Genomic DNA, 213,650 nt, shown 5'->3' with positions numbered 1-213,650 from the left:
ATTTACCTATGATTGTGAAATCACTGTCATATATGACAATTAAATAAAATGATATTCTAAAACTAGCATTTGAAGGTATCTAGATTTTTTAGAATTAAAGGATGAGTTGTGAATTTCCTTAAGTAAGTGTATGAATTGTACATGTTTTTTGGATATTTCGACAAAAAAAAAACATCGTCACGGAACGAAACCAAACAATAAGCTATTGCCACAAATGACGCTCGAGAATTTTATAAATGAAACCAATTAAATTTAATCTCGCTGCATGAGGAGCCGGAATTAAACTATATCAGCAAAAAATATCTCTCAATAACACATTCCACGAGACTCTAAAGAGTAAAAATGAGCTCTACAAACGTGTACAAAATGTCTGTCCCATGCTGAACGTGATGTCAATAAAAGTTTTGCATCGACTTCGATAAATGCCAGAAGGGTTGCAAAAGGAATGAAAATAACATTTTTCTTATATTTTTTGCATTTGCTAGCATTTACAGAACGTGATTTGAGTTATTTATCGAACATATATTTGCCTCGCGTCGACCTCTTAAAAGTTTTTACAATTTATTCTAAAGGTGTAAAACCCATCCGATTCCTTACTCTCGCAAGCAATAAATTTCCTATTCTGTATATACCTAATTTGGTGAAGCACAGTAAGCACTGTCTAAGATTTCACATTATCACAAAACAAATAGTTACAATAAACATTAGTGCGATTCAGCGGATAAGACGAGCTTGGCTTTCAATATTAAACAAAGTGAACAACGGGAATCAGTGGAAATTTAGTAAAGGTAATAAAGAAATTAATAATAAAGGACACTTAAATTTTTTTTACCATTTTCTCAGATTATTTGATTTTATAAGAATAAATTCGACAAACAATGGCGCATCATCTCCCCAGTTCAATGTCGACACTTTGATTGAAGCCTCGACATTTGCAATTGCTCTGCATTTTATTGACTCCCATTCCCACAGCTTCTTTTTCCCAGCTTTCCATCAATGTTAATTGTCCAAATGTTGGGTGTGTGTGTGTACGCTTTAAATTGCCCTCGAAATTGTTGTGCCAGAAACCATTTAATGGAAAAGTTTACTACAATTGAATCAACACCCACGGACTATATTTCTCTGGTGCTTTTGCTGGTTCTGCTGCTGCTTCCGTTGATCCTTTTCCATTTAATGGCAGCCAAAAGTCAAATTGAATTTTATTTGGAAATTTCCACACTTATACTCCGTCAAAAAAAGCACTCCTGGCTCCATCATCTATCATTTCAAGCTGACCCAACAGTTTCCGAAATTGCCAGCCTTCAATTAGCTCCATAAAGTTTAATTTTCCATTTATGCATTTTTATTTTGCACTCGCAGTAGCAAAAAATATGGGGAAATGCAATATAAAACAGTGGACGAGAGAGTAAGGGGCCGAGCAAATTATTCATAATCGTTGGAATGGCTTCCGAGCTGCCAACTGTTTGGCAACCATCCAATGGATTATTGAATAGGAAGAACGCTGCAGCGGCTTAGGCGCGCGGAAGGCAGAGGTTGCTAGGTTGCTAGGTTGAACTTGTTGCCAGTAGTCTAATGTCGGCCGCTAGAATACACTAACAGAAATATTAGATTTCTTAAAATAATTGAAAGGGGGAATACAAATATTCATGCTTAAGTTGAGTGAAATCTTGCTAATTAATAATTAAAGAGTTCTAAATAAAGCCCAATTTATCGTGTTACAAACACACATCTATTTTATTTAAGGCTTTAACAATTGTAGATTGCTAAAAGTAAATTAGGTTTTGAAAACAAAAAAAAAACGATTTCGTAAAAATCTACTTAGAATACATTTTTAAATTTATTGTTCCAATAAGAGTTTTATTAAAGTTGTCATGTCTTCTTACATTAGGAATTAAGAAATCGAAAGATAGCTAAAAAGTTCAATAGTTCAATAATAGTAGTTCGATTTTAAAATTATTGGTTTAAAAGAAAATAAAAGTATATTTTGAATTAGCTAAAATAAAAAACACCATCACAACGTAGTTATATATTAATACGTTATCTGATAAAAAACTTGATTATTCCTTTTTATGGCAGCGTTATTCCTCATAGTGCAGGCGACAAAAGAAAAGCTTCAGTGTACTTTGTAATTACCGGCTCCGGTCGGAAAATCCATTTCATGCCGGGCCTTCTGTGCCACGAAGAAAGAAAAGAATGCGGCGGAGGGGCTGAGAGTAAAGTGAGAAGACGGCAACAACAAGTGCAATTGTTTCAATTATGTCAGACAACTTCTCGACTTCGTATTCCAGATACAATGGGGTGCACCGGGGTGCTGCATATTGCCTGGAAGCACTCACTCCGCACTTGTGCAGTTCTCGCAATTATGTCAGGACCAAGGACCTCACACACCGCACTCAGGCCGGGTAGAATTAACTCGGCTGCTGCTGCCTCCGCTCCTCTTTGTTTTCGCACCCGAAATGGCACACATATCTTGTTTATTGTGTCTCCGGATATAACTTGTGTATTTGCGTATTATAATTTGCATAAATTTCGACTGCCTGCGCCGAGTGAGCCGAAAGCTGCCGAAAGAAGGGGCCAGAGCAAAGGGCAAACGACTTGCGGCAGGAGGTGGCTCAGAAAACAATTTAATAACGAGAAAATACAAGTGACAAAATGAATTATGTTGTTATTCCTCTTGCAAAAGCACTCACACCACACACAAGTGAGTAGCTTGGCCTGAGAAGACAATTGTGAAGGGGTTTTTTATCTACTGAAACAGGAGGGACTTGTGGTACTTTCGGGAGTTGAAAAGCAGGCCAGTTATATTGTAAAGAAAATGAAAATATGCAGGATCTTGGTCTTTCCGAGGAATTCTGTCAAGTGCCTATGGGGTTTCTCGCGCTTGACGGAGCAAATAAAAACTCCAACGTATCAAATTAAATGTTTTTTACCCTTTTACCCTCGTTAAAAATGAATCAATAATCAATAAATTGTGTACCAGACTAAAATGTAATTTTTGTTGTTGCAAAAACAATAGATGAATGTTTAAAAATTATTTCTAGAGTATCCTGTAAAGTTACCTTTAGGTTAATAGTTTTTGGTGCTGCTGCTATACATAATAGATGTACTAATCAAATTTATGCTAGAGTGCTAAAATAATTTAAATGTTAATAATAAATTTATGGTACAACTTGAAATCATTACCATCTTAACTTCGATACCATCTTTAATCGATATTTGTGAAAATGTTGACTAAGATACTTAAGATATTTTATATTAAATTCTGTTAAGCTGTACTGTCAGTTCTTTTCTTCATTCTTAGCTACCGAGATTCCGCTTATTAATTTGCGTTCGCTGAAAGGTTGAAGGTAAAGTCGTGCTCCACTGCACAACCAAACCCACTTGGAGTTTGCATAACGTATACGCCCCGTGGCAAAGCGCCATCGATGATGTTTGCAATTGTGCAAAAAATGAAAGCGGGCGGTTACCTTGCCTTTCCCTTCCCCTACATGTACAAAAATGTACATATGAAAACACCGGTCCCTAGCTAGTCCTGCATTGGTATTCCTGGCTTGCCCATTTCATGGCTGCCGCTGACGGATATAATAAAGCTTCGATTATTCCATGGCATCTGGGGGATATATGCACATATATGCGTGTGGGAAAGGGCGACCAGGCAGACAACAAATTGTTAGACGCTACAATGAACTCTGATGCGATTGATTGAAAGTCACTGGGAGAGATAGAATACCATTGGTCTGTGCTGACATCTAGCAGTGGGAAATCCTTTAACTCCTCACCATGCTTAGCCCCAGATAAAAGTCCCCATTCCGACTTGGTTAGGCATCCTCTGTCATGTCAACAAGTTGAGGGCAAACAATTTAAATTACAAAGCAAACTCAATAAAAATGTTAAAAACTTTGGGCGATGAAGAAGACATCCCGGCTGAGCCGAGATTTGTTTAGTTTCGAGGTCCTTGACACGCATAAGTTATGGGCTGGATTCGGGGTAATATAGGAAGAGGAAGCCAAAGTTTTATAAGAAAAACAAATCGTGTCGCTTATTTATAAGCCTGTAAACAGATTTTATGAGCCTGCCCAAACATCGCCGGCCAGGAAGCAGCAAAAGTTGCAATCGTCTGTCGAGTCCCCCAATCGATTTTGGACCTTCATCCCTTCCGCCAGTTTTCAATTTATTAAAATGACCGTCAAAAATCGTTTGTGTGCGAAAGTTTGCGCTTATCCCAAAACACTTTTTGGACAGTTCTAACTTCGTTGCTCCCCTACATTTTTTTCAAATCTGGCGGCAAGCGATGACTGCGTTAAGACAAAACTTTTCGATCGAAGAAAAGTTTTCGGGATGTGTCGGACTTATGATTGCCTCGGAACGCACTGCATCTTAGAGTCTGAACTTGTTTTTCATTCACCCAGACAGCATAATTTTTGATTGCGTAACTTTTTCCCCCACTTTCCTAGGGAATAAAGTGGAAAGTTGTTATCCCCTTCGGTACATATCTTATGCCAAAAGCCGTCACACACGCCATGTTTAACCCAGTGTGACCTTTTCCACCTGACTTCCCGGCAAGCCGGGGCGCCGAATTCGCCGAACTAATAATACAAAGCACGGCACACGGCCCACGGAGCACGGCCCACGTCAGGCGACCTAACCTAAATACCGGAAATGCCCTTTATAATGCGCTTCCGACTCATGTGAGCAGGCCCAGACGGCGGGTGGCACGGTATGCCATGGGTGGCGGGACGGTTGGGTGCTTTAGGATCAGGGGTCTGAGTGTTAAAAACCAAGCCAGACAACAGCCCAGCCCACACCAAGCCGTTTCGGCTAATCAAAGTGTGCAGCCAACTGCAAAGGGGAACCGGAGGAGCCTGGTGGGAAAGTGGGTCTGCCGGAGGGAGATGCAGCTGACCACACCAAACATCCAGGCAATTGCACCAGAAGAAGACTTCGCCTTCGTTGTACACCCCTATGGGCCCTGATTTTGGATTGTTTACCCTTTTTTATTTGGAATGATCTCACAGTGGATTTAAAATCAAATGGTACACTAACTTACCGGATTTATATAAAAAACCTTATAATGGTTTAATTAATATAACATTACCCATAAAGTTAACCCTTATCGGTAGTCGTGTCTTACGAAAGACCCTAATTTTTTAAGCAAATATTATTGCCAACTTTCCGATGGAATGCATTTTCTCTTTACTGGGAATCATTCTTTTGGAAACAAAAATTTTTAGTTTCATTTATTTTTATCATTGCTCTGGAAAAACATAATTAGATATTTTATATATGATAGCCAAGTCAAGAAAATGTAATAGGTAAATAAACAGCTCCTAGATTTTATAAAGACGTCTGACACACTGCAAAATCAATCTTAAAACCACCAATAATGGTTAGGCTTTTCATAATTACTTTCATACAAGGCGCTATACGAGCCAATAAGTTCACGTGCCCACGTTGGTTCCCTTTTATTAAGCCGCATCTATAAATAATAATTTACTCTGCCACTTTTACCCGACCAATCATCTCATAAACTTTTTCAGAAAATCCGCTTAAAATTTTCCTTTCAACTTCGGCAAGATTTTGACCATCACTTTAAGTTAACAAAGCCAGCCGCAGCACGTATTTGTACCCTTTACTTGTTGGGAAAAGGGGTGATTCTGCAAGAAGTCTAAAAGGGAAAGTACAGGGAAGTAGTCTACCCATACTTTGTTTCTTCTTTCAGCCACGTTCTTGTAGAGGTATATTTCAAGGAGTAGAAATTATAGAAAAATCTTCAAAATCTAAAGAATATATTTATTCATTTGATATATATCACTGGGAACCTGACAGTCGAGTGGCACGACCTAAACCTTCTCTCTTGTGTTAATTAAACTTTGTGCCGTGCCATTACCCTCTTTATACTTAGGCTCAGTGCCCCTTTTCGATCCATTTACCGGCCCCATCCCTTTTCCTTTTCCTGTTGCGTGCCAAGTTTTTGTGGTTAATTATCGATTAGGGGGGCCGCGAAAGGAAAGGGAAAATCGCGCCTGGGAAAGTCCTTGGACTGCGGCGCGGCTGGGTTAAATCCAAAAAGACAAGTTAATTGAAGTGCAAAGACTTTTATGGGGGAGCATTGTTGGGGGGAGCTTACACAAAAGCTGGGCATCAATGGGTTAATAAGGAGCCAGCTGTTTTGTACCGATTATTATGCTCTTAGTCATTGTGCCATTACTTTCGCTCCAACAACGTGATTATTAATAAGGCACGAACCTGGCTCGCACCTGATTTATTTGCCCGCGTCATACGCTTATACACAAATGGGGGAAACTAATGATTACCGTTTGCCTAATTTATTGGATTTATTCGCGGACTCAACACGCAAATGGACTGACAGAGGTCAGTTTCCCCGTCCTGTCTTGTCCTTTTTCGGGTCATTTATTAATTGCGCCCCAAATGCGTGTGCTAATCTCTTCATTATACGATTTCATAATGGATTACATTCGAATAAATGTGCCTCATTTGCCATCTCCAGGCGGGCGCACGGCCGACTGCTAATTTTCTTTAATTTCGTTGCCATTTTCCTAATGACGCGTGGGCTTCTTCTTGGCCTGTTCGAAGTCCCAGTCGCCCGCCCTCCGAAGTCGCGTTAATAGGTCAGTGTTCTCTTGTAATATTAATGTCTGCTAATTTAAGACGGCTGTTGTAATTAAATCAGATGCATCACTGCTGGCAAGTGTGGGCGTGGATGGGCCGAAAGAGATGGATTAACGTAATCGATATGGCTGTTATTAACAATATATTGGCTAGCTTTGTGACGGAAATAGCTACTCTGCGTTGGCTGTAATTTTAGTCTTCAAAACCAACAAATAGTTTTTTTTTGTTATTTCAAATATCATTAAATTTTTTTATAATGAATTAAGGAAAGAATTTGGCGATTTTTTTGTACTCAAATTAAATTTAAAATATGTTTTATACCTTTGCGTTAACTAAGTGTTAAAAAATAACCAAGATAAAATCTCTTCAGGCTTTTACCGATTCAACAAATTTTCTTCAGCAATTAACACCCCATCGTTGTATTTTAATTTTAACAAGCACAAAACAAATGGTAATTTGAGCAGAGAATTATCGACTGGCGTCATGTGTTGCCACAGGCCGAAAGCAAATTTGCACTAAACCCAGGCCCATCTTAGAGCTTCCTGACACTTTTCCAGGTAATTAAAACACAAATATTAGCGAATGTCTGGGGGTGGGGCTGCTACCACCCACCTCGGAGCCCATTTTGCAATTTAAATTTTCATGAACAAGCACCGCCATTTGTCGCTGTCCGCCCGGTTGTCTTCAATGTCTGGTGTCCCGTTCCCACCCGCCCCTTGATCACGGGTCCTCGGCTCTGGCTCCTGGCAACTGGGTTCCTCGCTATAAGGCTCGCCTTACGCTGCCTTAACAGTTTTCAATTTTCCGCTCGCTTGTAAGCGCAGCTGACAGCGACTAGCGAACGATACCCCGGCGAAGAGCTTATGTTTCTTGGAAACGGGGTGAAAACAGGGGTCCCTGGGCGGAAAACCCATTCCTTCCTGGCTTTTATTGTATTTCGGTCGCTGTCGCCGCACATTTTTACGACTATTTAAATGGTTTTCACTTTTCGGTTACAAATTGTCGCCCAGGTAAATGTTCATTGGATAGGGGCAGAATTGGAGAGCTGGGTTGGGTTGTGCGATAGTGGTTTTCGACCATTTCAATGGCCAGGGAAAAGCCTTATTTAATCTGGCTTACTTTCTAATGAATTGTGTTTTTTATAAATAAATAAAGCCTTTTAGGTTTCTATTTAAGAAAAAAACAAAACATATAATTATTAATTATATAAGATGTATTACAATTTTTATGTAAAGGTGATCAATAATTTTTTTTGTAAAATGAAATAAATTACCCAATAGGTAAGTGCAATTAGCTAACAACACAAATAAAACTTCAAAAGTAGTTTAATTAACTTATGTAGATATAAGTAATTTGAATAATTTTTGTTGTGTACTTCCATTTGTTTATTTTAATATGTTAAATGTATTACTGCTTACTTCGAAGAACTAAAAAATATCTATTATATTTTTAAAATAATTTGAATAAATTTCTTCGCTTTCTTAGAGTATTTTACTCTCCTATAGCAATTTCACAAACTTTAGTTTTTATCGACATCAAAAACTGTAAGTGTTTTTTACGTATTTATAAATTTTATCCATTTTAAGTCTTCTTCCAAAGGCCCTAAAAACAAAATGAATATTGTTTTGCTCCCTAAAATGAGTTAAGTTATTTTTCCCTTTTAATAAACAGAGTAGTCTGGAAGCCTGCGGATCAGCTTGTCAGCAGCATACGATACTTCAGTTCCCCATTTTACATTTAACAGCTCGAGCTTCAACAGTATTTCCTTATTCCCCGGTAAAAAACAATAATCAGTGAGTTTGGCATCCTGAAGACTACATTTTACATTTCACACTAAGCCCCATTCCACCCTTCCCGTAGCTCATCATGATGCGCATGTTCACCGGCTCCCTGCGGCGCACTGCCGGGATTAATCATGTCCTGTTGGCGCGTTCCTACGCCAAGGATGTGAAGTTCGGTCCCGAGGTAAGGGCCATGATGCTGCAAGGAGTGGACGTCCTGGCAGATGCGGTGGCCGTGACCATGGGACCAAAGGGACGCAACGTGATCATCGAGCAGAGCTGGGGCTCCCCGAAGATCACCAAGGATGGCGTGACGGTGGCCAAGTCGATCGCCCTGAAGGACAAGTTCCAAAACATCGGGGCCAAGCTGGTCCAGGATGTGGCCAATAATACGAACGAGGAGGCAGGTGACGGGACCACCACTGCCACCGTTCTGGCCCGCGCCATTGCCAAGGAAGGCTTCGAGAAGATTTCGCGGGGAGCCAACCCGGTGGAGATCCGGCGAGGCGTGATGCTGGCCATCGAGAATGTAAAGGACAACCTGAGGAAAATGTCCCGTCCTGTCAGCACTCCCGAGGAGATCTGCCAGGTGGCGACCATCTCGGCTAATGGGGATAAGTCGGTGGGCAACCTCATCAGCGAAGCCATCAAGAAGGTAGGACGCGACGGGGTGATCACGGTGAAGGATGGAAAGACCCTATGCGACGAGCTGGAGGTGATCGAGGGCATGAAGTTCGACCGGGGTTATATATCCCCCTACTTTATCAACACCTCCAAGGGAGCCAAGGCAGAGTTCCAGGACGCCCTGCTGCTCTTCTGCGAGAAGAAAATTAAGTCGGCCCAGAGCATTGTTCCAGCTCTGGAGTTGGCCAACTCCCAGCGCAGGCCACTGGTCATCATTGCCGAGGATCTGGAGGCAGAGGCTCTGAGCACCATGGTGGTCAATAGGCTGAAGGTGGGTCTCCAGGTGTGCGCGGTGAAGGCTCCAGGATTCGGGGACAACCGCAAGGAGATGCTGGCTGACATGGCCGTGGCCACTGGGGGAATAGTGTTCGGGGACGAAGGAAACCTGGTGCGTCTGGAGGACGTTAAGATGAGCGATTTTGGACGCGTCGGCGAAGTGTTGGTCACCAAGGACGACACCATGCTGCTGAAGGGCAAGGGCCAGAAGGCGGAGGTGGCCAAGCGAGTCGAGGGTCTGCGAGAGGCCATCAAGGAGTCTACTTCTTCTTACGAGAAGGATAAGATGCAGGAGCGACTGGCGCGCCTTTCCTCTGGAGTGGCCCTGCTTCGAGTGGGAGGCTCCAGCGATGTGGAGGTGAGCGAGAAGAAGGATCGTGTCCACGATGCCTTGAATGCTACCCGGGCGGCCGTGGAGGAGGGAATTGTGCCCGGTGGGGGAACCGCCCTGCTGCGCTGCATCCAAAAGCTAAACGATCTGAAGGGCGCCAACGAGGACCAGAACATGGGCATCGAGATCATCCGGCGGGCGCTGAGAATGCCGTGCTTGACTATTGCCAAAAACGCAGGAGTGGATGGCGCCATGGTGGTGGCCAAGGTGGAGATCCTGGACGGGGACTACGGGTACGATGCCCTGAAGGGCGAGTTCGGCAACATGATCGAGCGGGGCATCATCGACCCCACCAAGGTGGTGCGAACGGCCATCTCGGACGCCGCCGGAGTCGCCTCGCTCCTGACCACCGCCGAGGCAGTGGTCACCGAGCTGCCCCTGGAGGAGGCCGCTGCTGCCGGAGCCGCAGCCGGTTTGGGTGCCCTCGGGGGCATGGGCATGGGCGGAATGGGTATGTAGTCCCACCCCACTTTACTGCGAATTTTTCTTGTCCAAATTCAAAACACGGGAATGTTTACCACACGTGTCAAATGTATCTAAACTGTTACCTCTGTTGTGCGCTACACTCGGAAATACCTTGGTTTTAAATAAATCTATTAATGTCTGGAATGCGTGAAATTCAATGGATTATTTTGCATGAGGCATGAGGCAAGAGTGGGAAGGGGAAAACGGACTACTAAGTACAAAGATAGTATAAATAATGTTATAATTATTTTAAATAATATATGTATCCTTTTTTTTGAAACTATTAATAAACTATTACGAATTTACACTTTAAAAAATACCTACATCTGATACATCTAATTTAACTTAACGAAATTAGTAAAGTTATGTACTGATTTTTAAAAAATAATTTGTTTTTAACAAAGTTATAGATACCTAAACAAAATATTACTAATATTTACAATACAATTCGCTTTGACTGAGGTATTTTGAATTGGACACTTTACTGTTTTTCACAACACTATGGCCTAGCTACTATCGTTCATATTATTATATTGGTACTATTTTGTTTTAATACTCCTTATTAAATTTAAAACTTTACTAAATAATGTTCTTTAGATTCAAGGAATATTGGTATTGAAGTTTTTTATGACACGGACTCATGACATTATTTGAGCACTTATTTCCGATGCAGGACAAGCAACTTGTTTGGATTGCAGGAAGAACGCCGGTGACGGACTCGACATTTCTGGTTCCTAATGTATCCGCTCTGGGCTTCTCGCTCGGTCCACGTTCCCATGCCTGTCCCCAGTTGTTTGTTGCTTGCACCGCCCTGGCCTCTGACAGTCTGCTCGTCCTGGAAGTGCTCTTTTACACATGTCCTTTGTCGCAGTCGCAATGTTGAGCTAACCACTTGTTATGGTTTTTCTCTTTTGTTCCTTCCGGACCCTTCCGTTTTTGCATTTCGCTATGAAATATGGAGCTTTCGGGCTCTTCTAATTGTGCTGAAGAGGGGGGCGAGGGACGGGCGGCGGGATAATAAACCGCCACTTGACTTTCATGCATTTGCTGCTTAACTTTCCGACATTTATAATGGCATTCGTTGTGGCCCTCGGGCGGAAAGAAGTCTGCTTGGATAGTTTCCACTTGGCCTTGCACCGAGGCCCCTTCAGCTGCCTCATCACCATAGCATCCTAAACCTGCGGCTGAGGCTCATGCTCATCCTGGGAAAGCGGCTAAGAAAACCGTTTTCGGGCCCGCGGGCCAAGTGGGTAACAAAACGTGTTCTGAGACCTCGTTGCTCCTCCTTTCAGCACTCTGAGCATGTTGAGCTCTTTCCCGCGGCTTATCCTTGGCGCTGCTTACACTCGAGTCGCTGCTGCGTTGCAACATCCTGCCAGAACAGAGCCCCCAAAGCCCCCTCTACTGCCCCCGGCTGTTTATGTTGTCAACGCAAATTGCACTTTCTGCTTGCCGTGTGATGTTCAAGTGCCTGTTAGGAAGATGATCCGGCCACGTGTCTTAATGATGCTACACGATGCAGCGCCCCGGGCCGCAACAATGCGCCACTTAATTATGAAAAAGGCCGCTTCGAGTGTCGACTGGCCGTCCCGGGGGTGGGGATTCCAGCGCTTTTGCCGCCATAACGCCCCATCTAACGTAGGATTTACGACCCCGGCTAATCCCGCTCGCTTAGCGCATTAAATCAGCTCCGAAATGGCCATAAAATTGCCCTCGCCTACATTGCAAACATTTCAAAAATTGACAATTTATTACAAGAGTTGCTTGTGGGGACGGTCGGGCGCTGCGGTGACTGAAGGGAAAGTTTTTTAGCCGAAAAAAAGTTTGCACACAATGGCAGCGAACATTACACTGGCTTGCAAAACGAAAATATGAAAATAACCCAGAAATATCTTTATTTGCTCCATTCACAGTAGACAAATGTCATAACCCAGCTGAAACTCATCCTCATTTATTTTAAAATTTACTAATGAGCTTTATTTTTGTCTTTTTATACTTATGGCATTTATAAGGATCCTAAATGTATTTAAATCAAATCTAATGTTTACTGTTACTTTTTAAAAATTTGCCTTACTTGTACTTCGGTTCGAAAACTAGTGTTGGAAAAGGTTTTATTATGCAAGCTAAAAAAGTTAGATCAATCGACCGTATATTACCCTGGCTTTAGTTAATAGAGTTAGGACCCTATTTCTTAGGTTTCCCAAATAGTTTTGTGAGTTTTTAGGAATAAACACAAATATTCTAGGCTTTACGAGAATCTGCGATCGTCAATTCACCCCTTTCGGGTCCTTCTGGTTATCTCTCCCGAAAATGTGTCCCCAGGCAACTGACGTGAATTCTCCGAGAGCTTGGGGCAGATTTATATTGCATTTGATTTTGATTTTGCTTGCTTGTGGTGGCACACATGCCCATATCCTCGCACTGGAGTGGCATGCAGCTGCAGTTGCCGCTGTAACATGCAGTTTTACATATACAATATGGCCATTGTTATGATTTATGTGGCAGAAATATTTCGGGCGCGCTTCCTGCAAATGTTTGCCTTTTTTGTGACAGCACTGAGCGAGGGAGGAGGCCCAGAAGCCATGGTTTTATGGAACCAAGTGGGGAGTGTGGAAGGGCTTAAAAGAAGGCGATTTTTGCGCTTAACCCGGCCAAATTCAATTTCAATTTGCACCCCATCAAAAGACAAACAAGAGTCTTTGAACTTTGGCCATAAACATATTGGGGGATTTCGCTTTGGGTTTTCCACATTTTTTGGCAGTCCCCCAGTCTGGCAAATGGGACGACATGTGGAGCGCCTTCCACACAATATATATGTGTCGAAGGGCTGATGTCGGCTGCAGTCGTCGGTCTGGGGCGTTACTCCATGTCGCAGATTCAGATCCCGTCGTCTCCTGCAGGCAGTGCTATAAACCAATTCGTTTTATGAATTTACACGAGTGCCAGCAAGGCACCCCCAAGTCGAAGTGGCAGTGGAAGTCACAGCCTGAGACAGAGTCGGCATCGTAATTGAATTCCGTGGGTCGCGTTCCCAACTCTTTGATACATGTATTCCACCCAAAGTGGTCCTTAAAGGCCACTTTTCCTGCGCCGAGTTAGATCCCAAACTGACAACCAGATGCTATCCCCCAACTGACCCCATGTTGGTGCAATTCATAAACGGAAATGGGAGTCAAACGTGTTGGGCAACGCAAACAATGCCGCCATGGATTTCGTCCAACAGCTCAGCCCTCAACCCGTTCGCTACTTGGCCAGGAAATGCAACGATAGCCTTGCATTTGAGCTTTGGATTTGGATTTCATTGTTGCACAGCCTTTTCGGGGCACCCATGGCCATGCCGGTCACCAAGTGGCATGCGTTTCTAATTTCCTGATGCCGGCTCCCCATCAGGGCCCCAAGCGGCCCGGGTGTCCCTGGTTGACCTGACAATTCTAAATTTCAGCACACACCAATTTATAAAGCCGCCAGTGTTTAATGTGTGCGCCCCAGTCCGACTAGTCTGCATTTCGAATAATTGAATTTCCAATGGCTCTGCGTGCTGACAGGCAGACTGGCAGACGCTTGACGATGATGAATGAGCCAAAAAGCGTAAATCAACAGGATAAACACTTTTACTTTGAATTGAATGGGTTGCAAATTAATATAAGAGACCAAGGCCGAGCTTCCAAACCATCCTGCATTCTGGACACTTGAAGAGTGATTACTAATTATGTTCCTGGAAATTCAGCGGTCTAAATACCCGTAAATAAATACTTCTAAAAATTAAACAAATTACTTATAACATATAGGCAGGTGCTAGACTTTTCGTTTGTACACTTTCAATGTACACTTTCATTTGATTTTGAATAAAATAAAACCTTCTGTGATACTGAAACCTTAAATAATAACTTAAGTTACCACGCGATGCTATTGAATTTCCAAATATTTTGATTATTTTATTTGTCTGGAACAGATATACAGATGCTTGCCTACCAAAAATGTTGAATGGACTGAAGACCACAAAATTCTGCTGATCACAAGGCCTTGCACCACCGCCTGTTGACCACGCAAAATGGACTGGCGGAGGTAAAGGACAATCAACGGCAGTGATTGGATGGACAGCAATTACCACTGATTTTTTCGCGCCTTTATTAATTGCAAGCCGCCGGCATGCCTCGTTTCAGTTCACTTCCTCGCCGGACAAAAAGCAACCAGCTGGCCAGCAATTAATCAATTTGGCCTCTTAATTATCGAGCCGAACGCAGTGAAATCAGAGCAAGGCAAACAACACGAGTTCAACCACTCCAAAAGAGTAAATGAATTGCGATGAGCCTTCCTAGTTGACCGAGCAGTTAATTAAATCGAACGAGAACTTAAAAAACCTCCTTTTAAATTCGCTTCAGCACTTTTGAAGCGAAGCAGAAGGTCCTTCTGTATCGGAGCCGATTAAAATGCCATCAATTTGAAAATGGATAGCTTGCGAAGCGGTTTTTCATCTCCAGAGCCAGCCTGTCAGCTGTGGAAATGTGCGATGCGACAACTTAGGCGCCTCCTTCGTGTTGCATTTCGCCAGCTGGCGCCTTGTTGCCATATTTCACGCCCCTCAACGAACGCCCTGCTCCGCACTCCCCCTACGCCCTACTCCCATCTGGAATTTTCCATTTCGTCTCATTCTGTATGCACTCAACGCATTAAGTGGCGACATGTGTTACACTAAAGACAGCGAAACACAGAGAAATGCCCCAAAGAGGGGAATGCCTCCGGCGTGGGAGCGAATTTTGGGCTAGCAGTGGCAGGATGGGGATGAGCTGTTAGTGGGGTGTTAATAGAACCCAGCAGGCAGTGAGCTGCATTCAAATGCATGACTGGCCCGAACATGACCCAAGTCAGCCCCAGCCCGTCGGGGTGCGCATTAATCAAATGTTAATCCTCGGGAGCGACAGTTTTTTCCCTCTGAGCCCAAACCGAAACCCGAAGCCACAACACGCGGGCCCAAGCCAACAGAAAACCTTTTGAAGCCGAGTTTTGAAAGCAACGGAACCAGCACTGAAACTCTCCAATTAGCCAATTTTGCCATTTTCCTTGGTATTCGATTTGCGCATATTTTCTGCTAATTAACAGGCGTCGTTATGCCAACTGCAGGTATCTCCACCTGGTTAGCACCCCATCATCAGGTGGCCACAATCAGTAAAGCGAACCGTTCTTCGTTATCAAGACCGCAGTTCTCCGCTACGACAGTGGAGTCTAAAGTCCAAATCGCATCGAGGCCCTAATTAAAAAATTGTATCAAAAATGGGTTTGTAGAAGAAGAGAAATGACAAACGGTGTCACACAATCCACTAGGTCTTGAAATCAGTTTAGGACTTATCAAAAGGGTCCAAAAGTATGCAGTGAATAACGGATAGTAGTTTTTCTGAACGAATTCATTGTACTTCAGAGCTTTAAAAATATTGTTGCATACTTTTAGACATCTTCAAATTAAAAGTTGCTTACCAGAGACTTGCCATCGTTTTTAAAATATGCAGTTCATAAAAAAGACTTTCTGATTGAAAGACCGGTTATTTGTGTGTATATAAAATTATTATTTCCAGAGAACAACCTCTTTGAAAAAGCTAAGTCCACAAAAAATGGGTAATGGTGAATTCCCAAACGCTCGCAAAATACCATGCAAATTGAATGAGAAACTTTTATATCACCTTCGCTCTGAATAGTGCAATTATCCCCGGAGAACCTTTCTCGCCTTTCGTAATTTATTTATTAAACACTTGCCCAGAAGACGGCAAACAATTTGTGTAGTCCGTCGGGCGGAGTCACGTAGTAAATGCATAAAAAATCGGCAACCGAAAGAAGTTAAGTGGGGCGCCCCATGCATTTATGCAAACTGTGAGACATTGTTGCGGGACCTTCTGCCAACATTAAGCTGTGGTGCGTGTCACACTAATTTGACCCAAAAGGTCTCAGCCAGCACGAACCTCATATAAAACATTCAAGCGAGATGGAATTGCAGGGACCAAATATGTAGTTCTCCAAGTCCCGGCTGCCACTTTAAATAATTTATAGAGCGCCGAAACGGGAGAAATGTGTTGAGTCTGAATGGGCCACAGTCTCAGGCAGATTGAGGACTAATTGCACAAACAGCCAAATTAAGTCAATGCCGCAGGGCAAAAACGCACATCCCTCGAACCGCAAGCTGGCGTCGAATATATCAGTCACTAATTAAAATAAAATTTGATTTCGTCGCCGAAATCATGCTCCTCCTGCGGTCTTCCGCCTTCAAGTGCGCATGCACCGCAATCTGGATAATTATTTATTTTGCTTCCAGCTCTCGAGCTCTGCTGCAATCCATATCCACATCAGGAAACCACAATTTCGGTTGGCATCGATGCATTGGGGCATGAATTTCCATCTGTATGCGTTTCTAAGACATTGTAATAACTCTGACATTTTCGTTTTTCACTGCGGCCTAAGTAATCTAACCTTATTTAACGCCAATTATAAAACTTTACATTTTGATCATTATTTTTAATTCAATTTCAATTTTAAAATAGTGTGATTTATTTAGGGGTTTAAAAAATGCTGCATCTGGATTATTTAAGGCTACTAAAAATTATAAACAACGATTTTTGTTTAATTTTTAAATATTTTCTTTTATATATTTTAATTTTGTGTGTAATTGACATACGAGTATCAACAAAAACTTATTTGAAACTTATTTCATTGTATATATACGACCCCTATTCTATAAATATTTAAGTTATTCTATGTTGAACAATTTTAATTTGATGAAGTATTATTAATTACCATTTTTAAAAATGATTTTTTTTTTTTGAGTCCCTGCTTTTCAAACAAAGAGTGGCCTGAGACTGAAACTTCCACCTAAATACTACGCTTTTTCAGGGGCATTTCTGCAGTTGCTTGCATCAGCTTGCAGCATCCAAATTAATGTTCCGAAACAGACAAACCATTTAACTCGACAACGAACTGTCGGCCAGGCTCTGCCCTTGGGTTGCCACCACAAAGCTGCGTTCATCGCTGCCAAGTTGCAGCTAACAACATTGCCAATCCTCGCCAGAAAGCACCCACCCCTCCAAACCTCCTAGCCCGAACCCAGGCTCACCGCAGTTAATTTGTTGTACAAGCCCGCACACAAATAAAGCAGCCAACAAGCAAGCTGCAGGAACGAACGAATCGTTTGCTTTGAGCCAACATGCAACACTTTATCCACTGGGTGACTGTTTTCAAATTTACAGCGTGTCAACAGGCGAGTGGCCCGTACAAGCACCCAAAGTTTCTGGGGTCCAGTGGGAACCCAAGGACCGGCAATCCCACATCACATTAACCATATGGTCGGGGCGAGGACACTGCAGTTGGCTTCTAAATTGTGTAAATATACACATTGCGCATACGTACTGTTGCGCCTGACACTCGCTTCTCCAAATGGTGCGTTTCCTTTGAGTTCGCTGACTGAAGAAAAGCTCAATTATGGTGTCAACGATGACGTAAAACTTTATGCCACTCAAAAATACGGTTGTGCTTTAATAGCTTAAATTCCATTGATTGGAGATATAAATAAATTACTTAAGGGAGAATTAACAATTATGAGTTTAATAATTATTTTAGTATCTAATTAATTGAAGAAAAAAATAATGTTTTATTTAGTTTTCAGTTTTTTTCTGCCATTTCTGAATCGCTTTAAAAAAGATAATATTGCTTAAAAATATTCAAATCATGATAGCAAAAAATAATAAAATAAGTTTGTTATTTTTAGATTTACTAGCTTGACATTCAAATAGGTTAGTGAAGTGATTTGAACCCACTTTTTAAACCACTTGAAATAACATCTAAAATGGTTTTAAAACCCGTATTGATTTGTTTGGCAACCCCAATACCCTCTAAGAAGTTGTTTTAATATTTTTCCGTTTGTATAAAATAAATTTAGAAATATTTGTGCGAACCACTGATTGATAATATTAGTAGGAAATACATTTTGCATGTGGAATCTAAACTCGTTGTGGTCTGAAAAATATTCAAATTACTTATGTCAGCACGCTTCAAAGGTAGGAATTCCTTACCCACCTCACGTATTTCCAAAACCACCTGTACTAAACAATGGACATAAAATCAGAGCTTGGAAGTAAGAAAAGGACGGGGGAAAGTAAATTTTCAAAAGCAAGATTTTTTGTGCCAACTTTGCAGAGAGAAGAAAGTACGACGCCTGGCAAACACGTTTCGCATTGATGTGGAAATTGTTAGTCGCTTACACCGGTGTTGTGTTGGCCCTTTTTTCGCACAGTTGAGCTCACATTTTATGGTCAAGTTGCATTCTGTTTCATTTATATTTCATGTGTGGGTTTTATACTCCGTTTTCTCTCTCCCAGGCCAAGACAATTTCACATTTTACCCATCCTATTAATGTCAATTTAAATGCTCCAACACTTTAGTTGCTTCCAGGGAATCGCCAAGGGGCGTTCACTGCCGCTGTCTGTCTGAGATATTGTTTGCACAAAAGCACTTAAAGACTGCATTACTCCACCTAGATAATCGCTCGGAAAATAGTTGAATTCCCTCTTCCGCTCGAGTCCAGTTCCGCAGTCATTTGTGGCAATTTGCGTGCTCATTGTTAATTTGATTCTCAGTTTAAGATAGGCGAAAAACACCTCGACAGCTCCCGGGGCCTCTGCGATTTGGTTTGGGCGTGGCTGGGCGCATAATTGAACGATAAATTAAATAAAAGCAATGAAACGACCAAAAACCGAAATGCATTCAAACGAAAAGAGCCCGATGCCATTTCATGGCCCCAAGGCAATTGAACTGTAAACGTGAATTCCTCCATCGCAGCCCTTAAACTATCTTCAGCTAAATAATTGACCAAAAGTCGAATCACTGGGAAAAAAAATATTAAAAAAAAATATATCTAAAATATATTTAAAAACGGGCAATTTCAAAGCTGATTCTTACTACATTTATAGTAGGCCATTTGCAACCTATAATTAAAATAAACTTAAGATAAACTACAAATTTAATACTTGATTTTAACCATTAGAGAAAATAACAATTAGAGAAATAACCATTTTAACCATTACAGAAAATACATACAAAACAACCTCTTTTAGTTTACTCTGCCAACCGTGTAGTGGCGACTGAATAGGCCGTTTTAGTTCATCCTAAAAGTATGCTCCTCTTCAGTATCTGTAAGCCGAGCTTCGTTGCATATCCGAAATTTTGGTGCAATGTTATCGGGGTAATACCAATGAGAATGGTGATTCATCGAAGGTCAGCCGGCGCAGGGAGTCTTTGGAAAGCTCGACTCAGCTGTGAAACATTTCCGCCGATGGCCCCAGTTACGCCACGCTATTTTTGATTCGGTCTTTTCAAATCAAGCCGTCATTGAGTGCAGATGCACTCACTCTCTATTCCATTGGTAACATCCCACGTGTAGCTCAGGCAGGAGATGCAGGAAAGCCCCTGAGATAGGGCCCTAAGTCCGATCGCGAATTTATTATTTTTTTAAATCTGTGGAACATTTTTTTCCCCCGGTTGGCGTCGTCATTGCGTGAGCCACTGGGGCTTGACCCATTGGTGCCAGGGACGTTCCATTAGCCCCAGACAATTAGTGTAGAAGAGGAGCGACTTCCGACAGTTAACCAATTGCACAAGACAGAAAATTCTAGGCCATATATTTTTTTTGTGAGAGAGAGATATTCGCGATGTAGAATGCCGGGATGATAATCAGAAAAGTTTCTTCCAATCGTTTGCACTCGCCAAGAAAAGTGAAAGTATTTTAACCCATAGGGCGGTATGAAACGCCTGATTTTTTTCACCATGTACGTTGAACGGAAGATCGATCTTTCGCCGATGGAAATCTGAGTGAGTTGTCTTTGTTTAATTTACATTCGCATTCGAATGGTATCTGAATCTATGGTTGAAACTTTTGTTTGGTCTTGGGCGAGATAATAGACACCAATTACAAAAAAAGAAAAAACAAATAAATAAGGAAAAATAAAACAATATTAATTATAATATATTTTACTAGATATATCAATATTAAATTAATACTCGTAGTTCGTCAATTCTATACCTTGGGAAGAAATTAACTCGGGTCATTTAAACCAATCTAATTAAATATATAAAAAATTGTGAAAATTGTGGGAAAAGATTATACGTGAAAAAAAAGAACCCCGATAATGAAGTTGATATCTTAAACATATTCTTGGGTTTTAAATACGCTCACCAAAATTATATACATACGAAGTTTATGCCTATACCTGAACATATTTTTACTGAAAAATATTATAATGAATTATTCTTTTTGCTTATATTACTATTACACTTTATATTATTATTATAAACCTGATTTACTATATTTTCTTTGATAATATTAAGATCTTTTGAATTTTGTCATTAAAAATGGAAACTTAAAAGAAACGTGTTGCTGAACTGAGCTGATGATTCCACGGTCGTAAGGAAAAGAGTGATGGAGGAGCCATGCTCTAGTGGAAGGCGACCTAGGTAGGGTGGGCGATAAGCGGGCGCAATTACACCAGCAACCACGCAAATAGTTACATCCCTCTTTCTTTGAACTTTGCTTTACATGCTGTTTTTTTTCCTTTCTTTTTTTTTAATTTGGTTTATCGTTCTTCCGATTTATATATGTCTAGCTCCTTTCAATGTCGCAAGCACGCTCAATTTCTTGTGATGTTAATAATAATGTGTGCATCGTAACTATATCTGTGAGAGCAAGTCCTCCACCCCAAAGACACGAGCTAGCGCCGGACCTACAGCGTGCCACGCCATCACAGATCCTTTCGAAAATTAGTCCCTCAGTCGAACGTTACACGTTACAACCGTTGAGGGTACCGTAAATTAAACTTAAACGCTTATTTTAAAAATGTTGTACTTCAAATGTGTACTGGCAATACCAATTAAATGAAAAGTAATTTAAAACACAAGCCGGGGTTCCCAGTCCCGAATGGTTACCTTCGAACTTTGATGTTTCTGTCGGCTTAGACGTTTACGGTCTGGCGGTCATTTGCTCAGTTGAGCGCAGCTGGGGAGTGTGAGAAGCGCATAGGAAGGCGCATAGTATAGCAGCATGCTGTGCTGAGCGCTAGCTTTGAAAAAAAGGTCACCGAAATTATGTAAATGAAAAGTAATCAGCAAAAAAGCAGAGAACGGAGAAAAGAGCTGAAATGAGTGACTTACCGATGGTGAAGAGTAGTACGTAGAATCATCGCAGAAATTAGAGCCCCTGCTCAAGTCAATGTCTGACCTCAGCTATGAATAACCTGACCCAGAGATCGCCTTATAGCCAGATCGGAATGGGTGCTGCCGGGGGCTTTCTAACTGGCTATGTGCTTCTAAAGGCCAGCAAATTGGTGGCCGTGGCTGCAGGTGGCACCATCCTGGCGATCGAGCTAGCTCTGCAGGCGGGCTTGGTCAGGGTGGACGTGCTCAAGATAATGTCGCAATCTCAGGATCAGGATCAACTTGGTGGGCAGCTGCAAGTCACCGGCGAGGGGATGCATCTCATCCGTGTGCAAGAACTCGGGGACAAGGCCAGGAAAGTGTGTGCCACCAGCGGTCGTCTGTGTGTGGCCTTCTTCGGTGGCTTTCTACTCGGCTTTGGCTGGGCCTAACTAATGCAAATTAGCAAAACTACACACACAGTGCATATATATTTAAATTGTAAACGAAAGTTCCCACCTGTAATGCAGCTCTCTGGAAATATTTTTCTTTTTCTACCAGTTTTTTGGTGCCGGCACTCGGGGAAAGTTTCCATAACAAAAGCCTTGAAAATTTTATAGAAATGCTCTTAACAAATAGCCCAGTCGTTTTTCACCGCACACATACATACTGAAACACGCATTTAAAGTTTGTTCTTGGGCTCACCATAAAAAGCGTCCCAGCAAAAACTTCAAACTTGTAACAACATTTTCATGCGCTTTTAAGCATTTCAATTTTCACCCCGCGCAGGGAGAAAATTTATGCATAAGCAAAGTTTTTCATAACCAAGGCAATAGCTAAGCAATGTGGGAGTTGCAAAGGGGGTGTGCCAGATTTTATATGCATGGCGCAGACTAGGAGAATATGTGATTAGCCAATAGAATTCATATGCAAAATATGGAATATAAAAATTGGATTTCCCGTACTTTTCGAATTCCCCTCTGAATGTCACGTTTAAATACGAGATATTTTCCAGACTGCCTTTTCTTTATCTCCTGCAGGAGGAAAAATGGTAACGATGGCCACAGGCGAACGGAAAATAAATATGCCACACTGGTCAGGATCTTTTCCCAAAAATGAAAATCAATTTGAATCGAAACCGAAACTCGAACACTCACTAACAAACCACCGACACCCAGTCGCACGCATCACGTACGACTACGGAACACATGTCGTATGAGCAATGAAATTTGCATTTGAAAAAGCCAAAAATTGTGTTCCTTTCTTTGGCCCCCAGCCGCCCCAGGACCCAATTTAAAGTCCGGCAATTGCCGAACTAGTTGAGTTTGACGTTTTAATTATTCAAATACCGATTGCCCGATAATAGATAATCCCAATTAGCAAGGTATAGCCCCCGTAGTGCTGACCTGAATTAATGAAAAGAGTGCGAGTGCGGGGAGTTGAAGACAAATGGAGTTGAAAGTTTGGCTTGTGATTAGCATGGCAATCAGCAGAGGCAGGAAAAGTGTGGAAATCGGTCGAAAGAGGTTGGGACTGCAGTGTGACTGGGGACCGCAAGCGTTGGTGGATTCAATTAATTAAAGGTGATAATTGGGTGGCTAATTGGATAAAAGATTTTTCATTTAACGGAGCAAAAAACCTGGCAAATGAGAAATCACCTGTGAAAGATAACAGAAACCTGTTTGAAATCGGAATAAATTTTCGATGATAATCTAGCTTTATAGTTTTCCCTTAATGAAGTACACTAAATAGGCTTACTCAAACAATAAGGACTGCAAATGTAAGCAAAACAATGGCAATTGTATATATATGGACTTCCGGTTGCCACCCTTCTTGTATTCATTTGGGCTTATGCATTTGGTTAAATATTAATTTATATGGCTTAAAAAAACATTTACTCAGGCATAACCACATAATCTGTAGGCTCAGACAGTTCCGCATGCCAGTTTGAACATGCAAAACACAAAATCAAATTTGAAAGGCCAAACAACAAATGGCCTGTAATTGTTGGCCATCAAAGCAAACCAAACTAAACCGAAGCGAAACCGAAACCGAAACTCCAGAGTCTGAGCCAAATGTTTGTAATTGTGCAATACTCGTATGTCTAACAATTTGACCAAAACAGAATTTGCGCAAAACCACAAATAGCTAAATTGCATATAGTTGGCTCTGTCGGCGGTGGGAATTATTAAATTTGAAATTAAACGCATGCTCGTGCACTTATTGGGCAATGAAATTGAACCTGTGTGAATTTATAATTACCTCAAGCGGACCATTTAATTCCCGACCTCCCTCCACCTGTCTGCCAATAACTCGATTAAAACTTAAGCAGTTCAAACAGTGGTCTGCCCCCCCAGATGCAACTTCAACTTCAACTTCAAAGGTGCTGCAGCTGCTCATTAAATTCTCATGCTTGCCTGCAGTCCAAGGTAAAATGCACAATGCCCCTCCACGATTTCCTTTGCAATGTTTTTCTTTCTTCTCGGCTCTCAACCTCTTCATTTGCTGCCGCTGCCTTTGTTGTTAACATAAAAGCGGAAAAACGTGGCAAAACAAGAGCGGAGGGGGATCGGAAAAGCCATTCTATCTTCAGGGCTGACCTATGGCGGAGAAAAGGTGAAAAATTGAGAGCTATAATGGTGGAGAAATACACAGGTTAGGCAGTGCAATTTATATTAAGCCATGGGAAACTCTAAAAGTATGTGATTGTTTTGTATCGGTACTCACAATCTCATAAGAATGTTTAATACTGCTCTGGAGATTCCATTATCAATAAAATGTGTTCCCCTAAATTCGAGCTACTCAACTACAGAATATTATTTTAATACCTCAGCGGATTTAAATACACATATTGGGTATTCCTCAAATACATTAAAGTAGGTCCCCCAAAATATGCGCCGAAAGGAGGGCCACCCCAACCTCAACAAACCAGCAATTTAAATTAAAGCCAAGCTCACGAAAATTCTGGTATATATGCAAAGGAAGCTTGGCCAAGAAACCGCTATTAGAGTCAGAAGGAATCACAGTTCGTCAAAATTGATTGATTGTTATGATGATTTCCAATGCTAAAATAAGGAAAACAAGTACAAAACCGTTTCCATGGCGAGGAATTCAAAACACTGGCTGTGCGTTTGGGCGGATGAATTTAATTACGTTATTAAAATAGGCAAATAGGCAAGAAAATAGCAGCGGAAGTGTTTTCGAATGCCCCATTCCCGCCAGATCAATCGTTTTAAAGTCCTTTAAAGCCGTTCTCCACACACAAGCGGAAGTAATTTCCAGCTGAAGTTGCCCTGGCCATGTCCAGCCCAGCAGGACCTTCAATAAATTTAGAGCTGTAGGCGTGGATGGACTGCTATCCGATTCTCACATCGCTCCAGCTGTCTGGCTGGCATTACGTGCAAATAGTTACGTGAAATTATTTCCGGAATCGGTAACTAATATAACTTCGTTTGAGTCCCTCGGCAGACTGGCAATGAAGTTGCAGCCAAGTTTGCAGCCAGCTTATCTCGAAAGTCAAACAATGGAGCTGAACTGATTAAAGCTTTTTTGTTAAAGTTTCGACGTCAGGGCATTCGCAGAAGAGTGCACTCCCCGCCCTGCGAAACCCTTTCTCCGGGAGTCTCGTACATTTCCACTGCAGCCGGCTCAAACTGTCGCCATAAATGTTAATTAAATTAAAACGCTAATAGGCGTGAAATATGATAACACACAGATACGGAAACATGCAGACACCAGCTTTCTCCCAGGAGAAGGCAGCGCCTGTCAGGTGGCAAAGTTGGGGAAAAACGGATGAAGGCTGTGTAACAGCTGCCGCAAAAGTCTCCTGCCACGCCCCTCCCTCGACGAGGCCCGCGGGGGCGTGAGGCAATTGCCAAAGTTGCCGCTCACTTGATTTCCAGAATAATACTCGCAATAATTAAAATGAAAATTTAGAAATGGGCCAAAGGCATCGGGCACCGCTGCCAGTCGAAGCATCTGCCAAGGGATGGCAAACAGACAGATAGAGAGTTGGTGAGGGCTTGGAAGGGGTCTTCGCCACTTGGCCGCCTCCTTGGGCTCGAAAAATTTGCCTTTTGGTGGCGCCTAATTAAAGGGGATAAGTGCCGGGGCAGGTGTGAACCTGGGAGGCATAGCGGTGAGGCAAGTGGGCGGGGCAGGCGTAATTACTAATTGCTGTGATTATAAGGGTCGAATGGCCCACTCTCAAGTCGGCGGGGTCGAAAGCTCGGAAGAGGAATGATAGAGGGTCTTATTACCAGCTTTTTAGTTTCATAAAAACAGGTATCACACCTATATAAAAATGATGTTGTCATAAGTTGAGTACGGTTGGGCTGGGGACTATTATTTTTTTAATGTTCCTGTATAGGTTATTAATAATAGTGAATTAAAACATATTAAAACTTCATTTGAAAAACTATACCTCAGTAAAATGCCTGATGACGAGTTTTAACTGTCCTTGATGCGGATAGCCTTGGCAACTCTTCCACAGACCCGATCGGTCTCAATCGCCATCCACAAATGCACCAGTAATCCCACTGGTTAGACTTCTTCAAAGTCCAGACCCCGTGGGCAGCTTTTCCCCTTTTAACCGAGCGCACTCCTGCACCCCGAACCGCTTGCTTATGAGTCTGCTTAAGTGCTATTGACAGTCCAGACCGCAATGACAGGTGACAGGGGGTGGGCGGGTGCTAAAGCCGCTTAGGTCGAAGGAGGTTAACTCACCCACCGGCCGCCCCCTCTCGAGGGCTTTCTAATTTGAGTGTCGCTGTCAAGGCTCACGCGTGCATTGTCACTGATTTCTCGGTCGCCCCGAACCAGCCGCCATTAAGATGATGAAATGTCCCCGAAGGTCACTGGGCAACAGTCGATCCCATTCACTTGTTGCCTATTAACCATTATTAATATTACACTATGCGGTTGCGGCCTTTGTGCCTAGCTTGTCCTTGAACGAGTTTACACTAGCCAAAATGGGGTAAGGTCCATGTTTATCCCACACTTTCGGGGCTTGGCAAAACCATTTCGGTTTTCCAGTGCAGGCCTGGCTCTGGCCTCCCCTGATAATGCTTAATTTGCTGTTTAATTATGCGTAGCTCATTCTTTGCGGGCGGCCGAACGTCCCTTCTAATTACTGCCGTTTGTTATCTGCCGGGGAACACTTTTGTGGGTTCCGTTTAAAACGGCTTAGTCTGGCCATTTTCTCAGGTTCACACATAATTTTCCACTTCTCTCCCATTTCCCTAAATATACATACATGTACACAGGAGAATGACAATTTAGCATAGCCAACAACTTAATTTGGCCAACATTCCACTCTCGCCCGGGCCCTCCAGCTGGAGACTTGGGAAGGGGCATTACAAATGGACGGGCTTCGTGTAAGTGTAACTGCTCTGACATCCAAACACGTTCGAAAAACATAAACAGCTTGGGTCCCATTTGTATTTCGCTTCTGGTCCCTCCTGGCTCTGCTCAATTTAGTGGGCTAGCCTCATAAATTTTAAATATACTTTTCTGGTGGCTAAACAAACAAGAAAACACAGTTGCCCGGTCTCGAGGATGCGTGATACCTAGTCCCATTTAAAAAAATATTGCATATCCAAAGGGCGCCTCCGAAAAAAATTATTTTATTTTGGGCTGGTTTATGGTTTTAGGTTTTATATTTTATGAGTTTATATTATATGATTTTTATAAGTATATGATTAAGCTGAACAACATTTCAAAGTTGTTTAAATGCAAAATCAAATGTCTATCAAATTTTATCCCATATATACCCAATATATACCCTTGAATCTTAGACTAATGTCTAAATAAATCGGAAAAATATGGATCGAATTTCTCCCTCTTTATATTATAACATAAGTTAATAGGGCCAGAAGAGAAGTAAATATGGTTCCTATAATTAAGCTGAGTTGTATATATGATTAAAATAACGTACAAAGAAAGTTGGGCACTCCTACCTGCAAATATAAATTTCGAATTTCAAACAAACTTTTAGTTTGACATCCATTTAAGGATAAACAACCGACGAATGTGCCTTGGCTTTTATTTTTCAACATTTTTGTGTTATTAATAGACATACCAAAATTGGCAATGCTTTTTATGTGGCTCTAAGTAAGCCACTCTCCTATTTATCTTCGCATTTAGCCCGATAATAAAAGTACCGCATCATTTGCGAGATACAGCCGCAGAAGTTATTTGCTCGGGCATAAATCTCAGTAGTCTATAGAAAACACTCTGCGCGCATAATATGGATGTTCCGGGCCGGCGCTTAAAAGCCGTTTAATAAGTCTGGCCACAACACACCCATGGCAATGCACACGACTGCATTGTATATCAGTGCATACTATACAGAATCGAAAGCGGAGTGGAGCAGGGAAGAGCTTGTGAAAGTCGCCACTGGAGTCGGGTCGGTCAGGGCCCGGTTTCTGTTGCAGGTCGATTGGGGCCGCTGCTCTGGCCATAAATTTTATTGGCCGCCTATTGAAACGTTGACATGGCACAGATATTTTGTCGCATAATTTTGATAAAGTGCTGTGGCCGTCCCCAAAAGGAAGTGAATAAAGCAGAGCTGCAAAGTAAGATAGCTCAATCAAATTAAGACTGTAGCAATAAAAAGCCGCAAAAGCAATTAGTTGCAATACCGAACGTTAAGGATTTTAAGCCTCGACTAAGAGGATACATGAAGTAAATTATTAAATTCAATTTTTCTATTCATTTTCCACTTTTCTCTTGCCTTACACGCTTGCAAATCCAATAGGCCACCAAGTAATGGAGAGCCCGATTCCCAGCTAGAACTCCATTAAAATAAAGTAATTTAACTTTCGCCGCAAATCCATTGAGCGCATTAACCTTTCAAAGTCTCTGTATGCTCAATAGACTAGGGCCACAAGTTTATTTGCTCATTCAGCTCAATCACAGATCAAATAGCTGGAAAAAAGTGCTGGAGTGCAAATACCTGGCAAACAATTTGAACTACGCTCAACCTTTAAACTGCAAACAACGAGCAGCAGATTGCCTGCCAAGAAAGGGGAGGTGAGCTGGGCTTGGGGCTGGGTTTGAGGAGGAGTCGAGTCAGACAATTGCCCCCGAGGAGCCGGGCAGGCAGCATAAATTGCTCCGACACGAAAGAAGTTGGATGGCCGGGCAAGGGATAAGCAGCCCTCTCAACTTCGCCCTCCATGCTCCTCCTGAGGGGAGCCCCTTTGTTTTTCCTGCAAACAATTTGCCAAATCCGGGCCAGAGATTGCACAAAAGAAGTGCATATGTAAAACTTGGAACCTACTTCCTCAGAATAACTCCTGGGGCATCCCAGTGATTCCTCTAAAATCGAAGCACCAAAATCAAAGAATGTTTGTGTCTAATCTATACCAAAAAGCAATCATTTTGTTGGATGAAATTTGATAAATAAACTAGATGGACGATCAAAAAAAAGGCACTTATAAAACTTTTTCGACTATCGTTATTTTCATAATTGGAAAAAAAGTGATCCTTCTTTTTTAAATAAACAAATACAAACCCACTTAAAGCTTAAAAAATACAAATTTTTTAGTGTGCATAGCTGTGGGCCATTTAATATGTCTAACCAATTTTACATGTATTTCATGTTTGCCTTTTTAACGCCTGCAGGAATAACTGGCGTGAACTGTGCAAATGCGACTTTTATGGTAAGATAATCTATGTATAGTGTGAGAAAGGGCCTAAAGTGTCGAACTACGATCAATATACATATAGCCCCATTAAGTAAGTGAGCAGAAAACGGCTGAGGAGAAAAATGATTAAAACAACTGTCAGAGTGATTGACAGAAAACAAAGGCATTCGGAGTCGATCGAAAGACTGATACCAGCATAAATTACAAAATAAATAACATAAATTTGAGTTATTTACGTCGTTGTCGTTGCCTGGCACTACCAATAACGCCGAAAATATGTAGTGTAGCCGTCAAGGTATCGCCTTGACAGCCCACAAATTACAATGAGCTTGAGGATAAAGGGAGCTATCATATCCCCTTTTTATTTTGTGTTATGTGAGCCACAGGGATGTTTAACTGCCTATTTCTACGTATTATCTAGACCTTTTAATTAATGATTTGTTGTAAAAAAGTGTTAGTTTTTAGCGAGATTAGCATTTAACTACCACAAACTACTTTGACCTATAAAAATAAATGTTTTTTTGTACTATTCCTGATTAAATTTCACACTCCACACCTTCTTCATTCCTTTAGGAGCTATTATAAACATGTTAAATCCAATATAAACATTTTTCTTGGCAAATGTATTCTTCAAATGACCCTGTCAACAGGATGATGAACATGATTTTCAAATATTTGCTTTTGACTTATATGTGTGTGAGCCTACATGCGAGTGCTTGTGAGTTTGTATTGTTGATGTCACCTTATGTTTACCATTGGCAAATAATTTCTGCCATTGAATTTAATTTACTTTAAAAGATTTTTTGCTTTGCACATATGTGCTTTAAGGTGGAACACCTCCGGCTCTTTTTTTAAAACTCGAGTCAATGCACCTTCTACATCTCTTCCTTTTTCCGCAAAGCCATAAAGTTTATTAAAGAAATGTACTTAAGTATGTGTTTAATACAAAAAAAACTATTTTACTCAATTTTTACTTTATTTTTTACTTTAACCCGACACTTGACGTTGACCTGGGAAATTTTAACCTTTATTAGCTCTTTACATATTTAAAACAACGTAGTAACAACTTAAACATAAATTACCGATAAACAGCGCGTATTGGACTTGACAACGTGTTATAAAAGTTCGAAACAATGCATTTTACTGCATTCAGCACTCAGACAATTGAGTCGTGCTGCAAGTGCCGCCCGACATTCCATTCCACAAACTGTTGCCACGTGCCGCAACCAATAAATGTATCAAGCCCAAACAACGTGTAAATTACGCATATTAATTGAACGCTGCATGCTTTGCGGCTCTGTTTGTAATTTCATGATGATAAATAAACATGAAGAGTGAAAAATTGTTTGTGTAACAGCGGCACACGAGGGCAGGACCCCCTCGCGGCTCGCTTCGAAAATATATTTATTTTGTTTTACCATATTTAATTAGTTGCCACCAGAGGAGAAAATGGCCGAACGCGTTGACACAGTCGATTATGTTAATAAAGTCAAGATGGGAAAACGAGTGGAAGGAGCCGGGGGATTTGGCGGAATGATGGCGGTGGGTCCTGACAAGGCCGCAACTCCACTGTCGTTTAATTGTCCATTGATGCCTATCGCGGCGTGTAAATTCGCAAGCTCACTGGCCGCCTTTCCCTTTGTGTCCGCCACAACCCTCTTTCATCTCTCAGCTGTCAAGCGGCTTTTCGACATTGATATGAATGTTATCCCTCCCCGCCCTCGGTGCGCGCGCTCGTATGCATTTCATTGGTTTAAGTGCATTTATTTAATTGCAGAACATTTGCGCTGAGTTTAATTCGCATTAATGGGACATGACATTTTAATTGGATTAATTGCGTTTATTAAGTGCACCACCTCCCCTCCGTCGGGCGAAAGTTAAGAGCTGATTAAGTTGCTCCGCTCAACCGGTCAACGCCAATCAAGGGCAGCCAAGGGCCGGGGATCGATTCGCATAAAGGTAGTTGGCTCGGGGAAAACCTTCTGAGCTAAATTAAATGAGGTGCCTGCGACCTGTAAATAAGTAAAAATATATTTTACAGCCTTTGGTAAATTTATATTTTTAACTCTTTAAGGAACCAAAGAGCATGAGTAATTTGTTTTAATGGGTGGGCTAACAAAGTTATAGATTTTTCCGCACAAGTTATGGTTATGGAATTAAAGTTTTATAAGTTGGGTATCTGCACACCCTTATCTTGCACGAAATGTAATTAAAAGAAGCTAAATTATATAACTTGCCTTCAACCTGTAAGTAATTAAAATTATACATTACATCCTGGGGTGAGATTATACTTTAAACTTTTTAAGGACTCTGAGAGAATAAATAAAATTATTTTAAGGGTAGGTTGACAAAAAAATTAACATTTTTCAGAACGAGTTAAGGCTATGGAAATTATAGTTTTATAAGTTGGGTATCTGCACACCTTAGTATTACACTAAATCAAATAAAAAGCTTCTGAGCTAAATGAAATGAGGTACCTGCGATATATATATTTACAGCCTTGAGTGGAATTATATTTTTAACTCTTTAAGGACTCAAGAAGCATACGTGTTTTAATGGGTAGGTTAACAAACTTATAAGATATAAGATATAAGATATTGGAAACTATAGTTTTATAAGTTGGGTTCATCCTGCAAATAATTAACATAATATATTATAGCCGTAAGTGAACTTGTATTTTACATTTTTAACGAATACTACAAAAAAAATTGCATATTAGTTTATAGTTAAAACAGAAATCTACACAACTAAACATAATATTATAACTATTAAAAAGCATGGTTAAGATATTATTTAAACATTTTTGAAGGCAGGTTTTGAAGATGGGTTTATAAATGTTAAAATTTTTCACTACGAGAATAGGATATGGAAACTGTAGTTTCATAGATTGGTATCTGCTTCTAAGCATCCATATAATCACACTATAGTTCCAGCCCTGCTAATACAAACATTGGTAGGGCCTGTCCGCAGTACTCCCCTGCTGGACCTAATTCAAATAAATGTTCTGTACGCCTCTCTCCTTCGGCAACAGCACTCCAAAGGCACTTTAGTTCATAAAATATAAATAAGCATAAATCACGCATACGGGCAAACAGGAACATGATTAACAAGGTCATTTGACGGCACTTGTTTTTCCACACGCCCCGATATGTGTGTCCTGTCCCGAGGAAAGCAGGCGTTTTAGGGCCTAAAACATTAGGCCAGCCAAAAGGCTTGCCCCAGGGCACAAAACGGTTTTCCACAGAGAAAATTCGATTAGTGGGTTAAGCGATAGACCCGCCCATCGAAACCCGCCCCAAAAACAGGGAAAAGCGAAGGCAGGATAGCCGAATGCGTATATCTTGATATATATTACTCTGGGGAGACATTTGATAATAACTTGCGGCCAATGTGGGCTATAATCAGCATAAGTTAGACAACTTTTAGTTGGTTGTTGTTTGCACTAGCAGTTAACAGATGTGTTCAGCAGCTGATGTATGTGGAGTCGGCTGGAAAAACCTTTATAGCACCACTGCCGCAGGCAACTGAAAGGAGGCAGACATATTTTTCTGCTGACACAGCCAACATTAATCATTCGTATTGGCTGGATTTGCTTATTTTTCCTTTTGCCATGGCAAACAAGTCGATTCCTGAATTTTTATTGAGATAAACAAGGAATTGAGGAGCTTTTCGACAGGATTTCGCTTAACCGATATGGTGCTGATGCCTTTTTAAGGCAAATAAAGTGGGTGAGTAAGTTTATAAATTTTAAGCGTACGTAACCGAAAATTCTTTAACTAGTTGTTTTAAATTATTTTGTTGGAATTAAAATTTTAAATACTGACATTTTGCCGCTTGAAATTGTTTTGACAAGCGTATATAATGATTGTCTTTCCTGAGTTCGCATCAAACTGACAGAGTTTCATCTTTTTTTTCGATGAGCAACGATTCCTTGCCTCACGCTGAGAAAGTGGGGGGTAAATAAAAAATTATGTAGCATGCCACATGGCGCCCTATGCCTTGGCGTATGCAGCAAATAATTTAATTTGGAAAACAACGGGTACCAAGTAGCTGCTGTGAAATAACAACGATTATTGAATACTCTTCTGAAAATGATTTCATTATTATTAAGGTATATTTTCTTTAAAATTACAGATTATGTTATCTTTGTTGTCTGCTTTCAACATTTTACTGTATGTAAATTCCAGACATATATTAGAATCATTAGAAGAAGAATAAAATTTAAATTATTACGTACTTCACTTTTCTAACATAAAATGGATGATGGCACTGGTACTACAAGTCTAAACCTTATTAATGTTTGATTTTGTTGATACTATAATAAATTCAAAGAACTTGAATGTGTGGTTTACTTATGTAACATTACATAGCTGATAATACTCGAAATCTCAGACTTAAAAAGATCACAATTTATGGGCTAAGCCAACAGTTCTCACCTACCACCTGATTTGTATCTGGCTGCCACAAACCCCGATTTGAGGGCCCTGACGGCCCCGTCTCTGAACCAGAAATTTAATATATCAAGAAATATATAAAATTTATTAAGCACACCGTGTGTAGGCATAAAAATTTGATCCAACTTTATTACGACGGATCCTAAAAGCAGGCAATGGAGAATTTAAAACTCCGGCGGGCTGCAAGAGTGTGTGGGTGTAGGTGTGGGCGCAAGCGTGGGTGTGACTCCGTGGGTGCGACTGGGTGAGAGTGCTGGCTGCTGTTAGCTGAGCAAATAAACAGCGTTTTGCCATTTTTCATTTCAGGCGCCACACACTAAGGTAAATAGAAAAGTGAAAGCAGTTAAAACAAACAAAATCAAACACAGGATAAGCGCCTGCGAATGTGTGTGTTTGCACTAGCCCACTCCATGTTTAAGTGTGTGTGGGGGGTGCCATGTGGGCGTGGGTGTGCATCCATGTGTGGCAGGTCGACGTCGGCCTGATGCACTTGTTGCAGTCGGTGGAAAAAATGTTTCCAGCAAATATAATCCAAACCAGAAAGAGAGGCGAGAAGGATATACTCTGTTGCCTATCTCTCGAGCCCTCCCTGCAGCCAGCAAATAAATTAACAAATTAAAAGCATAACAAATTGGCCATGGGTTTTGGTTGGGTTTTCGCTCGGTGGGGCAGGAGGCGGATTTTAGTGTTGCATGCAGCAGGCAACTGCTGGCGCTGTCCTAAGTTGATTTTAATTAAATTAGAGAGAGCGCAACACATGTCAACGATATGAACAAGTGCAGCGGGGAAAAGTGAATGGAGCCATGGAGCTCCAGGGGATTTGGCTTGACGAAGTCATTTCCTAGATAGCTTGTGAAGTAATTGAAGCCTTTAAGCTCAAATCTAGAGTACCTTCGAGAGCAGTTTACGGTCAATAAATAGGCCCGTAGCTAAATTAAGCAACAGATAAATGTCATTTATGTGTCAAAAAGTATGTAACAAAATATATTACAGACTCAGAAATCCAACAAATTCATTAGGAAAGACTCTCATCCTTTTTCACTGCATACTTTTAGACTCAAAAAATTTTATTATTTAATAGTTGGGAATTTCAATAAACTTTGCGAAATTAATGAGTTTTGCTAATTTGATTAATTAAAACAGAATAGACCCTTGTCAAAACACCATTCTAACGATCCGTAACTCTACTCGTAGAGGATGTTTAGGCCTTTACTTCCTCACACCGAATTTCCGCAAAGTGCAAGACAAATTTGACTTTAGTTAACTCCAGTTGCACCCCATCAAAACCTCGTTGGGGGATTGATGCCATGTTTTGTCTCTCCAGCCAGTCCAGCGATCCATTCCGTCAACGCCACGCGTATCGGCATCTGAATCTCCATCTGCATCTGCGGGCTAGGCGACACGGCCTTTAAATTGCAGCCGCCGAAAATGGACAACACCAACAATCAACGATGTCCGGTGGCCATTGACTGGCGCCGGGAAATTGCAATGTTCGTCCCGAGGATCTCAGAGTGCTCGGCTTCTGCGGACCCGGACCCCCTGGCTTCCTGATGTCCTGATGTCCTGACATCCTGGCTGACTGACTGCCTGCCATCCCGGTCGTCTGGCTGCCCGGCTGCTTGGGTATCCGCGTCCACATCCGGCTGATGTGCAAATCAAATAACAAATGATTGTCTCTGCCAAACTGGGCGACTCGACTCGTGACTGTGATTAAGGCCAGGCGAGTGGAAGTGGGCCCCTGCTCTGGGTGCATGGACTTGTCCATCTGCCAAATGAATATTCCACATTTTCCTTCTCCTCCCACACTCGAATATTTTTCTATGCGCAATCACAACAGATTGTATGTTGGCTTTTGTCTAGTTAAATTGAATCAAGCATAGCTGACATATGGTTTCTGTGGAACAAAAATAGAAAGACAACTTGATTTGAGTTAGTTTTCACAGTCCAGTGCCAGGTGTGATAAGATAAGCTCGATTTTCTTTTGTAATTATTTTTCTAAGTCCCTGGGAATTCTTCAAATGGATCTTATTCAGATACAAATGTTGGATCTGTCTAGCTCATAAAACCCTCATCAAAAAAAGAAGTGAGCCACAAAAACATAACATAGGAACAAACGTCAGCTGAGATAAAAATGCAATAAAATTTCTAAGGTGTCTGGGGGAAAGGAAAAAGTCCTGCCGTAATAAGCCAGTTTATTTCGCTTGGAAAGGATTCCGGATTAGGAGTAACAGAGGGTACATTTATTTTTATTGCATCTCTTTGTTTAATTGAATATTACATTTCCCTTAACTGAATCCGGAAAAATGAAAATTAGAGTTGAAATGGAGTGTTGATTTGTCTTCAAGCTAACGGAGTTGAACATTAAAATTATTAATTTAAGGAAGAATAGTCAAACTTTAGGTGTCTGTTTAAAGTCAATTAAGTTTATTACTTAGGAAGGTATTTGACCTATTTAAAGACTTTAATCGGCTGGTTTTTCGTTTCAAAGTTTTCTTTTTCCAACTTAAAGTTCAAATGTACCTTTAGTTTCCTCTTTGTTACATTAGATTTGTACAATTTAGCAATCTCTGCCTCTCTTTTGTTAAGGTCCTGTCGCCCTAGGTTTTTATTCTCTTTCACTTTCAGGCCCGCCTTGCCCTCAAAATCTTTATTCAGTTTTGCCGGGCAAAACTTTTGTTTTATTTTAATTTTTGCGTAGCCCCGAACCAAAAATCGCAAGTAAATGTCTTTTACAAGTTGAATTTAAGCTGAAAACTTTTCTAATTAAAATTTAATAGAAACTTTGCCTCCAGTGAAGTTTTGATTATTATTTGGATTTGTTTTTCATATACCTACTTATTTACTTGGCTCTCCTATTTTTCCTCGGTCCTGCAGTTAATACTGTCATTGAGGTCATGCATCGAATGGGGTGAGAGTCAGCGCTAAAGTTATATGAAATGAAAGTTCCCCATCCCCTCGAAAACTTTCGGATGTCGGTTGACGTCGAGCAATGAAGGTCAAGAGGTGGTTAGCAAGTTTCAAACTGCATTGCAAAGTGGGTGAAGTTGAGAGTTGGCGAAAGTTAAAAGAAGCCGTTTAGTAAAATAGCCAGCAGTCAAAGTGGATCTCATTAGTACGAATGCAAATTGTCAAATTGTTAGATAGATTGATAAGGACTAGATAGTTTCATTAGAATTAATAATAATTAAAAAATAGTAAATAAAATTATATTAAATTTAAAATTTGTAGGAAAATCTTTTCAAATATATGAAAGCCAAAACCCCAAAGGCCCTTTTCAGATAATGAATGAATACTATTTGCCATTAGGAAGGATAACTGGCACTTAATTTAATAAAAATATGACATCTCATCTCATTATTTTGTTACTTCCGCTTCGGCTTAAGACACTTTTCCTTGGCCCACGCCCGTTGCCACGATATTTCCGTACTTTCTGTGAAAAGACCATGGATAAATTTCCATCTTGCAGAGCCAAAAAGGGACCTTTGCGCCTACAATTTACATAATTTATTAACGAGAGTTTGAGCGTCTATTTCCGCTCAGCAAACCGAGCCCGACAAGACGGAGTGAGAGATCTCATGCATAATTAAACACGTAATTAACCATTATTATCAGCGTCTGATTTCAGTTGGATACTCCAGAGCCCTTGTCCGACCTGAAATGAGTTTCGAAAGAACTCGGTGGCAAAAGTTTTCCCCACAGTTCTCGGGCAATCAGACAAGCCGCACGCATTTTGATTTGTGCGAGTATCCGAACAGTGGCTCAGACTGAGAAATTACAGTTGCTAATGAACATTAATTAATTAGGGGCTCCTGAGTGCCCGGGGAACGTGTCTCCCGGAAGGCGAACGTGAAAGTGAAGTCTTCCTGCCCTTGGTCAATTATGCCAGCTCAACTATTATCCCCAGGCTCACCTAATGTCCCTGATGTCCAGGTGGCAAAGGTTGCTTTTAATTGCTAAGGATTGGTTCTGCAACAGACGGATTCAGTTTTATTGAAACCGAACCATTTGAGTGTATGCAATTATATTATAAAATCAGTTTAAACTTGGTGTAGAGGCGCACTTTACCCCTTATTGAATCGCTTTGCGTTGGTAAATGCCAATTTGATAAGTTAATTATGGGCTCCAGTCAATTAGCGAATGCTAAAATCCTATTTAAGTGGATATATATGTGGCCGCCAATATCTAAAACCAATAAATAAATGGATTTTTGCTGACTGCACTGATCACACTCGATTGCAAAATAATATTCGTATTTAAACTATCTCAGCTGCACCCATTTACGTCACCTACTAGTCAAATTAATTCCTGTTGCTTAGGGCATAAAAATGCCGCAGTTTATTAATTTTCTCCCATTTCTGCGTCATTTTCACAGCTTCTGTTTTCAGCACCTTAGTGGATTCCCCATGGCGAACATCAAAGCAAACGCCGAAGCGTTGGCAACATCGCGGGGGTCCTTTTGCAGGTCCTTTTTAGGTCCTTTTTAGGTCCTTTTCCTCTCATTCCAACCACGTTTCTCAGCCAAATGGCTCATAATTTTCACAATTAGCAGGCGACAAGCCGGCCTGGAATTTACATTTGCTTAAACAGCAGCGGGAACGGTAGAAAAATGTAATTTAAGGCAATTTGTGAGCAGGTAAATCTCCACGACGTGTTGCATTGAAGAAGCGACGATAAATAGAAGGGATTTTAATTATATGATTTGTCTCTGATCTTGAATTTAATAATTATGGTGTGTAAAGAGTAAACCAGCCTTAAGGTCACATTATTTATGTTCTGTTCCTAGGATTTTTCCCAAATTTCAGGTCTGATGACCACTTCATTTAAACATTTTAAACTTCAATCGTGCAATACGAACAACTTAGAATTTTTTAAAGTGTGGTAAGCTCCTGAATATATTTTCTCATAAAAACGAAGCCGTCAGTGGAACTTAAAGCCACCCTACCTGCACCAAAGGCCACATTGGAATATAGGCCCATAAATTCTCTACAATTTATAATTTCACACCTACAACAGCGACCATAACGAGCCTCCAGAAAAAGAGGACTGCAAAGCGAGGAAGGGAAATGGGCCAACTATTTGCCAATGTGCATGGGTCGGCTTGTCAGTGGCAGAAATGACAAATGTTCGTTAGACAGGCAGGCCGGGAAAGCCCGTAAAAGAGCCTCCGATAGGACTTCCTCTGCCAGCTTGATAGTTCTGCGATGTGCGGGGGTGTGCTAATGAAAAACCGTCGTTACAAGAAGCTTTGCATGTTTGCTCAGTGTTAATCATAAATGGTGAAAGGCGGTTGGGGCTGGAGCGACGAGAATGCCTAATAGTTCACAAATTCCTTCAGCGGGAGGCAACTGGAATTTCTTTTGGCACCTCTTCCCTAATTTATACCGACATCGTCACATAGATCTTATTAAAAAAAGCCTGGCTACATCGGGATGCAAAGGAATTCCAAGACGTAGCCAATTTAAAATCCCCGAAATACTAATATTTTTCAACTCTCGCACAACGCAGTGGAAATAAATTGTGGCAGCTATTTAGGCGTTCAAACGGCAGCTAGGCTAATGGCTTGAGAGCGGTTGATTTATGGCCAAGGTGATGACAAAGCGGCATGCAACCGGAGAGTGTGTGAGAAAAAAGAATTTCATTAAACTCCTCCAGGCTGTGCAACCGCCAGCGATGGCTTACAAGTGAGTGACACTTATTTTTACCCATATTGAGGTGAAGTGAACAAGTGATTTAATATAAAATAATATCCCTCTGTCTCCGTGAAGAACAACAACAGGATGTTAACAATTGTGACTCCACTGACAATCGATTGATTGATAAAAATTTTTGAGAAACATGGTATAAAAATAGTTTTTTTCTGAAAACGTAACCATTTTTTAGGTAAGTACAAAGTGAACTCTTAAGTAGTTCGTTTAAAAACCATCTATCTGCCACTTTTAAGAGTTTATTTTACATTTGCCTTAGTGGTATTTCTTTATTATCAACGGAATTCAACAAATCCATTATTTAATCAAACAAGAAATTACTTATATACTATTTATTTTCAGTCCCTATTATAATAGAACATGCTGCTCGGTGACTAGAAGATGAGTACATTTTTGTATGCTGTAAAATTCCTTGTATTATACAAAGATTACTTTATAACAGAGACAGTACTTATAGATGACATACATATATAAATAGAGTGAATAGATAGACTCGATAAGCCATGAGCTCAAGTATTCCACAGTTCTTGGCCATAAAATAGAGAAAAACCTTGTAAGTTCCAATCAGAACCATTCCAACGGCCTAATCAAGTTGAACTCGTTAATTCTGTGGCCTGAGATAGGGTGATCTTCGGGGTAATTGCGGAAAAGGAAAAAAACGAGTCCAAACATAACAGTCGCTGTCGACTTTCTGGCACTTAATCAAATTGTGCGCCATGCCCATTGCTTTTGGCTGCTTTCTTTTACGTTTTATAATACCATTAGTTGAACCCAGTTTTAGTTTCACTTGGCGTCATTTTTCATTTTATTTTCCTCTCCGTTTCCCTTCGGGGAAAGTGGAAGACGCTCTAGAGATAAGCAGGCTGGTTTCCTTGTGGCCACGTTTGTGGCATAGCAGAGAATGCTGAAGGAGAGATTCTAAGAGCCGCTGCTCGGCACTCTTGGCTACTCAATATCTACTAGAATGAAAGATTGACGTCTGAAAGGTATGTATCAAACCTAACAAAAGCTGTGCTGCTACGATGGATAATTCCAATAAATTGGACACTTTTTTAAACACATCGAGTTCGACAGAAACCAATTTCAATTAGCAGCCTAACCGAATCATTATGATTTTGACACCCAAAATGCCCAACGTAATCAGCTAAAATTATTTTCCCATTCAGCGTGAAACGTTTTCAGTTTTACATTTTGCGTATTCCACATTGCACACGGAGCCCAAAATGATGTCGAAATCCATCGCTACATAATAATTTGCCTTGTTTTGTTACAGTTCATAACTAATAATTTATTATTTTATGCATGACTGGCAAAATAAACACAAATTTTTACTTTGCCTGCCCTTTTGGGTGTCTGCTCCTTTGTTGTTTTTCGAGGGCGCCCAAGTTTGGTGGAAAAGTTTGCAGGAGAAAAGGCAAGAAACTGAGCAGAAAAGTTAATATTAACGAAAGGCGACGCATTTGGACTTAATATTTTCCTCCATTTTCCCTTTGGCCTTTCCACACGCGGCCCTCTTGACGCCAAACACGTAGAGAGCTTTTCCACTTTTTCACGTTTCCTCCTCAGCTTTGTCCGGAAATCTTGTTAGGGGTACTTTCTGCTTTATTTGCATGATGCCCCCTTACTCAAATCGTTTATCTCTTAAGTATATTTTGTTGTGTAAATTTTCAAAGTTACTCGCTTCGCATACAAAGAGGACAATCGCAAAAACGAACAATGTATGTCAAACAATTAGTTGTCGGCTGCAATTTAAATGTCTTTGTTGACGATTTAATACGAGAAATCATATTTGCTCGGAATTATGCCATTGGCATCTTTGTTTGTCAAATAACAAAATGTTTTGATATTAAATTCAATATCTAAGAGTTTGTTGTTTATATTTATTTGGGACAAGTTGTGGACGGCTGTTGAAAAACTTTATAATTGGTTAATCAAATATAGGTAGCTTACAAACTTTGCGGCGTTTGTTTGATGTTGGCTAGCAATGGGCCTGGCAGGTTTTTTAGAGCCTCTCCTTATTAAATTCGTTTTCGATCCTATAAATATATAAACGCAAGCCACATGTCAGCCGACTCATTAAACTTGGTGGGACAGATGATGAGGACTAATGAAATATGCAAATGACGAAATAATGGGAAAAAGGATATTCATCAAGGAACGCCTAAGGACGAAGGGAAGCATTAAGAAAAAATGAGTATAAAGTTGGGAATATTTTCACTCGTAAACAAAGTGCAGCTCAAGGATATGTGAGCTCTCTTAAAACTTCTCCGCTCTGTCTGTGCGAGGATTTAATTATTCATCCGCCCTGTCTGCCCGCAAAGTGCATTCAAGACAGACGCAAAAGCTGCGACGACGTCGACGACGAACGCCGCAGGGAAAAGTTTTCCACGGACCTGGCATGGCTCGAGGTTGTTGTAAACAAAACATGAAAACATGGGGGCGTGACCGAGGTAGGCTGCAAGTGAAATGCATAAAACTTGGATAAAGTGAAATTGGAAAGTGCAAGCACAGCGAATATGAAATTTTAAGTTGTAATCAAATTAACTTTTGTTGTGTCCCTCGCCGGCAAGAGTGTCAGCAGATAATTGAAAATCTCGAATTTGCTGGATTGCGGCTGCAATTTCATTATAAAACAAAACAAACTTTTTCGAGTTTGAAGATTCATTTAATGTGCTGTATCTTTTGACTATTTATGGTGATTAAATCAAGGTGTAGGGCTTCAAGTCAACAAAACCAGCTTTGGCAAAGGAAAAATTAATTTGTAAATTGATTGGTTAAACTTTATTTTTAACCACCAAAATTCCACTTGAAAAGTACCTCAAACCTGTTACTCAAACAGTAAAATGGTACACTTGATAAGTCGGCTAGTATGAGAAAAATAGATAGAACCGTTTTCGACCCCTCTAAAATCCTACCCCAGTCGATCCAACTATGTTTATCTTTAAATCTATAAAAGCTTGAATTTCGGATTACCCATACAGATTCTAGAGATTCTTGCGCAAGTTTATTTTATAAAGTTAAGAACTTAAAACAATTTTTTTTAATTCTGCTTATTAACACCTATTGGCAAGTTAAAAATTCTAAAAAAATTAACCAGTTCATAATTAATGATGATGTAATAATTTAAGGTTGATTAAAAGGTGGAATCGAAGGAGGTATCCCAATTTCAAAGTTAGTAGCTATGCAACGGATATCACATATCCTTTCTTGTTTTTTAATAAAATATAATAAATGGAAAAATTACATTTTCACTGACGCTGACATCTTTTGAAACTTACTAGAATCCACATATGCAAGTGAGACCTTTCTTTATTATTTTACTAAATAGCCACCAGGCTTAAGAGTTCCGCACCACTCATCTCCGCATCTGTATTATCAGCCAAAGGCACGTTTGTCAGCCAGATTACTTCGCGCTCCCTCTTGCCTACTTTACGCGGAGATAGAAGGATGTACAGAGGACCCCGACCCCAACACGCTCCACTCGTTGCTGCATTTTTATGTCCTTCACACATCATTCAGCAACAAATTGCTGCAGGCGAGGAATGCTCACATTGCTGAAGCTGCTTGAAATCTATTTGGAAGACAAAAAACACAAAAAGCGAAAGGACGGCGAAGTGGCGAGTGAGAGTGAGGAGGTGTGGAATGTCAACAGCGAGCAAAAAGTGTCTCGAGACCATGGATTCGTGACCAGGCTGCGTGTCCATTGGAGTCAGCACGTGCCACCGGTTTTATTATCATGAGCTGCAAGCCCCGGCAAGTTTTTATTATCCTTTTGCAGCATGAGAACTTTAACACTTTCTGCCCACGACGCGGGCCAGGCTATCCCGTCTCGGAAGAACTTGTGCCGTAAATATGACCTAATGGAGTTTAAAGTAGTCTTCCCGACGCCGAACCACTCGACTTTTGGATTTTTACGACCTGACCCATGGCCAGTTCTTCATCTACATTATCGTTAAAATCAGCTCTCGATATATTTTCTATGGAATCGCACCATAAAGCGGAACTTGGCTCTTAGCACAAATTGGTAACATGTTGAATGCATGTGCGAAAATTCAATTTTAGCCAGCATTAACAGGGTTATATATATAAAAGTGTAACGAGTTCTAAAACAGCCCATTGCATTTAATAAAGAGTAGTATGCGTATTAAACCTACACCATCCTTAAACAAACAGCAAGTGGTTAACATATTATTTCCATAAATTTCTCCAAGGTTCTTTCAGTTAGGATAACAACCTTATTACTATATGTAGATACATATTTATTCTAGTCTTTCTTGGCATGGGTATGAGCAGAAATAAATTGCACAACAAAATTCAATTACCAAATGCAAATCGAAGCCGCCTTCTCACCGCTCGTCCGCTTTTTCTCCTCCTAATTCCAACAACCCTTCATATCTGTGTCAAAAAAATGCAGAGCCAAAAGGCTTTTGCCATTTATTCAGCATATTTTGTTTCCCATTTTTTTCGTATCGCGCCAAGTGCTGGGCGTGTTGTCGTATTATTTATTTGTTTATATATATACATCTTAAGATTATTGAAAAGAGTTCAAGAGTCTTTGTGCGAGAAAAGAGTATATAGGAACTTGGCACAGTTGAGCGGAAATCTGTTCTTTGGCATGCTTTTCCCATAGCCTTCTGGGAACAGGAAAAAAACAATTGAGTGCTCTGAGTTGGCAACGGAAGACCACACATCAAAATACTTTCCCATGATAAATAATTCATTTCATTTTTACTTTAATTGCTCCAAACTATCCTGTAAAATGCAATTCCCATCATAAATCAATTTTAATGGATCTCGTTTTTTTTGGGCTTATGCTTCAACCGCATATTCCCACAAAACACGAAATTCCAGCAGAAGGCAAAAAAGATTTGGTTCAGATTACGTGCATACTTAGTTTAACAAAAAATTACTTTGAATGGGAATTGCAATCAATACCGAGTTATGCAAAAAAGTCGCACAAAAAAGAAACGATTATGAAAAAGTCATTAAATTAATTTAAGTATGCAGTGAGTTAATTGACTATCAGGTACCCTTTGTCTTGTCTATTATTAAATAAAATATTTTTGATTTTGATTTTAAATACTTTTTTAAGATATTTAAAGAGAGCATACCAACATATTTTTATTATTTTAGTAAATTTTATACAAATTTCGAACACTTTTGAGCACAAACATCAAAGGACCAATAACCTTCTTTTTAAATATTAACAATCACTAAAAATAAAATAAAGTGCTAACAATCGCTCTTCAAATCAATATTGCAGCACTTCGATTTACACAATCTCGCTTAACTTTTTCCCGTTTAAAAACTTTTGCACTCTGTCTTCAACACTTTCTGAAGCTTTTTTGTTTTGCGTGTGTTTTGGCCTGGCGTTTGCAAAGCAAAGCGTTTCCTTAACTCAAAACCAAACATGGCCCAACCCTCGATGACGCTGGATCTGGTTGTTGACCGCAAATAAACAACACCCACAACAAAACTAACAGCGAACAACAGCTAACAAACACCAGGGCTGTTTAAGAAACTTTATCCAGCCAGTTAAATAGCCGACCGGAAAAAAATAAATACATAAATGAAGGAAACTTTAGTTTGCAGCTGAGTTTTTCCGACAGTCGCTGGCCCCAATGCGCATTTCAATTGCTTTCGAACTTTCGAAGCCCCGGCTCCCTGCCACTCCGTTTAAAACTTTAAGTTAATTAAGTGCTAAATTAACTAAATTGCACTTACGGCCAAACGACGCCCCTCCCACAATTTGTTTGCCCGTCCACCGAGGCGTATGCGTATGCATTGGTCATATATTGCGTATACGCCGTGTGGCAGTCGACCAAAGTAAGGACAAGCTCTCTAAATCCATTTAATATCATTAAGACGAATGAATTTCCGCCCCGTCAACACCTCAGAGGTCAACAAAGCGTAACGGGGCCCGACAATTGCGATAATTACTCGCTTCACCAATTCCGGCTCCGAATGGGCAGCCATAACAACAGAACAACTGGCTGAAAGCCCAACACCCTCAACACACAGACGGCCACTCCCGAAATAAAAGTTGTTTGCATTATTAGCCTGTCGAGATTGTGCTCCTCTGCTCCAGTCCCCCGGCGGCGAAAATCAGCTCACCACTGGCATCTTATACAACGCAGGAGATTATCCCCGCCTCAGAACGTGGCGCTAATTATTACATAATGATTATGTTTCATTAGCTGTTTCATGCGCTAAGATGGGAAAACTTTTGACTCGTATATTTCATGGCGCTTTCCTTTCTGTCAGCCAGCGCGGCAAGGAGGGGAAAACTTTAAGCAAACATTTTGTGCGCTCGCGGGACAATAGTAAAAGTAATAGTTGGCCAAGCGCGATAGCCACAGACGCATTTTCACTCAGCACTGGAATTTTAATAAAACCTCCACTGTTTATGAAGCTCCGCTGCGAGACGAACCTGGCAATCGCATAAAAAATCAGTAACGACGGAAACCAAAAGCAAGTATTAAAAGAATATGAGATGAAGATGGTGCAAAGTTCCCGAATTGATGCCCTTAATGTACACTGTGAAAAAACAAACATTGATGTTTTATCTTGTATATTCAGTAATTAATATTGGTAAAAATTTCATTCATTAGTCTTTAATTGCTATCAATTCAGGGTTCTCCTTTGGTTCCACACCTGAAAAAGATACGTTAAATTCTTAACTAAAATTCGGAGACACAATAAATTAAAAAAAAATAACACATATTATTAAGTCAAAGCTTATATTATTATAATTTAAACTTAATCGTTGGTACATTTAGTAAAGGTTGCAACTTAAAATAATAATAATAAATTGGTTTTGAAACACTTAAAGACATAAAACGCGCTAATAGTTTTATGAGAGAAGTAGCACTCGATTTTTCAAATATATATAATATGTTTAGCTTTTTTTTATTATTTTTGGTCAAGAGTATAACGAATTAAATATATTGTTTTTCTTTTCGGCTTATCTTTTGGCTAAAATATTTCTTTAAAATTGATTGACTATAGGGGTTTTAGAGTAATTTCTTTCAGCCAAGCTTTGATCAAAATCAGATATCGGGGCTAACAAACCCACTTGCAAAACAATTTGTGGTTAAAATTGTCAAGGACAGAAAACACGCTATAGATACTATGACAAAAGAAGGATTTCTCTGACGCTCCGATCAAGTTTAATTTTTAAAATTTAATTTCTTTCTCATTCGCTGCACTTTTTTCTCTGCAGCGGGAGTCGCAAGTCACGGTGCACTTCATGAGCAATTTTCGCTGTGCATTGAACTGCAAATAAAATGCCGAGCTGCACATGAATGTCACCCAGTGCACACCCCACCCACCCCCACACCCACACACTGGTACTTGCACACACTCAGCCGCGGAAAATGACAAAATGGCGGACAAAAACAGGTGTCACATTGTTGTCGCTGACTGTTGCGCTGCTTCCTGCTGCTCGGCTTTTTATGTCACTTTAACATTTCCTAATGTACGTGGCATATTACGCGGCCACAAAAATAACAATAAGCGGGGCCGTCAGCCGAAACTATCCTGTGTGCTGGAAGACAAAACTTGGCCAGGACGAAGGCAAAAACCGGAGCCGCAGTTATGACGGCATTCGGGCCAACATTACCAAGCACTCGCACCACACACGAGATCTTAACTAAGTCCTCCCCGCTTTTTATGGCCCGGAGTGGATGGGGAAATTATTGAGCTGTTTGAAGATGACTAAGCACCAAGGACCCCGAGAGGAAGTAAAAATTGAAGTGACTGCAGTGGGGTGGGGAGGCTGGAAGTAAAAACTTTTAGACGTGCACGAGCTGAAACAAAAATTGCCAGGGAAGGCAGCTCGTAAATTATGCTTTGAGGAAAGTGCCGCAGAACGTGAATGCTAAAAACTTCATGCTGCTCGGGGCTCTCAATTAAACCAATAAATACCCGTTTCGGCATTCTCCGAATGTCAACAAGTGGCCGAGAAGCCAGCCCAGTGTGTCTAACAAAATCCAATTTCAGGCACTGAGAACTGCACAAGCGCCTAAAACGATGCTAGTGCCTGCGTAATGCAATTCAAGTCAAATTTAATCAATGCGCAGCATAAGCGCTCCGTGAGGGAGCTGCCACTCCCCCTGCCCGCCCCAAAAACTTTCGCCATACCTCCGAAACTATCGAATTTCTGTGGAACTGGAGGACGGATTGCCCGGATGAGGAGGGGGTCGGGATCGGGGCCTGACGGAGGAGTCAATAGAGTCAAAAGTTATGCTCGACTGCCACTGCCTGCTGAACCCAATCCCAATCCCAATCCCGATGCCAATGAGTATGAGTGAGGCTTCATTGTACTTGCAGTAGTAATCAAAAGTAGTTTGGCCCGCAGTACGGGGAGCTGGAAACTAAAACCCAAAGCGTAGTTTAGGCTTGCCTCTGCAGACTGTTGAAACTTTCAGGCAAATATGTGCTCCGGCAAATTTTTTGATTCGTTTACCCATACAATGTAATTTGTGGATTGAACTGCCGCGCTGCAGGAATCCAAAACAGAGGAATTGTTCCGTACGAAGAACAGGCTTCCAATGAATAACCCAACTGGATTTGAAATATTTAGCATTAAAATTGGCCAGCCCCTGGCTTAGTTGTTTTGAACATTCTACTTTTTGGCTATTGAAATCTCGCCGGGAGTTTTAATTGCCAAGAAACACTTGTATGTACGCCTAAGTCCTGCACATTCACACCTATCCATCAACAGTTTTGGGGGTTTGGCTTGTACAACAAGGATTGGTATTCATAATCCTCAACGACATACCAGCCACGTAACCCATCTAGACACCAGAGCCATTCGAGCCAAATGCTGTCGACGTCTGAAACTATTGCGCAGTAGTTGCTGGATCGAGTTCGAAATAAACCTGTTATAATTTTGAGGTCATTTGGTAACTCGGATGTTATGGTACTGTGCAAGGAGTACTTGCAGATGACAAACCTATAACAATTTAATCCTACTAGAGAGTAATATAGACATCCAATTTTTGGGTACAATTGAACAGTAGAATCTTGTAAAATCTATATAATTAAGTCGCTTACATATTATACCTTATTAACCGATAATTTATTTCCTATCATAGTTTATGATGTTAAAACTAATTTAAGTTAGTCACACATGTCTCCCATCTCTGAATGCAGTTGCCCTCCCGAGCACTCGGCTGCATTGGGTGCGTTGGGCCCGAAATTGGTATGCACACTGACCACAGACATTTGCATAGGCACACGGGCCAAAACGGCAGTCAACTTGCGCTTATGTTTTGATTGCCATGTAATTTCCGCCCATAGACATTAGGGCCGAAATGGGGAGGCGTGGCAGACAAAACGGGTCCCCGAGCCTAGACTTTGGCATGCATTCAAGTGCAAAGTGCGTATTATGCAGCACGACAATAGGTTAAACAGGTTTAACCATTTTGTAATTTCCTAAATTTAACTAATCCGCTTAAATTTTGGATCAGAGCATCAAAGCAGATCTCAATTAAATTTTATTTGTTAATTTATATATCGTCAAGAAGTTAAAAGCTATGGATAGGGTTATTAACAAGACATTATTTTATTAATTACATTTTTGAGCTGGTAAAATGTAGGTCTAGTAATACTAACAACCTCACTTTATTGTTTAAATAAAATTATAATATTATAATATTTTAAAGCTATATGGGAATTAAAACAATGGCTTTTGCTTTACAAAATGTTACCAAAACTAAGCTTTCAAACCCTTAAAGCTCTGTGTGCCACCACTAAAGCTATATTTTACGAACAGTTCCCAAACTTCCTACCAATTGGTAAGCTCAGTTTAAGCCAAAGCTTCTGACAAGTGTGTGCCCATTTAAAAAATACAAATTCCGTGCTGCCAGCAAAAAACCGAAAGCAGATTTACCCCTAAGCAGGAAGAAAGTTGCTTGCGACTCCTAAAGTCAAAACAGCAATATATAGAATATTTACAACGCTCTCAATGCCATTATCAGGTAACATAACTTTGCACAAGCCAACACACTTAAACGAAAAGTTATTAACATAAATTCTTATACAAACACCGAGGAGGCGGGACCGAACTCGAACTCCTGGCCAGGTGGAATGAAAAACTTTGCCACCGCAAGAGTCTAAAGTGCTGGGCAAGAGGACCAACCAACCAATTCCCTTGGAGCCCAGCACCCAGCTCGCAACACCCTTAACCCTCATCGCCGTCATCATCATCATCGGAAAAGTGGAGCATTTCTTTCCAGCCATTTAAACTTTGCCACGTTTGCCTGCGATCGTCTCGAGGCGAATTCGAGAAAGCGCAACTTGAGTATTTAGAAATTTATTTAAAAGTTGTACTAAGGGAAGGCTTCCTCTGCGCCCAAGCCCTTCCTTCCCTACTTTCTGCTACTTTTTCAGCAGTTTTCCTTTCACTACGCCCAGTTACGCGCATAAATTTTCCTATGGAACTTTTTCACAAGGTTGTTGTGGCCGCAATGTGAAGAAGAGAGGGATGCGGAAAATGCCAGTGAAAGTTTTTTCCCAGAGATCCGTTTTGCTTTATTTTAAGTTTTGCGCTAACAATAAATATGTGCGCGTTTTACCACAATTATGTAGCCGCAAGTTGACCCACAAAGATTTTGTTGTTAATAAATTATGTAAGAAGTGTAAAACTAAGACTTTGATTTCGGTCTTTATGTGTCGTGGAAAGTATTTAAAACGCATTTTAAATTCTTATTACATTTTAATTCTAGTTACTTTCTGGTTTATTCATTAAAATCAAACAACAGATTTTCATAATAGCTGATAATTTTGTACTCTTTACTTGCACTCCTTTTTATTTCAACTCGTAAACCGCAATACTCCAGACGCTGCTAAGCTTGGTGTTGCCACGGGATTTCCCCAGATATCTTAAACTTTGCATTTTCCTTGGCTCCGTGCATATTAGAATGTCACTCGTAATGCAAACGAAATGCGGCTGGGGAAGCCGGTCCGCTGCACTTTCCTTTTCACATTATCTGGGCGCGCCATAACTCTGGGTTAAGTCGCCGCTGGCGAAATTCCGCTGCGTGAGCCCGGGAAATGAGGGCCAAAACCCGCTCATACTCATAACTTGGACCGATTCACAAAATTTGCGCACGCAAAAAGCTTGTAAACAAACACAATAAATTCGAGGCTTGGCGCTCCACACAAAACAGGTGTTAATCCTGCTCTACGAAAGCTTTTCGTTTCCTTCTCGTTTCGCTGTCTTCTGCTTTCCACTTTCTCCAGTGCCCCTCTGCTCCGTCCAAAATTTCGCAACAACTTAAAGCTGATGGCGGAATACTGGGAGAATCCCAGCCAGGACCAACAAAAGGGAGGAATAATCATAAAAAATTTGTTGCACATGAAAAACAATTGCACTCATTTGTAACACATGAGAGGCAGTGAGGAGAGAAAGTGAGCGAACCAGCTATTTGCATTTGTTGTTGGTTTCCAGTTGCCACTCGCCGTTTTTCAGTTGTCCTGGCAACTGCGTTCTCAGAATTAAACATGTGGAGAGCTTAAGAATTTGGGATACCCCGCATAGAGTTGGGGGATGGTGATTTAAAATTGTAAAAACTAAATAGTTTTATTTTTTATACATTTTATGAGAACTTATCTGAGCCCCTTTAAATCAAGAAACCATTTTCCACTAACTTAAATAGAAGTACAAATAAAAAAGTGCTCTGAACATAAACCATTTTATTTCTAAATTTTGTAATATTTAATCTCTTGACCTTTTTGTTAAATGGGTTCTAAAAGAAATACCAAATTTACGATGTAAGCAATAATGAACTCAAAAGACGAATGCCTCGACTATCATATACCTCCACTTTATAAACTTTAGATTTTTTGTATCACTCGATGTGACGTTTTTGGATGGCACTACCTAGCCTTATTATATGATCACTAGTCAATTGTATAGGATCGAAAATGTCTTCTTTTGTTTGTCGCAGTATTTCCAACGAATACAACATACCCCATATTTTACGAGTAATACTGGGAATAAAATCCGGAGAGAAGTAGAAGACTTGAGAGGAATGGCTTCTGTTGCCGTACCCCTAACAACTGGCATTACTAGCCACACACATACACACGAGTCGGTCTACCTCTATGTGCTGGTTGCCATTTGGCTCTAATGCCGTTATTTAGTTTTAGCATACGAGCAGCTTTCAAAGGTTATCTCATTTTGGCCATTCTTTGTGTTTTTGTTTTGCGTTGCCGCTGGAAAAACAATAAAATCGCAAAAAAACAGCAAATCCCCTAAAAAACAGAAATAAAATAGCCACCGTAAAAGAAAAGAGAAAGCTTAAAATGCAAAGCGCATTCAACGCAGAAAAATGAATGTGTGTGTAAGCACACGAGTGTAAATGCGTCGTTATACACCTGTGTGCGTCGGGGTTTTTGCATGTGCTGACCGGCTTTTGGTTTTGCTTAGTGTGCGAGTGTGTCTTCTTGATGCTTATGTATTGGTTGGCGGCGAAGTCTTACAACTTCACTATTACCGTTACTTTGGCAACCGGAAAGGGCTCGAGGCGTTGCCAGACTTTAAAATGGCTGGTATAAAGCTTTTGCGGCTCCAATGGAGTTTAAGCTTTAACTTCACGCAGATACCGGCTCTTGTTTTGCTCAGCATAAACTGTAATTTTAAATAAAAAGCATGCCAATAGATACATTTTAACAAACCACTAAGATATTTAAATCACCTAAAGTGGTGCCCAAAATAACGCTAATAAAAAGATCACCGTTGCATAATTTTAAACACTATTGTACATTTTAAAAATACCTTCGATAGACTCCTATCAAATGTTATTCCTTTATATAATTGGAGTATATTACTTTATTCCCATGATATTTAAGATACTATAATCTAGTGCAAGGTCAGGCTCTGGTCACGCAACAAAGCGGGCAATCATAAATATCTATCATCAACTAAAACCCTTATTGGATATTAGCAAAAGTATTACACCCACAGGGTATGGAACCTTATCTTAGATACCTTTTCCTAATTGCCGTATAAGCGTTTTCTATTACACCCAAATGTATCATACCAATTCCGCTCGAAATAACTTTATTAGATGTATTGCGAATCAAAGCGTAAACTTTGTGCAAATTTGTTGTTTGTTTTTAGTGACAACAGATTGACAACGCAAAACATAAACAACGGCTTGAGCTATAACAACACAGTTAACAACACAAATATTCTGGGAAAGCAACCCTGATTCCGACGCCCATTCCCTACCACGCCGGACTTTTCTTCCCCCAAAGCGTTGCCAATGTCAACCGTCAAGAACACCCCAACAAGCCGTACCCCCTGGAACCTCCATCCCATTGTCTTCGGCGTTTCAATGCCGGCGCACATAAAAATTCCGGCTACGTTTACGGTGCGGACTACGCTTATAAACAAAGTTTGTTAATATTTCTCAGCCAGCGGTCGCGGAACTCTGTCTTGCATCTCGCGTGTGAAAATAATGTCAGTTTCGAGTCGTTAGGGATGCGGAAATCACTTTCGAAAGACTACAAGTAATAACGCGTCTTAAAATCAATTTCCTGAACAATTATTGAATGCTTGTCTATGGACAAATGGTTCGGGGAGAAACGTCTCTGGCTGTTTGGTAACCATCTTCCACTTCTGCCCAGAAGGTAAGTCACATTCGGCACATTGCCTTGCATTGAAGGGTAGAGAAAGTTATATTAAAACATTCTTGCATTGCTGTGCCGCAAACTTGAACTTGGAGATTGGCGCGCAGATAAATATTGGCCCTGATTTTGTTTTGACTTGACCTTAAGCCTTGCGGCTAACCCTAAGGTGAATTCGTTCTGGAAATCCTTTGTATGCGTTCGGCTTATTGTGTTGCCAGACAAACATTTAGATACTTCCTTTGAGCGCCCCAATGTGACAGTTAAAAGCTACTCAACTTACACAAAAACCTACCAACAAGCCACAGGACCGAGCGAAGACAAAAACTGCAATCAAATTGAAATTCAATCAAAACGAATATGTGCGCCCAGAAAAAAGGACCGAAAAGAACAAAAGGAAGCAGCAGAGAAATCAAGTACAGAGACATCAAATTGCATTGAAATGCGTTCCATGTTTGGACCCAGCCCCCAACCCCAACTCCTCCCTGGCCACATCCACGCTTACCATCCAATTTCTGACAGGCCACACAAGCAACTCGAGGGGAATATTGCATACTTATGGCAGCGGATGATATAGCGGTTTTTAATGCTTTCCTCCTTTTTCGGCACATGTCAACGCCATTTGCGCTGCTGCTTCGAGGGAAGCCAAAGGAAAATACGGATAAAAATAAGAGAATCATTGTCCTGACGGAGTACATATACTTGACGAAATCATTTTACTCGGTCCGACGAAAGGGGGGCGAAAGAAAATACATGTTTACCAGACTGGAAAAAAACAATGATCTAAGTCAAATTAGTAGATATCATATATGAGGGAATTATTTATTTATTTTATTTAAAGGTTATAGTGATATGAAGGAATTAATTTCATCTTTTCCTCTAAGTTAAGTTAGAAGTCGAGTTATTATAAGTTATTATAAATGAGTATTACCAATATAACAAGTTCGAATTAGGGAGGTCACTTTTGTTACTCATCACGATAATAACCGGTTCGAAAAACCCATGTCCGCCATGTCCTATCGATGTCTTAGAAACTATAAGGATTGTTAAGAATGCATAATATAGAAAGAGATTGCATATGCAATTGTTAAAGAGATTTTTATTGATTGGGGTACGTTTATCAACATTTAAACAAGTTAGAGTTGCTAAAAAGTTTCCAAATCAAACTCATTTTAAAAGCTATATGCCATCTGCAACTAGCGTTATATATTTATTTCAAAATTGGTCAACAAAGTAGGTGATATCCAGTGATCGAGGCACTGGTCTGTGGCATTTTCTTTTGTTTCACAATGATATCTCCCAATATTACCTCCATTTACATACAAACAAGGCTAGTTGTCTAGTGTAGGTACCACAAAAGTAGTGAAAATAACACTCCCCGATCTAGGCAATGCTGGATTCCATTCACGATTTAAGTTCGCCAGCTGGGTGCTCGCTTTGGCTGGCAATTGACAGTCGCTCTCATTCCCACAGTGGGTTCCAAGCTAGCTGAGCCCTGCTCACTTCACATATTTGAGTCCCCTCGAGTCGTTTCCTTTTGCCCGGCTTGGAGCACTGATTTCGTGCGCCTCACGGTGGCATGTGGCAAATTCTGCTTTGGCAAGCCCCCAGATTCTCGTCTGCCTGCCGGCGCAACTCTCACTTCTCGCATAATGCGCCTGCCTCATTTGCATGTTCCTTTGGCTTTGCCCAGCCACATGCTTTTTGATACACAAAAAAAATCTCAAACAAAGTGAAAAAGCACTGCCGACACGAGGCACGTCAAGGAACAGAGGCATTTCTTTTTTGCACCTGTCTGAGAATGAGAATGTCACTCCATGCATAAAGTATTCATGATGTCCGTTGCATTCGAAATCATGTATCGATAAAATAAATAGACGGGAGACCGTCGAAGTGAGCCTTAGTCATCCTGGGACCCTGCAGCCGTGCGAACCTTCTGCGACGTGCCATGTTTCACAGCTACTCGTACTACTTGCCGCAGTCCTTCCAGAACTCGTTCCTCTACCGCCTCATTCAGAAGATCCAGGTGTGCAATGAGCCGGACTTAGTGGAGGCCAGGGAGTTCAGGTGGGTCGATTAGCTCGGTTCGTGGGCCTAATTAGCCTTGCCAACTTTTTGCGGAATGAAAGTAAAATAGTGTGCAGAAAGCAAAACCAGTGCAGAGGAGCAACTTTTTCCGAATGACATTTGAGTCGGCTGGTGTTGCAACGGCCTTGGCCTTTCATTTCACACGCATATGGCTCTTCCGCCCTTCCACCCTCCACCCTGTTTATCAGCCCGTAAGTATGCACCGCTTTTTGCACAGACACCGCACAAACTTTCGGGCTCTCGGTGCGTGTGTGAGCATTTGGCATTAATGGCCTGTTATTTATTGCATTTTACGCTTGTTTTTCCAAAAGGCCACGTCAACACAACCCATCCCCACCACAAACGCGGTATATTTTTATGGGCATAAGGTTCACGGCCTTCGCAAGGCAACGTTGGGGTTTGCAAGCAACTTTTCCCTGCTTGTCATATTGTTTCTATTTTTGCAAAAAATGTATACTGCCTAGAATATTTTTTTATTCACAAAGAACACTGTTTAACAAGCTGGAAAATGGCAGGTTTGTTTGAAAATATCTAATTTGAGTTCAGACTAATCATTTCGTGGTACAATCCTACGTTTGCGGAATTGAAATTAAACTTTAAATTATATTAATAGGGAAATATAAATAGACTAGAAAAGTAATACAATACAATTAGTAATAATATTCAAACTTCATATTATCCTACATTCATTATGTCCTACATGAACTCAAATCGTTAACCTTTTATCTTTTTATACACATATCTATTTCCCATTGTCCACGAAATCCTTCACTGCAAAAATCATTCATTTAAAGTACAATAACTTTCCAATACAATTACCGGGGGTCAATATCAGAAAGGCAAACACACAATAGTCTCGAGTATAGAATAATACACTTGAATAGCCGTTGAGCTGAGCGTTGACCCCAACATCAAATGCAAACATCATGCCACCTACAGGAACAATACATTACTATGGTGTGCAAACAACTCCATAACACAATTAATAAAAAATACAATCAAACGCCACACAAACCAGGAATAAAGGAAGAATCAAAGGGGGGAAAGTTAAAGTGTTTTCGCGGAAAACAAAAGCTGTCGAATGTATAAATAGCCAACCAGCCAGGCGGTAAAAGCGGAATGGGGTCGTCACTAGTCCCCTGTAATTATGCAAATTGAATTGAAGAAATCAGTGGGGGCTCTTAAAGGTGAAACATCAGGGAAATGGACGAAAAACAAGGTATAAAAAATGAGTGATCCCAACCAGAGTATCCTTTTATTTGTACCTTACTTGTTACGTATGCGCGGTAATCGTATCTAATTCATTTTTGCCACTCGCCTTCGTGTTATTCCCTTGCATTTTAATGCATATTTAATCAAACACGCGAGACCCGGGCAAACAAAAACCTGGCAATCAAAGTCGCCACCGGCCAACACGGCGTATGTGCGCTGGCCGTCGCTGCAATCGAGCGCCCACAAACTCCGGTTCTCTCCAAACTCGATTCTGGCCAAAGGCACCTCAGTCTTTTGCCGGCTCTTAACGTCTTCACATCGTGTCGTTCTGTCAATAGCCTTCGCGACTCTCTTTTTGGCCCAAGTTGGCTAAACACGGAAGCACGGAAACAGAAACTAAATATAGAAAAAAGTGTACCGGAGAAAACTAGATGATAAAATGAAAATGTTTGAGATTTCAAAATTGTTTTCATTGCGCAGGTAGGATACCTAAATAATAAAATTGAAAGGGTGAAAAACAGTCTAAAAAACTATTATAAGTGACTTAGGACATTTAGGGAAGTTACTATTTGGTATATGTGATTGCCTTTGCAAAAGATTAAAGTAAAAACGGGTTAGCACAAATTCGTTTCCCAGTTAGTTAGTTAGTATTAGTTAATACTAACGTAACACAGCAAGGGAGAGCTCCCCTAATCATGTCATAATTGCACCGTGACCCAAACCATAATAACTAATAAGGAACCCGCATTAAATCCACCCCAATGGCAGTAACGACCAGCAAATTGCACTGCTGCACCAGTTTGGCCATAAAGAATCCTCCAACAATCTATGTCAAAGAACCCAGTTCCCAAGAACGCCACCAGGTAACCTCAAAATGTGTGGGGAAAGCGGCGAAGAAAGCCAGGGAAGCACACCTTGAATGTCTTCCGGTCGTCGCGGGCAAAAAACAACAAAAGGGGAGAAACTTCTTGAACAACTTTGGGGCAACTGCGCATGGATTTGGTTTTGTTGTGGTTTTTGCTTTGTTAACTTTGGTCGCATTGCTATGACATTGGCCAGTGGGGTGGAATCGACCTGGGTCCTCGCAGCCGAGTCCTGAGAGCCAGGAGCATTCCCCCATTCAGTGCTTGGTTGTCAGTCAAAACATACGTCCGTTCTAGCGGTCTGCCCATTCAAATAATTATTGATCGACGGGGCGTAGATGAAAAGTTGGCGCATGGTGTGTATCGTAGACTTACCCAGATCTTTTCCAAAATAAACCCCATTCATCCGCAATCCAATACATACCTGTAGTGGCAAATACGTCAGATCTTAGCCAGATGGGTGCCTAGGTAAGTCGTCTGCTTGCTACCTCCTCGGTGTCCTGTGTTGCCTTCACAATTTGTGTTATTCGAGCCACCCCCACCAGCACACCAATATCTAATTGCATGTTATGTTTATGACCTACACACATGTCAGCAGAGATGCATAAGGCCTCGGGTCTCGAGAAGGGTTCAGTTACCCCGGCTTTGTTGTTGGCATTGAACTGTCGACTCTTAGAGTCCTCGGCCAGTGATGCCAATTGCCAAGAAACAACACTTTTCCAAGTGGGGAAAAAATCGATTAAGTTTTCGTGCTCATGTTAGGAAGTTAATTAGCTTTGGTTCCGTATCCACTAGGAAATGGACAATCGCCACGCCGATTACTTTAGGACTCTCAATGTTTGGGGAAATATTTAATTTGGTTTTTGTATGAAAGGGTTATTTGACCTTTTGAAATGTTTAAAAATATTTAATTTTTTAGGTTAGATTAAGGTTTCTGGTATATCCTGACAATATTTGACAATCGATATAACTAAACCTTAATGACATATTAAGCTATTGGAGCCAATTATCGATTTAGCTTTCGTGCTTATGCGCTGAAAGGTAATTATTAGGTTTCTGTGCATATATCTTATGACAATATGACGTTCACCATATCGATTTATTTGGCTCAGACTAACGGATTTTGAAATAAGGCACATCAAACTGAACTAAATATATTAGTAAAAATGATTTGTATTAAAATCAATTTAAAATTTGTAAATATTAATTATTAGAAAAATTGTTTACCCAAAAAAGGATTTTTTTGAAAGTTGTTCTGGAAATCTTTGCATACATTTCACAATTATGTGTCACTCTTAACTGTTTTTCAGCCTTTTTTAAGAGCAAACTGATTGTTTTTTTTTTTCACAAATTACTCCCCCAAATTTATCCCTTACTTTTATGTTTTAAATAAGTCTACTCATTCTAAACGTTTTCCATTTGCTTTTTGTTTCATTCCATCGAAATCAACTAACCAAATCATACCGAATTCGTGTAACCAAACCTTCACAATGTTCCGGACATCCCATGAATAAAACTTATTCAAACTGAAAACTTGTAAATATACATACACAAAAAATCATAAAACAGGTATTGAAATACCAGAACGAAAGTCACTCCATACTCGTACACACCCGAATGCCAGTCTGCCCCTGAGATCCCACATGTGTTCGTGTCTGAGCTATCAAACAGAAAAATTTCTTAACATTTTATGTGCTCAATGCAAAGCAATGCGACGTGCAAACATCAAACGTGGTCAGTGTTTGAGCTTAAGGTAAAACCCACTCGTAACTCAAACTAAACGTTAGCCGCAATAAAAATCAGGATTCCGGGAATAACTCTCTTTGTACACTTCCTTGCAGACCACAAGGTAGCAGCAAAATGGACCGCTACGAGAAGCTCAGTCGGCTGGGCGAGGGCTCCTACGGGGTGGTCTACAAGTGCCGGGATCGGGAAACGGGCGCCCTGGTGGCGGTGAAGAGGTTTGTGGAGTCCGAGGACGATCCAGCCATACGGAAAATCGCACTGAGAGAAATTAGGCTGCTGAAGGTAAGTGCCGACTGTTCGGCATCCTCACAAGTCGTTGGTGTCAGAAACGATCAACGGATGCTTTTTAAGTTTGTTGCTGTTCTATATCAAAGTATTACAACATTGGAACTGACTCGAAATTTTTGTTTTGAATAACATTCAAAACTATTCTATAATTTTGTAGATATAATTTCTTAAAAAAGAAGAGACCCTAGAAAAAACCCTTTTTTTTAAATGCAAACCGAATTTGTTATTTAAAATCGAACCAGTTATCAGATCTTAGCAAAAGTAATTCCAATGCACAAATTTATCTCTATAAAGAAATGCTTTAAAGCTTGTGGGACCTATGGCATAAGTTATTTTTTGTTAAAAAATGTTTATTACTATATTTTAACATTGGCTCAAATAACCCGAACCGTTGTAAAAAATAAAATATATTATTTTAAGTTCACTGAAAAATGTAATTCTATAGAACCGAACCGCCAAAACTCTGATATAAATCACGAATTCAATCTTGTGATTATTTTGAAACCATTAGTGACTAATAAAAACAATATTACTGATTGAAATTTCCATCTTGCAGAACCTGAAGCATCCGAACCTGGTCTCCCTGCTGGAAGTGTTCCGACGGAAGCGCCGCCTCCACCTGGTCTTCGAGTTCTGCGAGCTGACCGTGCTCCACGAGCTGGAGCGCCATCCGCAGGGCTGCCCGGAGCACTTGACCAAACAGATCTGCTACCAGACCCTGCTGGGCGTGGCCTACTGCCACAAGCAGGGCTGTCTGCACCGGGACATCAAGCCGGAGAACATCCTCTTAACTGCCCAGGGTCAGGTGAAGCTGTGCGACTTTGGCTTCGCCCGCATGCTCAGTCCCGGGGAGAACTACACGGACTACGTGGCCACCAGGTGGTACAGGGCGCCGGAGCTCCTGGTGGGCGATACCCAGTACGGCACCCCCGTGGACGTTTGGGCCATCGGTTGCCTCTTCGCGGAGCTGGTGCGCGGCGAAGCCCTCTGGCCGGGAAGAAGTGACGTGGACCAGCTTTACCTGATCCGCAAGACCCTTGGCGATCTGCTGCCCCGCCACATCCAGATCTTCGGACAGAACGAGTACTTTAAGGGCATAACTCTGCCTGTGCCGCCCACGCTGGAGCCGCTGGAGGACAAGATGCCGGCCAAGTCGCAGCAGAACCCACTGACCATCGACTTTCTCAAAAAGTGCCTGGACAAAGACCCGGCCAAGCGCTGGTCCTGCGAGAAGCTCACAAAGCACTCCTACTTCGACGACTACATCGCCAAGCAGCGGGAGCTGGAGCACGTGAACAGCTTGGAGGCGGCCAATCTCCGCCAGCAGCAGCTCGCCTCCCAGCAGTTCATGCTGGCCACAGCGGCCCAGCAGCTCCAGACGGGTCCCGCCCAGGCGGCGGCCATTGCGGCGGCCCGGGACAAATCAAAGGTGCGAGCTCAGACATATTTTTTTTTGACTCTTTCGGGGGTGTTTTTGTTTGATATTTAATTTGATACCTAATATTTTTAAAATATAGAACTTTAAATTAAACAACCCCCTTTACTTCCAGACTTCAAACACATCATTACCGCTGCTGCCCAGCACGCAGCATCATCACCATCCGCACCAGGATTACGTGAAGCTGCAGCCCCTGAACAAGAACGCAAACCTCCTTCATCGCACCGAGCATCACCTGCCCACCATTTGAGCGGAAATTATAGTTAAGGAACGTCCCGGCGTTGCAGAGCAATTTGAGCAAAAATTTGCCCAAAACTCATATCATTTACTGTTGGGAATAAATGTGTAAAAGTAATCCATCAATAAATCACTGGGTTTCCACTCAGTAAATACTTTGGAATTCATGCTACCAATCCAAACTGAATTGGCAACTAAGTCCAAAGTGCAATTTTCTGCTGTCACCAAATAAAATATGCTACATAATGTTTTATTCCATAAATTTTCAATTTAGTTATTCCATGAGATTCGCAAATCACTCCAGTTAATCTTTAATTCACTTTCCAGTTGCGTCCTGGGTCAAATCCTTTTCAGCCTTGCACACACACGCACACTGAATTAAAAATCCTTGCAGCATGTCTTCTACTCAAACTACATTCCTCCTCGAACCCTCAACGATTTCCACCTACTTGTTGAGCCTGCCCAGGACAACACTTTACATTCACCCAGCCAGGAGCGGACTTAGACTGGCGCCTAGGTAGACTTCCCAGTGGTTTAGCAAAAAAAAAAGAATTTTTATATTTTTCCTTAATTTTGCCATTAATAAATTTAAGTTTTAAAAAGTTTTAAGAATGCCATCACATTAGAACGGTAGCCCCCAGGCTTACACTGCTTTTAATTTTTAAAAGAATGTATGTCTTGTGTTTCGTTAAGTGTATCAATTTACCTTAAGTGTTCTTAAAAGTCCGCACCTGAAGTATTTCCTTGTCGACAAGGTACAGTCTCTTGGCATTTTTACCACGTTTTTTTGGCAACTTAATCCACTACTAAGCACACGGCAGATAATCAGCGACACGTATCGTCTTACGTGTATCCAGCCGTTTACTAAAGACTTCGTAGATGTCCTTTGGAGGCCGTCAGGACAACGTTTGCCTTGAAGGCGGCGGCAATAGGATTAGTGGAGCTTACATAAATTTAGGGTTTATAAGGAGTAGCCAAGCAGGTAATCACAAAAAGATACAAAAGTGGAAGGTATCTCATCATTTTTAAGGAGATGCCAAAAATCACAAATTATCAGGATTTGAATTAACATTAATCCTTTGCACTTTCCTGTTTAATAATTATAACTGCATACTTTTGCGCTTCATCATAAGGGATTTAGAAATCATCTTTTCTTAGTAGATTTTTTAGTGATTTGCTAAATCTGCTTTCTAATATTTCAGAATAGCTAGTTTATTAAGCGTTCATAGTATTTAAGCATGTGTGCATTGTTTCCAAACAAAGTAGCAGGTTTAGCTCTGATTGACTTGGCAATGTAATTTTTCCCAAAACTTTTAATTAAATTATTTAAAAGTTGGGCCAACTGGAGCAGGAGCTGCAATCCCAGCAGCATAGAGGCAGCAGCAAATGGTCGGCAGTCAACAAAACTGTCAGCACATAACGCAGAAGTCTCCTGAGAACAAGTGATGTCCATGTGGCCGGGATTTCTGTTGGCAGAGTGGCAGAGTATTGTTGAATTCTAGTCCCCAACTCCCTGCCCCATGCTCAGCGACTCATGGTCCATTGCCGGCGTCACCAATTGTAAAGCATTTGATTTTTGTCGTTCAACCAACACAAAGCGCCGCCAAGTATTATCCCCATCCTTTGCTGCAGCTCGCTTGCCGTCTCTTTCGCTTTTCCGGTCGCTGTGCACTTTGTCGGGGATGTGGAATGTGGAATGGGAAAAGCATTTGTAAGTCGAACCGGCCATTGAAGCACCCCGCTTCCTGGTCGAGGATATGCAAAGTGTCTCGCAGACAGTTGCATAATCTGTAGTGCCGTTTATGCAAAGTGTCCACCAAAAGCCGGAGTACTGGTTGGGAGCTCAGGATATTGTTGCGCGGGGATCTCTGGATTGCGTGGCTCGGTAAAGTGCAGAAAATGGGAATCGAAGACTTATTGAATAAGTAGATAAGGCCTTTCATAGTCACAGTGTTGGTCCGCCATTGGGATTAGAAAATTTCGGATTGGAGATAAAGCGGCATTCCCCACAGCATTTTGTGTTTTTCACAGAGAAATTATTTTCACCTCTCTGTTTTGCATAAGCAAGATTACGAAAAAAATATAAAAATAACAATATTTCTAGTACGACACCGGTTTAAGTCCAGAATTTTTTTCACCAGTGTACCTTAATTTTTCATACAGTTTAGTAATTTTCTTTAAAAAGGGATCATAACATTGAAAGACAAATTTCTTTATTTTAAATAAATATTTAAAATATTACCATTTTTTTGAACTTTTGAAATAAATATTTTGCGTCTGGTTAGAAATAATATATGTGATTCAAGAAAAATCTCTCGATTTAAGATCGAATTTGTTTAAAGGTCTTCAACATTTGAAATGAATAAATTGTAATATTTATTGACTTTTCATGATTATGCCCTCTATTTCTTGAATAATACTCATTTTAATAAAATGTTACTGAAAGTGAAGCCGAGGGATCAGTACCATCGATGCAGCTGATTTTCGGCGTACCGTCGATTCAGGTCACTTTTGCGCTGCACATCGCCGCCCACGCCATTGAGGAGCTCCATGGGCTGCCAGTTGCGGTGGACGGACTGATCCTGCGAGTGGTCCTCGGACGTGCTCAAGGCCTGCTGCTGCCACCACTTTAACTGCGGCTGAGGATACTCCGGCTGCCTGGGCAGGACGGACACCACCGGCGGATGACGGCGTGGCCACAATCCCAACTTGCTCAGCCGCTTCTGCTCATCGATGTTTGTGTCGTGCATGTCGTGCATCCGGAGCACCTGGAGCGGCTTCTCGGATTCCCTCTGGTGACTGGTCCGCATGGCCAGCGGGTGGAATGGATCATCGCCATAGATCTCGCGGTAACGGGCACTCTTCACCAGGGTGATTATCTGGAACATGGCCACGCAGGTGCAGGCATTGTAGCCCAAGAAAACTGATTAAAGTAAAATAAGCCTATCAGATCACAGACTGCTAATATCAAAGCATTACTTACGTATGTAGAAGCAGCCCAGAATAGTAAGAATTATAAGATAGCCCAAGTTAATCAGCTTCTTCAGCATGATCATAAGAACAATGTGAAGGAACGTAAAGCTAACGACGTAAAAAAACTCGAAAACTGCCAAGGGAATCACAAACCATTTTCGTAACTATTAGGATTAAAAATATAAAAGTTATTAAAGAAAAAATACATTTAAAAGTCTCGCTTAGACATACCTTCAAGGCACCATAAATACTTAAGACAGCAGCACCCATATGAGCAAATGCTATTACGTGAAAAACAGCACAGAAGCTTTCGGGAGCTACACATATAAAATAAAAGAAGATTATTTTATATTTTGAATAAATAAAAAAGGACACTAACAGTTTTGACTAAAACTGATGTATTTTCTAACCCAGCCCTTGTCCCTGTACTCCACATCGTGCTCAAACAAATCGATCAGGGGCTCAAAGAATTTTACGCCCATCAGGAAAAGAGTTAAACTCTGAGCAAAGGCTCGAATCTGTAGGAAACGGTTTAATATTATTTGATATTTCACATTTAAAGTCACTTACGATGGCCAAAACAGCTACGATAATGACTCCCAGTCGCACCGAGCAATAACACATATAGGATTCCATGAATAACATATTGAATTTGTATTACCGGTAATGGCGGTTCATAAATCAGAACTGAACCGAGCTCAGGGAATGCGGTGAGTCAGCTAACAACAAAAGCGGAGTAATTACCGCGCGGCAAATGACAAAACCATGTTCAAGATGCCAATCTGAATACCTCGCAGTAATGGAGACCACGGTCAAAAGTGTTGAGTTCAGGTTCGAATGGCCAACATCTATCATTCGTTGGCCAGATCCCGAAGAGAAAGCCACAAAATGTCCACGCTAACCAGGACCGTTGGCCCAGTTCGTCCTGCGACAACATGGTTCTCATGGAGAGCTACTTCTTTTGCGCCTCCGTTCGACTTGGAGTCCTTTGCATCTGCACCATTGCCGCCGTAAGCCGCAATCGAAATATTATATTGCAATATGTTAAATCTAAATTCTCTCTAAATTCCCTTGTGATTAGTTAAAAAGCATTATCATCATGTGGATGATTTTCTCCGATGGCACCTCTTTCCTCTTCTCCGTGATCAACATATTGGAAGCCCACTATAAGACTAGCAAGATTATGAGGATTACGACTGACTGGGTGGAAAAATGTGAGTTTAAAGATTTTTGCTTTAATTTACATAATCATGGAAAAAGGAAACATGTAAATGTTTACAAAATTATAACTCTATAGCTCGTTTTCTTGTTTATTGAATTCTTAAGTCAACATTAATAACAATTTAATTTAACTAAGCAGTCTTTTTTTATTCACTTCTTAGTTATTCCTATATTAGCGAGCTAATTCAACTTCACAAGACCACTAAGAAAAGCACTTACTCCCAATTAGTATTTCCTTATCTGAAACTTATTCCCTATTTTACAGATCCAAGAGAGCTGATGATGTTTTTGCAACTTTACAGCTTATGTCATATTATAGCCTGCATTTTAGCGGCCTTTGGAGCATACAAGGTAAGCACCCAAAATCGCGTGGTCGATTCACTCAAGTCTTTTTTTGTTTTCAAGCAGCTCAAGAAGTACCACGTTATACCTTTGGCTATCTTCGAGTTCATTTTCACAGTTCAAGTAGTGGTTTTTACAATTATATCCCTTCGGATCGCCAGACATATTGTTCCCTTGGCCACCCTAATCCTGATAACCCTTTGTCTGACCTTCTATGCAAGTAAGGAACTAGGATTAAATACTGCATTTTACTAAGAAAAAATTTGCAGTGCTCGTGGCCTACGATACCTTGACGTTAATTGCCTTCGTGCAAATTATGTTTCTGGTGCGGAGCGAACGATACCAACGACTTTATGGAACCGATCCCCTGAATCCAGTAACTGATGGAACCCTTAATAAACAAATATTACCAGTTAATCCAATCTCACAGCAACCCATAATTATTTATGTTATGCCCAAAGCAGGACAAAAACTGTGGGATGTTCCGCAAACAAAATGGTGGCAGGACCAAAAAGCTGATAGTCGTGCTCCACAAAAACCACCTCAGGATGTCTCTTCGGAATTTTTCCAGCGTCAGGAGCTCCTTTCAAACGTCTTGCTGCGAAATGCCATTAACGAAGACTATTTGCACAAAGAAAGAAGAGTTGGAATCTAGAAGAGTTTAGGGCACCATTCATTTGTCGCTAGATGATGATTTTATTTTCCAGACCATATCAATAAATACAATATAAATTAATAACATTTAGAACTTAAGATCTGAAGGACTGCCAATTGCAGTATTTCAAGCCTACACACCAGTCTTATGCATTACAATTTCATAAATTTATAATTATGTAACCAAATAACCGTTGAGAAGTCAAAACATTTAATATTTAAGCTAGTTGGCCCCCATTGTCACGTCCTGCAGCCTTTGTTTTGTCCAAACAACACTCGATACTCGGGCTCGATTTTCGCTTTGATAAACTTCGTCATTTCCTTTGCGTATTGAAGACGAGAAGAATCCTTCTTGCTGAATTCCTTTATGCCGGGACTGTGCACCAAAAATGCCGGATCCAAGACGTGGTATTCGTAGCCCAACAGGCACATGGCAAAATTCTGAAAAAATATATATAAAGCATTGTGAGTTAAACAATTTAATTTCAGGACCTTGAACGCCATGAAATGTATTACTTTACCAATTGTATGAACATACACCAAAGGAAAATGTCTAAATCACTGTGGAGGGCAGTCCTCGTAGTGACGAAGCACACCAGGAGAGTGTGCGAAGGCGATTGCTATACATACACTAAGAAATTAAAATCTACAGTATTCGCACAATGGTTACGAGTGGCACTTCAATCGAGGGGTTGAAAGAGTGGTGGAAGTGTAAAAGTGAATATTTGGAAAACCTAATCTTGTATGTGGGGATAAATAACCCCCGCTATTAACCTAATTCTGATCTCACTTAAAATACACGTCGAATGACACCTAAACTGTAAAAATAATTCTGTTTGTCCGTTTATCGTTTTATTATGTTTTAGGATCCTAGAAATCGTATACGATACATTTAAACAGCTCAATATAGGAAATATTAGTTGTTAGTTGTTGTTAGTTAATGTAAAAAATAAAGAAAATGTGTTCATTTAGTTTATCGTATAATACATTTTCGTCACAAAAGTTAATATCAGAACTTTTAAGTACTGTAGGTGCGATCGTCACTAGACTTTTACCCCGTTAAGAGGCGTTTTTGTTTGATTGAATATTAATACGTTTTTTCATTTTAGTTTTACAAAATAAAATTCGGAAAAGTTTATAGTTCTTACGCTAGAAAGCCGACTGCCTTTGGGAAATTTACCCACCTGAATGCGCTTGTTGGACTGTCCCTCCCAGGTGACTCTCTCGTCGAAGAGCGGTTCAGTGTTATCGCTTACGTAGAACGGCTCCCAAGCTCCGAATTTTTTTTTCCGCAGAGTCTTGCTGAACACATGAAGCTGGTGATCTTTTTGACTAGAGGTTTGATTGAGCCACGCTTCCTGGTTTGGAATCATGTGGCAGGTGGAGCAGAGTTTCATGTGGAACACCTGTGCCTGCTTGTTCCCATAGAGGGCCAGTAGCTCCGCCTTGTTGGCAGGAATTTCGACTCCAGTCTCAATCTCGAAAACTGGCAGGGGGTACACCCTCCTCGGCTGTTTGGGGTCCAGGGCTAGGACACTGTGATTATTGGCCACCATGTCCAGGAATTGATCTACAAAGCCGAGACTGGGATAAAGCTCGATGTCGCAGGCGAAGATGAAGTGGGTGTTGACCGCCTGCCTGGCTATATTCCTGCCTACGTTGATGGGGTAGGTGAGGTTGGCCATGACCTTGTAGCTTTCGTTGCGGGGGACTAGGGTGTAGGGCGGCGGAGCCAGGGATCCATTGGCCAGGGAGCAAATGAGGGGCTGACCTAGGACCTCGGCCTCTTCAAAGGGCACGAATTCAGGTATGTGCCGGTTGGAGAAGTACACGTGGAAGGTGACCCAGTCCTGGATCAACTCGCTCTCCGGTAAACAGTTTCGCACATACCGAATCGCATCCAATGTAGTACTCAGATCATATCCAGGCGTATGAATGGCAAAGCTCACAGGAGCACGCCAACTGCAAATTTATTGTGTAAAATAAAGAAAAAGTACCGATAATTTGATAAGGTCTACCCCGTGTCTTATAAAGTTTTATAACATAAAAAAAATAGCGCACATGTTTCCGGTTAAATACCGCAACAAAAATTCAAATTATTTTGAGTTAAGTTTTTGTCGATTTCATAAGTTTCAGGCTTTTCCGTTGAGTTCTGAGATATGCTTTCTGCGGGAATTGGATGATGACTAGAAATTACATTGAGTCGACGTGTTTTATCCCCACTTATGTACAGCTACGGTCAAAATAATAACACTTATTGAACTTTTTAAAAAGCAAGTGCAAAAATATGAAATTTTTTAAAAATAATTTTTTATATACCTAACCGAACATGTGAAATGTAATTATTTAATTTAAAGAATTTTCAAAAGTAAGGTTCTACAGTAGTTTTTTTGTAACTACATATGTACATGTGTCTTTGCAAATGAAAAAAATTAAAACTTTATTTTAATTTATTGCTCAGTATAATAATTATTTCCGTGTGTTATATTTTACTCGGAAATGTATTTATATATTAGGAATCTCAGAACGATAACAGAGTTTTATTGCAGAGCACTCACCGTGTGACTACTGTTTCGAGATTATCGAAGAACGTATAGTCCCCGTTTGTGGTGTACGTCACTGACTCGGCGCAGCCAACTAGCCGGCTCTTTCGCCCAATCACTAGGTTCTGGAGCAACCAGTACTCCCCGTGCTGGAGTCTCTGAAAACGGAGAGATCTGTCCCGGCACTTGAGCAGTTGCCGCAGTTCCTTGGTGCGTGGAGACTCCACTCGTCTGGTAATCTTAGGTGGCTTTTCATACTCCAGATAACTTTTCCTACGCGAGTCGTTGGATAAAGATACTTCGGATTTGTGCGCACCGATTTTCGCTATCTTATGAGCCTGCTGCAAGTTCCTCCAAACTAGCAGGAGTGCTATACTGAGAAGGATGAGGACTGGCCACAGACGGATATACCTCCGGTTCCCGAAGCTGATGGCCGACATTGTTGACTTATAACCTTCGATATGGGGCTGTAAGCTTTGAATTACTTGCTCACTAGACACCATAAACACTCCACGTCCACCTTGCAATCGAACAGTTATTCAACTGCAAGAGAAACAGACGAAGGACGAATAGTTACACATCCGTTGATAGAGCTCTGAGCGTACTAAGCTGGATTCAGAAATCGAATCCAAATTTACCTTGTATTGTATCATCCCTAATTATTATTGTACGCATCTGATAAGACCACACGAAAAGTGCTGCCGAGGTAAGGGACTCCTCGATGGTTTATAATGTTCTGATAATGGGGCTGGCCCGAAGTAAATACCTCCTTTCTCTTGGTGAAATACCACGATTTATAGTGGTTGATAAACAACAGTGGTTGATAAACAATCAACTTTTTTCTTGATTCAAATCATCAATACGCATATTAAGTTCATGTTTTTGTCTGACATTAGCTAGAAGTCATCTCTATAAAGAGCCATTTCTTAGGATTCAAGAATACAGCGTTTAGAGACTTCTTTCACTTTCACTACAACTGAGATCTACATTTCTTACTTGATCTTAATATTTATAAATATTTAATTCTGTGTATCAATGCACCAAAAACGATCGTAAACTTATCAAATGCGCACAATGCGCACATGGCGGCTATTCGGAAGAGACTAAAATTCCAAGCAGAGTTATCGGACCTACAGAAGCAAATCTACAACTTGCCGTAGTACTCAACCGCTTATCAGGCAAAGTATTCGTATATTATAATCCTGTTGGAATCGCCGTTATCATAACAACTCATTTGCTCCAATCAAATGATAAGCTAATCAACAGTTAGTAGTCTAACTGCTTAGACAACAATCGACTTGGGTATTACCTAGTTATCAGTCTGAATCGATGGGCTTTTCCCTAAGCAAAATCAACTAAAATTAACACTAAAAGTTTTCTTCATATCTGTTCATTGGATTTTCCTAAACTTTGGTGTTTTAACTTTTTTTAGTTAGCTTTTGGCAAAATAAATAAAATAATATAAGTTTAACTTTACAATCTTAAATATTGTCTACTTAAGTCAGGGTAAGTTGTTCATATCTACACTCAAGGAAAATAACCGTGCTAAAAACAATTGCAAACGAACTTGACTTAAGAACGATTTCCTGCTTACCATTTAAGAACGTTAGTGCTCAAAAAGTTCTCACATTGAGCACATTTTGGAATTTGAATGTTTGCCAACTCTAATAATTCATAACTCTTTTTTCTGAATATGCTCAATATAGTTTCCAATACTTATTTCTCTATATCTAGCACACAGTTTAATGTCATAATATTTGTATTTTGATTAAAGAATTATTTGTACTAAAATCATGCCTGAACCTTCTTACTTAATTATTAAATCATTCTTGATTTTATTCCAAATATGACCAGATTTATGAATTATTCAAAGTTGATTGAACATCGAAAGGTTCTTAAACCTATGTTGTATTTTAAATTGGCGCTTAAAAACAGTATTTTGAAATCTAAATCAATCACTAAATCAATCAATCAAATTTTTATGTAAGTTATTTAGGGTGGAGAAAAAGAAATATAACGATATAATGTCAAAATACACAACAAATAATTAGTTGAGTTTAATTTTTTATTTTACATTTTTAATTCATCGATAAATACAATAAAAACAAGATAGTACGCAATAGTCGAGTGCCTCGACTATCAGATACCCGTTACTCAGCTTATCGGAGCAGAAGGGAAATGGAGATATCTTTACAGGAAAGCTATATTTTAGGGCGCCACCTACCGCCTATTTCAGTAGATGTTATGTGGGCGGAGTTAGGCGTTCGAGCCGTTTGTGGGCGTTAGAGTAAACGTTACCTGCTACATACTTTCCGGCGAATCTAATATACCCTTTTATTCCACGAGTAATGGGTATAACTATATATAATTACTGTAACCATAACCTACAAAATGTTCTTCACGATACATTTCAAGCTTCTGTAGGGAATATAATGGTACCTTATGTAGAGCCCAATGGAAAAGAACATGTACCAAAAAGTGTTGCTATAGATCTTATTGATAACATTATATATTTACATTTTTCTTCTTTGCATTGCTGATAGCTTTTACTCTGCGCAAAACTAGCACAATTTCGGAATGCATTCGAAACCTCCAATTGGACGCACAGTGGAAACATTCAAAATTCAAAATTCGCACCGATATCTTCTGCGCACCTTGGCAATCGATAGTTTAATGATTATTGGCTTGCGGCTTATAGCACGCAAGTGCCATCTCTATTACATTAGTGTGTTTTGTTTACAGAATTTCTAAAACTTCCTTCTCCGTATTTACGTGATATTGCAATGTCGGACAACGAGTACGAGCGCTTTGAAATAACAGACTATGATCTGGACAATGAGTTCAACATCAACCGGCCCCGTGGACGCCAGAGCAGGCACCAACAGATCTACGGTGAGCAGGAGGTCCCTTAATTCTAAGCAACTCCAATAAGCCCTCCCCACTTTGCAGGCATCTGGGCGGATGACAGCGAGGAGGAGAGCGGTGGTGAGGGCGGTGGAACGCGGAGGGGGCGGTCCGCCCGGAAGCCCAAGGATTACACCATGCCCGTCAGCTTCGTTGCCGGTGGCATTCAGCAGGCGGGCAAAAAGAAGAAAAAGGAACTAAAGGCTAAGGACGATGGAGGATCAGGGGCGGATCAGGACGAGCAGAGCGATGAGTCCACCGCCAGTGGTCGTCCGGCCTTCGGGCAGAGCGACCCGGACAGCGCCAACAGCTCCGCGGAGGAGGAGCGGCCCTCTCTGAGCCGCAAGCCAATCAGTGCCCCCTTCCAACACCGCTCCCACATCTCGAGTGAACGAAACGTGGGTGCCTGGGAACAGCATACGCGAGGCATTGGAGCTAAGCTCCTCCTCCAGATGGGCTATGAGCCCGGCAAGGGTCTGGGCAAAGACCTGCAGGGCATCTCGCAGCCGGTGCAGGCTCATGTCCGCAAAGGCAGAGGCGCCATCGGTGCATATGGACCCGAAACAGCTGCCAGCATTGGTGGAAAGCCCACGAAGAGCATCAAGGTGGATGAGGATGTGCGCGAAGCCAAGGAGTTCAAGGAGCAGCTGAACAAGTGGCGCAAGGGTGGAGCCGCTGGAGCCGCCGATCCTGGCGAGCGGCAGGGAAAGCGCTACTACTACAAGTCCGTAGAGGAGGTGATCGCCAAGGGCCACACGTCGAGCCACCTGCTTTCGGAGAAGCTCAGCAAGAAACTGGGCAACGTACCGGTAATTGACATGACGGGACCCGAGAAGCGAGTGCTGAGCGGATATCACGCTTTGGGCCAGGCCAAAATTACGCCGGAAGAGACGCTCTACGATGCAGAGCCGACCGAAAAGGGAGTCGCTCCCGTCTGCGTGTTTGCCATGCCCGAACTGACCCACAACTTGCAGCTCTTGGTGAGTCAGTGCGAGCAGCAGATCATCGCCATCGACAATCAGGAGCGAGAGTGCTCCAGCCAACAGGCAGCGCTGGAAAGTGAGCACAGAAAGCTGGAAGAGATCGTCCAACTGGAACGGAACCACATACGCACTCTGGAGGAATCGCTGGAACGGGTGGAGCGCCTGAGTGAGAATCCCGATTTGTCACTGCCTCAGGCGGAAGTGATCTTCCGGGAGCTTCTCGAAGACTACGCAGCCGAGTTCCAGGAGTTTGGGCTGGCGGATCTGGCAGCGGGCGTGATAGCTCCGCTTCTCAAGAGAGAACTAGTTCAGTGGCAGCCGCTGGAGAAGCCAACGGAGCCCTTGCAGCTGATTAAGAAGTGGCGCGCGATGCTGCAGAAAGGAGAGCCTTCAGAGCAGCAGCCTCGCAACGTCTTCGATCCGTACTCCTCGCTGATCTGGGCCGGGGTGATGCCGTCGTTCCGGGCCAGCATCGCCGCTTGGCACTCCAAGGAGCATTCGCCCATGGCTGCCCTCCTTGACGCCTGGGCCCCCTTGCTACCCAGCTGGGTTCTCGACTCCGTTCTGGAGCAGTTGGTATTGCCACGTCTGGTGGCCGGTGTCCAGGAGTGGGATCCCCTTACCGACACCGTGCCCATCGACAGTTGGGTGCTGCCGTGGCACGGAATACTGGGCAGCAAGTTGGAGGAAGCCGTCTACCCGCAAATCCGCAGCAAACTGGGCGTAGCTTTGCGCGCCTGGTCTCCACAAGATCGGTCCGCCCGGGCCATGCTCACGCCCTGGCAGAAGGCCTTCCCTGAGGAAGAAATGCAGGAGTTCCTGCAGCGGCACATTGTGCCGAAACTGCAGGCGACTCTGGGCGAGTTCGTTATCAATCCACTGCATCAGGACCTGGAGCTGTGGCACCAGGTGTGGGAGTGGCACGAGCTCATCGAACCCATGTACATGGCTCAGTTGCTGGACAGGCACTTCTTCCCGCGCTGGATGCAGGTGCTCGTGGTCTGGCTGAATCAGAGTCCCGACTATGCGGAGATATCGCGATGGTACACCGGCTGGAAGAGCATGTTTAGCGAGGCACTGCTCCGCGAGCCAAGCGTCAAGGAGCATCTGCGCCGAGCCCTGGAGATGATGCACAGGGCTAGCGACGCCCTGCTACAGCCCACGGTCACGCCCACGCCCCCGCCGCCAGTTCCTCCGGCCCCTGTGATGATGATGGACCACCTGATTCACCCGCCCGCCCAGCTAGAGTTCAAGGAACTCGTCTCGCAGCAGTGCGCCGACTTGGGCATCATCTTCGCTCCGCTTCCAGGGAGACGGGAGATGGGCAAGCAGGTGACTGGAGATGTTTTTTTATTAGAAGTGTTTTCTTGCTTATTGTAACTTTATTTTTATACACAGATCTATCGCGTGGGGAAGCTTTTCTGCTTCATCGATCGACACGTCTGCATGGTCAGCGATGGCAGCTTCAGCAACTGGCAACCGATGTCATTGAATCATCTTCTGGAACGCTCACAAACTGGAATCCTCTAAGCACGAATAGATCGTTAAATGAAATGGTTAACAAATTTGTAAAATTAGTATCACGAGCAAAAGTCAAGGCTATCTCTAAATATCATTTATAATTACCACTTTGGTTTCAAAACTAGTTTTATTTTCTTGAAATTTGAAGTTAATCATCATAAAATGTAGATTAAAAAAAAAAAAACAATTTTAAAAACTTATATATTTGTATTTCAGATGTTTCAGTAATGAAATTGAACATAGCAAACACTTTTCGTCAAAAGTAGCTTCCCAGATCTGGTACTAAGTTTCCTAATAATAATATTTTTAAATTGCACAAATTGTTTAATAATCCTAAAGGCGCAACCTATATACATATTGAATTTTTTAAATGCAAATATTTTCCTCATCTTCCTTCTTAAAATTTTATTTTTGAGCTTAGGCGCCATGAGTTTCTCCTTTTGTTCCCTTTGACTTATTTTGTTATAGATGGCGTGTTAGTAAGCGCTGGCACTTAACAGAACTGTTATGGATGGCTTCACTGTTAGTTAACACTTCTTTGCAATGTGACCAAACGAAATATATCGAATAAAGAAAAAATTTCCTTGTGCCGGCGGTCTAATTGCTCGAACTTCGCGCGGTCACACTGCCAGCAGCTGATTTTTCATCAGAACGTCGGGGAAATTGGGAAATCGTCGGGAAATCGGAACAGGAATAAACAGGCTGGGATCGCGTTCGGTTCGTCTGGCGCACGGAAATCGAAAACAAAAACCACGCTGAACGTGAATGGCGCAGCCAACTGGGACTCGCACAATGCAGTAAAAACACAGAATAAAGGCGAACCAAGGAATAATTCCGCGATAATCACAGCAAACGACTTGAAACCGCGTGTCTTTCGTTTCGCTTCTCCCGCCTTTTCGTTGCACTCCTCCTCCCACACTCTTCGCCCCGTGCAGCTGCGAGTGCGTGTGCGTGGGTGCTCGTACAACTTAAATTAAATTCAATGAATTCGGCAGGCCGTGCCACAGAAGCGCAGCCAAAAAACAAAAGTGAATCTACCACGTGCGCCGCTCTCTCGCGTCTTTGAGTTCAGTCGTTGTAGTTGTAGCCGCCTTCGTTTTGTTTTGCTGACGTCTCGCTCTAACGGTTCCCTCCGCTCCGCGCGATTTACCGTTGCCCAGCCGCCGAGCAACCGGCTTTGAACATTTGGATTAGGACTCATTAACGGGACTCCCACACTAGGACGACAAAATGGTGCAGGTCAGTGAAGGGTCCTGTTAAAAAATACACTGAAAATATACGGTTCTATAGGCGATTTGCCGTACTGTTCTGAGCTTTCAGTCTACACTTCAAATTTTCTGGAAGACATTCCTAGTTTTTTTGAAATTCTCAATAGGCCGAGAATTGAAGACCAATGGTGTTTTTAACTTATAAAATCGTAAAATATGTTACTGTTTCATAAATAATATAATTCTATGTTTTTCAAAATTAATATTATTTGTAATATTATTTATAAATTGTTTATGTTTTGTGAGGTCAAACAAAATGTGTAGTTCATCAAAACTTGATTAAAATCTGAAAATAAATATTTAATTGAAATCTTAAGAGTATGGTATAGTAAAATATAGTACAATTTTCCATTTTGAAACAAATAAGGTTAGATGATTTTTAAGATGTAGATTTAAAAGAAAAAAAGGAAATTAATTTGCTTTTAACAATGAATTAAAACATACATACATCTCGAATCGTAAGATACTTTATCCAGCTATAGCATTGTAGATTTTATAGTTTTGAACAACAAAAAAAAATGGATTTTTTATAAACTGAGATTTCAAAAAACAATTTGATTTGAATAATTAACAAACGATGTTCCTCAATCTCAAAAATTTATCGTTATTGGAATATTTATATGAATGTATCTAGAACACAAGGGGAAAATTCTGGTTCATATATTATTTCTAAACCTTTAAAAGAAATGTTAACTAAAAGGAAAGCATTTATAGAGTTTTTTTTAAAAAACAAATGGAAAAGGGTTTCATCAATCACTTGCTATAAAAAATTCAAAACAATCAGGATTGCAATACAAAGTTCATATATTTTACTAAAGAGCATTGTAGCTATACTCTTACGTTTTTAATATTAATTAACTCTTAAAATTTCAAATAAGTCAAGGTTTAAGTTAAATGTACTTCAAAACAGTTGCCTAATTCTGAATCGAAAATCCCACTAGCGAGCGCATGTCAAATTTTCAACAAAAGAAGTATTTTCCGTTTCCCATACAATATATTGTAATATTCCACCCTGTCACTGACCTTTTGACGCCAACCCCCGTAATCCCGAAACGGGACACCAGGACTGAAAATGCACTTTTTAGCGACCATCCCGAGTCGATTCGCGCCTCACCACCCAACTTTGGCCAGCCTCAACCCACCCAAAAACCCAGCACAACCCCCACTTCATCCCTGGTTGCACTTTCCGAGCGGAAATCAACCACCAAGGCGGACAAGTTCCAAAAAATATGCTGCCGTAGGAAAATATGGCTATTAGATTTGGTTGGTCCTGTTTCGACGTCGACAGGACGGCCTGTACAGGTCGGCCTGCGAGCATAAAGCACATAAAACGGTGCATTTAGTCGATTTTCCATCCAACAAGGCAGTCGAACTAAAAAGAAACTTAAATATGATGGCCTGTTTGGGGATGCAGCTGGCTGACACCCTTTAGCAAGTCAAAATAAATATATATTTATTTAAATCAAGTTGGTAGTCTTAATATAACACCATATTTGTATAAAACAAGATGGATTCATAGGGAAATACTAATAATGATATAACTTTTTAACTATGGATTGAATAACAAATCTAATTAACTAAAAAGGATGGAAATTACTTTTTGGCTAAGGTTTTAATTATCAGCAGGTTTTAATTATAACAATTAGGAATTCTTATTTATTTTCATGACCATGTGTCGAAACTATCTTGTTGGTACCCTGTAATCAGGCCCATGTGGAGAGACGAATCCCGGTTAGTCACCTGCCGCCGTTTCCCCGCGCCAAATGAAGTTCCACTTTTCGATTTGAAATGCGTTTTGCGCCTGCCCCGCCCAACTGTCCACCCAGATCCCCCTGCGTCCACCCATCTCCTCCCCCACCGTCCCCACATCCTCGTCCACATGGTCGTCAAAGCGCTTTTTACCCATTACCCATTTGCATTTGCCGATGGCCGGGCCGAGGAGTAGGTCCTTGGTCCTCGCAGTGGGGTGGTGGGCGGTTCTAGTGGGTGTGAGTGGGTGGCCTCACTGCGTTTAGCACTGCGCTTTGGCCTGCGTTCAATAGCCAAAGCGAGCGAACATTTCTGACGTTTGACCAAACTTTGTTGTTGTTCCACTTGCTGCAAAGGCAGATGCAGCTGTAGCTGTAGATGTGGATGTGGATGCAGCTGCATCATCTGCCTGCTCCGCTCCTGTGGCTAATGGTGAACTGCCGGGCAGGAGGAGGTAATAGGCACTTTTGTGCCCCGATCCCCGCCCATCCATGGCGAATGCAAGCTGGAGTCTCTTATTTTGTAACTCCGTGCGCCAACGAATGTCAAAAGCACAAAAATTTCAACGAGGATAACAGACACGGACGCATGCTAATCAGGACAATTAAGTTAAAAGCAGTATGGATGCATATGGCCGGGTGTGTCCTGTGGATACTTTAACCTAAGTTCCGCCGGCAATAAGCGCTGGAAAAGGATGTCGATTGATTATAAGGCAAAATCATCCATTTCCGACTTCCAAGTGAGCCTTATTCTTGGCCCTACTTTGAAGTGTGTCATTAAAGGAGCACACATTGGCACGGGGCCACAATTTTGAGATTTTCGGAGCGGGATGGGATTAAAAAAGTATACCATATACTGAATTTGCAGATAAATGGAAGGGCCTTTGTATTTTTGCAACTCACCGGGCAAACATTATTTAAGGAATCTAAATCTTTCTTAACTTATCATAGGAGTCTACGAATCTTTCATTTATACACTGATAAAAAATACAATATTCAAAGATTTAAACCTGATTCTTAATAAATATATTATATATTCTTATTGATGGGATCTAACAATTTATTAATAAATAGCAACAAATGTTTAAGATAGTAACAAAGCAGTCAAACATTTGTAAATTGGTTTGCAAAAGAACATAACATTGTACAACTTGTTTCCCTCAGTCTGTTGTCAATTCATGATTCTCGTGCATATGCCTTCTTGTAGTGTTTTGAAGCCTGCCAGCTGCCTTTGCAACACATTTCCTTGCCTGTGGAATACTTTGTCTGCCACTTTCAAACGTCGCCACCCACCCAACACCACCTCTCGAGTAAGGAAACTTATCCTGGCAAATGGAAAATTCTTGTTCGTCCCCTCTTCTCTATTCGATTCAATTGCTCCTCTACCAATCTTTCGTTTCTGATGTGCTCCGCTCAGATCCCATTTTCTTTTGCCGGAATGGACTTCTTCAACTGTATACCTATTGATCTCGGAGGCTGCGCTCGGAGTTTGAGAAGCGGAGATTGTGGTACAAGGTGGTCACCGAACTCTTGGGGGCTGAACTCGGTACTTGGCTGCTTGAGGACCAGGTGCGGACCAACCTTCTTCTATTGGGGGTCAACTGAAGCCGCTTGCTCTGGCAGTTCCAAGTGGAGGGTCGATTGAGATGGCTCGATACTCGACACTCACAACTAAAGGCGTGTCCATTCCCCGCATCCCTGGGCTCCTGCTCCTGCTCCTTCTGGCGACATCGCATGTTGATTGTGTCGAAACTGCCATTATCTTGGGATAGAAAGGGTTCTTCAGCCGAATGATCAACGCCACCGCCTAAAAATCTGGATACAATTTGCGCTTCAGTCAACTGGTTATGCTGGTGCGACGATTCACGATAATCGCTTAGGTAACGAATGCATTTGGATCTCAACCAGCTAATCAGCCAATGAAGTTCTGGCCAGGGAATGAGCAGTGAAACACAGACCCAACCGAAGGCCCTGTGATCGGAGGCGGTCAGGATCAGGCAGTAGGATGTGGTCCTCAGGAAGCGATAGTGCAAACGTCGGAGGATAGAGCGCTCCCATAGAAAACATAGCCGCTGGCAGGCGGATTGGGTCAACCAGGCGCCGCCTATCAAAGCCAAGGTCATCGTAGAGGGTCGTTCCTGCAGCACCTGCTTGAAAATCCCCTTGAGCGTTCTCAATTCCAGCGATTGCTCGCTGCCGGATGATACAAGGGTGAATCCAACAACGACCAAACCCGCCAGGTGGGCACCCACTGCCGCCGCGGAGCAGTAGAAACCGAGCAGTGAGTCCGCCAGGTGGGGAGAACTCACCCACAAAACGAGGGCAAAGGTGAACTGCGCGAAGCGCTCCATGTCGCAGCCGATCTCCTCGAGTGTGAGGACAAACGGCTCGTTGGTGTAGATGCCATAACAGTCGTGGGAATGGGTAGCCAGTGAAATGATCCGGGGTTCCTCCGCCGAAGATCCCAGGGGCTTACCTTCGTAGCACTCATCCAGCTGTCGATGCGCCTCGTAGACTTCCCAAACGGAGGTCCCCTTATACTGGCTGTAATCTGCGCCAGCGGCTATCTTCAAGTGCAGGCGGCTGCTCTGAAAAACGTTCCACAAGGTCAGGGATGGGGGTCGTTGGCAGTAGACCTGCACTTGGTTGTGCAGGTACAGCATGTTGAGCAGCGTCTGTCCGTCCTGGGTGTGTGGTTCACCAGGTCGCAGATAGGTCGCCAGATGCTCGTAGGACCCGTCGTCCTGGCTGGTGATCAAGGACGACGTGTTGAGCAGCCCGAGGAGCACGAAAACGAGCAGCGAGGTCCACATTTTGTGCTCTTGGGAGTAGTTTTTTTTTTGTATAGATATTTTTCAAATTTATAGATTTTGGGAACTGCTCTTAAACACACCTTGGTTTGGTTGGTAAGTTTTGCTGTTAAAATATATTGTAGACAAATCCTTTTGTCAGTTTGTTCACCGATTGCTAAGCTGATATGATATATAGAAACGACTACACTTATTTGAAACCATAATGTTATTAATAATAATGTAGCACTTCCGGTTTTCCAGATATTGATTCAAGATTATGCCTAGCTCGAACCTCTACAGCTCTTGTTATAGTATGTATTATAACCAAGTACAACTCATGTTTAAATTTATTGCAAAGCATCTTTAAGACACTGAGGATCCAAAGTGGGCAATGTTTGCCCACGAAAACATCTCGGGCCCCCCAAAGCTTCCGTTTCCCATTCAGAATTTTTTCCGAGAATATTCGGGTCCTTTGTGCCCCATTTTCCTTCAATTTTTCGTTGTCACTCCTTTCGTACGTCTTTCGTTCCACTTCTGTGCGATTCCATGGGCTTTTTTGTTCCCGGACATGTTGCGTATGGGCTGATGACTGACTTCGGACCACGAGTACTAACTACTACGAAGGGGACACGGGTAAAAAAGTCGCTACTACGAGTGTGTACTACCACCAAACCCCGCTTGGGTTTTTTCGCCAAAAGTCAGGGGCAACAAAGAAGAGCAGGAACAAAATAAAACCCGGCGCTGGTTCCATCAAAGTGGAAGTCGCGGCCTGCAAAGAATATAAAAGCAAACCGAGTTTCGGAACAAAAAACGGCGAAAGTCTCACAGAAAAAATCGGTTAGGAAAAGCCGGGAATGGAAACTGGGGAAAAGCTGAAATCCCCACACAAAGTGGTGAACGGGAAATAACAAACAACAACAAACACGGCGGGCAAGAGCAACTGAGACGGCAGATATTCAGAAGGAGAGAGAGAGAGCAGAGCAGCATGCTTTTTTGCATTATGGCCAAAAATCGAACTGGAATTTCTGACATTTTTTCGCCTGCCCAGTTGCCTGTTGTTGCTTTTGGTCCAACTCTGCTGTGTGGCTATCATTGCGTTCGTTCGGAACGCACGAGGGGGATTTCCCCGTGGGGAGTGGTAGAGGGTGGTGGGTGGGGAAAGGAGACTGCCGGTGGCCTCATGCATTTTCCGTGTTTCGTATTGTGCGCAAAATAAATTGGTAAACAAGCGAGCAGGCCAGAAAGAGATGGGCTCAGAGAGAGAGCGAAAGAGAGGGAGGGAGGGGGGATGTCCTGGTCAATGGCGATACATACACGACATCCGGATCGTACATAGTCCCCAGTGCAGTTGTGTGCAGGTCCTCGTTTTCCTCCCGTTTTCCCGACTGCATTTCCCCGAGTGCTGTTCGCCCACTGCCGCCCACTCATCCACTCGGTCTCTCTCTTTCCCGCTCTCTGGAGAATTGCACTCTGTCCCCCAGCTGCCACGACCTCCTGACTCCCCGCACTCAGCCCCCTGCCGTCTACGCCTCTTTTTTATATTTTCTGGCCACCGAAATAGGCTGCGTCGCTGTCGCTGCCGCCATTTTCGCCAGCTTCGCCGGCCACGTTTTCACTCGCACCCCCACGAATCACCCATCCCCCAGCGTTTTCCACCTCCCTAGCAGGACCACCCCCTGCCCACGTCCCTCCGCTCGCGCCTTTTCCCCACGCATGTTTTCCAGCCGTTGTCGTTGTTGTTTTTCTGGTCGCTGCATTGGCTGGCATTTGGCGAGCACTGCCTTTTGTGCACAGTGAGCCAAGCAAACCAATCTGCCGAAACAAAAACACCATCCTAACTTGATTACTCTGCGGAGCTTTTAGTGTGGCTGTATCAATGCGCGATGGGTGGCTGAAGGGTCACACTGGCAGCAAATTGGATCTTCAAATCCTTAAAAAGAGTATACAATTAGTATATTATAAATCAGTATAGTATAAAGTTAATTGAGGAATATACAATCCGATCTGATTAGGCTTAAATGAGTATATTATAAATATTTTAGACTAACATATTTTGAAAATTATAAAGTTGCAAAATTTGAATAAGACATGTAGTTTATATTACGCCACGTTTGTATAATGCATTTTAATTTAATTTCTTTATTTTTCTTGCAGGTAAGGAAATCCATCAACCACGACCACTGTGCCAACCCAATCAGCAGTTGCGCCATATAAAACGATTGAAACACAGCGCGACATTTCTGTTGCTGTTGCCACTGCTGCTGCTGCAGCAACCTGATGTAGTTGCTGCTGCTGCTGTTGCTATGTGTGCCAGGCAAAAGGCCAAACGCATGTGTGGCCAGGACGCAGCTGCCTCCCCGTGCTCCGCCGGACAGGGAGCTCGGAGCACAGGACTACATAGGGAGCGAGCGAGAAGGATAGCGAAAATCGAACACAATACTCGGGCGAGTGAGTGCAACGACGACGAGCCTATGTATTAAGGCTTCCTCTGCACATGAGAGCCAGAACCGAGCCGGCCTGCCCGTGTGTGGGGGCATGTGGGTGGAGAGGGGTGGACATGGGCAGAGGTGGGAGGCCTACCCTACGCATCGGTAGCTGGCCTGGTAGCCACCTCAAAAGCGGCAAACGCATCGAATGCGCATTGAATCGAAGCCCAACGTTGATTGTATTATATTGGCAGAGTTCAGAGAATTCTCCCCCGGCCCGTACCTCTGCGCCTATCTCCCTGACCCCTCCCACCTGAATCCAATCCCAGTTGCAATCCCAATTTCTGCCACCCACTCGCCATAACTCTGGTTGTCCGTCAGACATCAGTTGAACGGCGTGCACTTAAATGCCAGTGAGCCACTGTGTGTGTATCTATGTGCGATGTGGTGGGCTGCTGCTGCCCCCCTTTGGGCGGCCCCTGCCATGGAGCAAATTGAATAAACTCCCCAAATCAAATTTTTCTCCATTTTGCCGAGAGAAAGAACTTTGACTGACATGCAGCAGCAGAGGGTGTAGGCGATGCCATCTGTGTGTATCTTAGCCATTTAAAGGGTCAATGAAATGCAAAAGTCGGCAATGATTTGGGGTCCTTTTCAACTGTAGAGCCCGGCGAACTGTTTGGCCCTTCGAGCTTAATTGTGTCATCTTTCACTTTGACTGCCAGATGGTTTTATTTTTTAAAAAAGTTGCTCCTCGTCCGTTGGCAAAATGTACTGGCTTTTATGGACATTGGTCATGTTTACCGAATAGGTTTGTCGAGGGAGAATAAAATGTAGGTGTTTCTTTCTAAGGATATTCTTTTTTTAGTAATCCATAATTGGAATGTTCATATATAATGAAGGGGAGAGATAGTAAAAATCCCATTAAACAATATAGACTTTTATTTTTGTTAAAAGTTATAAGAAGGCATTAGGGAAATCGGATGATATCCAAGCAAGACTTAAGTTTTCTAAGAATACTTTTATTTCTCTTCCATGAATTAAAACTCTTGCATATCTTTGATCTATCTATCTGCATAACCACTTCGAAAACGAATTGTACAAATGCTTCACTATGTTAGGCCATCCTTTTAAACACTTCCTGGTAAGCACCTAACCCACGACTTTAAAATTTCCTTTGTTCTCAACCTAAATTACATTTAAATATTTACACTTTTCCCTTAGAATTTGGGTGTTTGTTGTGTCTGGCAGCCTCTTTGCGAACATCCGTGTGAGTGAGTTTGTGTGCTGAGTTGATTCAACTTGTTTGAAGGTCAAATTACGAGAACATTTTACTAACTTTTCTATTCCCCCTCCTTGCAACGTAAATTTTGAGGCCGAAAATGTTATATGTGCATATATATGTGCCTGAAATGGGTCAAAAGTTGTAACAACACTTCCACTAGTCTGGAGAAAGTGTTAATTCAGAGTTGTGGGAAGTGATGGGAACATGAAAGTTTTGGCTTTCGAGCTTGTTGATATGGTTTTTGGTTTTGGTTTTATTCTTGCCAAAGTTTAAACCATTTTTAGGCCAAATTGTTTTAGCAGTCGGCGCTCGAGTAAGCTTTTCAGTTGCCTACTTTTGGGCATCTTGACCTACTCATGCAACTTAGTTTGTTGTCAAAAACTTTGTTTTTTAAAGATTTTGTCGGTGTGGTTAGCTGTTAGGAAATCCTTGTGTGTGTCAGGCGGCAAAATTCACCAAAAAGTTTACTTCGTTTTTTGTGTAAAGGACATTGCTGTTAAAGTGGTTTACTAATGCATATCAAAGGGGCTTCATCAAAAATTTCAAAAATTTCCCGAATCAAGATAAGTTACATTTCCTTACATTCTGCTTTAGTAAATCGCATTGAAAGAAAGAATAATCATAGCCTGAAAAATTAAATACGATTTAGGATATTGTTGTGTTTCTAAAAACGTTCTTTTTAAATTTAACTTCTTTATGTCGCCTGACATATATACGTATTTTGTTTATTTCCTAAAGGCATTCCTTACCTTATAATTCATTTTAGTAGTCAATTAAAAACCAGGTTCAAGTGTACAATTTGTCACAGTAAATTCTACAATTGCACTTCTCATGCATATTCCTTAACGTGGCTTGGCAACAAGTTCTCTCTTGCAGCGTGCACATTTAATGCAAGTTGTATGGAAAGCAAACTAAATTTATGCCACCCATCAGTCGGCACACCCACAAGCACTCGCTCACAAGGACACCGGGGACTAGAAGGATGAACGAACGTTGGCTTTTTATATATTTTTCCCTGCTCTCCTTTTTCGTATTTGGCAAAGATAAAGTTTTGTAATAAAAATGTCTGCCGGCAGGCCCCGAGAAAGGGGTCAGGGGGCGTGGAAGCCATCCGGCCGGGCAGACATTTTGTCTAGCTCTTTCGAGCCGAAGTGTGTCAGCAACTTTGGCACGTCCTCGACATTGTCGTCGTGGATGTGTCCTTGTCCTTGGACCACACACAAGCAAGCAATATTATATAGAAAAGCAAACATGCATTTATATATATCAGGATATGCGCTTGCAGGAGGTTTGGTGCTTCAGTTTTACGCTGCTTGGACTGCACATAGAGGCAGACAAACTAAAGTTGTTGGACTTTTTCTTTTGGTTGATAATTTGTTAAACTGCTAGTTATTCCTTAATGGTCCTCAAAACTTATGCAGCTTTAACTTATGTTGCTTTCAATCATAAGATATACTGCCCAAAAGAATTTCTTTGATAAACATTTAATTTAGATTTTTATTTTTGGTTGATTTGAAATTTCGATTTACATAATTTCACATTTCATTAAATTAAAAAATATACACATCCTACATGTGAATAAAAACTTTGCTCTGTACTAGTTTTTACTGAGTTTATCAATAATTTGAAGACGAAATTTAGTGTTGTCAATGAGTACGAATATGTTTTCCTGTGTATTATAAATATTTTTGTGAGACACCCTTAAGACCTTATGCTGATTTTAGTACAATCTGCCACGCTTAGTGACGACTTCCTAAAAATGTGTTACGACTCGTTGGTATGAATGTGATTTTTCCTTGTGTGATGAGAGTCTACAACATGCGAGTGATATGCTTCCGATAAGTATTAAATTAGAACGATATGCACAAAAGATCACCTATCAAAAAATGCTAATACGTTACAACTAAATAAAAGGCCCCCGAAATTAAAGAATAGCCCAAGAACCGACATTACGCCTTGCGTTTGATACCGATCAGGCAGAGAACGAAGAAGATGATCGTCCAGCCGGCCATGACCAAGAAACCGTTGTAGACCTTCTCGTGGGTGATGCTCCAGCCCTTCTCGATGACGTTTCGAGCCGAGATGGAGGGAATGGTGAAGGGTAGCACCATGACCAGATCCTGCAGAAACTGCGGCATGCTCTCCAGGGGCCACAGAAGTCCTGCAAGAAAATAAAATCAATGATCTGAAGTTTTGGAGGCCTACAAGACCGGAAAGCCTACCGCAAAGTATGATCATTGGGTAAAAAGCGCCAGTGGCCACAAAGTTTGCCTCGGTATGCGATTTGCAGAATACAGATATGAAGAGACCTATGGGGATAATAGTGTTTTAAACTGTCCTTTTTCGGTTTGTTTCTGATCCTACCAAACAACATGCCACAGAAGGCGGTGAGCGTTAGCAATCCAATCAGCGTTGTGGTATCCCCGTTGTTGTAGGTATCGAAGACCAGGCCAATGTACATGATAACCTCGAACGACTGCAGAGCCATGATGATGAGCTGGGTCAGAAGATGGGCCCACAGCATTTCGGTGGCCGAGACACCTGCCAACAGGGTTCGGTCCCAGATGCCATCCATACGCTCCGAGATGAACACTGCGGCCGTCATCAAAGTGGCCAGGAAAAACACCATGCTATCGATACAGGTCAAAAAGTTAGTAAACGCAAACTCTGCACAATGCTACAAGGAGTGGTGAGAAGTGGAAATTTAAGGAAATGTCGATTAAAGCAAAGTTCTGATCTCTACTCCCAACGAAGTACCAAATAATGGATTGCGGTGAATTTCATCGGCTCATAAAATAAAAGACGTAAAAATGTGAGAGGAGGTTGGATGGTCCATCTGGTGGATTTCGTACTCACGTCATGACCACTCCCGGGGCACAATACTGCTGGAACTCGATGTCTGCGCTGCCGAAGATCGGCTCCTGGAACTGGACGGGCAGGTCGACAATGGCCGCGGAAACATTGCAGTCCTTCACAACACTGCGCATGAATGTGCTGAACTTGTCACGGAGCTTTCGCTGCATGAAGTACGCCACTTGTTGATCTGCGGAATAACCTTATAGATTTAAAAGACTTCGGCCTGGCCATTGCTTTACCAGTCATATCGATGTGGATACTGAGCTCGGCATGGTCGACGGCTCCGTCACTTGTATGGATCCCGTCCTCCAGCACCGAGAGAATCGATTCGCTAAAGTTCTGGGCGAAGTGCAAGTAGCCAACGGTTGTGGCCCGCTTTGCATCGCTCAGGGCGTCTGCTTCGCTGGAATAGTACTTCCGCGTGGCCACGTCGTCGCCCAACTCGCGGATGTATCTGCAGGATAGCTTGTTGAATAGACAGCTGTCGTTTTCGTCGTCCTTGTACACTGTGACCAGACTGTCGTTAAAGCACTCCCCGTAGCTCTCCACTTCGCCGGAGTAAACTCCTATCTCCAGATTCGTGGGCGTCTTTCCAATGGCCAGGTAGAAGCAGGTCAGTTGTATGATGGGGAACAGCAGCATGAAAATAATCCCTCTGAAAATAATGGTATCAATGGATATTCTTCTTGGTTGCCGGTTTCAACTTACGAAGGCTGTCGGAAAAGCTGCACGAAGTTCTTCGTCATCAGGGCCTTGACCCTGCCCTTGGTGGTGAAGAAAACCTTTTTGCGGTTCTCGTTAGGAGGTTCCTCCAAGGGAATGGGTTGCTTTTCCGGCGTGTTCGGCTCGTGGGTATCTATGACCTCAGGAGGTAGGATAGCAGTCGGCAAGGCCTGGTTCTTGTTGTGGTCCATGATTTGGGCCAGCTCGTCTTCGTTGCCCTGCCGCTGACTCAAAATGAGAAACGCGTCCTCGATCGACTGGGTTCCAAACTTGATCATTATGTTGGTGGGTGTATCTTCGGCCAACAACACGCCATTTCGCATAAGACCAATCTAAGAGAACAGCGGGGGCAATGTATTTTAAAGAATTCTGAATACTGCTTTTTGACTTACGCAATTTGCCTGTTTGGCTTCCTCTATATAATGGGTGGTAATGATCACAGCCAATTTGCTATTTCTAGTCGTCTCTACGAGAAAATCCCAGATTCTGGGGGGAAATACAAAAATCGTTAGTGTCAAGGCGAGGCATTGACCTTTCTTTACCCACTTTTCACGCAGCATGGGATCCAATCCCACCGTGGGTTCGTCCAGGATGAGGAGCTCGGGATCGTGAATCATGGCGCAGGCGAAGGACAGTCGTCGCTGCTGTCCCCCGCTGCACTGCTTGATCATCTGCCTAGCCGGTGGCAGCTGGAGCAGCTCCTTGAGCAGCTTGAACTTCTCCCGGATGCGCTCGTCTGTCAGGCCGTAGATGCGACCAAAGTAGAAGATCGTCTCCTTGACGGTCATCTCCTCGACCAGGGCGATCTCCTGGGGCATGAATCCCACCCGAGATCCCGGAACACCGCTTCCCGGCTCACCTGGCTTAACGCCCAGCACGGAGACCTCTCCCCCGTTGAGACGCCTCTGGCCGACAATGCAGGAGAGCAGGGTGGTCTTTCCACAGCCCGAGGCTCCCAGCAATCCGTATCTGACGGAAAGATAAAGAGGCAAGGTATTAATATTGGGATTTGCCGGTTAACTTGAATGCCACTCACATGGATCCCCGCATCACGTTCATGTTCAGCTGGTTGAGCACAATTTTGGGATTCGATTTGGAGCCATAGTACTTATAGCCATTCCTTACTTCAACGGCCGCCATTTTGACGTGGCTTTTGTTCTGTGGAATAATTATTATACATTACTGCATGCATCGATTTCTTGAGAAGTTTCGAGGTGCTTAACCGATAAAGACGGATTACTAGGTAGTTACTTTTCTAAGAAAAGACATTTATACACCTATTTTAAAGCGTTAAAAAAACACAAACAAATGTCGATCAGCTTAAATTTCCATTTAAATGAGAAATATTATAATCACAAAACTTCGATTCGAGAATTTTGATATACTCTGTAAAGACAAGAGTAGAACCCCTCTTTTCTACGCTACTCAGATCATAAATCACTTGCGTCAATAATAATTTTCTTAATTTGGTTATGTATTTTATTGGTTTGCTTGGCTTTATGACGTACACGTGTCGAGGCAGTTAAGCACTTGTGCGGTCCAAAATAATTTTCGGGCTTTCTATGTGTGCTCTAAGTACTTGCTAATTAGCCATCTCAGTGGTTGAATGAACGTGAAAAAGAAATCTGTAGGTTCTGACTAGCTTAATCAAGAATCGTGGTTCATTGGCCTTCTAGTTCAAAAAGATAAACCAAAGATAAACCAAATCATAAAGCACTAATTTGATTATATAAATTATAGCTGCAAAGATGTATCGGATACTTTACAGAAACCTTATTTTCCGCATAACCCAATGTGAGTAAGTCCCAACCTTGCGAAGGCAAAGAAAAATCTTGAATAACAACCATATACCATATAGAAGTGTCATATAGGCAAAGATCAACGTCAGTACAAATGCATTTAGAATAAATAAACACCTCGCGGACTGGGCTTTATTTGTAAAAAATATACCATGAGAAAGGGGTTTAAGGGGCACTTAGTAACGACTGACTTGTCAATTGGCAGAGCTCGTCATTTGCATGTCGAGACAACTCTAGAATGTGAGAGGACTGACAAGTAGAGTGTGGCACCTAAATAGGAAAAGGTTCGTTTGCATAGCTAAAACTTAAAAAATCGTCTGAATGTGTCGAAGTGAAGTTACTTCCCTACGACACACTTGGAATCGGTTCTCGTAATTATTCTAGAACTAAAAGCTTATTAAGTTATGATAATACATATTACCTAGAAACAATCGTTTCTCAGAACTCAAAACTCCCTCGCATGTAAAGTTTTTAAACAGCTTACCACGCCCTTCGTTCCCACAACTTGTGACTGATACAGTTTTAATGTAAAAATTTCTTCCACCTTTCCTAAGTGCTGTTTAAAGGTTGTTTTGGACCGGTTTAGATTTAGCACTTGCCTTCTTATTTGCATACGACAAAGAAGCAGTGTTTTTTGCTCAAGGGTTTCAGAATATGCAGGTACATATTAATCTTAAATGGTATTAAGATTTTATTTGTATAATAGCCACTTCTTTAGTTGACAATCGGCACATAACATTTACAATAAATTGTTATTTTTGTCTCTCCCGGTTGACATACGACTAGAGATTCCTAACGAAAAAATCATTTAACTCGTGTATATATGTGACCTCGCTAATCAGACTTTGACCCACTTAGATTGCCAACTCATGCTTTAGACTGAAGCCAACAATAAACTACTTACTTTACTGCATTTGTAACTATTTATCTGTATTACTCATGTATTTATCGTGGCATGTTAAAGGCATATATGCGCATAATCAACAACAAAATCAACAATAAAGTTGAAAAATAAAAACCTAAACAAACCCGCCCATAAAGCGTTCGAAAGTATAACCTGAAAGGGGAAAAATAAAATGCTTGCCCAAAAAAATAAATTGAGTAAGGTAAGTAACACACAGTCGTGGTCATAACTTTATGCCCTGTTTCTGTTTTTTATGTACCGCTGCTGGTTGCCTAACATTGCAAATCATGATGCAAAGGACAACTATTTCAGCTCGATGTCGTTTGGGTTTTATTGTCTTAATGCGCATCTTTCGAGTCGAGTAGATAAGCGTGGAGAATTGCGGCTTGGGTTGGGTATAATTAAAACCCATTAACCCGGAGTGACATAGTTTGCTATGGTCGTTTGAAAAACAAATGTACAAACACCTGTATAACATTTACAAATGATGTCTTTACCAACCAAAAAATTAGTCAAAATATAGAGATTTCTATAGGGATTTTGAATCCTATAAATCTTATTTGCCGCCTTTATTCGCATGAAAAATCAGCCGGCACTGATCGAATGAATTTCGATATTATAGTCGATTTTCCAAAACCGACACCTGCCATAATAAAAATAAAAAAACCCGAAATAATTAACAAAACAAAAAAACCAAGAAGCGGCAATAACAACGAACATCAAGGTTGCCAACTGGTTAACGGACGCCGCTGCTGCTGACGTTGTAACTCAATTGCCAGCGGTTCCAAAAATCGGTGGCTATATTTATTGATGTCTTTTACGTTGGTGTTGCCCGTGGCTGCCTTTGCCATCTTGTCTGCAGTCGCATTTTATTTTATTTGCCAGTGTTTTGCAATGTTTGCAATTGAGCTGAGCTGAGCAGCGCTCAGTTTTGGCGGCCATGAGCCCCTTAGAAAAGAGGGACAGACCGCCAAATTGCTTTCTCAGCCCCCCAGAACTCAGCCGCGAGCATGGCCAATGGAGTAGGTAATTATTACCAAACGCGTTGCTAAATGGTCAGCAAGCTGGCTGTTACCTTGATGCAGTTTAACGGCTTATTTAGCAGGCCAAGCGGATCGGCAGCGACTCAAGTCGCCTAGTCCCAGTGTTAGTGGGTATTTAGTTCGTGCAGCATGATGTTGCATCTACGGCGGCAGCAGCAACAGCAACTCGAATCGCTCTCGCTGGCCAGCTGAGACTCCTGCCGACTGCTTCCTTCTCATTGGCAGTCTTTTTCACAATTTTCTTCTTTCTCTTTCATCGTTTTTGTGGCATGGCCACTTCTTATATAATGCCACAACAATCATTTCGGTCAAACTGCAACGGCAACTGCAGCAGCAACATATCCACAACAGCTGTCTGCCTCAGCTTGCCTGGCAGTGTTTAATCATTCACCTTTCTACCGAGCTACATCTTTGCCTATCTGATCTAATAAAGTATAAATTATTTGATTAGCTTTGGATAATATAGCAGTTATTACAAATAAGAGAACTACAGTAAATAATCCTGCAACTACCGACCATAAAATATGCAGAGGCATGCTTATTGTACAAGTAGACTAATCATGTTTATTCATAGAAGAAACAGAACCTCTAAAATATTATCTTAAAGAATATCTTAAACAGAACGTTTTGTTTTAATGCCATGAATGTTGAATATTTTAAGTAAATAAAGATTATAGCTAATATAAAGTTAATACTTTCGGTGTAGGGTTCGTGACAATATCTTTGAACCAATTAAGGTGTATCTTATTTAAAACTCATCTTATCGACTCGAAATCTATAATCGACTGTGAAGAATTAATGTATGCTTAATATGACAAACAATAGTGGCTTTTTTATGATTATTTTATACCATAAGTTATTATTTGAATATTAAATTTGATGTATCGGATGTAGAATCGTTATAATTAAGTAAATGATTATGACTTTGTATCTTGCCCAAGCGTTGCTTTTGTCAATTTGATTTTTCCCATTGAATGCACTTGTGTGTTTTTGTCATTATGCTTTTCATTGAACGTTTTGTCCTAGTCGTTGTATCTTTAGTTCGTCATTACCGCTTTGTGTGTCACAGTATCTTCTTATTTTTTTACAAATCCTATATTTTTATTCATTTGTCATTTGAGGAAATTACTGTGGCTAAGATACTAGTTTCCACCTGCTAACATCAATTTCTTCGTACTGCTCCGACTCCCACTGGAAACGAAAAAAAAAGCAGAAATCATTGGGACCCAAACACACAGAGATAAATGAATGGATGGGGGGCACTGTTGCAATATTTTGCATTGCTTAACCGCTGCCCGACTCGGGCGAGCTCCGTTCAGCTTCGAGTAAGCTTTTTCCGAACACTTGATATTTATTTTATTGCTAAACCTTTATTTGGAGAAGGCAAACAGAACGCCGGAAATATAATAATAATGTTAGCTGTCTCCTTGTCTCTTGCGTACTTCATGTGCTTGGTCAACATTTTTCTCTATTTAATGTTTCAAAAATTAACACCATGTTTTTTGGCTCGTGGCCGTAGATCTTCTTATGTACACACAACGAAAATCACATACACTGGGATGGAATACACATGTGGTCATGCTTCGAGGCAGTCCACTCAAGTTTGTGTTTTAAGTCTTTCGTTTTTCTTTTTTCATGTCTGAGTGAGCGGTTTTTCCCATTCGATAGCGTTATTTGGTTTATCAAGAGCACAAACGAGAAACACCAATTTTTATTCAAAAGTTTACACTCAATGCGGAAACTCAAGTAAAATTTGGTTATTAAATGCTCTCACAGGGATTTGTCATATTTCACGTTTAATTTTGGTTTTTAAATTTTTGGTCATATTTAATCACATTTTAGTTGTTCTGCAATATATTTTAGTTAGACACACAGTTTTAAAAAGTTTCCTTTCTCGGAATACAGATATGTATATTTATTGGTTGACCGTACCGTATAAATCGAGAGATTTTTCGCCTATCTTCCAACTTATCGTGTTGCGCACGCGCGCTTTTGGTGTTGCAATTTTTTGAGCGACTTGTGGGTTCTTTTTCTTTGCTTTTCGCCGACTTTTAAGAGTGCCTTTTTCCGTTTTTCATTCAAGGGGCTCTTTCCCGATCTCCGCTTGCCACAAGTGTCGCTTGCAAGCTCCGTTTCTCGACTGAGTTTACCCAGTGGCGGATCGCGTACTCGCAAGCTCAATCCGTCCGAACCGCCGAGCCAACTCAGCGCAGTGATCGCTTCTCTTAGCTTTCGGCAGTCGCGACTCGCGACGCTTTTCAAAGCGGTACTGAAAATAAAAAAGTTTAAGTATATGCAGGTTTTTTTTCTTGCTTCCTTGAGAGAGTATGAAAAAATGAAGATAGATTGTATGAAATAAAATTATTAATGCGACACAACGCAGCACTTTTTTTTATCTATTCGTTTTTTATGTCTGGTTGTACTGGTACTTTTTACCATCCACGCCGGTTACCTGTAAACTTCTACAAACGTGTAGATATGTGAATTCATCCTTATAGAGGTAGGGAAAGAAAGATTCTGTATACATTCATATTTAAGAAAGGGCATTTATATGGCACTGGATTTAATGAATTATTCAGTTTTTACCTTTCTATAACCAGTTAATCAACAACCAATTGACTCGTAACCAACTAATTGTTCCTCCATTTTATTTGCAGGTATGTGAACGTCACTTTTATAACGATTATTATTCTGCGGTGAGTTCAATTTTAAATATCCCTGTTAATTGCGCGTTTCAAATGGTATGTTTAGGGTTTAATTGACAGACAATTCATTTACAAACTCAATATAATTAAAAAGAAAAGAAAACGTAGGTTTTAAAATGATTTTTTTTATATATTTGTGATAACAAAAACGAAATGATGTTTAAATATATGTTTCAGTATGTTTTTTAAATAGTTAATCTAACAGTTGAATTAGAAAATTGTCATTTGAACAATAAGGAAGGTTATTTTAGATTTGCTTGATATGATTATTTTATCTACGCGTGGCTCACCTTTGACCGCCACCTTCGTGAACTTAAATTTAGAATAGGAATGCTATATGAAAAAGAAAGGTTGAAGATACAATGCTTAATATAGCAGCTTCCGTGTTAAGGGTTAAACGTTAATTGTGTCACTTTTTAAATGTCTAGCTTCGAGCTAATATAAGTATAATGGCTAAAGCACTGAAACAGAGTTCACTTGATGAACTTCAAACCGAGTTTACCCCTAAAATGGTCTGGCCATCTCATAAGCTAATGCTTCCCGATAATAATTAATCTTATAAAGAGGTACGGACTGGGGATCAGGCTATGTTCAAATGACATAAAAGTTATGTTTGTGCTAATAAGTGTGTTATCCGTATTTATTTACCAGTATCTTGAATAGCTTTGCTTACACACTTTGTCGGCTCGACCCATCTATTTCCTCACTGCAAAACTTATTTGTGTTAAATTACTGATTTAATATGCATACTGAGTTAACCTATTTGCCAACCATTTAGCCCCGATTTATATTTTTTCCGAATTTTTGGGATGCTGCTTGTTGATTTCTTGTTTTGCCGAATTGCACAAGTGTGCAAAAAAAAGAAATAGTAACAACTTAGGGTTTGGACAAATTGGCTTCGTCCATTGTCTTACTCAAGCATAAACTTTATGGCACTCAAAACTGGCTGGCTCGCTCACATTTCGATAGCTTTCGGGGTTCGAAACCCTCGTTTCCATGCGAAACAAAAGGGGGCAAATCGAAGTTCAAGTTTCTCATCCCATATCATCTTTTATCTGGCACATGCTTCTTCGACTTCTGCTTGTTTCAGCTCCAGCCATTGGCTTTTAACATATTTTTCGTGTTCAAGGCCGTGCGCTGGCGCTTTCTTTTACAATAGGCGACCTTGAAGCCGCGACTACGACTGCGCAAGCGGCCTGGTACTCGCTCTTGGCCAGCTCGAACTTGGTGGCTTGGATTGGGGGAGAGGGCCACCATGGCAGGTGCCTCTGGAGTTTGCACGCCGCGGTCGTGCTGACGTTTGTTATCACAGAGAGGCAGTCGGTCAGCCGACAACTAACCCACTTAGGGTATGTTGAACGCGCCGCTGACCACCGTCGTCTTCGCGGCCCACACACTCGTCTGCTCACCTGTCGCCTGGCCCTCTGCCGGACCGGGGTTTTCTTAACAGGCCTGATAAATGGCAACTTTTACGAAAAATATAGCAAAATGTTTAAAATGAAACCAGCTAACAGTTGTGCAAGTGTTGACTGAATGCCTACCTTAGACCAGCACATCCGTTGGAACAGATAGCTTCTTCAGGAATTCTCTTTATTTTGTAAAAGTATTCGAAACTGAACTTAAACATTGGGGTATGAGTTGTTTGTGTTTATTTCATTCAAATGTTTATAAAATATTTAGTTTTTGATTTTTTAGATAGTTGTGTTTTTCGCTTTTTGCAAAAGCAAGATAGTCAGTTTCAAAACAAAATTATATGTCCTAATTCTGATCAAGAATATATAGTTTCCCTTTCCTCGTTATTAAGCATATAAGCATATGATATATTTGTCATTAAACTAAATAATGTAACTGAAATAATATATCTTTTTTAATTGCCAACCTCAATTAACTGTCGTGGAAAGTCAATAACAACAAAAAATGCAGTTACAATACCTTAGATTATCAAAACACGTTTTCCGTAATTACGATTTTAATCGCCTGTTACAATAATAAACCCATAATTAAAAACGTTTCTAAATTTATTATAAATGGCACTATTGACCAAATTCAAATGAAAAGTACAAGTAAACTTTATAAACTTTTTGAAACTTAGGTGTTTATTTCAACCAAAATTATTTGTACTTTCTGACAAAAAAATATACTTTATTTTATTAGGGGAATTATTGTTAAACAATCATACTATTTTAGACAATCTGGCAACTCGTTCAGGTTTTTAAAACTTTATTAATTTGTGGAGTGTGAGCTTTCGAGCTGAGCCGCTTTAAAAAAGCTTTTACTAAAACTCTTAAGGAACCAACTTTGTCCAAAATGTTTCCCTATTTTTGTAAAAGCAGAATAGCGCAAGACAAGCTATTCAGACAGACACATTGTTTACAAATTAGTCTTAATTAGCATAAAATGCATATGTACTTTTAAATGAAGTCAGGACCGGCACGCTGGCAAAATTGCTTGAAGAAGTAAGCAAAATGTTGCGTGCGTGCTGATATGTTGCTGCAACAAAAACGAAAACAACTTCACTTAGCAACACTTAATGAGTCTTAATTAGTTTAAATGAAATGAAGCTGTGGCACTTTTATCTACACAGTAGGCGGGACAAAAAGCAAGTAACTTCGTTATTTATTTAATTGAGCTTCATTATCATATTTTTTTATTTTCCAGGGAGATTAAACATAAAATAAAATTAACATTATGTTAAAAAAATTGCCTTAAAATTTTAAAAGTTTAAATAAAAAAATGTTTACTGAATTTCAAGGCTTTTTATTTTTGAGTGCAGATTGCTGTTGAGATCAAACTTGCAATTAAAGATTAACAGATGTCTAGGAGGGTAATTGCCGTTGATTAGAAATTAATACATTATAAAATTCCAGTTCTGTAGGTTTAATTATTCCGTTTAGTTTGACGTTCATGTTTATTTACTACTTAACAACAGCGCTTGCTTAATTGAAATTCATTTTTACTTGCCCCAGTACTAGGTAATCATCAGATGAATAAATCTTATTTCATAGTACATCGATTTATTTAATTTTTTCTACATAGAGAAAAAGGTTTAAGATTTGCAAATATGTTTGATATATTAAGCTTCTGCCTTTTGAAAACATATATATCTGCATTGAGCTTCAATTTTGTTTTTAGTATAATGAGAAAATACTTTGCTTTTAAGAAATGCTAGTAAATAAAAAGAACATAAAGTGTTTCGTATAATAATTTTTAAATTTTTAACTGAATCGTTTTCCTTGTACTCTCAGAGTATCAGTTTAGTCTGGTCAGTAAATTGTAAATCAATGAAGTGGACATTTCAATTTCAATAATTATGATTTCAGAGAGTAATATCAGCGCTAAAAGGTGTTCATTAAAAACAGGAAAACTAAAGGGTGCTTACCCGCTATAAATATTTATTAAACGCTAAAAACCGGCGTTCCCGGCCAAAAGGTTTAGTTCCCTAAATGTAGAGTGAAAAGTAAATATTGAGTTTAAGGTTTGTAGGAGCATGTCGATAAAATCGAGATTCTGATCTGCCCCAACAAGGGGGATCGCATCGCCCAGTCCGTTAAAGAAAGGGCGGAGGGAGGTCGAGCGGAAACCGGAACCCCAGAAAAAATTCCATCACGTTCAGGCCCCTTGCTGATGGCCGCAGGCTGTGTTTACAGCCTTCAGATGACACGCCTCAAAAAAGAGCCGTCGTGAGTCAACCTGCACAACATATTTATAGATCACTTTACTTAATAATATTTTATTTAAATTATCTTGGTTGTGTGGGCAATAACCGCTATCAAGTTCAGCAAAACGGATATGTTTTCGCATAGCACTCAGGTCTCAAGACTCTGCTCGAGAGATCCAAACAAACAATTAGCTATTAACATTTTAAGCATTGCGGGCAACAATTACATTACCAACTTACTTAAGCTTAATGTGCAAATATTTTGAACACTTTTTGCTTGCGTTTTCATTGCTTGAAATCATGCATGAATGGAGAGTAGGAGATCTAAGGAGAAACAATTTCAAACAGAGTCGTAGCTGAACTCAGAAACAGATTGAACTTTCAACGTCTTAATGCTCATTTCATTTTTATGGGGCTGCCGAAATGATATACTAGAAGATTTTTATTACCATCTCAGGTGTAATTGTATTGTTCTAAAAAATAATTATCACTTTATACCATCAAAAGTGAATCATATAAGAGGAATATTGACAGGCGGAAGCCAAAAGAATGTCGTAAAGAATTTTAATTGGGAAATAATGATTTAAGGGAACAACCACCTTATAATAATATTTAATTTGGCCGAAGAAAACCCCCGAGAACTTTAACTCAATGACCAGATTTGTAAAATTCGGTCGGGAAAGGGTCGCCCTAAAGATCCCCAGCGCAAAGTCTACGCCCCTGCTCGGGCCAGCTTCTCTATGGCTTCATTTAAATTATATTTATTGTTTCGTTTTTTGTATACACAAACAACTGTGCGTTTTTCGGCATGTTTTGGTAGCATCCATGTTTTGCCACAAGGTAATTATTTTGTATACTAAACTGTATATTGTTTAGGGCATTTCTTTGTTTTTGCTTTCGGTCAACATCTTTGAACCGCAGGGCACTTTGTGTGTTGTAGCCAGAGGCTGGTGCTGCTATCAGAGCGCTCTGTCATTTTTATGATTGTTAATGTCTCGGTCAACGCTTTTAAGTCAAGTTCTGGGCTCCCCGCCTATCCCGTCCCCAGCCCCATCCCCGGCGCTGGTGTACGACTTGTTGTTGGCTTTAATGGAAAGAAATGAGTTTGAGAGCCAGTTGCGAACAGAGTTGCGAGGGGATCCGGCCTGTGGATTCACATGGTTTGTGGCGGGCATTAAAAACGATCGACACATTTGCCTGTCGGCTGAGAACGCGTTCAGAAGTTCGTCGGGTGTGAGCTTGCTCCAATGGATAGGAAGTACTTCTGCTGAAATCGTACTGAAAATACCATGTACTAGTTGTTTGCTTTCCAAAATGGCAAAGATAAATTATATACTGTGCCTGTGCTTGTGGTTCTTTTTGCTCTCGGCTGTGCTATCATCTGGGAATCGACGGATTCGGCGACAAAATCGATCTGATCGACTGCTGGCTGACATCGGAGTTCGTGCCCAGTCGTATGATCCTCGAGTGCCGGAGAATGGGATACAGCAGTACACCGACATTGACCAGGATCTGCGGCATTTATTTACCAACACCCGGCAGACCACGCTGAGATGGGCACTCAACAACATCGAGGCGCTGAGCAAGCGAGGCAGACGCGAAGGAAAGCTCCAGGTGCCGGTGCCGAAGAAGGTGCCCTTCTTCTGTCCCACGAATGGTACGAGATCAGCCAATCCTCCCACGTCCATAGAACATCTGAGGCCAGGGGACATTGATATAATAGCTGCCTTTGGAGACTCCCTGTCGGCGGGCAATGGGATTCTGTCCAACAACGCCATCGACATGATCAACGAGTTCCGTGGCCTGACCTTCTCGGGCGGCGGTCTGGCCAACTGGCGAAGGTTCGTGACCCTGCCCAACATCCTGAAGATATTCAATCCCAAGCTGTACGGCTTTGCGGTGAGCAACAGTCTGGTGATCAACCACCGATCCTCGCGGCTGAACATCGCCGAGCCGATGATCATGTCGCGGGATCTGCCCTTTCAGGCCCGCGTGCTCATCGATCTGCTGCGCCGTGATCCCAATGTGGACATGAAGCGCCACTGGAAGCTGCTCACGGTGTACGTGGGCAACAACGACATCTGTTCGGACCTGTGCCACTGGGACACTCCGGAGAGCTTCCTCGACCAGCACGCCCGCGACCTGCGCCAGGCACTTCGGCTGCTCCGCGACCATGTGCCCCGGCTGCTGATCAACCTGATCATTGTGCCCAACATCCCAGTGGTGCTGAGCACCATGACCAAGGTGCCCCTGCAGTGCTTCGTGGTGCACCGAGTGGGATGTCATTGCCTGATCAACGACCGGCTCAACAAAACCGAGCTGGCGGCACGCATGGACACCCTGATCCGCTGGCAGCGGCTGGACATGGAGATCGCCCGACTGCCCGAGTTCCATCGCCAGGACTTCGCCATCGTCGCCCATCCGATGCTGGCCAATGTGACGGCTCCCACAATGCCCGATGGGAGCACGGACTGGCGGTTCTTCTCCCACGACTGTTTCCACTTCAGCCAGCGGGGCCACGCGATCATCTCGAACCTGCTGTGGAACAGCATGCTCCTGCCGGACGACCAGAAGCCGCGACCTTCGAAAGTGCCCGAGCTGTTCGAGCGGGTCGTTTGCCCCACTGCGGAGCAGCCCTACTTTGTGGTCAGGCCCAGTTGAGGGCCTCGTCTCCCCAGATCAGGAGCGGGTTAAGTTACTTGGTTAGGCTGTCTGGTGAACTGTTTAGCATGTCCAGTCGGGTGTACACAGAGGAAAATTACTGGTTCGATTCGGTATTCGCATATCAAGGTAGAATTAAAAGTATTTCCAATGTTAAAGAACTGAATTAAAAATGAGATGTAAGACCATTTCACTCCAGTTTCGCAAATATTGTTGCGGAGTTGATTGGATAGTGCAACGTTAGATTTTACGACTTTTGTAATAACTTATGATCCTGGGCTTAAGAGAATAAATACAAATATTTATTGCCAATATATAAAAATCAATTATTGAGTTAATGTTTTGGACAGCATGGATAAATAAGTGTTTGAGGAGTGTATCCAAAATTTCATTGGGACCCACTGCTTGGTTGTGCTAAATCCTCCCCCCTCTTTCTTCCTACTTCTTATCCAAGCCCATCTCCATTTCAATTAAAATGTATGCAATTTTTAATTTATATTTTTAATTAATTAAAAAACACTGGAAAACAATATCATCCCGGTCCGGAATAAAAATTCATTAAAACACTTTTTGCTTATGCGGCGAAAAAAATGTTTACGGCTTACATGCGGCACCATCCTTCCTGTTGCCTCACTCGTTCGTCTCCATAGCGTGACAACGTCGCCCGCTTATTACCTCAGCCCTTGCGGGGCCCTGCCACGCCCACTCTCCACGAAACGCAGAAATTAAAATATAAAATAAAAATGAAAACAAGAAAAAAATGTAAATCAGAGTGTTGCGACTACGAAATACTTTACAGATATGTATGATGCAGAACATATAGGAGTATAATATAACAAAGATAGATCTGGCTAACCATATTCACAGGATTCCAGTTCTGCAAGGAATGTGAGTACTTTATAGGGAAAGAAACGCTTGATAATGTACGATTTCGAGTATATAACATACCCTTTTACTCAACGAGCTGAGGGGTATCAAGAGGCATCGCAAACATTTCTCGCTTATGCAGCGGCCGGACCACCTGCAAACCGGACAGTTGCCATTGGGCGGATACCAACCCCCAAAAGAATCAGGTCCAGGGCTCATGTGAAAAACCTGAAATAAAAAATGGGAAATGAGTACGTATACATATGCACGCCCACTGCAAACAAGGTTGTCAGTGGGAGGGGCGTGGCACAACAATAACAACAGGACTGCGAAAAAATCGGGAAAAATGCGACTGTGGGTTGGGTGGCGAGTGGGCCAGAGATTGCCGGGGTGGCCGGTGGGGCGGAGAGGGGGCCGTAAAAATTATATTAAAAATGCAGTGTCCGAAAAGGGCGTACTACAGCCGCACACACATGCAAATGCCAGCAAAAAAAGAAAGAGCCACACGTGGCAGCAAAAAAAAAGTAATAATAAAACTGAAGTTTTTACTGGATTGGGCCTGCCTCATAGCGTTGATATATACACCTCTGCATATACGGCATGTGTGTGTGTGTTATTTACATATTTAAATATGTTTGGGACCAAAAACGCCAACTGTCCTGTTTCGAAAAATATGCGGAAAAGTGGAATGCAATGTAAACAACCCAAATGAAATTGCAAATAGCCGAACATTTTCCACCGTTGTACGAGGGCCCTTTGGTTAATAATTTTAATAACATCATATAACGAAAATATTTTGTAATTACCAATGTGAAAAAGAACCACTGTGGCAATTTCGAACCGAAAAAATTCTAAATCTCGAGCCTTGATTAACCCAAACGAGAACATTACCACCACCCACTCGCAGAACGGATTGCTCGAAAAAAATCATAGCATATACAAGAGGGTTAACCGGGACCATCACAACGCCAAGTGGAACTGATAAACCAGAGAGAACGAGCTAGCGGATGATTGCATAAATATAATATGATTGCAAACAAAAACATTTTTCACTCCTTTGTGAGTGTCGCTCTTGGCTAGATGGATATGCATTCGGCGAGCTTAGTCTCCACAACTGTACCCTAGTTCATATAAGATGAGTACAGTGTCTGAATACTTTTTCATAATTATTATCATAGTAGGTGTTAAACCAAATTCAATAAAATAGCGCATGTTTAATGGCTTACACAATTATTTGATTGAAGAAGTCATCTATAAATAGGTGGTTTCATAAATAAGATTAAAACGTAATTTCTTAAATTTATATTTATAAATATTTAAAACCCTGTTTATCAGTAATGGAAGTAATTCCTTCAACTGTACTTAAAATATTTAATTAAGTTTCCAATTTCAACCACTGCCAATATCTATTCCACGGCAATTCCCCAGCTTGTTTTCTCTGTGGGAGCCCTATTCCAAGCTTGCCCTTCAAGTGACCACCAATTGCAGCTTACCTTGACAAATCCATCAAGACAGTTCTGCCAGAACCGAAACCACCAGGTACTTCAGCCTGGCGGGGCATGAAAACGTCTGCAACTGTCGGAGGGGAAAATCCTAGGATGGAAATGCGGACGGAGTGGCCAACAATGGTCCTTGGAGGTGGCCACGAAAAAAGTCAGCGCTTGACATTAAACAGCGACAAAATTTTCACTTTGCATGCAGAATGCCGACACAAAGGGCGCCGGAATGGTCCGGCGGAGGCGTCTCATAAAGCAACTGACAACCGCATTGGGGCCCAGTCCCGTTTGCCGGGATCCCGGATCCACGATTCAGGCGCCGGGATCCCCTTTCCCGCAATCCACCGCCATGGCCAACAGCCCGCGCTAAAACGTCAGCCAGACAGCGGCGGCGATGGCGGAAATAGAGCAAAAGTTGGGAGCAAAAACAAAAACGATGAGCGAAGTGGGAAAAAATGGCACACAAGCTACTTGAGCTTGAACCGGCGACGCTTTTCAAATTCCCCATCCCAGCCCGGGAACCATTTTCATTTTTCTAGTATTTTTTCCGCGACCAGGCATGCGGCTGACGGGTTAAGGCGGCGCAGTTGACCATCACGGGTAGAGGGGTCCAGTGGGCTCGGTCCTTCATTGTTGGCTGAATGGACTTCTGCACCAGCCCAACCCATCTATCCCCCTCGAAATCCAACTACCAGCTCGTGTCCGGCTCCTAACCCCCCGTGTAATGGCAATGATTTCGACGTCTGTTTAGTTGCCCCTTTGCTCTCGGCCCCATCGCAAAAGGATAATGGCCATCTGCAGGCTGGAGCTGCGACGATGCGAGGAGTCCTTTCCCGACGATGCGTCTCCTGGTGCGTTTGTTTGACAGCAGCGGAAGCGTCTTTTAATCAGCGATTCGTGGCAATGAAAACTGATAGGTTGCGAGAAGCACCAGGGAATGGGGCTTTTCCATTCCATTGGCATCTACCGGTTTAAGGCATTGCGATTGCCACGATTGGAATAAGCTGTAACCTAATGGAACTCCATTAGATGAACTGAAATCATCAGGAATATGAAATGTTTGGACAAGTTATAAAATTACTGTAGTAATTTTTAAAGGTTTCGAATTGGGTAAAAAATGTTAAGTAAAGTGAATTAATTTAATTTTGATATTGATACCTTAAGGTATTCATGAATTAAATTTTTATGCCTATAACTAATTGTGATATATTTGAAGAGTTGCTTTTATTAGCATCCACTTTAAAAATCTAATAAAAATGCTGGGGTGGAGTTTTTTAAGATCCCTCGAAGCAGTCGGAAAGGAAAAACTCGCATCTATGGGGATTCCTAATACATTTTTCATTTTCCGCTGCTTGCCACCCGGCACATGAACATCTCGTGGCCCATTTGCTTATGCCTTTTGCCATTGTTTGCGCTACACTTCAACGCACTTTCGCCATTGATCCGGGGAGTCAGGCAACCGGTCACCCCGCTCCGGCCACCCGGAGCACTCCGGACCCCAAACTGGCCTTCAGTTCCAAACCTCGTGGTTTTTCTCCGCTTTATTTTTCCATTTTTTATTGAATTTTGCTCGCCATGCTACGTGTATCCTGCAGCCTGCCCTCTCACAGCAACTGACCAGATCCCAATCCAGCGGAGTAACCCTCTCCGCCCGCCGGAGTGTGTTGCATTATGCCGGGACATACGTTTTGAAATTCCATTCCTGCGTAGGATTTTTTCATCCATTACTCAAATCTGTGTTTGTATGGGTGAGGTGGGTGGTTCGAGGAGGGGCACGGTGGCACGTATGCTGCCCGGTTGCCACGTACGGGGGCTACGGCGCTAAGCTTTGACTTGGGATTTGCATTTTTTACGCGCCGAGGACCAACTCCCCACCCGTGCACTTGCTTTCGGAGAAGGGCCGGGACCGAACCGGTGGAGCGAGGAATGGCTTCCACTTCTGCTGATGTCGGGATTTTTTTCGTACCCTGTAACCTGATGATGGCTTTTAGTGTCACTTAAAATATATTAAATGTATTACATATCCCATAATTTAATACGAGTAATCTGTATTAAGGTAAACATAAAACAGGTTTTTACATCGAATTTTAAATCAACTCGTAGTAAAGCATGAGGCAAGAAAGCGATATGAACTTTTAGTTAAATTTTAAGCTATAAAAGTTGATTTTTTCTATAAAACTTTTAAGTGGTATATTACATTACATTACCGACTGAGTACTGAGTAACCGGTTTTCCTAACCAGTAACCAGTGCTCGTACTTGAGAGCTAAAACAGCGCTTTATTGTTGACGTTTTTGTTCCGGGTAGTCCTTCTTTTTCCATAATTCCCTTCTCCCGTATCCCCTCGCATGTTTCTTTCATTCGCCGTGTCCTGTTTTGGGATAAAAATCCATTTCATCATCAGGGTTTCCTCCGTCCGCTGCCTTCCTGCTGATGCTGCTTTGTCTGATCGCGTTGAAATTGTAATGAGATTTTCTGTTTTGGGTCGATTCTGTTGGTATATTTTTTTCGGGGGGCTGAAATTTCACGGTAATATGCTTTCTGAGCATGCATGCTGGGGCCAGAAGTGTGTCTATTTAATTTATAAAATTTATCTGCGGCTCGCATCGGCGGGTAGCTTTATACTCCTGCGAGCCATTCTCCTGCCCACGAATTGCGGTCGTCAAGATATATAACAGCGGAAAGGCATTCGCCATAGCAAGTTTGGCCTCAGTCTGTCGTCCTTCCTTTGCGGATAAGTATCCGCATCCTTTCTGTCCCGTTTCTGTCTAAAATTGTTTTTTCCAGCTGGTTTTTCCTCTTCCATACGAGTTTTTAAAAGACTAGAAGTGCTCCCATTGAGATTTTCACTGAGTTGGGGTCTGTTTTAAATCCATACAGTTTATAAACAGGGCTTAGTTTGAGGGATGCGTTTCCAGGCGATAAATGCGTTATTTAGTTAAAGAAGTATATAATATAATTACTTTACTCATTATATATTAATGAATTGATCTTACATTATTTATGCATTTTAATGGATCTTTTAATAAAAAGCTTCATAGTAAATATGTTTCGCCACGTTTCCTATCTAACGAAATAGCCTATAATATTTAGTTATACACAAAAATGAATATGACAAAACTTCATGGGCCATCTCTCCACTTTTTCATGGCTCTCTCAAAACAATACACAATTTCCAATTAAGTGACAGTTTGCCCACATCTCCCTCCTACCTGCACCACGAATAGATATGTGTATCCTGGTGCGCCTCTATAGACGGTCTACCCCTTTCCCCCGAAATCCATCCATACGATTCGAAGCCTTGTTGGTCGTTAACTCTTGTTTTTGTTGGCTTTTGGCGGGGCTCAATAGCAAATTGTATTTAAAATTTATATAAAACTCGCGGAGCATTTGTTGTGACAACGTCTGTGTGCCCGCCCGACCGGCAGAGTCCTCCAACCACCAACGCCCCGCCGACGAGCCAGCTGGAGCGCGGTGCAGAGCTCTGCCACACGGTTATTTTTGCCTGTTCCACAATCAACGTTAAAAATTCGCGCAATTTATGCATGCATGGAGAAAGGCGGGAAAGTGGGGTATTTGGGTGGCCAGCCTGTGTGTGGGCTGGTATAAATGGCAAAAAGCCTCTGTCGCTGCCTCTTCCTGTGGCCCATCTCCAGTCCCCCAACCTCCTGCCCTACCCGCTGTTATTTCCACTGGCGAATCACCAAAAACTCCGCGCTTGTTTATTTTATTGGCACGTAAATTTATGTGAATCTCCATTTCGCTTTTCCCGCCGAAGAGTGAGTGAGAGCGGAGGCTTCCATTTCTGCATTCTATATATTGTATGTACACAATTGTGTTTTGTGTATTTTATAAATAATTTTTGTTCAACGTGCAAAATATATGTACAATCCGAAAAAGCTTTGCTTCCTATGCCATAATCTCTGGGCATATATAGAGACGAGTTTTCGTTGGGGGAGAGGTCGGTTGAGGGAAGTTGAACTTTATTTCGATAAATCATAACACTAAAGGGGTTTAAAATACCTGTCCGTAATGCTTTCAGTCAATGTGCAGTTTTTTTCTGGACTTACTAAGAAAATTTACTAGCCACAAAGGCAAGCAGGGATTTTCATTAGTAATAAGATGATATAAAAACCAATTTCAGTAATTTCGGTAATACTTAAATCTTTTGTTTCTGCATCGACTTGTTGTTCCAATTCCAAGGTGGAGTCATTTTAAAGTAGAAAGATTTTTTTCTGGATTGGAATATTCCCTGTCAAAAAGCTGGTCAACAAAGACAGACTTAGGGGTGAGTGGACAGTATAATCTATATCCAAAGGGGGAAAAGACAGTGAAAGTAGAGGAAAAGAAGGGTTAGAAATATCACGGCTGTGGTCGAAGTAAAAAAAAAAAAGGAAATTAAGATGGCCTGAAAAAAACGCTATATTTAAGTGCCTCGACTAACAGATACCCGTTACTTAGCTTAAGAGAGCAAAAGAGAAATGGAGACTTATCTCAGCGTTAATGGCGACTGAAAATTAAAATAAACTTAGCAAGGATGATTGGATGAACCCAATAAAACTTCCTTATATCTACCATTTAATAAACATTTTTAGTAAAACGAAATTATGTCCCAAAAATAAGTCATTTATAATGTATATGTAATACTCTGAATATGAATTACCAGGATCCTTTGTATTTGTACTATCTTAACCACTGTGCCTGCCTTCCCGTGCGTCTCTGGTCGGCTCAGGTTCCAAGCTGTCCAATTATGTCTCACACATGCAAATGCAACGTGCAGCTGCGGAAATCAGCCGGCCCACTCCTGGCCAAAGCCACCTCCTGGCCGCCCAATCACTCCACGCGCTTGTTGGGCCTCGCGGGTCTTGGCCAGGAGCGGCCGAGCGACACGAACCAGGCCCAAACGACCAGCGAACAAACGACACATGGATGGCCTACCGGAGCCCTGGGCGGGGTGGCGGTGCTGGTACAGCTGGACAGTCCTCTGGCGGCAGCGGGGCTCAACTCTGTTTCAATTTGCACCCCCGCAGACGCGGCAATCACTCAGTCGACCCGCCACAACCCACCGCCCACCAGCGCCACCCAAAAAGACCCCGACCACCGCCCACTTTTTCGCGTATCGCAGAATTGTGAAGAGTGGGCAGAGAACGTGTTGTTCCCTACTCTTTCGGTCCTTCGCCGTCGACATATGGTTGTTGTTTTGCTTTTTGGCCATGGCTAGTTGGACTCGTCGTTGTTGCGCTATGTGCGTTTGTTGAAACAATCGATTTATTTTCGGTTTCATTTCTGATTGGCAATATTTCATAGCAATGTCGCTCCTTTTTTGTCCTCGGCCCCGTGCTTTTGGCCATTCTGTTTGTGTATACATGTGCCTCTGATATTTGTATTTTTTAAACCCCAATATCGAGCAATGTGAGAAGGTGTTGGATTATGGATATTGGCGGAATCAAGAGGAGTTTTCACCTACAGATGTGGGAACATTTTTTAAATCTGTCATCCAAAATGATTAAGCTTTGTAATTTATAATTTCAGATTTTTTCCATAACCAGAAACATTATAGCATTTGAACCGTGTTGTTTTAGTAGGGGATTTAGTATTTAAAAGTGATATGTCCTGGATAAGTTTTTACTCCCGAATTTCACTAGTTTTACATTCGACAAAGTCTTTAAATAAAAAACTGATGTCTCAATACTGGTATTAAATTAAAATTAAGCGCCAGCTTTGTTTCACCCATTTGTTTTATTTGACCCCGCACTCGAGTCCAATCAGTCCCTGTTTGCTTGCGCTAAAAATTCGCCATGGTGTTTAATTTATTTCATGTTTCTTTTTTGGGTTTGCCAATTAATAAAATAAATAATGAATTTCTGAATCGGACAGAGTTTTAGCGGCGGAGGTTGAATAAATAAACCGAAATTGATAATTGCCACATGACAATAATCGTGCCTGCCCTATGCAAAATATGCAATTTCTTAGTCAACCGAATATGAGTGCCGTGTCCAGCGGGATTTGCATTGCCTCGACCGCAAAGTTTCATTTCCCGTTTTTGTCCAACGCATCGCAGACCTCTAGCCAAACCCTCTCCAATCCATCCGGCAAAATGCAATCCACATGCCAGCCGCAAGAGGATAATGACATGGACTGCGTCAGCTCGAAAGCGTTTTCTGCCGTATAACATCACTATGTTTTCCCCTAAATAATCTAGAATGAATAACTTAAGTTGGGAGGAAAAATAATAAAGGCATTCCTTAAAAATTTGTGTTTGTAGAACCCATGGAATCAATCTTTTTTAGCGAGAATAATGGTTGCAAGAATAATGGTTTATTTTATTTGAGAGTATCTTTGGGCTAAGCTATCGTTCTCTAGCCATGAATTCAAATCAATATTTCGGTTATTGGCTGGTGACTGCAACGACAATAACGACAGCGACACGTACCACGAAAAATTGCACATATTTGGATGGCCCTCTATGGGGGAAGTCATGAGACTCTGGGGCAGAGGATTTGGTGCTTGGGTGGCCTTGTGGTTGGGTGGTTCACTGCGGTTTAGAGCCAGCTTGCGGGTGCTACATCAAGCAAACGCCCACTACACTTGGATAAAACATAGATCATTTTATGTTCTCAAATTTATACCTTTAATTTAGAACCATATAGATACGTATTGTAAATTTATTTATTTAATACTTATTTCTTATTCACCATTTCAAAACAATTAAATCACATAAAAATTATTAAAATAAACTGAAATTCTTAACGTACTCTGGCAATTATTTGTATTTAAAACAACATACTACCAACGAATTCTAAAACTTTAATAATCTCTTAAACCCTAAGTTGTTTTTTTGAGTACATGGTCGTTGCAAATTCAGTATTCCACTCAGACTCGAACCGCTGTGTTTCACAGGCTTCGCTGGCTTGCAAAGCACACCCCCTCCCAGCAATTTCTAGTTGGCTCGCCGGTTTAACGTTAATTTGCACAATTTTTGAGTTATGTCAATCGATTTCTAATGGGCGTCGCCGCGTGTGGCGGTCCCTAAACCCTCCACAACCCGAAAACCTCGCAGTTGCAGTGGCTGACGCGGCCGAAATTCGAAAATTTGTAGTTCCACGAGGGCTGGATGGCATCGACAGGGAGAAAAGGTATTTTGCAGTGATTTCTAGCCAGTGATATCAAGCTGCCTATCTCCTAAAGACTACTTCCTTTAGGATATAGCATTTTCCTCCCTGCTTTATACCAAAGCAAAACTATAATATCCATTTGCATAATAAGTTGGTATAAATACGTTTTACCTAATCAAATTTATACAATAAATTAGCAAGTGCTTTGAAAGCACGCAGGAAGAGCGAAATTTCATCCATTAAACATAACCTGCTTCCCATTCGTTTTCGGCAATCCCCATCCCAATCGCATTTATCGACTGTCAAAAACTGTGTACCGAATACATATTTCAGGCCATGCATATGCAAATGATTCACGCAATTATCGCAGACGAAGCTTAAACCGCATGCAAACGCCAACTAACATTTATTTATGACATTAATGCATAAAATGGTAGAAAAATAAATTGGATATGTAGAGCCCACCGAATATAATTTTGCAATTGCACTCGGGACCTCTCTACTGGTCCTGTGTATTTCGAGGATGTGGAAAAGGGGGCAGACGCCATCAAATGTTGTCATTAAATTCAGCGGACTGCGGTGGAGGGGGTGAATAAAAAATGTGGGCGCGGAAGTGCAGGGCTTTCCATAACCTGGCTGAAAAACAAACAGAAATTGCTGTTTATATTTAATTCATGCGACGGAAAAATGGCCAGGAAAAATGGTTTGTTTATTCGCGTTTTGCGGGCTTTGTCCGGCGACAGAGACTGGGGGGAGGCCTTATATGCCGTACATGCAGATATTATATATACAAAGCGCGACCTCTCCTCACATCCCTCGGATGGATGCAATTGCATTGGCGTTGTCTACTTATGGGCGAATTATGTTTTGCGTTTGGCGACCATGATGTACATAATGCCCATTGCGTAATAACGATTAATGCTTTACAGTGACGGCATTGCTAGAACTACAATAATTTCGAATTTGGCATTATGTTGGCTGCACAAAAGGCTCGTCGAATTTTAATTCATTTCGGCACTGTGTGATGGGGCGGGAGTATGGTGCCCCTTTGGAGGTTGCTTTGGGCGGTGACTAACCATAGTTTGCAATTTGTAGTATTTCCCTTTGGCAGATCCCATGCACACGTTGTTATGGCCGCCACTTTTGGGGCGTCAGTTTATAATGGAGGCCTCGTTATAGCCATCTCATCTCGTTTTGGCCATCTGGACTGGGGATGGTGTCGGGGCTTTGGGATAGTGGGCAGGCATGGCGCATCGGTTCTGCAATTGGCCGTTGCTGCTAAATATGCCCGCGTTTTATTTAACGCTTTGTTTGTCGTCTGGCAGTTAGTTGGGCTGAGCGGGAGCAGGAAGAGAGTGTTGGCCATGCTAGTCATGTTCGTACTTTTGCACTGGTCCTATTGCAGATGTCAACTTATCATGAATATTCAAATTCTGCATCGAATGCTTTTGCTATGCGCTTATTTAAATTCCGCCGACGCAAGGATCATAGAATTGTTTGTTATTTTATTATTGAAGTAAAATAGAGGATTTAAAAAAAAAAGGTATTCAAATATATTCCAATCTCAAACTGCTTAATGGTTATAGACTGAGTAGACTTAGAAGAAGGAAACCCTCAGAAGAACTGAAAAGCATCCAAAGTATCTTATGGGAGCAGAAAGCATTCTGCTGATAACCCTGATGATTTATTACACTCCTTTCAAAGAATGCAATATACCCTTTCATTATACGTTTTAAACCTTACACTATAACATCAAACCACCCACGAATTTAACCACACTTACTTTAAGTTATGTGCATATACGCTTAGCCGCAAAATGCAATTAAAATAATTTGCCAATAAAAATATGTAAATTTGTTCATAATGCGCCATAAACCTGCGGGTTATTGTGCACTTGACCAGCAATTTTCCTGTCAAAATAACTATTTGGTAAATTGCTTTGTAAACTGCAGGCGAAATTCGGCGGCCACAAATGACAAAAACAAATATACGGGCGAAAAATGGTTTTTGAAATTAATCTCTAAAATAGACAATTCCCGCTTTGCCAAAGCAGCCTACCGCCTACCAGCCATCCCACCTTAAAACTCCTGCGCCAGCCCACAGCTTTATTAATATTAATTGAAAATAAATGCAACATAAGCCGGGTCGGTCAGAAAGCAGATGCCCCTGAGGTGAGTGAGAAGTGGGCGCTGTGTGTGCAGCCAAAAATGTTGTAAAATGCAAATAATTAAATGGCAACCAATAAAATATGCAAATGAGTTACGCGACACAGGCAATAGAAGGGTGTGTGTATATAATGAAACTCTCCGGCACGATAATAATAATGGCTTTAGACTGGGTCCAAAGCACATGCTAGTTGAATAGACCAAATAAGCCGACTAGGGTTTTAGAACATATCTGGAAATTGGCATGGTAAGCTGTTGAATTCGTCTACAAACAAGCTTACCCACTGATAAAACTCCTTTAGATATACCCTTCACATTTTAACTCCATTATTATTATCAATCTAATATTGGTCTAAACTCTTTTTTCAAGGCACTCGACTACGATTGTGATGTGCAGGGCCAGGACATCCCGCAGGCCATCCAGCTGCTGGGCGAGATGAACAGCAACGTGAAGCAGGTGACGGACTTGGTGGAGGGCATGCTGCAGCGGGTCAAGAGAGGTGAACTGACCACGGAGTACGGCCTGAGCTTCCTGGAGGTCAAGTACCACATGCTGCTCGACTACTTGATCAATCTCACCTATGTGGTACTGCGCAAATGCTCCGGCGAGACCATCGAGGGCGATCCCTCCATCGAGCGCCTGATCGAGATTCGCACAGTGCTGGAGAAGATTCGGCCCATAGACCACAAGCTGCGCTACCAGATCGACAAGCTGGTGAAGACAGCCACCACAGGCGTCTCGAGCAGCACAGATCCCATACTTTACAAGCCCAATCCAGACGATATGATGAGCAGTGCAGCCAATAATGGCGATGATGATGTGGAAGGTGGCAGCGATGAGGATGACGATGACGAGGATGAGGATGAGGAGGACGATGAAGATGAGGCCGGGGCTGCGAAAGTGCCCCGAAAGGCGGCCACAGCAGGCAAATCCGGCGTGTACGTGCCGCCGCGCATCAAACCCGTTTACTACGACGGCGATGAACGCGATGCAGACAAGGAGAAGAAGGCTCTGGACCGGGCCAAGAAGCGGGCCATTACGTGAGTTTGGAACGACCCCCCATCCGTTTTCATTTCTCAACAAAGAATCTATTCCTTTTGCAGGTCTTCCATGCTGCAGGACCTGAAAGAGGAATACTTGGACGCTCCCACTGAGATATCATCGGGTTCGAGGGCTCAGCAGCTGCTGTCGAATGCTCAGAAGGAGAAGCAGGAGTACGAGGAGACCTATTTGATGCGTCTGCCGGTGACCAAGGCGGAGAAGCATCGCCAGCGAAAACTGACCACGTTAGGTAGGTTTTTCCACTACTCCCTTTATTTTCATGAATTTTTTTTACCCATTTATCTATGTCCTCCACAGGCACACTTGGCGATGAAATCCTAGGAGAGATTAGCCGAGAATCAGCCCTGCGAGGCGACGGAAGCAAAAAGCGCAAACTGGCCAAGGGAAAGGGCAAGGGAAAGAAACGCGGCGGCAAAAAACGAAAGTTCCATTAATTGGAAGGATAACAACCACTAAATAAGTGACAACTTTTAGGTTATAAAAATATGAAAAAGTTTTAAAGCAGATATATTTTTTATTGGTTTGATAAGTTGAGTTTCCCATTATATTTTATCTTAGTTGAATTAAAGCTTTTTATATATTTTTGAGTCTTCAAAATGTATTTTTCATTGTGTAATGTTACGTTTTTCCAATTTATATTTAACTGAATTTCATTAAAAACATTCTTATACTATTAAAAATTACAATTCAAACGTGTTTTTATTAATTATTGATTTCATTTTAAAAATTACATTTCAAATCGTTTTTAGCTTACCAGAAAATGCTTATACAGCATGGCGCTTTAATGCGTTTACTAACTAATATTCCACATAAAACAAAAAATATACAAAATGCGCATTGTAAACTGCATTCAAATTTAGACCACAAAATTATTAATTTAAGTTTATTCAGAGACCTAAATTAAATCTAAAACTAAAAAATTTAAAACGAAATTAAAGATCTAAAGCGAGGGAAACTTTGTCTATTACTGTATTACAAAGTGAACGTAAATTTTCAAAATAAAATTGTATCTTAAGGCACAGCAAAATTAATCATAAAGACTACAACCGTATTTCGTTGTTTTTAGGAGTCAAAGCTAAAATTATAAAAACTTTGGGCAAATGTAAACTTTCGGAGTTTGTACTTTGGGTACTCTTGTTTCGAAATATAAATTAAACCAAATTCCAATGCAGTCAGATCTACAAAATGCAAAACCAATACTAGAAACAAAAGAAAAAACAAAACTTCAGTGACAAAAGCAGATGCCTTAACAAGAGACCGGTTTACACAGTAAGAAATGAGCGATACGAAACAAATTTTGACGAAAACTTTTAAGTTGACGTATATAAAAAGCAATGATCGAAGGAAAGACTATATAAACTATAATAACGTAAGCCCCACCCAAAACAAAAATACGAAGATTAAAATTGAACAGAGAGTATTTGATAAATTTTTAACTAATACACGAAAAAATAAATATTTTAGTTTCAAACAAAAAACTCCTAAAAACAACTGAATTTAGACACAAAATTTTATATATTTCTTATATACCAACTAAATTAAAATTAAGCGATACATTTTGAATACCCCTAAGTGAGGAGATGCTACGTCCACTTTAAAAGTTTTTAATCGCATGGGAAAACAGAAACTAAACCAATTTATGAGTAAAACCTATGAAAGCGCGCAAAAGTGAATGAGAGGACTAGTTGAAAAACTATGTTACAAAACAAATAATTAATACAATTAAATGTAAATGATAAATACACAAAAGGTATGTAGAATTAAGTTAAGGAAGGCAGCAGCATACAAGCAAATCTTTTGGCTTCTACAACAAACTTTGACTAAGGATGGAAATTTCTTCAAAATTTTTTGAAACAACTTTTGGCTATAAATTTAAGAACCAAGCAACGATGGGCAGACAACAGAAAATTACCACATAAATGCAATAGAACTCAAAATTATTTACAGGCAACAACCAACATGATGTTTTTAAATGTAATTAAATAAATTAATTTAATTAATTTATTTATGTTAAAAGCTGAAAGACTGAATATGTTTAAATGAAAACCAAAATGTAACAAAAACAATGAAATGAAAAGATGTGTACTTTTTCTCAAGTGTGTGTATGAACTTAAATAATTTTAATAGCCGAATTTCTAGCACAAATTTTAAAACGACTAAAGAAATCATTGATTTTTTCTGCATTTTTTTCCTGTCGAAATATCATTTTTTTTGTTTCCATTCAGTGCCAGTTGTTTATTTCTGTATATGTAAAAGAACGCGGAAAGCATGAAAGCGGATACAAAAGTTAAATATATTGCAAATGTAAAGACAACAAAAACAAAGTAAAAACAACCAAACAAAAGTCGCCTTAGCCAAGCACCACAAAGCAAAAAGAAATGATGTGAATCGAAGTGAAAGAAAAATTTGTAAAACCAAATATAATACTAAACTTAACTACCAATTATTTGTTGTAATTTAATGTATGAAGAAACTGATACTCACACAACAGCAAAAACATCTACAACAGAATAGTGCAAAGTTCAAAAAACAAAACCTATATGTAATTTAATTTTTATAGCCAAAGAAGAAACGAATCAGAGGAAAGCTGAAGCGGTCGGAACCCAAAGGATGAATGAGGAATTTAGTTTTAAGCAGCCCTAAAAATTCTGAACCCATACTAATTGGTTACTTAGTGATAAAAGCAGAATAAATGTTTTAATCAACAACACAAATTCGAGCTTAAATGATTTCCAAAAACCGAACATTAACTTCAGATTGGAATTGTTTTTAAAAAGGTATTTTTTTAAGAAATGAAAACGTTGTAAAAAAAAATTATAAATTGAATGAAATGAAGGAGCGTGCATATAAGTTCACGAAGTAATGTTTAAAAGTGTGGAAGTGGTTTGCCATCTTACTTATGTAATATAACTATAAGTTTAATTAATCTACCAATTACTAATAAGCTAACTATTACCAAATACTAACACACCAAATTCCAAAAACTGAAAATCTGAAACTGATAATAAATTACAAGCTAAAAACCACTAAAGATTTGATTTATTTTTAGAAACATAACGGGTAGGAAGTAACTTTCCCTAGTATCCCTTATTTAATAATACCTTTCTGCTTATTTTTATGTTAATCTCCAAATGGTCCTGTATTCCCGACCTTCGTTCACTTCACAAAGTCTATTATTATATTTTTTATCACAAACTTTAATTTAATTTGTTTTCCTTGTTGGACAATTTTTTAAGTTCTACAAAATATCCAGTACAGAGCGATTTTATATTTTACCAGGAAATTTAAATAGCCTGTAGCTAAAGAATTTTCTTTTGAAAAGAAGCTGCTGCCGGCAATCCAAGTTTCTACATCAACAATAAAGTAGTTTTTAATTTTATATAGATTACTTATTTATTGCAATGCATAAACAACAAGCAGATACATATTTACAAGATAATAATCATTGCACAGGAAGTGTATATCTATGCAGCCTCTGCGATTGGATGCCACTGGATGCTCCAAGGGCCTAGGCCTCGGTCTGGGCCGCCTGGGGACCCAGCTTCTCGGCCTTCAGGCGCTGCTTCTCCTTGAGCAGGGCGTAGCACTCGGGCACCTTGTTGTAGAAGTCGCACAGCTTCGACTGCGAGTTGAAGGCCAGGTACTTGCCGCAGTTGTAGAGACGCGGATGTCCGTTGACGCAGACGAAGTACTTCTTGCAGGTCTGCGGGTGGCGGTAGTAGCGCAGTTCCCCCTCCGGACTGACGTCCACCTCGGGTGCGGTGCCATCGAGGGCGTCGGCGGCGGGGCAGTTGAAGCCCAGGTAGGCCTCGGCATTGCAGTGGGCCACCAGATCGGGCCAGTCGCACTGGTAGGTCTCCTCGTTGAAAGCCAGTCCCTCGGGGCACTTGGTCAGGCTGGCCACTCCGTGGGCGCAGTTGCGGTACACTCCGCACTTGGTCTCGTCTCCATTTGGATAGAAGCCGAACTGACGCGGGCACTCATCCGTTCCGTTGGCGGGCTGCAGGCGAGCCCGCTCCTTGCAGGTGGAGTACGGGGCGTATGTGCACTCGCCGGTCGCCTTGGTGCGCTGGTGGAACAGCAGTCCATCCGGACACAGCTTCTCCACGGCCACTCCGTCCTGGCACTCTGTATACGCATCGCACTGCTCCCCCGATGCGAATCGACCATTGGGCGAGGGGCACTCCGGTGATCCGAGAACTGTAAGTAAATAATCAGTATCATAAGTAAGTGAGATCTCTATCTTAGCAACAAAGTTCGGTGGCTAGTTATACAAAAGCTTGTTTTTATTTTTTTTCATTTTTTTATTTCGACGAGCAAAATGTCAACAATCAGTTTGCCAAAAATCTTTAACTACAGACTAGAAAACTCGAGCAACTTAATGCCAAATGGCCATGGACTGTGGCTTCCTTCTGACTTGGTTCTTGGTTTTTAGTAATTAGTGCTTCTTGGCATGCAGACGAGCGGCCTTGATCTGGGCGCCCTTCTCCCGGATGGCACTGCTGCAGTTGGGCACGTTGTCGATGTCGTCGCACTGGTTCAGCTCCTGGTTGAAGGCCTGATCCTCGCCACAACCGATGCGCCGGGGACGTCCCTCGATGCAGACGAAGTACACCTGGCAGTTGTCCGGCGACGGATGGAAGGTGTAGTCCTGCTCCTGCTCGCCCAGCAGCTCGGATTTGGGAGCCAGTGCCGGGCAGCGGAATCCCAGGAAGGCCTCGGCATCGCAGTCCTCGACCTGGTCGGGCCAGTCGCACTTGTAGGTGGCCGGGTTCCAGGCCAGACCCTCGGGGCAGTCAAAGACGAATCCCTTGCCGGCGGCGCAGTTCATGAACTGACCACAGTGGCTGGCATCGCCCATGCGGTAGTAGCCGAACTGGTGGGGGCAATCCTCCGTGGGCTGGGCAGCCTGCAGACGACTCTGAGCCTGGGTGCACTCCACGTCGATGGGATAGCCGCAGGGATAGCCCGTCGACTTCTCGTTGTAGAGCAGGCCGTCGGGGCACAGCTTCTCCTCGGCCACGCCGTTCTTGCACTCGATGTAGGCGTCGCAGGATCCCGACACCGGAGCGGTTCCATTCGCCTCCCGGCATCCTCCGGCGACGGCGGCGGCTGGAAGAGATAGCAGACGGCGGTTAATGTCGATCAACGGAACAGGGGTGGCGAGCTTACCTCTAATGATTTATGATGAGAAGCTGCCCCTTAATATGTTTTTCTTTAGCTATTTGATACATTGTACGTACTTTATGATCGAACAGATCGTGGGACTCGCCACGTGGGGGCAACATTCCACTTGACAATGGATTCCCGCGGTATTACATGCACATACTCGGGTAATGAAATTTTAATGAATTATGGTAACACACCCCGGTCGTTCAACCCACGGATGTTACTTCGAAATTTTCATTAGTTTGCGCGAAAACGTTTCATGTAATATAGTATATAGTTTTCATAAAATGTCCAAGGGAGTTGGATTGTTTACTTTAAGATATTTGAAATTTGGGTACATGTATAGGAGGAATTGGACATTAAGGGGATGTTAGAGTGCAATATTAGGAGATTTTACAAAAAGAGATTAGGTAATTAAGAAAAGCAGCTAAGTCGATACCAGCAGAGGGCCGTATTTAGCTTTGTTTCTTTTCAGTGTAATATTAGGAAATTATGTGTTTAAAAATATAACATATCTGATAAAGTATTTAAAGGTTCTTAAGGTGTAAGGTGTTATTATAAATAAACCGCTTACTATCTACTCAATACTGAAAATGTAAGTGGCTCTACAAACGGTGATTGTACTAAAACTTATCACCTCTAATCACCCTGGTGGCTAGCCAGTAAAATAAAATCATGATAGACTTAAAAATCTATATATCCCATATTTGTAATTAAATGTTTGCAATTAAAACTTTCTTATAGTCATTACTTTTAAAATATTATCGCATAGCAATATATGTTCCATTGTGATGCACTATAGTTTTGATGAAAAGTTCTTGCGACTTCTTTTGTGGTGCAGCTACCAAACTCTAATAGTATCAGTCAACTAACCAACTAAATAGTTTCCCACGCGACTAAACTGTCACTTTCGTCTATTTCCCGACAATCTTTTTCATTGAAACCTGTCACTGTGAGGATGAACCAAATTCAAAGAGCCGCGAGGCGCAAAGACGCTTAAAGGTCACCACAACCGGCTGTACACGCACCGAGATCGATCTGTCGCTTCCAGTCCCAGTCCCAGCCCCCTAACATGTCTGACCGCTATCCGCCAGATATATCTTATAAACTCGTTTCGCGGCGTCGACGAGATCACACAATGGACCAATGCGCCAACGGCAGCGCCAGCCAAAGGTTATGCAATAGTCATTTCTTTCTGCCAGCTCCGGCGTGTGAATTAAATTTCTGAAAATGTGGCCTGCCGACCTTGAAATAATAATGAAATTTCGGTGTGCTTTTAAATATTAGCATTACTCCAGCGAATCGTTTTTACGTTCGCAATAATTACTGGAATTTAAAGAGGTTTTTTCTCCACCTTTATGCTAAAACTTGTGTTGAAGACTCGTGTGAGTTCCTGGTATTGTAAGATAGGTGTAAGCCGGGACAGCGACAAGCCGATGAATATTGCAAGATCACCTCAATTACAAAATTGCAATGCACCTCGCCCAACTGAGTAATTGCAGAGTGTGCGAATCAAATGTGAGACTCGCCTTAGTCAAATAAGGAACTTGCACACCAATACACTATAAACAAATGTGTCATTACTTTAAAGGTTTGGTTTGGACATCTCAATACCACAAATAGTCAATATTGTATGTCAACATATTATAAAATCATTTACTATTTGTTCAAGATCGCTTTACTAACTTGATGAATCTTCTACTTGGGTTTGACGTATGCAAATATTAATTTCTGTCACCCGCAGCAGATTTGGAATATGGAAAAGTTCGCTGCCAAAGTCATTCGTTTTGGCAATAAAATGGTATAAAGCTGTGGAATACTAACCCATCGAGCCAAACATGGCAACGCACAAGAAAGCACTGATCAATATTTTAGCCATATTAACTGTTTGTGTAGTCCTCGGGAGGTTTGTGGATCCAAGTGGGGTCCCAGTGGGCACTAAAAGTTAAACTAAGGAGAGCTACTGCGATGCTCTGCCAACGAGCTGACAATTTCGACTGTTTTGCGCTAGAAACACAACGCAGATATTAACTGGTAACATCACATACGAAGCTGAAGCTCTTCGCGATGATGATCATCATCATCACCGCAGCGAGCCGAGTCGTCGCCGGAGCTTGGTGATCTTCCTCTACCTGTTGGTGATTCGCAACAGCTTTTGGCCGTCGGCGTCGTAATCTCAGCCTCAGTTGCAATAAAAACAAGCATGTTAATAAATAACGAATAAACGTAAGCCCATCAGATGGCTTCAAAATTCATCCGAAAAAGCTTCCTTTCGCTGGAAATGATTCAGTTCGCCATCCTAGCAGGTTCTGCTTCAGGTTTCAGCTAGCAACTGTTTTAAATATTAATCAGACGAACGAAAGACGAAGACTGTATTTAATTTATGTTTGATTTGATTTCCATATTTCGCACTTTTGTTTTCGTTGAACAGTCAGCCAAAAATCGAAAAAAACCTGAAAATCCAACCTAAAGTCAAGGCCGACTGCGCCCATGAGGCCGTACCAATCACGACAATCTGACAATGATCTTGGTATTAGGCCTTAAGTTAAGCGGTGGGGATTTTTAAAGAATCAAAGCTTAAATTAAGTAATGACGAAAGATGCATAGCAAATGTCATGGAGCCGCAAAACAAGTTTAAAGCTGAAAAAATACTTGTAAAGATTTCAGAAAAGAATTTGGCAGACACTGAAGATAAGCGCCTACCGAAAGGAATACTCTTTTCGATTTTTTTAATATTCACTTTTATTTTATCAGTTTTGTGTAGCTTTTCTTAGAGTTAACTAGTAGTCCATGCTCAGCAGATTTGCACTTAACTACTTATTACAAAAGTTATATTTAGACATATGAGGCGTTTTTGCAATATGTGTAAGTCAAAATGTTACAATCAAGGTCTTCTTTCTGGTCAAATTAGGTGTAGACCTCTATGAAATGAGATAAATAAGATACTACTAGTGTTCTTCGTTAAGCAAAAGGAATCAAACAATTGGCAGGCAATAAATCATTAGAAGACTCATTTAATAGGAATTTTGACATCGACTCAAAGTTATAAAAAATAATCCATTTTGATTTCCTATTTATGTACAAAATTTGTTTAATAGGTTATCTTTTTTTGTTATATTTATGTACATACAAAAATATGCTGTATGCGTTTTTCTTATTTTTCTGAACACATACTGTTGCCAATTCAAAAGTAAACTCAGGGTATTTTCAGCTGCTGATTAGGGGTTCTTAATTGTAATTTATGTTCTTCGTTTTGTCTAAGGCACTGTTACACTTTATTTTACACCATACAAATATATTCTTTAATTCAAATTGTTGTATTCTATTTGGGTTTTAATTCTGCTCTTAGCTACATGTTTAACAACTTTCATTACGTTTAGTGATATTTTAGTCTTACTAATGGAAAATATGTAATTAAATCAATTTTGAGCGAATAAATCTAAGACTTGATCGGCTCCTAGCCAAAATCAGAGCTTATGTGCTAAGTGTGAAATAAATACAAACACCAATTGTTGTATGTTGTTCCCAAGTCACTTTCAAAATGTACTTTTATTAAATATTCAACAACATACGTAAAATCCGCTGTATTTCAGCTAAGTACTAATATTGTTTAAACTCTCTAAAATCGACCGCTTAGTTGCTACATTTATTTCTTTATTTCGATAAGGCCTACGCAACAAAAACCTTCAGCATTTCACTCAAAATCGAATCGCGAATCCGATTTCACAATATTGTTTTTAACATTTATATGTGCACAAGTTTGACTTAATGTTCAACACTAGTAAAAAACATATACAAAACTAAATTTACGTTAATGCATATGGGTCTCTGATCATCATTACTTTCGACCGTCCCTTATTTCTTATCAATTAGGTTTAACATCTCCATATCGCTTTACTAGTACAAATATCACGGTTCGCATTTATGCTCATTGAATGTAGCTTCAACTGCATCAATTGCTTTGCTTTTGCCTACCCGTCAGAGCGGTAAGTGAACAAATCAATTCTCAATGTGTGGTTTCTGGTATAAATTTTAATAGTAATTGTGTTTGTTTCAAAACTTGTCTTTAGCCTTTTAACTTTATCATTATTACCTATTGCGATTTAACTCTCAAAGTCTATTAATTCAATTCAATGATTCCTACTCTGCTATTCAAGTCAAATATTTAACGTTGGAATTGTTTTGGCCCGGTATCGGTATAATCTAGGTTTTGGTCTTTGCAGTAAGTCTACATTGCCCAAGAAAACATCGTTTAATCTATGGCCCTACTGTGCAAGTACAAAAACACAAAGTGGAAAGACTGTGGTTTTGTCTACGTCAATTAGGAATTAACTTCCTGGTAATACAAAAATAATGTTGCTCTCAATTTCTCTGTTGAGTATTTTGAAAAGAAAAACTAGCTTCAACTTGTGAATGGATACAAATGAAAAATTCAGCTAAATAACGATAAACTTAAGTTAATGGCCTAGGCTAGAATAACTGATAATGACTGCCTATGAGTGATGGAAATCCCTAGATCTCAAGTTGTTGTAGCCGGACAGAAGGAGGTTCAATAAGTCTCGCCAAGGGTGTTTATATTTACAGAAAGTTCATGGAAGTGGATCAATTCTAGGAGCAATTTTCGTCAAGGACCCTCTGGTTAATTGGCTGCTGTTTCCAGCTCAATGGTAAATGGTAAATGGAGTACAGCATGATACCTAAAAGCCAGGTTTAACTACGTTAAATCTATTTAAGCCATGCTCTCAAGGCTTTGCAGAGTAGAAAAAGATAACCCAGAACGCGGAAAAACCCAATGGGCCCACGACCGACCCTAAAGCTAAGCCTAACTAAGTAATGCTCTATTAGTCCTAGGCCTAAGTCTCTAGCTAATTGTAAAACACACACTTGCAGTGCGCATCCAATGCTATAGGGGCAATGGGCATCGGTAGAGTAAACGCCCCCGATCTATAGCACTGCAAATAGTAATAGTGAAGTTGGTTGTAGTCTTTTCGCCTTGGCCTCCTTCCCGTTCGATCGGGACTCAGCTCAGCTCGGTTTCAGAATTAGTTACTATATCGCGCATCCCTTGCGCATGCCGTACATGATCTTCAGTTCAGGATAAATGATCTTTCGTATCAGCTGGTTCGTCTTGCCGGACAACATGGCCCGGCGGTTGTCCTTTTTCAGCACTTTGATGCCCGGTTTGTGGACCAGAAATGCGTTGTCCAGTATGTGGAACTCGTAGTCCATTACGCAGAGCGCATAGCCCTGAAAATACAACTTAATTTATTATTTTCTTCTATCAATAATGGTATAGAACTCACCTGAGGCATCTTGTCGCTCTTACCCTCCCAGCTGAGTCTCTCATCGTAGTGCGGATCGGCATGGGTTCCAATATAGATGGGCTCCCAATGCACATAGTAACCAGTTCGTTTTCCTGCGAACCCATAAATGAATTAATCAAAATTTTAAGGGTCAATGTAGGTGTATTTCCCGTACCTATATGAAACACACTGAGTTCGTCCGTCTCGTTGGCGGACATCCACTCCTTGGACTTGGGCACTCCGTGGCAGCTGGCGCAGACCCTTTTATGGAAGGGTATGGCCTTGCCTGTGCGCAGGAACTCCTGAAGTTCGGTCTTGTCATGGGGCACCGGGGAGTTCTCCTCCACCTCGAAGATGGCCAATGGGAATACCCTTGAATTGAAGAAAAATACAAGATAGGGTTGATACATAAGAGACCATTGCATTACTGGCTCTCACCTGGGAGCTTTGCGCCTCAAGTACTGCTCGTTGCGGGCAATCATCTCGAGGAATTTCTTGACAAGACCCGGGTTCGGATACAACTCAATGTCCGAGGCCAGAATAAAGTGGGTGAGCGCCGAGTCGCGCGCAATGTTCCGGCCCACATTCACCGGATACAGGAGCTTCTTCTGCGCCTTGTACAGATGGCCCGAGCTCACGTTGAAGTACGGCGGTGGAAGTGTGCAGTTATAGCCCGTCTTGAAAACCTCGTGCGGCTTGGGCACCGACTTGGGGATGTGCTTGGTGCCGAAGTAGATGTGGAAGGTGGTGTAGGCTCGCACTAGGTGGCTGCCGGGCAGGCAGTCCCTCAGGTAGCGGATGGAGTCCAGCGTGGGCTGGAAATCCGTACCGGGCGCGTGCATGGCGATGCTCACCGGGGCGTTCCAGCGCTCCAGCAGCGGAATAAGGTTGTCCAGGAACGTGTAGTCCGCATGCGTCGTGTAGGTAATGGACTCGTGGCACTTGATGTCCCCGTGTTCCGCCCGCACATAGTTCTGGAGCACCCAGAAATCGCCGCGCTGCAACGTCTGCTGGTGGTAGTCGTGGTCGAAGCAGTTGATCAGCGATCGCACCCGCTCCTCCAGCTCCTTTTCGTCGCCCGTGACTATGTAGCCACCTTCGGATTGGGTGTTGTTCGCCTCGGCATTGCCGTTGGCTCCAATGTTTCCGACCACCTGGGAGGGATCGCTGAGAACAGCGGCAGCCCCACCACTGTCATTTCCTAGCTGTGGAGCTCCTTCTGCCGCCTGGGGCGCTGCTGCTGGAGAGTCTGCATTGGAGTTGACCAGCTGCTTCTCCTCCGACTCGAAGATCTCGGCCACCGGCTGAAGGGGATACTTCAGGTTAGTGAAAAATCAGTTAAATATCTTTTCTAAACATCACTTACGTTCTGGTTCTTGGGCGTGGGCGGCTGAGGAGGCTGCTGGGGCTGCACCTGAGCCGCAGACGCGGCGGAGCCCACCTGCATCATCGCCACCTGTTGTTGGTCCTGCAGCAGGAAACCGCCGCCATTCGTGAAGTTGTTGCCGCCGCCGATCATCAACTGACTGCCGATGTACAGGATCACCGCCACGTTGATCAGAATGCTGCAGCGCAGCAGCCAGTTGCGCCGGGTGAACATTTTCTGGCCCAAAGGCTCGAAACGCATGTTGTAGCTGCAAGGAATAGAGAAAAAATTTGGTTATATTCGTATTTATTTTAGGCAAGATAGATCATTAAAGAAGATCATTTCAACTTTAACAAAGTTTTGTCTTACTTTTGTAAGGGTGTTTAAAATGTGAATATATTACAGGTAAAACAAAAAAAATGCATTTAAAATCATAGGTATTTTCAAGAAAACCTAAGAGGCGTATGTTACTGGTTCCTATCACACTATAATTTAGTCGATTATATACTACATGATATCGATGTGTAACCCCCAATAAATTTCTAAAAATGTAACTTTCGAGAAAGTTTTATATTAATAACGTTAAAAATGATAGGCCAATTTACATATAAACGGAGAGATAGGCGAACGGATAGCTAGTTTGATTCGGCTGTTGATGCTGATCAGATATATATATATACATTATGGGATCGGAAATGTCTCCCAATGAACACAACATTCTGAATAAATGTTAATATGCTTTCCAATAGTATACAATTAGTTTACATGACAAAATGTAGATAGACCTGTTATCTACACAGTCGAATTTCCATTGCGACACCTGTTGGTAACGCCTTGAAACATTTTTGGCAGCGCCCTCTTAGCGTCTTTTTAAGAAAAACTCGTAACAGCAGATGGCGCTTTTAAGATATTTTATAATTTGGGGGTTACACTGAAATAAATGTGGTACAAAAAATCACTGTCTATTTTTTGGCCGTACATGCCTCAAAAGTTTACAATTCGTGGCAAACAATTTTAATAAGCTTAATTGTCTTTTAGTTAAATAACTATGTTGTCACCATTAACAGTGATACTATCTGGGGTACAGTAGATACATTTTTATTATAAGTTATACGGTTATAACAAATCCCTCCTTATATTATGTTATGTAATTAATTTTTTGTAATAAGATTAACGCTCATCAACGCTATTTTTCTCAGCAATAGGAGGTCGCTGTTATACACAGTATAACGATACTATGTTTTAATCACACTTGTTAGTTTTATACTTTTCATGTGTTCATTGCACGAGAACAGTTGTGAATCGGGTAATCTGAACAGCTTTCGTGAGTCATATATTTCTTCAAGGCACCTTTATCAGTATTAATTAAACACTTCTGACAAGAGTTTTTAATTGGTTTAATTAAGATATTTTCACATAGAAAGAAACCACTTTGTGTTTGCCAAACTTGATCTACTTTAGTTGAGTCGTATAAATAAATATGTTCGAGGGTTATATTCGTATCTTGCCTCTTATTGGGCTCCATTTCGGAGAAAAAGGTCTGAAGCCTCGGACTCTTGAAAAGAAACTGCACAATGCCGTGTGTAATTGGCACGGTTTTCTCCAAAGAACGTAGGCAACTACGTACTTCCCATTCTGCAAGCGTGTTGTTTGTCTCTGTTATCAATTAGCCCATGATTACTTATCATTCAGCGTAGTTAGCCAAACAAAATGTCGCACAGGAAGTGCTTACGTGGGCTCCAGTTTGTCAAGCACTCCTCTCTGCTTTCCCGCAACAAAAGATGCGGGTGTGACTGCTTCAAAAAGACCAATGTCATTTTGATTGCAGTTCTCGTTATACAAACGAATACAAAAATGCTCGCATTTTGGGGTTGCCACCGGAATTAAATATTCGGGAGTGCGACGACTTTTGGAGGCTGATCGAGCTTTAGTCACCCGAAGAGAACGCAAGCGATTACAAAATGATATGGGAATATTAAAAATAAACAAACCGGATGAATTGAAACATTAGGGCTGTTCAGGGACTTGCAAATATCAATAAAATAATATGCTTCTAGCGTAAACTGAGTTCCCATGAAGCAAACTTAATGCTATTTTTTGGCTTTTGTAAAAAAAAAAATAATAAAAAACGAACGCCAAGGTGTGCTGATCAGAGGAATACAAATCAATAGCGGCTTCTGGAGAAGACAGAAGGCATTCATTAGCGGACCTTACCTTGGGGGTCCACACGAGTTCCGAAATTTAAAACTATTAGATGGTGCGGCCCGTGTTTCGGGTTCATTGCACCATCGTAAAGGTGGCTGGAAGGCGGGCGCGTGGGTCTCCTGGGGAGTACCGAGAGCGCCACCGGTTTTGTGTGTTTCTGGGGCACTGCCGGATGATGGATTTGCGCAGAAGTCGGCCGATTGGAGTGCCCAGTAATCCGCACTCTACGCACACAGGAAGCAGCCTGAACAACCGTCGAATTGCCGGCGGGCAAACTCGATAAGACTTTCAAGAAAACCTAATCCCGCTGGGCGAACTCCGCTTGGCAACGTTTCCAAAGCTTCCATTCTCGCCAACGATCACACTCCGGCCTCATAGTAATTTCGGCAAGCCATCTTTCGATAGCCAACAGTTCTGATATGGCTTTATGACTCTTGGGGTTCTTTTTCTTCACAGCCACACACATAGATACATTTTGTGACTGTTCTTTGTTATGGGTTTCGCTTGGGGCGAGGCGTGTGGGACTTGTTGTGCTTATGGTGATTATGCAAAACCCAAAAGTTGTCCGACTTACAAAATTTGGAGCGAAACGTGAGAATTTTTATGAGTTTTCAATTCGCCAATTGAAGTTGTGCCCCAAAAGGCAACATGAAGTGCGACACACGTTTGGTTTGGTTTGGTAACGATCTGAATACCGCAATGAGTGTGGGTTTCTGAAAATCAACGAGGGCAGCTTTTAAGTACTCTTGGAGTTCAAGGGTATGCTAATTATATTCGTGTGTTTTGGGGCCAGCTGTAAATATCTCAACTTCATTTATTTTTCTGCAAGAGAAGTTAAAATTGTTAGCCTCAAATCCGGTTAGCTCGAGATAAGACATAGAAACGGGAGCAACAAAAATATGTATGCCAATATTATTTTGTAAGTCCCCCCACTTTTTTAAGCTTTTGGTTGAGTATAAAGTTCCAAAGATAAAATTAATGTTGCCAGGGTAATAAAAATTGGACTCTGTAACAGTCTCTCAAAGATACGTTCACCTCATTGAACAGTGCACCTTTGCAAATGTGCTTCACAGTTTTCTATGCCAACCGGGTGCTAGTTTTCCCTGGGCTCGCAGTTTCCGCTGCGTTCATGTTACGACTCTTCCCGGCAACAAAGATCCCTAGTCGTAACAGACAGAGGACTCGTAACGACAGACACGATGATGATGATGGCGATGATTCCACGGGCGAACGAGGGGAAATCCATCGAAGAAATGCCAAACTGCAATTGACTTTCATGACCATAAAAATTAAGTTATAACCACCAAGACTGCAGACTGCACGGAAAAAAATGCTCGCTTGGTAACTTTCTTAAGAATCTTTTTTATCATTGACTATACAAATTGTATAATAAGTAACTATCTAAAATCAAGAAGGAATTTTTTAAATAGAAAAAACCAAACCAAACCATAATTTTTAACGAATTTCATGGAGTTGATCATCGTGTAGCCTCTGAGTTTCGTTCTCTGCATACAGACGACTCCAGACTTTGGAGAGCAGCAACCACCGCTGCTTTGCCGCAACTAAAGCGCAAAAATAAAGTCGAGTGAAATTGCTGCTGTAATATATTTTAATGGCACAGAGCGTGGCCGGAAAACTCCGCACTGCGATCGCCAATACTCGTGAGCCTGTTTGAGGCCTCGCCGGCTGGGTCGTTGGTCAGTTACTACCTACGGTTGCCATGCCATTGCGGAGCCGAGCTGACAAACTCTTTGGTCGTATCTGCCGCGGCTGCTGCTGCCCTCAGCTGAGCCCCAATCCAAGCCCAATCCCGAACGCCGGGCCCAGCCCCAACCCGAAAGACCCCTTTGCCCGCCGACTTTCTGCCTTATTATGTCTAATTAGATTGCGCTGGCCCCTCGTTGAGTTTTTCCAGCTGGTCGGGAGGAGGCACTGCGGAATGGAATGCCTCATTATTTCTCGTTTTCGCCTTTTCCTCCTCCAGAAATTTCTTTGACGCAAACTCGGGCGAAAATCGTTTATGAAAAAACATTGTTTGTTTCTCCTCCGGAGCGGTTTTTTCCTCGGGAGGAAGTTTATAAAGTGATTGGGTGGCATTCGCCTGGTAGTGGGGTCAATGGAGGGATGATCGAAGAATACCCTCTGATTGAGAAAGCCATCTGTCTGTAAATGTTCGGATACTTTCCCCAGCCGACTTAAAAACAAATTTTGAAGAGCTCTATGCCTCTGAGTTGATTCTCGAAATTTTAGCAAGTCTAATTTATTGTAATTTATCCATGTCTAAATGCATGCCCTGATGATGCAATTTACTGTGTGCAATAAAATTCAATTAAATAATCCATTTGGTAGGGACAACAAGGTATAGCATAATTGAAGGGGAAACAAAACAATGAACTGCAGAGCCAGCCAATAGATAAATAGATAATTATCGATAATGACGCATAAACAATCCAACCAATAGTTTTATGTGGTTTTAATGATGCTATTTCTGATAGTCTGGTGGACGAAATCACAGAGAGTAGACATTTAGTTAGGAAAGAGGTGGAGGCGAGTCTCCAAGCTGTCAGACACAAGTTGACGGATGTCCGAATACCTGTCGCACTGTGTTTGCCATCCATTTATTTATACGCGGAAAAGAACCCGACATAAAAATACTCATAAAGTATATAATTTATATAAGTCCATTTGTTTTGACTGCGAAAATGGCAGGAAAATGAGTTATAACCGTGGAACGTTTTCCTTTTCTTTGAGGGAGTGGCCAGAGAGGGCGTCGTAGTGGAAATTAGAGACGGTCGATTCCGATGGTTCTATGTTGGTGAAGATTTATGCCAGCTCGTAAAATCCGAGAAGATTTCTCCACGCCCAACGGCACTTGAATGGTATCTTCATTAGCAAAGGCCATCGGTGATTAAAATGGGGATGCTTTTGAATATCTTGAGTTAACGGACTCTAGTTTCTTAAATCCTAATCAAAAGATCAAACTTCTGGTCTAGCCGTTATAAAGCAGGTTTATGTGACTACAAAAAAATAGCTCACACTGAGAAACTTTTACTATGTGCTGGGATGGAATAAATGTTATTGATTTTCGAGATCTTTGGGCCCTCCCCTATATAGGTATATTTAGGAATAAGTAGAGCAATAAGTCACCATGCGCTTTTGGGGCCCTCGAAGCAGAAGTTCTTTAATGACAGTCCTTTTTAGGAACTTTTCTAAAAATGACCGGTATTGATTTTGCCTTTAATTCTCTTGTTGGTCTAACTACCGATTAGTTTTACGAGAGCCGACTTACTCACATATATAGAATTCTTTTCAGTTACTACCAGAATTTTTTGTCATGGCCCTGAATTGCTCTACCCACACAAAGGCAAACATCCAATTATTTTGTCCGTACACAAATGTAATGACAACGGTCACGAAAATATCAAATCAAGCCATCCTTTTATCTCTACATGTCCATAGATTGTCTCCTTCAATAAAAACATTGTTCGACGTATTAATCATTTTTTGTAGTTCTGATGTAGTGGGGAAAAGACTTTTAAGAAAGCCTAGAAACCTCAGTCTTTATTTGTTAGTGCTCAGCACAGAAATAATTGTACAAATGTTTGTGCAACAATTTGCGGCAGTTGAGTGCTGATAGTTCATAGTCCCTCAGCGTTCTTTGTAGGAACTTTTATTTTGATAGTGTTCTGTAAATTATTAACCAATTTTTTAATAGTTAAGTTAAATTAGGCTTTATTTTCCTTTAAATATACACAACAAATAGCACTGGACCGGTTTCCCGTAGCAAGTATGAGTTGCTCTTATGCAAAGCAGTTGTTAAAATTATAAATGCACCTCAAGTGACAAGAGCGGCAAGTTTGTCAAAACACATTGCTCATACGCCGCGTGTGCCGTGAAAAAACAAAATTTTTGAAGTACTTTCGATGCATGTGCGCCTTTATCGCCAGAACGTGAGTGCTGCCAAACGAAGAAAAAACTAAATAGCAGGGAATTCGAAATAAAAAACGAACGCAAAAATAAAAGTCGAGAAAAATCGATTGGTTTTGACCTCATGGACGCGTAACACAATTCGGAGCTCCGCTGGTGCCAACTGCCGGCGACAAAAACTGCGGTGATGGGTGCATTGGCACTAATGAAGCTTTTGGCCAAAAGAGAGCTCGGAAGGAAAGACGCGGCGAAAGCGAAAGGCAAACAAACACGCCACGAATTCGGTCGAGACAGAACCTTGTGCGGGCTTATGTATATTATGGCCGGGCATTTCTCTCCCCATTGGGCGACGCCATGTATCACGCGATCAAAGTGTACAAAAAACTAAAGTTATGAAGCGAAAATCCAATAAATTGGCGCAACACCCGGATGATAAGGGAAAAAAGAGGGAAACATAAACGCAAAAGTTTCTGTACACCACCCTAAAATTCAAAGAGGGTTTACCAAAATCTCGTTATTAATTCTCCATGCATAAATGTTCTTTGCACTGTACTTTATTTTTAGATAAACGTCCAGTCATGTTAGCCCGTGTTTGCCTTATTGGTGAAGGTCAACAGACTATAAACTGCCAATAATGTGTCATTGCATGCACTGCCTAATCAATTTAACGACAACCGACCGAGTTGCTTTCCCCCGATAAACACTAAATACAAGCTGGAAAATATCGAACGGAAATGCGTGACATTAATTCGCATAATGAGCGACGGTCGGCGGCCTGTCCGAGCTGACAAAGGCAGGGCCACGCCCACATCAGCTCAGGTGCGAATCGATTACCACTTCAGAGGGCGGAGAAGGGCGATAGATAGTGGCTGTGCAGAAAGGACCTGGGAAACTTAATGCGATTTGCGTTGACGGCCCACCTAAACCAATCCATATAGCTCCATTTCCATATAGATACATGTATCCTCATTCCCTTGCGGCACGCTCACTCGCTCGCAGTTTGTCAGCTTAATTTCATTAATTACGTTTTCTCGTTCGCTGGCTTGTTTATTTTCATATCCTGTGAGGGGCGTTTACCATTTTTCCATTATTCCGGTTTCATATTACTCGCCAATTTCTCGTTTAAGCATTATCTGCATTAATGTTTCCATGGATTTGAGAATAAACTTCACTCGATTTGAGAACGATTCTCCTTGACTTTCGCAAAAGTGTTTGTTTTCAAAGTTCACTCTTTCAAAGAGGATTTTCCTTCTAGTCTTTTTCTTGTTTTGATACTTTTGAGAACCATTTTCACTTGATTTAAGAACGGTACAAGCTTTTGAAGGGTATTCAAAGTTCGTCACTCCAACCCCGCCTTCCCTTCCCGTTCAACTTTATTTTATCCCCTTGGGAATGCGAAATGTATGCGAATCTCAGGTGTAGTCTGTTGTTTTTGTTGTCGCCGGCTCCCTCGTTTTTCGTGTGGCCTGGACTAATGTCATTTTCATTATCGTTTACATGCATTATGTGATTTTCCAACGACTGCTAATGGATTGGTCCAAGCGGGCGCGGAGTGCTGAAAGTGACGCAATCGAGAAGGCAGCTTGGCTGTTGGGCACTTGAGATACTCGCACTGCCCTAATGAAATTTCTCGTTCAATTGTTGACTTACATGATTACCACTTACTCTCGTCGAGAGCTAATTAGCAGGTACTTGTGGAGCAGGGGAGAATACTCTTTTGACAGACTGTACGTGAACTTGGGTTCATTACTTTTGACCCGTCTTTTTTTGCGGAAGGAGTAGAAAGCATTTCTCGTTCCGACTTTCACACGCACCATGCATATAATAGAAGCTAAGGTGAAGTGCGTTTCCCGAACAAAGTCATGATGACAACGAACACAGAACGATGTTGCTAGAGACGGGAAACGTGAGGGGAAAAGTGTAAAGATCCTGAAAGCGCCTTAAAGCGGGCAACAAGCTGAAACAGCGCTAAAAGCCGGCCAGGATACACTCGCACACTCTTATTTATTTATGCTGACGGCAAACCAAATGGAAAAAGTGCGTTCAACATTTTCGTCGTCTTCAGCTTTTCCGTATGCTCGCCGTCCTTCCTCCTCACTGAACTGCACTGAATGGCGGGGAAAAAATAATGACTGGGTGGGGCATCCACCTCTTTAACAGCTGGGTACTTTAATATAACTTCTGGGTTTTCCCAGACTCTTTTCCAGGCTTGTGCTACGTATTTAGTAATCGGTCACCGAGAAGCGTGTATTTATTTTATCTTATTCAATATATTATATGTTGTGGAATTTGTTTTAATGTGCATTCCCAACATATTGTCGTGCTAATAATGGTCTATTAATCCTATTAGCAGGGATTTCAGCAAACTAAGCTTGTTATTGAGAAAAGTAAATAGTTAGGATAGGCAAAATCACTGATGTGGAAATCATGAGAGTGAGAAAACAACTACATCCTCCTAGCATGAGGCTTATGTGAATAAATACACTTTCGTAGGTGCGGAAATGTTCCAGGAGTGGGGCTATGCGCATTATTACTAAATAAGGTGTAATGGGGCGTAATTCGGCGATTGTTCCAGATTGGATTCCCATTCGATCTATCTGAGTGGGGAAAATACTGAGGGAACATTTCACTAGAAGCCTAAGGAACACTGGATTCGATTTACAAATTGCTGCAATTTCCACCGAATTCTAAAGGTTTCTCGGCTTTCTTGCGGTCTAGAAATAAACTGCAAGCCAGGAAATCCATTACGAAATTCTTAGTGGGAATGATTGGGCGATTATGCGGCGTGTGCTGGCCAACTTTGGTTGTCCCACTATCAAAAGTAAGGGCCAAAAGTCATTCCCAACTAGTTCAAGGACTGCCAGAGGTCAGTCTGTCTCATTGGGTAAATTTAAACCATTCTTTATTCAAGCCCTGGAGGAATATTAATGAGTGTGGGCCTGCATTTTTTAATGCTGGCCTTTTAACGACCCTTAAGTGCTTTATTTAATGGGCTTATTAATGTCAGTGACATCAGGAAAAGATACTTTTGAATTAAATATCACAGGACTTGCGCTAGTTCCAAGGGTTCCTGTGGGAACTGAAAAGTTCTGGGTGCTGAGTATCTGCCTCGGAGCTGTCATAATCATCTGCATGCAACCGGCAATTACAACGCCTATTAATAGAGGCGATTTACGCGTGCTTAGCCCGACGCCTGATTACGGAATGAAGACATTATATGGAGACGCGTGCTGGCGGCGGAGAGAAGCCTCGTATGGTCATAAGGCCAAGTAGGAAGCGTTCTCGGGCAGTCACAGCCGTTGGACTCCACCAGCCAAGCCAACGGCTCCTCATTTCATGCGCATTTAACTAATCTGTCATCTAATCCGGGGCCGCATCTCGGGGAGCTCAAGGAGGCAGTGCCAAGACTGCACCTCCTGGCTTTGCTGCAGTGCGGTAAATGCACTCTCAGAAAAGTCGAAGCCAAACGAACAGGTAATTGTAGTTAAGGACAAACATGTCTATAAAGATTTAAGTGGGTGAGCAGTACATATAATTGTATTCTTTTTTACTTTTGGTAAACATTTTATATTTACCAACTTAAAGATCTTCTTATTAATGTTATGAATTTCATTTTTAATGAAAATAAAATAATTATATTTTGACTAGGTTGATTCACATTTATTACGTTAATTCGTTGATATTTCTTTTTTGTTTATCACTTGCGCTCCATGGATTTCGCTCTTGAAACAGCGGATAGTGTAAGGCAAGCCGGGCCAAGGCACTTGTTCAAACATAAAGGAAACAATTAACCAGTTGCCATAAAATCCAGAATGAAGGCCAGCCGCTCCCTTGCAGGAAACGCCATGCTATAGTTACATTTCTAAATAGAAAATTCTTGAAAGCAGTTTCGATTCGCTTGCCGCCTCTGGTCGGACAGCCGATGATAAAAGAAAGAAATCCCAAGACACAGATGCAGCGCGCAACTCCGCATTGTCGGCTGTCGACTGACAGTCTGCTGGTGTTTTGTCTCGGCTTTCTTGTTTCACAGACGAGTGCATAGGAAAGCCGGCGATGTGGCTGCACTTCGCCACTCTTGCGCCGGACTTATCAGTGTCCATTGTCCGACCATTTCCCAAATGGAAACCGAGCTCCTACACAGCAGCCAAAGTATCAGCAGCCGCAACAGCGGCACCCAGCAGCGGGTATGCATATATGATAATATCCCATAGTTCGGGCGGAAGAGGACGGTTTGGGACTTGATTTCGCAGTATCCAGTTCCATCGGCCACGTGGCGGCCAGTACTCATACATGATATGAGTGGCATGTGGTAAGCTGCTCGTGTGTTGTCTAATCTTCGAGTACCATTCGTTTGAAATGTGGGAGTATACAAGCTCCCAGCTCGGCACCAAATTTAATTAGGGATTACAAATTGACAACGAATTGCCATTTGTGCTCAAGGTGGAAAATATTTCTGGGTGCCACAGAAAGCGCAGATCACCGGTTCAGAGGAAGTTCTTGCCCGGCTAATGTTGGGGAAATGTTTCAAACACTATGCATAATTTTATATCTAAATAATATTAAAAAAGTTATGGTGATTTAAAACAATAGGTATAGATACACCCGCAACAAAATAAAGATATTGGTTCTTAAAAATAATTGTAATATATTTTTTGGGGTGCATCAAACATTTAAAAAATTTATTTACTTCTATCAATGTTCTGAACTGCTTAATAAAGACTTACTTTCACCGATTATATGGTAAATATGTATTATTTGACCACTGGAAACAGCATAGGCGAAATAAGAAGGGAAGAGGGAAAATAATCTGTGGCTTCCAAACGTTTTTGGCTCATCCAAGGAGCATACTCGAGCATGGCAACAGCACCCTCACAGTTTGGATTGGCCTCAACTGACTTACAGGGAATTGTTTTTGCCTCTTGTCGGTTGGTGATTAGCTCCGCCCAAAAGATTTTTACAACTGGCAATTAAACACAAGTTGGGTCCGAGCCCCTGCCAGCATCCAACATCTTTTGGCATCCCCGTTCGATCGGCTGTTTCTGTCTGTCTTCTCTATTTATGGCGCTAACATTACTCAGACGCATGTCGGTGCTTACTTGATTTTTTCATTTTTGTAGTTGCTGGCCGTACTTGAAGCCGAGCGGAGACAAGCAATTACAAAAACAGAAACCTTGGCTTTGGCTTTAAGTTTAACTTTGAGTCTGAGTTTAGCTCGGACGTGGCAGCCGCAGCCTTTTGCCAGCGGCGTCTCTTTTGGCATTGCGTGCTGCGCAGGCGCACAAGTTATGGATTCGCTGGGCCGCTTCTTTCCATCAATTTTGTCTCGGTCTTTGGTTCGATTTTTTCGTATTTGTTTCCCCTCCGGCTGCTAATGTTGGCCCCTTCAATTTGCCATATTTATTTTGTATTTATTGAAAATAATAGTTAAGTGAGTGAACGCTCAACTGGCTGATTGCGCCGTCCTCCTTTGTTTGGCGTCTTCAGTAGTCTTTATAATTTATGGTCTTTGATTTTAGGCAAATGGGTAATTTTACTAAAGAACCTTGAAGGCCTAATTTGGGCTAATGAAGGTTTAGGAAGCCGGAGAATCATGTGCTAATCGCAATCAATGGGCAGCTGGTAAAACTGATCATATCGCGTGTCGTAAACGCAGATCCATTTAAATATAAATAACTCAGGCAATATAATCAACAATGGGAAAACATCTGAGTCCGACTAGAGGGCAATTGCTTATTTTTGCCGCACTGTTGTGCCCCATTGCATATTTCATCTCTGGGGAGACGGGCGAGCAACCAGTTTTATGATTCAGCCCAGGGTCCGCCGACCCTCCTTTCTTGCTTAATTTATGCTGAGCTTCGTTTACTCGTCTCCAGCATAAAACTAATTAAAAAGCCTTGACGCTCGGTTATTAAAACTAAACAGAAACCACATGTTCATTTATTGTCATTAAAAAGTTGATAAATTGCCTTTTCTCGGATTATGCGTCATGTGCTTACAAGAAAACGGCAAACAGTTTAAAGTTATACGAGGGAATTAAATAATCTTTACGACTTACTGAGGTCATAGGCACTGGGAAATTATCAAATTACTCACTCTTCGGCTCTTTCCCGAGGTCAGGTTCCAAGATGTCGGCTTATTAGTTCGCATAACTTCATAAGAATGTTATAAACCATTTTTCAGCACTAGACGTTGATGGAACTTTTTCGAGGAGATGCTAAACTCATTAACTATGCTTTGCATCCAACTAAAATTATATGGCCCATCCCGTTAAGAAGTTAATCCACAGTTTCGATGATAAATGCTTAAAACACCTGCAAGCCCCGTGACTTCTCGAGAGAGACTATTAAACTCATAGAATTACTTTCTGGGAAAGACTCGGTCTCAGCCTTATCTTCTCTCACCCCGTTCTCCAAGACCCAGGTAATTTGATTTATTAAAGATCTTACTCCGGCCGCCATGCTGAGTACATCAAAGTCATGTTAAAGGTATGGCGTACTTAACCACCCAGTCCCAGGATGCAGAGAGGTGGAGAAGGGGCAGAGACCAGCTAGGTTTGGTCGTAAAGATAAGCACTCCAAAATGGTCTTAAAGTGGCAGTGTTTAGAGAGGTCTTAATGAGGCTAAAAAACGAACACAGAAATTGTCACATTGCCAGGGCAGGGAAGGGGATCGCCGGGGAATCTGAGAATCACTCAGGATCCCCCCACGATAAAGGCAGCCCCACCAGAGGCCACTTAGGCCAGAAATGTAACATCATCGAGCCGGCTGGATGGCTGCCTGGCCGGCTGGCCACGGAAATTCAAACTTGAAGATGCATTGATAGATTAGGCCGCACTCTTGGCCGGTATCAGATGCAATATTCCGTTCCCATCCGTGACAGGCGTTGCAAGACTATCGATTACCGCCGCGATGGGCGCATTCCTCGTACGCGGCGGCTGCGTTCGTGGAAAACTATTTTTAAATAACTATGTGCTCCCTAAATGGACACTCATTGGTCTCCCGAAGCCCTCTTCTGCTCTCCGCATTACTGGCCCTGGCAAGTAAAAATAGCCCCGCTGTAATGAGATGAAAAAAGAAGACACACTGCCATTTCTCAGCAAAATAGTACACAAAGAAAAATACTAATTTTGAGGAAATTTAGTATCTGTCTATCGAGACAAAAAACCCCAGTAAAAATCTCTTTTTCTGCTTACTTAGTGTATCTTCCTCGTTTCTTTCTTTTTAGATCCTAGAGTATTTTTAAGTACAGAAATTACACCATGAAAAACCAATCCCCGATATCAAATTTACAGTATTCATTGGTAAAGAGATAACCATCATAACATCAAAATGATGCTTAGGTATTTTTTTCTTGTGTACCTCTGTTATAAAGAAAGACATACTGATCAAAAAGATAGGCTTAATAAGACACGCAAAAGAAAGAACGACTATGAAGTACCCGTTGAATAGGTCACTTCCTTAATTCCCTGTGAAAAAAGGGTGTGCAAGTGTCCACCGTTATAAGGTAGGAGCTAATGATTAGAAATATTTCTTAAATTCCAGACAAATAAGACACACATTCAGAGCTAAAACAGCACATTTCCAAATCAAATAGTACTCTGTTATACATAGAACGTTCCTGATCAAATTGTATATAGCTTACAGGGTCAGAAAATCGCTGTTTTCCACGATTATCATATTCGCACAACCTCGTAAGGGTCCAAGCCGCGGTCCATCCTCTGGACGGGTCACTTTCGGGACTGTCATTAATGGCGCCGCTCGTTTGGCCCACAAACCGAAAAAAGCCAACTACTACTATGTACAGCTAGCCAAGCCAAAACTCGTTTTGCGTTCTTTTGCTGGATTCCTCCTCGGCGTTTTGTGGTCCACGCCTTTTGGGTGGAGACTATGAAATTGCCCAGAGCCGCCGTTTGCGAGCTGGCCGTTCTTTTCCCAGTTGGCCAGGCCACGGAGGAAGTTCCGTCGCAATTACCCGGAGGCAACGCCCGCCGATCAGGCCGGCATGATTTCAAGGTTCGTTGGTGATAGGCCAGAGATGGCTCAGAGATTCTGCCTGTGGGAAACGGCAGTTCGGCGAGAGAGATTCGAAATCTCTGAAGCACCTGAGTTTGAGATCATTGTCATCGAGTTGTTTTCTGTTGTTGATAGCTTAAGCATTTGAGGCTCTTTGTAGGCCTCTCTGACACCTAGCAAAATTCTAAAAGTGATATCCAGCCGATAAAGAGGCCGATCAAATGCCCACTATAAAGCTGCGAATTGGTCTGCCCTCGAAGCGAACGATGGGCAGCCTGTGCATCTGCGGGGCACTGGCCTCCATCTCCGGGCTGGCCTACATGCGCTGGCGGCTGGAGGACCGGGTGCGTCAGTCGGAGTACTACCAGATGGCCATCCAGCAGCTGCGCCAGCACAGCGGCGCCGTGGGCCTGCTGGGGGAGCCCATCAAGGAGTCGGGCTTCAGTCTGTCCAACGAGAAGAACCGCTGCGATCCGGACAAGGCCCAGCTGCAGGTGAGCGTTCAGGGTTCCAAGGACAGGGGCACCGTCTACTTCTGGGCCACGAACAACCAGAAGCAGGGCTGGTTGATCGAGCGCCTGGAGCTCGAGACGAAGCAGCATCCGAACACTCGTTTCCTGCTCAAGAAGCCCCAGAACTACGCCCTTCTCAGCAATGAAGGTGAGCCGGATCATCCGGGGGCCAGCGATTCCGCCGAAGAATCCCAGCAGCCGCAGGAGTCGCTCGACCCTCAGGAACAGGCGGAGAACGAGGCGCAAGAGCAGGATGCGCCACGTCCTCCCAGTATTCAGAACAATCCTCCGCAACAACTGCACCAGCGACAGGGTCAGGAGCCAGTGCCACACGTTCATACAGCGGAGGGCTGAAGAATGCAGCGACATATTAGGGAAATCGGTCTTATTGGCAAACAAGTATTTTCAAGAGTGGAATCTCCTCAAAAGATACCGTATTTAATAGTTATTTGGGAATAAATGGTCTATTTGCTTTCAATTGTTGGGAATTAATATAAAGCAACGCAGCTTTAAACTCCATTAACGAAACATAGAATATAATTTGTACGTACATAAACCATGTATTAAAATTAAAGTATAGAATTAAACATTTCAATAAGTATAATTTAATAAAAAGTAATAACTAAAAACATTTTACATGAAAGACCAAGAGTATGTATGTTAAAAAATCCGTATTTAATGGTTCTTTGGAAATTAATTTCATTGCTTTCATTTGTTAAATATATTAGTTCTTGACAAGAGTGAATACGAAAAGAAGTAATAACTATCAAGCATTTAGTTTGAAAACTTAATATGAGTTATTTAAAAATACATTTGCTAACATGCCAACAAGTTCGCCGATAAGGTTTATATACTAAATTAATTACATAGATTATCATTCAGTTAAAATTACGGTTGCATGCGCTTATATACAATATCATTTAGATGAAATCACAATTAAAATTTAAAAGTAAAATGGATTGCATTGGCTGCGCTCTAAAACAACGAAGAGGAATCATTTCAATTTACTTGAAAACATTTTTGTACATGCTGGCATTCGCAAAAATGTCAACAATGACATTGTGGTTTCAGCTTCAGTCGGTTTGGCAAAGGTTCCGAGTAAAATAAAATGAATTTGATTTCATGTAGATATTTGCAGTTTATTTTTAGTAGTTTGCCTGTCTGGTAGAAAAGTATAGCATCATGTTATTTAAGAATGATATGCATTAAAAAGGCAAATGACCGAGATTTATGGGGAGACCATGAAAGCATTCAGAGCAAGACGCCGAAACGATTAGGGGGCCTGGGATCTGTGTGGGTCAGATATGCTTCTTGAAGTGCAGGCATGCGTTAAAACAAATAAAGTAAATGGTTTAAATTCAATTTATTTCGTGTATCTGCAGCTTAGCAGCGTTCTTAGTTAGGATACTGTCATTGGAAGCATCCAACCTTTGTTGTCTGGGCTGTTATCGCTTCATTTGGGGCGTTATCTGGGTGCGTGGTAATTAGTTTTGTGATTTTTTTATTTCTTTTTATTGCCTGTTTCCCGCCTGGATTTTTTTAGGAAATGTTCACCTTCCTCGTCGAGATGTTATTAAAAAGATAATCGCAATCTTAGACATTTTATTTGCCTCTTTTTCCCTCTTTCGTGGAAATGAAAAAGCGGCAACGAAAGGGGCGGCAGGGGTTGTTTGGCCACTTCTTGTTACCTTGAGAGTTCAACAAGCCAAGACAAGGAAGCAACAACAACAGTAAGACGGCACTAAAGTCAGAAGCAATTAAGCGTGCGCACAAAAACACAAACACTTGATTCAGAGGTCAGGGAGGTGGTGACCAGTAGTCCGCAGATGGGCAGCCTTTGTTTGCACAATTAAATTTGGCTGAGGAGAGAGGGGGAAATATTCATATCCCAATGCGTGTATTTGTATAAGGTCGTTGGTACCCTTTGTTCACCCAGACATTACCATTTGTTGCGGCAAATTGAATGAAAATGTTGTTTTATTACGATTCAGTATTTAGGCTATTGTTTTACTAGTGAGTGGGTCATTTATTAAGTTATATAACGATTATAAATAACAAATTTGTATGCAGTAGGAAAAAACTAAGACCATAACAAATAAACCAAAAATTTATAATATATTTTACATTTTATGTAACTACTGAAATCAATATTCTGTTTATGACTTGAAAAACTCCCTACACTTAAACCACATACATATAATCTGAGTCACGAAGTCGTCATTATAGGTACAAAGAACTAGGTTCACAATCGGTACTTTTACAATTAGTGCACAGTTTTGTTATCTTAAATTCAAGTAATTAAAAAAAATACTTCTAAAACCAATACTTCTTTCTTGACTTGCAAAAAGTGCTTTTAATTTAAACCAAATGTATTTTAACTCACGAAGAGGTGCTTATAGGTACAACGAACTATGTTCACAATAGGTACTTTTAAAATTTGTTTTCAGCTGCCCAGCGGATCCTAGTGCACAATTTTGGTATCCTAAATTGAAGTATTTAAACAAAAATATTTCTAAAATCAATACTTCTTTCATGACTTACAAAAACTACTTTTAAATTAAAGCAAATGTATTTTAACTCACAAGGAGGTGCTTATAGATACAACGAACTCAGTTCGCAATAACAAAAATTTGTCCGATAGGAACGCACATTTAACGTCTACCTTTTCAATATCTTGATTGGGCACTGTATATTTTTTGCAATTTTACCCCCAATCTGAGAACTCCTTTAATTTTAGGCACGGGTATTGAACTCCCGGTTATAGGTACAACGAATTGGGTTTGCAGTACTTTTCGAAATGTCCCTTTATCTGCCATGAACCTTGATGAGACATATATATTTATTATCTTCTCTTTCGAAATCTTCATTGAGTACTGCATATTCTTCGCAATTTTGGTAAACCCACAATCTCAGAACATCCTTTAATTTTAGGCACAAACATGGAACTCTCGAATATAGGTACAACGAACTCGCTTCGTAATTCTATTGCAAAAAGTCCCTTTATCTGCCGTGAACCTTCATGAGACATATATTTTATCTTGTCTTCCAAGATCTTGATTATTGCTTTCTTTCACTTAACGGCAGAAAAACCAATCGAATTTAGATGGGATGTGCTTGAAAAAGAAAACAGCGAACAGTAAACCGAAAGTCATTTCCAGAGAAATCTGTGCAAATGAAGTAAAGGTGTCAAGAACTCTATTGACAAGCAGGCCTCTACTGCGGGGCTTTGAGCAAAAAAGAATCGTAAAGCGAACAGAGCGACCCCAGTCCCAAGAAGACCCGTGTAGGAAGCAAAAATGACGGGCGAAACCAAACAAACTCAAAACGTGACAAACAGTCGGACGTCAAAAAAGGAGAACAGTTTTTGCATCCGTCAAATGAGCTACGTGAAAGTTTTCCACAAGCGACACAGCTCGTTTCATTTTAATCCAGTTTAACATGCGGGAGTTTTCGCGAGTGGTCAAACAATCGACCTGACCAATCGTCGCTTATTGAGTTCAAAGTCATATGAACTGCACCACATGCAATTCGATTCCAAATGCTACTGGCGAATGCCATTTTCCCAGCAAACTAGTTACACATGTGGGCAGTGAAGTAAGCGATAGGTCGACATACTTTCCGAAGCCACTGTCATTGGCAAATAAATGGAGCAAAAGCGGCAAAGCAAATAAGGCTTATAAGGTGAGCCACCCAGGCTTAATTAAACAAATGGTAAGTCGCAGCTTTTAAATCAATCAACTTGGCAAATACACAATTTAACATTATTATTAAACAACTTAATACAGCAAACATATAGAAAGAATAATAGTTAAAATGGGAGTAAAATATACTCACTAGAAAGAAGAGTTTTTGTATTTTAAAATTTATATCTGAATTTTATTAATTTCGACAAGCCACCCCGCGTTGTATAACCTAAGCCAGATTATGCGAAAGCCGGTGGACCATGCATCCACATTTTTACCCTTCCACTCCACGTTTACGGCCCAGAAACTCATTTGCAGCTGACACTAACGGCGATGGCAGTCAGCCAGTTGCAAAAAGCAACTGGGCGAAGTGGACAGAGGGGGGTGGCTGGTAACAATGGCCAGCCATGGTCAATATCAGCGGCAGTCTTCGGGCCAATTGCAGAGAGCCGGGAAAATGTGAGTGCAGAAGGCAAGCGGGCAGAACGTGTGACACAAAATATCACTCTCATTTGGCGACGATGTTCATGATAATCGTGGCTGCAGAAGAGTCAGGGGAAGCCGATTGCACTTATGTGTGGATAGTGACAAATGTCAGCGGCACACGCTAATTAAGGTTAATGAAAACGACAAGCCGAAGCCCGGCAAAATAAAGCATGACAACAAACCGACGGCGGTGATTAACGAGGACAGCCAACTAAATTGCTGTACGGAGGAAGCTATGGCTTAACTGCTGGATAAGGCTAATATGGGTACTACCTTGCCTGAACCAGGGAAATTAGCATAGAGCTTTGTTTTTCCGTCAGCGTCAAAACTTTTTCGCTTCCATTCGGCACGTACTACATCTTTTCATAACGCCCCGATCCTCCGACATAAATTAAAGACGTGCCCAATTTCAGACCCCTGCACATTAAGTGACAAGCAAACACTTCAATAAGAAATGCTTTCTTTAGAAAACTATTTTATAATCAAAAGTAGAAATGCTCAATACACATTAGTAAAATCAGAGAGTTTAATGATTTTGGAATGAAAACATATTTTTATTGACAAAATAAAGCAACAAACACTTACCTATTTTATTTTGCTAATTGCTGAAATAGAAAAAGAAAAACCAATTAGTAGAAATAGAAGAACACTAAAACTAAAAAAATAAATTAAACAGCCTTAAGGAAAGATCCAAACATATGTTTTATTACATTTTACTCAACTGTTTGTGCAACTTTAGAATGAAGCGCACCCAATTGTTTTTGGGTTAGCTACACAACTTCTCGAGGTAGGCCTCCGGCAATCTACGAAATGCAGACCCACCGTTGGGCTCACTTTAAAATGCAACTCAGCTGCATTTGGTCTGTTTAAAAATGAATGCGCTGCAAGGGAAAACAAAGAAAAATGCATGGAGAGTAAGGCAAAGAGTGGAATGCCTTTCTGCACTCCTCCCCAGCCACTCCATCCAGCAACTCGTCCTCTGTCTTCGCCAGCTGGAGGAACGGGGCCCCGAGGACCTGGCACAACCAAGACATCCTGCCCCGAGTTAGGTACCCGTTAGCAGGTGTGTGCATCAGAATAATAAAGCGTAGTAGGCGGTGATGTCTCAAATGGAGACAAAGGAACTGCAGAGGTTTCCAGAATATGTAGTTTAAGTTTTAAGACCGGCAGAGGGAAAAGGGTTCCTAACCGACTCATATATGGTCACAATTAATGGCAATCTCACATTATTTGTTCAAATATAATATATAAAGCTCATCAAAAACAACTATTACTTACTCATATACTTTAGCAATTCACCCATTCGAGGACGACGAGTGTTTTCTTATAAACCCCTCGACTTAGCCGCCAGACTCCTTTGGCCCCCATTTGAACCCATAGAAAGGCTGATCCCAGCTCAGCAGTTGCCGTTCGCCACTTGACTTTTCAAGTGATTATAGGACATTATGGGAAGGGGTGTGGCAGAATAGGGCGGATGTAGCCCTAACTCACCAAACAAAGCGATTTATCGGGTTGGTCTAGAGACATGGAGGAGTCCTGTGCACCCAGGTCATGTGGCCAAGTGTGTGTTGGGTCAAGAGCAAAATGGTTGACTTGGTAAACAAAGATGGATAAATGTATCCTGTCTTTGGAGAGCACTTGAATCCGTTAAGAAATGTTTTTCTTTGATTTATACTAAAACAGTTCTGAACAAAATAGAATAAAAACAACTATTGGTACACAGAACCAGAAATAATATTGTGTTTCGCCATTCCGCAAATAACTGTCAGTGCGCAAAACTTTTGCGAATAACTCAACTGCAGTAGCTCAGAGGATTTGGGAACGAAACTCGCGCCACACAATGTACAAACGTACCTCTTTCCAGCCACCCAAAGGACAAATGTCAAATTCCATGTGGCAGGCAACAACAACAGTCGTCAAACATCCACTTGCAAAATCAAATAAACACGAATACACATTGGCAAGCTCATACCTTATTCAAAACTCGCATAGCAAAAAACATGTAAATACACAAAAATAAAAAGAAATCGAAAATCAACTCAATTCTCATTCAAACGATGAAGTATGAAATTCAAATGTGATAAAAATTAAAATACACACACACCGTTAAAATTCCGTGAAAATTCTTTCTCTAACAAAAATCCAATCATAAAAATATTGACGAAAACAGAGACTAGGAAATAGGAGTGATAAAATCCTAATTTTAACCTTTTAAATAGAGTAAGTTAAGTTTGTCACTTGATGTTTGGGATTACAATTTAAGCAAAAATTCTTTAGAATAATATTTGGTGACTATAAAACACGAACTGACGGCACAATCTGCCATTGATACAATAAATATTGGGCAAAACACAAGGTGCCTTCGCAGGGTCAGCCAGCAAGGGAGAATTAACGACTCGCACTGGGTCCTAGAAACGGGGACGCAGCCTCAGCCAAGTGCTGTGGCCGGAAGGCAATATCCGAGTTCAGGTAAATGCGGCGCTCGAGCAAACGCCGCGCACAATGCAAAATTTATTAGTTTTGGCAAGGGATAAGGAAAGAAAGCATAGTGGGTATAGGTGACTAGGATAAAGCCTACATGTTTGAGCTATTAAATATAAATCTTTAAGAAAAAATTAATAGGTAAAATACATAACATAAATTTTAAAAAAATGTATACATTAAATTAAATAAAAAAAAGTTAAATACATTAAATATTTTTATTGAAATGATTTCCTTTTTCTTTTTAACTAATTTGGATCTCTTCTTATTTTAGGTGTTTTGAAAAGTATCTTATGAAGATACGGAACCAAAAAAGGAATTGATTTACGTGACCTTTTTGCCCCAATGGACATTTTGTCAGTGTATTCAAACTCAGCCCTGTGGCACTTGCAGCTGGATAGCGACAGTGCGGCGACTGAGCAGGAAAACCAGCAACTGCAGGCAAGTTGCTCTCAATTGTGTTTTGCCTACTTTTTGGGTCTCTGTGCTTGCAACTGTAGCTGTATCTGTATCTGTTGCGGTGACGGTAACTCTGAATAGTTCCTGGCACGGCTTCAAGCAATAAAAAAGCGAGCTGCCCAGGTTTGTGCTCTAATAGTCGAATATTGTGCAACTGCACATAGTATACACATTGTAATCAGTTTTCGCTGAGATATAAACGGCATTTCCTTCTTCTACAAAGGTGGATCTTTAAATAGTTTGCAAAATGAGAACAACTTTTAGTTTCGGTTTGCAATGCGTCTGTTAAAAAGGTAGGAGTCACTTTTTTTAGAAATCATTAATAATTATACTTCGCTTTAGCTGTCTTACACTTAGCGAAAGAACAATAATTCGTCCTTTGTGCTTTCTTGCGCTTTTATAAATTGGGAAAAAAGTAAACAAGAAATTATTTCAATCCAAAATTACAAATGTTTTATTCAATTAGCTTCAAATGACCCAAAGACTAACAAATCAAGCATTCTCGTGATGGTCCTATAGCATGCACATTTGTCTGGTGCTCGTAATTTTAATTAGGAGAGCAAATAAATGGTGGCTTCCCTGGGGAAGCTTTTACTCGGCTAATGGAATACAGTGCGACTATACAAATAGGGGAAGTCAAATATATATAAATTTCGCCAGTCGGTCCCCAAACAAACATGTTTACTCGAGCACCAGCGCAGGCTAGGGAAATAAAAGCGAAATGGGATTGTCGAATGATATTGGATAGTGAAATTGAGTGCCTGGTTGGAAACTAATTAACATTTTTACATATCATAAGCCTTTTAAAATGGAAACCCCTCTCCAAGTACACCGCCCATAGGGAACCCCAAAACGAAAAAGTCCGATGGGTCTCAGGCGGCTGAAGCGGAAGTGTCTGCTAAGTAGGACGCTTTACACAAGTGCACTTTAAATTGCATTCAAAATTAATTGAATTCTCAGCAGCGCAGAGTGCAGACATAATAAGCTTCTATTAAATCAGGGAAAGGAGTGAGTAACCCTATGTCTTTATTGTATAATTAGATTAATACATTCTCTCCCTGATATACTTTAAGAGTGCCGTTGCCAACATATTAGTAAGTGCGTCAACTGTTCTCAGATAAGAGTTAACAAGCTCACTTGTAAAACCAAACATGTCGCACAACGCGTTCCTGCTGAAAGAAAATTGAATATAGCTTCCAGCTTGTCAGATAAGCTATCTCCAAGGTAGAAAATATCAGAAGTGTGGTTTGACATTTCGTTGGAACAGATGTCTTTGAAATAGCTAGATAATGGCCAAATTTTGAGTTGCAAAAACCTATAAACCCAATTAGTTCCTAATCCTTGGGGCGTTAAAAAGTTATCTAGATTAAATGACACTTGAAAACAATTCCCAGTTAACCTTATCAATATTATTGGAGAGATTACCAATATATCTGCGAACGAGAAGCGCTATAGCGATCATTCGACTCTCGAGTTGAAGTTGGTATTTATCGGGCTCAAGAGTGTCTATCTGCTCTAAAATAAAATATTAAGACGAATTGTTTTCAATAAGGAATTAAAGCTGTCTCCTCGAGAATGCATGCATTTACCAAAAACATTTTTATGTGCACTTCAGAAATATAAAACCATGCTAAGGTAGCCTTAAACCCTCGTTACGGGCACAAAACTAAGTCAATGGACAGTGGACAAAGTTGATAGCGAGTATCTTTGAAGGTTGGCATCATTCAAAAGATAAGATTAGGAAGACCTTATTTTCGGAAGCCTAAGCCAGCCAATTAATTATTATAATAATGGTGAAAAAAATAACCAAAAACGTCAGGTCTTCCCTATCTCTATGCTTATCAAATCGCTGAGGCGACCGTTTAAGTGCGTATACGAATACCAAGAATTGAGTTTTAAAAAAAAGAAAATAAACCAAAAATAGTTTCTAAGGAAATGTATATGAGTGTAGGTAAACCTTTTTGAGGGTGCTTTACATTCTTGAAAATCAGGTCAGCCTTGGCAAGTTCAAAACAAATAATTCCGAGACTGACTGGCAGGCCATAAGACAGCAGTCAATGCTGATCCATAATCACAAAGAAAACTCACGAGTTAGAAGCAAATAATTCACTGCCAGATCAGTAAGCCTGCTGTTATTTTCCACCAAGCGAATTTCAATCATATTTAGCACTTCGTATGCAAATTGAATGGATTGAAAAATATCTCACACGCACTTGAGCCTGAGGCGGCAATCAGTCAGAAGACGAGACAGCCACTTTCGGTTTGCCCAAAAGCAGAGAGGCCTTTCCAAAATGACAGTCGTGACAGCTTGAGGCATAAAAAGCCGACTCTACACCATCGTTTAAGTATCTGACGGGACTAACAGGATTTAAATTTACTTCTCTTCATATATGACTCATTTTGAGACGAAAATGACACTAATTTAAGGCCAACAACCTTTTGAAAAGATTTACTTAATACCTGAAAGCGTAGATTTTTTAATGCATCTGGGCCCTTTCAATCAAAATCATTTCATTTGAGTTTCACACCGATTCAAAAAAGATTACACAAGCTTTCCCAATGGCCGAAATGTCATGAAACTTGTAAGGTCTAAGACCAACTGTTTTCCAATTACCCTAATAACATTACACGATTAAGTGCGCAGCTTGTGTTAATTAAGTACTATCGCAATCAATCTCAAAAGCTTTCATCAAATTTTCAAGTCCATTGTGTAGACGCATCCGAAGCCAGACCAAAATGAGATTCACAATGGAGGCTGACTTTGGAGACACGGGAAAAGACACGCAACCTATGAGATAAGCTTGTCTAGCACTTAATTAGTATAATTTTACGTCACATTGGACACAGGAAACTTTATGAAGGGTCTGAAAAGTGCGAAGTCTGTCGAAGCAAAAGGAAATCATCATTATAGTAATGTGGAAGGGGTATTGGAAAATGGGATTGGAGCGGTTTCGCACACGCAACAAAGGACGTTGCCTCAGCCTGAAAAACGTCGAGTCCAGCAGATACAGATTCAGTACAAATGTACAGAACCATTTTTTAAGCCAACTTTTCCTTCTCCCTAATTCAAGTGTCAATTTTCGCGTTAGGAGGGTAGAAGAAAAACTGGAGCTATCAATAAAACACAATCGAGCGCACTTGAGTCCGATATAAAAGCCTGACTAAAACAACGTTGGTGTCGTACACTTCTAAAGGCAATCGACTGGGTAGATATCCAATCAAGCTCATCAGGCCCACACCGTGAATAATAAAAAAGAAAATGGCATCCGCTCTGCTGATGAGCTGTGATGCGGCTGAAAATGGCCTTTTCCTCAATTATGATGAACGGTTAACGGTTTGCGGGCTCTGCGGCTTACAAGGATTTACGTTTCGACAGGAAGTTTAAGTGGGAATTGAGGTAACGACTGGGCTAAGATACTTTAAAAATCTTACGAACAGGTCAGAATACTTTAAAGTAGAGTATAGGCGATCTTCTTCAGGCGCTGTCAACTGTCCGTTTATTTCGTTCATAACTTTTGCTGACCATATCGTTTATTTCAATCCCTTATACACGGATCCCTTATACCGCGGAAGCCCCGCCAAATCGGGACGAAATAAAAATGACTATTTTACTTTTACCACGGAAACTCGGTAGCCCGTAATCCACTCGCCTTTGCACTGGCCCTTCCCGGCAACTAAATTGATTTATGATGTCTGCCACACGCAAAAAAATGTTATGCAAATATTTACAAATACGTATGATTTCTTTTAAAAACATACAACATGTTCAATTCTACAAAAAATAGTCATATGAATGTAATTGTTTTGTTACTACTTAACAGTAAAGAATTTTTTTTTTTGGCTGGGTGATTATCCTATAGGTTGGGATCATAACTATTGCATTGGTAAAGACCAAATACAAGTTTTTTTGAGTGCACACACTCTCGTTCTGCTGAGCCCTGAAAGTTATGCAACAGCAGACTCTGTGGGCCACAGAATGTTTTACCATTTTGTTTACCGAAAACTCCGTTTATTGCGACCCGCCCAGAGTGGGCGTGGCGTCGAGTGGGTGTCAACTGCCACTGCCAATGGGCGTGAAAATCCACCAAACTATGCCACTTCCCCACCCGGCCACGCATTTCCCATGTTTTTGGCCACGCTTTTCCTCCGGCCACACTCGCTTTTATTAACAATCATAATTCACATTTATTAATGTGCTCAATTTGTTTTTAATGATTTTACGCGCCTGTGCAAGGATCGATTGTCGACGCCCGGCCACCTTCATTATTTTTTCGCTTGTTAACTGCGCCCAGATGCTTGGTGAGCACGACTTAATGGATGAATTCTGTCGAGGTGACACATTGATTTACCGACTGGATGCTTCGGTGGACGGGTTCGGGGACCACTTATCCAGGAGCAAAGTCAGGCGAATTCTATTAGTTTGAGCTGCTGATAGTGCACGCAACTATTAACACAATTTCTGGATTGCAATGCAATAAATTTGCTTTTAATATATTTAGTGTAGGTTTTATTTATTCCCTATACTTATAATAAAAAAAAAAAAACAGATTTTGGGGGATTAGGGGATAAAAAAAAAGACGACCTTAAGTTCAAAATTTAAACAACCTGAATACTAAATTAAAAGTAAATTTAATTCTCATTAAAAATAACTTCCTTTATGCATATCGCCGTGCATACAGTGTGTACTACACCTTTTAAAAACAAAAATAATGCAGAAAGTGAGGGCAGCAGCAGCCTCAATTTGCTGCATTTTGGTCAAGGACATTTTCATCTTTTATGCAACGCTAATCCTTTTAAGCAGCTTTGTCGTTCTCTCCTGCTGAATGGTGAAAACAAGTGCCTCCGAGGCATACATTTAAAGGGGGAAGCTTGAAAAACACAACTAAAAATCCACCCAACTGTTTTTTCTTCTTTTCTAATTTTTGAAACTTGCATAACTTTTAATTAAATACAAAATTATTTTTATTCTGCAAAAAAAGAACTTGTTGTTTTTCTTAAATTCGGAACCCACTACATTTCTTTAGGTTCTTGCCTTTTAGGTTTTAATGAGTTCTCAAAAGCATAATAAAAATGGCTGCGTAGCTCATGGAGGCAATTTGTCGGTACTTATAACGCTTCAAGAAACTTGAGAACGTTGGCATATTTTCCACAGAAAAAGGAACAAGACAACAGGAAAGGCTGGACAAAAGAATAATTTTCCTGCAAGCTGAGTACTTAGCCACATTAAACAAAAAGTTGCGGTTGCACAACATTTGAAAAATAACAAAATAAGTAAAAAGTGTATGAAAAAGTTTCTTCTTTAACTTAAGGTTTAAAATTAAAAATATATGTAGTAAATATCATTAAAAAAATGATAATTTCATCAATGTGTCAAGAAATACGATTTAATTTTTTTCAATAAGGCCTGATAATTAGGTGCTTAAATGATCATATCACCAAGCCAAGGGTATATTCTATCCCCATTCATTTAGCAGTCCTCTTGGATTTTTCTAGGCGTGAGAGAAAGCTTTTAGGTAATCAACTAAGTCACAATGTGTCTGAAAGTACAATGCATTTCTGGTAATTCGTTTAAAAGGATGCTCGGCCTTAATCTAAGCCAAGTTAAGGCACAATTCGGTGCTGAGGCAGTGCGAGAATCCCACCAGAGTTAAGGAGGCGAGGCTCACAGGATTGATTCTTTGGCAGCTCGGCTAGGGACAATAAGTGATGAAATTGGTTTCTTCTGAGCACTTCCCACGTTCTGGGTCCCGCCCATGGCCCGTGTGCCATTGTGCCCACATGGACCTCTCGTCCTTGTCCTCAGACACTCGCACATGCTCAGCCACAAGTCCTAGGACACACATGCCAGTTGAGGCCAGGGGACAGGGGACCAAGTCTATGTCAAGTTTGAGTGGCTGCCATACTCCATCGTCCGTGGTCCAACCTCCCAGCCTCATCTCGGAGGCCTGCACTTGGAACAAAAACTGCCTTTAAATATTTTCCAACATTGAGTAGGGCCGAGTCAGGTTTAAAAACTTCTTCCCTGCTTTGATAAAAATGCACCTAATTAACTAGAAATCTAGGACACCATTAATCAAATTTAAGACAACAGTTTGGGCTCAAAAAGGCTGCAGTTTTTTCTCTGGGTACAAAGAAACTGACAGCATTGACGGCATTTGCCACTTGGAAGGCTGCCAAAAACTACACACAAGCTGTAAGGCTCGGCTGGAATAAGTGATGGGGGCAGTGGCAAACGATTTTTAATTAAATTTCCTCCCTTCCCTACTGCAGTGCATCAGTTTCAGAGGCCTGTTCGTATCCCTGAAATGTAAATCTAAATCTGGTCTTATACCAGTTTCAAGATATAGCCCCACTGTTTACTTTTAGTTGTCGCATCCTTTTAATTGGAACCTGGACTGTGTGTCCAAGGGTTCAATTGAGTTTAACAGAACCTAGTCAAAACAAACAATAATAAAGTCATAAGCAACAACCACTGTCTGGCTTTCGCGGGCAACCCTTTTGCATAACAATTAGGAAACCCTGGCTATCCCACTGCTAGCCAATGATTTGTGCAAATGTTTTTGACATCGCCTTCAAGTTCTCCGTTTCTTTATCCGGCACCCATTTTCTCTCGTCGCTCCTACTTTCTGCATTTGCATATTAAATACACCTAAACTTTTGTTGTTTAATATGCTGAAATCGGTCAGCACTCTCTAATAAAAATGCTAATTTCGAAACACTTTTTACTTCTTTAAGATTAATTTCCAAAAATAAAAGAAAAATTTTCAAAACTTTTTCCCAAACCATAAATATTTGATAGCCATTTTCAACCAGCAAGGATGCGGTTAACGAATTTAGCGTTCCTTCTTTTTTTAAGCTTACTTGTAGAATTAAAGTTGAATATCAAGCTTGGTGTCCTTTTCTGATATATATCTGAAAATAAAGAGAAACATATTTGTGAATCAGTTGAAAATTGTAAGGTCTGAAAATACAAATTAAGATCAGTAAATAGTTTCTTACACTTAAATCACATGCTGACAAATTCGAAATATTCCCTTTCCAACAAAATCGTATCCTCAGCTCTTATAACTCCCAAAGAGCACACTTTCAACGGACAGGCCGACGGACATGACTTTATATTTTAAAATCCTTAGCAAATAAAATCTTCTTTAAATAATAACACTTACTTAACAACAAATTAATTTGAGCGAAACAAATTAGTTTGATAGGTGTTGCAAATTCCATTACTCTGTTAAAAATAAGGCGGACTAAATCGAAGATTTTATGAAAACATGAATTAGTCATCTGGTTTGTAAATTTATCACAGAAAGTATTATTAAAGAAATAACCATTAACCGAAAAACAAACTTTTTTACAACCCAGTCATGCGTACAAGGGATGTGTTTAAGACATTAGGTTGACCCCAAAAGGACTGTAGAACGCAATACATTCCCCGGTTACTTCCGTAGAACCCCTATCTAGGGGTTAAGCTGCACGAAAACCCATCTTCAGCCCCTGGAACAACCCAATTTCGTTCCTTTCTCTCCAATTCAATCAACCATTAAGCATAAGCCGCCGCTCGACCGGCAACCAACGCATGTCATGCCCACGATGACATGCCCCCTGGCCGTGGAGAAAGGTGTCAGAACACCGCACAGGGGCGCACCTGTCCCGCTCCCGATCCCAAACCACCCGGCCACCCCCGGGGGAAACACCCCTGGCCCTGCCCCTGACTGGGTGACTGACTGACGGGTTTGCGTGCCTAATTGTGAGAGGAAGTGGGAAAAACATTCTGCTGCCCTGCAGTTGTCATGACAAAGCAGACTGCCCGAAAATCCCCTTTTTGATTTAGATACACCGGCAGGTAAGGGTAAAAGAAAAGGGCAAGTTGAGTGCATTAATGAAAATTATTAAATTGAAAAAGCAAACATCAATCACACCTATAAACAAAAGTATACGCTTGTTTATACTTTAACGCTTAACAAAGAACACGCTCTTCGGGTAAACTTCTTTGAATTGAATAACTTCGTTTAATGTTCTATTATTATACTGTAAGAAAAATAAAATAACATATTGAATGCTTAACGTTTTCCTCATAACAATAATTTATTCTTACAGCAAAAACTTACTCATAGCCTTTAAATCCGCACCTGACTTGCGATGTAACCCAAAGTTATACTTTTACAACTGACTGATTTCTGGGGTCTGGGTCTGGGAAAGTGTAAAACGCAAGCGAAAACAAAATGCGCAAAAATGCTTATTTGCGGTTAGCCACAAAACGGTAAGCCAATACCAATAAGGCATTCAGGGGAAGGGTCAAGAGCTCTTTAAGCCATGTTGCCTACGAAGCCTCAAGTCCTCTCCTTGCTAGCATTTGGAAACAGAAATTGATTAAAATATGTTTTTATGCACCCTACATTTGAATAAAGGTATCAAATATTTTTACAGCATATACTTGGTGGAACCGGAGCTCAGAGATACGAAATTAAGCAGAAAAGGTGGGTTGTTTGAAGCCAGTTTTTTTGTGCCAATCAGTGTAATAAATATTGTTGCTCAAGATTTGTCGCTATGACAAACAAAATTACTTGTAAATCCATGTGAGCGTTTTAGTTACGTAAGTTTTTGGTGGGTGTCATGCAATGTTCCAAGATAGGTTTACGAAAAAACACCTGTTTATTTTGTAGTGGATATAAAAAACATTCATTTCTAAAAAACGTGAATATGATATACATTGTTGTTTAGTAGCCATGCATACAATGTATGGCGTCTGTGCACTTCCGGTTAAACATAATGGGAATAGATATTTCCCCCGACGCTTATCTCAAAACTGGAAAACTTCTCCAGCTTATCGGGGCCCCCGTGCCCAGGCTTCTACGTAATCCAGCCACTGCAATGCGTTCGGGGCCCCACCCACATCTCTTATCATCTTTAAACATTCTGCGATACGGCATCTAACTCTGAGGCCGAAGAACACAGTTCTTTCATCCGACGAACAGCTCCTGCGTACGATTCCACAAATATTACCCATTACTGGGGAAAATATTTGCTGAGGGATCGTTTGATCAACCAGAAAACGATCTAATAACACTAATGGAGCAAATAAGCGAGTGTTTATCAAACATAAATAGTTCATCATAGGGAGGAACACATGGAACTACAAATACAATACTGCAAATATTTAATTTATAAACAAAACAATTACGTTTGCTGCGTTATTACGCCAGTTTGAACAGCTTGGTTTCGAGGAAGCTCATCAGGCAATTAAAAGTGTTATATCATTTTTGTTTCTTAGAGAATTTGTTGATATTCGAATATCAAAAAAACCAAAAATTAAATCGTAAAAACTGAAGCAGAATTTATTATTATGTCATGTTTAATAAATGTGTCTATTAGACATCATCAAATAAACTAATACGTTTCTGATGAAATATCTATTTTATAATCCCCTGCTTGTTCCGCGTCGACACCCACTAAATTCTATTTTTAAAATGAGCCCGTGTGGCTTAGGCTGTATATTTTCAGGTATTTATTAAGTGACAATATTCAGCCGCAAACGACGACAAGATTTATGTGGTCCGCGGGGCTTTTTAATGAGCTATTTTGAAAACAAACACCGAACAAATTTTTAATGGGTTAACAAATGTTTTGGTGACGCGAATCTTAAAGGGCGATTGGAAATGGAATTAATCAAAGTGAGGGAAAACCGCGAGGCCAGATAAAGAGTTATGATTTCATTGCTATTACCAAAAACCTTATCGAATACCCTCTGGTCTAGACCCGCACGATTATGGCCCCAAAACAACTCAGAAAAAAGCCCAATCCTCACTAGTTTGCTATTTTTATGGCCCTAGTGTTCGATTTATAAAGTGATAAGAGCTCTGAAGATAGTCATGTGCCGAATTCCTTTCGATTATTGTGTGGGACATTGTTATTTTATTGCTTATATAGTTATTTTAAAAGTGGATAAACACTATATGTTTTCTTTTCTTCTTTGTGATATCTCGAAGTTTATTGTTTTGACCGCATTTATACAGTTTTTGGGATGATAAGGAAGTATCTCAAAAGCATATAACTATATAGTACTTAGCGAGTTCCGCCAGCGAGCAGAAAGCGAAAGGAAGTCAAATTAGGGGCTAACAAAAGCGCCAGTTAGGGGACCACAATAGATACAGATACAGATACAGATACAGATACATGGATATGGGTACAAAATAAACTTTTCAATTGCACGGGGTTATTATCGAACTTACATCACACACATACAGCGGGGCGATTTTCGACTTTTGTGCTGCTGATGATGATGATTTTGATAATTTTCTTTGATGTTGCTAGTGTTGTTGTTGGTGTTGTTGTTGTTGGTTGCTGGTGGCCGCACGAATTCGAAATTTGATTTCTTCTGATTTGGCTTTGTTAATTTTTACGCTGGCTCTCGGCTGCTTTTGGGCGAAAATAAAAGAAATCGCGTTGTTGTTGCTGTTGCGCTGCTCTGCTGACCGTTTTCTATGAATGAACGGAGGCATTAGGAAAAGCAACAACTGCGGCGCAGCAACAACAGCAGCGGCAGCAGCAACAACAAGAAGACGAGGCGTGACGCGACAGCAGAAAACCGAATCAGAGGGGGAAGCGACAAGACGAAATGAAACGAAACGGGTTTTGCATCGCTTGTAGCACAGTGTAGTGGCCCTGGGGGCGGAGAGAGAGGGCGCGATGTGTGTGTCCAGAATGCAGCCGAAGGAGGGACCTTACACTGGCCAACACAACAGGGAGAGGCCCACGGGCGGGCCAGCTGATTCTGATTGGGATTTTGGGACCTGCCACATGCAGCGGCCGCGCTCTCTCCCTCTCTCCGCCTCTGCGCTGCAAAGTCAGTTTTTGTTGTTTATTCGGGCGACGCTCGCCTGCACACACTCGCGGGGCTCGGCAAACATTTGAATTGTGTGCTGCCACACTCGTTTGCCCCCTCCAGCGGCGATCTTTATCTCAATCTTGAAGCAATCTGGCTTTCTCCGCGCCGCACACACACACACCTGAGTCGCTCCTGCTGCGAACACACATTTGATTCGTAGGCCTTTTCCGATTGGCACGCGCGTCCGCCACCCGCACTCTCGCGCAAAAACACAACCGTTTCGCTCGAAGTCCCACGCAAAAACAAGCGTATGACCGCGTCGCGCTGCAGCAAACACCCTACCCCTATCCCAACCTTTGGCTTTTTCGAACATGGCACGAGCGGTCACTCTGACAGTTGAGTCCGGCAAACTAACAGAGTCTGATTGGGAAACCGCCGACCAACGCGCCACCTATAACAGCCCTGTTAAGTGTGGTCTCGGGTTATTGCGGCAGCCGGCGCTGGTCCCTCTCTTGTCAGCCCCAAAAAGGTTGTTGCCTAAATAATCCCCGGTTGTTGTACACACTAGGCCAAAAGCAAGGCGCTAAGCTCAAAGGAATTTAAATCGTTTCGGTTTACCTTACGGTTTAGAATAGTGACTGAAAAGTATTTGATTTTGTGTAGGCCCTTGGTTAGATTCCAAGTACTATATGGACACTAGGACGGTCCATGTTTGTAGGGACATTTTTAAAGTCCTACTCTCACCCACCTTTACGATGTGCTTTGAGGTATTTAATTTATAACAAAATACATTTTTTGAAAAAAACGCGAATGTGTTTTAAAGTTTATAACTTGTACGCAATGTTGCCCTTGATAAAATATTTTATGTATATATTATTTCCATAAGGGTGGCTTTGATTTGGTTTTATTTCCTAAATTCGTTTGTCTTCTTTCCGAACTACTTTGAAAAACATTTCGGATTGGTCAATATTTTACTAATATTGACTTAGTTTAGAAAGTTGACATGGTTGGGAAGGGGAAATCGATTTATTCGAAGTATTTTCTGGCTGGAACACATGTCGTATGCGTAATTTTAAAGCAAACTTTGCGGTCGATTCGCAAGGTCTGAATCTGAAATAATTTTTAAATTTTTTACGAAACTTAATCTACCACTTAAAGTGGTGAGAACTAGTTTTAATTTTTTGGATGTTGATTAGTAAAAAAGGGTCCTTATTTCCAAACAACAATCGATATAGTTTCCTGCTTTGGAGCCTCACAAACATAATTCTTTAGCGCGCCGCAGGGATTGTCGTCCAGTTGGTAGTTATTTGAGTTTCCGTATATGTAGCCAAACTGTATGCAATGCTCCACTCCCTTATAGTTGTCGGGTTGCCCAGGGGCCCATCGATTTATACTTATGCGCTGAGCACTGCTAAACCAATTGTGGGCTCCAGTCTTCCCCAGATCGTTGCCGGACGTCCAGTATTTGCCGCGTGGTAGGTTGCTATTAAGATACCCAATAACAGCATCGAACTCCTCGTTAGTTTCGAAGGCTACCAGTTCGGATCCCAACTTGCGGCAGTTCTCGTAGGCGATGTACCAGTTCACCGCATCGGGTCCAAAGTAATAGTACCCTTCGTGGATCTTGATGAAGGGGCTCGAGTCCATGGGCCAGTTGTTTGGATTTCCTGAAAATTGGCCAAGGCAAATTTTAATCCCATTATGTTTCGGTATTAAGTGCTCACCATTTTTAAATCCAGTAGCGTATTTTTCGTAGGATAATCCCAGACCAACGCTGGCGAGAAGGAACAGAACTGCCACTGTTTTCTTCAACATTTTGCCTTTGACTAACTGAATGGCAAGAGTCCTCTAGGCTATTTATACGTCTCATTTATCGGTGATCAGGAGTCCGATGAACGACAATTCTGCTAAAATTGGTAATACATTTAACCTGAGTTCAGTCACACTTTGAGATCAATTACGGAGTACCTCTCATCGGGTGCGGATGTCTATAACTTATCTTCGGCAGTTCCATTCGTTCGATATACGACTCAACTTTTTTCTTATCTCTTACGAACTCAAAACGCATCAAAAGTATTCCGAGGTCTTTCCGGAATAAACGGTGCAAATGTTTACAAAGCCCTCACGGTATTTGCGAAGTTGGAGCCAAGTGCCACAAAACACTTAACTTTGTTAAGAGGACCAACTTTGCGCCTTACCTAACTACCATTCCGGAAGCTGAGATAGGGCTTAACTTAGGCCTATATAACCTTCCGAGCGAGCTGGATATTTGCTGACACACAGTCAACTTTAGGGAATACATACCATATCCGTGTTGATTCGCCTCTACAGTGGAAACCAAACTTCATTAACCACCAAAAATAAGTATTTTGAGCTATTAACTAAATAATATTTTGTTAATTATAAACAATTGGTTAGATGCTTGTAAGCGTAACAATGCTAACACCCTCAAAAAAGATTGTTCTTTTAAAATATATCATTCTTTAGTTGAAAGTAATGTTGAAACTGTCAACCAACGAGGTTACCCTTTTTTTGACCCCGTTTTTCTGGGTGTCATGAACAATAGGCGTATCTATTTGAATCAATATTATAAAGAGCGTTATAAATCATATGACTTTTCAGACTCCAAAATTTTGACATTATACACTACACCAAATTATTATGTCTCCAAGGATGTTTTCTGAGATCGCAATGTCCCGGAGAAGGCATCCTATGAAGGCTAACATCACTTTAAACTACTAATATTAATATATTTATACAATATATTATATATATTTATATACAATATGACTTGCATGATAGAAAGATGTGGTTCAATGTTGGCGTCTACCTCGAGAGGTTAAACAAATTTATGCACCACTTTTGCCAGTTAAGACTAAGCCTTAAAGGCCTTTGTATGATACAAGCGTTTAAGAAACCCGAAAACCAACTAATAACCTCAACAACGTAGTTTGTCTAAACCACAACTCTGACCGAACTCAGTAATAACACTTTCTTCACTTTCTTAAATGTTTAATACAGTAGGGGTTAACTCTAAGATCATACCAAACGGAGATCTTTTACAAAGAATATAATTAACACATTGTTTGGCCAATTCGTATGGGCTTTGCTACCAAAAAAGGACAAATAAAATACAAATATCTTCGGTTCGCTATGCTCTTTGTACGTCGTATAAACTATTCATCTGATAAAGGAACGAAATGAAATGCGCTGAGATTCCCAGAGGCTCCTGATCTCCACTTAAAGCTAGAAGTCTCGGTCCAGTTCCTGCTTGACGCCCTTGTGCTGAATGTGCGCCAGCAGTGCCTCCTGCCGCTCCAGATAGGCCAAGAAGTTCTGCTGCATGGCCAGGAACTGCTTCTCTTTCTGCTCGAGCGCCAGCAGACAGGCGTCGTTTTGCTCCTGGAGCATCTTGTTCTCCTTGCGCAGCCCCTCCACTGCGGCCATTGTGATCTGGCCTGTGCGGGGCAGGATGCTGCGCCGTCCCCGTTTCCTCTTTGACGCCGATCGCTCTGTCTCCGGCTGCCCGTTTGTGTGGATCGCACAAGGCGGATCGTCTGCACCTGGTGGCGACTGGTGATTGGCAGGCGTCAGTGGTGCCCGCCGTGTGGCACTCTCGGCACTAGTTCCCACCACACTCAGTTGCGCCTCAGTGGGCTTGTACTCGGTTTCAGCCTTCACCTGGTGGTGATGGTAGTCATCTTGTTGAGCCTTCGATTTCACAGCCGAACGCAGCAGGGGCTGTGGGTCCAGAAAGGCGCTTCCGTCCGCATCGCGCTCGAACTTGATCTGGGCGGCGGACGTGAGGTGCAGGGGCGGCAGGGCTGGCAGATCCGCCCGAGCTTTGGCGGCGGCCTGCTCCAGGACATGGTGGGCGTGGAACACGTCCCTTGCCGGCCTGGCAGGTCGGAATAGGCAGTCAATCAGCGAATAGAGGCGCCAGTCCGACTGGGCGTCCGGGTTGCCCTCCAAGCGATTGCGCTCGTTTCTGCGGAAGAATGGAGGCATGAGAATATTGGTCAAGATAGTAAAGGCAAAGTCTGGAGGAAAGGCAAAGTCTGGAGGAACCTAACGAATTAAAATAATTTCTTAGCTACTTAACATAGTGTAGATTAAGATAGTCGTTATTGGATATTCGAGTTTATTACGTCTTATGGCCAAGAATTAGACACACAAATCTTTGATGGACCGCCATTATAGCCTATCCCTAAAATAGATGTAAGCTGATGAGCTTGCGCGGATCTAGAAGGCGTCGCATCACAGAGTTGGCATTGCAGCGTTCTAAAAAAAAGTTGGTTCTGAGAACTGGGCTGGTTGGATGCACTCATGTTCGGGGTTCTTATAGACCTCTTAACTCCACTAGGGACCCCATTTACACCCTGCTTACAAATATCTGTTGCGGTAGCTGTTGATGCGCCGGCGGACTTCCTGTTTGTTCAGGCGGATGCCATGCTGCTGCAGTCCGAATGCGATTTCCCGGAAAATGGGCAGGTTCTCGGTGTAGGAGGGGATGTCGGGCAGGTGCTCGCGCCACAGCTTCACCACCAAGGCCTCCTCCAAGGAGGTGTAGTAGCGCAACCGCAGGTGCTTCTGGCCGCTCATTTTGCGAAATCGATTTCCGAGATTTGTTTGGTTCCGGCTATCCAAACATTTTCGTACGTGACCGAGTACCAGACAACAGAAGCGCGAAAATGCCAAAAATGCTTGCAGTGGGACCAAGCGGATGCTACCACTTATATAGGGAAGTTCATTATACTTTTCAAATTTTTTTTGGAATTCCGCGTAATTTTTTTGAATTTAACATCTTTAAAATAAGGACCATGAAAGTGTTTATTTCATTAGTATTTTTAACTTAATTTCTGTTTTTTTTTTTGGTCTGTTTGTGATATAAAAACAAGCACAGGCAGCATATTGCCATTCCACTGTTCATATTTTAAAGGATCGTCTTATGGAAGTTTGCATTTGTAAATTTATGTATTAATGTATTCTTAAATCCAAATTTATAAATAGTTTATTGAATAAATCGTTTGCTGTTTTTAAGTAAGCGCTATGTTTTAAATCAAACTATTTAATAGTCAATTTCAATATAATATTCAATAAAAAAGAACTTATTGATTTAAATATATTTTATTTTTAAAATAAGAAAATTTCCTTCAAGGAGTGTAACAACACTTCGTTTGGGGAACACCCCTGATGCAACGCCTTTGCATTTTTGCTTGGCCCTTTCGGCGTTTTCGCGACGCACGGTCACACTCTTCTGTGTATCAGAGCTGTTGTTGATTTTTTGTGCAGAAAACTCTTGGCTTCCCCGTGTTTTCCACAATTGCCCCATCGCCTCAAATTGTGTAACTCGGACGGAGGCCACAGAGACGCCCAAAGCAAGGAGCGCCGTGACAGAGGAGCAGGAGCAGCAGCTGAAGCTGGAGCAGATCGGCCGATGGACTACGAGAAGGTCGCGCTGAACGCAGGCGGAGGCAGTACAGCCGGGTCCGACCAGGATCTGTCCATGTGTGGCGGTCAGGAGGTGCTCGAGGGCCGCGCCAAGGAGAAGGCTCGTCGCTACTGGACGCCCAGCGAGGAGGAGCGCCTCTACGAGATCTGGGGCCGCGACAACTGGCGGTTGACTCGCACCGGCAAGAATACCATCTTTTTCGGCCGGTGGGCCGAGGAGCTTCGCGATCGGTTCGCCGTGGACGTGAAGCCCGAGGAGATCCAGATGAAGGTCAACCAGACCAGGGCCAAGTTCAGGTGAGTACCCGCCGAGTTTGGGTCTATGTTTCACTCACCATTTCGGTCTGCTTTTGCACACAGGTCGGTGAAGAAACAGCTGCAGGCGGACCCCTCCAGCCAGGCCACGCGCTGGAAGAAGTACGACATCATCAACCGCATCCTGAAGAACCTGCACAGGCCCAAGAACGCGGAACCCCTGCCACCAGAGGCACTGCTCAATAACCGGGACATGACGCCTCCACGCGATGATGCTCCCAATGAGCAGCAGCAGTCACAGCAACAACAGCAGCAGCAGCAGCCGGTACAGCAGCAGACTATCATCCTGGCCTCTGAGCCGCCGGCTGCCACCTTTTATAACAGCAGCAGCAATAGTAATCATGGCAGCAGCCACAACAACAACAACAGCGGTGGGATGAGCTTTAGCACGGAGCTGTTCACGGACCAGTACGACGAGGTGGTCAAACAGGAGTACGAGGACGAAGAGTACCGCTCGCTGCCCTTTCCGGAGCAGCTGCAACAGTATTCGCCAGCCGAGCCGGCTCAGCTGCTCGAGCTGCAGACACCACAGCAGCAGCAGCAGCAACAACAACAACAACAACAGCAGCAGCAACAACAACAGCAGCAGTTTCAGCAAAGCTATGAGCCGCAGTTTCAGCAGCAGCCTGTCCATTTTAATAACAACAGTGGCAACAGCGTTGTGGCCACCTCGACTGTCAACCACCAGCCCATCACGGCGGTAGCCTACATCAATAGCAGTAACAACACCATTAGCGTAGCCACCAACGCGAACGGAGCCATGGCGGCGCCAGTAGCGGTCCATGCTCCAGCTTCAGCTCCGACAGCTGCTCCGGCTCCGGCGGCAGCTCAGTCCTCCCATCCACCTGGCGCCACACCTGTTGCCGTGCCCCGAAAGCGTGGTCGTCCTTACGGATCCGTAAATCCGCCGCATGCCGACTCGCTGGAGGCTCTCTACATGGAGGAGGTTCGGCGGAAGAACCAGCTACTCTACGAGCAGACCAAGATCTGCCGCCAGCGCCTGGAGCTGGAGGAGCGCAAAGTCGACCTTATGCAGACCTTCTTTCCCAAGTGTCTGGAGCAGCAGGAGCAGATTCTGACCCACATCATGCACCTCCAGCAGCCGGAGCCCAACCGCCAGCTGCAACATCAGCATCCTGCGGCCCAGCGGCCGCAATGAATACCTTTTCGGACTTTAAAACCTCAATTTCGGATTGCAGTTAATGATCATTAGATTCAGTTACTCGATCAGTACCACAAAACTTAACAAAAAACATGCAACAATGTTTGTAAGATTAAGGATAAACTTAATTAATAAATAAATATAAAATCGAGAAATATTATATTGCTTAGTGCATGGAAGGAAGGAACTCTTTTAGAAAAGACTTTGAGTAAGGAACAAAAGCCTAAGACTGCAGTTAAATATTACAAAATGTAGTATAAGCCAGTAATTTTTTCAATGCATCTTACCGATGTATACTTTTTTAAAAGTGAATTCAATATCTTTGGTTTACCAATAGACTGGTGTTTTCTGAGACAGATGCCATGCGATTTGAAGTGTTCTTTACCTCCGTATGCCACTCCGACTATAAGATACTTATCGCTCATTAGCTGTAAAGTATTTCACTTTTTTAAAGACTTGGTTAAATATTAATAATAAACTTACTTGGAAACATACAGTCCAAAACACTTTTATTTAAAGCAATCGATTTAATCTATTTACTGACTGTACGAAGTACATATGTAGTTTCAGATAAAAACGTAACTTACGTTTTTACTGAACAACTGCACAGGAAAGCCTGAAGTACAGAGTCGAGTTAATTTTGTAAAGTAGTTAGTAATTATTAACGAGTGCCGTTTCTACTTGTTTCGGTTTTTGTATTTAAATGGGGGCTTTCGCTACGGCCTTTCTTCCACAGGGCTCAATTTTAATATAATCATGTACGGTCGCTGAAGTCGGTTCATTCACTCGTTCATTCCGGGCTCGTTCAGTTATGTGCGGTGGAGTTAAGTACTGGAGTGCTTCGTTGCTGCTGCTACAATTAGCAGTCGGTTTCAACTATCCAGCAGAAGCCAAACACAAGGCGCGAGCTAGGAGCCCCTGGAAAATAAGGGAGTCGCTATATGGCTTGGGAAAAAAACAGAAATTTTTTAATGGCACCTGGAAGACGGGTAAGCTGAGATCATAACCATGAAAACTAAGATCAGAAAAACCTATCCCAATTTGAGAATTCTTCTTCTTACATATTTAAGCAATCCATGTTTTTCGCAACTCCAGAAAACTTAATCTCAATTTCACGAATTGTAAATTTAAATCAATCCTAGCTTCCTATAAAATGGTCTTGCGATTTTTATACCCTTGCAGAGGGTATAATGATTTCAGTCAGAAGTTTGCAAAGCAGTGAAGGAGACGTTTCCGCCCCCATAAATTATATATATTATTGATCAGCGTCACTAGACGAGTCAATCTAGTCCGTCCGTCTGTCCGTCCGTTTCTGCGCAAACTAGTCTGTCAGTTTTAAAGCTTTCAAGCTGAAACTTTCCCAAAAGTCTTTTTTCTATTGCAGGTAGTATGTAAGTCGGAACCAGCCGGATCGGCCAACTATATCTTATACGCTTGGAAATACCATTTTTTAATTGGTTTTGAACTTCGCATTAAATTTTATAAAAATCGGACGACTATATCATATAGCAGCCAAAGGAACGATAGGAAAAGTTTTGGTAAAATATTATGAAAAAATTATATATTCGGTGTTTTTTAAAATATTACCTCCTAAATAACATTTTTTAATTAGTTTTGGATTAGGAATTAAATTTTATCGAAATCGGAGGACTATATCATGTAGCTGTTATAGGAACGATCCGAAAATTGGTGGGAAAATAATATGAAACAAATTATAGCTTTGTGGCTTTTCGACATATTATCTTATAATACTGGGTGTATAATTTTTTATATTTTAAAGAATTTCAATTTAATTCAATTTAATGAAAATCAGACTACTCTAAAATATAGATGTCAAAAAAATTGGATGAAAAAATAAAAAAATAATTTTTTTTTAATATCACTGAAGTTGACTATTTCTTATAACTGCAAGGGTATACAAACTTCGGCTTGCTTATAATGATTGCTTATAACTATCTAAAAATGAAAAACAAAATGTATCAAGTCTTTAGGGTAAAGAAATTCAGAATATTATCGGATATCGAATGATGTTCTTGAGATAACTTCTCTAAATGGGTCTGGAGAATGGTAGAATCTTTGTAGGCAAGTGTAGCTTTTAAGAGCGGTTCATAACTGAGGGCATCTGGCAAGGCCCTGGCGATCTCACTGGGCAGCTCTCTCCGACTCGTAATCTCCATTTCTGCCGCGGTCGACGTCGACGTGCACGCTAATTGCTGTGTGATTGCAATTGATTTCTGATTTCTGATTTCGACTCAGTTGCTTTTCGGCCGCGCCGCGGAGAGTTACGTGTTGTGGGTTTCGCGGGTTTCTTGGGCTGGTTGACAAGTGTAATTTCACCTATTGGGTTTTCGGCGGCATTCGACATGCACGCTGAATCGCTACTGACCACCTCCCTCCTCCTGGTCGTTGTTTGCCTGCGACCGTCCTCGGCGGCTGTGATCGGGCGTGCCGAGGAGGGGAATAAGACAGCGTGGGAACTAACGGAAGCCCTGTATGGCACTTCAGGGCTCCGGAGCTTCAATGGCACCTGGATAACAGGTTGGTTGCTCATCGGAGCGGTTCGACGACCCAGAAACGTTGGTCATTCCACATTCAGAAACCTTGTTGTGTTCGCCCGTTATCATCTGGAGTGCATCCCGCGGGGAGATATCATGCGGAGTATTCCCGCGGTGAATAATCATCCGGGGATTTCTACCGCCGGGCTTGTTGTCATAATCAGCGGGTGCTGCGACCTTATCAATGGGCTTATTTGTGAAGACATTTCTTATTCTAATTCGAACTGATCCATTCATTTCCCATTCAAAGCTCTACACAGAGGAAAATAAGTGTAATCTTCCGAACTTGGCAAACTACACTATTGTATCACACATTTTTTAATAGTTTTAAAACAAAAAACAAATTCTGGAAAAAGGTCTAGCCAAACTTAAAGTACTGCAGAAAGTTTCGTTTCGTTCAATTCTAAAATCTAATCTGAACTGATGATTACGATCATCAGTTTATACCTCGATAGCGCCATTATATTTCGTTTCTTATCTCCGCCTTTTGGCTAACTATAATGGCAGTGTTTTGATAACGTTAGCAACTTTAGATTTGCTATGATTTAGAATTCCTAGGTTACATCATTACTTAGGAAAGTGAGTTCTTTAGAGCTGTCCAATTTTCAATGTTACTGTCTTTGGAAACCTGAAATGGCTTTATTTTCAGAAGCCAACTCAAGTCTTCTCCATTGCTAGATTTCTCTTATTTAACTTTAACTTTCGACGTGCTAAGTAATGGCCTTTCTTTTTTGGCACTAGACCAAATTTAAACAATGGCATTACCATTAAAATGGTATTACTTTCTTATTTCCAATTAGACCTAAGTAGCGAGCAGAAATCAAGAACTGCTTAAGAAATCAGGCTAGTCAATGAAAGCTGAATGAACGTGATAATCGTATCCTAAACTAATTAAGTTTTTAGCGCCAAGCAATTGTTGGCTTAAACCTTGATTTTTCAGTGGTACCTAACATACTATATCCCTTAACATTATTATTATTTGCAGACGAAGAGTTCTACTACACAGCCTCCGACAGATCCATCCACAAATTCAATGCAGCCACCAAGACGGACGTGATCTTCCAAAACTCCTCGTTCCTGGTAGGATACCACAAAAGCTATATCAAAGACCTACCATTCAACCGGTTTATCTTTCAGAACAACTATGTGGGGGCCACCTTCTCACTCTCGCCCGATAACACGAAGATCCTGATCCGGCACAACCTCACGGAGAAGTTCCGACACTCCTACATAGCTCAGTACGATGTCTTTGATATCGAGAGCAACACGACCGTCCAGATCCACAAGGGCGAGAAGCTGCAGTACTGCGGATGGTCGCCGCTGCGGGACCGACTGGCCTACGTCTACCTGAACAATGTGTACATCCACTTCAGCGAGGAGGATGAGATCAGCATCACGGACGACGGCGTGGACGGAGTGGTGTACAACGGGGTGCCCGACTGGGTCTACGAAGAGGAGGTCCTGAGCAGTGGAAGCGCCCTGTGGTGGTCGGCGGACGGAACCAAGCTGGCGGTGGGCTTCTTCGACGACACCGATGTGGAGACCTTCAACTACTTCCTGTACGGCGACGGGCATACCGAGTTCTATCAGTATCCGCACGAGGAGCACCTCAAGTACCCCAAATCGGGCTCCAAGAACCCGCTGGTGAGCCTGCGGGTTTACGACCTCACCGACAGCACTCCCACCATGCAGCGCATTGTGGCGCCAGTCGAGATCGTGGGCAGCGATCACATCCTGCAGAACGTTGTCTGGTCGAATGCGACGCACCTGCTCATAACCTGGATGAATCGGCGCCAGAACCTCGCCTCGATTCAGAGCTGCAGCCACGAGGGCGTGTGTGCGGAGGTGAAGAGGCTGGAGGAGCCCCGCGGCTGGGTGGACATCAGCACGCCCAAGTGCCTCAGCACGGGCAAGAGCTGTATCTTCGGCTACTACATAGACAACTGGTACCAGGTGTGGAACCTAGACCTCGAGACGGGGCTCAACAGCTGGCAGTCGCGCGGTAACTTCACAGTCTTAAGCGTATACGGCTATGATGAGGCCAGGGACAAGCTGTAAGTAGACGGGATCTAATATGTAGTTAATATAATAACTATTTTCAAATATATTCCTACAGTTACTACCAGGCCACCCAGCCGGGAAATCCCTCGGTGTACCATGTGTTCAGCAATGATGAGTGCCTCAGCTGCGATCAAATCGATGTAGACGGCGTAGCCTGTCGCTCGGCATCGGCTACCTTCAGCAAGTCCTTCTCCTACTACACGCTCTCCTGCAACGGACCCAATCCCAGTTATACGAGGATCTTCGAGGCCGGCACAAAAACGCTCCAGGTCGACTGGGAGCCCAATACGGCGTACCGCAAGCAAATAGAGCTGAAGTTGCGACCCAGCTACCGTTTCTTGAACGTAACCCTGGCCGATGGTAGCATTGGAGTGGCCAAGCTCGCCCTGCCGCCCAACTTCGATGAGGCCAAGAAGTACCCGCTGATCGTGGTGGTGTACCAGGGTCCCAACTCGGTGCGGGTGACAAACGGGTTCACCTTGGGCTACGAGGCCTTTGTCACGACTTCCCGGGAGACCATCTACGCGTATATCGACGGCAGGGGAACGGGAAACAAGGGCAAGGAGCTGCTGTTCTCGGTGAACAATGATCTGGGCGATCACGAGGTCGAGGACCAACTGTTCGTCACTCGTTGGATGCAACAGAATCTGGCCTTTGTGGATGCTGAGCGTTGCGGCATCTGGGGATGGAGCTACGGGGGCTACATGACGGCTAAGACCATCGAGAAGGATGACGAGCGGATCTTTCAGTGCGGCGTTTCAGTGGCCCCAGTCACTTCCTGGCTGTACTACGGTTAGTGAATAATATCCTTAAAAGTGGCAGCTTCTTCACGAGTTCCACCTTTATCTAGACACCATTTACACCGAGCGCTACATGGGACTGCCCACCGAGGACGACAACTTGGCCAAATACAACGAGAGCAGCGTTTTCCTGAACTTGGAGAACTTCAAATCTCACGACTTCCTCTTGATTCATGGCTCCGGAGACGACAATGTGCACTACCAGCACTCCCTGCTGCTGGCCAAGCTGCTGCAGCAAAAGGACATTCAATTCGAGGAGCAGGTATTAATATTGATTCAAAGCCTGGTTCAGAAAATGTATAGCTTCCTCTTGTTAGACGTACACCGATGAGAACCACGGAATCGGAAATGCACTGCCCCATTTGTACCATACCATTGATGCCTTCTGGATCAACTGCCTTAGCCTAGATGTCCAGGAAGACGCTGTGTAGTAGAGACAACTGGTGTCCTTCTAGTCAAATATATGTATTTGAAACGTTTTTACACTTTTGTATTCAAATTTTATTAAATGTTAAATGTATACAAAACGAAACAAGAACATTTCTTAACGAGGCAGAAAAGCCTAGAAGGTAATACAAAAATAAAAATATTATATTGAAAATTATTTGATGCTTAAAAAGGAAAGAGTTTTGAAGATGTCAGTTATAATATTTAATTTTCCTAGGCAAAAATATAAAACAATTTATTTTGAGTGTATCAAAGTCACCTTTTCATTAGGGGCTGAAAGCAGATCCATTGTTTACCCATTAAACCTAGACGTCCTTGAACTCTCTTTTGTTTTGTTTGCTAACTGATTAATGTGATGCGGTTTCGGATTTTCTGTCTTAAAGGACTTATTTATGCCTCGAAAGACTTGTTTATATTCATTAATCAGATCCAGGGGTCCAAAGTTAAATGGAATTCTCAGTTGCAGTTTAAAGCAATGATAATAAAGACTCTCAAACAATTTCCGCGCATTTAAGCCAGGCGATGCAGATGGGATAAGCCCCAGCACAGCCGGCGCTAATCGGGGTGTCATTCTGCTTTGGTGGCTCCTGATGCTCCTGATGGTCCCGATGCCGGTTTGCTGGTGTTTTCCTGCCGGATTAAGTGCCCAACTAATTGCGTTCTGTGGCGATCCACACGCCCAGTGGAGATGTCATGAAAACGATGCAAACTTTTAAACTCTTGCGATTGACCAAGCATGAAATTTAATTTCGTTCCCGCCATTGTTTCTACATAATTGTTAATTTTGCGCTTTCGGAGCTGTAAAAATAAAAACAGAGGCCCAATTAAGGGCAGGAAAGGAAGCAGAAGTGAAAATGGAAAAAATAAGGCAACAGACGCTGATTGGTTCTGCGAAAGAGTCAGTATAAATAAGCTTAAATGCATAATTTAAAAAATAATGGAAGCCTGTAGCCTTTTGCTGCTATAGACCCCTGATAAAGCGTCAGTAGACTTGTGGTTTAAACTATGAGATACAATTTTAGTAATTACTTACGTCTATTATAAACATCTTTAACAAAATAATAAATTAAGTCCTTGACCCATGTTTTTATTGTATAAAATAGCATTTAAATAAAACCATATTTAAGTAATCCCCAACGAACGAATATAAGTTTAATCCTAAACTATATTTTAACTAAGCCGTCTGATACTTGTTTCGTCTGGAGCAGTGCGCCAGATATCATTTAAGAAATTACAATGTCTATTATAAAACATCTTTAATTTATAAATTATAAATTACAAATGTAACGATGCAAGCCCCTAACCCATATTTATATCGTACAAGATAGCATTTAAATAAAACCATATTTAAGTAATCCCCAACGAACGAATATAAATTTAATCCTAAACTATATTTTAACTATGCCGTTCTGATACTTGTTTCGTCTGGAGCAGTGCGCCATGTGACAAATTAAATTAATGAAATAGGGCTCAGCCGCAAAAATGTCGAGCGGAAGGCGCAAATTTTCGCACGTCCAGCGACATTCTATGTGTGACGTTGTGCGAGTTTATGTGTTTTTCGCAGCGCCGGTTTATTTCAGCGGCGGCTCGACATTTTGCTCAACTTGGGGCCTCCCGGGTGCCTTTTGTTTGACAGCGCCAAGGCGGAAACGTGCCCCACGTGAGGGACGGGGATAAACTAAAACTACGCTGTAATTTTATTGTGTGGAAAATATTCCTGCCTTTCGCATTCAGGACGCTCTACGAATGTCTCGCGGTCGCTCGGGCCGCAAAAAACTTGTTGACCTTTGTGACATTTCCATACAAAGTGAGTTTTTTCATATTTTTGCGGTTAAAGTCAGTAAATTAAATTTAATTACTAAAAGTGCTTGGATTTTCCAAGCCTCAAAAACTATAAAGATGCAGCTACGAGCGAAGTAATATACATTCCCAAATGGAAACACTGCGCAGAAAAAAATGTTTCAGTTAAAATCTGGCAAGTCTTCCATAAAAAATATAATAAGACAAATCTACAGAAAATAAGGCATGACATTTTTTATTGGTCTCGATTGTGCCATGAATATTTAATTTTAGGCAATTTTTTTTTTATATTTATTAGCTATTATACATTTATTTTTATTGCAGTGGTAAAAGTTCGCCATGTCGAATTTAGGTTTACCTTTCCTTAAATGTGGCTTGCCTAATAAACTTGTTCCGCATAGAAACAGACCTCACAGAAAGTATTAACTCACCATAGATATTTGCTAAAGTTTGCTTTTCGAGAGAAGTTGCAACTATGCATATCCTCAAATTGGTTGCCCTCGGCCTTTGGTTTTATTGTGCCGAGAGTTGTCCGAACTACTGTTCAAGAAACTATCGCCCAGTTTGCGGTTACGATGGCACCTGTTACACGGAAGCAAGAAATCCCTGCTTTATGAAAAGCATAAACTGCTCAAGAGCTGCTAAGAAAAGAAGTGGTAATTCAAAAGGTCCTCCATTATATGTCACATATTAATCGATACTTGTATTTTAGTTTTTAAAACTGTTCGCAACAAATCTTGCCAGAAGTCGGACAAGATGTGTAGGCCAGGGTGGGCAGATAATGATCGATGACTTTAAAAATACTTATTTTTTACAACTTATTTATTAAAAATTAGAGGTTTTGTCAATAAAAAAGGCCGAGTCGAAGTCGCGAATTCTTCAGTTCAAGAGGAAAACGCATAATCGCATATACAATCGAAGCATCTTCTTATTTTGTAGATGATTTGCGACCATCGTTTTTCAGTCGTAGAAAATGGTTTATTACCCTGAACATTCGTACGTGTTTGTACTTCTTGGATATGGTTCGATTTCGGCCTTTTGTTCTGCTCAATTAGCAACGCAGACTGACACCAATTGCGATTAATACCCAGAATGTCAAAACTCTGGGCCTTAAAGTTCTCTGTCCAGGTTTTTGCCAAAGGTCAGCAGGGTGATGATAGTAATACATAAAAGATTGTAATAGTCCGGTCCCGTCTTGACCCGTCTATGTTTTTCCCTCCTTTTTTATATAGCGCACATTTTTAGGCTCTGCAGTGCAATCATTTTTATGGCCATGTTCAGGTCCTCCGGGAATTAAAGCACTTTTTTGAACCACAAATAAATGCTGAGTCAGAATATTTAAAAAATGCAACAATTTGTGGCGTGCAGAATAGACCAAATATCCACATGTAAAAAGTAAAAATAGAGTTAAATGCAGGAAGCTTTTATTTTATGTCCCTGTGGGCTATTTTGTGAGTACATATGCCGCTTTGCATTCGATTTAAACATTCTGATGGTTGCAGCAGCATTGCGAAATGTTCATTTTATTTTATTAATTTATGCCCAACCATTTCACTTAAAAAAAAATTATGCTGCAGCGAATAAATATTGAATAAGATAGAATTGCTTCAAGTTCCGTTTAAAATTTTTAAATTTATCGCCACCGACGACAGCACAAACCACAAGGCGTCCTAAAATAAAGTTTGAGGTCGGTGAAAGAAATCATTTTAAGCTTATGTCCCAAGGAAAGTTTTTCGATGGCGTTCCTTCTCCGTTCAATGGAACTGATTTTATCCCTTAGGAGAAAAAAGCTGTCCTGTAGAGACAGTTTTAACCAGAATGGAAAATACATATTTTTGCAAACTTGGATTTTACCAATGCCATTAGCCACTATAGAATTAAATATCAACACTTAATTGTAAAAGATATTAAATTTTAATAGATTACATTAAAGCACAAATAAAGCTTATAAAAACCGCACATAGTGTTCATATTTCAATTGCTTTAAAAGCCGCATAAACGCAATGGCAAAATATATTCAAAGAGAATTAAATAAAAAGCTTACTATTTAAAAATTACATTATTTAAATTATAACCAAGATAGGAAAACATAATCTGCACGAGCGAAGCTAATAAAAAACCAACATATATTATAAATGTTTAAACTGCTGCAAAATCGGACAAAATGCATTGCCAAAAAGCTGTTAAAGTGGGCAATACAACCAACACTTATCCAAAGTGGCAAGCTGGCCAGGATCCAAAAGGCGCCCCAAGAGCCAATCCTAAGCCAAAAGCCTGACCTGGCTTTCGTTTTGAGTAAACAATGGCAAGACTTACAGTTGGTTTTCCGCTGGCCTGCATTGCCAGGACTGCCAGGATTCTATAAGCCATATGGCCTGTGGCCACAGCTTATTTGAGACGTCTTATTTCTTGCACTTTGCCATTGCTTGACATTTTCCTCACGAATTTCAATAAAGAACTTGAAAGTGTTTCGCAAGTTTCGACATAGTTTTTTAGAAATAGGAATGTTTATTGCTACATTTTTTCTTACATTCTGCTCTTAGGACTTGCGGTGCCTTTAAAAACTTGTTTTTGTCTTAGGAAATGTATGATTAATTTAATATCTAAAAGAGTTTTTTTCATAAAACTGTACTGAAAATATAATTATTATTTTATCGATATTGGTGTATCGATTAGAGTAAGGGGCCACATCAAAGAAACTTAAATTTCAACCCAAGCATTGTGATTCTTTTGTTGCTCGCCAAAATTTTGTTTAGAACGTGTCCAAACTTCCAAGTTAGGAAAGGTCTCAATTTATAATTCCATTATTCTCGAAAAGTTCTAGTCAAAAATTCAGGCACGTGCACTGTTTGCACAACGTCAGACAAGGAATTTAAGTAATTAAATAATGCAAGCCTGAATTAGAGAACACTTCGGGAAACCCCAAAAATAACCAAGCGAATGAAATAGAATATAAAAATAAAACTCCACCAGAAGAGCCTGTACAATGTGGGCCATATCTACGGGCAGGAAATGTTGACTTTAAGTTTTGAAAAGTGGAAAAATGTGCCAGAAAAATGCTCACGCTTGGGAGAAAAATACGTCGAGCCCTAATCAACAAACAAGCGAAATACGTCGACAAGTTGTGGGAATTTCAAATGGCTCGAGAGGGCCGAAAAATGGTAGCGCCAGAACAGAAATGTGACATAAATCTACTTTGCATATGGAGATGAATAAGCCCGGCGATTTGAGTTATGTGCCTCGCGTTACGCATACGCCATGTTTTCAGAGAGATTGCTACAAAGTGGGAAGTGCTTAGCATCGCACTCCATCCCTCGTCGCCCCTTTCTTAAAGTCGTAAATCCAAATGGAAGCCGTTCGGAGCAAACACTCCTCCCATGGCTTTACGGAGTGGAGCTTTAAGCCCGGATTGCAGCTCGCATGCTGCGGTCTCACATGGCGTATGCTTAATTTTTGCTGCCTCCCGAAGCCTTTTATTATTGGCAAGAACTCAAACATCAAAGCTTATGGCTGGCATAGAAAATGTCTATAAAAATAGCAATAACCGAGAAGTATAAAGCGTTTCCATTGATTTAACTTAAAGAAGCTGCTGCAGGCAGAGCCTCCTCGCAAACGTACTTTTTCTTTGAATAAATAAAATGGTATAAAACTGTTGGCAGAAGGGTTAATAAAAACATCTCCAAAGTATCTTTTTGTGCGCCGCTTTCCCCAGGGGCATTCCTATGTGGCTTTCCTTTTCTGGAGAGAACATGAAGGGAAGGGACCCACATACGTTTGTTATAATACAAAAGTACAAAACAAATTATTTTACTTCAGCTGCTGTTTACCGTAGCTCCAATAAATCTTTTTATTTCTCTTTTCGGCCTTCTGGGCTTGTCTTTTTTTACTTTTGTTTAACTTGTTTTTCCATCTATTTAAGCTCATAGGCACTGTCGAGAGAGCACTACGCTCGCAGGTGGCTGGGGAAATGGGGAGTTGGAGTGAACTGCAATTGTTTTAACCTTTCCCGATAGCCAACTCGACATGCACGCTACCTGTCTCGTCAGCTATGCATCGCTAGAGTTTTTCATCTCGATGTGTGCGGTAAGGCACTGTCCTACAAGCAAATTAGACGGAGCGAATACAGATACTCACAAATAAAATTTGTTCCAGAATCAGTTTGTAGATAATAATTTCTAAATAAGTAATTTATTTTCTATTTTAGGTTTGAATAGGCAACTATATTTATAATAAGGATGTATGTCTGAAAATTAGATTACCGTTGTAAGTTCGAAAATAAGTGCACTTAAAATACGAATATATTTATTTTTGAAAAATTGAATTAGTTGACAGGAAATTGCAATTAAATTCCAAATTTTTTCTTAAATGCTTCCGGGTATTACTTTTGAAATAAGACTAAAATTATAGTTGTACCACAACTTTGTAGGCCAGTGTTATTAACGCCCGCTGGCTGCCACAGCATTGGTTTACCAACAGCAGTAAAAGCAAGAATAATGTGAATTTAAATTTTTCGGGTTAACCGAATTAAAGTTGCCCGGATTGTGCAGCGATTCGCCGATAGTTCTCTTTTTCACTTTTTAAATTAAGTTGTCAGGGCGGCAATCACTTCCGATTCTCGACAGCAGCAGTGGGGCGACAATGAAAACAGCTGGTGGAAATGAAATTATGTGGCACATGCGACCGGGTTGTTGTTCCCACTGACATGCCTATGTCAGCGAAACCATAATTAAAAAAGGTTAAGGGATAAGTAGGAGGTTACACGAAATTCGCAGCGGACCTGTAGGATTTCTCCCGTCGGTATTGCAGATTTCAAACGACCATCAGGATAACAGTTTTAAAGCCTTATTGCTTAACGAATTTAAACAATTTCATCTTAACTTAAGCGACTGATGCATTATTAAACCTGGAATTATATAATTCCATTTTCTGTCTCTTCATGTTAAGGCATATTTTCCAAATTTATAATTTAATTTAAATAATGTACATACATTTTAATTTCCAGTCACATCTTGTTAATTGTAACAAATTTTCCAATTCAAACGTTTTTTATATTTTTTATATATTTATTTATGATATTTTATTGAATAAGAAAGGCTTTTCTGGTAGCCTTCACCTACAGGATTTTCTGTCTTCTCAACCATCTACTCGTTTATTTCCGAACTTATTTAACACCCATTGTTCAGTAATCAAGGTACCCCTCCCTTTTCCCCTTTAAGGCCGAGCCGTTCGATCCCCAACTCAATCAGAAAGTTCAATTGTTCGAAAAGGGGCTTCACTCATCAGCATTTTGCATGTTCATTTGTGGGCCTTGTTGGGGAAAGGCAGTGCAGTGCTGCCAGCCAGTTACCCTAATAAAGCGACATTCTGCAGCCTGCCCCATAAATATGAAGAATAATGCGGAATGTTGTCTGCCTTTCGGCTCTTGGCCTGGCTTTCGTGACGTGTAAGCGGATTGCCAAACTTCCGAGCTGAGCTGCCAAACTGCAATTTTCCAAGCGAACAGGCCAGTCCGTCCCTCCCCCCACAGGGCCAATTCCATTCCTTCGTGACGCAAACCGCCCATTAAATGCATATCAAGTCAAAGTCAGGGCGGAAATCCTTTGCCAGTTTGATTTATCGAAGCCTGCCGCCAGGCGCTCAGTCTTTCGAGGCGCACAATTGGGCCATCACTTTGCTGCTCCCATGCAATTTGTCCAACTTGGCAGCACTGCCACAACAAGGGTTTAATGAGCTGTGCAAGTCAAAGACTTGCTAAGTAGCAATTATGCATTTTCTCGTGTCCATAAAAGTCGATTTCGGATTTCCAAAATTTCACTGCCCCGAAAAGATAAATATTCCTTAGATTAGCAGCACTATATAACCAGATCAGTTATAAAATATTACTATTCAATGGAGAATCACAGGACTAAACGATTGTAGTAAAGCTGGACATTCTAAAAGAATTAAATTTTATAAATATTTTAAAGAGTTATATCATAAATGATACACTTTGAACAGGTGTAAAAAGAAAAGGTTGATAACTTTTGAGTACTATCGATTGGGAAAACAAAAGGGTGTTTAGAAAGAGTGCCCCAAAATCACCCCCTTACTTAAAGACTTGTAAAGTGGAGCAGGAAAAAAAGGGGTGAGATAAAAATATGCAAACAGCGCTTAGCATTCCCTTTTTTCTATGACCCGAAACAGCTATAAAAATGTTACCTTGCTTAAAAAATCCCGGGCAGCAGGACGTGCCCAAAACATTTCTGTTTATGTGGGCAGGTAGCAGCAACATGCAAAATAGCCGCGCCACTCTCGAAAAAGAAGCCCAGACAAATTTTGTTAAGTACTCAACTTGTTATTACCTTGCCCGTCTCAGGGCATGCACATTTATTAGAAAGGCCCGAGCATTTCGTATTATTTATAAGTATATTATACATTACTAAATTATCTAATCTAAATAACTTAAAAGTGTTAAAAAGTATGCAATACAAAATTGAACAACTTAAAGAGTGTCGAAGGGTATGCTATGAAGATTGGAATGTCTTTCAATGATAAAAATTAGGCTCTCTTTCTTGAGGTTTATGTATCCATTCATAGTATCCTTTTAGATTAATCCGTAAATTGCTTTAATAAAAAAGGAGAGCATATTACTAGCGACCTTAAAATATGTCAGAAGGACTGATTTCCATTGTTTCAGCCGTGGAGATGCAGCGGTTTGCGGTATTTGCGGTTTACAGCCCGAGGTGTTCCTCAAGCCGGGCACGTCCCTTCTGTTCGAGGCTCCCAGGAAGCGAGTGAGTTGTTTGGCGAGTTAGAGCCAGGACTCTTGTCCAGGCGGCTCGGAAAGTGCAGGAGCAGTCAAGAGTCAGGGCGGCATTTTCAGCTTGGATGGCGTTTGCCTAAATATTGCCAAGGAAAGGACTAAGAGGCTTAGCTTTGAATGCCAAAAGTTCACTATTTTCTTAGACAAGTTGCAGGGCGGAGCATTTTGGGCTTAGGTTTTGAAGAGGATAATTAGGGACATGCTACCAGGCTCGCGAACGCGGTTCGGTGCACAAACGGCCCTTGGGGCGGTAGTGCTCTTGGAGGAAAGAGAAGCCCCTTTTCGGGAAGGGGGCTCAACCAGCTAGCGTGACAATGCCGGCAAAGATGTCAACGCGGCCTGCAATAAAGTTCTCCATTTTACTGACGCTGCACATTCAGCATAAGAAGCCGGGTTCTCCATTCTCAGCCATATTGCCAAATTCAGCGGCAAGCCGCTTTTCCTTTGCATGCAGGCAGCAAGTTTATTGAAATTTTATGCATTTCCTGCATTATATGAGGCTGCTTTTGTTGTTATGATTCCGCCGAAAAGTTTCATTTTCGATACTGTCTACAAGTTTTGCTCCTGACAGCTGCTTGGCTTTGGCCTTCATCTCGCATGATTTCACATCTTTTGTGTGGCATGTTAGGCAACATTTCAGGGGTCTTTCGATGGCTTTAGTTAAATCTTTTAATCGCTCTAGAAAACAATGCACTACTTTACAAGCGGAAATCTATACAAAAAGGATTCCGAAGAGAATCAATATTTTAGTAATCAGTATAGTTTGCAATGCTCCATTTAATCATATTCGTGTTAGCTGATATACATAGTGTAATGAGACGTTATTTCTTTCGAATTTCGATTTCGATTCAAGGGTCTATGTCGACATAAGGATATCCAATGAGTGGCGACTCTGCGGGAAACTAACTTGCGGATTTAGAATAGTTTATCGCGAGTTCTGGTAAGGCATGATAAGGGGCATTGTACCATCAACGCGTAATTTCTTAGAACCCTGCCCAGTGTAAGATAATGATCCTAGTACGTGGTAGTTTTTGGGTGGACTTCAGAGTTCGTGATCTATTTCTTCTTCTTGTCCTTTTTGTCATCCTTTTTGGGACCACTTCCTGGAGGACATGAGGAGAGATAGCCGCCACTCATCATACGGTCGAATGCATCCAATGGATCGTAATTGGAGTAGAAGGTCCTGTACTTCCTCTTGCGTGGGTTGTTGTGAAGAGTGTAAAGTAGCAGTGGGGCTATTAGGGCCAGAGTGCAGGCCATTTTCACGTTGCGAAAAGTTTGGTTCAAGTGCAAATCATGCATGGGAAACTTGAACTCGGGGGGCTGTATTTATAAAGGAAAAACCCATATATATTCTGATGTTTTACGATATTTTTCTTACCTTATGTGCCGGCATTTTTGATATTTTATGTTCCTTCTTTCAAGAGAAATGTTATTAAAATGTAAAATATTACAATTCGTTCTCGCCTACGGAGGATAAGCCTACTCGTTTTTATATGTAAGCTATTTGTTTAAGCTTTAAGTTTTGATAAAGTTTCTGATTTCATAGTGTAAATTTAGCCATTTTATGCAAAATTAATAATATATTTATATGCAAAATTCAGCTAAGTCAGTATAACTTTAAAAGAAAATTGGCTTTAAAACTTTTATTGAATAAGTGACTATTATAAAAGTTGGCTGAGTTGACCGTGTTTAGTGTGGTCTTAAATGTTTAGTTGCATTTATGTGCCAACTTTCTTTTAACACATTTTTGTGTTTTTCCTCGTTTTTGTTTGATGCGCAGCCAAGTGCAAAAACTAAAAACCCTAAACTTCCTGCCAAGGCCAATCAGAGTCGGGTTCTGCCCACACTGAGTTTGTGATTGTGGTTTTTTATTTCCTTTTGAGTGGTTTAGGGACAAATCGCCCGTTCTCAGATGGATTGTATACATTCAGCTCGTGATGATTATCAAATCAATGCTGCCAAACAAAAAAGGTAAGAAATAAGACCTAAAAAAATATTTGTTTATGGTGGTAGAAGTTACATATATTTAATGACGTATGTATGATGTACCTGTTTACCGCTTGTTAATCTTGTTGTTTTAAAAATCTCGGCTCCTTTTCCTAATTTGCATGAGTAGCTCAATAAATATATATATCAAAGTTCACTTTTCCAGTCTGCCGCACCTACACAACCGGTTAAACTGATACTAGAAATACCTTCTTTTGTATTCTGTGGCTGTAAAATCCTGCACAGGGGACCTGCAATTTGCATTTGGCAATTAAATCACAAGCTAACCGTTTGGAAAAACACCCTTGAAGTTCACTTCTTTCTGGTCAGGGGACCATTCAACTTTAACCAGACGGAAAGATTTTAAAGTCCCTTTGCATAGACATCGCGGTGCATTGAACCGCCTCACAAAGAGACAATTTCAATATGTTGGGCGCCTGGAGGCGTTGACGACCATTATAAAAATAAATCCTGGTCTCCAATCCTTCTCGAGTTTACCGCCTCCATCGGGATGCCGATGTATGGGCGAAAGACATTATCGGGGGCGTCTTCGATCTGCCGAGTGTCCACATATCTTCGGCCATGCTGACTTTGCAATCCCATGTCGAGAAACTTTAAAGAGTGCTTTGGGCTAAGTAGGTATAATGAAATTTGAGTAGCATTTTGAACTTGCTTCTTGGCAAGTAGACTTAGCACAAACGGCTCTTTAACCATTTCGGGAACTTGAACTTTGTGCCTCAATGAAATTTATTTAAATACCACATCAGCACGTTTTTTTAAATTTCTGAAAAAAATTGGCTAATCTTTTTTAACTGCAGAAATTTATTTAAGGAAAATCACCTATGGTATTTTCTATCCGCTATTCTAGACTGCGCCGTCGCCGTTTTCTTGGTCTTTGCGTGCAGAAGGAATATAATTTCCCTTAATTTATGAAATTTTTCCAACCGTATTCTGTGGACTTCTTGATTAATATATATACGAGAATTGCATGCTCGGAACAACCTATGGCTCAGTGAACTTTGTAATCCATTCCGCCACACTCAGGACGGGAAGGCCAACGAACCTCAGTTCCATCAACTTTTGACGTGGTCATGTCATTATTATCTATTAGTTATGGCCCAAGTGGATGGAGGGCCACGCCCCTGTCCTTAGCTTGGCAACCGCTGGTTTCCCTGCTCCTCCTGGCTAATTGTAAGTTATTGACACGAAACGTGCCCGGGCCAATGCCAATAACGATGACGAAAGGGGTTCTACAAACGCCCACCTGTAACCGAGAACGGTAATTATAATTTCCTCAGGCTATTGGGACTCAGCACGCCTCTTCTGTACTGTTTGTAAAAAATTAAGCTAATTGAATTATAAATGAAGTGCTAATGGTAAATATTGGGAGTCATTAATTATAATTTTATACAATTACTCAAAGGGTATTCGATTATATCTTAGCCCATTAATGGTCACATTTAAAGAAATTATGGTGTGTCCTTTTTTTCCTTATTCCTTATTTTTTAGAATAGAAAAGAGGGAACGCTACAACTGAGTGAGTCGACTATCACATACCCAAGTCAAGCCTTAACTCTCTAGCTTTTATAGTATTTAATATCTATTATAATATCTATTAGTTCACCCTTTTCCTACGGAAAGCAGGGCAAGGCCAGATTGACTTCTTTCTGATCCACAGCTCCACAGAATTTTTCAATTTATACAGGATACCCTTCATTTTGGCACGAACGGCATGGTCCTATCGACATAATGAAATATAGTAACAATAAAATGAAAGCTTCGCTAGTCTACTAATTCCACCTTTAATTATGTTCAAGGGTGCCCCAGGATACCCATATTCTGATGCGAAAATATCTTATGTGCAGCCTTCGACAAAGAAACTATTAAAGGCCGTATGTGGCACACCCGCACTATACTCGTACAGTTCGTGTTATCTGCCTCGATGGGGCTGGGGTCTCGTCCAAGCTTTATGGTCTCTGGCCCGGCATCGCCGTTCGCCAAAGGGTTCATTAGTCTTTCCATACACAACATCAAAGCCAATGAACGTATAAAATGCAGGGAAGGTAGAAGCTAGGAGCTCTGGCTGGAATGGGAGGCGGCACTGCAGTTGGGGCAAAAATGGCACAAGCGCAAACAGCAGAATTCCAAACAAAAGTCAAGGAGCCAAGGAGGCGGCATGAAAGCAAACGTGACACACGACATTGGAACAAATTGCGTTGGCAATGCGGCGCAAAGTATGCAAAAAGCGAATACACGGGCCTTGGGTGGGTCAATATGCCGCCCAGCGGAGGAAACTTTGCCGACTAGACCTGCGAAAAGTTTCATCAGACGAGAGGCAGCACTGGCATCAAATCGATTGTATAATTGTCGACGCCCGTGGATATTTGGGCTGCCCCAGGCACCCCAACGCCCACTTGTTCATCGTCCTTCAAGGACATGTTTGATTTGCTCACGCACGCCAAGCGCAAAGTGCTGTCCGACTTTCTCTGGTCTTTTCCTTTTAATTTTCATGCCGCCCTGGGCAGTCATTATTCATTAGAGGGCTCGCCCCAGAGAGTGTGCCAAAACATTTGTTAACTTTCCAAAGTTTCACATCGCTCTCGGGCAAGAGCTTGCTTTTTACCACAGTCTAGTTTTAATTAGTGGGTAGATGATCACTAACCGCCTGTTTCCTGCTGAAAACTTCTTCGCTTCGCTATCGTTATCAGCTTAGCAATTAACCATCACTTCAATTCATTTGATGGTTTATGTAATTAGTGCGATGGTTTTACTTTCATAGTAAGGGAGCACGGAAAGTTAAACCGCAATTTATATTTCAGAGTGTGAAAGTATAGTAGCATCGAAATAAGTCAAAACTAAACGAGGGTATCTTATGAAAAGTACATATATACTGAAACAAAGAACATTAAGTTGGCGTTGTATTTCCCATCACTTATATCCAAAATGTAAGGCTGTACAAAGAAGTAAATTTTAATTTTTAATGAAAATTATAAAAATCAAGGCTCTCGAAATATAAACAAGAGAAAACACCAGAATCGAAAGCCTCGACTATCAGTTACCTGTCATTCAGCTAACAAAGAAGCGCCACCTATCGTTCATTCCTATAGGCGAGTTTTTTTTGGTGTATGAATATATCTCAATCCCTCTCCCTCTCTCACTCTCTTGAATTTTGTATTTATTTATTATTGTTTTGCTATAACTTTTTAATGAGTGGTCCCATTCGAATAATTTTTGCCATGTAGATGCGTATGGATAATAAGAACAAAATGGTATTCAAAAGTAAAAAAAATATTTTTAATTTTGCAACCTACAATGAAGAACGAGTAATGTTATCTTACCATGCAGTTTTATTCACATTTCCCTATCTTCTTACCAAGAAGGTTTCTCATCTACTCATCGACTTAAATAATTTTATAAGAACGCAAAGGGGGATGTTTTACCAGTCCTTGCTCCAAAGTCCCACTCCGGAACTAGTTAAATTGTAAAATTAATTGCCTTTGATGAGCTACTGTTCAATCTGTTTGCCCTCTCCAGCGGTCTTGCCCAACCGCATTGACAATTTATGTTTGCCAACTGCTGAGGCAAAATCAATTAATTTCAATGGAATTGTGAATGGATATGGGGGAAGTGTTTGTGGGACTCTTCACTGAGGTGGAGACAATTGATTAAAATTGCCATTCCATGCGTCATGCTGCGACTCAAATTAAATCTTGCATTCAAAGTCGTTGGTAACTTTTAATCTCCTCCTTGGCCACTCCATATTGAGGGATTCTTTGGCAAGCTCTCCGCTCAATGTACACATACTTAATTTATTTGCGAACAGCTTGCCGGCCACAATTCAATGCCTTGAATTCCAAGTACTTGGGTACCTCACCCAAGTCCAGGCCCAAGCCCATGTGCTGCTGTCTTCGACTTATGACTACTTTTCCACTTGAACTTGGCGATGGTTTCGGTTTGCCGATGACGGAAATGCAAATAGAAGGTTGAAAGGGGATTTTCACGAGTCACAGAGGACGTCCTGATAATCGAATTGCATTGGCATTTTCCTGTGCAAATCCTTTCTTATCTTTTGGTTAGTTTTGCGGCTTAAGCCCTTGCAAATGCTGGCATATTCCAGGGAATCCCAACTTTAAACATTTCAAATTGTCTCAAAAAGGCGGAAGACATCGAAGGGCATTCGCAATAAGATATGCCGCTGAGGATTGATTTTTGCTTGCAAACTTTAATGCACGCAAAGCTTTCGAAACAGACAGCATTCACTCTCACACTTTGGATCAGCACACATGTTGCAAGTTTTCCCGCATTGTAAAATTTTAATAGCATTCGTGCATTGAACAGGTACCACGTCCCAACTGCTTTTCCGGCGTATCCGCCAAAAAGGCCAACCAGGCCAAAAAACTTTATAGGTGAAACTTTACAAATCGCAGAAATTGGCATATAAATATCTGTAAAACTCAATATTTTCGTAATTTTATAGCCGCCCTTTCCTTAGTTTAGTTACTGGGAAAATATGTTTCTGTTTTCTCCAAGTACTTCATTTCCTAATGTCACTACAGGTAGTTCAACTTTTAAAGGATTTGATTGAAGGGGGATACAAAATGTTGTAAAGTGAAAATCAAAAAGAATAAAATACATATTTAAATTGTAAACCGTATTAATATATTCTTATTGAGTAGAATAAAATATATTTATCATAATACGAAATTTAATTGTATTACCGTATCAACATCTATTTATTTTATCCCTTGTGTTTTTGCAGAGAATATTAGATTTTAAGTTTGAATTTTGAAAGGTTGTTTTTTAGCATCAACAGTTGATCAAACCATTTTTGGCTGCCCTTTATTGAGCTTTATATTCTTTCGGTCTAAAACACATCTCCCGAAATCCGGTGCAGTTTAAAAGTTTGACTTATGTTTGTTTTCTTGTATTGCGCTCATTCTGCGAATTCTTCAAAGCAAATTAATATTGCAAAACCATTCTCGAAATTTATTAAAAAATGAAAGCCGCACGAGCACTTAGATGCCGGAACATTTTCTGTAGAGCAGACCACTTCCGCTTTAATAAAGTTCGATATTATAGCCATGACCAAGCGCGCTGCAACTACCATTACTACACAGAGAAAAATAATAATATTAAATAAAAAAGGCATATGAACCAAACCAAATTGAATTCAAAGAAATGATCTTGACTATTTCAAAGTTGATATAGATTAGCAATTTTTGTGATTTCGCAAAGTAGAATTTTTGGGTCATATATTTTAAATGTAGGGTGGGTAAATTTTGGTGCCTAAAAATATATAAACCAATTTGGAAATGCCATTTGTTAAGAGACTTTTTTTTTGGGCAAAAATCATATGGTCTAAGTGTTTAATAAAGATAAATATCGCATTTTGATTGCAAAAATTGAAACCCCTTATAAACCTGCCCCAAATTTGAATATATTTCAATAAATTAAGCCGCACTTGTATATTTATTTTAATTAAATTAAAAGGAGACTTGCAGTTCATGATCCTCAACTGACAACATTCACCCAAGTTTGAATATTGGTGAAAAGACCCTTGAATAATTTGAATTACTAAAGGTGCTCGCACCTTGAAATTCGAATTTATAATTAGTTTCCCACTCATGCTAATGTGGCAGCTTCACCTTGACTTTGACTTCCTATTGCAGCAACTCCACCGCAACTGCAGCATTGCGGCGGGCGCGAATAAAATGAAATCTGATATGAAGATATATTTGGAAAATATGGTCATCCCAATTCAGGGCGCCTGCGTGGAGAGAAAGCCAGAGAACGGCGGCCACAAACAGCCGGCAAAATGCGCGCCAATGTCGGGACAACAGAAAAACTGCAGTGGCAACTACATACAGAGGCAACAACTTTGCCACTAGTTCAAGTTCAATGCAACAACAACAGCCAGCAGCACGTGACGCAAATGTGGGAAGGCCTCCGCCGCCCACAACAATAACAACTGCTAACAGGGCTGTTAACTTGGCCAAAAGGAGCTGGCTGCCCGACAGCCGACAGCGAACTGCCGACGCCTTTGTGATTTGACCGATTCTGAAAACCGAACCGAGCCGTCAGAATGTCGCGGCATCTCAAACGAATCGGACGCGAAATGCTTGAATCCAACGGATATTCGGACCCACTGCTCCGAGTGATTTTTGGATAATATTTCATTCGTTTCGTACTCAACGGTCGGAATAGCCGCTCACGATTCTGTGAGTTCGCCTGCTGGATGCTCGGATCGAACGGAACGTGATTTCTGAAATATTTATATTCATGAAGTTCATAAATTCTGAAATACTAAAGAAGCTTCCTTTAGCATCATAAAAATATACTTTTTTAAATGTTCAAATTAAATAAAAATGCCAACAGTGCGAAAACAGCGTTAAATAAATACTTAAAAAACAAAAATAAAGCTGAAAACTTTTGCTAAATTTTACTTGCTTAAAAATAAATATACTTCGTTCACATAATACACAAAATTTTAATAAATCTTCTTTAATTACAATTCAATATAAGAAATAAGTTGGAAGAACATTTCTAAAACTTCAATTTATTCAACTGTGAGTTTGTAAAGTTTTCTGAAGTGAACATTTGAAGGTTGGAAATTAATAGCATTCGAACGTGATTTATGGGGAATATCTCTTGTACTTGTTAGTACCTTCTTCAAATTAGTCAAGTATCCGTATGTGACAATAATAGATTAGCCAATTAATGCAACATGCATTGTAAATTAAACTGAACTCCAATTGTAAACCTTTTTAAAGTATACATTTATTATTACTTACATAATTTAAAACCCAAACTATAACTTTCAAATCCATCTATCTTTCAAATCAGCTTTATTTTAAATGCCCTCTTACACAGACGAAATCTTACGTTGCGATTCGCGGTCTGCATTTTAAATTATTTTGCAAATTATTCATGGAATATATTGTTATATTTATAGAAGTGAACCAAATTCGCTGAGCTAATCGGAGATCCAAAATAATTTTAAGCACTAAACGATTGTGAAAACGAAGGTAATTTTTACAACATGGTCGATTCGGAATAAGTAAATGGCTATTTACGCTACAGTCAGTGCAAGGCTAAATTAACCAAGCATTAAGAGCAAGAACAATATTTTGAAAAGCTCTGAGCATTTCATTTCTCAAATTTTGTATATGGAAGACAGGGAAATGAATGGTAAAATCAAGTAAAAGTCGCAAACTAAAAAGCTAACATTGCGCAGTGCTGGAAATTTTAATTTGTGATTTAATCATGTGAAAAACTTAAAACAAAGTGCGAAAAGCAGACAACTCTGTAGGACAACGCTAAGATAACTCATCCTTTAAACCACCGCTTAAATTGAGGAAAAATCGATCTAGAAGGTAAAAATGTTTTCATTTTAAAATGAATTAATGTTATCTCAGAGTGCCCTAAAACTGATTCGTACCTGAGTAGCCACCTAATAAAGATTTACAGATAATCACCCTAAATTTGACTTTCCGCACGTGAAAGACAAAAAAGCCGAAATCCGTAGGAGCAAATAAAAATGATGGCAGCTTGTCGCAGGTGTGCCTTAGTCCATTTGATTTGGATTGCGTCTTTGTTTTTGGTTTATTTGTGATTTTGATTTGCGTGTGCGTGTCTCGATTAACAAATGGCGGATTTGTATTTGCCCAGGTCCGTGTGCTTATTTTTGCCATCACCAACAGGGCACAGCCCACAATCAGATAGACAGCGGTTCATTAAGATACCTTTTGAAAAATGTGTTGACACGTGCTCTGCGAATGTACATACATATGTATCTCAGGACTAACTTCGGTTTCCTGTGGGAAAAATTAAGTGTGTCCGGAAAGTATTGCGACGGAATATTCTTGAATGAACGAACTTCAGCCCATAAACCAAAAAATTAAACATTAATAAAACAACTTTTTAGATAATTTGTTAAACAAATAAATAAGTTTAAATATAGGGAATATTTTGTTAAAATATTTTCCAATTTCTTTTTTAAATTTATAACGATACTAATACGTTTTCGCACTGTTTATAACTTACGATTGACAAGTTTACCAGCACAGCTGCTAGTTCTCAACCCCACATACTCCTACACACACCCTGCCTTTCGGCTATCGGTTCTAATGAAGTATTATTTACTTTATGGCATCTAAACACGACCTTGCCAGGCTGAGAAACAAAGCTCTATTCGACCTTCGTTTACTTGCCACCTACACGTCTCAGTTATTTCCGGTTATGTGCCGGCAGTCCTGGATGGCTCGAATCCCCTGCTCCTAATAGATTAAGCGCCATCATCTGATTTAGACATCATCGGACTCAGAAATCGTCTAGAACCACCCACAAAAGGCAGACACTAAATGAAGCGCAAATGACAAACATTGTCAACTCGAGTATGAAGGTGTGATTCTGCCTTTTTTGCCCAGCGGGTGGCTTCTTCCGGCACTTTCTGCTGCCGACAGGCACTTCGAACACCCACAGGTTGTCATGAATTCCGATCTCCGCCTTCTTTGCAAGGCATTCCAGCCGTTCCATAGAAATTTTGATAAATTAATTAAATTATTCCCGATAGACTCACTGGAGACTAATCTGTTAATTTGTTGCTAGGTATGGTTAAATACCAGCCAAATTGGATTATTATTAAATTAATTGCCAAGCCCCATTTAGGTGCATTTCGAAACAGTTGGATATTTTCATGAAAATTTAATTTCGCTTTGTTAACACAATCCACTTCAAAATGCAATTACTTTGCATTTAACGTAGCAACTGGAAAATGCCAGCCCCCACAATTTAATTTCATGGTACGGCGAAATTTTAATATTAAATACTTTAACACCGCTTGTGCATTATTACCTCCTTAGCTAAAAATAGGTAGAGCAGTTACCAAAGGCAGCATTGAATATGTAGAGTAGAAATCGGAAAAGCAGTTACCAAAAACGGCTTTAAGACTTGGTGGATGTGAAAAAGCAGCGGCTTAAAAATAGTATTTACTAAAAGTCAAAAGGAGGTATTATTTATAAAGTTATTTTATTAATTTTTTCCAGTGCTTGTAGATGAGCTATTCGTCAATACGTGGACTGCTGTTAACATGATTTGTTTTGATTCTGGAATATGTCTTCCTGTTTTAGCACAATTTTATGGTGCCATTTATTACAATAATAAGAAGCTCAAGCAGTCAGCGAAAAGGTAATCTGACAATTTATGCCTCGGTGCTTACGACTTTGCCTCACGTATATAGATGAGTTTTCTTTACGTCTGTCGGCGGAAGCACGCAATAAAGTTAGGAGATGAATTCTACCCTTTTTTGGCTTCTTTGGCGAGAGAAGCTTCATAGCATATTTTCTGGCACTTGCGGTGAAATATGGAAGGTAGTAAAAACAAATTCGTGCATTTTGCTCAATTGCAGGTGATGTTGTTTATTTAAGTCGTAAACCAAACTTCTGGGAAACTTCGCTCACACAGACACATATCCAGAAATTTGCATTTGAAGTCAGCAGAGCGCTTCTCTCCTACGCTGATTTTCGCTTGGCGGAATTTCCCGGTCCACAATTTTTCCAGAGCCCTGTTGTCAAGCTTCGACCGTCGCAGTTTAAATATCATATGCAATGTTTAAGGTTTAAGGACCTGCCATTTATCATATCTGCTGGTCTGGGGTCAATTGCTCCTTCGTCTGGCCTCTTTACATAATGACCCAAATAAACATGTTGGTTGTTTTAAGCGCCCTACTGTGTGGCATGTTTTTAGAGTCCCATGTCCTGAGCTCCGCCTCTGCCCAGCGCATATTAATGGGCGCTTGTCTGTGGCCCAGAGATATATCGGCTTTTCCTAAGGAGGAATACAAATACCTAAGAACCCTCTCAGCAGAGGGTGGATCCAGTAAAGTGCTGTATTTAATTGTGTCCAAGCTCAGATGGGTTTTATTAAAATTGGAACGCAACAATTATTCTTCTTTCTTTGTTGCTCAGATGATGGATGATTATTTTATGCATCTGTTTAGAGCTCCCATGTTTAGATATTAATGAGTTTGTCGGAAAGTTTGGGAACAACAGTAGATGCCTGTTTTATTAAGAAGCAACCTATTTTCAGCATCTAGCAATAAAAGTTTGTGGCTGCCCGCTTGACCTTTGGAATTGCCTAATTGACTGGCACCGCGGATGCTCAATGTCATTTCTATGTATAACCCGGATTCGATTGCTAATTACTAATTTTATATAGGGTAAAAAGTTGTGTTGTATTCAAAAAGAAACATGTTGCCTTGAAACTTAAAGCCATTAAATGTCATTACCTTTTGACTGAAGAATTCGCGTTTTGCTAGGGAAGAAATAGCTTGGGTTTCGTTTTCAAAGCCAACTTCCCTTATTGACTAGTGAATTCCTTTTGACTGAAGAATTCGCGTGCCAGCACTGAGAAGCTGCGCTGGATTTGTTGAGCAGCGCAGTAATGGGTATTCAGGGCACTCGAGTACACCGCTTCTGCTAGTTCTATTTATTATTTACACAACAATCAGCGGGGAATCGGCGTCAGTTTTAATTCAGGGTCAGCTTGCTCGAAGTGACCTTTTGCGGGACAGGGGGAAAATGAGCAATTTGACGACACTTCGTGCCGGGCCTGGACTTGCAGCTCGTCCAGGAGACACCAGTCAAGCGCCAGCCACGTCACTCGCCCTCAAGTTGGTCCCCGCCGTCTGATGGCAACGTCACGCAATCCTGTGGCTTCCACAATGTAATTTGCGCAATGCATTCATTAAGCATTTTGCTCCTTCTTGACTTTTTGCGCAATTTTAAACTCATTTGCATGGAAAGCTGACTCCTTGCCAGCTACTGAGGATAATTAGGTCCTCCACTCTTAATGCAGCCAGTCGGTGGCGAATTTTGTGTTGTTCATACAGCACGACACAAATTTATGCTAACGAAGGGAACAACGGCAGACAAGCGGCGAAACCGCAATCCCATTTGCGACTGAAAAAACAAAACTTCGGCACAAATAGCTATGGTTACTACTTACGTTATAAAAGGGGTCAGATCAGGCAAAAAATGGGCATAACTTCCGGCTGCCAGCAACAATAAGGATGAGCAGCCGTTTTTTGTTGCCGCTGGAGGGGTGGATGGGTGGGTGAGGGGCGGCGGTTTGGTTTTCCAAATAAGCTGGGCTATAAACCACAACAAACGTCAAAACAATTTCCGCCTTCACAACTTGACGGTGCCGTGACGCAGTTAGTACACTTTAAAAACACCGGTGGGGGTGGCGGCAAAACAGGCGAACCGGGAAAAGTGGTACCAAAGTTGTTCCTTTGGGAGCAGAAAGGTCGGCAGAGATATTCAAAACTTTGATCGCGATGCTAAACTTTTGCAGCCATAAATACCCGATTATTAGTTCGATAAAAACGTCTGTTTATGCTTTGGGGAAAGGCTCTGATCTACCTCTTGTGAGTAAGAGTGCACAGTTTAATTGCACAAATTATAATAGAATTTATTTACAATATTATCACCACATAAAATTGTTTATTTTATCAATTTGAAAACAACTAATTAAAATTTTGTATATGCAGAAGACAAAGCATGTTTTAAACTTTATATCACAATATGTTTTTGGGCATAAAAGCTACCCCTTAACATGTGACCAAAATTTAAAAACTACAAAATTAGTGCATTATTTATGAGTACTCCTAATACCTAAAGCCCTTAATGGACAGATTTGATTTAGTTAGTTGCCCGTATGTATGAGACTAACGTCGATGTTTATTCGATTTCGGAACCCAGCCACATCCAACAGTTTCGGTGCAATAAATCAATTAATACCACTCACAATTTATCTATTATTCCGCTCTCCATTCGAGTGCTTCTATTTCGTTTGGCCACCCGAATTCGACACAATAAATCCATGGTAGCCCAGAAAACCTGATTCCCACAGTTGACAGCACAGTCCGGAACATAGGACGGCAAATCAAGCGGTTTGAAATTGAACGAGGACAAAAAGCACTGGGAGTTTGTGGAAAGCAAAAAGGAAGCAAAGCACATTTTGTCAAGAGAGCATTCTATGATTCGCAACGTGTGCCAAGGGGGCGGAAAAGCAAACAAAAATAGGTTTACCTGCACGATGGTTAAAATGTTTGGGATTTTCCTACAAGGTGCAATTGTTTCGATTACAGGGCATGACCGGGCACACGTTCCGCCCATCGCATTGAGTATGGAAATTGTACCATAAGCGAGGGGGCCTGGCAAAGTTAATAAAACTCTTACATGGTCTGGTGGAAAAGGTTGCGATTCCTCGGCATGTTGAATTTGTGAGGTATCCGTCATTTATTCAAGCTCAAGCAAACGTTTTCCCAGGCATTTACTTAGAGCCATAAAAGTCAATTGGAATTCAGACCAGTCAAAATTGAAGCTTTAAACATTTTGTTGGCTGGTTAAAATGCTTCATTTATAAATTTAAAAATATTTCATTGGAAACCCGCAATATGGCATTGTACCAGCCACCGTAAAATTGATATTAAAATTAATTCCGTGGAAAAAATAATAAAGAAAGAATGCGTCGTTTTCCGGCCATATAAATACAAATAAAAGAGCACTCAAAGGCATAACAATAAAAGGTTTTGGTAAGGCCACTTTTTAGACAGACCTAAATTGTTAAAGACATGAGTATTGTGCCTTGTTACCTGGGATTCTCTATAGCCGTTGGAAAAATAACATTTTTCCTCAGTCACTAGTTAATCGTGAAAAGTGATCATAATAACATTAGGTATAACAATTGACGTTCTACACATTTTTCAAAAGATTCAAGTTAAAGTCATTTTTCTTTGTTACACTTTATGAATTTTACTTTAGATTCAAGTAAGAATAAATCGACAAATCATAAGTAATTTATTTTGCACTAAGTCAAGATACTTTCTTATATTTTAAGTAGTTAAGATTACGATTAAAGCTGCTCGAAAGAAAGCTCTTAAAGAGCAAGTGGATCTCCATAATTTTTCGTCTTCGTCCGCTTCCTAAGTGAGGCTAATGCCGGCTATCAATTTGGATGCTCTTATGCAAGCTCATAAATTGCTGGCTTGACGGGAAAGGCGAACATAAAATACTACAACAACGTGGACAACATAAAGTCGGCGAGTAAATCACATTTTTCGTTTGTGTGTTTGCATTTCGATGGCATAAATTAAATTTAACGTGCGCCAGCAATGTCAGCCACTAAGTGGGGGAAAAGGTGCTCAGACAAAATCAATTTTCACCACCCGGTTTTACCTGTACTTTCGGCGAATTGCCACGAAGATGGCGCTTAACTGATAAACTTACGAGCCCCTTCCCCAGGGTCGCCCAGTATGTGTCTGTATGGGCGGAAATGCTGGGGGAGCTGGTTAAAGGATCTTTGCCGCAAGGACAAATGATTATGAACGCCAGATAGCGCGGCGCACACAAAGTGGCATTTGAAGGGACGAGCTGCCTTGGGGGCCATATCTTCACCTAAGCCGGGCTTCCACGCCAGATGCGGCGTATTTTGCCGGGTCTTAATACATTTTGGGAGTAGTCAGGACTTTTTTGTACGCTCTCTTAGAAAAAACCCTTTACTCGGCGCATTTATCAAAAATATATGTAATACTAAAAAATACTAAAAAAGTACTAAAAATGCTACAAAATAATTAATACCTAAAATGTTTTCCCATTATGAACAATACAAAAATAATAGTATTTTTCCACACCAATGGGAGAGCTGGATCTCCATATATTTTTGGGCTTAGTCTGGAATTTGTATACGCTCTCTATAAAGAACCCCTTTGATTTGGCACACGTAGTTTTAAAATAATACTAACATTTGTGATGTACTATAAAACGTTTTTTTCTGTAGTCATGAGTCTTTACAAGGCAACGGAGTATTTCAAACCCTTTTTTCAATTTAATATTTACGACATATAGTAAGCCTGGAAATTAATATTTATTACTAAAATAATATATATAATGTATAACAACAATGTTTTCCATCTTTACGTGGCGCCAGAGTCATCCAAACAGAACCTACTTTCATAACCACCTCGACTTTCGTGCACACTCTGCAGGACTTGAAGTGTAATAACGTTCTTGAATTTCAAATGAGGAAACCACAAGTTGCGCAATTTCCCGGAAAGTTTCGTGTTTTCGGTCGGGGTAATCCGCTATTAATTGAATCAAATGCCGAAACTTGGCTTATCACCTAACCGTGGCAGGCCAGGCGTCGTGTGAAAACTTGTCAAATGCCAGGGACGTGACGTTGTTCTTTGGCATTTTCCAAAGGGCTATCGGAAGTTTTCGGAGCAAATGTTAAGAGCTAGTCCTACTGTCAGTGGTGTTTCGAAGCTTCAATCGCATTCTGACTTTTATTGTGAGTTTGGAAAATTGATTGGTATAATTGGGGCTCTTTCTGGGCAATGTGATTAGTGCAACTCGCAGGAGAAGAAAATTTATTCACGGCCCTGCAAACGACTTTGTTACACATGGCGTCGTTATGGCTTTCGTCCCGCCGACTTTTGCACATGTTGCGTATTGTTCTTTCTTCGATTAGTTGGTCGGCAAAGTTGTTCCCCTCCAGCCAGACGGAGGCATTCAAAATAATGAATGGCCAAGGGCAGTTTCCGAATTGTTCTTGTTTTTCATTCAAGTGCTTGATTAATTTTCTACCTAAAAGTTTGCCACCCAACGCCCCCATCCCAGCTGTCTAGCCATCATGATTATAATGCAATATTTATGTGGCCGCTGGTCGACCATCCTGTCCGACACTTGAGTATGATGAATGTCCTCAGCATATTTTCAAGGCCCGCCCAGGCCCATTGTTTCAATTCCTATCTTTAGTTGTGGTCTTGCCTAATTAATGAGCTCTAGGCCGCCCGAGTTCTCGCCCGCCCCAGCACCTCCCCCTTGGGGAAAATCACAATACACTTGAGCGTGTCTATGTCCTTCCCACCTCCCCAGGATGGCACATATACAGTGCAAGTGTCGTCGCCTCTGGGAATGTGCCTTCAGGCCTCCCCTTTATGTTGCCTGTCACATTAGGACTCATTTAAAATCGAGTCAGGCCGAGTTGAGGGAATATTTCCCCATAACAAGGTAAGTGCCTATTATTCGCCAATCCGGCCAAGCCAAAATGATTTCAAAATTATTTTTTATGCCATCGTGTTTGGAATTACAGCCCATACATGAGTATTCTATAATCATAGGGTAAATTGGATTATAATCGATTCATCGTAAAATATGCAGCGCAATTTTGCTGGCCAGGAATTATCTTGACCACGGCGTTGATTTTCGGAAAGGAAAAGCGGAAGTCGCATGTTCAGCTCAAGATACAGTAATTTTAGCCCCTAATTTAAGCCAAAATCCCAGGTGGCATGCGGCCTTCTCCCCTTTTGTTTGGTTTGCTAATAGGCAATAGCAGTTCTGGGCCCAGTTTTCGGTTTTGCGGTTTTTCAATGTGGCCATTTACATTTCAAGTAAAGTAAAGTTCCAGAAGGGTTTTCCAGGGCTAAATGTTGGTTCTCGGAACTTGATTTGTGCGGGAGATTAAAGCGGAAGTGGCTCGTTCTGGAGGCTTATCGGCCGGGTCCCAAATGGCAGGTTCACTGAAAACTTTTTCTAATAAAAATGGGACGAATTTTTAATAAATTTAAAATAACCTTTGCACTTTGTCACCACGTGGCCGCGAAATCCGAGAGGGCTTAGTCCTTGGCGCATATCGCTGTCATTTCCGCCTTCGCGCTCCAATTTTCTCACGCTTGTCTCGCGCCCGCGACCACCACGTCATATAGTAAGCCTGGAAATTCCCCAGAGCCGAAACTTTCGGCGGTCTGGATCGAAATTTTCGAGTGGCAAAGTTGGGGCTGCGAATGCCGCTGGCAGGCGCCGCAAACTTTGCATAATCTTCGACCGCGCCACTCCGCTATATTGCCGATTTTCCGCGGCAACTGTCATAAATTATTCGGTGTCGATGCGAACGGCAGGCCGGCGAGCCGATGGGATCGCGGCACCGAGTTGAATGCAAATTTAAAGAAAATTGTCGCGAAAAGTCGATTGCCAATTGGCGTTTAAGCCGTTCCTCCGTCTGCAATCCGAGCCACGTTAATTTCCGAGGCCCCCATAAATATGCAAGTCGAGCCCAGAAGTTGGGTTTCTCGCCGGCGCACTGTTGTTGCACAAATTGTCCGCCAGTCGAGGGGCGAGCTGCCGCCATTTGAGCCGATGTTGTCTGCTAAATTGGCTTCCAATAACGTGGTCCGCGCCAAAGTGTTGGATACCCGCCGCCGCCCCTCAGAAAGCCCCATTCTATGCGGCCCGGCAGACAAACAATAGTGCCCATCGCATATTTTTGGCAAACAATGGCTCGGCGAACCAAAGGACAAAAGGTGCGCAAGGTCGCGGTGCACACATATTCGGCACACACGGCCACCACGGCAACCACGGCAACCAGAGCGTGGCAACGAATGGGGAAAACGCATTTTTCCTGCAGCACCTTGCAGCTGGTGTCGCCTTGTCAAAGTGTCGACCCGGAAAATGTGGGGCTTGGTTTTCCCCGAGCCGAACCCGAACCCGCGCCCAAAACCAAATCACAATCGAAAGTGTGTGTGCGAGTGGGTGAGCTCGAATTTTCTGCTTAAAAAGTGCGACTATTAATCTGGGCCGAGAGTAAATTACACTTTACGTTTAAGTCGCATTAGGCTGTGAAAATCTCTGGGGAAATTGTTGAAATATGTTCAAGGAAATAAGTTATTTATAGCAAGGTGCAATGTTCTTAAGTTATTGTTTGAGTTTTGACTAGCTGATTTAATTAACTTAAAAATTGCAAGCAACTTAAATATAATTTTATAGATAAATTCCTCTTCTTTAGGTGAAAACGATTTTCACCAGGCTATCACGGTTTGTTTTTTGAAATAAAATCAAGCAAGTCCTAAGGCACTAAGCAATTGTAAATGTTTTTAATGAAATGAACAAGTTTTCTTGCATTGTTAAAGTGGTTCGTTGTCTATGAACAATAAATGCAGTTTAGGGCATTGATCGAAGATAAGGCTATGAGTTATGATAACAAATGATGATTCTCGGTAGAAATAAAAATTGCTTTTGAAGAAAAATGCTATTCAACAGGTAGAGTTGGAGGTTGCAAATCACGCAGAACGAAGCCTTTATTCTTTCTCAGCGAGGCGGTTTATGTGGAATTAGGGTCTGCAGAATTGGTTGGAATTTCAGACAATGACTTTGTTACAAATTTAAGTCTTGAAATATCTGACCTAAATGTATAAAGCATGGTAAATGTTACCAAAATAAATGCGAAAAGATAGATAGCAACTCTACAACAAATAAGTAAAGTTAAGATAAAGCAGCCTTGGCCAGCATGAGGGATGGTTTTTTTAACGGCCTGGATAAGCTAAAAAAATAATTTTGCAGGCAGTACTCAGTATATTAGCGAGACACTTTCTAAACGAGCAAAATAATAAGCCGGAATGGAGCCAAATCCTTATTAAATTTCCTTGTTTGGCCTGCCAAAAATTGTGGAAGTCCTTTGGCATATAAATCATGGTCGTTGGGCCGTCCTCGCTTTTCCCCCCGTACCACAGTAGTTCTCACTCACATGTCTGGCAAATGGAAAAGAGCTGACACAGTGGGAAGGCATTTTTCACTTGGCTCTCGTTGGCACACTCAATTACCACCTAATGTCCTTACTTGAGCACAATTTACGCAAACATTTGGATGCGGATTGGGCGGGAAAGTGGCTGGGGCTGGGGGCTGTGGCTGGGGACCGAGAAAGTGGCACCCGAATTCCAATTGCCCCGCCCGGCTGCGTAAATGCTGCCAACCGAATGCAACATGAATTCACATTCTGCAATTTTGGCTGCTGTTGCCCACCCAACAAAAAGGAAAAATAATATTTTGCTGCGATTTGTTCGCTGTGTGAGCAAGCTGTAATGACTTTGCTTTTTTCTGATTTGTTCGCTGTCTGCACGAACAAATTACACAATTTTTTTGCTGTTTTAAGTTCTGTTTATGCTTTCCATTTGCACTGCACTCATGGCATCTCACATCAACTATACATGGTCTGAAAGACCTTGATATGCGGGGACTCAATGTAACTAAGAAGATATATTCCACTCTTCGATGCAGAGCCTTTATTAATTGCTTTTGTCAAAGCATGCTTTTCTAGATCCTCTGCCATTAGTTAGTTCCTTATATTGATATTTTGTCAGCAACCTCATTAGAACCACATTTTAGTGCCATGTTGTGGTCTTCAACGCTCAGCAATTAAGACAGAATTCCAGGCAGTTGCAAGTTATTTTATTGTAACCCGAAGCTTCCTAATAATTTTGGCAATTTAAAGGGATTATCCATTTTAATACCCTCTTATTTGCTAACGTCTTTGGCTTATGTGTAAGTAGGAAGCCCCTCGGGCAATTGAGCAAAGTCAAAAAGGAAGCTTTCATTGCACTAGCTGCTGGTTTTTAATTAAATCAGTATCAGGAAAATCAATTTGGACGCCGAAGCCCCGGCAGACGTCAGTTTTCATTTGTCTCAGGCTTAAGGCTCCTTAGCGGCTGCAAGTACCCAGTCAAACTGAAGGCAGCTCGGCTCATTAAGGCGCCAAACAATTTCCGTTCCGGAAGTCGACGACAGCGCGACAAACTCCTTTTACTTTCCGTTTTCCCCAGCTCGATTATACCATTTTCCGGGAAAACGTTTAAAGTGCAGTCGGATGAACAGTGGAAGTCAAGAGAACATCCTTGCAAGTAACGCAAGGAATTTACGATGCAATTCCGATGGAACTTCTTCAGGAGTTGGGCATTCAGGTGATTGTAAGTCGGCTCGGAATTTCAGTTGGAACTCAAGGAAAAGAGAGAAGGAGTGGAGTGTTTCTGTAATTAGTGTAACATTTTGCACTTATACAGATGCAATTACTTGTAGAACCATTTACCGAAGGTTAACGAATTAAAAATAAAGTTTAGTCAAAATTTGTAATAATGTAAATTAATTCAGCAAGTTATTTTAAAAGTATACTTGTCGCTTTTCTGAATGGTTATATACATCAATATATTTATATTTTGGACGAACGAGCTGCCTAATTAGGTATTTATACGACTTTGGTCACACTTTAATTGCTTCGATTTACTGGAAAAGCATCAGCCTAATTCTGCTTTTAAATTACTTTCATTAGGCTTCTTGGAATATGGAGACACTACGATTCAACATTGTTAATTACTCGACAGTCTTTATGTTTGCTTTATTTGATGTACACACTATGTAGTGTGTTTGCATGCGAGTGTCTATTAATTAGAGCACGTACACAAGCCCGCAGAGCAATAATCAAAGCTGCAAAAGGGGGTTAGGGTGGCGAATATTATGATATTGCCAACTGCACTCGCGTAATTAGCAACAAAACGTAGTGCATATTAAAAATAGCAGCCAGTCGAGATAGGGAAACATGGCTGTGTGCTTGCGCGCGTGGCAAATGGGAAATGATAATTTGCTTTTTTAGGCAAGTGCTCATGCTCGCATTGGCAGACAAACGATTTAATTATGTTCATTATTGAAGGCGGCTTAATTAAAAAGTCCACTCAAACAGCCATACGAATAAGTACCACTGGACCTGTGTAGGCGATACGAGCAGAATGTCACGCCTTGCCATGAGATCTGCAGGCAGGCCAAGTTTAATTGCCGTAGGTCATGGGGGACGTGACTCTGCACCTAATGAACTGGAGCTGTTCCTGGTATAGACCCAGGTCTCTTCGACAGAAGCAAAAATTTTTTTCATCAGAGCATCATGGCAGGCTTAAAAACACATTTGAAATCTTGGTACATTCTTCATAACACAAGTGGATGTGCTTTTCAAAGCAAGCTCATTATTTTCGGTTTTTATTTGGTTTGTAAAGGTATTTTTTCAAAACAAAGTTGCTGGGACACTTTTTTAAACACAACGTTCCTTATAAACTTAAAAATAGTAGTGGAACTTTAAGACTAACTTTTATCTTAACACCTAGTGGCTCTGCATCTATGTTTGTAAGCTGGTGCTTTCATAGCAAGCAAGCGAAAGAAATCCCTCCCTTTACCGATACGCATGCCAGGCCGTAGTGCCATACATGAACATGAATGATTCCAAGAGATTATATTAGTTTGAACTGCTCGAAGGAACTAACTTTCCCTTGCTCCCCCTGCTTTTCCTTGCAGCTGGGCCCGTTATTAGCGGCTTGAGGAGGCCACACAGCACACACGTAACTTTGATGATGATGATGACGAGGCAGACATCGAGGTCCTGGCAACAGGAATCGGAAGTGGAGCAACGAAAACAACATAAACAACCAAGCCGAACTGATGGGGCAAACATATCAGCGGCTTACGACCGTAACAGTGATAATGACGACGGCCACCACGGGGTGGTGCATAATGAAAACAACGACGGCAGCCCGGGCAGCTCAACGAATTTTAGCACTTCCGACTTCCGACAGCGGGAACCCACCGGACAGCGGAGCTCGCCACCCCGGATGCTCCATCCCATCCCAGTCTCCAACCCCATCTCCAGCTGGACACTGCTGCTCACCCTGCTCTCGATTTCTGCCCTGACATCCTCCGCAAATGTCTCAACCACCAGCAATCTGCCCATCAACAGTAGCGCCGATTACACACTGCTCTACGGGGACTCCACAACCGCCCTGATTCCCGCCCAGACCACCGGGATCTCGGGGGCCGGAGGCGACGGAGTGGAGCTCGAGGACGAGGAGGAGGCGGAGAAGGCCAGCGAATACATCTTCGATCGCACCGATGTGCGCATTATATTCATCACCCTCTACACTCTGGTGTTTTGCTGCTGCTTCTTTGGTGAGTGAGACAAAGTTTAATTTTATGGACTTGTTGAGAAGTATAAAAAGTGTGTGTGTAGCAGGTTCCGCCCCTATGAAGTAGTAAAGTTCTTGGCTTTATTACAAACAATTTAATATATCAAATTGGTAATATAAATTGGTAACTAATATAATTCAAAATGGTAATGATATATTGTATTCCAAATTTAAAACGATTTTGGACTTATCTTGCATTGCTAACCTTCTCCAAGTGTACTGCCCCACATTGTTCCTTGCATTTCAGCATTTTTCTTGGAATATTCTCAGAACACATGTGTGTATTTGCTCTCCCATTCATTAATCAGGCCTTGGCCCAATGTTATGTTTTATTTGGCTATATGCCGTGCTTGATGGGGCACAAAGGGCAGTCGAAACATGGAAGTCAGGAAGAGTGTCGGCTGTTTGCGGCTGCCCTGGAGACAGTATTCCGGGTATTGGGGAATGCACAAAGCTACGGCTGACTTGCCAATTATTCAATGTCCAGTCTTCCGAGCCATATTGAAGTACATTCCGAGCTTTCATCTCTTTTTCCTTTCCTTATTCTTAGTTATTTTGGGTAGTACTAGAATGTCTTGTTTCAGTGGTAGACATATGGTTCAATTAGCTTCCATTGCTCACAAGACGGGGAGTCAATTCGTGTTGAGGAATAATTTTGTAACTGACATTGGGATATTCATAATTGGACAGCCAACTCAACTTGCACAATGCAGTAAATAGATTGCAGGACTCTTTAGCAAACTTTAGTAATTTGAACTCTGCCCATAAGCCAGTCCCTCACAGTCAGTACATTACTTGAAATGAGCTATTTTTACGACTTCGACAAATCCATTTTGTTTTATAGAAATCTAAACTTTGTGCAGAACCAGTGAGGCTGACTGGAACAAAGCGTAGCGATTATATCTTTCAGAATTTAAGGTTTCGTCTAGACACCAACCCGGCACTCCCACGCCCCATGTGGCACATTAAAATGAAAGCGTTTAATTGATAGCACTCATTAGGCCATTTGTTATTTGTTCGCAGAAATGCTTAATTGCAGACCCACACATAAGCACAAGATGTCCTTCGGCCTGGCTTCTTATCTGCCCGACGGTTAGAATCAATTATGTCGTTCGATTGGGCGGCACTGCGGGTGCTGACCAATCTGGGTGTTGGCCCTCGTCCGTCGTAGGCTTTATGACCCGCAGTGACACCAGCATCCCCAATAAAAGAGGGGAACATGTGTACTCGCCATTCCGGGTGGCGACAAACTGCCGCCCATTAGGCACAGACATGGGGGCGTGGCCGGCCATTGTGCGGACAATTGCGAAATGTAAGCAACTTACGTAGTTCGCTTCACAGGCGACCGCAATGTGGGCGGAAGCGGGCGGGCCGGGCGGAATTTACATCGTTCAGTCACGTTTAAGGCTTTGTCTGGGTATTTGTTTGTGGCTGTCAGCCGGACAAGTAACTTTATTGCCAGTTTTCCGGCTTTGCGTGTCCCTAACTAATTGTTTTAAGCTTGCGAAGGGCACAGCAATATTTAAAAAACAATTCAATGTCAAGGTCTTTTTATTGGGTAACGATTTTTCGATTTTCTCAATTGGAAATGTGTATTTTATCATGGACATTACGGCTTAAAGTTTTTTGAACATTACTAATACGACCCGTATGCCTGGTCGAAATTATTTAGAAATATTGATTTCTAATGTGAGGATCGCCATCATATTGATTTCAGTTGAAAAGTTACTAAAATCTATATTTTAATGGTAAATCTTAAAGCCAATGCTCACACTCTGCAGTGCATTTTCTTATTTATTTTTGTATTAATCCAATTTTTTAAAATAATTGAGTGTCAATGTGGTTTTAGTAGGTGACGATTTATCCGATTTTCTTTATTGGAAATGTATATTTCATCATGGACATTAGGGTTTAAAGTTTTTTAGACATCATTCATACGACTCGTATGCCTGGTAAAAATTATCTAGAAACATTGTTTTCCATTTCGAGGATCGTCAATTTATTGGTTCGGACTCTGCAGTGCATTTTCTCATTTTTATTAAAAATAATTACTCAAGTTTTTGTAAGCAAAAAATTAAGATACTTTAACTTAGAGAGAGAAGTTCGTCTCTTCACTCTATTTGTCCTAATAAACAACTTAATAAACGCACAAAATTAATAAAATGAAGAGAAAAGTTTACACTATCCTATAAATAGTCGTGTATACACGAGTACCTCGGCTGGATGCTTGAACCCTCAGCTCCTCCTCTTGCAGACCCCGATGCAGTCCTACCTCCTTAATATCGAATTTCAGAGCACGCCTCAGAGTGTTACACGTTTTTGGTATTTTTTGGCAGCTCGGCTTCCCTTGCTTTTTGTTTCCTGCTTTTTGCTCTCCCATTTCCTGTCACCCTGCCCGGTGTAATTAAAAAAGTTTTTCTCGACATTTGTTTGCCATGTGAGGCCCCCAAATAAATGTTTCGTTCTGGCCCATTCTATTGTATAAAACTTCGGGTGCAATACAAATTGCAGACCAAGCCGAGACTGAAAGATTATTGTGATACATATTTAACCTTTTATTCTAAAGAGTTCTTACCAGCCGGGAAAGTAACAATGCTTAAAGCCGTAAAATGTCCTCTCGCCTTGTCAATAAACGGCTCTGGCAGTTGTGTCCAAGGACGTGATTATAAAAACGAAGTTAATTAGTTGAAATGCATGTAACGCCCAAAATTAATATCAAAGGGCTTGGGAAATTAATGAAAATTAACAGAAGCCGCGTATTTGAGTGGAAAATTCATTTTGCATGAGTAAGTGAATTGAACCAGAAATGTAGTCCAAAACGAGCCATATCTGGGCCAATTGTATTTCTGCAGTTGAGCAACTCCTGACCACAGTCACCATTTTCGGTTTTGGTGGTAAGGGAGCTCTAATTAATTCTTGGATAGACACGTTTTAAACCCATTTAGAGGAGCTTTCTTGAAGCTGAATTTATGTCAGTAACAGCGATGGAAATTCCCAAAAAATGCAGTCCGGGGGTCATTAATTACCATCTAAGTTAAAGTGAAATTCGTTAAAGCTGCAAGGCTTCGGCACTTCGGCGGCCGTTTTCGGTATAATATTATTTTGACATTATATTTATTATCCTTTTTATACTTGACGTTTTCCAGCACTTGACACGTTTAATGTTTGTACGTTTTCCTAACTTTCAGGTAACCTACTTGTAATTTTGGTGGTCACCTTATCGCGACGTCTGCGCTCAATCACGAATTTTTTCCTGGCGAACTTGGCATTTGCAGACTTCTGTGTCGGACTCTTTTGCGTGATGCAGAACCTGTCCATCTATCTAATTGAAAGGTGAGTGGCAGTTGCAAAAAATGATTTTTGTTTATACTTTATTAATGGTCGAGAGGAGCTACACAATGCCAGAGAAGCAGAAAAATATGGTGAGAAACACAATGCCAAGTAGAGTCAGGTGCCCCTTCGCTGGGGTAATCGTATTACATGTTCTAATAGGTGAAGGGCAAGAAATGTTCGGTATTCGAAACCATTTTAAAGGTAATTAATTAAATCTCCTGTGTTCTTTTGCACATTTGTATCATTTTACGCCCTGGCGATTCCGATCACTGGGAACATTCGGTGTAATGCAACACAAAAGTGGGAACTTTCAAGTGAAACATTTTCACATTTGCAACGGAAAACTACTACTCCACAGGCGGCACTTTCATGGCAGCCCTTGGCTCACCCCTTTCACAGCTTTCACTCCAATCATGTTTATATGCATTGTGTTTCTTAACTTTCTTAAAAACACGTCGTTGCGACGTGAACAAATAAAAAGCGCACAAATATGAATGCGGAAAAAGGGCAACAAAAAAAGTTCTGCAAATTCGCACAATGAAATGTGCTAGGATTTCCTGATTTCAAGCAGTGGGAAAAAAATGCCAGGCTATTGATGTTCGGTTTTTTATTCAAATATTTTTAAAGCTGAACTTTTGATTAAAGTGAAAGTTAAGTAGAATAAAAAAGCAAGCCTTTGGTCTCCGACACCTGATTTAGTTTTTCACAAAAACAAATTCCACCCTGCTTTTTTGAGTTTTAGATCTAATTGTAAAAATGTATCTAACTACAAAAATTAATTGTGTGTTTTTTAAAGGTTGGAAGCAAGTAAAAGTCATTAATATACGATGAACTTTCGTATATAAATAAAAACCATTTTAGACTGTGCACAGTCCACCTAAAAAGATGTCATAGCAAAAAACTCAATTTAAAATACAAATTCTTGCCCAGCATTCTAAAAGCCGTAAAAAAGGTAATATGCTGTTCAGATTATAAAACTACATATATTAGTGGGGATGACAGTTGTCATAATTTCAATTGTGTTTCCTAATCAGCTTTCTCCTGTCAAAAAAATAAATTATAAAGATTAGCAATCTGTTGGGCTGCATAATTTTATCTAAATTATGCACACCATTTGATGGCAATCAAAAAATAAATGGAAAACGAGATTAGCTTAGAAAAATCAGCATAGATTATGCAAAAACTGATTGTAGTTGCCAATGAGAATGAGATGCCCGCATCTTTGTTTGCTTATATTATATATTCACACCATTGCTGAATCAAACTTTTGGAACGAATTCTATATATGTTTTTAAAGTGTTCTATAAGAGTGTACTCTTAAAGTATTATTGGTCACGGTTTAACGCATGAGCGCTGTGAACGAACGGAATTATGTGGTCGAGCTAATAACGAAATCCAATGATTCGTCGCCTCCTCTACTCAAATCCGCTTTTCGAATGTTATTTTAGCAGGAATAATAATAAAAAGGAAAAAGCTTTTCGCATCATAAAATACTAAAGACACCTTAATGTCGCATTAGTTTCGCTGGCGTGTCATAAAATTTTATGTGACTGGCCCTAAATTAAGATCCGACACTTCGAGCCGAGGCGCAGGCAGGCGGCCTCTTTAAAGGACGAAACTTTCTCCCATAAATAATTATTAATCCTACAGAGAGTGCCTTTCTCCTTTCAGCTGGGTGTTCGGCGAGTTCCTGTGTCGCATGTACCAGTTCGTCCACTCCCTGAGCTACACGGCCTCGATCTTCATCTTGGTTGTCATTTGCATGGAACGCTACTTCGCCATAGTGCACCCCATAACCTGCAAGCAGATCCTGACTGCAGCCCGATTGAGGGTAAGTTGAAAAATACTATAAATGTGAATTATAATAAGAAATAATAGGAGCAATTTTCGGGTCATAAATGGGTATAGAACTTCTTATCAACGAGTTGAAGAAAAGAACCCAGACTATTCCGTTCCTATTTTGATTCGTTTTCACAACTTCTACAACTCAATTTGAATACAATTTGCAAGCTAATGAAACTCATTAGACCGAGCCCAAAGAGTCATGCAAATTTAGCCTCAAAACAGTCTCGAAGGGTTTAATAAGCTGTGGGCATAACTTTGCGTCTGCGAAAACTTTTCCCCCTCGGGCAAATAATCCAGCGTTGGGTTAACCCACGCACCCAGGTCGCTCCGATTTCAGGGAGCCTTCCGCACTGTCACAAAAAACGAAACACATTTTGGTAAGGACGATTGTCCTAATTAAACTACAAGGGTCATAAAGACAACAAAATGGGCCGGCCATTAACATGCAAATTCTGTGTGTTCGTTCGCAATTTAACAAATTGTTTGCGTGTTTGGCAGCCCAGAAGACAAAGCAAATCGTCAAGCGTGCGTGTTTCTTGCAGATGGTCATTGTCACAGTTTGGATTACATCGGCGGTGTACTCGACGCCCAAGTTTGTCTTCAGCAAGACCATCAAGAACATTCACACGCAGGACGGCCAGGAGGAGGAGATCTGTGTCCTGGACCGCGAGATGTTCAACTCCAAGTTGCTGGACATGATTAACTTCGTGCTGCTCTACGTAATGCCGCTGCTAGTGATGACGGTAAGCGAATGATTGATCTATATTTCCAGTTTCGTTATTATTGAATAAATAACTATTTAACGAATAAAATATAAACATGAAAGGGCTGATATAAAACTCACAAGGAAATATAATTTCAAAATGGTTACGACTCGGTATCACTTTAAATAAAATATGTTTCTGAGTTTCTTATTTGAAATAAAGCTGTAAACACAATGGGTATATTATTTTCTGTTGATTTTTACTTGTTGCCACTGTCTAATTTACATTATTCACAGGTAGAAATGTAAATAAGTGCACTATGCTATACAATATCCGACGATTGGAGGGTATCTTATTCTTTTGAAATAATTGTAAAGTGTTATTATGTCTTAAATGAATCACTTTGAAAGGAAGTTCAATTTCTGCCAGGGGCTTTTATCCGAATATCCAGCTTATTGCAGGGGTCGTGGTTATATTGCTCCGTCACCCGAGCATAACGTAATCGATAAGTTTTGGCAAGCTCCAGGACAATGTCGTGGCTTGTTCGGCGATGAAATTTGAATAATGAAATTAACCACGAGCACATTTGCATTGCAGGTGCTGTACAGCAAAATCGCCATTGCCCTGTGGCGCAGTTCGCGGGGCCTCACGCCGCATGTGGCGCAGCATCATCCGCACCAGCAGCCGCAGCAGGCAGCCTGCCAGGAGGGCGGCATGGGCATGGGCATGCACAACAGCATGTACCAGCACCACCCGCACCACCACCACCAGATGCACCACCAGCTGCCTCCAGCGGCGTCAGCAGCCACCTCGGCAGGATCTGCTGCTCAGAAAGGAGTGGCAGTGGGTGGCGCTCCTGGCTCGTCACTCGCCTCCGCCGGCAGCAGCACCACCTCCCTGTCCCGCAAACAGAGCAGTAAATATGAGAAGCGCGGCGTCAGCATCACGGAGAGTCAGGTGAGCCGCCTCGCAGGGAATGCCTTTCAAAAATATACACAACCCACAGAATGGCAGTTTCAGAGGAGGCATTATGTAGCGTTAAGAGCCATCATAATAAACCGAAAGTGGAGTCCAGGCTCTGTCGCCTAATTGGCCAGAACGGCTTTAACTTCGATTTGGTTCACTACGTGCCGTGCGGTAAATAATGTTTCTTGAAAATCACATCGCTATTCAGGCACTAATTTATTAGATACAAGGCGAAGCTCTCAGTCGTAAAAACTTTCCCGAGGAGATTTTATTCCCGCAATTTTGCCGGGCCAAGTGGCGAGGTCCTCGCTGCAGGAGCAGGAGCAGGAGCAGGAGCAGGTGTCAATTCACATTAAGGCTATCGCTGACCTCGACCACGAGCTCAGCCAGTGTTGTGACAGCTGGAGGAGCGGGCAAATAAACCACCTAACCGAGCGAAACTGCAAGTGGGACGCCAAAGTTATGGCAAAAGTGTTTTTCCCATTATTGCTGGCCGGACAGCGCGTACAATTGGTCAGGTGTGTTCTCGGGCCTGACAGGAGCTTTGCCGTGCAGTTGGCACAGCTGCGAGCTCGATTGGTCTTTATCAGCATCAGCAGCTTACTTGGTATATAGAAATCCCAATATGACAGACATGAGGTGGACAAATAGATAAAAAATGGGATGTTAAGTGTAGATTGTGTGCGCCAGCTAGAAAAATATATAGTTCAAGGGAAAGCCTCTTGAGACCGAAAAAAATAACTAAAAATTAATCTTTTTGAGGTCTCTTGTAAATAATTATGAAGACTACCTCAAAGCGTGTCCCAACATTCAGAAATATGATTTCTGGGTTCGGAAAGGGAAAAGTAATGGAAAATAAAAGAACGGCACCTCGAAAACCAAATACATAGTTACATAATTTTCTGATATCCCTTAACTTTAACCCCATACACACTTCGATTCACAGATAACCACCTAACTATCTTTCTGTTGAACTCTTTTCTCTCTCTGCATTTCGTTTGATCAATAACACCGTTTTGGTCCCGCCTCCTTCTTCTTACCCACCAATTTTAACAACCACACACAACAACACCACAAATTAGCTTGATAATTGCAAGGTAGGTTATAACCGAACATCGAAACCGATGAGATAATGGCTCCGCAGGGCTGCTGAGGCCACCGAAACCTAATGTCATTCCAATTACACCTGTTAATCCGCACAGGTGTCCCTGGAGGCCGATCGTCCCATTGTCAGCGCCTGCCGCAAGACGAGCTTCTATCACCACTCCCATGCGCACCACCAGCGGTCAGGAGGCGCCTCCGGGGGCGGTGGACTGGGAGGGGGCGGGGCCGGCGGGGCCACCCACATGTCCCACTCGTCCAGCAATGTCCTGCGAGCCCGGCGCGGAGTCGTCCGCATGCTGATAATATTCGTGCTGACATTCGCCCTCTGCAATCTGCCGTATCATGCCCGCAAAATGTGGCAGTACTGGTGAGTAGCCCCCCATCAACCCATCGACCCACCGAAAACCCAAACCCACTCCACATACCATCTACCATCCGCTCATTCCACTTGGCCGCGACGCAAACAATATTTTATGGTATATTGCACCGGGAATGGACGAGCATTTGCATACTCGGCCGATAGACGGGAAATTAACATCTGCCAGTGGGCAGATAAGGCCGAGATGGCTTCCTGCTGGATTCAAGGCTGGTAAACAATTAAGTCATCAATGGGAAGCGAACCAACCAACCCACCAACCCACTAACCCACCAACCCTCTAGCCCGCCAGTTTCCAGCTCGACTTTGCCCGTGGGCCAAATCGATTGGAAAGCAAGCGCTCCTCCCTTTCTGCAAACCAATTTCGATCTAAAGACGCAAAATTCGCTTTCTTCTCCTTCCTTTCAAAGCGGATGCCAAACAAAAGTCCGGTTTAAACAGCCCTTTGGCTATCAGTTCCGCTTCCGGTGGGGCATTTAAACTACACTGACAAAAAGGGGTACCCGAAATACAGTATCAATTTTTAGTTGATATTTCAGAACAATTAAAAAACGTTGCTTGTCGGTTTTGAAACAAAGTAGTTTTAACAGGAAACTGTTTTAGTTGACACCTTGAATACAATATCTAGTTAGCATTGCTTTAGATACTAGTTCATCCCTGTAATTTTCTGAGTGGTGGGTCGCCTTCCTTCCTTTGAGTTTGGGCACTATGGGGTAATGGTAATTCGTGGGCGGTGCAGAAAAACCCACTGGACCCGGTGGGAGTATTTTTTGCAAGCGACGAGCTAAATCGTGGAGGAGTTAATTGGTCCTTGGACGGGGTTAAAACCGTGCACTTAAGCGCAGCACCTTACTACTTCCTAGCCGTAATGAAAACGCTTTGCAAGCTCTTTAATTTCCCGAAAGCTAACAATTATACAAGAAATCCGCTTCGACTTTATGATGCTATTACTTGTACCCCCGAAAATACCAAAATAAAATATTTTTCTCACCTCAACTTTTCCGCACTTCCCACAAATCATAAACATTTGTTGGTAACAACGCCAACAATGATCGAGCTTTTCTCTAAAGTCTCTGCTGATTTGCTACGTTGCACTTTTGGCAGACGCCCCACAAATTTATTTGAATTTTATTCCCAGTCTGCGGGAAAAATAGCTGAAACGCATGGCTCTTTCCGAGCGCAGCTAGCGGACTCAATTTGCACAAATGTGTAATGTATTGTTGGCGAAAATACCTTTATGATTTCTCGGCAAGTACAGGCGAAGGCACATTATCCCGCAGACTAGCTCCCCGACGCTGTCGTAATTGAGATTTATGTCTGGCATGACTGGGCTGCGAGAGTTGTTTACTTGTCCGGAATTTCGGTTTTCATTTATTTGAAGAATTGGATGGGCTGCCCTGGGATGTTTGCATTGTGAGCTGGAGTCGGTGTGTAGGTGGTCACGGGCAGCCTGACTGCTGGTCCACCTCAGAAGGATGTCAGCCAATCTGCCCCATAATGGCCACTTCAACGGCGAGTCCTACTCAACTGGAACAGATAATAAACTAGCACATAGATAAAAATGTGGGCGACATTTTGACGGATGTCGTTCACTGGCCAAAATGAATTAACATTGGTTGTTGAACACCAAACAGAATTGGAATTCAGGGGAATTTCACTGAATGAAGTAATTTTAAATCCGTAAGTGCAACTGAATGGAGGAACGTTAGCTTAAATATCCATGCTTAAAAACATTCTTTGGTCCTGGCAGCTAAAATAACCATTTTTTATTAGATTTTATCTTAATCTAACACACTTTATCTTTCTGGCGGCTAACTGAAAACAATACTCTAGTTAACTTGTGTATTCTGCGTCCAAAAGTCATCCATATGAACTTACTTGACCGATTTTTGTATTACCTTTACATGACTGGCAGTTTTGAATTTTGAATTAATTTTCCAAAATAATTTTCGTGTTTCGACAAATAGCGAAACACCGTCGCAACTCTCCTAGCTGCTAAAAATAACCGATTCCACGGCACATTATCATATAGCTTCAATTGCTACTTAAGGCGAACACGTCCAAGTAATTGCCACGCGATTACATTTCCTCGCAGCTGAAATGCGTGGATCCAAGAAAGTTCGGTGTCATGGGGTGCCACGCTCACATTATTATCCCCCTTACTTCCGGGAAGCCCGGTGATAAGGATAACGATGTCAACTGCCAGCAGTTGGCAACTGCGACCGGGATACACAGGGTCGACAAATGGCCACCCAGAGTTTGGCTCTTAATTTTCTAGCCCGATTCGGATTGGCATTTAAATTTGGTCTGGAGCTGGCAACTCTTGGCAAAAGGCCACTTAGGGCAGGGGCAGTGGCGAAAACAAAGCGAAGGCCATCCGAGTGGCCCAATCAGTTAGCCAACTACTCTTCTTGAGGACGGAGCCACTTGCAAGTGCAGGGCGAATTTTTAGTGAGAAACAACGGTGGCACAATTTGACAGTTGGTGCAAAGTTCACCTTGTCCAAACTGCAAAAAATGGACCAAAAGCAAAGAACACCTCTCATTCTGCTTTAAATACTGTTCCGCTTGGAAAGTTTCGGAACAAGTTTATGTTGCATACTTGCAGGCGGCGAAAAACTTGGCTCTCGGTCGAATTTCCCGCTCCATTAGGCAAGTTTTTGAGAGCTTTTGCCCCCAGACGGCCAAAACAATACTGCCAACAGCAGCTTAATCACCTGGACACACTGAAGTGGACAAAAGTCAGCACCTTCTTTGGACTTTCGCCGGAGATTAGGTCTGTTGCACACAGAAAATTAATGTTCTTGCAGAGGCGTCCAAAAGTATGCTGTGAGAAATGGAAAGTCGCCTTTCTGCATTGCAAGATGTTTGGACTTGAATTCTAACACTAAAAAGAAAATTTCTTTATACATTTAAAAATACTGAATTTATTTAAATAGAAAAATAGAGAGCTACTGTTATAGTTTCATTCTTTTATTCCTATTTCACACATAGCATGTGAATATGGGAGATTCAATCATCCCAGGCTGACCAAGTTGGTCTAATTTTTTCAGTGTGTCAGTGTGGTGAAGGAATTTGGTACAAAAGAGCATGTTTTGTATGAATAATTTGGCTGCGGGGGAATTAAATTGGGGCTGCGAAACACTTTCGACCAGCCAAGTCTTAAATTCAAGAATTCTAAAATCGTAATCTACCTTCGGGACAGGCCACAGAACTGCGTTCAATGTTTGTCCAACAGATGCTCATTTGCATACACGCAGAACACACATTGTGCCGAACATAATAGGAATACACATATAGCACATAGATCCAAAGGCAGATAGTTATTTCCATGTATATGCATTTGCAGGTCACGTTCGTATCGCGGTGATTCCAATTTTAATGCGCTGCTAACGCCGCTCACCTTTCTGGTCACGTACTTCAATTCGGGCGTAAATCCCCTCCTCTACGCCTTCCTGAGTCGCAATTTTCGGAAGGGCATGAAGGAGTTGCTCCTGTGCTCCTGGAAGAAGGGCAAGGGCAAGTCGTCCTCGAACTCCTCGATGCACCACAAGCGCAAGGCGCTGCAGGTGAGTGTTTCTGGCCACGACATCTGCTAAGAGCCCTATAAACAGTTTGCTGTCGCCCCATCCCCATCCGCCACATCCTGCTCCGCGCAGACCCACTCCCTGCCCACGGACACCACGCACATCGGGAACGAGCAGCTATGATGGCCCCGCGGCTGGAGGAGGCCCCTCAAGCTCTTCGGGCGACGCTCCTAGGACCCCCATTCGCACCCATCCCTCCGAGGGATGCACCCCGCTGCTCTTCGGGTCCGCTAGCTAGCTGTCATTTCATTGTGATTTCGGGAAGCCTACTGCGCGGGATCGAATCGAGACGCTTCGCGGAACCGTCTCCTAGCCGGTGTCAAGTTCTATTGATAGAGTAAGCCAATTTTTAAGGAAAAACCAAATAAAACTACTGTGCATGCATCTCCATGAGCAACGCTGTCAAGTTCTTAGTGTAAGCTTGTAACTTAAGAGTGTCAAAATAAATAAATGAAGAAAAACTGCAAAGTTCATTATTGCGTTCCAACATTTATTACTTCTGCAAACATTACTCGGCATTACTAGTTGCAGCAGCGAAAATCAATCGTATCCGAAAAACAAGGATGGCAGATGAGTTGCGCACCCGCTCCGAAAAGCCATTTCGCGTTGTTCAAATTGCAAGTTGGCCGCCGCCACCGAGTGCATCCGCAATTTATATATACTATCACTATCT

General features: G+C 41.4%; 22 protein-coding genes and 1 long non-coding RNA gene across 38 annotated transcripts; 12 read left to right on the top strand and 11 right to left on the bottom strand.

Annotated features, from left to right (window-relative positions):
- Positions 1-629: 629 nt before the first annotated feature.
- Positions 630-10,380, top strand: LOC108033302 (60 kDa heat shock protein homolog 2, mitochondrial). Its single transcript, XM_017107572.2, has 3 exons — positions 630-788; positions 8,302-8,423; positions 8,491-10,380. Exon 3 carries the CDS (start codon positions 8,497-8,499, stop codon positions 10,219-10,221), a length of 1,725 nt encoding a protein of 574 aa, XP_016963061.1. The 5' UTR covers positions 630-788; positions 8,302-8,423; positions 8,491-8,496; the 3' UTR covers positions 10,222-10,380.
- A 5,062-nt stretch (positions 10,381-15,442) lies between these two features.
- LOC127010681 (uncharacterized) lies at positions 15,443-16,737 on the top strand. Its single transcript, XR_007763395.1, has 2 exons — positions 15,443-15,502; positions 15,798-16,737. It is a non-coding gene; the product is annotated as an uncharacterized LOC127010681 (long non-coding RNA).
- Positions 16,738-21,270: 4,533 nt separating this feature from the next.
- LOC108033531 (FUN14 domain-containing protein fndc-1) lies at positions 21,271-21,935 on the top strand. The gene is made up of 2 exons (XM_017107876.3): positions 21,271-21,423; positions 21,481-21,935. The coding sequence occupies exons 1-2, from the start codon at positions 21,396-21,398 to the stop codon at positions 21,840-21,842; spliced, it is 390 nt and encodes a 129-aa protein (XP_016963365.1). The 5' UTR covers positions 21,271-21,395; the 3' UTR covers positions 21,843-21,935.
- A 12,604-nt stretch (positions 21,936-34,539) lies between these two features.
- LOC127010711 (uncharacterized) lies at positions 34,540-35,394 on the bottom strand. Its single transcript, XM_050885226.1, has 2 exons — positions 34,937-35,394; positions 34,540-34,885 (listed from the first exon to the last, which is right to left on the bottom strand). The coding sequence occupies exons 1-2, from the start codon at positions 35,256-35,258 to the stop codon at positions 34,839-34,841; spliced, it is 369 nt and encodes a 122-aa protein (XP_050741183.1). The 5' UTR covers positions 35,259-35,394; the 3' UTR covers positions 34,540-34,838.
- Positions 35,395-52,381: 16,987 nt separating this feature from the next.
- LOC108033322 (cyclin-dependent kinase-like 1) lies at positions 52,382-60,954 on the top strand. Of its 7 annotated transcripts, XM_044094456.2 has the most exons (5): positions 57,208-57,355; positions 57,430-57,467; positions 58,841-59,027; positions 59,590-60,462; positions 60,584-60,954. In XM_044094456.2, the coding sequence occupies exons 1-5, from the start codon at positions 57,338-57,340 to the stop codon at positions 60,719-60,721; spliced, it is 1,254 nt and encodes a 417-aa protein (XP_043950391.1). In that variant the 5' UTR covers positions 57,208-57,337; the 3' UTR covers positions 60,722-60,954. The 7 variants fall into 7 exon arrangements, with proteins under 7 accessions (XP_043950390.1, XP_050741182.1, XP_016963095.1 ...); XM_044094455.2 differs by lacking the exons at positions 57,208-57,355; positions 57,430-57,467 and adding an exon at positions 52,382-52,839; XM_050885225.1 differs by lacking the exons at positions 57,208-57,355; positions 57,430-57,467 and adding an exon at positions 54,762-54,903.
- Positions 60,955-63,135: 2,181 nt separating this feature from the next.
- LOC108033318 (uncharacterized) lies at positions 63,136-64,326 on the bottom strand. The gene is made up of 5 exons (XM_017107596.2): positions 64,252-64,326; positions 64,061-64,199; positions 63,913-63,998; positions 63,692-63,845; positions 63,136-63,631 (listed from the first exon to the last, which is right to left on the bottom strand). Exons 1-5 carry the CDS (start codon positions 64,324-64,326, stop codon positions 63,168-63,170), a joined length of 918 nt encoding a protein of 305 aa, XP_016963085.1. The 3' UTR covers positions 63,136-63,167.
- Positions 64,278-65,901, top strand: LOC108033319 (uncharacterized). The gene is made up of 6 exons (XM_017107597.3): positions 64,278-64,391; positions 64,479-64,691; positions 64,763-64,895; positions 65,168-65,253; positions 65,311-65,464; positions 65,514-65,901. The coding sequence occupies exons 2-6, from the start codon at positions 64,617-64,619 to the stop codon at positions 65,897-65,899; spliced, it is 834 nt and encodes a 277-aa protein (XP_016963086.1). The 5' UTR covers positions 64,278-64,391; positions 64,479-64,616; the 3' UTR covers positions 65,900-65,901.
- Positions 65,902-65,920: 19 nt separating this feature from the next.
- Positions 65,921-69,477, bottom strand: LOC108033316 (beta-1,4-glucuronyltransferase 1). The gene is made up of 4 exons (XM_017107595.3): positions 69,080-69,477; positions 68,457-68,984; positions 67,083-67,860; positions 65,921-66,339 (listed from the first exon to the last, which is right to left on the bottom strand). Exons 2-4 carry the CDS (start codon positions 68,942-68,944, stop codon positions 66,139-66,141), a joined length of 1,467 nt encoding a protein of 488 aa, XP_016963084.1. The 5' UTR covers positions 68,945-68,984; positions 69,080-69,477; the 3' UTR covers positions 65,921-66,138.
- A 1,681-nt stretch (positions 69,478-71,158) lies between these two features.
- On the top strand, positions 71,159-74,036 carry LOC108034238 (septin-interacting protein 1). Its single transcript, XM_017109087.3, has 3 exons — positions 71,159-71,333; positions 71,391-73,660; positions 73,727-74,036. Exons 1-3 carry the CDS (start codon positions 71,225-71,227, stop codon positions 73,856-73,858), a joined length of 2,511 nt encoding a protein of 836 aa, XP_016964576.1. The 5' UTR covers positions 71,159-71,224; the 3' UTR covers positions 73,859-74,036.
- Positions 74,037-74,473: 437 nt separating this feature from the next.
- Positions 74,474-113,108, top strand: LOC108033792 (neuroguidin). Its single transcript, XM_017108402.3, has 4 exons — positions 74,474-75,088; positions 111,730-112,400; positions 112,464-112,651; positions 112,720-113,108. Exons 1-4 carry the CDS (start codon positions 75,080-75,082, stop codon positions 112,854-112,856), a joined length of 1,005 nt encoding a protein of 334 aa, XP_016963891.1. The 5' UTR covers positions 74,474-75,079; the 3' UTR covers positions 112,857-113,108.
- LOC108033791 (uncharacterized) lies at positions 77,911-79,777 on the bottom strand. Its single transcript, XM_017108400.3, has one exon. The coding sequence runs from the start codon at positions 79,676-79,678 to the stop codon at positions 78,326-78,328; it is 1,353 nt and encodes a 450-aa protein (XP_016963889.1). The 5' UTR covers positions 79,679-79,777; the 3' UTR covers positions 77,911-78,325.
- On the bottom strand, positions 84,852-92,769 carry LOC108033789 (ABC transporter G family member 20). The gene is made up of 10 exons (XM_017108397.3): positions 92,626-92,769; positions 87,984-88,105; positions 87,494-87,916; positions 87,340-87,433; positions 86,933-87,279; positions 86,464-86,879; positions 86,225-86,411; positions 85,733-85,998; positions 85,591-85,677; positions 84,852-85,529 (listed from the first exon to the last, which is right to left on the bottom strand). Exons 2-10 carry the CDS (start codon positions 88,085-88,087, stop codon positions 85,318-85,320), a joined length of 2,136 nt encoding a protein of 711 aa, XP_016963886.1. The 5' UTR covers positions 88,088-88,105; positions 92,626-92,769; the 3' UTR covers positions 84,852-85,317.
- Positions 92,626-93,192, bottom strand: LOC108033793 (uncharacterized). The gene is made up of 2 exons (XM_017108403.1): positions 93,146-93,192; positions 92,626-92,962 (listed from the first exon to the last, which is right to left on the bottom strand). Exons 1-2 carry the CDS (start codon positions 93,181-93,183, stop codon positions 92,662-92,664), a joined length of 339 nt encoding a protein of 112 aa, XP_016963892.1. The 5' UTR covers positions 93,184-93,192; the 3' UTR covers positions 92,626-92,661.
- On the top strand, positions 98,238-100,017 carry LOC108033790 (phospholipase B1, membrane-associated). Its single transcript, XM_017108398.3, has one exon. The coding sequence runs from the start codon at positions 98,371-98,373 to the stop codon at positions 99,715-99,717; it is 1,347 nt and encodes a 448-aa protein (XP_016963887.2). The 5' UTR covers positions 98,238-98,370; the 3' UTR covers positions 99,718-100,017.
- A 2,681-nt stretch (positions 113,109-115,789) lies between the features above and the next one.
- Positions 115,790-119,597, bottom strand: LOC108034113 (protein obstructor-E). 2 transcript variants are annotated; one of them, XM_050885190.1, is made up of 2 exons: positions 119,416-119,597; positions 115,790-116,622 (listed from the first exon to the last, which is right to left on the bottom strand). In XM_050885190.1, exons 1-2 carry the CDS (start codon positions 119,468-119,470, stop codon positions 115,931-115,933), a joined length of 747 nt encoding a protein of 248 aa, XP_050741147.1. In that variant the 5' UTR covers positions 119,471-119,597; the 3' UTR covers positions 115,790-115,930. The 2 variants fall into 2 exon arrangements, with proteins under 2 accessions (XP_050741147.1, XP_016964380.1); XM_017108891.3 differs by lacking the exon at positions 115,790-116,622 and adding an exon at positions 116,679-117,534 and having other exon boundaries at positions 119,416-119,596.
- A 1,503-nt stretch (positions 119,598-121,100) lies between these two features.
- LOC108033846 (beta-1,4-glucuronyltransferase 1) lies at positions 121,101-157,165 on the bottom strand. Of its 4 annotated transcripts, none has more exons than XM_017108477.3 (9): positions 157,033-157,165; positions 156,256-156,441; positions 152,888-152,938; positions 143,672-143,691; positions 124,261-124,528; positions 123,333-124,198; positions 123,070-123,266; positions 122,895-123,007; positions 121,101-122,838 (listed from the first exon to the last, which is right to left on the bottom strand). In XM_017108477.3, the coding sequence occupies exons 5-9, from the start codon at positions 124,519-124,521 to the stop codon at positions 122,641-122,643; spliced, it is 1,635 nt and encodes a 544-aa protein (XP_016963966.1). In that variant the 5' UTR covers positions 124,522-124,528; positions 143,672-143,691; positions 152,888-152,938; positions 156,256-156,441; positions 157,033-157,165; the 3' UTR covers positions 121,101-122,640. The 4 variants fall into 4 exon arrangements, with proteins under 4 accessions (XP_016963966.1, XP_016963968.1, XP_016963967.1 ...); XM_017108479.3 differs by having other exon boundaries at positions 156,256-156,438; XM_017108478.3 differs by having other exon boundaries at positions 156,256-156,505; positions 157,033-157,163.
- On the top strand, positions 138,508-139,395 carry LOC108033848 (pleckstrin homology-like domain family A member 1). The gene has a single exon (XM_017108482.3). It carries the CDS (start codon positions 138,627-138,629, stop codon positions 139,269-139,271), a length of 645 nt encoding a protein of 214 aa, XP_016963971.1. The 5' UTR covers positions 138,508-138,626; the 3' UTR covers positions 139,272-139,395.
- A 578-nt stretch (positions 157,166-157,743) lies between the features above and the next one.
- Positions 157,744-158,705, bottom strand: LOC108033486 (C-type lectin 37Da-like). Its single transcript, XM_017107825.3, has 2 exons — positions 158,576-158,705; positions 157,744-158,518 (listed from the first exon to the last, which is right to left on the bottom strand). The coding sequence occupies exons 1-2, from the start codon at positions 158,664-158,666 to the stop codon at positions 158,061-158,063; spliced, it is 549 nt and encodes a 182-aa protein (XP_016963314.1). The 5' UTR covers positions 158,667-158,705; the 3' UTR covers positions 157,744-158,060.
- Positions 158,706-159,842: 1,137 nt separating this feature from the next.
- LOC108034342 (uncharacterized) lies at positions 159,843-161,533 on the bottom strand. The gene is made up of 2 exons (XM_017109225.3): positions 161,239-161,533; positions 159,843-160,839 (listed from the first exon to the last, which is right to left on the bottom strand). Exons 1-2 carry the CDS (start codon positions 161,451-161,453, stop codon positions 160,098-160,100), a joined length of 957 nt encoding a protein of 318 aa, XP_016964714.1. The 5' UTR covers positions 161,454-161,533; the 3' UTR covers positions 159,843-160,097.
- A 439-nt stretch (positions 161,534-161,972) lies between these two features.
- Positions 161,973-164,273, top strand: LOC108034259 (myb-like protein AA). The gene is made up of 2 exons (XM_017109116.3): positions 161,973-162,599; positions 162,663-164,273. The coding sequence occupies exons 1-2, from the start codon at positions 162,289-162,291 to the stop codon at positions 163,774-163,776; spliced, it is 1,425 nt and encodes a 474-aa protein (XP_016964605.3). The 5' UTR covers positions 161,973-162,288; the 3' UTR covers positions 163,777-164,273.
- A 299-nt stretch (positions 164,274-164,572) lies between these two features.
- LOC108034141 (venom dipeptidyl peptidase 4) lies at positions 164,573-169,796 on the top strand. Of its 2 annotated transcripts, none has more exons than XM_050885189.1 (6): positions 164,573-164,768; positions 167,320-167,414; positions 167,472-168,388; positions 168,451-169,187; positions 169,246-169,457; positions 169,513-169,796. In XM_050885189.1, exons 1-6 carry the CDS (start codon positions 164,591-164,593, stop codon positions 169,624-169,626), a joined length of 2,253 nt encoding a protein of 750 aa, XP_050741146.1. In that variant the 5' UTR covers positions 164,573-164,590; the 3' UTR covers positions 169,627-169,796. The 2 variants fall into 2 exon arrangements, with proteins under 2 accessions (XP_050741146.1, XP_016964425.1); XM_017108936.3 differs by lacking the exon at positions 164,573-164,768 and adding an exon at positions 166,017-166,317.
- A 1,551-nt stretch (positions 169,797-171,347) lies between these two features.
- LOC108034098 (trissin receptor) lies at positions 171,348-213,450 on the top strand. 5 transcript variants are annotated; one of them, XM_017108868.3, is made up of 11 exons: positions 186,334-186,451; positions 187,186-187,606; positions 200,399-201,046; positions 204,252-204,396; positions 206,068-206,227; positions 206,784-206,984; positions 207,543-207,902; positions 208,994-209,008; positions 209,114-209,382; positions 212,740-212,959; positions 213,050-213,450. In XM_017108868.3, exons 3-11 carry the CDS (start codon positions 200,452-200,454, stop codon positions 213,098-213,100), a joined length of 2,016 nt encoding a protein of 671 aa, XP_016964357.1. In that variant the 5' UTR covers positions 186,334-186,451; positions 187,186-187,606; positions 200,399-200,451; the 3' UTR covers positions 213,101-213,450. The 5 variants fall into 5 exon arrangements, with proteins under 5 accessions (XP_016964354.1, XP_016964355.1, XP_016964357.1 ...); XM_017108870.3 differs by having other exon boundaries at positions 186,334-186,799; positions 187,411-187,606; XM_017108865.3 differs by lacking the exons at positions 186,334-186,451; positions 187,186-187,606 and adding an exon at positions 171,348-171,449.
- Positions 179,002-179,754, bottom strand: LOC108034099 (uncharacterized). Its single transcript, XM_017108872.3, has 2 exons — positions 179,626-179,754; positions 179,002-179,567 (listed from the first exon to the last, which is right to left on the bottom strand). The coding sequence occupies exons 1-2, from the start codon at positions 179,638-179,640 to the stop codon at positions 179,301-179,303; spliced, it is 282 nt and encodes a 93-aa protein (XP_016964361.1). The 5' UTR covers positions 179,641-179,754; the 3' UTR covers positions 179,002-179,300.
- Positions 213,451-213,650: the final 200 nt, after the last annotated feature.

The sequence above is a fragment of the Drosophila biarmipes genome, chromosome 2L (genome assembly GCF_025231255.1).
Source record: "Drosophila biarmipes strain raj3 chromosome 2L, RU_DBia_V1.1, whole genome shotgun sequence".
Taxonomy (NCBI): Eukaryota; Metazoa; Arthropoda; class Insecta; order Diptera; family Drosophilidae; genus Drosophila; species Drosophila biarmipes.
This window is presented reverse-complemented; position numbering and strand designations above follow the sequence as displayed.

What these genes read in the sequence shown, in the direction of transcription:
- LOC108033302 (XM_017107572.2), top strand. Translation starts at nt 8,497, where the DNA reads ATGATGCGCATGTTCACCGGCTCCCTGCGGCGCACTGCCGGGATTAAT.
- LOC108033531 (XM_017107876.3), top strand. Translation starts at nt 21,396, where the DNA reads ATGAGTGACTTACCGATGGTGAAGAGTA. An exon ending in CTTACCGATGGTGAAGAGTA is followed by an intron (nt 21,424 to 21,480) that starts GTACGTAGAATC and finishes GTCTGACCTCAG; the next exon opens with CTATGAATAACCTGACCCAG.
- LOC127010711 (XM_050885226.1), bottom strand. Translation starts at nt 35,258, where the DNA reads ATGGACAAGTCCATGCACCCAGAGCAGGGGCCCACTTCCACTCGCCTG. An exon ending in GCCACCGGACATCGTTGATT is followed by an intron (nt 34,886 to 34,936) that starts GTTGGTGTTGTC and finishes CGTGTCGCCTAG; the next exon opens with CCCGCAGATGCAGATGGAGA.
- LOC108033322 (XM_050885225.1), top strand. Translation starts at nt 54,785, where the DNA reads ATGTTTCACAGCTACTCGTACTACTTGCCGCAGTCCTTCCAGAACTCG. An exon ending in GTGGAGGCCAGGGAGTTCAG is followed by an intron (nt 54,904 to 58,840) that starts GTGGGTCGATTA and finishes ACTTCCTTGCAG; the next exon opens with ACCACAAGGTAGCAGCAAAA. An exon ending in GAGAAATTAGGCTGCTGAAG is followed by an intron (nt 59,028 to 59,589) that starts GTAAGTGCCGAC and finishes TCCATCTTGCAG; the next exon opens with AACCTGAAGCATCCGAACCT.
- LOC108033318 (XM_017107596.2), bottom strand. Translation starts at nt 64,326, where the DNA reads ATGTTATTCATGGAATCCTATATGTGTTATTGCTCGGTGCGACTGGGA. An exon ending in CATCAGTTTTAGTCAAAACT is followed by an intron (nt 63,999 to 64,060) that starts GTTAGTGTCCTT and finishes TTATATGTGTAG; the next exon opens with CTCCCGAAAGCTTCTGTGCT. An exon ending in GTATTTATGGTGCCTTGAAG is followed by an intron (nt 63,846 to 63,912) that starts GTATGTCTAAGC and finishes TAATCCTAATAG; the next exon opens with TTACGAAAATGGTTTGTGAT.
- LOC108033319 (XM_017107597.3), top strand. Translation starts at nt 64,617, where the DNA reads ATGGTTCTCATGGAGAGCTACTTCTTTTGCGCCTCCGTTCGACTTGGA. An exon ending in GCATCTGCACCATTGCCGCC is followed by an intron (nt 64,692 to 64,762) that starts GTAAGCCGCAAT and finishes CCTTGTGATTAG; the next exon opens with TTAAAAAGCATTATCATCAT. An exon ending in GACTGACTGGGTGGAAAAAT is followed by an intron (nt 64,896 to 65,167) that starts GTGAGTTTAAAG and finishes CCTATTTTACAG; the next exon opens with ATCCAAGAGAGCTGATGATG.
- LOC108033316 (XM_017107595.3), bottom strand. Translation starts at nt 68,944, where the DNA reads ATGGTGTCTAGTGAGCAAGTAATTCAAAGCTTACAGCCCCATATCGAA. An exon ending in CTCGAAACAGTAGTCACACG is followed by an intron (nt 67,861 to 68,456) that starts GTGAGTGCTCTG and finishes ATAAATTTGCAG; the next exon opens with TTGGCGTGCTCCTGTGAGCT. An exon ending in AGTCCAACAAGCGCATTCAG is followed by an intron (nt 66,340 to 67,082) that starts GTGGGTAAATTT and finishes ATATTTTTTCAG; the next exon opens with AATTTTGCCATGTGCCTGTT.
- LOC108034238 (XM_017109087.3), top strand. Translation starts at nt 71,225, where the DNA reads ATGTCGGACAACGAGTACGAGCGCTTTGAAATAACAGACTATGATCTG. An exon ending in CAGGCACCAACAGATCTACG is followed by an intron (nt 71,334 to 71,390) that starts GTGAGCAGGAGG and finishes CCCACTTTGCAG; the next exon opens with GCATCTGGGCGGATGACAGC. An exon ending in GACGGGAGATGGGCAAGCAG is followed by an intron (nt 73,661 to 73,726) that starts GTGACTGGAGAT and finishes TTTTATACACAG; the next exon opens with ATCTATCGCGTGGGGAAGCT.
- LOC108033792 (XM_017108402.3), top strand. An exon ending in GCCAAGAAGCGGGCCATTAC is followed by an intron (nt 112,401 to 112,463) that starts GTGAGTTTGGAA and finishes TTCCTTTTGCAG; the next exon opens with GTCTTCCATGCTGCAGGACC. An exon ending in GCGAAAACTGACCACGTTAG is followed by an intron (nt 112,652 to 112,719) that starts GTAGGTTTTTCC and finishes TGTCCTCCACAG; the next exon opens with GCACACTTGGCGATGAAATC.
- LOC108033791 (XM_017108400.3), bottom strand. Translation starts at nt 79,678, where the DNA reads ATGTGGACCTCGCTGCTCGTTTTCGTGCTCCTCGGGCTGCTCAACACG.
- LOC108033789 (XM_017108397.3), bottom strand. Translation starts at nt 88,087, where the DNA reads ATGGCGGCCGTTGAAGTAAGGAATGGCTATAAGTACTATGGCTCCAAA. An exon ending in AACGTGATGCGGGGATCCAT is followed by an intron (nt 87,917 to 87,983) that starts GTGAGTGGCATT and finishes TCTTTCCGTCAG; the next exon opens with ATACGGATTGCTGGGAGCCT. An exon ending in CAGCTTTTCCGACAGCCTTC is followed by an intron (nt 86,880 to 86,932) that starts GTAAGTTGAAAC and finishes CATTATTTTCAG; the next exon opens with AGGGATTATTTTCATGCTGC.
- LOC108033793 (XM_017108403.1), bottom strand. Translation starts at nt 93,183, where the DNA reads ATGAATTCACATATCTACACGTTTGTAGAAGTTTACAG. An exon ending in ACGTTTGTAGAAGTTTACAG is followed by an intron (nt 92,963 to 93,145) that starts GTAACCGGCGTG and finishes TTTTATTTTCAG; the next exon opens with TACCGCTTTGAAAAGCGTCG.
- LOC108033790 (XM_017108398.3), top strand. Translation starts at nt 98,371, where the DNA reads ATGGCAAAGATAAATTATATACTGTGCCTGTGCTTGTGGTTCTTTTTG.
- LOC108034113 (XM_050885190.1), bottom strand. Translation starts at nt 119,470, where the DNA reads ATGGCTAAAATATTGATCAGTGCTTTCTTGTGCGTTGCCATGTTTGGC. An exon ending in TGCCATGTTTGGCTCGATGG is followed by an intron (nt 116,623 to 119,415) that starts GTTAGTATTCCA and finishes ATTTACTTACAG; the next exon opens with TTCTCGGATCACCGGAGTGC.
- LOC108033846 (XM_017108477.3), bottom strand. Translation starts at nt 124,521, where the DNA reads ATGCGTTTCGAGCCTTTGGGCCAGAAAATGTTCACCCGGCGCAACTGG. An exon ending in CCACGCCCAAGAACCAGAAC is followed by an intron (nt 124,199 to 124,260) that starts GTAAGTGATGTT and finishes TATCCCCTTCAG; the next exon opens with CCGGTGGCCGAGATCTTCGA. An exon ending in AGAGCGACAAGATGCCTCAG is followed by an intron (nt 122,839 to 122,894) that starts GTGAGTTCTATA and finishes TTGTATTTTCAG; the next exon opens with GGCTATGCGCTCTGCGTAAT.
- LOC108033848 (XM_017108482.3), top strand. Translation starts at nt 138,627, where the DNA reads ATGCCCACTATAAAGCTGCGAATTGGTCTGCCCTCGAAGCGAACGATG.
- LOC108033486 (XM_017107825.3), bottom strand. Translation starts at nt 158,666, where the DNA reads ATGTTGAAGAAAACAGTGGCAGTTCTGTTCCTTCTCGCCAGCGTTGGT. An exon ending in CGCTACTGGATTTAAAAATG is followed by an intron (nt 158,519 to 158,575) that starts GTGAGCACTTAA and finishes GCCAATTTTCAG; the next exon opens with GAAATCCAAACAACTGGCCC.
- LOC108034342 (XM_017109225.3), bottom strand. Translation starts at nt 161,453, where the DNA reads ATGAGCGGCCAGAAGCACCTGCGGTTGCGCTACTACACCTCCTTGGAG. An exon ending in AGCTACCGCAACAGATATTT is followed by an intron (nt 160,840 to 161,238) that starts GTAAGCAGGGTG and finishes ATTCTTCCGCAG; the next exon opens with AAACGAGCGCAATCGCTTGG.
- LOC108034259 (XM_017109116.3), top strand. Translation starts at nt 162,289, where the DNA reads ATGGACTACGAGAAGGTCGCGCTGAACGCAGGCGGAGGCAGTACAGCC. An exon ending in CAGACCAGGGCCAAGTTCAG is followed by an intron (nt 162,600 to 162,662) that starts GTGAGTACCCGC and finishes TTTTGCACACAG; the next exon opens with GTCGGTGAAGAAACAGCTGC.
- LOC108034141 (XM_050885189.1), top strand. Translation starts at nt 164,591, where the DNA reads ATGTGCGGTGGAGTTAAGTACTGGAGTGCTTCGTTGCTGCTGCTACAA. An exon ending in TCCAAAACTCCTCGTTCCTG is followed by an intron (nt 167,415 to 167,471) that starts GTAGGATACCAC and finishes TTTATCTTTCAG; the next exon opens with AACAACTATGTGGGGGCCAC. An exon ending in CACTTCCTGGCTGTACTACG is followed by an intron (nt 169,188 to 169,245) that starts GTTAGTGAATAA and finishes ACCTTTATCTAG; the next exon opens with ACACCATTTACACCGAGCGC.
- LOC108034098 (XM_017108865.3), top strand. Translation starts at nt 171,389, where the DNA reads ATGTCTCGCGGTCGCTCGGGCCGCAAAAAACTTGTTGACCTTTGTGAC. An exon ending in TCCATCTATCTAATTGAAAG is followed by an intron (nt 204,397 to 206,067) that starts GTGAGTGGCAGT and finishes TTCTCCTTTCAG; the next exon opens with CTGGGTGTTCGGCGAGTTCC. An exon ending in CGCAAAATGTGGCAGTACTG is followed by an intron (nt 209,383 to 212,739) that starts GTGAGTAGCCCC and finishes ATGCATTTGCAG; the next exon opens with GTCACGTTCGTATCGCGGTG.